General features: G+C 35.9%; 13 protein-coding genes across 20 annotated transcripts in view; 6 read left to right on the forward strand and 7 right to left on the reverse strand.

Annotated features, from left to right (window-relative positions):
- Positions 1-12,899, reverse strand: part of LOC146140516 (cytochrome P450 2F2-like) — a 14,542-nt gene extending 1,643 nt beyond the window's left edge. Inside the window, exons 1-8 of the mRNA XM_083391215.1 lie at positions 12,613-12,899; positions 11,816-11,964; positions 8,188-8,290; positions 4,482-4,594; positions 4,159-4,274; positions 3,373-3,488; positions 2,501-2,645; positions 784-941 (exon numbers count right to left, since the gene is read on the reverse strand). Coding sequence (XP_083247341.1) covers positions 784-941; positions 2,501-2,645; positions 3,373-3,488; positions 4,159-4,274; positions 4,482-4,594; positions 8,188-8,290; positions 11,816-11,964; positions 12,613-12,888 — 1,176 coding nt within the window. The 5' untranslated portion in view covers positions 12,889-12,899. The remainder of the gene's footprint in view (positions 1-783; positions 942-2,500; positions 2,646-3,372; positions 3,489-4,158; positions 4,275-4,481; positions 4,595-8,187; positions 8,291-11,815; positions 11,965-12,612) is intronic.
- Positions 12,900-20,686: 7,787 nt separating this feature from the next.
- LOC146140517 (protein tudor-like) lies at positions 20,687-54,678 on the reverse strand. The gene is made up of 13 exons (XM_083392641.1): positions 54,667-54,678; positions 53,853-54,033; positions 49,104-49,220; positions 42,882-42,997; positions 32,438-41,153; positions 32,150-32,228; positions 31,147-31,223; positions 24,580-24,657; positions 23,861-23,919; positions 23,562-23,623; positions 22,943-23,510; positions 22,090-22,150; positions 20,687-20,805 (listed from the first exon to the last, which is right to left on the reverse strand). The coding sequence occupies exons 1-13, from the start codon at positions 54,676-54,678 to the stop codon at positions 20,687-20,689; spliced, it is 10,245 nt and encodes a 3,414-aa protein (XP_083248767.1).
- A 24,342-nt stretch (positions 54,679-79,020) lies between these two features.
- On the reverse strand, positions 79,021-94,630 carry LOC146140518 (E3 ubiquitin-protein ligase FANCL-like). Of its 6 annotated transcripts, XM_083393134.1 has the most exons (8): positions 94,552-94,630; positions 94,168-94,300; positions 89,458-89,650; positions 87,440-87,773; positions 86,990-87,144; positions 82,372-82,491; positions 81,618-81,660; positions 79,021-79,948 (listed from the first exon to the last, which is right to left on the reverse strand). In XM_083393134.1, the coding sequence occupies exons 2-8, from the start codon at positions 94,290-94,292 to the stop codon at positions 79,815-79,817; spliced, it is 1,104 nt and encodes a 367-aa protein (XP_083249260.1). In that variant the 5' UTR covers positions 94,293-94,300; positions 94,552-94,630; the 3' UTR covers positions 79,021-79,814. The 6 variants fall into 6 exon arrangements, with proteins under 6 accessions (XP_083249260.1, XP_083249259.1, XP_083249261.1 ...); XM_083393133.1 differs by lacking the exon at positions 94,552-94,630 and having other exon boundaries at positions 94,168-94,330; XM_083393135.1 differs by lacking the exons at positions 81,618-81,660; positions 94,552-94,630 and having other exon boundaries at positions 94,168-94,330.
- Positions 94,631-99,874: 5,244 nt separating this feature from the next.
- On the reverse strand, positions 99,875-112,401 carry LOC146140519 (WD repeat-containing protein 20-like). Its single transcript, XM_083393123.1, has 8 exons — positions 112,170-112,401; positions 111,286-111,417; positions 107,319-107,501; positions 105,337-105,483; positions 105,004-105,198; positions 103,013-104,140; positions 101,996-102,169; positions 99,875-101,910 (listed from the first exon to the last, which is right to left on the reverse strand). The coding sequence occupies exons 1-8, from the start codon at positions 112,293-112,295 to the stop codon at positions 101,848-101,850; spliced, it is 2,148 nt and encodes a 715-aa protein (XP_083249249.1). The 5' UTR covers positions 112,296-112,401; the 3' UTR covers positions 99,875-101,847.
- Positions 112,402-114,502: 2,101 nt separating this feature from the next.
- On the forward strand, positions 114,503-128,755 carry LOC146140520 (actin-related protein 2). Its single transcript, XM_083393132.1, has 11 exons — positions 114,503-114,705; positions 116,842-116,952; positions 118,344-118,492; positions 119,115-119,181; positions 120,103-120,175; positions 120,770-120,906; positions 121,434-121,519; positions 121,607-121,670; positions 123,351-123,496; positions 123,719-123,851; positions 127,202-128,755. Exons 1-11 carry the CDS (start codon positions 114,658-114,660, stop codon positions 127,370-127,372), a joined length of 1,185 nt encoding a protein of 394 aa, XP_083249258.1. The 5' UTR covers positions 114,503-114,657; the 3' UTR covers positions 127,373-128,755.
- A 9,522-nt stretch (positions 128,756-138,277) lies between these two features.
- Positions 138,278-147,380, forward strand: LOC146140521 (paired box protein Pax-9-like). Of its 2 annotated transcripts, none has more exons than XM_083393127.1 (5): positions 138,278-138,585; positions 141,054-141,722; positions 143,990-144,255; positions 144,409-144,718; positions 146,524-147,379. In XM_083393127.1, the coding sequence occupies exons 1-5, from the start codon at positions 138,480-138,482 to the stop codon at positions 146,607-146,609; spliced, it is 1,437 nt and encodes a 478-aa protein (XP_083249253.1). In that variant the 5' UTR covers positions 138,278-138,479; the 3' UTR covers positions 146,610-147,379. The 2 variants fall into 2 exon arrangements, with proteins under 2 accessions (XP_083249253.1, XP_083249252.1); XM_083393126.1 differs by lacking the exon at positions 138,278-138,585 and adding an exon at positions 140,119-140,485 and having other exon boundaries at positions 146,524-147,380.
- Positions 147,381-148,840: 1,460 nt separating this feature from the next.
- Positions 148,841-162,196, reverse strand: LOC146140522 (mitochondrial 2-oxodicarboxylate carrier-like). Its single transcript, XM_083393139.1, has 10 exons — positions 160,921-162,196; positions 158,889-158,937; positions 158,727-158,810; positions 157,716-157,782; positions 157,588-157,647; positions 156,062-156,172; positions 154,102-154,266; positions 151,074-151,255; positions 150,793-150,845; positions 148,841-150,656 (listed from the first exon to the last, which is right to left on the reverse strand). The coding sequence occupies exons 1-10, from the start codon at positions 161,045-161,047 to the stop codon at positions 150,592-150,594; spliced, it is 963 nt and encodes a 320-aa protein (XP_083249265.1). The 5' UTR covers positions 161,048-162,196; the 3' UTR covers positions 148,841-150,591.
- An 11,934-nt stretch (positions 162,197-174,130) lies between these two features.
- On the forward strand, positions 174,131-195,157 carry LOC146140523 (uncharacterized). Its single transcript, XM_083392643.1, has 12 exons — positions 174,131-174,163; positions 176,086-176,250; positions 180,127-180,225; positions 181,479-181,658; positions 182,864-183,004; positions 183,830-184,808; positions 185,071-185,198; positions 187,352-187,520; positions 187,851-188,040; positions 190,468-190,606; positions 190,729-190,890; positions 194,065-195,157. The coding sequence occupies exons 1-12, from the start codon at positions 174,131-174,133 to the stop codon at positions 194,206-194,208; spliced, it is 2,529 nt and encodes an 842-aa protein (XP_083248769.1). The 3' UTR covers positions 194,209-195,157.
- Positions 195,158-198,043: 2,886 nt separating this feature from the next.
- LOC146140524 (type-1 angiotensin II receptor A-like) lies at positions 198,044-200,062 on the reverse strand. Its single transcript, XM_083392644.1, has 2 exons — positions 198,956-200,062; positions 198,044-198,241 (listed from the first exon to the last, which is right to left on the reverse strand). The coding sequence occupies exons 1-2, from the start codon at positions 200,060-200,062 to the stop codon at positions 198,044-198,046; spliced, it is 1,305 nt and encodes a 434-aa protein (XP_083248770.1).
- A 3,212-nt stretch (positions 200,063-203,274) lies between these two features.
- Positions 203,275-207,069, forward strand: LOC146140525 (uncharacterized). The gene is made up of 3 exons (XM_083393144.1): positions 203,275-203,730; positions 204,164-204,273; positions 204,930-207,069. The coding sequence occupies exons 1-3, from the start codon at positions 203,582-203,584 to the stop codon at positions 205,100-205,102; spliced, it is 432 nt and encodes a 143-aa protein (XP_083249270.1). The 5' UTR covers positions 203,275-203,581; the 3' UTR covers positions 205,103-207,069.
- Positions 207,070-220,065: 12,996 nt separating this feature from the next.
- LOC146140526 (basic immunoglobulin-like variable motif-containing protein) lies at positions 220,066-227,184 on the reverse strand. The gene is made up of 6 exons (XM_083393128.1): positions 226,306-227,184; positions 224,244-224,424; positions 224,016-224,169; positions 223,809-223,948; positions 222,531-222,679; positions 220,066-220,794 (listed from the first exon to the last, which is right to left on the reverse strand). The coding sequence occupies exons 1-6, from the start codon at positions 226,950-226,952 to the stop codon at positions 220,638-220,640; spliced, it is 1,428 nt and encodes a 475-aa protein (XP_083249254.1). The 5' UTR covers positions 226,953-227,184; the 3' UTR covers positions 220,066-220,637.
- A 13,810-nt stretch (positions 227,185-240,994) lies between these two features.
- LOC146140527 (nucleolar and spindle-associated protein 1-B-like) lies at positions 240,995-261,474 on the forward strand. The gene is made up of 13 exons (XM_083393129.1): positions 240,995-241,105; positions 244,790-244,912; positions 254,058-254,145; positions 255,514-255,584; positions 255,668-255,790; positions 256,279-256,354; positions 257,295-257,424; positions 257,510-257,627; positions 259,527-259,606; positions 259,690-259,811; positions 260,020-260,195; positions 260,392-260,519; positions 260,674-261,474. Exons 1-13 carry the CDS (start codon positions 241,031-241,033, stop codon positions 260,753-260,755), a joined length of 1,392 nt encoding a protein of 463 aa, XP_083249255.1. The 5' UTR covers positions 240,995-241,030; the 3' UTR covers positions 260,756-261,474.
- Positions 261,475-269,913: 8,439 nt separating this feature from the next.
- The window catches only part of LOC146140528 (isovaleryl-CoA dehydrogenase, mitochondrial-like), a 14,113-nt gene continuing 2,828 nt past the window's right edge, over positions 269,914-281,198 (forward strand). The window contains exons 1-8 of one of the 2 annotated variants that reach the window (XM_083393131.1): positions 269,914-270,148; positions 271,824-271,965; positions 273,653-273,822; positions 275,659-275,752; positions 275,825-276,052; positions 278,299-278,392; positions 279,019-279,100; positions 279,300-279,477. In XM_083393131.1, the coding sequence (XP_083249257.1) occupies positions 269,975-270,148; positions 271,824-271,965; positions 273,653-273,822; positions 275,659-275,752; positions 275,825-276,052; positions 278,299-278,392; positions 279,019-279,100; positions 279,300-279,477 (1,162 nt within the window). In that variant the 5' untranslated portion in view covers positions 269,914-269,974. Of the gene's footprint in view, positions 270,149-271,823; positions 271,966-273,652; positions 273,823-275,658; positions 275,753-275,824; positions 276,053-278,298; positions 278,393-278,485; positions 278,580-279,018; positions 279,101-279,299; positions 279,478-281,198 lie in introns of both variants that reach the window. The other variant, XM_083393130.1, reaches the window with a different exon arrangement.

Raw genomic sequence — 281,198 nt, forward strand, 5'->3', positions numbered from 1 at the left:
AAAATGGCCGTTATGTATGTGACATTTTAACCCGATATCGATACCTGACAATTCAAACAAAAAGTATCGCGATCCGACCCCAAACCACTGACGTCATTACTATACTTAATGCAAAAGTGTCCAGGTCAAACTAATCATTAAGCGAAGTGATTTCACAAAGCCAATGATTCCTGCTAATTCTGCATCAAACGGATACAAATATTAAATAAACAGTGAGCCCTTTTCAGGGCTATATCTTACTGTCTTATCCATCAATATAAAAGGTACTTGCTGATCTCTGCGTGCAACATAACTGTCACGTGCTATGTACTATAGAGGATGAGACGCACCTGTCGCTTAACCTGGCCTGTCCTGGAATGCCAGGCATGATTCTCGTAGTAAAGTCTCCCTACGAGAAGTGGGGAAGTGCTATTGATGTAAGGCCGGGTATTTCAATAAAATCCACCTCTAGAAGCAGCACCAACTGCATCGAAATTATTTCCGCTTACAATATTTGGATAAGGATCTAGTCAATCTACAAGCCTCCTGCAGCCCCATATACATTCGACAACCAAGCCGTACCTCACTATTCATCCCAAGCATTATCTTAGGCGACTTTATTAGCCACAGTACAAGCTAGGCATATAAGGAGACCAACACCGTATAGGTAAAATAAAAACATGGCGTGTAGAGTCTTTTTCAAAATTTTGGCCCGCACACAACATCGGCCAGTGTGCCTGGAGGTAAAAGGGGGCGAACAGGATGAACCCCTTTACTTCAAGGTTTCAAAATTAAGCATATTACCTGTGTATTTTTCGGTATAATGTAACCCATGAACTTGGTTTCTTCGGTTGTACACCTCGGCACGCCGAGAGGAGTCATGGTTTCAATGCGATAAATCTCCTGTATGACTGCTCTGGTGTAATTCAACTTGACGTCAAGCCGCACCTTGCCACTTCGTCCTATGACATAAAACACATGTTATTTCCAAGATCAAATATTGTGAGATTGCTTCGAAACAGTTTTGAAACGACTCGATTTTTAATAAAAACATATAAAGAGGATAATGGAGTGGTTCTTAAACTTTTTAGGCACGTGATCCTAAGAAGTTATTTTGGTTCGCGTGGACAGGGGTCGGCATAAAAAAGTAGAATTGAAAAACCTGCTCTCTCAAGTCTAATTCGTGCAAATATGGAACTGAAATCGGATTTAAATTTATTCAAGGAGAGGCCAAAGCGTTTTTTGAATTTATCTCTTTTCTTTTGAAAAAAACATCCTGTGTTGAATTATACACTGACTATGTTTTCAGTTAGACCAGGGGTTCCCAACCTGTGGTACGCGAAAGTTTTTCAGGTGGTACGCGAGTAGCTTCCGCTTTTTTTTCACAAAATACTGGATTCACAACTTTATATTTTTTTATCTGGTTTTGCTACGTAAAACAAAATTGCCAAAGCCCATTCTTATTGTTACATAACTATTCCTGGTGTTTCGAAACAATGCGATCTTTAAATTACAGGCCACGTTAATTGTCGACAAAGAGCACAGTTTGCAAAGCATACAACGCTGTGGGACAGTGGGCGCTAATTATGTCAAATGTTTTTTCTTGATAAATAAAATCTACTGTTTTATAGCTTAAGCTACAAATAGCGTTGAATAATGCTACTTTTAGGAGTTAGAGTTAGAGTTAGAGTTAGAGTTAGAGTTAGAGTTAGAGTTAGAGTTAGAGTTAGAGTTAGAGTTAGAGTTAGAGTTGTTAAAAAAAGTGCGCACATTTTTGAAGGCTGTTCAAAATGTGCGCACATTGTTAAAAAGGTGCGCACATTTTTGAAGGCTGTTTAAATAGTGAGCACATTGTTAAAAAAAGTTCGCACTTTTTTGAAGGCTATTTAAAATGTGCGCACATTGTTGAAAAAAAGTGCGCACTTTTTGGAAGGCTGTTAAAAATGTGCGCACATTGTGAAAAAAAGTGCGCACATTTTTGAAGCCCTTTTAAAATGTGCGCACAATTTTTGCACATTTTGGCGTGCACATTTTTGCGCACATTGTGCAAAAAATGTTCGCATCCCCGTCTCGCAAACTGCGGCTCGCTGGAACGTTTTTTGTGGCTCTTCTAGTCGAATCGTAAAAATCCTAAAAAATTGTAAAAGCTGCCAAGAGTACCGTTTATGAACGTTTCTCTCTTTTTGTTTTCTTTATTTAGGCCAGAATGTCGTTTATGACGTAACACTAGACATGGAATCCGAAGAGTTAGTTAACAAAAGACTGATATTGATAAATATTGTGCGTGTTATTTTGTTATTACCGTTGTTATTATTGTGTTAATTATTACCGTTTTGTTATATTACAATTCTGTTATTATTGCTGAACTTGCATTATTTACCGTTTTGTATTGAAATAATTTTGTGGCTCTCTGTTACTTGTATTTTTTGCTAATGGCTCTTCCATTTAATACATTTGCCCACCCCTGGCCTATAACATATATTGTAAATTGTATGACCAACAGCAACACCATTAACGTTACCAATGTCTTGATCAATTTCATCGTGGATTCGTTTTTGAATGTCGGGATATTTGATTAGGTAAACTAGCGTCCATCTGATAGTGCTAGATGTGGTCTCAGTACCGGCAGACAAAAGATCTTTCAGGTAAACCACCAATTGTTCTTTCTGTAACGAAACTTTTTTAGTTCTGCTTTAATGTTCGTAATAAACGGTTGAGTTATGCACTACCTTTGCTATCAACACAAAATCATTTTTCATAGAGGAATAGAAAGTAATAGCAAAACCGATGTTTAGCATGGAAATCAATGAACAAAATATGATTCAATTGGAGTGATAACACTAAGCAAATATTATTTTTAGCCACAGAATATAAAAGCCGTTCTAAAATATTTTAGCTTAGATAATCACTAAATGCAGTTAGTTATTTCAAACTGGCTGTCAATTGCATTTCAAGGGCTTTGGATGGCTTTAAGTTTGCCATTAGCAAACCAAACAGGAATAAATAACATCTTCATACATGTAGCACAAAAATTTATACAAACTTAAACGTTTAGCGATCCCCAGCAGGGTCGAGACCCCCCCCTACCCCCCCGGTTTGACAAACCCGAAACCCTGGTTTAGAGTCTTGATGAAACCATGAAACCATTAGCCCGGGCCCTAAACTAACGTCGACGCGTTGCCAAGGTTTCTGGAATGCGATAAAACGTCAATAGAAAATGCAATTTTTAGCACATTTTATACATAGAAGTTAGAAAACTTTTGTGTTTCTTTTTGTGTTAAAATATCCTAAAACGAAACTTACACTTTCAGTAAAAAACATCGTGTTGCCCTGTGTAATTAATTCAAGTAAACAAATTAAAATGAATAAAACAAGAGAGGTATAGTCACTTACTTTTTCGAAAGATGGCGTATTTTTGCGATGGTCAATAAGAAAGCTGTCAACCATGCTGTTTGGATGATTGGGATCTAACTCTTTCTCATGATAGGTAATAATGTCGTTCATTAAATCTGACAAATGATGGTTAAATGTTTTAACACTGGAATCCACAGGTATTCTAGAATAGTAGGTTTTAAATGTATTTTTATTAATTAACTTATTTATTTACTATTTTTTTGGTCGAAAAAAGTAATTATTGTACTCTTTGGTGACAGTATAACAAATAGGCTACTCGCAAAATCAATCTGCTAACAAGTATATTGTCAAACAAAATAACCTTAAAATGGTCAAAATTTTAAACAGCGTTTGTTTGAAGCCACGTTGCAGAATGTTAATAAATACATATATAACAAAGTTAACAAAGCATATCAAGAATACCAGGAGGTTACCTAAAGACGCTTTAACGATGAAGTCGATGATACCTAATCAGTACTATAGTATATTTAATTCATATTTCGAGGTTCAAATTACCCGATATAAACGGCAAACTTGTAATACAATGGATCTGATATTATACGCGCCTAAGCGTTTCTTTTTGTCTAACCCAAACCCTGCCCTTACTACATCTCTAAACTCCAATTAACCCAGTATTATTTACCTAAATCTCTATGTAGGCCTACTGCTATAAATGAAACAAAAGTTGCAAAGCGAGACATGCTGTGAGAATTGATATTTAACGTTATATAAATCGAACACATACGCTATGTTAATGTCATTAGAACTATAGACAAAACCATTTACCATTTCCAAAATCAATCCCATCGTCCATTCTCTGAAAGATTTGTCGAAAATAGGGCACAAATCGAATCCAAGGTGCGACCGTCAGAAGCATGTAAACAAATCCGTCTCGTCGAAAACTGATTTGCACAAAACATAATTCAAACAAACCATCTAGTTAACGAAAATATTTATAAGTGTTAGCTATATACTTCTAACTTCTAAGCACATTTAGCCGTTGGGCACCACCTGGAACAGCGTAATAGCCTTGACGAAAATATTTAGCTTCAAACAAAAATATAGATCATTTCAGCATTAAACACCAACTTTACAATTAAGTAATCTACCCTTGTATAACCAAAGATACGTATTGCCTCAGCCGGTCGTTGCCGTCGTCTGTACATCGACGCAGTAGTGTAATGCAGTTTATTACGTTAGACACCGTTTCCGTCAAATTGCCCTATAAAAATAAACACAGCACTAAAGAACATTCACGAAAAAAGGTTGTCGTACGTCGTACAAACGTGGGACTCTTTAACCACCATTTAAAAAAAATAAAAAAAAATTCATCGAACGATTGAGGTTTATACCGAGTTTCTTAACCCGTTTTCGTCCAGGAACACCGTTCGTTTTCCGATAACCCTGCAACCACCAGCACAAAGAAGTGAAATACATAGCCTAATCTCAGAGCTGAGAAGCCCTATTCAAGGAATCATTGACGAGTATACTGTATACAATTTTCATGTTAACCTCTGAGGTTTATATTATGTTGCCTTTCATTCGCGTTTGACGATAGTAGCGATGCAACAATCAGTTTTCATTCATACTTTATTTTGAAGTGAGTATCCCAGTCACCCTAAAGCAGGGGTTCCCAACCTGTGGTACGCGTACTACTAGTGGTGAAGGTTTTTCAGGTGGTACGCGAGAAGCTTACGTTTTTTCACAAAAACCTGGATTCACAACTTTTTATTTTGTTGATCTGTTTTTTTACAAAAAGAATTCCCTAAAGCCTATTCATTGTTACGTAACTATCCCTGTTGTTTCGTACCATTACGATCTTCAAAAGACAGGTCATATTAATTGTCGACAAGAAGCACAGTTGCTTTCCATAGCGTACAACGCTGTTGAACAGTGGGCGTTAATTATATGTTAAACGATTGCTCTTGATAGATATCATCTACTGATTTATAGCTTAATTTACAAATAGCATTGAATAATGTTAGTTGTAAGGTAAAATTAGGCAAAAATATGATTCGATCAAAATAGTTGTTCTACAACAGTGGTTCTTAACCGGGGGCGCCAAGCAAATCTTAAGGGGGCGCAAGCTCTATTCCAATATTTAACTTTTTATAATGTTTTATCAGTTCCATGTTGCTTTAGTTACTAAATCTGCGTGTATGCTGTTTTATGCGTAACATCAAAATTGCACATGTTTAGAAAAGTAACTGAAGAAACACGATCATAATTTGGCGATTTGCGAACTTTGGGGCTGTGTTTATTCAGAAAAGTATGACATGGTTGAAGAAGATCTAAGTTGTGCAGCATGCCACCCTCTCCACAAACTGTGCTTTGCCAATTTTAACAACAAAACTGAAAAATAATTTGCGCTTTGCGCAAACTACGAACAACTTTTTGCGCATCACTAATTGGGGGAAACTCCGACTTTATTGCGCCAATTTGTAATGTTATTTGCAGTATATAGCCTTTGCATTGTGTACCATCACCCCTTTTAAAACACGATTAACGCGATGTTTCAATTTTTACAACATGTTTTTTAAATTAGCTCGATGAAAACCAATATATCGAGCACGAGCAGCTTTTGTGTGTCTCGAAAATTAAGGTTTAGCCAATACAAAGCAAATAAAGCAATTTCTTTCGCGCTTCACACCACAAATTTCCTATATTATTGTTGTTTAATATCTAAGTTGGCGCGAGGCACAGAACAATTGCCAAAGAGGGGCGCGGTAGAAAAAAGGTGAAGAACCACTGTTATACAAGAAGTGGTACGCGTGGCGTTAGAAAACGTCCAAGTGGTACGGGATTGAAAAAAGGTTGGAAACCCCTGCCCTAAAGCCTAAACTGAGGTTTAAGTTTCCCCATTTCTGTATGTAAAAGTTACAATTTTATAAACATTGCGGATATTTGTTGTATGACATAACGTTGTACGTTAGCTTCGTTTACAAAAAAACTTTCGTCAACCATTGTGTTCAAAACCGAAATTCTTTCCTTACGAAATTACATTATTGAATAAAGAGAAGTGATTATGTGGTGCAATTTGTTATTGGTTTCCTTTTGTTTAATTTCCTTCGCTTTGTTTTTGCTTTACTGCACTTCGTTTTCTTGTTGTATTTCGTTTTTTGCCGTTACAAATTTACGTTTTCACTAGTAATCATTCATTGTTTTACACTTTTGTTTTAGCCCTGAATGAACATTCCTTTGGTTTAGCACGAGGGCAGTCTTGTTTTAGTTGTGTATTAATCTAAATTAATCTAAGCGCTAAAAATTGCTTTTATTTGGCCTAAATTGACAAAACCTTGGAGAAATGCAAATATATAGTGACATTGTTCAAAATCTTTGCGTTTATCAAGCTGATTTGATGAGTTGTTGTGAGGGCCATTGTGGTTCAACAGTTGTAAGCTTGTGAAACCACCTAAACCAATCACGAGAAGCGAGAAAACAATGGCCATATGGCTAAAACAATAATATGTTGCGCAAACGCCGAAAAAAGTCACATAGAAAAGAAAAAATACTTTGTGTAGGATAACTTTTATCGTTTATCTGAGTTAAAAAATTTTAATTTGAGTAGGACCGTTATACGTTTGGAGATATGTTGTATTTTTAGAAGACATAAAACGTGTCATGCCATAATAAACGGTGACTTTAAGCAAAAACAAATGACTTTAAAACAGGATAAAACAAAGTAAAAAAAAGATTAGCAAAAAACGCTTGAAACATTCTGCAGTTACACTCTTTTAGTTGGCAGAAAATATAGTTTGTTCTTACTAAGCTTACATAGGTTGTTTTTATTTTAAGGGTTTGGCCTTTAAAATTGCTATACAAAAAACGAAATATTATTGTGGAGCTGGCTTCCCCAAGTGAAAACGGGGAGTTTCTAGATGTGAAGGAGGAAATGTGCACACACTCTGAAAAACGTGAGCACATTTTTTTCAAATGCACTGGTAAGACATTTAGGAAATAAAATGTGCGCATAGTTTGCGACAGCGCGCACATTTTAAAATAGATAATTAATGTGGGTATAATTCAATGTAGGCATTGTGCGCACATAGGTGTTGGTACTAATGGTAGGACTTGGACTAAGTTTCCAGGTAATTAATCAAAATCTGGATATAACCAAGTCTTTATATCTCTAACTATAACCTGGTATTATTCACCTTGTTTTGGATTTGGATATTTTGTTATATGTTAAATCATTCGGAACAAGTAAACGTTTCGTGTAATTGGAAAATGAGTAAACGCTTACAGTTTCTGAAAGTATCAAATGTTATTTAATTTGTTCTTAATACATACAGTTGGACGTGCTAAGTGAAATATTTTTACGTGTGCCTTAAAACTTTTTGTAATTTTGAAAAATAACCTATTTGTATTACAAATAGGCATGTAGGAAAGAAGGTATCACAATTAAAGAGTTTTTTCGCTTTAAAGAAAACATCAGTCGGATTTTCTCAATTTAAAAAGTATGTCCCACAAATTTGTATATTTAGTTCGCCTTTCGGTGAAAGAAAAAATAAATGAGAAAACATTACTTCGGAATGCAATGTTATATGGAAAAGAGAAAATCATGAAAGGAAACAGACTATGTATAATTGTATATAGACTGACTGGCGCATGCACGAAAAAAAGGTCGGTAAAAAAATAAAAAAAAACAATTCAAAAGTATAGGCTACCGTCCGAACTAACAGATCATGTAATTGTAAAGCACCTTTTACAGTTGCATATATTTTATTATTAGTTTATGTTTTGCATATATTTTCGCCTATTAAATTTATACCGTGATTATTTAGTTCAGCAACAACAATGGACGTAACATAATACCTCCAACACAAATGGTTTCCCTTGTTTCGATCGGATGATATCGCATAGCAATTCTACTTCATCTAAGATTCTTTCTTCTAGATTTTTGCCTTGCAGTCCAGCTCTAAGAAACAAAAACAGCGGTTAGGATACAGCCGTTTAAATCTAAAAGTTTGTAATTAGTTGCAGCCAGTAAATTCGTATTTGGCTGACCACACTTCACAAGCATATCGGTTGCGCAATGATTCTTTGAACAGGGTGATATACATTTTTTGTCGATGTGTATAATGTAACTCAGGAAGTTTGAATAAGAAATAAGATTCTTTGTCTCTAACTTACCCCTGCACGGTTTAACTGCCACTCATACTCCCACTTAAACCTTTACAACAAGAGTGGTTTCACAAGCCAATATGTTGTTAGCATTTAATAGCTTCATAACAGAAATCGAAGGTAAGAGTAGACACTCGACCCCTTTCTAACACGTGTAATGACGTCAGCAATATGGAACTTTAACGAATATATAAAAAAAAAATTGAAAAGCTGTTTTACCAACCCTGTTTCGTCTGTAAATACCTTTAGAAGCAGGCAAAGCTTAAATTTAATAGTCGAAAACATACAAATAACTTACAAATAACTTCTTTTTTGATAAAACAAATACTATATTCGAAACGGATATAAACATTTTGTAAATTATTGTCTTTATAAACAAAGTATATCAAAATAAAAAAACGTTTAACTTATTTAATGTCGTTCAAACGTTTGTGTTTTAGTTTAATGTATAGAATAGACTTAACACAATTCCGCGCAATTTCTCAACAGAACCCATTAGTGTCCATATATAGTGCCCCATAAAAAGCCACAGACAGCGGCAGAAAAGTTCATGCTGTTTTTGTATTCTTACTTGGGATGTAGCTTGGAACATGCCTTTTACTCGCAACTGCTGGAGGTCCATAGAGTTATTTTAATAAGGCTGCACGCCCACGGGAATTTGCTGTTAAAGAACAACTCGTTACGCGTTGTTTACCTTGTTTTGAGAAAATTTTATCAAATAAATCCATCGGGATGAGAACCAAACTTTTTATTGTTTTAAAATGCAATGTGTAGGTACCTTGTTCTTATCAGCTAGCCAAAAAATTATATTTACATTTGTTTTAATTATTGCAATACTATCATTTATTTTTTCGTTCCTACTTTAATCCGACCTTTGACCATATTTTTTGTTTCTCACACAACTCCGAAAATTTGTTCCACATCCCTGATATGGCAAATTCAGTATTTTAGCGAAGAGCAAGAGAAATGTTAGGTCAAAATTTTCGAGTTCCGCAATTGTTGTTAGCCATATCTCTACTCTATAGTTTTATCCAAACTAACCCCAAATATATTAAAATATACATATACATAACAACCAGACTAAACCAAAATAAATGATACACGTTATCCTAATCATAATGTGAATTGTGCAAGTGATACTAAGTAAAAAACATAATTCGGACAATGTCCTAAGTTATCGCATCTTAAAATAATTTAAGTCCGACTCCGTCCAAGAAAAATAAAGTCCAGACCATCTCCGAAAATGGACTTGAGATCATCAGTATATAGGTATCTATGTAAGTAAGGTATAAATATATATAACATAAATGACCTAGGGCGGATACGGCAATCCACTCATAGGCGTGCCGTATAACTCAACGACAACAATTACGCGCGTAGGAAATATTCCTTTTAGGTTTTTGCTACTGTCCAAACACACAACGGGTTGTTGCCATATCAAAAACGACTTGCCAGCTCTGACGCCGACTCCGCAGGCCTAGTTTGCCTTTTCTGAATTATAGTCATATACAAACAAATACCACAGTGAGTCCTTCGAGAAGTACGCAAACTATTTTCCAAAAACTTTCGAGTGTCGTTAAAAACCCTTTGTCGAATATATTCCAAATTCAGAAATTCTTAAACTTTTTTACTTGCGGCGCACTACAAAAACACATTCGCGCCATACAACATGCTTGCCTACATGTTAATTTCTAATACGAATAGGTTGTTTTCCAAAGTTCCGAAAGTTCTGCACAACACTTAATAAAAATCTCTTGATGCAACCAGGAACCCTTTGTTCCGTGACACATATACTTAAAAAACACTTGCGTAGAGTCTAGAGCAGTGTTTCGCCCCTTTTGTTGGCTTGCGGCACGCAACAGAAAATATAATGAGTGAACAGCACATTGACTGTGCAACAAAGTTGATATTTTTTTTTCATTATTGGCACTTTTATCGTATTAAGAAGCTTACCAATACAGCAAAAATTGGAATCCTTAAAAATTTTAAATATCTTTCGGCACCCTAGACTCTAGAGCAGGGGTCGGCAACCCCTGGCACGCGTGCCACTTTTGGCACGCGAGATGATTTTCAGGGCACGCCAAATGATTTAACGCGCACGTAAATATCATTTTAATAAGAAAGTTTAACCAATCACATTATTAACATTATTGTAACACAGCGCTAGCTAAATGGTTGCACACATTTCCAGTTCGTGGCCCGATTAGTGTCTTAACTGTTGTATTTAACGTTATTTTTTGTTAGCGTTAAAATTGTTGTTTCCCGAGTCCGACTCTGGTCAAATGTGCAATTTCGTCGATTCTCGAGTCCAGGTCTGACTACAGCCTGTATTCCGCTAATTTACGTAACCAAAATAACGTGGATATTCAGCAATCTACTTAGGGATGTTATATAATTCACTCACAGAACATGGTTGGAAAATGTTCCACAGTATGCTATTCCTTTACAATTTCCAGTTGGCGGCCATATCAGTTTTTAAATTTGGTACTGCGCATGCGCATGTCGGACTCGGGACTCGGGTAGTTTAACGTGGTCTTACTCGAGTCCCGAGTCTCAAGACCGACTCTGCTTCTAAGTATCGGCTGAAAAGCGTCGAAGTATAATTCCAAGTAACCGGCACAGTATTGTGTGTTAGTTAAAGTTCGTTTTTCAGCAGGGTTATGGTATCTTTACAGAATTTATCTGATGAATTTAGGTTTAATAGCGTCTCCCAAGATACGTAAATTAGATGTCAGATCACAGCAGGGCTGCGGAGTCGTACTCGGGACTCGAGTAAGACTAGAAAAACTACCCGAGTCCGACGTGTGCTCATGCGCAGTACCAAATTTCGAAACTAATAAGGAAGCAAACTGTGAATTGTAAAGGTGGAATAGCATATGATGGCATATATTCCATGACCCTTATTGGTGGATTGCTGAATATCCATCTTATTTTATTTACGTAAATCGGTGAAATACAAGCTGTGGAGTCTGAGCCGGACTCGGGACTCGATGAAATTGCACATTTGGCCGAAGTCGACTCGGAAGTTTTAATCGGGTCCAATTTTTGCCCGGAGTCGGACTTGGGCTGCCCTGGTTGACAGTTTAAAACCAAACATATAAAAATGTTTGGCACGCGAGTTGTAGATATTTTGACATTATTCATAAACCGGCACACTGCGTACGAAAGGTTGCCGACCCTGCTCTAAAGTGCCGCGGCACCCCGGTTGAGAACCACTGGAAATATAGTTAGTAACTTACTGTTACAAAAGTGAGTTCTGAATAGTGGAATAAATATTATTTTTTTATTATTTAACAAAAACCTATACAAAGTAACCTACCCAGATAGTGCTTTCAGTCCGAATCGCCTTTGTACTTTCCACGTTTCCTGGTGGTTTTGAAACATTATTCCGCGGCCACCGGCCGTCGCAAAATCAGTGAAAAAGGTTTGGTATCTGCCGTTAAACTCCGCACTCTTCTTTACAAATGCCTGGAACATTATTTTAAAATCTATATTTAATATTGCTATGCATGTAATATATAAAGTGTCTGCTTAAAGTCATACAATTCAAAGATGCAACATAAAACTTTCTTAGTATTCTGATAAATTGGTAAACATCACTTTGAAATGTTTCCAAGTCAAGTCCCACTCAAGGAAATTTCAATACACACAAGTTAAATCACTGCCGAAGTTATTGCTTTTGCAACCCAAGTTATTTACTTTAAATTAAAATAGCCTACATATTTATACTATTCGAAATACTAAATTATTAGCTTCATCTCGCAAAAAAGCGAAAACCAATCCTACAGTATTTGTTTTGCATGTAAATCAAAACGAAAATTCATTTAAAAGTGTCTACTTTGTGTAACGAAGCAGGGCCACCAAAAAAAAAAAAAACGGTTATCCAGTTAAGCACCCAAAAAACAAAAACAGAATAGAGAAAGTAATTAGGTTACCAAACTTAAGGGAAGGGCACAAGTATAATATGTTAAAGTAAATTGTGCAAATATTCACCACTTTCCTTATACCTTAGTACACAACCACGTTGGGCGCTGTTTAATGTTAGTTTTGTTTCTTAAGGCACCTGAGGCTAAGGCCTAAAGCTTTAGTTCTGCAACCAAGCGGTTGCCTATTTACCTGTTCAATTGCTTCGTAGGTATTCAACACAACTGTGTCATCTCGACCAAGTTTTAGAAATATTACTGGCCCATACTTTTCGCCCCATTTGCTGAAAACTCTTTCTGGGTGGCTACCCAAATAAAGAAGACTTCCTAATAGTGGCAAATTGAAGGGCCCAGGTGGCAAATTTGGAGGCCTTGAAAACAGCATATGGTGTACAGTAAAGCAAATGACGAGCGCAAAAAGCACATACCAAAAATTTAATTGTGTAATAAACGAGAACATAACTGACATATTCCTTATTAACGCTAATAACATAGGAAAAAAGAATAATTATTTAAAGAGAAAAATAGCTTAAATTGAAAACGATATGTTTAATTTGCTTAAAATATAAAAACTGAAAAACAACATTAACAATTTTCGGATAAATTACTAGATATATCTGATACTGGACGTTTTATTCGGATACCGATCGCCGATATTCTGGTGTAAACATCCAGCGATCCGATACCAAATAAAAGAATATATGCTCAAATAAGCATATTTGGAATTCTTCCATGGTGAGTTTTTTAGCAGGTTTGCCCGATGGCACGCTGAAGATTGTTATATTTAATTATGGGTTAACCTTTTTTTTATAAAAAAAACTGGGTGCATTCAGTGTGTAATGAAGTCAGAACATGGTTCCCTTGAAATTCCTTTTTTTGCTAACTGACTTAGACACAGTTATTTTTTTTACTATGTTTTATCTCAGTTTGAGAAAACTTTTTCGTACCAAAGATGCCGTATATATCACGACTTGTTTTTCTGTCAACTTAAACTGGATAGATGACGAAAATTACTCCAAACTCAGGCTTTATCCACAAAATACAATTCTTGCAAAAGTTAATCCATTTTTACCCGTTTACGCGAATCTACACGTCATTTAGTCATTGTATCGTAAGTACAGCCTCGAAAAGTTTTGTAACATGACAAACGCCTTTTGCGCTACGTAACTTTTTATGTAGTTTCTGTGCGGCTTTGAGCCGATCGGTAGGGGTTGGGCGACTATTTGTTGACTTTACACGTTGGGTCAAAAATTTTTTTTTTTAAGTTGAAGTCAAAATTTTACGAAACTAATAAACAATGTAATGGTCATTTTAGTTTAAAATGTAAATAAAATGTAGTTTGAATTCCAACAACATTTCAACTGTATTATCTTCTTTCGGGCAACATAGGTTGCGCGGGCCGGTAGTAATAACTAAGGAGGTCTGGTTTATCGCGTTAGTTTCAGCTCAAACTATATGTATTTGCTTCAGAGAGCTGGGTATCCCTAACTTGGACAAATGTATTAAACAGTATTTGATGTGACTTTTTTGGTGGTAATTTGCAGTTATTTCATTTTTTATTTAGATAATATGCTAGGCGTTTTTTTATCATTTTTACTCTGCATTCCAATTGTTTACGCGACAGTTTTCTAAAATAACCAACGTTTTATGGTATTTCTTTAGCTGTTTGTCTGTTTGATATGCAAAGAATAACAACGGGGGATTTTAAGAGTTTTGCATGTACCCGAAAAAGCAACTGTTTAAGTTCCACCCAAGTCCGCAAAACACCATAACAAGTGACTGATGAGGCCAGAACACTATTGCACTACTTCATACAACAATGAGTTGTTTAAATCATATTCCTAATATGTTAAAATTTTGTCAAAAAATATTTTGAGGTCAAATTTTGTTTTTTATGTTAAAACTTCACATTGTTTGTGTCAAAAATGATCGGCCTCCTTAACCATCAAAATCTGATTCCAAAAATTGCTTAATACAGCATTACACTACAATGTGCAATTTTATGTTTCAAATGCGCCAAATCTGTTTTCACAGTAAAAGCTTTCAAAATTTATACCAACCAAACGTTTTTTCCGCGCATTGCGAGTAGACTTCTGAGTTTATAGTCTATTAGGTTTGCAGCAGGCAATCTTGGACCACGACCAGTCGACTACCCTGGTGTAAATAAAGCCGACATATTAGATACAAAGCGGCCTATAAAAATACGTTACTACATATTCCACACCAAGTCCCCTAAAAAACTGTCGAATTGTTTGAAACTGCAACATGTATTTACTACTTAGAACCCCCTGCTGTTAGTCATACAACAACAAATAAATTTGCTGTTTGTTCACAACTGCGAGACATAGCAAGTCGCTAAGTTCGAAATACAATCCCTTTGTGTGACAAGATAGCCTACTCCTACTGTATGAGGTGGCTATTGCACTTGGTTATGATAAATTAGTCACTCCTTTTAAAAAGTCGCACAATAATGCAGTACTTAATTGGCATTTAATAACTCAATACCCCATATCAATAATTTAACACTGTGTTCGCATTAACATCCAAAACTTATAAATCAATACTTATAAACTTGACAACAAACAACATAACGCAACATATAACTAAACTTTGCTTTTGCGCTAGGCAAGTTTCCAGCTGACTTACCTTAAAAAAACAGACTTTCAGCTCTAGGAAAGTTTACCGAACCAACCAACCGTGAAGACAGATTAGCTGCCTTCCCGTTACGAGAAAAAATCAGACGAGAATAACTAGGGGAAGGGTCGGTAACCTTTAGCATTCAAATGTACATTTGGCCCAATTTCATTGAAATTAAACCTACTCCAAGCCACAGGACACATAATTGATTAGGTAAAACAAACATCTAACGCTCCATATACAAATTAAACGAATTCCCTTGTAGTTACACGCAAAAGCTTTATCTCTAAACAAATCTTATAATATAGATAACAATCCGCATAGTCAAAAACGATCAGTATAGCAGTGTTTTCGAAATAAAATCTAAGCAGTCATTTTCACAAAAATAAAGTCAAGTCCCAATGAAAGTAATTATAGTTAGTCAAGTCAAGTCCCAATCCAAGTTATTTGGCATAAATTCAATATACTGTAAAACTATTAAAAGTACCGTATTAAATTCATTTTATTTCAACATCTTGCATAGCACGCTTAAGAAACGAGTTTTTGAGATAAATAACACACTTTTTGCAAAAAATGTTTAACTAAAATACGCAAGAGTATATTTGCCAAAATGACCTACGTCCAAGTCAAGTCAGATAATCCCGATCCGTCTAAAATTAAGTCAGTTCTAAGCAAAAAGGTCTACGACAATTAGACATCCAAAGGACCAACTCGTCGTTTTGCGCTCGTCAGCACAAACTACGATTAGTTGCTCATTTACGTGATTGCTTGCTTGAATTGTGTGTTGTGAGGTCATAGTGTTGCGTTGTGCTAATAATGGCATTGAAAGGATGCGATTCACGATATAAGGCAGGGGTGGCCAACACGCGGCTCGCGAGCCGCATACGGCTCTTCACCGAGATATATGCGGCTCTTACGCTCATGTTGCACTTACTTTTTTTTAATCTTTCGATTTCGTTTGGTTAAGTTATGGATTATTGCCGGTTCCGACTCAAATTGTTTGCCTTGAGGTCATTGTATTTAATACTTTTGAAACACGATAAACTCAAAAATCTGCCCAAATAACATTGATAAACCACATTATATCGAGAAATGTGTATTTTCTTATTCAATTCGTCGCGTATTTTTTTAAATGAACATTTTGTCTATTTAACGAAATAAAGACACTTTTTCGTGTTTCGTGCGATTGCTTTGTGGGAGTGAGTAAAAAATGGAGTTATAGGCTATTCTCTATTTTTCCATGTGTTACGGTGGCTCTTTGCTGTTAACCAAGTAACAAATGTGGCTCTTGGTAACTGATTGGTTGGCCAAGGGTTGCGTTGGCCAAAACGGAAGCAAACATAGCCGAGCTGATAGCAAAGAAGCAAATGCACCCGTCCCATTGATACCATTAAAAACAACTTTATTTTGTGTTTATTTGTGTATATTTTTAAGGGGACGGTGAGCAATTTAAAAAAATGGCTCTTTTTTAAAAAAAGTTTGAAAGCCACTGCTTTATACCAATGTTGTTGTTTACTATAATACCAATGTGACAGTCTGCAACAAAGTAAAAATGTGGCACGCCATCAAGTGTTTATTTTATAAATAAAGGAAACAAGGTGAAATGCACGTAATAACAGCCCAACGCAACAATGATTTTAGAATTAACTTCGTTTTTTTAAAGCTATTTGTAGCGTATTTACGACATCTTTTAACAGTGAAATAAGTTTATTCTTGTGCGAAATGTTTGCCAATTTAGATGTCGTACGGCACCGGGCGGGGGTAAAACAGCGTTAAACATCTTTCTAATCTCCGCCAGCCACGTTTATATACGTGTCGCGCGACACTCACTACGTGACTGCTGTGGCCCAAAGGCAACTCGCGCTTTACAAAAACCTGAAAATTATACTGTACTTGACATTACTTCGAAACATCCAAAAGTTGGGGGCAAAACTGTTCAGTGTTCTATGAGACATTATATACTTTTTCTCCATCAGTGCGTTAAAATAATGGTTCTTAAACTAGGGGGCGGGAAGGACTCATTAAAAAAAAACTTTATATTTAATAATGAATTAGTATCAAGTTTGAGAACACGAATATATTTTATAAAAATACTTTTTACCGTGATTGACACATACTATTGTATTCCAATCACTACTTAAAATATTTTCCTTTGTGATATGGATCTTTTCCTACGTTTCGACAAACAAAACAATATTGTCAGATTGTTCGTTTCCAAGGAATGAACCTGGATGAGAGCACTACGCCATGTCCCTCAACTATCTTTTTTGCCAGATTTTATCATATTACCGCAACCTTTGCTTTTTTTCGATTTTTAAGAAAACTTTTTAGCCTACACACGCCGTACGAACTTAACATACAAGGGCATACGCAAGAATGGCCATTTTGTTGAATATTTCAACACTATTTCGCCCGAGAACTGCAGGACTGCGGATTAGTTGTTTTATACTCCACGTTATTAGGCCACTTTTTGATACTATTTAAAAATTTCATGCCCCCCAACAAACAGAAATCCTGGACCTGTCTCTGGTCTGTACAATTGAGCTACTTTTACTCGGATTTTTATATTGTAAAACGCTCAGGGCTGCTAAACCTGGATTTATTGCAATAATAGTCGAAATTTAAAGTCGAATTTAAAGAACCCACAAGACGTCGCGCAAAGCGGGAAAAAATTGTGTCTATATTTGTTGTAAAATACAAACTTTAATTAAGATTTAGAGGGGGACGTGACGCATTGACCACAGATGGAAAATGTACATTGGTAGATATATTGGCGTTTATTAAGTTGTGGAGCGCGTTGACCCAAAAGTTAAGAATGAAATAAGTAAAAAAAATTTCGCACAAAACAACTTGTATTTTTTTTGCTTTTTAAGGTTTTAAGTTACCGATGTGTTAATTGCGGTAAAACTGCCATATTGCAAAGAGGATATAAAGCGGGAGAAACACACAACATGTTATTACCTAAATTAGGTTGACAAAATGTGCTGAATCGGTATGTTTCAAAGATAAGAAAACGGACGGCATTTCGTGCATATTTCAAAGACGGGATACTTTCCACCGAAGCGCAAAAATATAAATCTTAGGCCAAGTTTGTTAAACTTTCGTTAGAGAGACTGTCCCATTGTAGAGGACGCTATAGATCGCGCGGAGCTCGCGCAGCGCGAAAACAATTTTCGTATTCGTATTTAAAACAGGCTAAAAATCGAATTTGGCAGAGTCATGACTATAGACCCGTCCCTGAAAAAAGTGTTTACGATAAAACCAAACATGTCGAAACTCCCTTGTTTTCGCTTAGCTTATGTATTTTAAGGAAAATAAGCCGCGGGCCGGATCCGGCCATAGTTTGAATGACAGGTTCACTTCTATCGTTTTTGTCCATAAGACTTTTTATGGAGGGTTTTAAAGCATTCTGCGATTCATAACGATTAATGATGGCGTTTTAAAAAGGATATCTTAAGGGGTGATGTTTTTTTAGATTTCCTTGTACTTCTTCCGTGATGAATCAATAGTTCTGTTGCAATTTTTACGATTTAGTGGAGTGTACGAAGGTCAGTCTTCCCCATCGCACAACGGCCATTTAATCAAAAGTAGAACAACGCCCAAACCTCCAAACAAAACGACGGTGCTAGACCGAAGGGCCTAGAGCCCTAGATCGTCGCATACTCTACAGCAGTGATCGGCAAACTGTGGGCCGTAGAGCCATTTTTAGTGGGCCGCGAGTTACTTTTGAATAGTTTAGTGTTATCATGTAGTTGTGGGCCGGCTGAGAGCCGTACGTTCATTTCTGTATTTTAAGAGTTCATGTGGCTAAGAATTACATTTCCTGGCGTTGTTCAGGCCCGCTTGCCAAATGGGCCCCGAGAGTGCCTGTTTAACTATATTTTTTGCCAACAAAAATTTTTTCGCGCTTGGCGCGTATATTCTTTGTTTTGCACTACCGCTATGTTTTACATTATCGTATAGCAGCGATTTCGGCATCAAAGCGCCGTGTAATATTTCACCTTTACTTGGTGTCAACAGACTAACGCTGTGTAAACTTAGAATCTCTGCAAATTGTAATTTCTACCAAAATATATGTAGTTAAATTTAATTTTCTATTCAACTTTGCAATATGGCTATTGTATCATGAATAACATTTATCCAAATTTTAAAACAAGATTAACGTAACGGATTTCTTTCTACGTGTTTCGTCAAACGTTTTACGTAATTGCGGGTGCCGCCATTCAGCTGTGGAGGTGATATAGTGGTAAACTTTTTCGCGCGATAAACTTGCTTGAGTTGCACAATGCCACACCGGTTGGTTGGAGAACAAGTTTCCCGAATTACTTGAACTACGATGTTACTTTTGAAGTCAAATACAAGGATTTTTATGTACGTTTATGTTAAGTTTTATACTTAAATCTATTCAGCCAAAAAGCGACATTCTATAATTTCTTGCGTCGTGTGTCTCATAACTGTACAGTTCAATTTCTGTTAAATTATACTATAAATGCCGTTATTTCGAGCAATATTGGAATTTTTTAAGTGCCATATGCCTCACGTATCCTCTTAATTGAAGTTTTGCCAATGTAAATCTAATGAACCCACTTTTTTTTGCTCAATTAAACTGGATTTTAGCCTCATATTTGCCAACGAGTTCGTTCGAGAAAAACAAGTTTTTCTAACTTTGTGACGCCATACTAATGCCTTAAACTTCTGACACCGTTTTCGTAGTGGTTTTACGTTGTTGGCCTTCAATACTCCGAAAAGAGTATTTCGGGCCGCGACGAAAAATGTTTGCCGACCACTGCTGTACTGTTTCATGCGTTATTCCGACAGGGCTAGTAGGTCTCATTCAATCTATTTTATATCTAGTCCTGCGCTTCGGGCTTTTAACTCGTTAGTCTCAATAACATTATTATAGATCACTCTGCACAGTTCTTCGCCAACTGGAGTCATTCTGCATATTTTCTATGTTCTATCATTCCGTGTAAATTTGCTGGAAAATAACCAAGTAGAAAAAGCGAACGCTATTGACAAAAGGCAGTTAGACTAGTATTCAAGCCAAATCCAAAATTACATTAGATAAAATTAGAACTAGAAATTTACTAATTATATTACAATCAGTACTTCGGTCTAATTTATCAACTGGATTTATTTAGTTGTCTTAATTGTACAAAAGTCATATCAAGTGACGTTGTTTCCCATGGCTCTCATTAATTACACTTCTAAGAAAAATTAAAATTTGTTCTTTTTTATCAAAAGAGACCAGAAAACGAGTCAACAGTAGCCAAAAAGCGAATTTGGAATTAAACACCTTACGAAAAAATACAAAAAAACGTGTTATGTTATTAAGTATGACAGTAATGCATTCCGGGATCAGCTCAATGGCCAACTTAAAGGTATCACAATATAGTAAACAGCCGAAAATGCCAATGTGACAGTCTGCAACAAAGTAAAAATGTGGCACTCCATCAAGTGTTTATTTTATAAATAAAGGAAAGAAGGTGAAATGAAAAACGAAGGTAGGAAAGAGAACTACCATAGCAATACAGCAGACGCAATTTGAAATTTCGGTGAAAAGTCGGTGTGTGTGAGCATAGCAGCGTACACTATATAAGAGAAGGTGTTGGACAAATTTGTGATATGTCCTAAAATTCCCAAGCTTCATAACAATCTTTGACATCGTTGTTAATGCGAAAATCCTGTTGGTGCTCAACAGCCTCCCTGAAATCCGTGATTGTGATGTTACTTAGTCGGAGATTTAGTTCTGAGAAGAGAAACAAAATCAAATGTTTATTGACAAATTTCAGCGAATTCAATTATCTAATATTTTTGAAGTCTTATAGAATCATTACACCTTTTAAAGAAAAAACTAATAGGCGGTAAGATTCAAACAGTGGTTAAACAGCATTTACATCTCGTGACAATATAAATAAATAGATATACGTTATGTGAATAGGTGTATAGGCGATCACTCGCGGTTCCTAAATATAAAAATATGTTTTTCTCTTGTCATGGATAGCATGGTCGTAATGAGGAAGATTGTCTTTATCATTTCCATTTGGCGGCCATATCAGTTTTAAAATTTGGTACTGCGCATACGCATGTCGGACTCAGGACTCGGGTAATTTTGCAAGGTCTTACTCGAGTCCCGAGTCCGTCTTAAGCAAAAACAAACCGACTCCTCTAGTCCCGAGTGCGACTTCGCAGCCCTGCTAACTATATCGATTGTTATGGAAATCGGCAAAGCTTTGAAACTCCATAGGACATACATTAAAAAACTTTTTTAAATGGCGCTCTACATATATCAATGTCAATTCATACCACAGAAAATCGAAGCCTGTTTCCAACAATAAGCAATTAACGAATTCTAGTCATTTACCGACGTTATGCGCAAGGGGTGTGCTTTAATACGATAGTTTATCACAAGATTTTTCAACTTCTGGTGCTTGCAGGGACTCTAGTTCGTCTGTCTTGCAGCAAGGATCAGGTAAGCTACTGTGAACTACAACACAAAAAACACAGGCATTTTTCATACGTTTTTTACCTGTATAGAAATTAATCATACATGACATTCAAATACATGTAAAACAATAAAAAAATCCTACCAAATTGACCTGCCATTAATGGGTCAGTGCAGGGAATGATATCACAGACTTCACTATCAGTATCTTTGTCATAATTGTCTGAAATGTTTCATTTTGTTTACTATTATACAACCAGTATTAAGTTACAATTTTTCTTTTACAAAACTTAGAAAACCCTATAGCTCTAGCTGATACATAATCAGTATCACATGTATTGTTCACCATCATACTTTACAGGAATTCTCATAACCAAATCCATAGAGTCAGATAAATTAATTTGCTTGAACTTTAATAAAATAATCCGCTTGAATCGGAATGGTGAAAAACTCATTCACATTATATTACCGATGATGCTCATAGCAGCGAAATATATGTATCGTAAAACACCAAAACAAGCTGTTTATAGGTTTTCAAGTTTTGTACTTAGTTTGTCCTCTAGAATTGAGTTATTTGTTTTTTCTTACCAATAGTTGTGTGACAGGGTATTTGCGAGCCCATGGAGCTTTCTCCGTTGACATCATTTTTCTGTAATAGACAAACGTACCATTTATTATAAGTGATTTTTCTGTAATAAACAAAAAATGCATCTTAATTCCCAAAATATTTGTTTTTGGAAAAAATACAAATATTCCTAAAGCAGTTGTTGTGATAGCAAATCACTTATAATAATAACAAGCAAAATACAAGTGGGGAATTATCAACATAAATCAAATCAAACAAGTTTGTAGCTTTTTAATGTTAAGAGGTTGATGCTGGGCGACTTGTGTGGCCCAGTGTTATCAATTTTTACTCTGCTTTCTAAAGGTACTGTGTAAAACTAAACACCTAAGAAAGAATTTTAACTACTACAAAAGCCATATAAAGCTGTATAAACTTTTCTATATAATATCTTTGTTTGCTGAAAGTCTTAATATTAAAATAATTTAATTTCCGAAGTTTAAGGTACCTTATATTGAAAAAAATCACTGATATATAAGATGACGGATGTAAGAAGCCACTAAACACATACTATGCTTAAGACCCCTGACACCAACATTTCAAGAACAAAGGATTTTGTCCTTATTATCTTTGCCTTTTGTTATCACAGTGAAAATTTGATTTATTCTGTATTCTGCAACTCTTTCATAATGAAAAATATTAAACGGCAATATTTTTGCACCATAGTGCATTTGTCGAGTATTTGCCTATTAGTATATTCATTGTCATTTTTGGTATATTTTGCAGGTGTTCTGTGCTAGTGTGTCACAAATGAAGTATGGTTGCATTACATGGAAAGCATTGCTATCTAGAAGTAAATGTTGTTAGCCAACCACATACCTGTTGAGAATTTAGTTCAGTTTCTTGAACTTGACAATCCTTATCTAGATCAACAATACAGGTTGTTTTCTCAGCATTTTTCTCATGGCTTTCTGTGATAATTACTGAACAAGTTACATTGTCTGACAAACACATCTCAGTTGTTTCTTGTAGAGTGGAAGTGGTATATTCTCGACTTGAGCACTGTAAATCAGAAGTTATTTTTTCAATGTGATGTTGGGTAAAATCCTCTGGGTAGTCTTCCAAATCCCCTTCAAAAGTATCATGTGTCACATCTTCAATGACTATATCTTCATTTTTGAGAACTCTCTGATAAGTTTGAGTTGAAAGTTTCTCATCAAGTGAGTTAGTTTCAGTAAAAGCTAAACATTCAATTTCTTTACTTGTTGCAGTATCTGGTATTGCTACAACATCTGATTTGGCGAATTCCTGTTCACCTTCTTCATACACCTGGTTTACAATTTGCCAGGCAATCTTTTGAATGTCATCTTTTTGCATCCCAGTTTCACCAAATTCTTTTTTAGAAGTAACTTCATTTCTGTAAAGAAAATTGACACCTTTACCAGTGCTGTACAACAATAGGTTTTACTTTAGATAACCAAAAAAAAAAAACAATTACCTTTTCTTTAAGCTACAACCATCAGGCTTTAGTTGAACTGTCATTTGATTGTGACATAGAATCTAAATATATTTTAACAAGCTTTGTCACTACAGTTAGTATATTAAAAGCCAATATTGTTGGATAAAGCCAATATTGTTGTTATATCACAAAGAGTACTTAAATACAGTTCCAGAAGGCACCCATTATATTATCATTGGTATGCGATAAAGTAGGTCAGTATTACTTCAGCAATGGTAAATCACAGTATATATACATAAATTCAACGGCTTAGTTATTAAAAAAAATGATTTTCTCACCTTGGCCTCCTCAATTAAGTTGTCTACTAGTTCTTTCACCGACTGAAGGCTTTCATAATCTGGAGGAATCACAGTTACTAATTTATAATCAAATAAATATCAAACAATGTTAGACATAATTCCAAGCAGTAAATTTACATCAATAAGTAAAACTTCTGTTAAAAAAAATTATCAATACAACTGACTGTCTTCATTGTAATAAGCAAAATTAGGCGTTGTGTAAAGTACTTCAAAAAGCATTTTTTGCCATAGTTTATTTCTTTTTATATAACAATATCTCCTGTGCTATTTTATTCTACCTATGGAAACAAATTTTGCATAAAAATTTGAAGTTCACGTTCATGTAAATCAGTGGTTTAGAACTGATTCCTGGCTATAACACTAAAGTATATTTTTTGTTCTATTGTATACCCCCCAAAATTGTAAAATTATTGGGGTTTACGAAAGTTTTCCATTGCAATTTTTTTTGTTACTACAGACTAGCACTGTATGGAATCCAACTACCTCTGTAACTCAAGGTCTTCCAAATTAATCCAGTTAACACAATATTTTATCTTTGCGCATATCTTAAGCGTTTTTTCAATACGGTAATTTGATCACAAATCTATAAATTTTTGAGGGCTGGGAAATTCATAATACAGCACTTAGTTACTTTTTTAACTGTATATGAATTAATCATACATGACATTGAAATAAAAAAAAAATCCTACCAAATTGACCTGCCATTAATGGGTCAGTGCAGGACATGCAGTTGACGACATCACAGGTTTCACCATCAGTATCTTTGTCATAATAGTCTGAAAAGTATGATTTTGTTTACTATTATACAACAAGTATTGAGGTACAATGTTCTTTTGAATAAAAGACCTGCTTAAATCCTGTACAAAACTTAGAAACCTTAATTAGCTCGCTTTGGTGTTTTACTATAAATATATGTAGCCGCTACATAATCAAAATCACATGTCTTTTTCACCATTATACTTTACAGTGTATTTGTTCTACTGTCCACCCCCCAAAATAGGAAAACTATTTGGGTTTACGAAAAGCTTGCAATTTTTTATGTTACCATAGACTAGCACTGTATGGAATCCAACTACCTGTAACACAATGCCTTCCAAATTAATCTAGTACACACAATATTTTATCTTTGGCATATCTTAAACGTTTTTTCAATATGGTAATTTTATCGTAAATTTTTTGGGGTAGGGAAAACAAAAGAAATTTTGGGGTAGGGAAAACAAAATACAGCATTTAGTTACAAAACAGTAATTAAGTGCAAACAAGGAGAAGAAAGTGGAAATACAGCGACTCAAACTGCAAATTTCATTCATAGGAAAATGAACGTTTTTATTTAGAAGAATTCCAGATATTATGTAAACCACAATTGTCATCTTTTGCATACTAAACTGTGCATAAAAGTAGCTTTTACTTTTTGCATATATCTTATACACATGCAAAGCCCACATAGCCCAAATATACTTCTGTGAAATTTTTCGTTTATATATAGTTAAAGTTGGCAAAAAATATAGTTCGATAGGCTCTCAAGACCATATTTGGCAAGTTTGCCTTTTCAGGCTGAGCTAATTTAAAATTTCTCTGCCACATCAACTTAAAATAAAAAAAAAGATAAAAGTGCCATCAATGTACACGGCCATCATGCGGCCCACAACTACATGATAACACTAAACTATTTAAAAGCAACTCGCGGCCCACTAAAAAAGGCTCTCCGGCCCACAGTTTGCCAACCACTGCTCTAGATAACATATGGCAATAAGCATGAAAAACAACAAAACTAATGGGTAAATATGAAAATATAAAGTCTGCTGGAAATGCCGATAGAGTCATCCCTAGGCCTAAGTTACCTTAAATTTTTTTGTATGCTGCTGGTTTGTAGTTGTTTAGTAACAGTATTTATTGTTTTTATTTTTGGAAATACAATACAGGTTTTATTTTACTCTGAATTTGTGACTAAAGCAACAGAACAGTTATGTTTAGTGGTATCGCTAACATTTTTCACTACAAATGACAACAGCACTACTTAAAATAAAAATGTGCAAACATTAACACAAAAAGCATGATTTCTTCAAAATGAGAATTTAGGAGCAACAAAGACATTTTTTTACTGTTTGGTAGTTTTGTTAAGTTCATATGGTAAGTCTACTCTTCGATCGGAAAAAAACCCTCAGTCATACTAAATTTTATCATTACTAAGTTCGCTATAGTACATGAATTTCATCAATGAAAGGTATTCAACCAATTTCAGTAAAATCATGATTAACAACTGTTTTATAAATCTTTAGCATCTTTTATCCCCAAAGTTGTTTTATGTGACCTGAAAAAGAAGTTTAATAATAACCCCTAAAAGTCTTTAATTGATTTGTTGATCTTAGGTTTTACGGCTTGTAACTTTGATTGAACTAACCTTACTTTGTCATTATATGGGCCGCAAATTTATTTTCGGGACATATCTTGTTTTTGCCGCTATTGATTTTTGGTTTTTATGGTTTGTATGGTTTTTATGGTTTTTATGGTTTGCTTGGTATGTTTCAGACCGATTTTTGTCCAGAGCATTATAGAAAAAGTATACATCGTAGAACTTTCAAATTTTCAGACATGGCGTAAAGCGGTATGAAGGTGCGATGTCGAGGTTTATGAGGCTGCACCCCTAGGCGCCTTCAATTGGGGGACAAAAAACAAGTGTGACGTAATCGTTTTAGTTCATAACAGCTATCTACTCCTATCTAGCGGGAGAAAAACTTCAATACAGAATGCTTTCATATCATTTGATTTATTCAGCTCGCGTCGCAACGAAACGGTTGCTGGCATCCCTGCTGCGCCTTGTTGTCCCGCGCGTGCAACGCTTTTGTTAGAAGTGGCTTGCCTAGTAAAACTAGGCACATGCGACTTGCCTTTTATACAAGCTCTTACAACACAATATATTTTACCACCGCAAATTTAAATGCGAATCCTGGAAGCAGTGTACACATTTCTGTTAGCACCTGGTGTCATTGTTGCACCATTCAAACATACCAACCCCAGGCCTAAACAAATATAATTATACAAGGGCCGCAACATGAAAAAGCTTAAGTTTAACGCATTTTTAGCGACGACGTTACAAAGCTACGTCATACCAATAAATAAATATTAAGAACACTGTGTTTATTGGATTTAAATTGGCAAAACTTTTAATATAAAAGGTATAGCTTTTTAGACACATAAAAAAAGTTTGCACATTGCTCGAAACTACAGATTTAAAGTCTGTTTCCACAGTGATTGCTCAGACCAAGCCGTGGTAAACATTTACCGAGTAAAAGTTGGCAAAAGTATAGCAAACCATAGGCGTTAAACCATTTAAAGTCTTTAAGAGAATGACAATATTTTCTTTTTTTAAATGTTAGATGGCCGAAATGTAATAACATGGCCATAAGCATTATCTATGCAAATTATATTTATCAAATATATGTTTTGATCATTCCCAAATACTACGCCATTATTTGAACCTCCTTTCGCATCAAAGTCAAAGTTAAGGGGAGAAGTTTTCGGCCCATATCTGTTTTTGCTTGCAGAAACAAGTTAAGGAAAAAAATATATATTATTAAATATACAATACAAAATATAAAATATAAAAAATAAAACATAGAAAATGAAAAAAAATAAAAATAAATTTTAAATTAAAAAAAAACACCAAGCCCTGACAATATACCCCCTGACAAAATATACAACAACCGCACCCCCGTCTAGTTTATTTTGTTTCTTTTAACATGATGAAGCCTTCAAAATGATTTTTGAAGTCTGGACATGCCGTTTGGTTTATGCAATGTTTGTGGCCAACACAACCATATGTTTGGCTGCAGCAGGTTTGCTCTTAAGAAAATTGTTGCATGTGTTGTTTGCTCTTAAGAAAATTGTGTTTCTGTGACCAACTGAAACCCCAACCGGCTGAAGACAAGTATGATGCAATTTAGCAAGCTTGCTGCAGACATTTATGCTTTCAAAGTGGGAACGAGCAGCACAGCTTTTAAACATGCCTCCCTTTAAAGAAAGATGTCTGTTTTAATGGATGAGATGCTTGCTCAACTTGGAGACCACCAGTCTTGCTTTCATTTGGAACATTTGTTATTGCAGGACATGCCGAAGGATATCCGGTTTCTATTGCTCATGGGGATACAGCAGATCTTTGTCAATTGGTTCTGGAGGCAGATGTTGTATGGCTTTCTTGTGGTAGCAGGATGCAACACGTTAAACAACTGCAATAACAAGGTTAAACCGACTGGTGTGTGTTTCTACTATGTGCACTTTGGAGCAGACGCACGTCAATGCAGCCCACCGTGTTTTTTTCAAGGAAACAACAAGGCCGGTTGCCTCTGATGGCAAAGGCAGACAGTGATCCTTTTCAGTATTTTTCCCCCTTTTTTTTCTAATAGCGGCCTATGGTTACAAAATGGTTACACTCCGCCTCCCAGCTAGAGTTTCTAAATGGAGGTTTGTGTTGGCAGACGTTCCACTCCCACAGCTTGGTGCAGACTTTTTCCACGCTAACAGCTTGTCAACAATGAAAGGAAACTATCTATCTTCCAGGGTGTTTAGAAAAGTAACGTATTCAGATCGCTACTTGAATTTCAGATTGGACCACCCACAGCACAAACGCTCGGTTGTGAACACCCTGCTACACCGAGCTTCAAAACTTTGCAGTAACCATAAGGACGACCATGTTAAAAAGGCCATGAGAATAAACGGATACCCGACTCGTTGTTTAAACCGCAAAACACAACTAACCATTTAACAGCTAAACCAGAACCTAAAGGTCTGTCCATTATTCCTTACATTCCAGGTCTGGGAGAAAAACTAAAACGTATTTTAAAAAGCCACGACATTTCTACACCTTTCAAACCGACCAGAAAAATTGGAAACATTTTACCCTCACCTAAAGATCCAGTTAAACCAGAAAAATGTCAAGGGGCTGTTTATGAAATTCCCTGTGGAGGTTGTTCAGCAACATACATAGGAGAAACTAAACGTTCCTTTCATAATAGGAAACTGGAAGATATGATTGTTATATTCTAGACTGGGAACCTCACTATTACAAAAGACGGTTTATTGAATCATTCCGGTCTCCGGATTGACAAATGCCCCAACACCATGAACAAAAAGAATTCATAATATCCAGCAATCTACTCATCGTTGTAGCTATAACAAAATATATAGCTGATAAATGCTTGTTGTCTGACGGCGCAGTCCTGCACTGGATGACTCCGGCGCGCACAGCTTATCGCATACTTCAGCGACGTCTAGAATTATTAATTTTAATCTACATTTTTTTCAATTTTTTACTTCACAGTATATAAGATGGCTAACGCACTCTCGTTTTAATTATTAACCCTGATAAGCACAGCTGGTATCTGCTCCCGAAACATTGGTTTATACTTCGTTCACACCAGACGAGTGATTTCTATTTATTAATGAAAGGAAACGTCTTGTACACCCAGATGCTTTTACTACCTACACTCAAGGAGCATATCGCTGTCCACTGCCTCAACTGAAGGCTTATTAGATAGGTTTCCTAGTGAAATAGAATTTACGTAGATAATGCGGCCATGTTATTAAATTTGGGCCAGGTGACATGTTTAAAAAGCACATTAAATAATAATTCTCTTAAACTAATTTAACGCCTATGGTTTGCTATACTTTTGTCAACTTTTACTCTGTAAATGTTTACTATGGCTTGGTCTGTGCAATCACTGCTAAAACATTCCTTGAATTTGTTGTTACAAGCAATAAGCAACACTTTTTTATGTGCCTAATTCGCCACCTATTAATTCGAAATTTTAATAAAACAAATAGACGATACCATGTTATGACGTGACTGTGTAGTGTGTAACGTCATCCCTAATAACGCATTCAACCTTAGTATTTTGCTTGCTTCGCCCTTGTACAATTTTTAATTTGTGTAGGCCTGGTGTTGATATGTTTTATTGGAGTAGCATGTGAAAGAGATGCAAACAGACCAGGTTGGAAAGTTTTGGCCTGGATAAATCCCCCGCGCAGCAGCACCTTCAGCCGTGGTCACAGCCGCGCATTTTATAGAAAATGTGTTCAGCCGCGCAAATCTGACTCAAGCAAACACGCAAAACTTCAGCCGCGCAAACTTCTGTAGGGAACTAAATTATCTAAAAATGAGTAATACTACTAAAATATAAATACGGGCTTTAACAAACTTTACTATTTACGAGAAGTATATTAACGTAATAGAAACGTTAGTATGGCTCCTGTAATACTGACGTCACATTTATTCACTCATCACTCGTGTATGACCGAAAATGTGCCACCTTAAATCAGGCCTGCACAACTAAAATGGTACAAGGGCCACAACAAGCACAAAAAAAATTGGCGGACCGCATACTGAAGTTGCATAACATTTTTAAACGCTAGTCTATAAGACGTGTATAATATAATGCATCATATAAAATCCCCTGCAAAACACTAAAAACACACAGTTCGGCGTTTTGGTCAGGCATCAGAGGACAACCGTCACGTGTTTAGTGACATCAAATTAGGCAATATCGAGTAATATTGCACATCAAAAGCTACACTATCAAACTTTTTTTAATTTTGCGGGGGAATAATATGTTGTTTAGTAGGAAGCCTCTTTCTATATAAGGCAAGTCGCACACAAGCAAATATGAACAAATTCTGTAGTGACGTTTTTCAACCACTAGATTGGAGTCGATAACTACAGAGAGCTAAAACGATGACATCACAATATTTTAGTTTTTTTTGCCCCCCAATCAAAGGGCGTTAGGGGTACAGACGGATAAACCTCTTATACACACATACATATCACTCTATGCATTTCTGATAATTTTGAAACTTTTTCTATAAAGCTTCGGATAAAAAACAGTCTGAAACATACCATGCCAAACCATAACAACCAAAACAGAATAAAAGCAAAAAAAACAATTTTCAGCCCATATAATAACGGCAAAAACAAGATATGTCCAGAGAATAACTTTTCAGCCCATATAGTTTTTGGTATGGATTGAGGATTAACCAATCAACAAAAAATTTTCATTACCGAAAAAAGAAAATTAAAGCACTAACAAAACAGAATAAAACTCACCTTATTCATGCATGAAACTATAGTTAATATGACTATTTTAAAACAAATAATTCTCAGTTATATATGCATATATAACTATCCATGTTTAACTATAATACCCTTTCAAAGTCAAACTGCCCACTAATTAGTAAGTATATCAATATAGTCTATAGGAAGGAGCCATATTTACCTTCCGTGTGACTAATTTGTGTTTTATTCTCTGGTTTTTCCCCTTCTTCCCTTTCTTTTGATTTGCCGGTGTTGGTACTAAAAAAATAAAAAAGACTAAGTTTTTATTTTGCTGGAAATGAAATTCTTAAACGCAAGCTGGTCTTCAAATATGTGTGTCAAAAAGTACTCTAATTACCAATGTGCGTTGAAGTATAAAAACGGACAAAACCTTCATCTACTCATCTGAACAATGTTTTTGACTAACAATGGTATAAAAAATATATACACCTTTAAGGACTGAAATCAGGATACAGATAAGAACAAATATAAAACACCCCTCCTTAGAGAACTTATGAGTTTACCTGGAGTTTTCAGTCAATCTAATTTTCTTGTTACCTAAGCAATTTATGCTCCAGTGTTATAAAAAAATTTTCTTTATGAAATTCTATGTTATCTTATCAAAGCTGTATTACTGAATATTTATTTTCGAAAGAAACTTCTGGCATTTATATCATATTGTCATCTTTAGAAAACTTTCATTATTTTAGAAACACTTGGTATCAACAAAAACGACGTTATGCAGTGTATTAGTGCCAGTAAGACTGTACATCACTCTAAAACAGGGGTGGTATTTTTAGCCGCCGGCCGCATGAGATACATAAAATATTGTGGCGGGCCGGGTCAAATATAGGATCTAAAATACATACAATATGACGTCATACACGGTGTAAGACAAATAATCAACCAATTTGTTATTATATTAAGAGTTGTGCGAAAATGTGCAATTTAAGTCGGATTTAAAGAAGGTCACAAAACGTTGCGCGAAGCGTGAAAAAATTGCTATGTCTTTCGTTGGAGAGAGTGCCACTGAGCAGAGGACGTTATTTGTCTGTGAAGTTGCCAAAAAATCTCGTGAAACATATGAGCAACACAGAAGAAATTTGCGCGAAGCACGAAAAGCCCGTGTGCCGTATGTTGCCCAGGTCTGCTCTGCCTCTAAACCAAAAAAAAAAATTACTTACTTTCCACCTGCATTATCAACACTGGGTGACTTGTCCTCAGTGCTGTCAAAGATGGTCCATGACATTGGTCGTGGCATGTCTATAAACAAAAACAATCTATTTTATTTTTGGTGTTTATTTTCCTGTGCAAATCCGGTATCATGCCACATTCAAGTTGAAGTAATTGGTATACAATCTTTTGACATCTAATTAATTGTTAAGCGAAAACATACAGTCTTGTTTAATCACAAAAATAGGTCTGTTTTATAACAAATTTATCTGGGTATGCTAATAACAAGATAAATTTACCTGAACAATAATTTGATAAGCTTGTTGAGGCCAATTCTGAAGCAAAAACACTGTCTGAGATAACAGAAATTGAAGAGTTGCAGTTTTCAGATACAGACATCGGACCTATGAGGTATCCCGTTTCACTTCCAATATTCATCTCCTCTTCTGGTACAGATGGCAATAAAACAGATGTAGATGGTTGCATTATGTCTTTTAAAGGCCTAAGAGGCTTTCTTGTAGACTTCTCACTTTCTTTCAAAGCATCTTTATTTTGACTTTTTGTTTTTGTTTCTTTAGCAAGTTTTTTATCAAGTAAAAGCTGAGAGAGAGAGACATTATCTTTGGTCATGGAAACTGTCCACATGGGATACGTTGAAACACACTGTAAAAATTCTACCCTTACACTTGAAGTGTGTTCTTCATTGTAGATAACTCTTGTAATGCATTCTGAAGATTCCTTTGACCATTTTTCTCCTAGTGGCTGAACTCCTACTAAACAACATTGGACAGCAAGGGGAGGAAAAGAAACAAATTTTTTTGGAAAAATGTATATTTCGTCTTTGTCCATGCTCACAATTTTACCAGTATCTATATCCAGAACAGCAGCAGTTAATGTATTTTCTTTAACTGCAAGAATCCATCCACGAGAAAAGTTCTCTTTGTCGCTTTTAAATAGACAAAGCATACTTTTGTTCACTTCTGGCAGATTTTCTGGTTTGCTCACATCAAATGTGAAAGCTTTGTCAGGATATGGAAAATGTGGTTTGACAAAAAAGTAACCAGGGTCAACAAAATAAGATACAAAAGACTCATGAATGCTCCCAATTTTAACAGGTGGATTGGCTAACGGTATATTCGGCATTTGATCAACAGTAAAGCCATCTGGTAATCCCTGGATTTGTGTTGCAAGAATAGAACAGGAATGAATTTGCTCAAGCCTTGGTTTTTTACATGGGCTTGTAATAGCACCTTTTAGAGACGAACTAGGTCGTTTATGATCTTCTGGGATGCCTTTATTTCCTTGATCGTTGTCTCCATCAGGTCCAATGGGATTTCCATTTTCTGAAACCTTAAAGTTTTTATGAAGTAGAGAAAGCATGGACTGTATCTGTGATATAATTACTTTTTCAGGTTCATGCTGCTGCACTAAACAAATAAGTTCATTTAGACCGACTTTTATAAATTCAAGTTCCGAATTCAGAGTTTGCACCTTATCAACTGTATAAGTTGCATCTGATGAGCCAACCAAGCCATGTTCCACCAACTTAAGTGATTGCACTGCATTTCCATCAACGTCTGTAACCACTATGTCAGGCAAGAGTGGGGTGGAAACAGCACATGGCTCAAAACTGTTTTTCTCAGTTTCTATCTTCTGTATCATGGGTGAAGCTCTTGGAAATACAGCTGTAGATTGATCATTTATGATTGGATTTACTTGGACTGTCCATTGCATAAATGAAGCACCTAGAATATTAACATGTGAAGATGCAATAAAAGTAACAAAAACTTTACTGCCAACAATTTTGGATCCAAAGTGTTTTATTTGATCTTTAGATGCCTGGTCAGAGGATTCAAGTTTGCAACAAACTGCCTGAGGAGAATACTCCCATAGATCTTCTGGAAGCATTGCAGTTTTAACCTCATTTATCTCACTTAAAAAACACCCACTGTCCACCAAAAAGTATGACCTTCTGCCATTTGTCTCTGGAAGGATCCTAGCCCTGTACCATTTTGCATCCTTGTGCTGTACAAGACATAAACCTTCAGTGACATTAAGAACTTTGTCAGTATTTTGAACAAATGTTATGTCAAAGCATTTCTCCAACTGCACAAAGAAGGTAGGCCAATTTGAGGCTTCTAGAACAACTCCTTTTCGTATTAGACCAGCTTTTATGTCAACTGAAGGCAAGTTTTTTGATTCTGCAAGCATAATTGGATTATCACCTCTGCTTCCACCTTCTTTTTTTTCTTGTAAAGAAGTATTCAATTCAATGCCGAAGTTTTCAATAAATGGCATTTTCTTTTCCTCTATTGATTCGCTTGGCAGCAATGGAGGTATTTCTTCAAAACATTTTTTACTTTCAATGGTTTCTTGAGGCATAATTGCATTTAAAATGGCAGACACATCCTGATCATTTGCTGAAACGCTGACCTTCCACTGTCCATTTGTCTTTAATGAAATAAATTTAATTTGGACTGAACTTTTCATAACTATATCTTGAAAAGTAGAGATAGCCATGTTTATTTCCTTTTCAGTGGAATATTGAACAACGTCAGCAAGATAGCAATGAATCGCTTGAATGGGATGGCATTTGGTTTCCGCATGAACTGTAAAAATATTGTCCCAATCCACCAATGCAGTGTTTCCATAATCAATGAAGAGAACACTGGGTTTGGTCCCTAGTTTAACAATCTTTCCTCTGTAAAACATGTCATCTTGTTGGGATTGTGCAATGCAAAATGAGGCCAATTTAAAATCTGAGGAATTAACTTTCAAATTTTCAAAATTTTTTATGTCTTTTTCAATACACATTTCAATTTCTTCCAAAGTTCCCTGAGTGCTTACCAACTGCACATAAAAATTATTTGGGTCCACAACGTAACTCACATAAGCTTTATGCAAAATCTCCAGGTTAATATTACTAGTGCTTAGAAGTGGTTCTGAAGATTTTAGCTCAATTGCAGTGGTTTCAATCCTTTCTACAACATTTCCATTACCATAGGAATCCGAGTCCTTTGACGACACTGGTTTTACATATTTATCGGGGCAGCAAAATATTCTTTTATCCAATTGTCCTGCATTTACTTCTTCTTCGTTACCACCTAAACTAAAACAATCTGTATCATTCTTCAAGTCATTAGTTTCTACATTTTTGGAAACAGTTGCCACAGTAACACATCTTTCTTCATTAGTACCAGAAGCATATTTGTTGTTTAGCAGTGTTCCATCAGGAAGACGGAGCATGACATCATAAATATTGCATTGGTCACCATTCAAAGGCGAGAATGTGGCTGACAATTCGAGTGAAGCAACCTGTGCATCAAACTTGTCGATTTCACTCTTTCTCCAAGATTTTTTTTCGACAAAAGCCATATTACAATGAACTGCTTGAATAGGAAGAAGACAAAAGCTAACTTTTGAGTGTCTCACATCTTCAATCTTAACTTTGTCAGTGTTGCCATAGTCAACAAATCGAACCTCCACAATACCATTACTGAGTGTGTTTTCAACAATAGCCCTGTACCAACTTCCATCAAAACTGTATTTTGCCAGGCAAGGGTTTCCAATATGAAGTTCATCAATTGTCTCCACCTTGTCTTCCTCTGGAAACTCAATCAGAAACTTTGCGATGTTTGTAGTGAGCCTATCCAGTTCATCACATCGTTCTGCCAGTTGGCAATAAACCTCCCGTGGGGTGACAACATGACTTATGTAAACTTTGAAGCTTGGGTGATCTAGCAGGTCAGTGTAAGATGTGTAAGTAGGCAAAGTGCTTATTTTAGTTGCATCTGAAGCTGATAGATATGTAGGTAAGGTCAGTATGGCAGTGGTTTGAGTTTTTATTTTCAAATTCACTTTAAAACAACCTTGAACATTATCCCAACAGTTTGAGGTGCACAATATCACAATGTCCTCCAAAACTGAAATTTCACTAATCTTAAGAAATATTTCTTCAGAGGGCATGTCGTCAGGAATGTTAACAACTTGACACCGAATGGCACAACCAGCGGCTTTTAAAAAATTTGGAGGACAGATAAAAACATCATTAGCAGAAACACTTGATGTATTTCCATAGTCTACAAACTGAATTGACAGTGTAGTGCTACTACGGTCAGTGACAACTTTTTCAATAATTTTTGCACGGTAATATCGCCCATCCAAGTTATATTTTGCCAGACAAATCTGGCCAGAAGTAGGAACTTTCGAAAATCTAACCAAGCAATCTGAATTTGAATTTATATCAGCCATGAGAGCTTCAAGAGACTGAATGAATGTTAGCTTTTGTACAAATAAAATATTATAACTGTCAACATAACTGATGTAAACCTCTTCCAGATTTCCTGAAGTTAAACTGGCTTGAGTGAAAAGAGTAGGCACGGTTTGCAGATGTAATGCTTTACATTGTTTATAATCCCAAATTGCATTATTACTAGATACTAATTGGGTTGCAACATCTGTGTCATCATCAACCAACTTAACAGTCCACATTCCTGTATTATTATTAAATAAGAAGTGGACAAGTATCGATGGGCTGTCAACAAGCTTACCAAACAATTTTAAAGAATGCTGTTGCCAATCGACACCATTACTTGGCAAAACACCAGCCAGTTTACAAGTCACAGCCATCTTTGGCCAAGTCAGCATTTCCTCCACTAATTGTTTTACTTCAAGCTTTTTGTTAACTGTGGCTTGGTCTCCACTGTCAACAAAGAGAACCATAACAGTTTCTTCTTCAGCTTTTGAATAGTCCATTACCATTGCTCTGCACCATTTATGAGATTTTGGGTGAACAGCACACACTGTGTTGCCTGGTTTCAGGCTTGACACTGGATAATCAGAGTTTCTAACAGCCATATACAAGTCATCAACTTGCTGCTCGCATTCAAGGCGGTTAGTTTTCATGCGTTTCAACTGTACATGAAACATTGAAGGAGATGTGTGATGTGACACAACAGCTTGTTCTTTAGATCCCACATGCAAAAAGAGTGCATCAGAAAATTCAGCATTTAACCGCGTCTCCATCATCTTTGAGTCTACATCAGACAACAAATTACAAGATTCATTTTTGGGATGTTTAATTGCTGCAACTTGCTGTGTTATTTTGTCATTTATCCTTTTTCCATCCTCAAACAAATCCAAGTGCAACTTGCCATTTGTTTGGCCTGCCACTAATCCAGTGAAAAGCTTTTCCAGAATACGATCTTTCATTGAACAGAATATTTTTTCTTGCTGATCAGTATCTGCAACGATTAAAGAGGGGTCAGACAAGCAGCATGGAAGGGCCATAATTGGAACTTCTGCAAATCGACATCCAGAAAAGGGCTTGACCTCTTCCCAACTAACAACATCCATGTTGCCATAGTCTACAAAAAGAACTTGTACATTGCCATTGGACAGTTCTGAAATGAAATGAGCTCTACACCACTGCTCTTTTTGATACTTTGCAAAGCACAAACAGTCATGTGTTAACTCTCCAAGAGTCATTACTGGTGAGTGGTTTTCAGAACACTGAAATTGAAGGTCATCCATCATTTTATCAAATTGGTCAAAGTTTCTCTCCAACTGGCAGTAAAACAGTTGGCAATTTTCCACATGAGTAACATGGAAGGTATATTCTTTACCACGAACCACATCTAAATTTGAGTAAATATAAGACTTGCGCTTTAATGGAGGGTGAATTGTACCTAGAACTGGCACAGCTTCACAAAAACCTTTAGCAACAAGACTTTCCGCAATGTTGGTACAGGGTGTGCGAATGTTACAAATAAAAGAAACACCAAGAACATCACCAACACACCCATGTATTGTACAAATCAACTCTCTTTTGTGTTGTTGAACAAAATCTTGAAACATACTTAGGCCTTCTTCACACCATCCATTGCTAGGTGGTTCAATAATCCCGTGTAAGGTGCATCGTAGAGCAGCAGGAGGCTCTGCGGTCACAAACCAATTATCAATTGATTTTAATTCTGCAAATTTAAATGTTTCCAATCGACCAATGTCAACAAGACAAACAGAAATGTAATTCAGGTCCAAATATTCCAGAATGGCAGCTCTGCACCAATTTCCTGATTTTTTGTTAAAGGCAGCACAAGGTTTTCCAACATAGAGGTTATTATCAAGTGGTTTTGTGTTTTGAAGATTGGTGTAGGCATCGTGAAGGCATCGAAACAACTTAACATAAGTTTGCCGGTAATGCAAATCAAGGATCTGCAGAAAAAAATCAGTTGGTGAGTTTGAAGCTGATACAATAACCTCAATTTCAGCACCAATCATTGCCATTCCTGGACTCCGATAATACAACTTGTGAGATTTTTGCTGAAAAGAGTCCGGGGAAAAGCCTGGTTGATCAAGTATCACGGAGTCCTTAACAAAAACACCTTCATTTGGTTGCACTCCTACAGGAATAGCATGATATTTTTCAATCATATGTTGAGCAACATTTTTGTCTGCATCCTTACCTTTTACAACAAGGTCAATAAAGTATGTCAAGTTTTGCTTCATGTTGAATTTCCCCATTACAGTGCTGTTTTTCAAAAGCACCAAACTTTTTAGATCATGAACTGCTTCTCTCGACCACTTGCCCATTATAGGAAGTACATTGTCCAGTCTGCATTTTAGAGCCTGAGCCTTTGGTTCCAAAAATTGTAATGCCAAAATTTGGACCTCATCCCGGCTTACAGTAACATCATTGCCAAAATCAATAAGCTTAATGTCAATAATGTTACCATATGTACATAAAATGCGTCCACGGTAAAAATCAACAGCACAGTCGACATGTTCTATCTTTACACAGCACAAATGGTCAGTTTTCAAGTCTTCCAAGATCCAGTCTTTAGTGGGTAAGTTATGGTAAAATGAATTCATTTCTGTTAACAAAGTGTACAGCTGTGTTTCGTTACAGCATTGCTGAACCCAAAGGCAGTCAGGATCCTCAACAAAGCAAACAGTTACTTTGACAAAGTCTCCGAAAGAAACACATGATGAATACATGTTTTCCAAACTTGGATTTTGATTATCAACACAACGTACATCCAGAGAGGATGTTGTTATAGATGTATTGTCAGCCTTTGGCAACTGCAAATCAACAACGTAGCTGTTAGGCAAATCATATTGACTTGAAATTGTAGTATTAAAACAGGAATTAAAGCAAGGCCTAACTGCATTAAAATTTTTGGCAAAAAACTTAACAGCTTGAGCAGGAAGTGACAAAAAGTCCGGAAACATATAGCGAATCTTTAGATTGGAAAACACTTTAGCCTTTCCAACATCAATTAAAAAAACAATAACCGAAGAAACATCCTTGTCTGTTAGTTTAATACCACGAAACCATTTGTCTAAATCGGTGTCATAAACAACACAAACATCTTGTGGCTTTAAATCTGGAGCAAGGTCTTTAGTGCCTTCATAAGCTTCCTGAAGATTTTCCATCATTTCATTATATTCTTGGCTGTTGCAAAGAAGGCGTGCCCAGAATGTTGATTCTGAAATAATGTGAGTTACTCGGATTATTTCACTGCTGCCAAATTCAAGGGCAATTTTTTTAATTTTTGTTATACTCTCTGGTTTTAAGCAAGAGAACTCCAAACAATTTGTATCTTCTGAAAGCTTAAAGATATTTTGACCCTCATGAAAGATATTAACTAACCAGGGTTTAGGATTCTGATTGGCAACAACTCTAACTGTGACCACTTTTTTTAAAAAGCCTTCTAAAATTTTAAACTGAGCTGATTGAATCGGATTAACTGTCTCACATAAAATAGATTGGAACTCCAATTCTAAAAAACTTTGTTTCATTTTTTTTATTGAGGATAAACTGCAATTATCAAACCTTCCATAGTCAACAAAATGTGCCGTAACAAAATCTTTTTCAATATTTATTACTTTAGCTCGATACCAGGTTTGATCTTCACTACACAAAGCACAACAAGCAGAACCAATCATAAGAGAAGTGTCAAGTGGAGTGTTAGGGTTTTCACAGTATTCATGGATGTCATGCATTAGTTCTTCAAGAGCTTCAAGGTTTTCTGTTGCCATCAGATATACTTGACCATCCTCTTCTACACGACTCACTGTCATGATGTAGTTCTCATTAACAGCTAACTGTAAAGGATGTAGACATACTTTTCTTTTCGAAATTTGATTTTCTTGTGGCACATGGCGTAGAACTCCAAAACCAGCAGCTGCAATTTCCTCAGAAATATTCTTACCGTTTGCCAACACAGAAACTTCAATAATGTCATGAGGCCCAAACTTGTGATCCCTAACTGTAATATCCAGAACCAAGTCAATAGCAAGCTTACTAATTAACTTTTTCAAAGCACTATTTCTATTTTTAGTCGGAATGTTGACCTCTTGCAAGGAGCAAAGTATTGCTTGATACTCTAACTTGCAAAATTCTTGAGGCATGATAAACAAAGATGTAAGTTCTTGCTGCTCAGAATCGCCATAATCAATGTAGTGGACAGTAGAAGAATCGCCATTCGTTTCTACAATCTTTGCTCTATAAAAGCCCTGGTCTTGTGTGTAGATGGCAACAGCTAAAGTACCTGGTTGAAAATCAGATTTTGGAAGTGCAATTTGATTAGCCTTAATTGAAAAATGCCTGTGAAGGTTGTCCATCATCGTATTTAGATCTTCAGAAGAGATATATTCTTGGATAAACAATGTTCCATCATTATTTATGTTAGACAAGTAAGCTTTAAAGGAATGTCCAATTGGATACTTTGAAAAAGGGTAAGTTAAAGTCTTTTCAGCAATTGAATTAGAGAGAAGAGCGGTTTCCACAGCAGGACACTCAATTGTCACTTTACCGGGCGCCCACACTTTTAATATCTTAACGACTATGTCTGAATACTGAAAAGCATTCGAGAGGCATGTTGCTGCTGCAGGGGTCCAGAGTGCTGCATTCCCAATTGGTTGAACAGTATTGTCAACCGACATAGAAAGCGCTTGTTTAGGCAAAACAGTTAAAACTTCTGGAATAAGCTTAATATCTTCTGGTTTCATTGCCTACAAAAACATTCAAAAAAGTAATGTTTACTTATTTTGTATATCAGTACATTATTATGTTTGGTAATTTTATTGCTGAACATGCATGAAACTAAATAAAATTAATATTTGCTGTTAAATGCTTCGACTCTGGACAGGCTTACTTACTCAAAGATAGCGGAGATAACAAATTAGAAGTAATTTTGCTTCAATTCATTTTCAGTTTAGGTAATGAGCTTTTAGTCAATGGTAAAACTCTTCGCTGCTTAACATTTTAATTTCAATAAAATAGTAATGAAAATAAAAGCAATGCAAATGAACGAGTATTACACGGGACATAAATTTAAATGTAAAAAGTTGAAAAAAATATATATATATTGCTTAGCAGCAGGGCTGGGGAGCCACCGTAAAATAGCATTAGCTCCGGAGCCATTAGGCAATTAATAAATGGCTCCGGCTCCAGCTCCACAAAAATAATAACAATGGCTCCGGCTCCAGAGAAAATGCTTAGCTCCGGGCAGCGGGCTCCAACTCCGGCTCCCCAGCCCTGCTTAGCAGGGTTGTTATTGAATTACAATTTTGCACAAGGGGGTGAGTGACTGAGTGTGTCTGCACTCTGCCAATCAGCAATTACAAAATCTTTAACTCACTGGTATGTTAGGCATAGTTTTACTGTGATAACAGGAATCAAATGGTACTACAAGAATACATTAAAGGCTGAAGTTTTTTAAATAATTTATAGACAATTAAACTATGCAACAACTTAAAGCCAGATACTAAAGACAAACACTGGGACAGTGTATCATGTTAAACTTCTGACAAAACCTATAGTGGCAGTGGCCAAAACGTCAGTTACCAGGGATACATGATATCTGCCTTTTAAGTTAATGTAGATTAGTGATTCTTAACTTATTCAGTAATTGTCCAATGACTTACGCCCCATCAGATACTGGTTAAGTAACAAAAACATAATGTACATTCATTTAAATGGCAAAACACTTTTTAAATCTCTCCAGCACAAGCCTGTTATCACATAAAAATTTTGAAACAAATATTTTAATTGGGAAAGAAGAATAACTTTTATTGTTTATCTAACATGAGAAAAATAGTTTAATTATGTGTACTTTCATCAGACAAAAAAACTTGCAATAGATATTATCAGTTGGGCGATTCTTTTTTGGCCTAATAAATGAGAAATTTTGACAATTTTTGACCTAAAAATATATATATAAAATAAAGTTCAATCCTAATGCAAAACCACCTAAAAAAGTCTAAAATATGCAAATTTTGGCAAAAAATAATTCATACTAAAACATATGAAATAAATTTAAGTGAATTCAAGCAGCTTGTAGCTTATGTTTTCCTAAATAAAATGTGGAATATGTCCATCAAAAGTTAATAGCCTATCTGCACTATGCCTGGATAAACTATGAGAACTATTTTTTACATAATATTAATAAAAATAACCAAATGGTAATCTCGGACATTTTCAGATTAGGCATTAAATATTTAAAGATAGTTACCACTGGAATAAGTAATTATTAGATATAAACTAAATATCACCAAAAAAAACATGTTTCAAATTATTTATATCTACTTGCCTTCAAAACATACAAGTCTAATTTTTAAAATAAACATGTTCACACAAATGACAAACTCAGCAACCGTGCAATTTTGCACAGACTACTTTTGATGGACCTGTATATATTAATTTTTGAACATTTGCATTGAAATATAGCTTATTCGTACCTCTATATTTCCATAGTCAACAAACTCAACAACCCACTTTCCACAAACTAGTTGCTTTACTGTTTGTGCTCTATACCATTGTTGGTCATCATTGAATAGGCATACACAAGGCAATTCTAAAAAAATTAATATAGGTTATCTCTTTATAAACTTGACGTTCATTGTTTTTTGATGTTTAAGTTAAATCCTATACAATTCATTTTAAATTCAAAAAAGATAGTTCGCAATTATAAAAAAAGAATCTCACCAAAAAAAACAACATTTGACTAGGGTGGCAGAATCTTGACAACCTTCTAGTGCAGGGATGTCCAACCTTTTAGCAGAATGGGCCGCATTGCCACTTTAAAAATTTTGATGGGCCGCAAATCCCATTAAATTAAAGGGGTGACGTAGGGTTGCAAAATTCTCGGGAATTTTCAGAGCCGAAACTTTCCATGGAAATTTTGGAAATTAACAGGAATTTTTTTAGGTAATTTTCGGAAACTTTTAAAACAATCTTAGTTTGATATTGAAGCAGGAAATTAATTGCCCTAAACTGTTTAGATTAAAAGTACTATGTATTCCTAAAATACTTAAGAACGTACAAACACATGGCTTAGTTTATTAACTGCAAACATGAATCATCACCAATCTGTTTTTTACAAACAACACTGATCTGTCTGGGCCAAAATATCCCCAGCTTACGGTAGCTAAATATTTAACATTTGTTGTTTTGTGAGTTACAAAGTCGTTGTACTAGTTCAGGGGTCAGCAACCTACAGCCCGCGGACCGGGTCCGGCCCGTCAAAGTAATTCATCCGGCCCGCCGCCTATTTGACAAAATAGATAAATAAATAGAGATGAGTCCATTTCACATACTTTTTGATTATTTAACTAAGTAAGTGCGAAAACATTTTCTTCATACATCCGCTTGGTATACGTTTTGTAATATCTTTTCAAAAGATTAGTGCTTCCTTACCGGTGCGGCGCAGAAAGCTGAAAAGTGCGACACGGACAATCGGAAAACGTATTTAAAATTTTTTGACCTTTTTTAACATTTTATTATTTTCGGCAGTGTAATAAAAACTAGAAAGAAAATTAAAAGAAATACCGGTAAAACAAAAAATAAATCGCGCTCACTTGGCTTGCCAGGTATGCCCAGACTTATAACTTAGCAAATGTTGAATTAGCTTAACCAATAAAGTTATCGCGTTTGTTCAAAGTTTCACTTTTTCATTAGTTTTCAGTTTTATTGCACTTTTCATTAGTAGTATGGATGACGACGTGTGGACTCGAATTTTACCCTAAAAAAACGATTTTTTCGCGCTTTGCGTTGCCGACCCCTGTACTAGTTGCTGCCGGTTAGCATTTCCTCCTGCTCGTCTAGAAATGCTCAAGATAGGTTTTTAATATTTTTTCTGGTTGATGAAATATTTAACAAATGTTTTAAACATAATAAATGCCAATTTTGAAAATTCCCAATATTCCCATTATTATTTGTCCTTTAAAATTCCCGGAAAGTTTCCAAAATTCCTGAAAACTTTCCTCCCCTTTACAACCCTAGGGTGAAGTCATAAAACAACTTTACTTATAAACACCCGCCCTTCCAGATAGAACTTGTGCGCAAATACACAAGAATTAACCACGGGAAAGCAAAGTTCTAATTGCTTGAAACGCGAAAAATTGATTTAACATGGCGTATCATGCCATGGTACGACACCATTTATTTCCTTAGAACGGTCCGCAAAAACACACATCTTGCTTAACAATGATGCGTGCTCAAGTGTTCGATGGATGTTGAAATGCGACATTAGACTCGATTATAGTCTCAGAAAACATCTTAAATTAGGTCTACATAAAATACTGCGCATTTTGCGCATTTTAATAATAGTATAAAAATTGTTTTAAATAAAGGCTACTGAAATTGAGAATAAGTGGTGGGCCGCATGTAAACATCAGGCGGTGCCGCAATGCGGCCTGCGGGCCACAGGTTGGACATCCCTGTTCTAGTGCCAAGTATTTTTGACCAAAATCTTTGTTATTTTCGCTCTAACAAAAGTGAAACGCTATGTTCACTAAAGCATATATGGTCATATTTAGGTGCTATTAGTAAATTTAGCAATAGGCTTTAGAGTTTTATTATTTTTAAAATGAGCAGGCAAGTACCAAGGGGAATAATAATATTGAAAACCTTATTGAAATGTATAGTTTAAGTATGGCCTAGACTACACTTTGTCTAGAAAAAAGTTGTAGAACCCTGAGTCAAGCTGATAGGCTGACAAAAATTCTGGGTTTGAGGTAAAACATCTTCTGGTAAAATCCGCATCAACCTATATAGCCTAATATAGACAGAACACTTTAAAGATAATGTAACGTTGAATTTTTTTGGTTGTTTTTCTGCAAGTATAACTTGAAACGCCATAAATTTGGGATTTTGCACTTGGCCCATTCGAGTACCATTTGCTATGGCCAAGTGCTGATTGACACCTACCGGCCCCACTGACGGGTACATTACGCAAAATTTGGTTGTTGCTCAAGACCTACTAAGATTTAAATTGATTTATCCTTAACCATTTATGTTTAATATCAACAACTGATGGCAAAATATTTTGTTTTGCTTATGATATACGATTATACGTCTACGCAACTACAACAAGAAATTAACCAAACACATTGTAAAAAGTGCTACGCATTCAATATTTTAATGAATGAACGAAACGGTTTTAAAGACTAGGACTTTGTTGTTTCAACAATAATAGTAATTTGGTGGAAAAATTATGTGGAAATCACATAACAAAAGCTCACTAAATAAAAATAATTTATAGATTACTCTGTATGTAAATATGACTTATCATAACAAAAAGCCCTTTAACATGTGTCCCAACGTTACTCGGTAACTCCCATGTACGCTACAAAATCTCTCAAAATTATAGTCTGACGTTACTCAAAATTATGTACCCCACTGTTGAGGAATGACACAAGCGAGAGCAATCATTGATTAGGGTGTAATTATGACATAACAGAAGCAAAACTGATTTATGCAGTAATTTCCCACAGTAGTCAGTTGGGATGAGCACATGTTGTAACTGCCGTATGCGTTGCAGGCGTTTGGTGATAAAGTGAATGTGAAGTGAATGTTCTGTTAACTACTTAAGATTAGCTTTAACTCAGTACTGGACTTAATCTTTGTTCAGCAGATTATTTTAATTTTTTAAATTTGACATCAGAATGGCTTGGAAACGTAGAAAACTTAACGATGAGGGTAGAAAATTCCACAGTATTAAAAAGCATTATTCAAAACCTGTTTGCTTGATATGTCAGACAAGTATGGCAGTTATGAAGGAATGTAATGATAAACGTCATTACCAAACGTGTCATACCAAATACGAAGAATATGTTTCTAAGAAAAAACAACAAGAAAGCGAATCAGTTACAAAGGCAGCTTGGTTGTTAGTTCGCTGATTGCTAAACGAATGAAACCATTTACTGATGCAGAGTTCATTAAAGAATGCACATTAGCCATTGTTAACGAAGTTTGTTCTGATAAGAAACTCCTGTTTGGCAGTATTCCGTTATCTGCCAGAATAGTTACTCGTAAAGTGGAAGATATCTCTGAAAATCTTAAATCACAACTTAAAAACAAAAGTTCTAATTATGCGTGCGATACTGCGCAACTGGCCAATTTTATTCAAAGTATCACAGATGATTTTGAGGTAATTGAGGAGTTTGTCGAATTGATTACAATGAAAGGTACTACACGAGGAGAAGACATAGCTCAAGCAATATTAGAATGCACCAGTATAACGAATCTTGATCTATCAACAAGTAAAACTCATAGTTAAAAACATGAGTAAAAACATGATCAGACGTTTTGTTTAAAGAAAAATATATTTCGCCAAAGTGGCATCATCAGTTCCTGTAAGAGTACAAATAAATAAAATCAGAGCGCAGCCATCAACAAACCAATAAAAGTAAACAATAAAATATTAAAACATTATAATAGACTAAAAACGCAATGAAAAGCACTACAGCCTCGCAAGCAACACGACTGGGATAAATGAGTAGGCGACGCAAATAAGTGGAGGAAGGGGAAAAAAATACATATGAGCAGTGCGAGATGCTAGACGGTAAAATGCGGCTCGAATGGGTAGCGATAAGATAGCGGTTTATCTTATTCGCGGTAGAACCATTTTTTGGATGTTAATGGTTGCGTTGACTACCTTTAGCCACTTTGCTTCACATATGTCCAACTTATTAAAAGGTGGTTTTTCTAAAAATGTTATGCTGAAACACTCTGCAATGGTAAGCCTCTGCCTCAGCATGGACATGTGTTTGTCAGCATAGTGGCGCAAAAGTGCTGCTTTGTCGTTATTTTCTTTGTACTTGAAAGTTTTCCATACTGCTCTATGGCCTCTCCACCTTGTTGCAAATGAATTTTTTGTTTGCCCGACGTATCGTTCGCCACATTGCCGACAGGACGCCATGTAAATACCGTGGTTACAGCAGCAGATGTGGTGGGGCTGTACCCAAACTTACCAAGAGCAACCGTCAAGAAAGCTGTAGCTGCAGCCTTACAAGAGCAATCTAACTTTACCACGGCAGCGCAAAACCAACTTGTAGATTTGACGATTCTAACGCTTCAGAGCGTGGTGACGAAGCATGGAGATAATTTTTACCAGCAGAAAGATGGTATAGTTACAGGCGATAACCACTCAGTATCGCTGGCTAACATTACAATGCATTATATAATAAAACCATGGATTGAAACCTTAAAGGAAGCACAAGTCTTTAAAAGATTCATCGATGACATTGTCTGGATTGTTGCAGGCGGAGCAGCAAACAGACACATTCAAACATCTTTGGAAAAGGCACTTGCAGCACATGGACTCCGTCTCCTATTTCGTTCCTTCTGTACAACCGACGTACGTGGACAGGTCGAGTTTCTTGACGTACTCCATGTCCCATGTGCAGAATCACCCTTCGGCTTCAAACTAAAGGATTTCAAAAAAGAAACTGCAAAACATCGGCAGTTCTTACACGGAACTTCCCACCACCCCATCTCCGTTTTTAAATCAATCATAACTGGAGAGGCGACACGCCTTAGACGACTAAACGAGATGGAGGAAGACTACTCACTGAGCCTTCAAAATCTCGGCAAGAAATGTCTGCGGTCGCAGTTTCCTCCAAGGATGGTTGAACTCACGTAAAAAACTGCAGCACAGTTTGAAGCTAAAGTGCGCCAAAGGCAGACAAAGAAAAACAGAAAGGACCTTGTAGTTTGGCCCACAGCCTTTCCAAAGCTGCTTAAAACTACCTTAGACGAAAGAAGGCTGCAGCCACAAGCGATGCTTGTCTACAAAAGACCTCCGACACTTGGAAGCGTACTTACCAACTACCGCGCAATTAGTCAACCGGCAAGTACCATCCCTTCCACTGGAAAGTCAATCCCGTGCGGCCACTGCTGTTTATGCGGTCATTATAAACAGGCAGAGAGCATGGTCTCGAAGGTTTTCACAGTTCCCACTCGCAATGGGAACATAGCACTGAAACAAGCACTTTGCTGCACCGACCACAGTATTTACATGGCGTCCTGTCGGCAATGTGGCAAACGATACGTCGGGCAAACAAAAAATTCATTTGCAACAAGGTGGAGAGGCCATAGAGCAGTATGTCGTGTTGCCTGCGAGGCTGTAGTGCTTTTCATTGCGTTTTTAGTCTATTATAATGTTTTAATATTTTATTGTTTACTTTTATTGGTTTGTTGATGGCTGCGCTCTGATTTTATTTATTTGTACTCTTACAGGAACTGATGATGCCACTTTGGCGAAATATATTTTCCTTTAAACAAAACGTCTGATCCTGTTTTTACTCATGTTTTTAACTATGAGTTTTACTTGTTAATATACGCGTCAGCGGAGCAGTGATCGACTGGCTAAAACCTGCCGCCGATGGTTTTTGATTCTATAAAGATACACCCTATTGTTGATCTATCAAAATTTGTTTCTGCTACAACCGATGGTGCCCCAGCTATGGTTGGCTGTTGCAAAGGTGCAATTGCTGTTTGGAATTGCCTAGAGAAAATTACGAGGAATTTTCCTAAGTCTTTGGACCCCAAACCAATTTATGGATACACCCCCCGTCAACACTTCTGCAGAATTTAAATCTTAAGATCCGGTTTCTACTTTTACAAAACACACAAAATTATTATCTACGCTTAATTTTTACTTACACAAAATATCTCACCTGGTTCAAGCTCATTGATTTGTTTCAATCTTGGACCATGTACTTGCAATTGCTCAGTTAGAGTTGTAAACTCTTGCAAGGAAGCATAAGTTTGTCCAAATATCACCAACTTGCTACCTAAAAAAATAATAAAAATCATAAGGCAAAATAAATTACAAGAAATTTGGTTGAAGTGCTGTTGAAATCTTAAATGGTAAGTGTTTTACATATACCTGCTGCTCACTCTTCTTACAAAAATGACAATCGACATGAATTTTAGTGAACAATTTAAAAGAGGCAACATTTCTGTTGGTGTGAGTTTGTGACTTGAGTGCAAAACATAGAATTTTCTAAACTTTTTAATGAGTATTTGCTGGGATCTCTGAAAAATCTGGGTTTGGTGTGATAGCCAAATATTATAGAAGTCCTTTTTCCTAAAAATGCAATGCTATGATGATTGTGATAACTGTTATTAGGGATGTTCAAAGTAGAATATCGAATCCAGATGGGATTCGAATCCAATTCTGCCGTTTATTTCGGGTAATTGGAACCGATATAATTTAACGTTTTACCGCCGATTGTTGCGCCTAATTGTACAAACGCGTGTGGCAAGTTGGCCTGTCGCGGCGGTGACCAATTTATAGTGCTTGATTTAAAAGTAGTCTCGTGGTGCAGTGTCAGCGTTTTTTCGGGCGACACATTACCACGTCTCGCGATAACGTTCGTCTAATAATTAATTGTCAATCAAGCATTATTGGGCGAGCGACTAACGTGTAATGTCTGGTGTGGAGTTTGCAATTGCCCTAAATGCGTTAAGTTGCAAAAGTAATATTACGTTGTAAAACGTGTTGGCCGTCTACAAAATGTGCTATAGGGTTACTTAAGGTCAACTTTAGGCAAATATTCAGCAAGGTTATGCAGTTATGCACATCGTAATTGTCAAGAATTCGTTATGTCGATAGTAACTTTGTATTCTTTGCAGTACATTATTTGACTGCATAACAGATCATGTTAGTCAAAAAAGAAGCACTAAAACCCAACAATGCTTTAAAAAACAGGACCAAATTGCTTTAAGACTTCTGTGTGCAGTGTTGCTTTAAGACTTCTGTGTGCAGTGCACTATTGGCAAAAATATAAGTTTTGGCAACAACCTGGACAGTTGACATAATACAGTTTAAAGAACTGCTTCAAATGACAGTTGTTAAGAATGTTAAACATATGGGAGATTTTTTTATTATAATGTACACATGTTAGCAAATTGTTTGGGCGATTTATTGCTGTGATTGTGGGCCCTGTAGGGTAGATTAAGATGAATCCCTTCCCCAAACAAAACCAAGGTTAGATAATTTAATAAAAATATACTAGGATTCGCTATTCTGGATTCGTTATTCTAGATTCGAAACCTATTATTCTAGAATACCTTGGGATTCTACTTTGAACATCCCTAACTGTGATGTACCTATTATTGTAGTAAAATCGATAGTCCATGCAGAGATACAGGAGCTGTTTATTTGGTGACCAATTAATTTATGTGTCAATTAAAAACTCAACAGCATAGGGATTTTTTTAATTATAAATCTACAGTTTTTAATTAGATAAAACCTAATTACACCAAAAAGGCAAAAAGGTCATATTTTATGCGTTTTAAGATTATGATTCCTTTTAAGATTATAATCAGTAATGAATAGTCATGTCCAGGGTTTTTTTTAAGGTTTGGTTTGGGTGACCGCTAAGTAGTTTTAAGAGACCGCAAGTGTTTCATTTAAATACCAAAAAATAGCCATATTAGTTGCAAGTTCAAATTTTGGGAAACCGCTGGAGAAATTTGGGGGACCGAAAACACCTTAAAAAAAAACACTGGTCATGTATATTTTTTTATTTATTATAAGTGAGGCGATTACTTTTGGACCTAAAATATAAAAAATTTCGACAAAGTCCAGTCATAAGAGCAAAATAAAAACAACATCAACGTTGCAATGAAATACAGTTTATTTAGAATAAGCTCAAAATAAGATTTAATACCAGTAGTCGCAATAATGTCTAAATCGGAATAAGTTCTAAAACCTGTTGGAAAAAGACTCATAAAATGTAGTCGCAATCAGTATGGCAGAATGCTGGCGACTTGGCGACTATGTCGGCCGAAGAATGAGCCAGAAAACCGAAGAAATTGGTGCAAAAAAAATTAATTAAAAAATAAATTTGAAAAAAAGTTTTTTGTTGTTTTTTTTTAATTTTTTTCCAACATCAAATTTGTAAAATACCTTGTGGTTGTTTACACACATATTTAATCACATCTATTTTACAATTGGCAGAAATTAATTTTGTTGTGTCATTTTGAAAAAAATTACGGTAGTGTGAAGCACGTTGTTTATAGTGAGAAAAAGCCAGTGTAAGGCTTATAGACTGTTTGTTATTTAAAAAAGTACACACTTTTGATCATGCAATTGTGACATGTTGGCAGTTTTACTTTGAATTGGCAAGTACTTCTATATTGAGTTGATTTCCTGTATATTGATTTGATTTCCCCATTCCTGTTAAATGGACAGGTATAACATTCACATCGGCATATTAAGGATCTACCAGGCTATGCTTCTCCACTTAAGGCCTAAAGTATATTTTTAGTTGTTTAATTACGCAAATGCAAAAAATTTTCGCGCTTCGCGCAAACTTAAGGCTGGTTTTGCTTGGTTTATCTGTCGTTGTTTTCAACAAATCTATCCCAAAGGTAATATGCATATTATGGGGCATGTTGCACTATGACAATTTCTATTAAATTTTATTATAAATATCATTATTTCGAGCAATATAAATTGGAAATTTATCCAAATAATATTTTTTCGTGCTTTTTAATCTCGTTTTGAGCAGCACGTTTTCAAACAGGTTTGCCTGAAAACAGCTATCTATGTAACACTTTTAAAGCAGGAAAGGCAGACAGGTACGTGCATCCCCAGGCCCCAGGTTGTACCTTCACATGTCCCTTATGTATTTGGTAATGACTTAATGTCACAAAAAATTTTGCGCCTTCGGGGCCTCGTTTTGTTGTCTAATTTACTTATTAATAGCCTTGTTTATCGCCAAAACATGACAAGGGTCATACATTCCTTAGGCGAACACATCATTTAAGTTTAGGGGCGCGACCAAAAACTGAAGAATTTTCGCCAAAAATGCTTGTCACCAGAAGGCTGGCAAGATTCTGTCGCAATAATGTCTAAATCGGAATAAGTTCTAAACCTGTTGGAAAAAGACTCATAAAATGGTCAGAGTCAGACCTATACAACTCTTTTAACTTACCCCAACCCAAAGTAACTCACTAACTCCCCTAATACAAGACCGTTGGTCCCGACCATCCCAAACCCTCTTTCAACAGTTTCATTTTTGCAACATGGTACTTATTAGAAATTAGATCTTATTCAGACGATTTAGTTCTGATTCTGTTGTGGATATAACTGCATATTTGGCTTTATTATATTGGTTTAACACAGCGGTTCTTAAACTTTTTGAAACACGCCCCCTTATAGAATTTTACCCAAGCTCGCGCCCACCTTGTTTCAAAATCAAAAACATAAGCATAACAGCAATTTTATTTTTAGGTAAGTTGCATCACATTTTTTAGGTAAGTTGCATGCCAAGGATGTAACTAATTTTAACCTAGCATTGCCATATTTTGAAAGTTGAATTTCTGACAAATTTACCGCGATTACAGTGGCCAACTCCAGATCAGAAGCCTTAAAAAACTCGGAAACCACGTTGAAAAGTTATGTGCCTTTGTATATAGTTTAAGTTACCAAAATTTTCATTTTCGATGGTGCGATTAGACGCACAGCGCACACTGGCTGATCTGAGTTCAACAAAACGGGTTAGACAGATTTCGCGCTTTTCATTTACATAATTTTCGCTTATCAGAACTGATGTGCGATTTTAAATATGTGCTACCTTTGTATGAAACTGAGATATACGTGGCTGGTTTGTAAACTAAACTTTCTGCTTCCCATTCAAATTCTACCATTTCTGAAGCATGGATATTTAGATAGGCTATTCTACTTGTATATCACTCGTGGATTTCCTTTTTTTCTTAAAAGTAAATTTAAGATCTTGACAAACTCAGCTTGAATTTTTAAAAGATATCATGTTTAATAATAAATTTCAAAGCCAAAAAGGTCGAGTAGATCGACAGCATCTTGATTAAGACGTTTTGGTACAAACTTGTGTCATCTTCAGTTAGTGTGGCTGAAAAGCAAATCAAAGCATCACTTATAAAAGGTAGGACGCAATTGTTATCATCTGAGTTTTTACATTTGGAGCCTTTAGGTGTTGAATAGGTAGAGCGGTGTAGATAAGGTGTCGACGTTCAGTTCAGGGCTGCAGTCTTCAATAGATAGCGACTCGAGTAGCCGCAATCTAAACACATCTGAAGCCCCTCCGAGCACTTCGGGTTTGCAAAAATCAACCTTATGGTCCGAGTGCTGCAGAAGATGTCTGCAAACCTCTGATTTCTCGTCACTCTGTGTTCTTTGACCCTCGTTAAAAGATTTCGTCGGGTTTGACCAATGTAGGAAGCACCACATGAACACGTTAATTTATACGCGACACTAGATCGCTGCATATGTTCCTGACGATCCTTTATTCGAAACGATTTCGTCATTTTGGTTGTGTCGTGGATCGATCGAAATCCAACTTTGCCACCAGTAGCGCGAAGTGCAAACCTGTGAATTTCACGGCGTATATGGTGTGAAGCTGGGCCTATGTATGGTAGTCGCATCAATATATAACGTAATTGCTTTTCTTTGCATTGTACTGAAGGTGCTTTTTCAACTTGGTGCTTATTATTAAAGAACTGCTTGATGCATTTGTCGAGAAATTCCAAGGGATATCCGTTACGTAGTAGCATTCGCTTGATCTTGCTTATGTCCACATGGATAACCTTGTAAGAGTTGGCAATCTTGTAAGCCCTCTGCAACAGGGAAAAAAAACAAATTATGTTTATACAGTCGAGGTGTAAAGCTACACCATTTAGTGTAGAGACCTGTGTGAGTAGGTTTCCAGAATGTCGATGTTCGGGTTACTCCGGCTGTATTTTCCACTAGAACGTCTAGGAAACTGATCGTTTTGTTATGTTCCAGCTCTTTAGTGAAGGATAGACTGGGGTGAACTGAATTAATACAGTTAAAAAACATGTCCAAAGATTTAACATTGGAAAACACCAAGAACATGTCGTCTACATAACGACACAGTAGCTCAGGCCTGTGATCGGGCTTTGGCATTGAACTGGAATGTAGTGTTTTCGGAGACCCAACACAGAAGCTTCTTTTCAGCCACACTAACTGAAGATGATACAAGTTCGTACCGAAACGTCTTAATCAAGATGCTGTCGATCTACTCGACCTTTTTGGCTTTGAAATTTATTATTAAGCTACATTACAGATCCGTGCATAGTGTACCCAAGATCATGTTTGTTATAGCAATTCGGCTAATAAACAACAGCTTGTCCAGATAAAAATGTTGTGTGTAGCTAAAATTACATTTTAAACAACTCTAAACAAGTGAGTTTACACAGTAGGTTTAGCGGCAGGCAAATGATGTTTACCTGCAACTCCATATTTACTAAAATATATATTATATAATATTGTTGTTTAGGCTTGTTTGTTTTGCCAACATTTAACTTGCAGTACAAACATAAAAAACATGCTAGGTAAAAGTTTCTAACTGAGCCTGATAAAATAGAACGCAATACGCAAAAATTCTTTTCAAAAGCGAAAACAAAATGATTAGAAAGTCCTAAACTTGGTTGTATGTGACGTAACAATGAAGAGTATTTTTAAACAATGAGCAGTATTAGCACTTCTCGAGTTACCCTCTGTGAATATTTGAGCTATTTATTAAACAATACGAAAATTAAACCAGTTTTGGTATTAACAAATATCGCTTGTAATCGCATGCGTGCGTGCGGCACACACCATGTTTTCCTTGAATAGCCGTTCATAGCGGGTACCTTTTCGTGGAATCATCTCTTCACAAAACGAAACTAGCCTTAAAATCAACAGGAATATTCTACATAATATAAAAAAATATGTGTGATAACTCTATGTTGTCCATTCAAATATCACATCACCTTAAATTAAAGTTTAGTCATAATTCATACAGAGTTTGTCAATTTTTCGCGCCACCCTTGTGAACCTCACATGCCCCCCAGTTTAAGAACCACTGGTTTAACATGTTTGCTGCGATTCCAAATTTTCGTTGTTTTCTTGTGTTGCGATTAGGGATGTTCAAAGTAGAATACCAAGGTATTCTAGAATAATAGGTTTCGAATCTAGAATAACGAATCCAGAATATCGAATCCTAGTATAATTTTATTAAATTATTTAACCTCAATTTTGTTTGGGGAAGGGATTTTTTGCTAACATGTGTACATTATAATAAAAAAAATCTCCCATGTGTTAAACATTCTTAACAACTGTCATTTGAAGCAATTCTGTAAACTGTAATATGTCCACTGCCCAAGTTGTTGCCAAAACCTATATTTTTGCCAATAGTAAGTACAATGCAGCACCGAACACAGAGCTCTTTAGCAATTCGGCCCTGTTTTTAAAGCATTGTTGGGTTTTTGTGCTTCTTTTTTTGACTAAAATGATCTATTATGCAGTCAAATAATGTACTGCAAAGAATAAGTTACTATTGACATAACGAATACTTGACAATTACGCTGTGCATTACTGTATAACCTTTCTGAATATTGGCCTAAAGTTGACCTTAAGTAACCCTATAGCGCATTTGGTCGACGTCCAGCACCTCTTACAACGTAATGTTACGTTTGCAACTTAACGCATTTAGGGAAATTGGGAACTCCCCACCTGAAATTACACGTTAGTCGCTCGCCCAATGATGCTTGATTGACACCTAATTATTAGACGAACGAGACGCGGTAATTGGTCGCCCAAAAAAACGCTGACACTGCACTACCAGGTTACATTTAAAGCAATCCCTCTAAATTGGTCGCCGCAGCGACAGGCCAACTTACCACACGCGTTTGTACAATTAGGCGCGACAATCCGCGTTAAAACATTAAATTATATCGGTTCCAATTACCCGAAATAAACGGCAGAATTGGATTCGAATCTCATCTGGATTCGAATCCAAGGATTCGATATTCTACTTTGAACATCCCTAGTTGCGATTACCTTTAACTTTCTGTAATGCTAGCTGACGCCAGAGCTTTCCCGCCAAATTTTGGTGCCTTTTTTTCTTCGCTTTAAGGAGTTCTTTCAGAAAGTTTAATCGTTTGGACACCGGTGGGTCAAATTGCATTAAACACAAACTATATTGTAGCCAGTGCGATTTGACCCACCGGTAATTCTAAGCAACTTATAGAGTAAAGCTTAACTATTTGCTTGTGTGATAGATCGTAGGTAATATATTATTAGTAATTTCTGTTTTAATTGTTGCAAAATGAATCGTGCATCATTTTATTGGGTTGCAGTTGTCGAATATTTTGTCAGGGGGTATTTTTCGGGGCCTTATTTTCATGGGTGGTTCAATAGTTGGGTTATTATATAAAGGGTTATTTACTAGGTTACTTTTTTTGATATTATATATTACACTTTGGTTTATTCGTTTTACGGTTTTCAATATTTTTAAAATTTAGTTTTTTCAAACCCCCTCCAAAAATATGCACACCCAACCCTTGGGCCCAAACCACAAAAATATAATAAGTACAACCAACAGTTTTCTAATAAATTAACTTTTTGTATTAATTTGCCATAAAACCACCCAATTGTTGGGTTGTTCACCCCTAAAATACAAACAAGGGATTCGTAATTTTATTTTTATAGTTTACTAGCGATTTGGTTTACATCAATAGCATATTGACGAACATTACAAAAGGTAGATATATTGCTAGACATTACTGTCGCTAGGTAGAAGTAGAGAGCCTCAAATAACTTAACAGCACACTATTTTATAGCGAAAAAATAGGACCCGCTCATAATTTTGAACCAATTAACATAATAAACATAAATTTTAAAGAAAAAACCCAAATATGTTAAGTTTTAAAGTTTAACTGTATGAGTACCAGATAATAAATCGTCAAAACTATTTGAGGAGCAGTTAACAACGCATCGCCGCGAACGTGAAAAAACACAGTAATTTTTTTTGTACGACCCACCGGTGGGTCGTATCAAAGTGAACTTGTTAATACCATGGTATTAAAGAAAAAACTGCTTTAGATATTGTTGCTTATAAGTTTTATTGTAATTTCGGCCCATTAAATAAAAATTTTATACTAAAAATTAGGGTTGGGCATTTGACCAGTCAAATAAAATCCAGTAAATTTTGACCGGTCAAATATTGGTCAAATACTATACACACTATCAAAATGCATTTCAAGTTAAAACAAACCTTGATTTTAACTTTAATTAAATATATGAACGTTTGGCTCAAGTACAATGTTTTGTAAAACAAAAACAATTATTTTTTGACTGACATTAATAGGAATTTTTACAAACCATGCCTATCTTGCAAGCAATACTATGGCAGTATTTTAGTAATTTTTACCAATACTACAAGCTACAACCACCAAGTTAAGCCAACAAGTTTATTAACAAAATTTAACAACAAGTAAATGGATCAGTAAAAAATATTCTTACTCCTCGTCACAACTTTTGTCACTCTCTGAATTTTCTAAATCATTACCAGGGTCCACTAAAGACAGGGATTTGGTTCTTCTAAATTTTTAAGTAGCCTAAATTGTGGTATACCCCAACTAGTGTTTCCTTTTATGACAAACGCGATGCATCATATACATGCATTTATTTTAAACAAAATAAATCTACTTTGCTATTACAAACACTTTGTTATTACCAAAGAACATGCGTTTGCATCAGGTAAACCCTACAATTCTATATTTGATTTATTTAAAAGAGTTACAATCAAGGTTATTAAAAACTCATAATCACAAAACAACTCTTAAAAAATTGCAAAACATTTGAATCCAATATGAGTATTTGACCGGTTAAATAAAGTGTGGTCAATTGACCGTATTTGATGGTCAATTGACAGGCTTGCCAACCTTACTAAAAATAATTAAATTAAAAATTTTTTTTTTTAAATTTTGACCTAAATACAATGATTTAAATAATGCATTGTTGCATGAAGTATCCCAATAGTGTCTTGACATCATTAGTCACTTGTTTTTACTGTTCCAATGACAAGTTTAAATCAAATAAGCTTTTTATGTTAAGAAGAATTAGATAATTTGGACTCAATTTATTAGCTTGTGGCGCTCTAGAAACGCTACAAGCCCTTATAACACAAAAACTTCATTACTAGGGTGAATAATATTTGACCTAACAAATAAGAAATTTTGGCAAAGTCCAGCCATAAGAGCGAATATAAAACAACATCTACATAAAAAATTAAAATTTTAACAAATTTGGCCTAAAAATAATTAATTTTGACAAAATTTTAACCTGTTAAAAATACATTGACATAATTATTATAGTTGTTTGAAGTATTGCATTAGTGTCTTGGCATTATCAAAAACACGTTTTTTATATTATACTGTCTACCATTATACTGTCAAAACAACGTGTTTTATTAACCCAATGTGTTTTTTTCACCACATAATTTTATTATATTTATAAATATTTAAATTTATAAAATGAACTAAATATGCCTAGCAAACATGTAACTATACCAAAGCTGTATATTGGGGATTGTTTGTAGACCATGAGCTAAAAAAACACTAAGGTAGAAACAGGCATGTACTTCAGGTAAAATTATAATAACCAAACTCGATAATCTTATTCAGAAAATTCAAAACTATGCACCAAAAGGAATGAAATACTAGGAGACATTAGTGACAGAAGTAGGTGAAACTTAAAAAAATATATTCTTTCACAAATTGGGACATTTATTCCGATACCACAATATTTTGAACAAAATGTATCATGATCCGATTTAATACCACATGAAGGTATTACTATTGTCAAAAAGCAAATTAGATTAAATTAAAACATCTAAGATTACTCTTTTCAGGTTTATTGATCAAAACTCGCTCTAACATTAAGAAATTAGTTACCTTAGAGATTTAACCTTCTATAAGTTTACCTTAGTAAAAAAATTATTTTTAGAAAATTTGTCAAGTGTCCCAGAACCTAAACAAGTGCAGATCACAGTAAACTTGGACATGTATTTTAGGTGTCCAATAACATAGGGAAAAGTTTTTTAAGATTATGTGGATGAAATAAAGGCAATTTAAGATGTTTCTTTATAATAAAAAAGGGAAAGCAGACAATTTCAGGTTGTCATGGGTCTCGCCAAACAAATTCTAAAATTAATATTGTTGAAGTAATTTAATTTTTTTAGGGCAGGGGCGTAGCGTGGAGGGGTATCTAGGAGTCTTGACACCCCCCTTTGAAATCTTAGTAAACAATTATCACAAAACTAAAACCGCGATTGTTGCAATGTTACATCGGAAACATGTCGCTAAAACGTCTAAGTTAGGCGCAGCTAATTTCCTCTCTGTTCGCTGTCTGCTCTAATATTCAATATTGATTAACAACAAATTTTTTTTAACTGAAGCAAATTCTTAAAAGGTGGTATAATGATGAAGGCATATTCTAAGCCCGGTCTTATTTCCCCTCAACCGCAGCTTGTATTTTAACTGACTTGGCACACTGCTCGGCGCAGATGTTGCGCTAATCGTTGGCATAATAACACCTGGGAAAATCGATCTTTGTTTAGTATGGCAGGCGGAAAAAGGTGTGTGTAATTTAACGCTAGTCCCGTAGATGGAACTTGGGAAACTGTGCTGCTGACAGTTTATGATTCTTCCAAAATTAATCACACATATTTTACGGTCTTGGTTTAATTTTTCTCCTGACTGGAGTGTCGACGACGCACGTGTTCGCATATGAGGTCATTACAATCACTATTTTATGACGTCATTGTTCATTAATGACAGATGGAAAATAGGGGAATTAAGTTGAAAATTCGGGACACCTCCCTTTAAAAGCGGCCTTTCTGGGCATGGGTGCCCAACTCAAACTTGCTGACATGCCAATTTTTATGCTATAAGTTTCCCGTGCCAAAGTTTAGTAGCTGATTCTTTCCAATAATAAAAGCGTTTTTTTACAAATAATAAAACGTGTAGTAGCAGTGCAAATTACCACGAATTAATCTCAAAGTGTCTTTTAGGAGGCTTGCATGCTATTTTTTATTGGGTCGCGTGCTACGTGCCGCTTGTTAGACACCCCTGTTCTAAGGACTAGAAATACCACTAATGACCAGAGCTAACTATGGAATGGCACAGTTTTAACTAAATAGGGAGAAATTAGTTGCTGAAAAGTTTTAAACCTGCTGCAAATTCGGGATACCATAATGTAATCACAAAATGTTGTTGTGTTTTTAAACTCCTCTTTACAATCAAGGTATTTATGAAATTGTGTTTTGTGGTGCTTTAAAAGAGTATCTTTGATCTACTTACTTTACATTAAGTCAAACCTGCTCCTATAAATTATTGTAAATGGTCCTAATGTACACTTGTTTTTTTCCCCTTTATCAGGGTTAACATTTTTTTTTTATTTAATATTAAAATTAAAATATTTCATGTAATTTAAAGGTCAGCTCAATTAAAATCAATTAGAATAAAAAATCAGCTCAAAAGACCCAACAGCTCCATTAGAATGAAAAGTTACTTTCTGTTGCTAAAAACAAAAGTTAGGCAGACAATTTAGCTAAAATTGTTTTTTTTACCGCACTTGACTACAAAGTGTTAGGCGAAATGTGGCATTTTTTATGGCGCAAAGCAACCTGCAGCGAAAAGTTATTGAAGCACAGAAAAACCAGAATACGAGAAAAATAAAGTGTGAGGATTTTTAGAAAAATGGAAAACAGGCAGGTCATGGCTACTAAATTCACGAAATGGTAAGCAGTGCAAGTGGTGCATAGAGCAATTTGGGAAAATAAAACATCGATATTGTTTCAAGCGTAAACTGCTTTATGGGTAAAAAAAAAAAAAAAAAACCGTGCTAAGACAGAAATTTGCAGATGACATGCCAAAAAATTTGGAAAAACCCTGCTACTTTTTAACAAATTTTTTATCCACTTCTTTGAATGTTTTTGAAAAAAAACTCTTCCAACTGTTTCAAAGTTATTTCCTGAATGATTTACCCTGCTTACGCGAGTATATTACATTTTATCATTTAGTATGAAAAAAAATGTTTCTTTAGACAGCATTTCTGGGTGTGTAATGTGTTAATTAGCTATAAAACAGAAGGTTGACTGTCAAATGACTTTAATTTTAATGAAAGCAGTTTAAAACTATAGATATATATAACACTGTATGGCTGTCCTGTTCAACCAAGCCTGGTAAAGTAGGCATTTTACTTAAATGATTTGGCCAAATGGGATATGCCACTATAGAGCACCTAAATCAATATTTTGTTTGCTTGTTATTACTTGCTTTTTTATATGTGGAAATATAACATTTTCTCACCTTGAATAGCAACTTCTGTAACAAAAACACTACAGGAGCTATTTTCTTGGGGTGTAATGCAATCCTCAAACATGATTTTGTATCACCTTAAGATTTTGCATACTACAGATAAAACATATGTACTGAAAATATAAAAACAATTTAAGGGTTATGAAAAGTACAGCATAGTAGTTTTCAGAAAAGTTGATTTCTGTATAGCCAATAATGCTATTTGTGTAATTTATTTCAAAAAACCAAAAGTATTTATTTAATATTGAAATCCACCATCAAAATAAGACCTTAATCCATTTAATATTCCTGGCAGTATAATTATTATTGCAATATTAAACACAAATGAAAAATTAGTATCAAAATATATTCATATTTGTGGTAATTGTAAATGCAAAGTGAGCAAATTTCAACAGCAACATCCAGCATATATTAGCTTTTTCTTGGTATATGCAATATTAGCAGACCTAGGCTGTAAACCCCAAAAAATGCCAGACGTAAAATGATCAACATGGGTTCTGATATAAACTTTTAAAACATATTATTAGGGATGTTTAAGTATATTATCAAATCCTTGAGATTTAAATCCAATTGGAGAAAATGCGCGTGTTGCATTGAACTCACTATTTTGGTAAAAAAATAATTCATGGCAACAACCTAGACATGTATTGCAGTTTACACAACTGCTTCAAACGACAGTTGTTAAAAGTTAAACATTTGATAATATGTGTTTTGCGAATAATTGCTGTTGCTGTAGGCCCTGTATAGGGTATATTAAGATTAATCCCTCCCCTAAACAAAAGAGGTTAAATAATTTAATATAATAATAGTAGGATTCAATATTCTGGATTCAGTATTCTAACTTCAAAACCCAAAGTTCTACTGTACAATCCCCTAGGATTCTACTTTAAACATTCCTACATATCATATTGTATATAGGAAGTATATGAGCTTTTTCCACAGTAATTAGCAATTTTAGAATTTGAGACCTACTATCAGAATGTTGTTTTTTGCTTCTTGTTGCTAATAATCTAGCAATGGCTATAAAGTCGGCTTGTATTTGTCTTGCTACTTATGTTGTCAGCTGCACACGTACACAACTGGATTCATTACAAAAGATTTATTTTTGAGATTTTTCGATACATTTAATGAAAAAGTACATATTAAGGGTGGTGTGGAATTGGCTGTTGAAGACAAACATTTTTTCTGGCCGTTCTAGTGCTAAAGAACTTAAATTGGATCACTCAAAATGTTTTTAAAAAAACTAAACATGTAAAAAAATACAAAACAGCACATGCCATGTTTAACACGATACCAAATAGTTTTTTTCAACGACACTTTCCAATACTGTAACTTTAGCTGTACATTAAATAAATTTAAAAATATTTAAAGACTTTTGTATACCATAGAGCAGTGGTTCTCAAACTGTGGTACGCAAACCACCGGTGGTACGCGAGAGTCTTTCAGGTGGGACGCGACTAACTTCAGCATACGTATCAATTTCGAAAACGTTCAACTTTTTTTTTACACTTTTAGATTGGGTAATTTGCCGTGCTGAATTTTAGTTACCTTTAACCTGAGGTTTCGCACGTTTATGACGTAACACTTATCTTGTTCAAGATAATAAAACGCTAATTGTTAGCTGGTTTAATATATATGTAGTTATTAGGGATGTTCAAAGTAGAATATCGAATCCTTGGATTCAAATCCAGATGGGATTCAAATCCAATTCTGCAGTGTCAGCGTTTTTTCGGGCGACCAATTACCGCGTCACGCGATAACGTTCGTCTAATAATTAAGTGTCAATCAAGCATTATTGGGCGAGCGACTAACGTGTAATGTCTGGTGTGGAGTTCGCAATTGCCCTAAATGCGTTAAGTTGCAAAAGTAATATTAGGTTGTAAAACAACACTAAAACACTTAAGGTCAACTTTAGGCCAATATTCAGCAAGGTTATGCAGTTATGTACAGCGAAATTGTCAAGAATTCGTTATGTCAATAGTAACTTTGTATTCTTTGCAGTACATTATTTGACTGCATAACAGATCATGTTAGTCAAAAAAGAAGCACTAAAACCCAACAATGCTTTAAAAAACAGGACCGAATTGCTTAAGACTTCTGTAAATATGCTGTTGTTACCAGGCATAGTATATTTAAAACAGGTTCCTCTGGCAATATATATTATTAAGACTTCTGTGTTCAGTGTTTCATTGTACTCACTATTGGCAAAAATATAAGTTTTGGCAACAACCTGGACAGTTGACATAATACAGTTTAAAGAACTGCTTCAAATGACAGTTGTTAAGAATGTTAAACATATGGGAGATTTTTTTATTATAATGTACACATGTTAGCAAATTGTTTGGGCGATTTATTGCTGTGATTGTAGGCCCTGTGGGGTAGATTAAGATTAATCCCTTCCCCAAACAAAACCAAGGTTAGATAATTTAATAAAAATATACTAGGATTCGCTATTCTGGATTCGTTTTCTGGATTCAGAACAGTAAGCAATTCAAAGACAATAAATGAGTTGCAAATGACTTTAAGGCAACCCTACATAAGGATTAGTAAGTACTCTTTTTTGTTTTAAAATTACTTTAAAAATATAAAATGAGCATAATACCAGAATATATCATGTTGATTCTAGTAATTTTATAATATTTTGAAGACATTTATAATAAGCATCACTATGACAAATCCAGCAATGCAAGTCAGCGTTTTATGGTATTTTGTGCTAACATTATATCCATAGGCCTAGGGTGTTTGCAATCGTAGGCACTGCACTTTTAAAATCCCAGGGCATTTTTTGAACCAGTATTTAAACAAGGGGGGTTCCTGAAATTTCAACTTCGGGAATTCCCTTATTTTCCTTCTGACGGAAAATTAATAATGACGTCATAAAATAGTGACGTGAATGGCGTCGTAAATATATAACCATACACAGCCAATTTGTGTCCAGGAAAAGTGAACCTTTAAGACGCAAAGCGAACTCGTGCTTTGAAACAGCTTAGTGTGCAATCGTTAACTTCAGGCGAAAAACTAAACAAAGACCGTGAAGTATGTGTAATTGATTTTGATAGAATTATGTTTCTACTATCAGCAGCGCAGTTTGCCAAGTTTCATGTACGGGACCACGCTAAATTACAAGCACGTCTTTCGCCACCTGCAATACGAAGATCGTTTTTCCGGGTGGAATTATGCCATAATTTGCGCAACATCTGCGCCGAGCTTTGTGTCAAGTTAGCTAAAATACAAGCTGCGGTTTGGAGAAAATAAGTTGTGTCAATTGCACACTAAAAACGTGGTCATTGGACATGAAAATAATTTTGCAGTAACTATCATTACATAAAAAAGGCGACTTTAAACAGTAACAGTTAGACCACCTTTTCAAGAGAATCAGCATTAGTTACAAAAATGCAGTTGTTACACCAACATTTAATACTAGCGCATACAGCAAACAGCGGGAAACAGTACCCTAAACAAACCAAACGCGATAATATTCCTTGTGAAAAGGGGGGGGACCCGAAGCCCGGCCCTCAATACACCACCGGTCATTACCAACAAAACGTAGCAGGTCTCGCTAACCAATTTTGCGATTCCGCATATTAGGTTTAAAACAACCGTTATGTCTCCTGTAATTTTGTCAGAAATAATTGCACTCAAAGCTAATGCGTGCTTTGTCCTGTATTTAAATGATGAAGGAAGGTTAGTGCCAATCTACTTTGAGCAGTGTTCTTAACTTATTCCGCCATGGCATACGTTCAGAACGAACAAATTTTTTGGGGCTATGACGGTATAAAAAATTGAAGAGACTTGTGCGAGAGGAGTCAGCGTTATTGAAAGAGTATTTTATATGTGTTTGGCGTATAAAAGCTTATGTTCGGAATATTACGTTTATTTATCGATTTGAGTGACCAAACGTCTCAGCATATTTAACATTATAGGAGTTGTGACACTAGACCAGCGTTTCTCAAAAGCACCGTTGCGCCGTGGATGGTGGCCAGGTGCGCCGCGAGAAAATGGGGAAAAAATGTTACAAAAATTCTGTATTATTTGTAGAATTTGGGAATAATTTTAGAATAAACTCTAGTCGCTATTTTCTGTGAATAAACATTGAGAAATATGACTGGATTCGTAGCCCTTATTGAAGTCTCAATGGTTGATGTTGGCTCTTCGCTAACAAAGAAAGTGGAACTATTGCAACATATCTAGCGGGGCTTCCGCAATAAGACCGCAATTAAAACAACAGCAACTTCGGCATAAAAAACAGTTCGGATTAAGACCAAAATAAGACTAATACCTAATACTCGTAATTGCGTTTAAATCAAAATACCACCTAAATTCGTCCTAATAAGGCCTAAATGGCAAGAATAAGGCCTTTGCAACCTTTTACTTAACCCCAAACTTCACCAATAACTTCAACACAAACTCCCCTAATAATTTTAACCATAACCCAAATTCTAATTCTACCCATTAGTGCGCACTTTTTTTCACAATGTGCGCACATTTCAAAACACCTTCAAAATGTGCGCACATTTTTAAGTTAGAACTCTAACTATAACTTGAAAATGTGCGCACATTGTGAAAAAAGTGCGCACATTTTTGAAGGCAGTTTAAAATGTGCGCACATTGTTAGAAAAAAGTGCGCACATTTTTGAAGGCAGTTTAAAATGTGCGCACATATTTGCGCACATATTTGCAAAATAACGCCACGTCCCCTGTTGCCAAACAGAGGCAAACAATCCTGTGCCAAAACACTATGGCACCCAAACGTCGACATCAAAACGGCCGATGCCAAAGAATATGTCCTTTAATCGAGTTTATTCCGATTTAAATGTTGTTGCTTTTGGGGCTTATTCTGTGTTTCCATCGAACTTTAACATACCGTGAGTTTTCATAATTTACAATATGAAAAGTTGGATGAGATATATGACACCCCTGAGGGGATTGTTAAAAATCCACCTTAATTTAGTTATGTAAATGGAAAAAATAAAGGCTGTAGGGTTGCAGACGGACTCGGAATTTGACGAAATCACACATTTGGTCGGAGTCGAACTCCGAAGTTGGAGTTGAGTTGTTTTTAACCGACTCCGCAAGCTGCTTTATAGATAATAGAATTGGGAGCCTGATGTAATAAAAATTGCCAGCAAAAATCAGAGTATCCAAACAAAGTTAGCAGTCGACTCGCTCGTCAGGTGCGCTGCCGTGTTTTGAAAGGTTTACAAGTGCGCCTTGGGGTGAAAAAGGTTGAGAAACACTGCACTAGACGAAGCACTGTGTTATACGGCGTTCAAAAGTTATGAAATAGATTAACACTTGTCTATTTTAGCCTCAGTAATTGGCTTGACGCATATTTATCACAGAAGATTTTTCACTTCACACAAATTTCTTATCAGCTTAAGCTTGACCTACGTTAGCGCGACCTGGTATTTCATATTTTCCGCGCCGCTATGGCTTATTAATAGGTGCAAACGAACACTTTTAGAGATGGTAATTCTCCCCATGTAATTCAGGAAAGTCGCGCATACTGTTAGTGAACCACGATTGCGCTAGCTGTAATATGTAGTGTTCACAGAAGTGGAGTTTCACACTAATTGTACACAAAACTTGGGCGAATTCCAGGGCGTATTGACGCCCTGCAAGAAATTCATAGCGTCAAAAAATGCTCTGCACACCCATGTTCGGCGCCTATGTTTGCAATATTACTTCACAGATTACCAGCAAAGCTCCCTGAATTAGCATTGTCGGACATATTCAAGGCTTCCCTAAATTTGACAGTAGTAGCGTGGGCTAGTTAAAATGCGCTTTACAAGACCTACACTCAGTTTTAAGGATCAGGAAGATGGCAAATCCAGAAAAAACAATTTGTGTTACAAAACAGTTTGATCTCTTTAAGACCAAGCAGTAACAAACAAAACGGTATACTACGTTGTTTGGTGTGTTAATGAAAATGCTTCGCCGTCTGCAGCAAAAACATTATTAAAAGGTATGTCTATACTAGTTTGTAGGTGCATTCATTTTGTTACATTGTCTACTTTAAACTTGTATTTAACCGAAATTAAGGCAACAGACATCAAATGCATACACATTTGAAATAAAGCAGAATTGCTTGCAAAGCAATGATTGTATTTAAATGGTACCAGCGATGGTGATTAGTAACATGTCTAAGACTATTTGAAAATATTTGAATTTAGAAATTCTTCTGAGGTTTCCTACGTTTTTTGCAAGGTTTTAGCTTTAATGGCCAGATTCCGAATAACAAAAAAGGAAAACAGGTTAACACCAGTCTATTTCAGATTCAGTTGGTGATGGCTTTACACATATTCAACCATATTAGATTTTCATTGAAACACAAAGTTCTTATCAGACTAAACTTGACCTATGTGAGCTTGTATTTTGTGATTTTAGCAATTTGGTTTATTTAAGACAGGGGTTCCCAACCTTTTTTGCGGGAACACACAATAAGACCTAAAAAGCAACAATACATAAAGCCCAAAAAACTATAAAACCATAGTATTAAGACAAACGACATAATAAAGCCAATTACGCAGTAATATCCAGTACAGCATACGATCAAAATCGTCTGACTAAGACCTAAATCTGTCAGAATAAGGCCTAAATTCATCAGAATTAGTTCTAAATTCATCGGAATAAGGCCTAAATTCAACGGAATAAGGCCTAAATTCAACGGAATAAGGCCTAAATTTAACAGAATAAGGCCTAAATTCTTTGGAATAAGTTCTAAATTCATCGGAATAAGGCCTAAATTCAACGGAATAAGGCCTAAATTCATCGGAATAAGTTCTAATTTAATCGGAATAAGACCTAAGTTCATTGGAATAAGGCCGAAATTCATCGAAAGAAGGCCTAAATGGCCAGAATAACGCCCAAACCTGTAAGTAGAGGGTATGGGACGATCGGGGGCCATCGGTCTGGCATCAACCGTTTTGGTGACTACAATTGGACGCCCTAGTCTGACCGGCGCCGCTGTTTCGGCACCGGATTTTTTGTCCTGTTTGGGGTTATTGGTGGGTAATGGGTGGGGTTAGAAAATGGGTTAGTGTTGAAACTTTTAGGGGAGTTAGTGATGTACTTAGGGGTGGGGTTTGGGGTTAGTTAAAGTGTTGTTTAGGCCTGATTTTGACCTTTTAGGTCTTATTCCGACGGATTTAGGACTTATTACGATTTAGACGGTACTAATACCATAGGTATGTAATTGGCCTAATACCATAGGTATTAGTGCTATTTTGGTCTTATTCCGAATTGTGTTTTATTCTGACGTTGGTGTTGTTCTTATCTTGGTCTTATGGCTGGAGTCCCTTTTTCACACCATGGCCCCCTTCGAAAATTTTGAGAAATCAATGGCTAGGGATGTTCAAAGTAGAATCCCAAGGTATTCTAGAATAATAGGTTTCAAATCTAGAATAACGAATCCAGAATAGCGAATCCTAGTATATTTTTATTAAATTATTTAACCTCGATTTTGCTTGGGAAGGATTAATCTTAATCTACCCTACAGGGACAATCACAGCAATAAATCGCCCAAACAATTTTCTAACATGTGTACGTTATAATAAAAACAATCACCCTTCTGTTTCACATTCTTAACAACTGCCATTTGAAGCAGTTGTGTAAACCGTAATATGTCAACTGTCCAGGTTGTTGCCAAAACTTATATTTTTGCCAATAGTGAGTACAATGCAACACTGAACACAGAAGTTTTAAGCAATTCGGTCCTGTTTTTTTAAGCATTGTTGGGTCTTAAAGCTTATTTTTTTACTAACGTGATCTGTTATGCAGTCAAATAATGTACTGCAAAGAATACAAAGTTACTATTGACTTAACGAATTCTCGACAGTTACACTGCGCATAACTGCATAACCTTGCTGAATATTGGCTTAAAGTTGACCTCAAGTAACCCTATAGTGCATTTTGTGGACAGCCAGAACGTTTTACAACGTAATGTTACTTTTGCAACTTAACGCCTTTAGGGAAATTGCGAACTCCACACCAGACATTACACGTTGATCGCTCGCCCAATAACGCTTGATTGAAACTTAATTATTAGACGAACGTTATCGCGAGGCGCGGTAATTGGTCGCCCGAAAAAACGCTGACACTGCACTACCAGGTTACATTTAAAGCAAGCACTGTAAATTGGTCGCCGCAGCGAGAGGCCAACTTACCACACGCGTTTGTGCAATTAGGCGCAACAATCCGCGGTAAAACATTAAATTATATCGGTTCCAATTACCCGAAATAAACAACAGAATTGGATTCGAATCCAAGGATTCGATATTCTACTTTAAACATCCCTATCAATGGCCCCCCATTTTTTTCAACCTTTTGAAAAAATTAAGGAACAAAATTTTAATTAAAATATTAGTTTATACCAGGGGTCGGCAAACTATGGCCCGCGGGCCAGATCGGGCCCACCAATGTAGTTCATCCGGCCTGCCACTTCTTTGACAAACTAGACACTAGTACATTTCAAATTCTTTTTGACTATTTTAACTGCGTAAGTGCTAAAAAATTAGCGCAAATGATTTTTCTACATCCGGTTTGTTTACGTTTTGGGGCTGTCTTTTGAACTGGATCAGCATTTTTTTACCGTTGCGCCGTGGAAAACTGCGAAGTTCGTCGCGGACAAACGAAAAACATATTAAAAAATATTGGGAAGATATTTTTTAGCATTTTTTTTCTTTTATATTTTTGGCAATGTAATAATAACTTGCAAGAAATTTAAAAGAAATGCAGGTATACCAAAAAAAATGCGCTCGCTTCGCTCACCAGGTGTGCCATTTCACCATAAGGGTAATAAAAACTGCACTAGATTAACTATTAAGATTGTGGCGTTTCCTTAAAGTAGTTTTTTTACATTTTATTAGTAGTGTGGATGACGACGTGTGAACTTGAATTTTAAACCAAACAAACGTTTTTTTTCGCACTTCACGCCAACACTTTACTTCCTCCTTAAATGCAATTAAACACGGTTTTAAGTGCAAAAAAAGATCCGAGGCCCGCCTGATTAAAAGTTGTTCTAACATTTTAATAAAACAATTTTTAGTTAGTATTTTGTGCGGCCCGCAGAGATTTATTGAGTTTGGTTTTGGCCCGCGACTAGAAAAAAGCCGACCCCTGGTTTAGACAGTAACCGGTTAATTAGAATGATTAAATTATATAAATACAACACGCAATAAACATTATAGTACATTAATTAGTTATTACATATTCAGTTAATGTGATGGTTGAGCTTGTTTGTTTTTTTGCTCTGACAATGTCTTAATTGTTAGTAGAGTGGTGGAAAGAGCCAGCCGCATGTCATATTGAATATGACACTGCGCTGCGTTGTCTTCAAAAGTACTATTGTTAAAACCAACATTCACAACTAGGCTATATATTGATGGGAAAGGCAACGAGCATGGCATAACAATTTCATTAAGCTTAGGGTGCGAATTGCTAAGTTTTGCCCAAAATGTGGTCAAACTATCTTAAAGCTCAATCGGGTTGCCGTCTCTTCTTACGGCTTCAATTTCTTTTGTTATAGTGGAGTAGACTTAGAAATAATAAACTAAAAGAACATATTATTTTTGAAATTTTTTCATGGCTCCCTTGAAAAAGGCTCGTGGCCCCCTAGGGGGCCATGGCCCGCAAGTTGGGAGCCCCTGATTTAGGAGAGGGTACTTATTTCCCACACGGTTAGTGAACACGAATGGTGCTATTGCGCTATCTCTCTTATTATATTCACAGAAGTGGATTTGCATATTAATGGCACATGTAACTTAGTCAACTGCCAGAGTGTTTTGACTCCTTCAAGTTTTGATGCCGTTATGACTTATGAGGTTATTGTTTAACTTGAACGTTGTTAATTTTCAAAAGTTAAACCCAGTGGTAGATGCCTTTGTAAAGGTTTATACTTGTGATGTACCCAGCGATAAGAATTTACTTTTTGTATGTATTTCAATTGTTATTGTAAGAGTATAAGCAATTGCTGCATTTTTTTAGTAACAATAAGTTCAAATGTAAATGTCTTATGACAATATTTGTAAACAGTGTTTTTTAAGATGTTTTGAGGGACCGAAACGATCCAGTAAACACTACGGTATTTTAAGATATCGCCTACTTTTGTAACTACTGCTGTGAAGGGTAATACTAATTTACAGAATGATAAATGGTTGGAATGGTTGGAATGGTCGGAATGCTTACTAATTTAAGTGCTACCCCGTTAAAACAATTATTAAACCAATGCACAATATTTGAATTAGGGTGGGGGTTAGCGTTTGGGTGAAGGTGGGTCAAGTGTTATTATATTTAATAATAATACTGTGAGCGTTCTGACCATTCAACATTGCGTAAATTAGTGCTACCCGCTGTTAATTAGCAATTAGTCTACAAAAGTATGATGTTGCAATCTCTCAAAGTTCATACCGGTCAACTAAGCCAAAGCTTAAAAAAATAACGGTCTGTGAATATTTTATATTGCAATTATGTTTTAGATATGAATGGAAACCATTGTGCAATGACCCACTATAAGGCGTCGCTCAAATTACGTTGTGTTATTTTTTCACTAAAAATTGTAAAAAAATATTTCGGCCAAAGGAATTGTTTACATTGCTTTCAGCATAAACTGCTTTATGGGTCATCAATTTGTTCATCCATTCATGGAAATAAACGAGCAGACTAAAAACTATAATGGGCGCTGGTCTAGAATCCTACCACAGTTCTAAAATCAACGCACAAAATTTGAGTTAGCATGCGGGTTAGCGTTTGGGTGTGGGTGGGTCAAGTATTATTATATTCCAAATTTAATAATAATACTTGACCTACCTTAACCCAAACGCTAACCTGTACCCTAACCCAAATGGTGTTTCGTTGTGGTAGGATTCTAGACCAGCGCCCTATAATGTATGTTTATGTATAGAAACAACAAGACAGGTTAACGATAGCTGAGTTTTGTACAACAGCAAAATGAAAAGTTTGTCTAACGCATGGGATGATGAATAAACATGAGTACATTTATCCTTTTTATGTCGGTGCAGTTTTGAAACGTCGAAAAAATCTCGCGAGTGCACTTGACTTACTTTTCACAATGGATTTCGAAGATTACTTAAATAGGGTGGTGTCAAAAAACAACTTATCATTTAACTATTACCAATTTTTTAGCAATTCGATAGGATAATGATTTCTAGTAACAATTCTAACACTTTACAAAACTAGTAAAATTCAGACTGATTTTCACAGAAGACAAAAAGGATAAACCTCGTTGTTCGAATCACCATAAATCCAATGAGACTAAGTTGTTATTTGTCGGAAACATTTTTTTAAATATAAAATAAAAACTCAGTCCAAATGTTGCGTAGTTTATACTCAGTTGGGGTTAATGTACGTTGTCGTGTAAGTGTTTTGATTTATAATAAAAAAACGTTAAGAAAAATGCTGCAATAAACGCAATAGTTTGCAAACTTAGGCATTAGTTATACGTGGTTAAGCAAACTGCAAAACGCTATTAAACATAAAAGTATAAATATGCCATATAAAATTTTACTTTTACTAAGAATTATACTTGACTTGATTTTTACGGTCGCGCAGGTTATTGCCCCATAAATGTTTCGAAACGTTTTACCCATATAAGCCCAAGAGGTTTTGCGATAAGTCGCGCGCGCGCCCTTTGGATTTAACATGCAACCAAAGTACAATGCTGTGTGACGTTTTTTTTTAATAGTACGACTAAATATTCGTCTATCTATACTATAGCACATAAACTTGGCTAAGCATGTCATTCATCATCTAAGTAACGAAAACCCGTGACAATTCCAGTGCTAAACTGCGACAATATTGCTGGGAACGTTTTTTGTACCATATCCGTGTAGGTTTCCTAATGTTTGTTCAAAGTAGGCTATGTTTAGTATACGACGCTAGTGGTAGCAGTATTTCTACGACTTGTATGATATTCAAGCAAACACGTAATCCCGGTATTAAATGGCGTACAAAGTAAGGAAAATTCTCAACGTGTTTAAAAGTGAAAAATGCCAAACCTCAGCACTAAACGCCAATTAAGGTGCGTCCAACATCAGACAAACCCGTAACCCGTTTGAAAAATATATTGCTTACTATTTTGCTAACTCTGCCTAAATTTTGCGCGGTTAAACATACTGCAAATAAGTTTTAAACTTAAGTTTTACTTAGAACGTTGCACACGTTCGATATCAATAAATTTTATACCAGTGGTTGTTAACCGAGGGGGCGCCAAGCAATTCTAAGGGGGGCGCGAGCTCGACAATATTTTAACTTTTTGCAGTGATTTTAATGGTTTCTTTTGGGTTAGGCATAATTCCTACATACAAACTGTGTTTTTGCCAACTTTCATTAAAACTGCAAACATTTTTATTTCCTTTTCAGAACACACCGTCTTATTTAATTAACTTATTGATAAACGATAAAGGTTATCGCCCTTAGGGACTAGTTTTCATCCATATTTTATATATGATAACAGGCTAGCAACAGGAGGAGTCGAATTTTTTTTGCGCGAAACTATATTGTTTTTGCAATATTGCCGTCGTATTGTGTGTCGTTACATCTTTTAAAACACGATAACGCAATGTTCAATATTTGCGCTTCACATTTTTTGCGGCCTACATCTCACAATCTTAAAATGTGGAGTCAATGCCCTCGCAACACGTTTGTCAAAATCAGCTCGATAAAATAATGTGTCGAGCACGCGCAATTTGTTGTGTGCCCAATCCGAAACGCCTCCTGAGTTGCAGTTCAGCCAATTCAACCAAATAAAACTCAATTTTTTTCGCGGGAACTACTGTTTTATACCATGTGAATTGTGATGTGGTTTTTACGTAATTCCGGTATGGTACCATACTGCTTCCAACATAAGTAAAATCTAGTTTGAAACTGAAAATTGGTTACTATTAAAACCGCAGGAAGACTAAATACCCAACGGCTAACCAGCGAGTCAAACATCTTTTGCACTGCCAGCGACCCACCGGTTGAACATATTGCCATATCAAAGGCAGTGGTTCCAAGCCTTTGGGGCTTACGACACTCTTTATAAAATATAAATAGTTCGCCAAGCGTTTACCTGTCATATAAAATAAACTAACTTAAAACTGTAAACAACTGTGTAGGCCTACAATTGAATTGAAATTGATTTCAAAGGATTGACGATATCTCTTGGGAATTCGAGCGTTAGAAACGGCATCCAGGTTGTCAACCACTAACCCAGCGCTTCTCAACCGGTGCGCCATGGACGACTGCCAGCAGGTGCGCTGCGAGCAAAAGGAAGAAATAATACAATATATAAAACATGTATTTTTACTTTCCTAACAAGCTTAGCTCATTGATTCCGCAGTACTTTCAAGAAGTAAGCATAATAAGACCTACAAAGCACCATACTAAGACCACCGACATAATAACGCTAAATTCGCAGTAATGGCCACGACAGAATAAAATCCGATAAAGTCTAGATAAGACCTAAACATGTCGAATTAAGCCTAAAATTAATTGGAATAAGGCTTTAATGGACAAAATTACGCCAAAGACTGTAGGGAAAGTTGGGATAATTGGGGAACACCTGTTTGGCATTGGCCGTTTGCTGTCGACATTTGGGCGCCGCTGTTTTGGCCCCGGATTTTTTGCCCCCATTTGGGGTTATTGTCGGGTAGTTGGTGGTGTTAGCAATTGGGTTAGGGTTGAAAATATTCGGGGAGTTAGTGATAGTTGTGGATGGTGTTCGGGGTTAGATAAAAGGTTGTGTAGGCCTTATTTTGGCCATTTAGGTCAGATTCCGATTTCGTCATTATTACGATTATTAGGTATTAGTCCTATTTACGCCTTATTTCTATAACTGCCTTTTATTTCAAAGTTGATGTTGTTCTTATTTTGGTCTCAAGGCTGGAGTCTCTTAAAGATATGCAACTAAGCCTATACAATAAAAAAATTGCAAGCAATTAAAGAGAAACACAGGTAGGCTATACACCTCTAAAATTTCGCGCTCGCTTCGCTCGCAAAACGTTTCAAAATGTCTCTAGGTGCGCCCCCAAGTCAAAAAGGTTAAGAAACACTGCACTAACCTAAGGTTAAGCTTGTTTATTGTTTCGCTCCAGCCGGACTAGTGATGAATTCAATGATTCGCAATCACGTGGGTTAAGATACCCATTTAAGCAGTAATACTATTTTTATAAAATAACAAACTATGAAAAAGGTTTAGAACAAAAAATAGCGGAGCATATATCAATAAATTTCTGTTTCATTTACATTCCTTCTCAATTCCTCCCCAAGCCTTTATTTCTGTAAATTATGTATAGTGACACAAATGAACTAAATTCTTCAATAAATCTAGCTTTTTAATTTGGTCTGTGGCCCATCTAAAAAGTTTCCATGGCCCACTAGTGAGCCATGGCCCATTGGTTTAGAACCGCTGTATTAGGCCATATGTCCTATTTTCACTAGGCCATTCCGCCATCTTCTTGAATGTATTTAGACTAATATTCCAGTTGCATATTTGCACACAACATTGAACGGTAACACCAGGTTTCGTAAGGTTACTTGTTTTACACATTCTGTTACGACGTAATAACTTTGTAAAAAAGGTGATGCCCGCAACGCCTGTGTATAACATACATATAGGCGTTGCCAGATGGTAGGTGAGCCTTCGAGACTAAGATACACTGACAGATCGGTGCAGATCCAATACCAAAGTAATATGGAATTTCAGACAAGATTTGCTACTTTGAAAAGTAAAATTATCAGCAAATCGTGGGTTCACAACTGAAGATAACTAAACTCATTAGCCTAACCTAAAAAGGGCATAGTAGTAGAAGATTAAGCTCGAAAAAAGTCCGTTCAACTTTAAACGGTTCAATTTCATTAATTTGCTTATTAGTGCATATTATAGACGTTATTTGGAATAACATCGCCATACTGTATCGGGTATCGGAATCAAAATAGAGTAGGCCTACCGCGAAACCCAAACAGGGGCCAATTTTTCCCAAACCTCAACCGAATCTGAACCAATTTTTGTAAGATTTAAAGAAGCATAGCGTCACTGAACCGAACATTCCGATAAAACCTGAACTTAAAGGAGCCCGCACCTGTCGAAAAGCTGTGAACTCCCGCTTGAAGTAGCCTTACAACTAAGTTATAACTAACTGTTTTTACAATTAGGGAATAAAGCCTGTATAAAACTATAGCAATATTTATCCTTAAGGTAAAATTGCGTTATAGCTATAAAAAGCTTAATTAAATATAAGTTTCAAAGGATATACGAGAGAGATAAACAGCATAGACTACCTCCAGCAACTGATAAAAAGTGAATATAGGCATATAGGCAACACCGCAATTAAATAAAAAATTAAACCAAGCGAAGCATTTTGATTGTTTAGAAATTTTATTGGGCTAATTATCTAATTTTCTCTTTTTTGTTTTATGGAATTTAAATATAAACTATTATGAGTCACCAAACTTTAATTATTATTCAGATGCATTTAGAGCAGGGGCGGGCAACATATGGCCCGCGGGCCTGGTCCGGCCCGTGACGGGATTTTGAGCAGCCCGCAGACAATTTCCGGTCTTACATGATCATTCTGCCACGATACCCCAGTACTTGCCTAATATGTCAAATAATAGTGATTGTTAGTTAGTTCTTTATTGTGCTTTTAGATTTTTTGTTTTGGGTTAAAATTATATTTAAAATTTACAAGAAATATGTTCCCATGGATTTGCCTAGAAACGTAAGTTTGACAATCAGTGCCTCGAATTTAACCAGGATTGGACGCCAAATAGGCTACATTTTATTACTGAAGTCGGCAAGAATCAGAATTTTCTTCCGAATAACAAAATCTGCCTGAATCCGCATGGTGAAAATAATTGACATTTCTGCAACCTTTTGAGGCGTTGCAATGGCCGCGTTTCTTGTTTTACAGTTTTATTGTTTTACTTGACACTTATTATAATACAGTTGAAAGACACGAAGTGTAGCGCTTGGCATCCGACTGGCCGTAAAGTAGAGATCCGAAACAAACTGATATTCGGTTTACTAAGTTCTGTAATTAGTTCATTATTTAAGTCGGGAAGAAAACAGTATGTTTGATGTGCAATAAAAGTCTTGCCGTGTTTAAAGAGCACAACATTAGCCGCCATTATGCGAGAAAACATGCAAGCTTTGGCAGAACTTAATCCGGCCCGCCAAGTACTTCATTTTTTATATCTAGCCCGCCGACCGGAGAAGTTGCCCGCCCCTGATTTAGAGAATTGCAGTATATGGTTTATCGTAACCTCCTCTATTAAACTTAAATGGGACTCATGGACACGTTTGTAAACAAAATTGGTAAAACTGGAGCTCAGTCGGACCTTTAAAATTGCTTTGAACCGAATCTACCTAACCACGAATCCCAATAATTGCAACCCTAATTTTCTAATCCCCACCCATAACACAAAACGGTTCTAAAAAACACTACCAAAACCATTTAAACTAGGCGCCCAAACGTCGACAACTAAACGGCCGGTGCCAGGCCCGTGGCCTCCAATCGTCCCATACCCTCTTCATACAGTATCAGGCGTTAATTAGGCCGCATTTCGATAAATTTAGGGCTTACGACAGGTTGTCTTATTCAGGCGATGAAGTTCTTATTTTGACGTGGATTTTACTGGGTATTTGGCATTAGTAGTCAGTTTAACACTGTTTAATGAAACATGCACACACATAGGTGAAAGCTGCTTATTGACCAACGATTACGGCTTACGTCTCAGACTATCATTAGTATGTAGCGTCTTAAGTAATAATTAGTGGATAATTTGGAATTTATCGTATTGCATATTTTTACCTCGTTTGTTTTCACATAAAACCTGTCTTTTATCGCTATGACGTAATGGAAATTTACCGTTATTTTGCCGCTCGTAAGAACTTGCTAACCAAAACATTCCCAGCAAAACGCGCCGTTATGTGATGACACACATTTCCGCTGCCCTAAAAAAGGTTTTTCGTGCTATGACACGTAACCTGTTTCCGTCATGCGAAGTGTAAATATATTTATGTGTTGGCGTTTCGATATACCCAGTTGGTCGCCAGTTAAATACAGAAAGGTTGTGTTGCTTGCCGGCTTCTGGCTGGCTTGGTAAACACCAGCCAACAAACACTGTGTGGATTTGTAATCAGACTCAGACCAATACCCATTGTAGAAGTTGGTGATTGATTGAGGTAAAAGAACATTTAATTGAGACTCATCAATCAAAAACCACTTTCTACAAGTACACCGAAAACGATTGCAGACTCACCGAATCTGTCGATCAATGATGCAAGCGGGGCAGGCTAGAAAAAAGCAACTAGCCTGTAGTGATGTTCGAACTCACGACCGCCGGTTAAGTTTTAATACTATGGTTAAAAGCAGACGATTCTAGTCTCACACTAATGTTTATAAATCAAACCACTACCAAATTAAAAATCGGGTTATGACATTTTATTAGTCTTGTGGCGATAACTGATTTTTTATATAGGCTTCATCAAAAGGTGTTTTTGAATTATATTTAGAAAATATAAATTTACTAAAACACATAACCAAATGTTTGCAGGCGTTACACTGCAACTAAATTCGCAGCTAAAAGAACTGTTGAAAAGTAGATGTCATTTAAAAAAAACTGTTGGTTTAAATTTTTTTTGTGAAGTTATTCCATTCCACTAAACGTAAGCCGTGATCCGTCGCCTCTTACCAGATACACTCAGTCACACACAAACTAACGGTTTACCGTATTAATGTGTTTGTAAGACAAACTATATATGCTCAAGCGAAAAAGCACATTGAAAAACAAAACAAAAAACTTTATATCCCAAAATAAACAAAATAAATCAAGCAAGAACAACATTTGGCCCTGCGTTTTTAGAGCTATCAAACACATAAGGATAAAGTGTAGAAACGTAAATGACAAACGACTAAAGTGCGTGTGCCAAAATACCATTATTCAATAAATCCTTTTCAAATAAAAAAAATCCAAATTGAGAGATAAACGTCTTACAACATTCAAAACATACAATTTCCCGTGTAGTACATTCATTAATCAATAAAAAGAAAAGACGTGTGTTGGACTTGAAACATTCGGTGTTTCGAATCAACTTTACGTGCGAATCGTCGAAAAGTTTGAAAGAAAACATGAGAAAGAACCACACCCTAACTGGATTGCACAAACCTCTCAAACAAACGCCTTTCGCCAATCAGGACTGCTGGGCTAAAGAGTGTAATATTGGAATTTTAATAGGACCAGTGCAGTAAGGGCATTCCCCAAACAGTATATTGAAGCTCTGTTTTACGCCAGGAATACTTTGTACCCACTGAAGCAAGCATTCGTGGTGGAAAGATTGATTGCATCGTCGCTCGTTGCAGATCTAGAAGATTGATTACTTATGTAGTTATTATAAGGTCTTATTTTTACGCTATTTGTATAAAGAGGAAACAATAGGCTCCAATCTGAAAAATAAAAAAATGAAATGAAACACACGTAAAGATCTGTGCAAATGAAAAACAGTGGCTATTCTTATCATTATAAAGCTGTAAAATATTGAAAACAAATCGCTAGGCTTGGTAACCTTTTTATATCAGTTTACATGCCAGCAATGGCCGATCAGGTTATTTTGTTTCAAGGAGGGTCATAGAACTTTTTTAATATGACGCTATTAGGTAACAGGTGTGCAGTCAAAGAAAATAGACAAACGTTTTTAATTGAACTATGAATATTTTTAAGGTAAGTGAGGATCTTTAATTAATAACAACTTTTGAAAATGGTCTGCAGGTGCGTATGAATCAAAGTTTACTTCGCAAATGGTTTGTTGGTAACTGGTTGTTCAGTTTAAAATCGATTCCAAACCATTAAAGGAGACTACAAAAAATACTAGGGCGAGACGCGAATAAAGAAAGTTTTTATGTTAAGAAGCTCATTGTTTGTTATAACGACATTTATACAATTTCCAGATGTGAAAACAATATCGGCACTCATCGAGCTTGATGTTTTACAGTAAAGACATTGATTTTCAGGAATACCTTTGTTATGATATTAATTTACTGAAACTCATGGAAATGTAAGCAAAAAAAATCTTCAAATACTGTTTGTCAGTTTAAAAACAAAACCATATAAATCAAGAAAGCAACACTAATTGGCAATAGTATATCATATATTGATAAAAAATAAAGGGTCGAAATTTTTTAATGGTGATACAACGCCCATGCTTTTCAAAGCCTGATAGAAGACTAACACTTTATTGTGGAACGATCCATGCTGAGTGTATTTAGTATTTCATTTTTATTTGCAGGACTAGAGCAATATTTATTCACCTACTTTCTGTTTGACAGTACACCTACAGACCGGGCGAGCAAATCGAGCACGATAAAAAAACAAGGGCGAAATGTTTAAGGATATACCGACAGGACAGGGGCAGATTTGAAGAACCCAGCATTGTCCGTGTCTTTTATCGGTTTTATCCGAACTAAAAACGACTACTGGGGTTGTCCTGGTGATGAAGCCTAATTCCCTTTGCAATAAGCGCGATTTGATAAATCTATCTGAATTTTGTGTGGTTTAACAAAATTTTAACAATCATCCGTGTAAATTTGCTACCTCGTGTTATAATCAGTGATTTACAAAAGTCCTTGACTGTGTGTTGCTTATCTTGTCTGGAAGGGGTTAACCCATGGGTCACCAAACTTTTTTTAAAAGCGTTGGATATGAACTCTGCGAGCCGGATCTGACCAAGGGGCCATAGTACCACCAAGTTTTTGCCATTTCTGTTTAAAGCCCCAAAGAGATAAATTTTTGTTTTAAAAATATATTTTTTTAAATTTTATGACTTATATATTTTGTTATTACCCTTAATAATAGCACTGATGAAAACATATAAAATATCAATTTTAGTTTATCACTCCAATTTTTAGTTTACTTTAAAAACTTTTGGGTGTTTTGTTTATGGTTTTAGATTTTAGATTTAAGTTAGTCGGATTATGACATTATAGTGACGTCATTGCTTTTGCGAATTTTCAAATATAATAATCAATATGTATCACCTGTTAGATGTGTAAAACTTTTTGTATCCAGTGATTCAAACAACTTGAAAAAAAAATTAATTGATAAATGGTTGTCTCAGAAAAAGGTTGAAGTTTTGAGCCAAAATGAGGTTGGAGTCAAAATCAAGTCAAGTCCAGGCAAAAATCAAAATACGACACCAAAATGAACATCCGCCAAAAATTTCATGTCTACCTATCGTATGCATGCAAGAAAGTTTTTTAGCCACATAGCTTCCCACTACAAATGCCAATCACACAAGACGGAATAGATTTAAAAACAAAGATGCAAATATATTCTGTTGAACAGATTAAATTATAATCAATTTATTAGCTTTGATTTTAGAGGGTGCTGTATTACAGGTATAGCCACTAGCCAACTTATGTTTGATTTGTGATCGACTGAAATTTTTTAGAGACTCTTAATTGACTGGTTTGGTAAAAAAGTCACAAAAAACACTATTAAACATTCTGAGCGATAATTGCATTCCAAGCCAGAGAGGGAGGTGAATTTGTTATGTCAAAGAACACTTCTTGTCAGAACAAACAATTAGTCGTTTTAATGTTCTGCTTGTGTGCGACAGGTACTGTTATGACGCACACCTGCTATATTACAACTCATGCTTAAAAGCTGTGTAACACCCCTAAGCTAGCCAAAACCTACTAAAGATGAAGTATTTTTGGAAAAATCTTTGCAAGTTATAGTTAAGGTTTGCTAATCAAAGACCATTGCCTTCCTAAGTTCTCTAGTACCCACTTGATCAGGAACGTCAGGTCCAAGTCTATATGTGTAACAGATCCCACATTGTAGCAAACCAGCTAGTGAGTCTTCTTTGGGCTTCTGGGGAAATTTAGTCTCAAGCAAGTTTTGCAGATTCTACACAACAATTTTGTAAAGACTGTGTTATTCAAATTCCCCTAAAAACTTTTGCTTAATTCCTACCACTCTGTGGTTTTAAAAATATGTTAACATTCATACAAAATGTGCAAATTAGCCTTCATAATTAGGTTTAGAAATATTTGTAGGCACACCCTTACTGAATTTGTAAATAATTATACCATCTATTGGACATGGAAAAGTTTGTATAGAGCCAGTTTTTACACGTCACAAAACGGGTTGCGCAGGTCTGTTAGCCTACAGGCAAAACACAGCCTTATCTAAAAAATCACCATGTGGTAAGTGTCCTGTATAAATACCTGGCGCTGCCTAGACAAAACACCCTAGAAAACTGACTCTACCTCTAAATACACTATGGGACTTAACTTAGATTTTATATGCAGTGTGTATTGTAATTTTGCAAATCGAGTGCCAGTTGGACTTGGTTCATGTCGTTAATATACAATTTCATTTTACAGTGTAATCTTATATTTGAAGAATAAAATGAATTTTAGCTGAGCAGATCAATAACGTCACAACTTATGTTAATCTAAATAAATATTAATAACATTAAAAGTAATAATATTAAATCTTTATAGTAACCAATGCTTAACTTTTGCTTAATGTTTAGTTGCTTAATGTTTAGAACTAATCAAAAGGAGTCAAAAATTTAATTGAACACAGCATTTTTGCGCTGAACTATTTAGAGATATGTTTTGGCCGCATTTATTTCAGATTGGCCGATTTAATTAGTATGGTGGGCCTTCTGTGTGACCTATTAGGCAATTGTTTTGGCACCAGAAACCAGCATTTCAGACCTGCAAACTGCCCACTCGGTTTCCCTAGGTCAGGGATGTCCAACCTGTGGTCCATGCCTGCTATTTACGTGCGGCCCACCACCAATTCTCACTTTCAGTAGCCTTTCGGCTATCAATCAAAAACGTGAAGATCGCGCAGTATTTGATGTAGGTCTAATCTAATGTTTTTTCTGGGACTATAATCGAGTCTAATGCCGCATTTCAACATCCATCAAACACTTTGTGCACCCATCATTGCTAAGCAATATGTGTGTTTTTCTGGACCGTGTTAAGGAAATATTTCAGCCCAAACATGTGAAAACTCAAATTTTCGAAAAAACAAATAAGGTCGAGATTACTTGCATATTTGTGCATAAGTTCACCCTCGAAGAGCGGTTGTTTATAAGTTAGGTTGTTTTATGACGTCACGTTATGACGTAACTTATGATGTCACCCCTTTAATTTGAGAGGTTTTACGGCCCATCGAAATTTTTAAAGTGGCAATGCTAAAAGGGTTGGACATCCCTGCCCTAGGGGATAATATCAGTCGAATTTCGATCAGGCGAATTTTGAGCACTGTTGGCAACCTTGGGGTTAGAAACAACTTGTAACCTCAAGGAGTATTGGTTTGCATGTGTGTTTGCGCTTCACTGCCTGTCATACTGTCCATTAAACAACTTGCTGGAAAACAGTAATCAAACCTTATCCTTAGCAGCTACTTTGGGAATGTCACAGGAACTAGTCTGCAACAGGGAGAACTCAAGCAAAATTCATGCTTAATTGTTACTTTCAATCTTTGAATGGCATATCTACTCAGTTTTGGTTGTTTTAACTGAAATGTTTATGCTTTAGGCGAGTCACTCAGAAAGTTGTACTACCGTAAAAGTGTTAAAAATTATTGTGAAGTTCATCAGCAGCAAATACATTTGCAGAGGTTTATGCTTCCATAACATTTGTTACATATCGATCAAAACCAAACCTTACATTAGGCTTGTGAATTTCGACATTAAGATAGTAAAATTAAATGACAGTTTTTTCTCTGTTTATTTAATTAGCTTGTGGTTAACCATATGTTTATTATTACTTTAATTAGAAAGTCATTGATTACATGGCTGTATAATCTATGCCGGTTATGAATAACCAGGAAGCATTGTACATAATATAAACGAGTAATGGCAAAAACACTTTTTTGTCCTATACTTTCATGCAGCTGTACTCAAAATAAAACAATTATGTCTTGCTATTTTGCTCGCAGGCCCACAATATTAGCAGCTTTAGGACCAGTCTTGGCCACTATTGACAGCCACCAACATCACATGTTGGACTTATATGTTTTATTTCGTGCCCAAATATATACACTAATAATTTTTAACAGTCAAACTAAACAATATTTTATTTTGAGTTTGGTTTTCCGCCTAATAATTTAACATGTGCAACTTTATTATGTATATAAATCTCTTTGGCATGATTTGCGAGTTTATACTTACGGTGACCTTATTGCATTGATTAAAATATGCAAATTAAAATATGGCTTCATAATGCAGTTCAAAGTAACCGTGTCATTGTTGAAAGTAGGGTTGGGCATTTGACCAGTCAAATAAAATCCGGTCAATTATTGGTCAAATATTAAACACACTATCATAATGCAATTGAAGTTAAAAAATAAACCTTGATTTTAACTTTAAATAAATATACGGACGTTTCAGCTCAAGTGCAATGGTTTGTAAAACAGAATAAAGTATTTTTTGATTATCAATATGATTTTTAGCAAAACCATGCACACCTTGCAAGCAATACTATAGCAGTATTGTAGTGCTTGTTACCAATACTACAACCACCAAGTTAAGCCAACAAGTTTATTACAGAGATTTAACAAGTAAATACATCAGTAAAAAAATATTTTTACACCTCATCATAACTTTTGTCACTCTGAATTTTCAAAATCAGCATGGTCCAACATCTATTCATCGCGGGGCAAATACTATTTTTTTTATCTTGCGGGCCAATGTTTTTAATAGCGATTTTTTTATGAAATTTACACCTTTGTTCAGCTACGGTCAGTAAAACAATTGAAGTTAACGAAATACGATAAATGTTTCATTACATGTGATATTATACACTTTTGCTTAGTGGTGCTTAGGGATGTTCAAAGTAGAATATTGAATCCAATTCTGCTGTTTATTTCGGGTAATTGGAACCGATATAATTTGATGTTTTACCGCCGATTGTTGCGCCTAATTGTACAAACGCGTGTGGTAAGTTGGCCTGTCGCTGCGGCTACCAAATTATAGTGCTTGCTTTAAATGTAACCTGGTAGTGCAGTGTCAGCATTTTTTTCGCGCGACCAATTACCGCGTCTCGCGATAACGTTCGTCTAATAATTAAGTGTCAATCAAGCATTATTGGGCAAGCGACTAAGTGTAATGTCTGGTGTGGAGTTCGCAATTGTTAAGTTGCAAAAGTAATATTACGTTGTAAAACGTGCTGGCCGTCTACAAAATGCGCTATAGGGTTACTTAAGGTCAACTTTAGGCCAATATTCAGCGAGGTTATGCAGTTATGCACGGTGTAATTGTCAAGAATTCGTTATGTCAATAGTAACTTTGTATTCTTTGCAGTACATTATTTGACTGCATAACAGATCATGTTAGTCAATAAAGAAGCACTAAAACCCAACAATGCTTTAAAATACAGGACCGAATTGCTTAAGACTTCTGTGTGCAGTGTTTCATTGTACTCATAAGTTTTGGCAACAACCTGGACAGTTGACATAATACAGTTTACAGAACTGCTTCAAACGACAGTTGTTAAGAATGTTAAACATATGGGAGAATCTTTTATTATAATATACACATGTCAGCAAACTGTTTGGGCGCTTTATTGCTGTGATTGTGGGCCCTGTGGGGTAGATTAGGATTAATCCCTTCCCCAAACAAAACCAAGGTTAGATAATTTAATAAAAATATACTATGATTCGCTTTTCTGGATTCGTTATTCTAGATTCGAAACCTATTATTCTAGAATACCTTGGGATTCTACTTTGAACATTCCTAGTGGTGCTACAAATCACAAATGATCATTTGCAAAGTTTTTTTGTCAATTACAATAACAAAAATTGAAGTAATATTGCTAGATGGAAGCAAGGCTGACCATCAGTTCGCTGGCCAAAAAAGCGTAACTCGCAGGCCAAGGGCCTGCAGTTGGACCACACTGTTCTAAATCATCACCAGGGTCCATGGGAGATAAGGCATTTGGTTCTTCTAAATTTCTAAGTAGCCTCAGATTGTGGTATACCCCAACTAGTATTTTCTTTTATGACAAACGCGATTCATTGTATAGGTGCATTTATTCTAAATAAATAAATCTACTTTGCTATTACAAACACTTTGTTATTACCACAGAACATGTGTATTTGAATTGTTTAAAAAAGTTACAACCAAGATTATTACAAACTCAAATTTACAACATTCGAATCTAATATGAGTATTTGGATAAACTGCGGTCAATTTACCATATTTGACCGATCAATTGACAGGCTTGCCAACCCTAGTTGAAAGTAACAGTGAAAGCAGATGGTCTTGTGGATATAAAACTTATTTTTTAAATAGGGTGGTACCAGCATTGATATATGATATCAAGAGGTCTAGTTAAAAAAAATAATGATCTCTTTTTAGCCATTTGGGAGTAGTCTAACAACCAACCTGGACAATTGAAAGTGTTTCATTCCAATTTGCAAAGTTAGCGTGAAACTTTTCTCTAAAAGGTAAAACAGCCCAATCTGCTCCAAGAAAATGACACCCCGGAGGAATTTCAGGGTGAAAAGGATCAATTTTGATTTGTAATGAAGAGTTGTTACCTACAAATTAAATTAAAGAGTAACAAGGAATTTATTTTTACTTAAAAGTTGTAATCAAAATGACACAGATAGCACTCGAATTAGTGCTTCCGATAACACATTTTTTGCACAAATGTGCAAATTTTGGGAGACAAGGCAAAAAAAAAGATAATGTTATTTGTTAATGTCTGAGGTGCCAATGGTCTCTGCGAGCCAAAACATCAATAATATTTTATATAATACTGTGAGTATGAATTAAAACAATCTTACTTACAAAAATAGGCATCATCTTTTTATTAAAACCTTAATTCTATACCTAATGCTATCCGGAGTGAAGTTGCAGCATAACTTAGATTTTCTGGTTCCAAAATCCACGAAGAAAATTTAAGCTCATCTAACTCGGACCAAAAGCGTTCATATTGCACCAATATTTCTTTAAATTGTTCCAAAATAGACTGCAAGGTGCTACCTTTTGCCCAAAGAGGAATAAACGCAAAAGGTAAAGTTGTTAGAACTCTTGGGGCAATTTCAGGGTAATTCTGTCCAAACATAAAACTGATGAAATGCGTTCTCTCAGATGAATCTTGAACTTTTATTTTGACTTTAGAAAAATCACTGCTTACATCATATATTTTATTCCATCCAAGTTTCTAAAAGGAAAACATTTTTAGCACCACCATATTGTAACAGATAAAGGTTTAGTTTTATATAGTAACCATCAGGGATGTCTGATACCTAAAAAATTGTTGCGATGCCCGGTACGAAATGACATCAATAATATGGTCCATAAAGCAAAGCAGATGAAATTGAAATGTTCAGTGGTAGCTTTTTTCTAGGCTATTAAACAAATCCCTTTTTATTATTGGGGACTTATAATAAAATGTTGACCTTAAGAACCCAAGCTTATGTAGCTTGTTTTACAATAGAATGTTACCCTTGTAAGTCAATACCTTTAAGGATATTTTGGAATTCTGCACCAGGCATTACCCTGGTACACACACACCAAATGCTATTTTTTATTTGACTCCTAATGGTTAGGTAAATGTTTTTGGCAAGTCATTGGTCACCCTAAAAAAACGCTGACGTAGCAATTATGACCGCATTTAAAGCAAACACAGTAATTGTCTTACTACTGCGACGGCCCTTCATCCAAACTTGCCACTCGCAGATGTATTTAGGTAAAACTTTCCGACCTAAACAACAGTAAAACTAGCTGTGTAGACTGTAGACCAGACCTATGCAACATATGGCCCACAAAGCAATTTTATCTGGCCGCGGCTTGTTTTCCATATAAGCTAAGTGAAAACAATGGCGAATTTCTACAGTTTTGGTTGTATCTTAAACACCCTTCGCAGGGCGGATCTAGATATAACCACGCCAAACACCATTTTTAGCCTGTTTAAAGACAAAAAATTGTTATTGTGCTTACGCGAATCTCTCTTTTATCTTTTTCGTATGTTTTACGTGTTTTTTGACTTCTTTACAGATGAAAAGCGTCTATTAATGTGCCCACAAAAATTTAACAAACTTAGCCTAATATTTATTTTTTTCGCGATTCGGTCAAATTATTTCGTCTTTAAAATACGAACAAAATAACGGCCGTTTCTAAACTTTGAAATATACCGATTCATATTTTGTCAACCTAATTTAGTTAATGCCATGTTGTGTGTTTGACTCGATTTATACCGTCTTTGCAATATGACCATTGCACCGCAAGTAACACATTGGCAACTTAAAGCCTCAAAATGCAAACATAAAAACAGTGGTAGCTTTTTTGTGCGAAATTTTAAGGTATTTAAACCTTACCTTTTCACGCATTTTAACCTTAACTTACGCGTCCACATCTTGATAAACTCAATATATTAAGGAATATACTGTTTTTATTTGTGCTCAATGCGTCACCATCCCCTTCTAAATCTAAACTAGGTTGGCATTTTAAAACAAATATAGTCGCAACTGTTTCGTCGACGTCTTGTCGCCTTTTCTTTAAATTTTGACTTGAATTACACATTTTGGCAAAACTTCAAACGCAATAACAATTTTCTTAGCTTGTTTGTTTGATAGCATCATAGTATGACGCCATATTGTTTGTATTTGATATTCTATTTGACCTGGCCCGCCACAACATTATGTTTCTCATGCGGCCCGCGGTTAAAAATAATTGCCCAGCCCTGCTGTAGACCATTTGCATTGGCTCTATTAATTTTCTGTATTTAAAAAAATACCTTACAAGCTGGTTTCAGGAATGTGCTAAAAAACAACATTAAAGGAATTAGCAACTTAAAAGTATATACCAAAATAAATAAACATTCCACATTAAAATGCAAACAAAACCTGTAAATGTTCTATTATTGTTCCATAGCAATGTCTACTAGTTTCTTCCGAAATTTCAGGGTTATAAGAATGGTCCAACATTATTTGCAGATCTGTGACAAATTGTGCTAAACTCTTGGCATGTTTCAGTCGACGATGAAGAACATCAATGTGATCTTTTAAATAGTGTCTCAGTTTCCAATCACATTTTATACTGTTAAATAAAAAACTTTATGGTTAAAAAAATAGTTCATATTTATGGTTAAAAAATAGTTTACATTTAGTGTACTACACATTGTATAGACTAGAGATAAACCGATATATCGGTTTGCTGATAATATCAGCAGATATTTGGCTTCTATATATGTTTTGGTAAATGTAGACCGATACTTTTGCCAATATTTTAGTACAAAAATATGGTATAGTTTTTGCTGTAGAACAAATACCTTACCCATTTTTGATAAAAAAAAAATTGGTTTTAGCATCATGTCAAGGCAATATACAAAATAATAGTTTATTCATTAATATAGGTATATAAAACTAAAACGTTATTGGGATTTTATTTTCAATTAATTCAAGTTTTGACCATTTCTCAGGTATATAAATAAATCGGTATTGGTAACGGGTATCAGTTTACAAAATTGTAAAAAAATCAGGTATCGGTATCGGTTAAAAAAAGTGATATCGGTCTATCTCCAGCATAGTCACTTACTTTTGCAATGACAACATAATACGCTATCATTTTTACTGTACTGAAATCTTAAAAAATTATTGAAGCGTTATAAAAAAAAGCATTTAATAACGGCATAGAAAGAACATATGTCACGTCCAAACAGTTATTAAAAAGGATGGATAGAAACCAGTGGCAAAGTTATGCAATATGTCGCAGACTATATATTGACTTTTTGGCTAACGTCAAAATTTAGGCAACCTGCGAAAAATTTGGGGGTAACACTGATGTTAGCAAAAAACAATATCTAACATCAGTGTTGCAACATTTCACAAAAAAATTGTTTGGCTATAATCTGATATTTTAGAAGTACTTTATAAAACACAATCAGAAAACAAGTTTTTAATATATAATAGCAAAAATTATATTTCCACTTAGTTGAGTTCTCTTTTAAGTATTTATGGTTTTAGACGCAGTCCTAAAAAAACTCCTGTCAGGTCTAAATATTTTTACTTAACATCAATTATACCGCTGGCTTTGTCATAAGATGTTTAATCTATAAATTTATATATTCCAATTGTGTTTCAATTTTTTATAAATATTTCATGTGAAAAAATTCAACAAATTAGTTTATCCTACTATCCTCAGAATGTTGCAGACAAAGCAGAATTAGGGAGAGTCAATTAAAAGTGATTAACTTCAAGAATAAATGATAAACTGTTAAAAGTTGTAAAATGTGAAAAAATGTGAGCAACTTAGCAATTTACATAAAACATTGACAAAATAAACCAATTATTTTCGGTAACATAAGAGTAGCACAGAAACAAACAAATATTTATGCATCCTATGTGTGGCATCTTCCCTTCATCGAAAAAGCATAGCGAACATTGCAAAATGAAAAAAGTAAAATGCTGTGCATATAAAATTTTGATTTAATAATTACAACTAATATTAAAAAAATAAGGACAACTGGTTATTTGTATAATAATGAAAGTAGCCTCAGTGGTCATATTTTATTGCAATTTGATGGAATATAAAGTCTAAAATACCAATGATTTAATTAGAAACAATCATATAACAACATATCATTTGTAATAATATCACTGGCCATATTATGAACAAATTATTCAAGATGTGCAGCGGTGCCCACGAATAAGATACACCAAACCTCAAGCATGCCACATGACTCTGTGTTAGAGCATTGTAAATAATAACTTGCTAAACTTTTATTCAATTTTCTACAAGGTTGACTTGACGTATGTACACATAAGTTACTGATTGAAATGACTTCACTTGAGTAATTTAGGTAAAATTACTTGATTTGACCTAAGTCTATTGGACAAAAGACTTGACTTGGACTTCAGTCTTCTTCTCAAGTCTTCCTTGGAAGTCAAATGACTTAAATTGAAGTTAAATGTTTTAATTATAAAGGTCTAGATCAGAGGCATGCAACATACTACCCCCGGGCCACAGCACGGCCCGCGGTACCTATTTACCATTATTTTTGTAAAGAATTTTCCCTGTTACGTCGTAAGAAGTTTAATTTGTAACGGAATCATTGGCATTTTTCAATTAGTATTGCTTCACACTGATCAAACCTTTGTTATTGCGTCATAGTGTGCATTGTAGTAAAACTGACTTGTTCTGCTGGTAATGATTCAGTAACGTGATCTTATTTTATGGCTGCAGTGTGCTGATTATACTAATATTAATCTTACGAAAAAGCTTAGCAAAGTAAAAATGTTTACAAGTACTGGTAAGAAAAAAAAGGTTGATTATGAAAGACGAAAGTTCAACAACGAGTGGTGTATAAATTACTTCGTAGTTCAACACAATCAAGATGTAGTTTGCCTGATTTGTTTTTGTCAAAACGTTATATCAGTAATGAAGGAGTACAATATCAAACGACACTATTGTAGGAAGCACTAATTATGATAGCGTTGTCGGCCAATTGCAGGTTGACAAAATGCAGCAATTGAAAAAGTCTTTGAGCAAACAGCAAAAGGTATTTCATGGTTATAAGAAAGAAGTTGAACTTGTTACAAAACTGAGCTTTCAGCTATCTGAAGCAATTGCCAAAAAAGGAAAGCCATACAGTGATGGTGAATTAATTAAGAATTGTTTGGAGATATTTATCGAAAATGTGTCACCGGAGAAGAAATATTTAGTGGAGCAAACAAGTTTGTCTCGTTTTACCGTGGCTCGCCGAATAGATATGCTTTCGGAAAATATTGAAGATTCTCTAAAGGAGGGGATAAGCAAATGCTCTGCTTTTAGTATCGCTTTAGACAAGAGTACAGACTTGAGCGATACTGCTCAGCTAGTTGTTTTTATATGAGGAGTGACAGATAATTTTGAAGTAATCGAGGAATATTTAGATATGGCTAGTATGAAATCAACAACAACTGGTCAAGATATTTGCGAAGAGGTAATAAAATTGATGAAAAAATATGAAATAGATTCTTCTAAGTTGGTTGATATCACCACGGATGGAGCGCCATCAATGGTGGAAAAAAACAATGGATTTGTCAAAAGATTTTTGGATGCTATTAAAACTGAGGACGTTTATGTGAGCCATTGCATCATTCATCAGGAAAATTTCTGCTCAAAAGTACTGGATTTTGGCGAAGTCATGAAAAAGTTTGTTTCGTGTGTTAATTACATTCAAGCGTGCAGATTAAATCATCGGCAGTTTAGGTCATTTCTTCAAGCTCTTGACTCTGATTACCCGGATGTAAACTATTTTTGTGCAGTAAGATGGCTAAGCAGAGCTACCACTTTGAAGAGATTTTGGAATTTCAAGGAGGATATTGAAACTTTTATGAAAAGTAAAGATCAAGCTGTTTCCTTTCTCAAAGATGATACATGGCTGATCGATTTTGCTTTTTTAACTGACATCACACATCACCTTTCAGAATTGAATATAAAGCTGCAAGGAAAACATCAGTTAGCAAACAAGATGGTCGAACATATTTCCTCATTTACAGCAAAACTAAAGCTTTTTCGATCTCAGTTGAGCAGAGCATTCTTAACTCACTTTCCTTGTCTGGAAAGTAGAAAGTTACAAATTTAAAACATTTACTGTGAAAAATATGTTGAAATGGTTGAAAAGTTAATTTCGGCATTTAAAACTCGTTTTGAAGATTTTCAAAAACACAATGCAGACTTTCAACTTTTTGCTCATCCATTTGACCTGGTTGTGGAAAGTATTCCATCTAAATTTCAATTAGAGATAATAGAATTGCAAGCAAACGTCGATCTCAAACGAACTTACCATGAAAATTATTTGCTTACTTTTACAGAAGCTACGTGTATGGAAATTACACAAATATAGAAAATCACGCAAGAAAAATAATATCTCTTTTCGGAAGCACATACTACTGTGAGCAGTTCTGTTCAAAAATGAAGCTGTTCAAGACAAAATGTAGGAATCAGCTCACAGATGAGCCATTGTTAAGTCAACTTCGAGTTGCCACTTCTTCTGTCAAAGCTGATCTCTGGCGAGAAAAGATACCAGACATCCCATTAATCACTTAACGAGTAACTTGATTGTCACAGTTTTCCAATAAAAAAATGTTTAAAAAAATAATTGTGTTGTTCGATTGTCTGGCCTGCAGCACCATCATAAATGTACTTTGTGGCCCGTAGCAATAAACAGTTGCACGCCCCTGGTCTAGATTGTTACATGTTGTTTTATTGATATTTTTTATTTGAGTTATTGCTCATAATTTGGACAAGTTTGCCAATTAATTTTATTGCTTTATTGTTTTATTTTTATATTATTGACTTGACTTGCAACTGATGACTTGGGACTGGGACTTGACTTGTTTTGTTTTTTTAAATACTTGACTTGGACTTAAGTTATTTCACTAAATACCTTATTTGGGACTTTATAGTCATTTCAAAATGACTTGTTTAGAACACTAATTGCTAATAAACCAAAACATTGATAAAATCAATATCAATATTACTGCTAGAAAACCAAAAATTAGGACTACACTAAAACAACAGTGCATTGAATACTAAAATGATTGAATACTAAAAATGAATTAAATAGTCACCTTGCATTTTCAAGTGAACTAGCACTTTTATCCATGTCTATTTGAAGACGAAAACATTTTCCATTTGAGTGAAGGAATCCATCATATGAAGAGATACTCTTGTTGGTTGGTACGAGGTGTTCCATAGTAGACACTAAACAAAAATATTGTACAAGCTGCCCGATGTATCAAGAAAATCCAAAAGAGGGAGCCCCCAAATTTAAACTTGGGGAATTCCCCTATTTTGCCGCTAACGATAACAAATAAGATGTCATAAAATAGTGGGATATCGGTTTTTAAAAATTGTTTGGTCTCATGTCATAAAATAGGAATTATCATGACGTCATAATCAGGAAAAAAGTGATCAGACACAGCTAATTAACGAAACCACACAATAAGACTTACAAAGCAAACTGTAGAGGTCCCACCGTCTGTGTTTGTTATTACTGTGTTTGTTGTGCGTGTGCTAAATGCCTGTTTAAGTCGTTCTGGTATATTTCCTTTCCCTGCATCCTGCTCATTAACTGGCCAGTTTTAATCCTCAACGCATTCGCTTTTACTGCAACGTTAGTCGCGTCCTTTCTACTGCAAGACAGTCAACAATGCACGCCTTACTGGCAACACGTGTTTTTACTGCGCTGTAAGCTCTTTGATTGAAAGCGAAATATGCTGAATTATGTGAATGTACAATAAATCTATGAGCGACCTGACAGTATGCTCTTTAAATTACAATGGCAGTTTGTTTTAATTTCAATTTAGTGGAGTCAGATAGCACGGTGGTCATGTCTCACCTGTTGAAATATACATTGGAGACCCCGACTGAGATATGAACATGCAAATAAATCCTTCTAAATGAAATTTTATGCATACTGTCAGGTTGCATAGAAAGAATGAATTAATTTGGTTTGCTAGCGCAGTTTCTCGTTTGTAAGTATTTTTAAGTTACGCCGATCCGTTATGATTTGTTGAAACGTTTGTTGACAAGTTTATGCCAGCGTTATTGCTTGTTAATTTGATGTTTGATTTGATGTAATGCAGAGAAAAATCGTTTGACGCTTTAAACCAGTGTTTCCCAACCTTTTTTACACTAGTGCCCCCTTGGGCTCAGTATTATTTCATATCGCCCCCCTCATCTTGCTTTACAGTAAAGTATTATATTAATCGTTGTCTAACATCATATTGTCTTCACTTTCGTTTCGATAAGCTGTCAGTGATATTTTAGGTTGCCTCACATACATTCACTATTGGAATTTATACATACATTATTTCACCAGGTTATGTCATTACCAGGAAAAATTCATATCTTTCTGCACCAAGACTTTAAATCCTTTTCTAGTCGCGGGCCGCAACCAAACTCATAAATGTCTCTGTGAGCCGCGCAAAATGTTAACTAAGAAAAATGTTAGAACAACTGTGAATCAGGCGGGCCTCGGATTTTTTTATAAATACTAATAATAAAAGTGTATTAGTGTTTGTTAATGTTTTGAAGTCCGGGCGAACCTGGCGAGCGAAGCGAGCAAAATTTTTTGGGGGTATAACGGCATTTCTTTTAAATTTTCTGCTAGTTTTTATTACATTGGCGAAAAAAATAAAAAAATGTTAAAATAGTCAAAAAGTATTTAAAATGGACTGGTGTCTAGTTGTCAAAGAGGCGGTGGGTAGAGGGCCGTAGATTGGCGACCCCTGCTTTAAATATACAAACATTTTGCCGCGTATAAAACGGTGAAACGCAACAACAACCAACAACTTTGCATAAGAAAGACAATTATTACGTAGAATGGTCGGGAAACTACTACAAGTTCGCAGTACGGAAATTGCCATTTAAGGTTAAAAGTTACCTACGTCCTACAGTGCTGTTTGTTACTATTTTTATGTAAACTTTTTACAAAATTTTGATATAAGTACTTTCATGTAACGCCCCCTTATGTGCGTTCAGCGCCCCCCCAAATAATGAAAAGACTCAAAACGCCCCCTTGGAACTCGCCAACGCCCACAGGGGGGGCGGTACCGCCCACGTTGGGAACCTCTGCTTTAAACTGTTAGTTACGCAAGACTGTTATAGTTATTGTTGCGAAATTATCGCCTTATTTGGTAAAGTTTTAAAGGTGAAAGTATTACGATCGAGGTTGAACACAACTCGTGATAACTAGGCCTAATCTCAAAACCAATAAACGGATAGATTCTATCTCAACCAGCACTTACAGAGTCGTTACTTCTAATCTAAAGTGTCAAGGCCACTGCGGCTATAGTCTGTGGTCACGTGTTATGGTGATTGATGTTTTATATCTCACCCAAAATAACTTGATCACTTTGTGTGAAATCCATGCGTCACTTAACAGTTATGTTTCACTATAGAAGGAAAACAGAGCAGAAGGCCAAACCTTGTTGCCAATTCCGAACATAACGCGAGATTTATCTCATTTGTGACTGCAAGCGAGCATGCTCTGGGTATTATAAACCCATGATTTTTAAGGCCTTTGATGCCTCATTTACCTTTCAGACGGTGTGAGATAACCGTCATGTAGTCCACATGAAGTTACTAGCATGCAGAGAGTAACTTTCTAGAATAACCTTTTTGCGCCAAGGTTATTATGTCTGCTATTTAGGGAACCTATTTAATGTGGACTAGGCGATGTAATTTGTTTTCGCGTTTCTGAGATTAGCACCTTACCCCCATTTAATTGGTATTTAGAGCAAAAGACTCTAAGCAACTAACTTCAGTTTTGCGATTTGAAATTCGAACTGCGTTTTAAGACGATAATTTTCTGCATTATAATTTATAGGCTATTCAAAAGTGTTTTGCATTGTTGTTTATTGTGCCTTTTAAGTACCATTTCAGACGTTACATCGTGTCGCACAATCAGCTATCCCTGGAGTTGTTCGTTGGCCGCCAAGAAAGGAATTCGCGACCCCTCTTCGCTCTATTGAAAACCACGAAAACCCAACACGTGCTGTTTCCATATTGCACGAATGTCCGACGTTCTGCGGTTGCTGGTCGACTCGTGATCGGATCCTGGGAAGATTTTAAAGAAGAAGCGCGGCCAAACGAACTGCTCGGAACTTTTTTCGTGTTCCAAGGGGAGGGAAATGGTGTAGAGGTCCCACCGTCTGTGTTTGTTATTACTGTGTTTGTTGTGCGTGTGCTAAATGCCTGTTTAAGTCGTTCTGGTATATTTCCTTTCCCTGCATCCTGCTCGTTAACTGGCCAGTTTTAATCCTCAACGCATTCGCTTTTACTGCAACGTTAGTCGTGTCCTTTGTACTGCAAGACAGTCAACAATGCACGCCTTACTGGCAAAACGTGTTTTTACTGCGTTGTAAGCGCTTTTATTGAAAGCGAAATATGCTGAATTATGTGAATGTACAATAAATCTATGAGCGACCTGACAGTATGCTCTTTAAATTACAATGGCAGTTTGTTTTAGTTTCGAGTTAGTGGAGTCAGGTAGCACGGTGGTCATGTCTCACCTGTTGAAATATACACAACAATACTGAGGTGCGAACCATCATGGAATAATATTTTTTACGAAAATTCCAACAGCAATCTTGGAGGTACTTACGATACGTTCAATAATTTACCTTTGTAATGTACGCAATCAGAACTCCACGAGTGAACAGTTTATGACACTGCTCGTTGACACATAAATTGTCATCACTTTAATACCGGTACCGGGAGCCTACTTTATACCAGATGACTGGAATTAAATTTTGTGCCAACACGCTTAACCACCATACAAAAATATAGAATATTCTGGACAATAGTAAACCGAAAGCCATTGCAGACTCGCCGATTCTGTTGATCTAAGATGCAAGCAGAACAGGCTAGAAAAACAACTAGCCTGCAGTGAGGTTCGAACACACGACCTCCGGTCAAGCCGGGACCGTCGCTCTACCAACTGAGAAACAACCATACGCCGATGCTTGCTCAATCCGTTAGTAGGCTATAAGCAATTCAATCGAAGGGGATCCACAGTATTCTGGACAATTGACGAAACCCTTCCAGCGACATGCTAACAGTTGATAAATACACACAGGCAGGCGTGACGACGCCACCAACCAGGCTGCTTCAACTCAATGACCGGGGATTGATCCGATCATATGGAGCGCAAGCCGCTACTTGACGTTTAGACGCCCTAGTATGACCGGCGCCACTAATGGCGCCGCTGTTTTGCCACCGGATTGTTTGTCCATCTTTTGGGGTTTAAAAAATCGGTTAGGGTAAAAAATATTAGGAGAGTTAGTGCTGTACTTAGGAATGGGAATTGGGTTTAAGTAAAGGGTGGTACATATAGGCCTGATTCTGACCATTTAGGTTTTGTTCCGACGAGTTTGGGAGTTATTCCAAATTAGACGTGATTACAACTATTAGGTAGCCTAATAATCCTATTTCGTATAATTCCAAACTATGCTTTATTCTGACGTTGATGTTGTTCTTATTTCGGTCTTATGGCTGGAGTAGCGAAGGTCTAGATACAAAAGTAGACAATTTGGTTAGGTCCAATCAATACAGTTAAATATTTTAAAATAGTGCGAATGCTACATGTTTTGCAGGGACGTGCAGCCAGGCGAGGCAGGGGAAGCACTGCCTCCCCTGCCAACATCTGGCAAAGCAAAATATATTTTAAAGACATGTTTATCGCACAATATTACCACAAGGCAGAGGTGCAGGTTCGATTCGCTATGAGTGACCATTCTTAATCAATATCTCCGAAGTTCATGACGAAGTATGAAGTGTGTCTTGTTTGGCAACGTCAACAAGAAATAATGTATTTTAACTCTACAAGGACCTTGTAAACACATGTGGATAAGTAAAGTCTTATTTTATTTTATCAAAAAGTTACAGGAAGAAATAAAAATATCATACTATTATACAAATTAGCTAATGCGCAATCAACCCACTGTAGGACATGTTGTAAGCTGGACGTAACAATTATATTTACATTTTAAGGAAGAAAATAAAACGCACATCGGGTATTACTGTTCATCAATCTAGCAAAAGATAGTTCAAACTTTTCAACAAGCTAAATTCCGCTTAATGAAAATTTGGGCGGACTAAAAAGACGGAACATTTTGGTTGACTAAACGAAACGCCGTGACAAAGCCATTGGGATTGTTCCGGCTGAAACGATATGTATGGTAAGCCTACACATACCAAAAAATCACCGCAAAATTGCCTTCTACTGTTCTTCTGGAATAAACCTTTATTTTTTATTGTATTTTAGAACTAGCAAAGCCGCCCGACTCTTCCCTGTTTCTGTTGAATTTTCGCCACACGAAAACATCCCGACTGATTGAGAAATCTCGACAAATATATAGGCTATGAGATAAAGTAGCAGAATTGCATATTTGAGTTTAGTACTTGAAGCAAAACATTAGTAGCAAAAGTAGATAACATGGGCATTCAATAAAAAGATTACTTACGTTATAGATTATGGGCCTAATCAAAAGTTTTTTGGGGGGTTTTGCCATAGCCTACCTCCAAAACATGAATTGGGGTTACGAAAACAAAATGCACGTCCGTAGTAAACTGTCCACAAATGGAGACAGGCTACTGACAACTATTGTGTCACTTATTGGCCCAGAACCATGCTATAAACTGAAACCAAAACCTTTTAACAATTTGACGTTACAGTTAAATTACTCAATAATGGGGCTTGAAACTTAAAAAAAAAATAAGGTTAAATTAGTTTTTGATACAGAATATCGAAAAGGAAGGTATGGATTACCGTTAGAATCGTTTATTCACAAAGTGCACGCACTTAATACGTTCGCAGAATAAAGAAGCGGTCACTTATTTAGTTGAAAACCACGGCAAAGAAAAATATAACGATACTATTCTTTTACCATACAAAAGCGACTTTTAGAAGAACACTGCGCGATTTTGAAGGCGAAATTACAAAAACGAAAATGAACGATTAAACCTTACTAATTGGCCGCAAAACAACAGCATATGCTCAACGACCGCGATTTGTTTCAGGGAAAACAAAAATATTATGATATTTGGATTGCTGTATTTAAGAGTACAATGACTATATAACATGAAACATCAGTGTGTGGATCTGAAATAAATTACGCTATCAAATCGATCAATATAATTAATTTGCTTTTTTTAGCGGGTAACATACTATTAATAATAATGATTAAATATGAAAATACAAATAACTTGAAATGCACAGACGACAAGCAAACCAAAAAAAACAGACCACACAAGCTTTAATTTCCACCTATTGAAATAAACTACAATTGTAAATCATAAAATATGTATGAACTTAATGGCTTCGCATATAAATAAACGGTAGTGTTTAGAAAACATATTACGCTTATCTGCATCCAGTAAACACTTGTCTGTTTACTAGAATAAACATAGGCTCAATACTATAACCTAAATAAACCTAAGTACCCGACCCTGGTGAAATTTGCCTGTGTAGGTGTTGCTGATTGCGCCAAAACCAGGAAGCCGCCTTTACGGCGTTTAACTGTGGCATTGTTGCGCAATTGCGCATATTGCGCAACTGACATGGTACAACAAAAATGACACAAAAAGTTAAACAGGTTCTTCCGTTAGCTTGACTTGAAAGAAAGGACGCCACACACAAAAAAATACATCACTTCACAGTAGACGACAAGAAATGATTTTCGTAACGGCAAATTCGTTTTTGGTATTTACGTAAAACGCATTTTACAACAAAGCTTGCAAATATATAATTACAAATTAAAACAACTGTAAGTTTAAACAGAGTCAACGAATTAAGACTTCGCAGTTCTTGAAATTGCACTAGAATCGCGATTCGCAGCGTCAAGGCACCATCGGTTAACGCAACAAAAAACACAGTACCGTATTTGTCGAGTTGATTTTGTGGTTTAGACGCTAAAGTCAGGTGTGAAAAACACTGTAAAAATGCACGGTGCAAAAACTTTTTTTAACGTATTGAAAGAAACCGCATCGTTTTGTATTCGTAAAGATGGCGTATTCTGTAGCATTAAATTCGTTATGAAATATATATCAAAGTATTTACTGAGATCGAAATTATAATGTTCTAAACTTAAAGTTCGTGGTCAGCATTGTCTTTGCAAGGAGTGTGTTGTAATGTTACTTATCGACACAATGAAAAAGTCACGGAACAGCGTTACGTTTTGGAAACATAAAATATAAAGATAAACTTGGAGAAAGGAATTCATACACAGCGCAAAACTATAAACAGGTTTTACATTAGTGCAGGCACTTTTTAGTCAAATAGGGTGAAGTTATGCTATGGATACAGAATACCATAAACTAGTTTTGAAAGGTGTTGCAATTAGCTGGACATATATGAAGACCGAATCGCGCACATACAGATGGAATCTGACTAAATTCTTGAAGTTAAACTGTAAATACATCAATAGACATGTTGACTTTGGAACATTTTAAAAATGTAATATCACTGCTAGAAAACAATACATAGATCGCCCCATACCACCGTTGCAGGAAGTCAGTTTCTAAAGTCAGTTTTCCTACTTTGCTCAAAAACGAATAAAAACTAATTTTTCATGGCATGATTTTGAATAAACGTCTAATATTGAGGCATGGTAATGTATAATTAATCGATCTTCAAGTCAAATAAAGCTATTGGTGTGTAGCAAATGTTCTGGTTTTTCTTGTTAACTTAAAATCAAAGTGAAAATTGTGGCACCAAGCAAAGTGAAGAAGAAAAAAATAGTGTATCATACAACTGTTCCAGCCAGTTTCTTGGTTGAAATATCTGCAGGTGTAGGCGATTTGTTTTGCTGAATAAAAAATAATTCACAATATGCATCACCTTGAAACTTTTTGTATTGTAAATTTATTTTATAAAAACATTTTGACACTTACCGCCGGCCTTTTCCAAACTTGAAGATAGCCGTCCTGGCAGGTTGTTATAATACAATCTTGCAAAAATTTAATTCCCGTCATACGACTTTGAGAAATCTTTTTGCAAACCAATGGCTCCAGTAGGGGCGTTTCTTTAATTTTTGGACAAAGGTGTGTTCCAAAGTTATCTACCGGCTGCATTACAAAATAACAGTGTGTTAAAACATAAAGCACTTTTAGATGTTTTTTCTAGACCAGTGCTCTTCAACATTTTTTGTTATGGCCACCCTTAAGGATATTGTGACAAACTCATGCACCCTATTTACTTTTCTAAACTTGTTCCATAGCATTGGGGACAGATGTGAATTTTTTTTGTGATGATTAGGATGAAATAAAGGCAACTTAACAATTTTCTTCATAACAAAGAGAAAAAGCAAATAATTCAAGGTTGTCCTGGGACTGGCCCACAAATCTAAAAACTCATGTTGTTGAGGTAATTTACTTCTTCTGGGGCCTAGAAATACCACTGATGACCAGTGCTAAATGTGGAAAGGCACAGTTTTAATTTACCAGGGAGAAATTAGTTGCGTAAAAGATTTTAAACAGGCGCAAATTCGGGCTACCTTAATGTAATCATAAAAAAATGTTTGTTTTTTTACTAAAATTCTCTTTACAATAAAGGTATTAAAATATTTTTAAAATTAAAAATCTTTCATGTGACTGGAAAGGAAGACCCATCAGCCTTATTAGAATGAAGAATTGCACTTCTGTTGCCACAAACATAACTTAGACAGACAAGTTAGCTAAAATTGTTTTTTTTTTACCCTGCTTGACTATTAAGCTTAAACAAATAATTTCTCAAGATCAACAGAAATGTTTATTGTGTGGTATAAAAACAAGCATCGTCAGTTGGTTTTTACATGGCCAAATACACATTTCTGCCACTTTTAAGAAATTATTTTATGCTTTATAACTTTTTTGCTAAATAGTGCCAATTTTATGACCACATTGGAAACAAACTAAAACAAAATTACTTACAGTGATTGGTTGACACTTTTTGTTTGACAATGTATATTTTGAACTTGGATTAGAGGTGGTTGCACGGAAACTAAACGGAAGGCTTGTGTTTCTTTTGTGCTCTTTTGCTTGTTTTCGCTTTCGTTCATGTGCACCCAAGGTTGCAAACTTCTCAGTGACTCCATTTATCACAGGTTGGTGTTTAGTGGAAACTGATTTTCGCTCTTTGGTGGTGCTGATTGTTGAATTTGCTGAGCTTGATGTGTTACTGGAATGACCAGTAGTGACTAGTTGCATTGGATCAATAATTCCTCCTGAAGTGCTGTTATTATAATGATATTGGCTAGAACTGCCATTACTGCTGTAGTCAGAATAGGTGGATGCGCCATTCACCATCATCTCAGAGTCTGTTGTAGCAGAGCTGTTGTAAGCTGGGGTACAATCAACTCCACTGCTGCTGCTTTGTCTTTTCTTCTGCATTCCCACTTTAGGGTTAATAGGGGGAGGGTTGCGAGAACAAAATAAAATATTTTCGTCTAGTTCCCACAGACACATGTGAGTGTCCTGCCCCACTGAGCCAAATCTATAACAAATAGGGGGAGCACAGGGATCAAGTCCTATGCTTAGTCGGGAAAATTTTGAAACATTGCTGTAAGTTCGTAATCTACGCATTGTACTATGTGGTAATAAACCTGCTTCACCATTACAATTTGTTCTTGTTTCATCGTTAGACTGCACAGCACCTAAATTATCTACATGGTCAGTGCCCTGGCTAGCCATGTCACAACTGGTGTTGTAAGAACAAGGAATGTTGTTTGAAGAGTCCTGGCTTAAACAAGTCAGATTACCCTTTGGATACATCTCTGCCACACTCGCCATATTGTAAAAAGTTTTCAACTCGTTGTCACTGGGGATGAAACAGCAGTAAGGGTCAAATGCAACATCACTGACCCAAGACTTATGCCCATAACCTCTGGCAATGACACATTTTTCACAAAAAGAGTAAACAGAAACAAGATCATCTTCACCACCTATGGCGATATATCGTCCATCTGGGCTCCATGCACAAGATAGCAGGCCACCGAAGTAACTTTTTGTGTAACCATGCATTTTAAATGTTGACATATTAAGAATGCGCAAGTAGCCATTCTACATCAAAACAAAATGGAAAAGTTTATAGATAAAGTTGTTGATAAATAAATCCCATATTACAAAACAAACTTCAATGTGCTTATGTCCTATATCAGGGGTCAGCAACCTTTTTCTAGTCGCGGGCCAAAACCAAACTCAGAAAGGTCTCTGCCGGCCGCACAAAATGTTAACTAAGAATTGTGTTTGAAATGTTAAAACAACTGTGAATCAGGCGAGCCATCGACATTTTTTTGCACTTAAAAACGTGTTTAATTACATTTACAGAGGCAGTAAAGTGTTGACGCAAAGCGCGAAAAAAGGATTTGTTTGGTTTAAAATTTGAGTTTACACGTTTCATCCATAATAATAATGAAAAGTGTAATAAAACTACTTTGAGGGAACACGATAACATTTAAAGTTAATCTATCTCAGTATTTGTTAACCGTTTTAAGTCAATGCGCACCTGGCAAGCAAAGCGAGCGTAGTTTTTTTGGGTATACCGGTATTTCTTTTCTTGCAAGTTTTATTACATTCCCGAAAATAAAAAATAAAAAATGTTGAAAAAATATATGTCCAATATTTTTGAATAGGTTTTCCGTTTTTCCGTGACGCACTTGGCAGCCTTCCACGGCGCAACGGTAATTAATCTCTGATCAAGTTAAAAAAGCAGCATTAAAACGTAAACAAACCAGACGTAGAATGATCATTAAAAAACTTTTTTCGCAATTACGTATTTAGAATAGTCAAAAAGTATGTGAAATGGACTCGTGTGTATTTTTTCAAAGAGGCGGCGGGCCGGATGAATTACATCGGCGGGCCGGATCCGGCCCGCGGGCCATAGGTTGCCAACCCTTGTCCTATATGCATTTTTCTTTAAGTACCTGCAGTGCTATCGCAATAAAGAGTCCGCATGGAGAAAATTCAAAACACCGCACACCTGACCCATCAGAGGACATTATCCATTTGTATAGTGGATTTTTAGAAATCACATTTGCACTATTGCCATTGGTACTGGTTGTTGCAGTTGCCTTCAGTTTGAGTGACAAAATGGAGTACCCTTCGCCAGACCAGTGTGGCTGCAAACAATTTAAATTTAATTCATTAGTGAAAAAAGTACACCTTTAAAAACAGAACAGCTTAAATTTACAGAACACATAGTCCAGAACAAATTATCAACGATCTACAGTACTTGTGGTTGTTAGCTGTTGGGTTACCTGTGAATGATACGTTGGTGCAGCATTGGTAGATGGCTGTGACACATCATATGTGTACATGCAGCCACTTGAATGTGAAGAAAGCAAAACATTCTCACTGTTAGGATACCACTTGACACAGGTCACCAAAGCCTTTTCAACAGATCTCTGGAGACATATTTGCATGAATTAATATGTACATATTTAATGTAAAGCGGGGTTTCTTAATGTTTTTTGTGTTCTTTCAACATTTGAAATAAAACATACTTGCCAAGGTTAAATGGATATTTGCAAGTTTTAATATTTGTTTCAAGTTTAATATATCAAAAAGCAAATTTGCTTAGTGACATTTTCCCAGCAATGTAAAGTAAGTGTGTTGCAATAACTGAGTTATTTTGTTTGTTACATTTTATGATTTTTGAAAATACTGGTCACTATTAGGGATGTTAGGTACAATAGCTGATCCTTCGATGTGAATCCAAAGTTGATTTGAATCCAATTATGCTGTTTATATCTAGTAATTGGAACTAATATAATTTTTTTGTTTTATTGTGGAAAGTTTGCTTTGCCTTTGTTGCAAAAGTAACATTCCATCATAAAACTAGCAAAGTACACTACGGTTACTCAAGGTCAGTTTAGGCCAATATTCAGCGAGATTACGCAACAGGCAATAGCAATTTAGCATTTTTTGCAGCAAATAATTTAACAGATCACATTTGTAGTAAGGTAAAACTAAAACCCAATAATGTATTAGAAAACATACTGAATTTATGAAAAGTTTATTGTGTTGCATTGCATACACCAGGGCGGCAAAGTTGGGAGTTAAACTCAAGACTCTGAACTTGACGGAGTCAGTTTGTTTTGCTGGAGTTGGACTTAAGACTTTAGTAAGACTATGTAAAATGACGTGAGACCGGAGTCCAAGGTGTGCATTACCAATTTCTAAACTGATAAGCCCACAAACTGTAAATTGTAAACATGTAATAGCAAATGGTGCTAAATATCCACCTTATTTTAGTTACGTAAATGGATGAAACACATGCTGTAGAGTTGGACTCAAGACTCGGAAGTAGAACTGTGGTTTCAAATTTTTTCTTTTTTACAAGTACAATAAACTTACATTTAAAGGTAAAAATCGCAGTGCTAAATCACAAATCATGGCTGAAATGTCAATATCGATTTAATATGCGGTAAGAAACAATACCACCCTAATATTAAATGACACTTATGATCGGATCCAATATCCGATCTTAACTTAGATACGATATTATCAGACATCCCTACTGATGTGTAAATTCTGGTGCATACATTTTGCAATTTCCTTGCATTCATGAGAAAACTAACCTTGCATCATACAATCCACTGGTCTAGGACAAAATTTTTGCTGAAATAATTTCGTATTGTTTGCAATATATTATTTAACAGAATAATTAATTACATTTGTAATAAAGTAAAAAAATGAGTATTTTTATATTTAAGAAACATTACAAAAACTAGTTTTCTAGCTCTGACCTATGAATATTATGAATTGACCTTCAATGTAATTATTTCAAATATAGTGATTTCAAGTAGGGCTTGTTTTGGTGAGCTACATACAAGCAGGGTGCAGCAAACAATTTAGTAACTATCATTATTTGCTGTATTTTGAATGCCAAATATATCCCGGAGCTTCTAAGATCAGTATAATGATCCCAATTTTTTACTTTAACAAAGTTTTCGATTGAGCACTTTGCGCATTTTTTCCAGCTTAAGCAAGAAATTTTGGGCACATGTTCAGATGGTAAAAAATTAGGCACAGCGTGGCTACAAAACACAAAATTTATATAAAGAACACAAATATTCATATCATTCATATCATAAATGGCTATGCATGGCAGAACTTGTGTACACGTAATACTTATTTCAAAACCTATTTTTCAGTCTCACTATTAATTAGGGCATATGTAGAATTTTATTTTCTCTTAAAAAAATATATATATATAATATATGGAGACATAGTTTACATCTTCATTCATAATTTGAAGACTCAGCTTGGCTTTGACGTCTATAATTTGAACTTGGCCGGCAGTAAAGCCAACAGCAACTTTAACACTTTCCCCAGTTGCAGAAAAGCAATTAATATCATGGCATGTTGGAGCAACACCTTTATATAACCTTTTATCTAGGACATCAAGATGCTGATTAGGCTGAAAAACAAAAGCAATATATATTTGTACACAAGATCATCGCTAATAAATTTGCTAACTGCTAGTGCAGTATTATCGTTGAAAACTTGTTTATTGCCTACTTGTTTAGCCAGTTTTCAATTAAGCTAAACACACTTAGCAATGTTGGTCAAACATGACATCCCAGTAATACCGGAGATTGTGAGTTTGAACCCGACTTCAGGAACCAGAGGTTGTGAGTTCGAACCTCACTTCAGGCTAGTTGTTTTTCTAGCCTCGTCTTGCATGAACTATAATCCTAATCAACCAGCCTAAATTTTCGGTAAGCCTTTCCGAAAGCATCTTGTCTAATCACCAACAAAACGCAATAAATCTTGGAAAATGAATTTTGTGAATCTGCACATTTTCATTAAAACAATGTGTCTCGTCTCCTGTATAGTCTTATTTCGTCATTAAAATTGGTTCCTATGTGAAGTGTATGCCATCCTGGTCCAATATAATGACAAAGATAAAGTGGTAATCTACTCTGCTCCTAATAAAGAAATGACCTATGCTCCGTCTGTCGTTAAACAATTAAACTTCCACTAATACAAGTATTTATTTATAATACCGGATTTTAAGTAAATCTTGCTGACAAAGTAGTGCTTCTTAACGATTTTCCTTCTTGGCATAACTATAAGCGAGAGTGCACTTTTTAGTGTAGCAATATTAAAAGGGCCTAAATATATTTTCAGGACATATCATTTTTTGAGGAAATAATTTTTTGGTTGGGTAAGTTTTAGACCGATTTTACATTGTAGAACCATTAACTTTTTAAAAATTACGTAAAGATGTCGATACAGTTTTTAAGGGTTTAGAAGTCTACCCCTGTAGGGGCCCTTAACTAGGGTACAAAATCCTAAAATAACAATACAGTCAACAAACAGCTCTCGACCACTATCGACAGGCATTGTTATGTGTTGCGAATATTACCTGTATTGTTCCTAAAAGCAACAAGGAACTGACACCATAGTAAGCCTTTTCACAGTGGCGCGAATATGCGGGTTTACCCGCATACTTAGCCCGCATAGTTTGACGCACAAATTGCGTCGATACGATTGACTGAGTTTTTGCAGGTTTATTCCTGGCAAGTTTAACCCGCTGGTAAGAGGTAGGTTAATGTGCATGCCATGCGGGCTAGCGCAAACTGTTTCGAAAATATGATTTTGAAATCAATGTATTTAGGCAAATTGTGTTTTTAACAATTGAACTAGAATACTCTATATTGTGAGAAGTTAACTGTAATATAAAAAATCGATCCGAATTGATATTTAGTTTTGGTCAATTAGGAATACTCCTGGCCCAGCAAGTCAGAAAGACAAGGTACAGATGTTGTCAGCATGTTCTTTATACGCAGAATATCTTTTAAAATGAGTGAAACTAAAAGAGTGTACTGGCCAAATTAAGAAATATTAATAGCACAACCCTAAGAAACCAAATAATTTTCACAAATCTGCAAAATGAGTTGGAGAACTGTTCTTATAGTTCTTTGACGAGATATCTTTCTCATTGATAACATTAGTTTTCTGTCACTTGTTGTTTTTTAAAATACATTATTAAAAGGTCACTCAAATCAGGTAGCTGTACAGCATAATAAAGTGAAGCCAGTTCACATTTGAAAATAACTGTAACAATACTAACATATAAACAACTGTTATAATTGAGTAATAATATTGTGGAAACATCTGCAACACAGTTAAACAGCGCACATCTGAACCTGCTTGTATGCGGGTCAAGTCCATGTGAATCGAAGCCCTTAGCGCGGATAGAAGAGAAAACGCCTTTTTCTTTTTTCATGCGCGCTAACCCGCATGACCTAACCCGATCATGAAAAAGGCTTACTGTCTTTGCCGGATAGTGACTGTTAGAACGAAAAACGTCAGTAGAGCGACCTCACAATAGCAATTCAATTAAAACAGGCTGTCGATAAAGTGACTGTATAAATGGTGACAGCAATAAAACAGCGACTGTAATGATAGCGACTTTACTGGCTGGTCAGAAGTGGATTGCTCAATTTTGAGTTAGCATGAGAGTTAAGTTGTTTTCATTTAATAAAGTGCGCAAAATTTTGAAGCCATTTTAAAATGTGCACACATTGTTTAAAAAAAGTGTGCACATTTTTAAAGGCATTTTAAAACGTCCGCACATTTCTGCGTGCACATTTTTGCTAAAAATCAACAATAGAAAAAGTGTGGTGATGTCACTGTTTTAAATGAATCACTATCATGAGGTCGATCTACTGACAGCCGCCTTTCTAAAAGCCTTTATTCGGAACCCAAGCCATTGTGCCTACTGAACATAATCAACTAATTGTTGGTTAACAGAACACCCTATTAAGGCCTTATTGCTTCTCAGCATTGCACAATGGTGGCGACTTGTTGACTATGTTGGCCAAAAAAACAGCCACAAAACGAAAAAAATTGGTGCACAAAAGTTTTTTAAAAATATATAAATATGTATATAATTATATATATTTATTTTTATTAAATACCTTTCACAAAAAAAAAACAGATGGTCAGGGGCATATTCAGAAATACCAAAAAGGGGGGTTCAAAAATTTCAACTTAGGGAATTCACCGTTTTTCCGTCTGACGTTAATGACGTCATAAAATAGTGATTGTAATTTGTAATGACGTAATAAATAAATAAATAAAAAAATAATCAGAAGCCGTTCATTTAACGTCCAGCAAAATCGAAACTTTTCACGCAAAGCAAGCAGGTCCGTTGGTGACAATCCTGCTAGGCGCCAGCTGCAAAACCGCTAAATATGCAGTCGTTAACTTTAGGTGAGAAACTAAACCAAGACCGTGAAATATGTGTGATTGATTTTGATAGCCATGTACGGCAGTACGCTAAATAGCAAGCAGGTCTCTCGCCACCTGCAATACTAAACAAAGAACGTTTTCCCGGGTGTTGTATTACATTAGCGCAACATATGCGCCGGGCTGCGTGCGAAGTCAGCTAAAATACAAGTACGTATTGCAGACTTACACCAACATCGGATATTAGCGCAGACAGTGAGGAACATCATCTGCGCTTAACTCAACATGTTTAGCGAGAATAAACAAAAACTGTTTGATTTATTGTTTTTAATTGTCAAACACACTTGCTGATCAGCCAACCTGAACAAATAACCATAGAGAAAAAAATCCTGAGTTTACGGTCGACTAGACAAGAAACAAAAAACGGCGTTGTGCGTTTCATTTTGGTTTCACATTAGCTTAAGACACATGACCTAATTACATCAAAAATATTGCTGCTTAGGACGGTGAGTAAAACCCTGACAAAAATGAACAAAAAACGATAATATCACTAACAAAAAGGGAGGGGGGGGGGGGGTTCCGGACACAAATATTTCCAAACTAATCTGCTCAGCAAAATATTGTTTCTAACTTTAAGAGACTGCCTCTCATGGAAATATTGAATTGTAGGACTTTTTACTTTTTATAACCTGTGCTACTGGCGGCGTATATTGCACTATCTTAATATAGTTTTCTCACTAATGAAATTTGCTTACTAATTGTGCATGTAACTAATTCTAGGGTATTCAACAATAAAAAACAACAACAGGGCCTCAAAGTTGCTCTGCACAGTGCACACTCACACTCACGTTCAACACCCATGTATTCATATAATGTTCCAGTCTTAAAATGCACATTGGTCCAAAAGTTAACACTTAAACAAGAAGCCTAAATTTCAAATTAATTTGCAAATACGGACAGCTCAAATATTCTAAATGCAGGTTTGCACCAAACTTTGTTCATACCTGCATAAGAGACTTGTGAGCAAAATAGAAAAGGTCGCGCCCTACAGTAAAGCACACTCTATCTTCTCCATCTTCTGCGCCATTTATTTTGGAGATAGAAGTTTTCACAGTGGTTGAGGTAGAAGCTGGACCCTAAGATCAATTGGTAAATATATATATGGAAAAATGGTATATAGGTTTCCGATCTAACAATTCCAGTATACTTTTAATTAATTAATGACTTAAAAAATATATTTTTGAAAGGGGGTGGCATTAATCATTATATATATACTTTCGTTTAAGAAATTAATTGCAAACCAATTTGCTAATAACAAAACATTGTTAACATTCTAAAAAACTGCTAGTTGAAGCAGTTTAGGTTGTTGAATTTTTTACCCATAAACTCTTTATAAATGCAGTTTGTTGGTAACATATGGTTAAAACGAGTAGTAAATTTTGACATTTTTGTAAAATATAGCTTTACACAGTGCTTTCTAATAGTATAAACTAGACGAAATACCGGCGTTGCCTAGGTTAAATATAAGTTTTAATAGTTAATCTAACTGGTTAAAAATTATTACACCTACAATAACCACAATAATCTACGAAGTCTACGTGTATTTTGTCTAGTTAAACAAAATGAAACAATCAATCATACTGTGGGCTCTTTATCACTATTGCACATTACGTTGTAACATGTTGAACTGCTAGCCTTATGTTATAGCCCATGATTATGGAAGATAATTGTGGTAATCAGCATATACCCAAAAAGTAATGTTACAGATAGCATAAGATCTTCAAAGCATAAATAATGCAAACATACTTTTTTAATGGGAACACCCATGCTTAATTTAGTTTTCAGGACTACATAGATAATACTTACATACATTGAGCAACAAACATACCTGTGCTACGTATGGCACTCGACGTGAATAGAAATGTTCTGAGATAGGCATTTGCTTATATACTCCTTCCCGGATGTTAAACCGCACTTTCACATCATTTTCTTTACCCGAACCCTCCAAAGCCATTATACCAGGAATGTTGTACAGCACATGCAGAACACATTACTGACCCATATCGCCAGGTTAGAGAAAGTTTTTCAGGACATTTAAAAAGCTGCAAAAGTTGGTAACAACACAATATCTGTATAAAACAAAACAAATTTCAATATTTATAAACATTTAAAAAACATATAATATAATAGAGGCAATACTAATATGGCTCAATTTATTATATCTTTTATAAATATATTTACTTAACTTAAATTAACAGTCTTATAACTTTAAACAAATTTTGGCGCTGGTCTAGAATCCTACCACATTATTAAAACAACGCACAATATTTGAGTTAGGGTGTCGGTTAGTGTTTGGGTGAGGGTGGGTCAAGTATTAATATATTCATTATTTAATAATAATACTTGACCCACCCTAACCCAAACGCTAACCCCGCACCCTAACCCAAATAATTTGCATTGTGGTAGGATTCTAGACCAGCGCCCAAATTTTATACTGCAGTTCTTTCTTTTTTGAACCTGCTAAACAACAAATATGCTTTTTGCATTTTTTACAACATAAACAGTAAAACATAAAATATTAGCACTTTAATTAAAACAAATCATGCTTTGGGGTTTAAACTTGTAGAAAGCAAAACTACAATGATGTCCAAATACATTTAGATTATTTACAAGGACCCAAAATAAAGCTAAATTTGGAAACAGACAATTGCCAGCATGATAATCAATTGGAGAGGTTAAAAATGCTTTTATAACGTATGCATTATCTAAACAATATTATTTTCAAGGGTCATCAGAGTAAAATGAGCACAACAAAAAGTAGACAAACTCAAATGGCATATATATAAGATTTGAATTAACCTAAACAAGGTTACAAAACAAGTCTACGACGTCTGACTAAAAGTGTAACACAACACACATTATTTGGGGTAGGGTGTGGGTAAGCATATTAAATGTTTTTTAATTAAAATTATTATAAAAATTAATATTCCCAAACATTAACTATCACCTTAACCCCAATATTTTTTAATATTTGTTTTAAAGCTGTGGTAGCCTGGTATAGGCTTCCAGGCCAGCGCCCATTTTATTATTGACATGCATATTCACTTATTCTTAGGATTTTTCACCTCCGTAACGCAAGGCCATTTGACCCTCTGCATTTCATGGCACTTCAGACCGAGATCTCGGGTGTGCAGCACAAAATTCTGAGGTGTGCAATCAAGGTTTTATGCACACCTGAAGTTTGGTAATCTAGCACAATTCAACCTTTTAAAATTTTAGGTGTGCACACAGCTTGCTTTTAAAAAATATGGGGTGTGCACTTGCCACAGAATGCAGACTGAATTTGACCTAAGTTTTAACCAGCAAATTGAAACTCCACGATAGGTTTTACTTTACACGGTAATGTTATGTTATTTTAGGTTGATATCGCCCTAATTAACAATCACATAATGACGACTTCTTAACATGGCGAACAAAGTATTTAAAAGTTTAATTTTCTAACGCGTTTTTGCAGGGCTTTGGACATATTGGTGAAACATTTCGCATGGCTTATCAATATGTTGTTTTTAAACTATGTATTTGTAAAATGGCTTATCAATACGTTGTTTTCACACTTAAGGTCTTTGTAAGCTAAAATCGTAAATATTTTTTTACAAATCCGTTTTATTTAAGAATAACAGCAGTAATATTTTGTCCCTTTTTTAAATTATATTTTATAAATATGTCATTAAAATAATTATAAGAACTTTATACTCTTGTCAAAATAAAAAAAATATTTTTTTTTAATAAAGACGATTATTATAATTCTAATATTATTTAAACTATGTTTACAATATGTTAATTTTTTTTAAAAATTTACTTGTTTTAAATTAATTTTAAATAAAATGCAAAAAATGTTTCTTCTTTTACGTCACCTAGCGAGAAAGGAACCGGATAGCGCGAGGTTAAAGTTCAAATAACTACAACATTTTATATTTCCTGTACAGTAGAAAATCCATTTTAATTTGATTACTAAAATCAGCAAAACCTTATGAATGACTAAACTGTAAATCTATTTTGTGTTCAAAAAAAAGTTTTTGGTTTTAATGCATTTTAAATACAAATCGCTTGTAAAGTTTTACCTTCTATGGTACCCTGCTGGACCGGATGGTGAACTGCAACACTTCTTGCGTTAGGCCTGGGTTGGGTTAGGATACTTATTTTGCAACATAGTTAATTATACAAGTTTTAATGCAGTATATTTAAATATTTTTCATTTTATTATGTCAAATTTTTCTGAATAATAATTATATTAATTAGCGTTTTACGGTTAAACTGGTGTACTGAATACAGTACTATTCTCCAATACTCTGTTAAGGACAATATTATCGGGATACATGGATAGTCAAGGAAGAAAAGTAGTTGTATGTGATAATGGAACTGGGGTTAGTACAATATATATTTTGTGTTTGTGTGTGTTGTGAAATAGACTAAAGAAGCATTATAAGCTGCATAAACATCTCCCTTTCTTTAGTGATTATTTACTTCTTAAGAAATATTTAATATGTTAAAAAACTGTCAACTTCAGCAACTTTAGCTGCTAAAATATTTTGCAACTAATACTCCTAAAGATTTCAATCTTGGGTATCTCTCATTGTTTTAAATATTGCAATTTTTTCATTTATAATGCAGGTTGATCTGAGCTTCTGTCATAGTGTAACAAATATTGACGCTCTTTCACTTATGTACGTGAAAAGTTATGCAAAAAACAAAACAAAATAATACCGCATACCACAACGCATATTGTTTGGGTTAAGGTGAGGGTGGGTCAAGTAATATTATGTTTATTAATAATAATAACTTGACCCACCCTCAACAAAACGCTAACCCGCACCCTAACCCAAACAATATACGTTGTGGTATGCGGCATTTGAAAAAAAAAATTTTTATTAATTTTCACGTACATAAGTGAAAGAGCGCCCAAATATTTACACTCTGTCAGGGCCTGATGGTTAATACTAATTTACGGAATGATAAATGGTCGGAATGGTTGAAACACTCACTAATTTAAGTGTTACCCCGTTAAAACAATTATTAAACCAACGCACAGGGTTAGGGTGGGGGTTAGCGTTTGTGGGAAGGTGGGTTAAGTGTTATTATATTTAATAATAATACTGTGAGCATTCCGACCATTCGGACCATTCATCATTCCGTTTTAGGTTAAGTTTTAACAGGCACAATTTCTGAAATGTAGTAGGGTGTCATGTTATGGGCCATAGTAGATTTTCACAAATTGCTTGAAAGTAACCTCTGGTATGCCCCTGGCACCGAATGCAGCTTGTGGGCATTGTTTTGGTGACCCCTGCTATAAATAGGGATGTTCAAAGTAGAATATCGAATCCAATTCTGCCGTTTATATGGGGTTATTGGAATCGATATAATGTTTTTTTTTGCGCCAATTGTTGCGCCTAATTGTACAAACGCGTGTGGTAAGTTGGACCAATTTATGCTTGCTTTAAGTGTAATCAGGTAGTGCAGTGTCAGCGTTTTTTCGGGCGACCAATTACTTCGCGATAACGTTCGTCTAATAATTAAGTGTCAATCAAGCATTATTGGGCGAGTGACGAACGTGTAATGTCAGGTGTGGAGTTTGCAATTTCCCTAAATGCGTTAAGTTACAAAAGTAATATTACGTTGTAAAACGTGCTGGCCATCTACAAAACGCGCTATAGGGTTACTTAAGGTCAACTTTAGGCGAATATTCAGCGAGGTTATGCAGTTATGCACAGCGTAATTGTCAAGAATTCGTTATGCCAATAGTCACTTTGTATTCTTTGCAGTATATTATTTGACTGCATAACAGATCATGTTAGTCAAAAAAGAGGCACTAAAACCCAACAATGCCTTAAAAAACAGGACAGAATTGCTTAAGACTTCTGTGTGCAGTGTTTCATTGTACTCACTATTGGCAAAAATATAAGTTTTGGCAACAACCTGGACAGTTGACATAATACAGTTTACAGAACTGCTTCAAATGACAGTTGTTAAGAATGTTAAACATATGGGAGATTTTTTTATTATAATGTACACATGTTAGCAAATTGTTTGGGCGATTTATTGCTGTGATTGTGGGCCCTGTGGGGTAGAGTAAGATTAATCCCTTCCCCAAACAAAGCCAAGGTCAGATAATTTAATAAAAATATACTAGGATTCGCTATTCTGGATTCGTAATTCTAGATTCGAAACCTATTATTCTAGAATACTGTGGGATTCTACTTTGAACATCCCTAATTACAGTTGTTAAGAATGTTAAACATATGGGAGATTTTTTTTTTATTATAATGTACACATGTCAGCAAATTGTTTGGGCAATTTATTGCTGTGATTGTGGGCCATGTAGGGTAGATTAAGATTAATCCCTTCCCCAAACAACATCTGGGTTAAATAATTTAATAAAAATATACTAGGATTCGCTATTCTGGATTCAATATTTTAGATTCAAAACCTATTATTCTAGAATACCTTGGGATTCTACTTTGAACATCCCTAGCTATAAATAATAATTTAATTGTATTTTTTAGTTCGTAAAATGCGGATGGGCTGGATCAAATTTTCCAGCTCACATATTTCCTGCCCTAGTTGGTAGACCAATTCTAAGATCAACTACAAAGGCAGGAGACATTGAAATAAAGGTAAAATAATCGTAGATTTATAGCAATTTTATGGCATTGTTATTTTTGCTTGAACTACAATTTTTTATTGTGTAAGAAAGGTGTTGCAACGGGTCAAGTTTTTTTTTTAATTATGAAATGTATAACACAGGCAATGTTAGTTTTAAATTTTCTAATGTTTTGCTATTTATGAAAAAAGTAGGGTTGGGCATTTGACCAGTCAAATAAAATCCAGTCAATTGACCGGTCAAATACTCGTCAAATAGGTCAAATACTATACACACTATCATAATGCAATTGAAGTTAAAAATAAACCCTGATTTTAGCTTTAAATAAATATATGAACGTTTTGGCTCAAGTACACTGGTTTGTAAAACAAAAACAATTATTTTTGACTATCAATAAAAATTTTTGCAAAACCATGCCCATCTTGAACTTTTTTGTGACAACTTTTGTGACTATGTGAATTTTCTAAATTATCACCAGGGTCCACTGGAGACGAGGGATTTGGTTCTTCTAAATTTCTAAGTAGCCTAAGATTTTGGTATACCCCAACTAGTGTTTCCTTTTATGACAAACGCGATTCATCATATTAAACAAAATAAATATACTTTGCTATTACAAACCAGGGCTGCGGAGTCGGTTAAAAATAACCTGAGTCCGAATCCGACTCCGGCCAAAAATATAAACCCGAGTCCGACTCCAGTCAAATGTGCGATTTTGTTGAGTCCCGAGCTTCTCTACAGCTTGTATTTCACCAATTTACGTAACTAAAATAACGTGGATATTCAGCAATTCACTTATAGGGGTGTCGTGTAATTCATTCACTCACAATACATGGCTGGAAAATATTCCACCTTTACAATTTCCATTTGGCAGCCATATCAGTTTTAAAATTTGTTACTGCACATGTGCATGTCGGACTCTGGTAGTTTTACAAGGTCTTACTCGAGTCCCAAATCCGACTCCAGCAAAAACAAACCGACTCCTCGAGTCCAGAGTCCGACTACGACTCCGCAGCCCTGTTACAAACACTTAGTTATTACCATAGAACATTTGTTTGCATCAGGTAAACCCTACCATTTTTGAATTCTTTAAAAAAGTTACAATCAAGTTTAAATCAAAAAACAACTTTTAAAAAATTTACAACATTTGAATTCAATATGAGTATTTGACCGGTTAAATAAAGTGCTGTCAATTGACCGTATTTGACAGGCTTGCCAACCATAGAAAAAAGAAAACATTATTTTGTACAGAAAAATTCTCTTGTGTTTTTCCTACATTTAAACGATTAGTGTGGACATTTTAAGTTGCCGTAACAAGTGCTGTACTACAAAATAAGCTGTTTAGTGAATATTGATGTGACTAATATTAAATTGACTTGCAATAAATATTGTTAAATGTTTTCATAGGATTTAATGATAGGTGATGATGCAAGCAAACTACGATCACAGCTAGAAGTTAATTATCCGATTGAAAATGGAATTGTTCGCAACTGGGAAGATATGGAACATCTTTGGGACTACACATTTGGGCCAGAAAAGCTGGACATTGATCCAAGGTAAATTAGTGAAACTGTGAAATTCAAGACTGTCTTTTCAGGTTGGGTATTGAGTAAAAATTAGCACTCAAGTGACTGCTAAAAATGCCTCCAAATTCTGTCCTTTCCAATAAGTTAACCTGCCTTTCAGTTTCAGGGCATATACAATTTGGCTTATTTGTTTATGCTGCTATGGACAAATTGAATCACCTATATTCTGGTGACAAGCATTTTGGTCCCAAATTCTTCGGGTTTTTCGGTTTCATTTCTAAACTTAAATGCTGTGTTAGCCCATATAAAGCTTGCCATTTTTAGACAATAAACAAGTGAATTCACAAGAAAATTAGAGACCTAAGAGTTACACCAAAGGCGCAAATTTTCATGTATAACTGTTTCAATTAAAAATAGTTAAAGCATAATAGCATGCTGATCGTGTAACTGACAATAATTAAATTTTAAACCGATAATTTTTAGTTAGTAATTGCTGGTACAGTCTATATACTTAACTAGTTTTGTCTGCATTTATTTTGCCACCATAAATTTCAGTTTCATTTTATTAAACAATGAAATTCTTAACTTGAATCATAAAAATAATGATGTGTTATTTTTAGACTTTATGTAAAAAAATTGCTGTTATATTAAGGCAATCAAGAGTTCTTTTGACCGAACCTCCAATGAATCCTACTAAAAATCGCGAGAAAATCATAGAGGTTTGTTTTTTAACTGTTGTCATAGCTTACATTTAAAAATATAAACTTTAAATACACAAATATATTTTATTAGTATTGTTAAAAACCATGATAAAATAACATCTTAATAATATAGATCTGTTCCAAACATGCACACAGGTCAACACAGTTTTTGGAACAACAAATTAAAGCCATTTTGGGATATTTCCGAGCCCCAGAGCCTAAAAAGAACTTCATTTTTTCCTATATGTTTTTGAGATATTTAAAAATGAAAATGGTTAATATAGTCATCCAAAGGCGTTCAGACTACCATTTGATGAAGGTTAAAATTGATGCAATTTTCAAATCCAGTTAATTTGCCATTAAGATAAGGTGGAGGTTTAATCAGGGTGGTTGTCACACACTGTGATATTCAATCCCTGGGAGGAGAGAGGATCAGCAGGTGGCCCAATACAGAATCAGAAAGGGCAATCCAGGGTGGAACTTATCACTCGTGTCTTGCCATAAACAGAATAGTAATTTGAGACACTATGGCAGGAAGTTTTAAAACTCAGGCAATAGAGTGAAAGAGATAGAGTGAACAGTTAGCTATGGAAGAGAAGAATCTATCAGCAAAATGATTAATTAGGTTATCACAAAAATAAAGTTGTTACTTGTAAAACTGCACTTTTATTCTAAGCTTTTGCTAACACCAGCCTCACTCAGCAAAAATTGCCATTCTATTTTTTATTTTTTTACCAAATTTAGTTTTCAGTGACAACGACTGGTAAAGATAATATGTCTGCTACATCTACATAGTTTAAGTAAGGCAGCTTATCACAGGGCCTAAAAATATCCTAAAAGACTCGATCTTGTAATGTAAAAAAAATTGTCTGCCAGTGTTATTAAAATGTGTTTCATTTGTAGCTGTTGGGTTATAGATTTCAAATTTCCTTCTTTCAGAAAATGTTTGAGAAGTACCAATTCGACGGTTGCTACATTGCTGTTCAGGCCGTTTTGACTCTTTATGCCCAAGGTATTTATATGTTGAATTGAGTTTCAAACATTTTTGAGAAACAAAATTGATTCTGATTCAACCTTCTTGATTGGTTGTAGAAAGTTTGTATTATAAGGGACTTCGGATTTCTCTTTTTTAATTGGGATTATGTAGACTTGATACATGTATTACCACAAATAATTATTTGTTCCACCTATGTGAATGGTGATTCTTTTCACCTGACACCAGGGGCGTAGCCACCTGCAATACTAAACGAAGATCGTTTTCCCGGGTGTTATTTAATTAGCTGGGCTGTGTCCTGTGTGCCAAGTCAGCTAAAATCCAAGCACGTCTTTCAGACTTTAACCAACTTTGGATATTAGCGCAGGCAGCAGCTGCGCCTAACTCAACGTTTTTAGCGAGAAAAAACGAAAACTGCTTGATTTATTGTTTTTAATTGTCAAACACACATGCTGATCAGCCAACCCGAACGAATAACGATACAGAGAAAAATCCCCCGGACACCCAAACTATTGGTGATTTTGCAACACCATGCATGTATTGTATAGCTTGTTTTACAATCATGTAATTAATTGGTAAGCATATAGACCAATACCATTTCTTTTTCCTCAGGTCTACTGACAGGAATAGTTGTTGATATTGGTGATGGTGTTTCCCATATTTGCCCTGTATATGAGGGATTTTCCCTTCCTCATCTTACTCGACGATTAGATGTTGCCGGACGGGATATTACCAGATATTTGATAAAGGTACAAGAAATGACAATTTTTTATTTTGTTTGTCATTAATGACTAATATGCATTACTAGAACTTGCAAAGATGTGCCTCATATTAATTAGGCTTGGACTTTTTTATGTTTAGTTTATGGGCTGCCAAAAAAGAAAGGTTTGAGAAACACTGCTTTAAAGCAAATGGAATAATTCTATTTGATTTTGTTTAGTGCTTTGTATTTCACTAAATTTATTGGTTTAAAAAAATTGCTTTGAATGCAATACCCTTGCATCAACAGAATGCATTGGGTATGATAATGTGGTTTTAGGCCCAGCTCAGGTCAGCACATTTTCTGCTATTATTTCTGAAAATAAGTTACCAGTGATGCACCATTCCACAAACGTTGCTGTTGGTAAAGAATCTTTATTCAGGGTTTAAGTATTCGATTTGACCCCTAGTGTCCAGGAGCGTTTTAAACTAGTACTTAAGTACTCCTGCTTAGTTAATCTGTTTACAATAGTTTTTATTTACGTTTCTCAGTATTTACTAGGCCAACTGTTTTTAGCTTTTATTGCTGCGTGGTTATGTCTTTAACCAATCTGCTGATTTTGAAACCGTTCGTATGTTGAAAGAAAAACACTGCTACGTTGCGTAAGTTTGTGAATCATTTAATTATTAAACAAATCCATTACTTGCAAAATCAATAATTTTTTTTTTTATAAACTATTCAACTTTTAGATATGATACTGAACAGGAGCAGAAATTGGCACTTGAAACTACATATCTTGTTGAATCTTACCAGGTAAGCAAACATAATGCAGCAGACAGCGGTGCTAACTTGTTCTCTACCAGGCCCCACTGACCCTGTGTATCTAAGTGGACTGACAAGCCTAGTATTGACGAGGTTAGGGATGTTCGATAATATTGGATTGGTAGGGATATCCAATGCCAAGGGGTAATACTAAAAATTTGTAAAATCTAAAGTAATTTTTTTTAAATATATGACTCTTTAACTAGCAACAACAAATATGCTTTATGACTTTAGTTTTTGAGCATTAAATTATGCCAATTTTTGTAGACACCAGCTCACCAGTTTTTACATGTCTGTAAACAACAATATATAGAAAAACGATCAAAACGATTTCATTTAAAAATTTTGAAGAAAAGCTATTAGGATCTGAATTTAAAAAGAACACTTAGCTTTAAAGATCTCACTGACTAATTATATGAAGTGGCATGCTAGACATTTTTATAATATTCAGAGACAATGACTTCAATGGATTTTACAGACTCTTTTTTTGGGGCAAGTTTTTTTAATCCAAAAAATCGAAATTATTACTTTATTGTTTGAGATATTTGACAATATATTACTTTATTTTATTAGCATTAAATGTATTTATCTCCATGAATAACAACCCGGTTACAAGTTTCTACACGTATTTTGAACAATAAAATTGTCAAACAATAACCAAAATACTTTTTTCCCTCAAAATCAATACAAAAATTTAAATGTCATCTAATTGATAACAATTCAAGAATAATTTAATGTAGTATATAAGGCATATTCGTAGTATATAATGTTTGCATCTGCAAAACTGCTGTTTGGACGAAACCTTTTGTTTTAAATAGGAAAAACATTTTCTCCACAGATGTTGAAATAGGCTGGCGTTTTTCCTATTTTGCACACTTTTGTTATTGACTAATAATAAAAAAAAAAAAAAAATAATAATAATCTCTTAAGATCTTAACAGACAATAGAAATGATCTTGACTAACTGTATGGCTGACCTACTACGTGTTTATAAAATTCAGAGGCACATTGTGTGTTGAAAAATAATTGTTAAGATTATGTCACACTATAAATTCGACATTAGTCTACAGAAAATAATGAGAATGTTGCTTCCAATACTTCGTAACATTCAGGTTATTATGCACAAATCAGGTTATTTTGCACAAATTATCATTAATCAATATCTAAAGGATCTGCTTGACCTACATCTACAAAGTTACAACGGATTTAATCTTTGCTTTTTAAGTATTGATATAAAATATAAAGTATCGGACATCCCTAGTAGAGGTCTTGAGTTCGAACCTCACTACAGACCACATTTTTCTAGTCTAGTCTTGTCTGTCTTGCTTGCACCACAATGCTGATTAGGCCAACTGATTTCAGTTATAGCCTTTTTGAAAGTACTCGGTATACTACTATGAATATGCCTTTATCATTGGTCAATAAATACTACTTCAGCATGGCTAGATTGCAGTATGTACTCATGCGGATTCTATGGTTTAGTTGTATACAAAAATTATTTTTTATCTCTATATTATACATGTACTTGAATAAATAACCAGTACTTAATTGGAGTGTTTCAAGTTAAGTTTAGGTTTGTTTAAAAGTTAGGCTGATAGTTAACTTTAAATATGCTTATATAAACTAATTTATTCTTTACTTTGAGTTTATCTTCCTAATTTGTTATCTTAAGTTACCAGATGGCCGTACTGTTAAAGTTGCTGGTGAAAGATTTGAGGCACCAGAAGCACTATTTCAACCCCATCTTATTAATATTGAAACATGTGGAATAGCGGAATTACTTTTTAACACAATTCAAGCTGCTGATATTGATATTAGGTGAAATATACTTTATTTAGTATAGTTCTGCATTATGTGGGGGATTGTGTTGGTTTTTGTAAGGGATTTAGTCACTAATTTCACTTCAAATATTAGCTATAGTTATTAAAGTAAATTGATACACAATGCTACTACATTTATCGGAGAAGACATCAACATGTAACAACAAGTTACTTGTTATTCAACCTTCACAATCTCAGTGGTACATTTATTCAATTTCAGGAGTGAATTTTACAAACATATCGTTTTGTCTGGTGGCAGCACAATGTTTCCTGGTCTCCCCTCACGAATGGAGCGGGAAATTAAGCAGCTTTACTTACAACATGTACTCAAGGGAGATCACACCAAGTTCTCGGTAACATTGGATATCATTACTTGAATGTTAATTAGTAATTATTGCTGGAATGATTTTATCTAATGACTGACATTGTAAATATTTGTAAAGTATTTGGGGGTGTGATTTGTATTTTGGTGATTTTATTTTTTTAAATCAGTGCTAAAAAAACAAATAATTATCCCATTGTTAGCCCTCTTGTATCTTTCCAACATGTTGCATGGGTTTGTAAATTGACTGGTTTGCATCAACAGTGGTAATTTTTCTATAATTATAATTTATTGGCAGACTATTAGTATAGTTTTAATCCACATGCATCCCAAATTCCCAGTCATTATTATTGTGCTGTAAAAACCTATTAACCTTGCCTTTTTATTTATTTTCTTCTCAGGATATCATTTCTACCCATATGTTTACTAATCAAAACTTCAGCTTGCAGGCAATTTGCATGTTGATAACAAATTTTAACCAAATCTTTTGTTTCTTGTTTTCTGTTCGTCTGAACCAATGTTACTCCATTTGTCATTTTGGAAAATCTGTGTAGAACATGGTAAGCCCTCTGCAAAATAATAGATATAATTTGATTTGATTTGGCATGGGCTGTTGCTTGTTTTTATTTAGTTTTTACTTTAATTTTGAACAAAAAATGCATGTGCTTTGTTTTGCAGTAACAGTGTTAATTCTGATTTGAGTATAACTAGCATACATAAGTTATACCAGGATGTAACCCTCATTATAATCATTGTTATCTATGGTCAGCTGGACAATTTTTCTTTTTTTATAATTGCCAAAATGTTTCCGTTTCGCATATCGTAAACTGTGCAAGGAATATAAATCAAAAAAATTTAAAAATTAACAGCCAAAGCTGATAACAAGTATTAGTATTGCTTTTTACAAACTAGTATTAATTAATGTGGTTAGATTATTTGTGTCCTCATCTTGCTGTTTTATAGTTCTTAGTCCAAGCAGAATTAAACTTTTTCAGAATAAATATTTATCCGTTTAGTTACAGCACTAAGTGCTACAACTATGAGGAGTTCATATTATATTATACAACTTATCGCTAATCATTTACAAATCTATTTTGATTTACAACCTTATAAAATCATCACATTTGTATGCAACGTTGAAATTTGGGTCCAAATATTGTTTACTGAAGTGTCCTTGGCGTTAAGTTTGTACTACAGTCAAAGTCTTCTATTTAATCATACAAACTGAAGCAAAGTGTCAGCTGGTTTAAAAATAACCTTATTTTCAGGTGATTTGATACAACAACTTTTCTTATTTGGTTTATATAAAATGTCTCTGATAACCAGGTTAAAAGAGAGATCTGAAATATTATTATGGCAGTCAAAATTTTGTCAAAAAAATATATTTTTAGATCAAAATTTGTCGAAATTTGAAATTTGTAGGTCAAAATTTCTTTTTTTAGGTCAAAAAATAATCGCCCTACCTATCAGTTAAGAACCGACGCTTTGCTTTTTTACACTTTCACACATTATTCAACAATCTGAGGGCATACTAAATTTTTGCGTACAGTCTTTTAGTTTACTCCTGGGCAGCCAATTGCCGTCACACCAAAGCGTTTTCTTGCCGAATATATTTTATGTTGCCTCATTGATAGCATTTGCCAACTATCTTCACAGCTCTCCGAAAATCTATACTGTGTTTAGGCTTTTTAATTTTTTTGTTTCGCTGAAAATCTAGTTTTATTTTCAAGTCCTCCAAATAAGGCTAAAAATAACGCAGGCGAAATTCTTTTGCTCTCGCTTAACGTTTTAAGATGCCACTGAATGTTATAGTGTCTGAGTAATGCCATTTTATTTGAAATGTTAACACATACTGTATAACACTTTTGGGAAATGCAAGTACTATGTTTAAGTAATTCTAGTCGTTTGACATAAAATTTTCGGCTATAAAAAACTGTAAGTTTCTTAAGACAATAGGCGAATTGATAAAGACTTGCACTTAAATTGCATAACTTTTCGGCGAGCTGGAAATATTACGTTCAGAAAACAAATCGTTGTTGCGTGCCACCGCCACTAAAAACAGTCTTCCTAAAATTGTTTAATCTTGTTTAAAGCACGGCTCATACAACGAAGTTTACAGTAAATTCATGACCGCCTTTTGTTCAAAATTAGTCGATTGGACCATTACGGAACATTCCTAAAATGCGTACTAGTTATTGAACACTTAAAGTTAAATATATCTTAATTTGCATATAAAATGACCTATTTTACATGCTTAGTGGGAAATTGTGAGTCGGCATATGTGCATTAACATTAAATATCGCTATTCGTTGTTGTATTTTAACAGTACAAATGTAATATATCAACTTATACTACGTTAATATATTATGTGGTTTTTAAGATTAACTGCGCAACTCAAGCATGCTGCCTGGCAACTTGCAATGCAAGCGTTGTACAAATATATCAGTAGTGTGTGTCAACAACTTTCCTAACGTTCACCGGATTCAACTTTACTTTATTTGGATAAAAAATAACCTCTGTAAAAATACATTCGATATGACATGTTTTATGTATCTGTAGATATTAATTGTTGTACTTAACGAGAGGAAAAGATCCAGGATTTTTATGGGGAAATCATTACAATTTTTAGGTCATAACTTGACGTCATAAATCAAGTATCCTAAAAAAAACTTAGTGTTCTCGGTCAACCCGTGCCTAAAAAATTCGCTTTTGTTAAATTTAAATTGTAGTAACCTATTGATCCTAAATCGAGCTTATTTTTTGACAAACAAAGCCATTTACCCAACTATAACAGCTGTATAGTTCCACAAAAACCATCGTATAAATTTGCTCCAACCCCAAAAAATCGTTTAATGCGTTTAATCTTGTTAAGCTTTGAAGATGTAGAGGTGTTAATTACGAGAAAATAGCCATATTATATTGATATGAAGCAAAACAATTGCATTAGCTATTTTAATTTAGCAAAATTGGTAGTTTGGATGGAGTCCGCGCTGCTAGCCTATGGACGCATACAAACTGTCTAATAAAAACATTTTTAGAAACAAGTTTTAGTGTTCATATTTTGGCAAAAATTTTCGCAAAAGTTGTGATTTCTGTTAAGACCCTTAAACTCTCTATGTTATCTAGATATTCAAAACAAAAAGGCCCTAACATATGCGCTCCTAAAGATAGTTTATTGAAGTAAGAAAAATGTTTGCAATTATGCATGAAAAAAAAATTGTTTTAGGTGACACAACTCCCCCCTGGATCCGGCCCTGGTAGGTTGACATGGCTTCAAAAACTAACAGAATTCGGTTTAATTTAGTTTAAGCTGTATTCACATCACGTTGTTCTGAATATTTCACTTTGTTTGGCCCTGTAACTGTATTGTTATAAAATCAGAAATTCAAGATCCGTATTGAAGATCCACCACGTAGAAAGCACATGGTCTTCCTTGGAGGAGCTGTTCTTGCAGACATCATGAAGGACAAGGACACATTCTGGATGACACGCAGTGAATACGAAGAGTGTGGTATCCGCGTTTTGGAAAAACTAGGTGTTAAGGTTGCGTAACACCCGCACTTCCCAAACTTGGCCCGTACAACAGCTGCACTGCGGCCACTATCGAAGTGAGGCATTTTATGCCCATCCGGTGTTCACAGACACCTTTCGATCTTAAAAATGGATAATTCTACTCCTGTGTATTTTCTTAGAAAATCTTCTTGTAAACAACGATTTTGATAGACACATTTTTCTCACTGGCAGCCGCACTTTTTTCTGTTGCCGCTAGGTGTGGCGCTCGAGCTTACTGCTTTGAATTCTATTATTTCTTAACAACATGCAGTGCCCGGCTCTACTGAACATGCTGCTTCTGTTGCTTTATATGTTAACGCGATCAGCTTTAGTCCAAATTTCAAGGCAAATATAATCGTTCTTTGAGTCTTCATATTTTGTTTGCTTTTATTCTGCACGACCCGACGTTCCTGTCGGCGTTGTTTTGCTGTGCTTGTACATAATTTCCTATAAATATTGGCAATCAAAAAAAAGATTTATCCTTTTTATTCAATTACATGCGTGTAATTAACTGGCAGAGTCAAGACAACCCCATTTATCTCTTTCACGTTTGTCCTTTCCATTCACTCATTCCTGAGTGTTCGATACACTGTACCATTTTGTCGTTGCGACGAAGCTTGTTAACCTGCAGAACAATTGTTTTGGTTACCATACGACTCTTGAAGATATAATTGACAGTTTGTTACCGCCAGCTTTATCTGTACCAAAATGTTTAGGGACTTATTTAGATATTGTTATGTTTTTCATTGATATTTAATCCTTGTATGATATGGTCCATATATTTGTGAGAATCATCTATTAAGTCGCGATCTAATATTTCATTTATAGATCCTAATTGCACGTATTTAACTGATTGGTCGCCCATTGTTTTTGTCGCTGTGTTGAGTACCATATTTGTAAGTTTGCGTTTTTGAAGGTTACGAAGACCTATAGATGCAAGCCGTAGAAACGCTTGTGCTGTGGTGCGGATTTTACGCTTTTATGGGGTTGTTATCCTCGTTTTCCCGTAACGCGAGTTTGAAGGCTAATTATTTAAAAAATCAAGTTTACCGAAGAACTTTAGAAACACAAAAACGAAACTATCATTAGATTATTAATTACACTTCTAATTGATATCTATAATGTTGACATTAGTATAAGTCAACATTGTAATATTGTTTGTCACGCTACTCAATTCAGTGCATGTAAACTTTCTCTATTGATCGGCATCTATGTTTACCATTATGCAAGGTTAGAATGAATCCAAACATGTCTGTTTGTTATCTTTTTTCCGTATATCTCTTTTTGACGTGGCCTGCTTCTCTTTATTGTGATTTCGCCTTGTCGAGCATCGAGTTTAACCAAAACCAATAATAACAATAATAACCAGACATTCCTTACTGACTCTTGCTTCTGTAGTCTACATTCTACAAAAAAATAACTTTGCATTTCACTTTAGAGCATTGGTCCGCAACTCTTTTTTAGTAGGGGCACACCAAAACTGCTAAAACTATTCGGCGACACACCAACGAAATATATTTCAACGACAATATATACATGTGTAGTTGTGTACATATCCACGGTAGTCCAGGGTCAAATGCACGTTTTACCATTAAATTCGCCAAAGGCGCAACGCAACGTTTTGACGCATTATAAATTCCTTTATCTTCTAATTCAGTGGTTTCAACTTGGGTACCGCAAAAAACGCTCAGTTACCAATGTTCTTGATCGATGCTAAAAAGAAACTGTAAAACGCGCTCCTATCAACGTATATATTCATCGGTAGAACTACGAACTCGCAAGCTAATGTCGAAAAATAATCAACAAGAAAGAATAGTTTTGACATTGTTTACTGACGCACCATTTCTTCATTGTTCTGTCAAAGTTGCTGAAATTTCTGTATTTAGTAGGTTTTTGTTATTAACCTGCGTGTCAAAGCATAAACGGTACCTAAAGGCAATAATGTATTATAAAGGCAATAATGTATTATACCATAGGAATAAGGCGAATGACATTGTAAAACCAGATGCAGAAGAATATCTACGACGGAATCAAACCTAAACCAGTCAGAATAAGTCCAAAATCAGTCCAATTAAAATAAAAACAATTGCCCAAATCCGTGGTCGGCAACCGCCGGTCCGCGAGAAGTTCGTTACGGGTCCGTAGTTAAAACTTTAAATTAAACACAAACCGTTCGTAAAAAGCCACAAAAAGTCAATTACAATTAAGTGTAGCCTATTTTTTTAATTATTCAAATCTCTAGAACTTTCATTTAGATGTAGCCTACTCCATGGTTGATGGTATGATAAAAATCACAATTAGTATCAAGCACTCGTGAGAATCAAAACACACCAGTGTGCTGTGGCCGTATGAGTTAGGCCCATATAGCACGTTCACAACAACCAACAATTTTTTTTTATGGTAAAATATAACTTCTCGTATGTACAATGCATCTAAAAAAACTGTCATATATAATGTTTGGTTGATGTTTAAGCTATCTCACCCTAAAGTGCAATATAATCAAATCATGCAAACAGTGTTTATTAACAAATGTCCCATAATGAAATAATTTATTATTTAGATGTTCAGGCAGAAAAGTTTTCTAAACAACGTAGGGGAAATGTTAGAGCACGAGAGCAGTGACTCAGGAGCTTTTTCCCCTTTCAATTTAAAATAGATAAATTTTGGCTGTTGTATCGAGATGCTACGCAATCTTTGTCTACGAGGTTTCGAACACGACGGAAATCGTATTTTGTATTAAACACTAAAGCAAAGTGCTTATGGAATGTGATTTGATAGGAAAAATTCTCATTGCATTTTAGTTAAGTGATATTAAATAGTAGGCTACACCTGCAAATCTAGTCCAAGTTTCAACTCAGGCCATGCCAAGTGCAAATGTCCGCCATGGGTACCATTGGTTGGATCAGCAGTATTGTTCGCCTACCGAGTAAACAAATCACAGAGATAAGCAAATTTTTTAACATCTTTTCCACGGAATCTCTAAACTTTACAGTTGGTGGTAGCCTTGAAACGTATTAACAGGCACCACCATGCAATAATTAACTCGATAGCGATGACGTCAAAATTGCTTCTAAGGGACACATTACGGACACAGTAATTTCCAAATATACGTTTGTTGCTAGAAATATAAATTAAACTGTCCATTCAAGTCCATGTAAAAGTAATAGAAATAAATTAGCAAATAATGCAGATGAAAATTGCAATTGTATTGGACGGTGCTTGAGTTGTTCTTCAACAAGATGTTGTAAACCAATGGTCCCTAACCCTTGAACCAATGATATCCCTGGGTGGGGACCATTCCCTTGAGTAGCGGTTTTTGCATGCATAATAAACACCTTTTATACATTTTGAGTTAAATGTTGTGGTATGTTGAAGGGTAGAGTAAAGTTTATGTTAAGACTTCTTAATCCCATTTTACAAGGCAAATAAAACCTGCAGTAGCAAAAACGTTTAAGTTTTCCAACTGGTTCCACATCTTTCCGATGCATTTTTATAAAAGGTTACCGACCCTTGGCCAAAATGACATCTAAAATCGAAGGGTTGGAGCAGGAGTCATCACATTGTTTTTAGAGGGACGGATGATAACTGTAATAACTAATGATCGCGGGCTGGATTCAAAGTTTTGTTTCGAAATGATTTGACTTAATTAAAGAACAAAATTAAGAAGAATTTTTCCAATATTAACTCTATGATTTGGCTGTAGTTTGAACTATATCAAAAGTTAGCTTGGACTTGCACGCGATAAACTTTACAAAAAATGACAAATTTCTGTTCCACCCCTAACCAGACTTAATCGATTGCATTCCTTAATGAAAATGAACTTTACTGCTAATAATATATTCTTAAATGATAAACTAAATAGGCTGCTGTGGTAATGTATATAAATTATTACTTTCAAAATAAACTTTCTGTTAGGTTCATTTTAGCTTACCGTAGCCTACTTGTTTTTATAATGAAACGTGAATCATCCATAATTAGTAGTAAGGGATGCTTTTTTAAGAAAAGGTTGAGAACTACTGATCTAATTTTCTTGAAATATCTCAGGCCGCACAAGTCAAATATCTCAGGCCGCAAAATTGTACTTCCTGAAAATAGCAGAATAAAAATAAAACCCTGATTTTTTTTTTTTTTTATTGTTCTATTTTATTTTCAGGAGCCAAAATTAATTTATCCCATTCGAAACAAGGGGACAAAAAGGAAAACATATTGAGAATGATATTTCATAGGTTTCGAGTATAGGCCTAGTTCCCTTTTCGCTTTTGTATATAGATTGAAAACCATTGTTGTAGTTTAAACGCGATTGCGAAATATTTTTGCGCTTTGCGCGAACTGTCATTCGGATATCACAATTGGTTAGCGCCGGGCGACTTTTTTGCGCGACTTTTTTAATGTTATGTGCAGTATGGCCATTGCATAGTGTTTCATCACAGCTTTTGAAATACGATTAATGTAATATTTAATTTTTGCGCTTCTGGTAACATTATTACGTGGTTGCTAAAATATACAGTCTTACAACTGTGGAGTCAATATCTTTACAGCATGTTTGTCAAAATCAGCTCGATGAAAACCAATATATCGAGCACGAGTAATTTTTTGTGTGTCCAACGCATCAGGACTCCTATATTTTCATGTTTTCTAACTGTTATGTAATGGAAAAATACAGAATTGCTTTTAGTATAGCAATTATTTCATATCTAAGTGGGCGCAATTACCAAAGAAGTCGCGGTAGACTAAAAATCATTATTATGGCATAAGGAAAATTGCTAAAATTGAAACGATATGCTTTCCGAGGTGTTAAGCAAAAAATGATTTAGGAAAACTTACTCAGCTTTATTGTTAATATACCGTTTTATCAAAACAATAATATTTTAAAGTGTACAATGCTTAGTTAGGTCGTAACACGCATGGCTATAATGCTTATGGTAATTTGGTATTGCACGCGTAGCGATGCTACCAATTGTCATCGGGTATTCGCTGAGTACCGGCAGTAGCAGACAACTTCAGATAAAACATTGTTCGTGGCTTTCCAGAAAGTAAAAATATAAAAACGAACGTAACAATAAAATTGTTTGTAAATAAACCGATCGAATTTTAAACTAACGCCTGTGACGAACTCCCCCAAAGCAACCGTTTAGTGCAACAGAGCACAGACTATTAGGAAGGTAACCAGGGATTACCCAACGACCACAACAGGCTTGTTCTAAACATTTTGTCTACCGTTGTCTGACATGAAAGTGGGTGGAATTTCCAGCGCCGAACTTTAGTAATTACACGCAGTCACAATGGAGCAGGTGGAGTCGTCTATTCACTGGAACAACGGTCGTGTTTGTGTCGCACCGCCCCTGATACAGCCCCTCCTTGTCGAGTGAAACTTTACACGTTATGGTTCGAAAGCGTCACAACGCTGAAACAATACCCGCTTGCGCTGTAGTCCTTTATCTGCTGCTCAACCTCGGAAATCAGGTTCCTGATAGTCGCGTTTCAACCGCACCAGGCCATCGGTAAATGTGTGAGCTTATCTGCTATGCGTTGATGCCCTTCAAAGACTTTTATACCACAAGGGATGACAAGACAACGGTTGAATCGCACCGTATAGGATTGACTTTAAAGAGCATTTGTGCTTATTCACAGTTAATCGGCGTAGATGTCACCACCGATTCACGTCCAACGACCGCAGATTTACACAACTGTCACAACAACTAGATACACCTATTGGAATACAACGTTAGCCATAAAGTATAAAAGTATGCCCCTGCTTCAAATCGAGTCGTTCATGGTTTGTACATAAAAAAGTGTTTTTAACGTATTACATATTGTGACAAACATGCTTAATAGAACCGAACGATAGTTGAGAAGACGAATATATACGCATTTATTTAATGAAAGGAAACCCTTTTGTAGTTTAAGTAGCTCCAAACTCTTTGGACCAGTTGACATTCAGGCTTATATAGCCTTTTGGCAAAACTGAGCAGTGAGAAGTCGAAGTTATTTAGGCGCGGCACGACGAATCCATTTCCATCGAAATTTGACACCTATGAATCAGCAATACCACTCACCCCAGATCGTCGACTCTTCGACAGAATGAAGTCCTTGCACTTGTGTGTTTCCGCAGTCATCGCACTTCAAAAGTCGAATCGCCTTCAGTAAACAGCATGCATGGAAGCTATTGATTTTTATGATAAATGCCTGTAGGACGCATATATGTATAGCCAAATTATTTCATTTTTAGTTTCTTTGTTTTACCATTCGGTAAAAATATGCTGCTACCTTAGGAAGGTTATTTTGTTGTTTTAGTTTAAAGGGTATGTTAGCTGATGTTGTATAACAGACCACTGCATTACTAAACAACGATAACCGCCAAATACCATTTGTGTTTAATCCGCACAAAAAATTAGGCCTCACATACTTTAACACATGTAAATTACCGAACACAAATGTTCAGTCCCATCATAAAAATTTTTTCAGTCCCATCATCAAAACCTATTGAAACTAGTTTGGGTTTTGAAGCAGCGTCGCCGCTTTTAATTAGTCACTCACAGAACATTTTAAACAGCAGAAAACGCGAACAATGATTTGAGCGGCAGACTGCAAAATAAACACTGGCGAGCGACGAGCACCTTCCCCCTTATTCAATAGCAGATTACCCAACCATTCGATAAATATTGAAGCTACCTAATCTCTTTCGCCCACTTGGGCTGAGTAATCCGTCCATAGTCTGGTGACGAGAGAGTGATTTCGATCTCGGAGCGGCAGCCCATAGTGCAGCAAACGCATCATGTTTTATCTGCATATCTGCTGCTGTGCGATTGGTCGCTCGAGTGAGACGTATTGATTGGTCGCTCTCAAAGTGAGTTTGTTTGTCGTGCGGGCGTCGACAAGCCCAAGCGTTTTCCAATGGCAGACCCTATATCCAGACCCACGCTGACGGCGCGTATTATTCCACAAAAACGTGAGGAATTTGAGCAATTTTTCCCCGGGTTTAGGATTAGTCATGTCCTGGTATTTAGTAATCACCAACATGCTAAAATTTGAATGTTCTATATTTACGACCGGTGTCTACACAGATTAGAGAGCGTACTTCACAAGTGTATTTTAGTCTATTTTGGTAGTTTATATTTTGAATAAAAACATTTTGTATAATACCAATTTCCCTCATCTTAATGAATTGTATACCAACCGTCTCATTTCTCAAATACAGATAAGTCACCGTACGTGCAAATTTCTGAGTTACTTCACAATGTCCGTGATCGTCGAAAGACGACCGAATCCTTTCCGGCATATGTGAATCAAGCTTTCCTCTCTCATTAACAAAAATTCGCTGGTGTGCAACCTTGATGCAAGGATGCGAGGAAGCTTATTCGCGTTCTGTGAGTCGATGTTGTTTGCGCTCGAGAGTAGAGCGCGATGACAGCAGGATGATCCCAGCCACTCGCCGGCCGAATATGTAACGTGTGAAACGCCAACAGCGGGTCTCACGAATTTCGGCCCGTCGTTGACGCCCCACGATCGTGGGTGCTTGGATTAATGTGAAAGGCCGACTTGGTTTGTCCGCGCCGAACAAATGTAACTCGACACTGTGCAATCCAAGTGTTTACCCACCTCATCACGCACACCCCGGTTATGGCTCCGTCGTGTGTGGGAGGAAACCCGCACATCAACTACTGAGCCGGCGTCGTGCATCTTCTTATTGTTTTGCGACGTTAACCATCGAAAAGAAAGATGGACGAAACAGAATCACCAAGAGATGACAAAGAGATGGACGAAACAGAATTAACATTTTACTAAATTGGACTTTTAATTATTTCATACTACGATTTATTTCGTAGTGGCAATATGTTTTTGATATTGATGTATCTCTATTCAGTATAAAAATAATGTTATACCCCTATAAAACAAAAATTAGCCTCAAAATGCAATTAGCAATCCAACTTGACCATTACGTAAAACCTATAGCGTTAATATAACTTTTATTATATCTATTTTGTTTGCTAATTAATCGACACGAATCAACGATAATATTCTGCCGTTTCGCCTGCAGTTCTTTAATTTGTTCACAAGTATTTTTTTGGCGTGTTTGTAGTGAGCGTTGTGTCGTTTTCCTGTATAGATACTTCGCCTAATATAACTTTTCCGCAGTCCTATCCCTTGGAAATATTGCTCGAAATGTAAAATTGATATTTTATGTCGAGTTAATTCCGCTTGAGCAAAATATGATATTGCGCAATGCAAACCTAAAGAGATCACGTAGAAAAAAGTTTTAATCAAACCTATTGTCCCAACCCAAGAAATAGTTACTAAACTGAAGTCTATTTTATTTTAACGACAATTCACTCCGAAGTTGAACTCTATACACAATATAGAAAAACATCTTAGTAACATTTATAGTATTTATTCGTTCACATAAAGTTATGAAGAAGCGTACTAGTATAGCAAAAATCAAATTCTTAAAGATTGCTAAAAATAGCTCGGCACTCTTCAACATTACAAATGGTACCCCCAAGGTGCCTCGGCCTCCCATTTAAAAGTCACTGCTTTAAAGTGTTTTTAACCAGTGCAAATCTGTCGGTTAACGCAGTGCTTCCCAACCTTTTTAGTTCGCGACCCACTTTTAATGCAAGTTTTTTTGTGCGACCCACAATGAGATATGACCAGACAAATAAAGTTACATAAAACCGTCATATTTACTACTGGCGTACATACTAAAATATTTATTGCGACACAACACGTCTAATTGTTACGTATTTGTGACATTGTTGCATAAATGTTACGTAATAGTAATGCAATAATTTCCCGATCTAATAGAAAATCGTCACATTTAGAAACGCTTCGCGACCTATTGGTGGAAGCACTGGTTGGGGAAGCACTGGTTTAAAGCATTATATTCGAAGCGTTGTTTTGCGATACCAGAACAAACAAATTGATTTAGTCAGGTCAGGGCAGGAAGGAAAGTAGAATAGTTTTCTTATCGGAACTCGTAAAAATTTTACATCACAAGTTACACTGTAAGAGGACCCTGGAACAAGTAAACTTGTGAAATCTGAGGTTATCGTTCGATGTAATGCACAAATATTCAACTGAACTAATAGTTCAAATAGCCTACATTTAAGAATATTGCGATGGCCTGGTGAAAGAGGAATGGCCTGGTAAAAACTACCATTTTTCTGGACATTTTTACCGGTACGGCGGAACACCGTTTTGGACCGTTCTGGCTAATTTTCTCACTGGATCAGGCAAAAAGAAACATCAACTTGAATTGTCATTTTAAATTATAAATTAGGTCTTGCACGGCGTTAAGAAAAAATATTGCCAGTACATCGTACCGGTAAAAAATATCCTAAATCTATTTTTGCATAAGAGTGCATGACATCGCACGGTAAGATTAATTGTTTTACGGTTACATCCTTTATGACGTTCATTTATTACGCAACTTTGTGACGTCATCCCTAAGAATTTCCATGTGTTTCAGTAAAAAAATTATCGTTAAAGTAAGAAAATTACTTTCACCCCTGCTTGGCATAAATGTCTATTTGTAATACAAAAGGTCGAATTACACAAAAGTGCAGCGGCACATATCTCTTTTCAAAATTTACATAAAGGTTTGCGGCATGTTAGTCGAGGTACACTAATGTGCCACGGCAAACAGTTTTAGAATCACTGCTCTTTTGTACAAATTTGTAGGTATAAACGTATATACAAGGTTAAAATATAATTGTCATTCCAAAAACTAGATATTCAAATAAAACTTAAGTCAGTTACTTAATGCGTTTATTGTCCCTCAAAAACATACAGCAGTATGAAATATAACGTTTTTAAAATGTTGTTCGATCTGGAAACAAGTAGGACAGCAGGTGCAAACAACAATAGCCCATTGTTACCCTAGGCAAGACACGTGACTCGAACGGACCAAAATAACCCAATAGCAATAAGTTCATTACTACGCGAATGGCGGTCTACATGGAATAATTTACACTACAGTTTACGTCTTTTCCAAGTAATTAAATAATTAAGCCAGATGGTGTACATTTTCGTTTTTGTAATATACCGTAATACATGAAAGCAACAGAATTGTAAGTTGCTATTGTTCGTTAGCCATCCATTTTTTTTCGAAACCGATAAACTCATGCCTTAAAGTTTTTTAGGATCCCCGAGTAATTATATCCAAAAAGACAAAGCATTGTTTTAATATATTTGTCTGAAATAAAGGTGTACTTTGTTTCCAAATAAAATAAAATTAAAATGCTATCTTGTGGAATACAATTAGTTTTTATTTTATTGTGAACAATTTTTATTTAATACCAAAAAACGATGTTTAGCATTGACAGCCGTATATGCTATATGTATTTGCCGTTAAAATGAAACGCCCAAGTTACGTCAAGGCACACCAAACTATTATCACAGGAGACCTTAGGTTTTCAAATCAGCTCCTGCCTATGTGAGGCCCCATGTTGTTAAACTATAGGGTCAGGTGGCATACCTCGATTTAAGGGGGGAAAAAGGCGTAACGCAACGAGGTTTCTTCCTGATATAGTTGTCCCCCTTTCGGGATTCGGTCGTTTTTACGTTTCTCAAACGTTGGGTAAAGTTGCCACTTTTACAGTTAAGTTCGTGTAGATTATTGTCTTTTGTTATGTCATTTATATCAATTTTTATTGGAGTGAAGAAGTTGTCAGAACTTGCTTCTGTTGTTTTACGATTGATACACTTCAATAACGGTAATAAAAAACTAAAAAGTTAAAATTGAAGTTATGAAAACAAAATTAAGGCGCTGTTCAAATATTAGTTTTGACTTTATTAATAAAAAATAGCATATCATTTAGGAAAACACTAATTTTAAATTTTGTTTCTTTGCGCCATTTAGCGAAGAAAGTAACATGCCGAATCAACAGTTAATTTGTATTTATTGTTCAACAATTGTACATTTTGTTTTCAGGAGCAAAACCGTATTGACGTAGGCCACTTTTGAGATCATTCACCGTCGCCGACGTGTAACAGGGTTTGCCTTCGAATAGGCGTTGCCCGGTTGATTCAATATAGCAACGGTCAAAGCCCCGTCGTGCGAGATATAAAGCCTATTACAATATAAATATCAAGTGCGAAAAAAGTTCTAATGATCAACATGCAGACCGTCCCAACTCAATGTCAGCCTGTAACTTTCAGTTCGCCTCTACAGTCTACCGGGATGGTGTCGATGATGCCAGCTGCTACTACAAATAGTGAGTATAACGTTTATTTATTTGATGTAATGAGGTAGTTTAATTGTTACCTAAAAGCTTATGACTTTTAATTTACTAGAAATAACTGCTATTTTACTGCCATGCTTTCCACGATTTTTTAATGAAGGTTATGTACTCCCATTTTAGGTTGAAAACAAAATATTTGAATTCTTTTTTAACTACCTACCTAACATGAATTAATTCGTTTTAAAAAAAATTTCAAAGGAAGAACATAGAAAAATAAATAAACCGTGTAAACTTTGAATTAAAATAATGAAGAAGTATGTTATCATTTTATCATGATGTACTTCTATTTTAAAAGTACAAAATGTAATCTCCTAGCTTAACAATTGTTGTTGCCTGACGTATAGTTTTAAAAATTCCGAGAACAAAATCTAAAGCTGGTGGCGCGAGCACGGCCTTTATCAACGGGGTCTTAAATAAACTGTTGTCCCAAGACCATGGAGCGACAATTGTCGTTTGAAATATAACGAAATGTCCACCTTTTCATCCTTGTACATTAACGCACTCGAACGCTTAATGTTGTGATAGAAATGAATTAACAAAGCGAGAGAGTTTTTTTTGTTGTTCTTAAAGAATAAAATATTAACTGATAATTTAAAAACAAAAATGCGGCTTTTACAAAGAAAATTATTTTGAAAAATCGTGGACCATTAGATTTTCAGATTTTTACAAAATTTAATATGTTCTTATGCTTTTGGATATACGGCTAAAACTATACAAATTTTGTGAGATAAAATTTGAAAACCTAAAAACGGAGTTTCATAGCTTCAGCAAGCAAACCGTTAAGTATAACCGATGAGTCTGTTGTCGAATTAAATTGACAGGACTTTATGTCCTACTGTCGTGTTTTCTTTTTGTGCGTTTCTTGAGGCGACAGGAAAAGATTTGTGTTGACCAAGAGAAAAGAGAGTGATTGTAAAATAAGCGGTACAGGCGCTGCACATCGACAGGTGGATTTTGGTCCGATTAAAGGCGAAATGCGATTGACAAATCACGCGCGGTATGATTGGGAGGTCGGCGTATTTATTATTATTTTAAGATTCCCGAATCCAGCTCGGGAATCGACATTGCGCCGACAAACGCTCCGTGTTTGGAAAGGCGTTTTGTGGGGAGTCCGAGCCGTCGCATTGTGACAAATCGCGGCGTTTGAGCGAACGGTGTCAAATGGAACTGCACAATGGCCAGGTATCAATGGAGAGACTTGTGGCGCGCGATTGACGCAAACAAAACTCTGCCCTGTCCCAAATCGCAGCCCCAGTCTTGTTCAAGAAGAGCCAGGTAGCCATCAGGGTGAGGAGTTAACGCGACAAAAGCATATAGCTGGACAAGCCGAGCATTTCTTTAACCTGTTGATACCCAGCGCGGAAAAACGTGTTTTAACAATACTGTTGGAAACTAGTCATTCCGCAAAAAACGGTTTATTTAGGCACTGTTCTTGCGAAACACAATTAGAAAAGCGTAGGCCTACCTCATTAGAAGGGTTAGTCGTGAAAACTCACTACATAAATTTTAGGAAAAAATTGCAAGGTTATTTAGAAAAGAAATTCCTAATTTTAATAATAGACGTAATTTTATTACTAACAACCTACAAGATAATATTTTGCTATAGAGAGGTAGATAACATTTCGTTTTTCAGTCAAAGCAAGAAATTTTATTGAGTTGAATTTATAAATAAGTAAGTTTGGTTGATTTTAAAATAACTTGTCTGACTCCTTTTGAAGGCTTTAAAACGCTCTAATTCGAAAGCTATAGTTGTGCAAACTCGTAATGCTGTCATGCCTTCACCCAAGTCTGGGCTTAGAAGCCTCGTCTACTCTAAAACATCACGACCACCTATCAATCAGCGAGTTTCACGCAAAGCACAAAGAACTTCTCGGTGAATGCTTTGGCTTACTAGCCCAAATATTTCCGTTACAAGAAATCTTGAAATTCAAAAATGTGTCAACGATTTTCCTTAAACAGGCGGTGTTCCAAATCCTTTGTTTTCATGTTATTATTAGTTTTAGGATTGCTTTTAAGTTAGCTCTTTATTCGAAATTAATTATTAAAAGCATGTAGGCTATAATAAACAACTTTACTAAACTTATACTCGATGATTAAAAAATCATTGCATTGAAAAAAGGTTCTTGTACAAACGTAAATTGTATCCACCGATGTCCTCCATTTTGTATTTTTTAAATGATTTTTTGATACTTATATATATTGCTTAATTTTACTTATTTTCATATTTTCGTCCTCATTTATTTGTGTGAAAACGTTTTTTAATTACGGAAATATAACATTTTTGTGGGCCAAAATTTATTTTTACTCAAATATATAAAGATCCTATATTTTGTTCAATGCAATGTCGGTCTATTCAGAATGAACAATAAACACTTTTAATAAAATGTATTGGTTCTACGATTGCTATTGATATGCGTCTAACAGACTTTCATTTTACGCAGATCAAACCTTCGGAGAAGTAAACCAGCTCGGCGGGGTGTTCGTCAACGGTCGCCCGCTGCCAAATGCCATTCGGCTTCGCATCATAGAGCTCGCACAGCTCGGCATACGGCCGTGTGATATCAGTCGACAGTTGCGCGTCTCGCATGGCTGTGTGAGCAAAATCCTGGCGCGATACAACGAGACAGGCTCGATACTGCCAGGCGCAATTGGCGGCAGCAAGCCCAGGGTGACCACTCCAGGGGTGGTGAATGCCATAAAAGACTACAAGGTACGTGATCCCGGCATCTTCGCCTGGGAAATTCGCGACCGACTTCTCAGTGACGCGGTATGCGATAAATACAACGTCCCGTCTGTCAGTTCCATCAGTCGCATATTGCGTAACAAAATCGGCAACGTTCTGCATCCCAACAACCCCCTTAACCCAAACTTCGTGTCCGCCACGGTTGCGCCGATGGAGCATGGTACAACCACCAGCCAGCCAAGTGGCATGAGGCCTGGCGTGTACAACGCCCCAATCTACAATCATTATATGGTACCGCCGGTGCCAAAGACCTCCATCCAAACTAACCCACACGCTTTGAGGAACCCGATGGGTCATCCAACTTTCTACTCGCACTCTGTTACAGAAATTCTCGGGTTTTCACGGTTCGAAAACCCACACAGTCAAGGTAAGTTAGCAAATGGATACGTGGTAAAAAAATTGTTTTTATATCTTTGGAAAACATTTTTGTAGGGCCTATGTGTGAGTAACATAAGACATATTATTTATTTAATGATTAAAAACAATCTTTAACGAAACATTGGGTATAAAGACGATTTATATTTTAGATTTATATTTTTCTCAACATGAAATAAGACAATTTTTATCTTTATGTAAATAATTTAAATCAAGAAATATAGGTTCCATCTTAAATCGTACGCATTTTACATGTTTCCTTAAAGCAATATTGGTATTGAATTCAGCTGTAAAAAAATTATTTTATTTCATTTGATAGGTTATAAACTGTGAAACCTGTTGTAACGAACCTATTTCAATTACATGAATTTGGTCAATTTTAAACGACTAAACGCTTGTCAAAACAGTGCAGTTTGCTTAATTAACCAAGCAACAAGCACAATTTAACCTGCTGTACGATATCGTATTTTGCGGTGAATATTTGTTCCGCGAGCCTGCATAGAGTGCAGCTAAATTTCGCGTACAAACTATATACCGGGTTTCGTTTTGGCACTACGAAAGCAAGCCTATATCGAGACTGGTAATGGCGGAGGCGGGTTTAGGTAATAAAGTAAAAACAGCTTCCCCGAAGAGCCGCATGGCCGGAGTCACGCTTAAATAAGAATGGCGTGAGTTTCCCAGAACGGGCCCTTCCTCCTCCGTGCGATGTGGCGCTTTCATCACATACTTATGCCCCTGTGCCCCCAGAGCCCCAGCACCCTAGCACCGGTCGAACAGAGACGTGCGTGCGTTCATAATAAGTTGCTTTCCGGCACGAAATATTTCACTCTTCAGGCCCTTGTCGCTGGGTCGGCGCTAAAAATACAAAGAAACTCTAAATTGGACCCTCAACCGAGCGGTGGTGTGTATAGTTTTACCTTTGTCGAGCGACGGGATCGCTCCAGCCTTAATCAGCTTAAGAATGAACAAAATATTGTTTTGTTTTATGAACATACAGCGGAATAAACTAACATCTTTACTTTAAATATCCACTGTTGTTATGCAATACAGAACCTAATAGATTATTTTAATGAATAAACTGTTGTTAAACATATAAATGTATATAATGTAACAAACAATAGGTAGGAAATCTAAAAAACTATATACAAAGCGTTGTTTTAAAATTTACCTATGCGAATCTTTAAATGTTGCTTATCCTTATTTGAATTATTATGCTGTGATAAATGACGATGTAGCCAGCCCAGGGCCCAAGAAATTTGATAGCACCTTGCAGCTGACGACATATCTCGTTTCAGTGCCCCCGCGTTTAACTAAAGAAAATAACGAAATGCACTTAGATTTTCACAGTGCGTAACATTGGAGTGAATAAGAATCTTAGATGCACCAGAGACCTTCAATAGATTTCCACAAATGCAGTGGGTGAATGTTTAATCAGAGGTCAAACTACTATCCCCACACTGTCCCCCAAACGAGCATGACTAATTCCCGGCCGATAATGTCAAGTGAAGGCAAATGTATTGTCGCCTCGACTCGTCGCAGTTAGATTCGCTTAATTGAAAGCGAAAAGGCGTGAATTGCAGTGACCTCACGAACACCCGAACAGAACACGACTGGCGAAACTGAGTCGTCTCGCCATTTTGTTTGTGCGCGCGTGCGTGTTGAAATGGGTCGCGTAGCGCCACGTAACATATAAGTCATGCATACATGCATGTGGAAGCCTTTGGCGCACCGAGTGCAGACGAGCAACTTTAGGCTGCTAACCGGGCGCGTCAAACTCTGTCACATGGCACTGTCCCTAGCAATAGTAAAGCGAGTAGGCGGAACCGGGCTCCACGCCCGAACGAAAAAAACAATCTGTTTAGATTGGGGCGCGAGTTACGCACGTGTAATAGATGCGTGCAAGACCCCTTAACGCGCCGGTGAAAGTGATTCTGTGAGGGGCAGCAGTCGCGTTATGCCTGTGAATGAGTCTACAACTTAAACCGGGGCGAAAGTTAAGTTGACCGAGGCGGTTCGACAACGTGAGAACTTTTCCTTCGGCTTGGTGTAAAATCATTTATCAGACGAAGCAGTTCTTGGGTATGCTTATCAGAAAACAAAAATTCCGTTATGCAAGTTAAATAAACTAAGACAATTTTTTTAAGTGGGAATAAGTGTCATATTTGAAAAATTCAATTGGAATTTGACTTTTTGGGATCGCCGTTTGTAACGTGCATGAACAATGTGCAGTAAAAACAATTATGAATTCTTCTTTTTTAGTGCTTGGCCACGCAGGCCAGATGGGAGACAACCTGCTGCAAACAACAAGCAGCAGTAGCAGTGGCAACAGCACCGGAAATTATCAGCACCATCAACTTGTTCCAGTCACAATGCCGGCGATGATCCCAAAAATCGAGGAGTGGAACAACGTCACCAGCTACGGCGTTCCTCCTCCCACCCAAGTCACCTCGGTCGCTATCAACGAGATAGAAAAGAACGCATCGGAATCGCGTGACGTCACTGCTCTACATCCAACCAGTGAAGAGGTAATATGATTGCAAAAAGTGTAATTGATTATGCTTTGAAAATTCTTTGCAATAAAACCGATCTACATGTATTTGATTTCAATCATTTTTAAATTGCCGGAATTGAATTAAAAGCAGTACCTCTAGAAATTACAAGAAACTTTATTTTTTCAGAACCGGCCTGCGCATCAGCCCTCCACTGCGTACACAGCGCCGAGAAACCCTCCGTTTGTTGCCAGTAGCAGTCACATGATACAGCACCCTACCTACCCTTCGCCGGCTTATATGCCCTCCTATGGTCATCCAGCAGCTTGGCAGCAACAACATATGGGCTTGCCTACTGCGGGTTCCATGAACGGTATCGACCCGCTGATGATGCCACCGCCGTCCATTCATGCCTCGCAGCACCAGCAACCGCACCACCACGTTATTCAAAATGGCGTGCAGCACAATTCGTTTCCCAAACCGCACTCAACACAAGCCGGTACGAATGCTAAATTTACTATAGAGGTCAATTTTGTTTTCCGCCATTTCCAGTAACTGTAAAGCGTACATCTGTATTAGGTCAGTAATAATTTCCAGTTACCTCGTTTGTTATACGATAATCGATTCACAAGAATGTTATGATGCGTCAATATTATGTCAGAACTATGTCTGACATAAATTACTTCTTAAAAATTGTTTGACCACCATAAAAATGCACTAAATGCGACATATCTATCTGGAAGTCAGCACCGCGCGCGCTAAAACACAAACCTACGCGAGCCTTAATATATATTAGAGCAAGAAGGCTTGAAATAAAACAGCGCGGAATTACGGGGAACTTGGACAGCAACTTTTTGAACTATGGCCTATAATGTCAATTAGATAAGGTCAAATTCTAACAAACGAAAAGCATTCTGTTCGCTCATACTCAACCTTCCATCGTTTGACTATCAATGGCAAAGGCACTATTTACAAAGAACTTCCTTGCGTGACAAAACTGCGTTGTTTGGTCTAAACCGCTCGAAGGAGTGATACTCAATTTGGTGCGCCCGAAAATTCGAGTTTAGATTTGCTCAAATGCAGTTGCAAACAAATATCGACGATCTGAGGCGTGGGGTGTAGACAGGTCGGATGTTTGAAGCTGCTATAGGCAACTTTACTACAGTAAGGGTCAAAAATTCAATTAGGCAACACCGAAAAGTAGAACAAATATTTTATAACTTTGCGACTTAACCACATTGACAAAACTGTTAGTATAACTTTTCTACAAATAATTTAAAATTTTCATAAAATCATCCTATTATTGTTAAAAAAGCTAAAGTGTAACAAAAATAAATTTTAAATAACTTAAAATTTTTAAACTGTTAAACAAAACAAAAAATTACTTGCTTTAGTCGTGTTGAACTGTAACTCGTTAGTTCCACCAATAATCGTGACCTTAATCATTTTAAACTTTTCCAACGAGAGTTGGCTTTATAGTTTCATGTAATGAGGTAAAATAAACTACCGGTATAGGGAATTTTAGGAATTCTTCCTGATGTCTTATCAATTTATCATCTTATGGCACGTAAACAAACAATATATAGTGACCAGTATAAGTTTGAACAAATTCTGTTCGGACTCCAATTGTACTGAAATAAGAACAACATCAACGTTGGAATAAAACACAGTTCGAAATAAGACCAAAATAGGACTAATACCTCTAGTAGTCGTAACACGGCTAAACAAGAACAAGTCCGTCAAAATAAGACCAAAATGGTTAGAATCTAGCGTATCTATCTTGTACTAAACCCCAACCCCACCCCTCTAACTAGATTAATCTGCTTTAGATTATGTTGCTTTGCAGTTATTATGGTGTGTTTGTTTCTGGTCGTATTGGCCGGACTTTTTATAGCAACATTACTAAACTTCCACATTTTATTGTTATATACCGGTATAAGGGCAAATGTTCACACCAATAACGAGACCTAAACAACTATTTCCTAATTAGATTAAAAGTTTCCAAACTTGCGCACAATAAAAAATTAAATTGGAATTACCTTTAATCAATCCACAATCGTTTTTTGTAAATTCACAGTTTTGAGTAGGCTTACTGAGTAACTGAAAAACGCAGTTGGAACAAGGTAGCATACTATATAATTTTGCCAAAAAAAATTCTATTTTAATGTAAATTTTAGGAATGAGACATAAGTGGAGTCAATTAGTTTTCAGTATTATACTGACTTCTCATCGTTTTTATTATTATTATTTACTTGAAGAAATATTTGAAAATTTCTAAGAGAAACACTACTTTCTGATTCGCAGATGCGAAAATTGCACCGGACCAGCAAAACGAATCTGGTTTAAACACAAGGGTATCTCATTCTAACATGGAGCCCCCATCTTCGTAACAAATGTATGGGAGTGGATGATTCTACACTTCTAAGATATATTTCAACAGGCTTTGCCGCGGATAGGGCTGCTTCAAGTCAAGCGTGGACAGAGACAAAACAAAGCAACAGTGCGAGAGACCACTGCTGTTGGAGCTGCTGTTTGAATTTAATTAGTTAAAAAACACTTTTTTATATAATCATGCTTGTAATTTGTATTTGTAAAAATGAATATATCAGAAATAAAAAAAACTTACAAATTATAAATCCTATTTCTCACAGATCGCTCAATTTATTTTCTGACGACAATATGCACTTTGAAATTGTGATTTAAAAATGTGAGTTTTGCTGCCTCAATCGTATCGTATAGTAAATGTATTATTATAGCCTAAGGATAGCCATCACAAACTATATCGACTGCCTATTTGTAGTACGGTCTTGTTTCTTGCAAAATGCCGAATTAATTTCGAATTTTACAAAACATACTTCTTCGTCTAAATAAGATGTGTCTATGCAGCTTATTGTTTCTTTTTTTCGTATATTCGAATGTTTTTATTGTTATACCCAATATGTATTCATGTACTAACAAAGGCTTGTATAAACGCGTATAGGTTTGTAACTAACGCATTGTTTATCCCAGTTCGCGTTGTATTTGTTTAAAGCTTTTTCAATGCAACACAAGTACACCGAACATTTTATACGAAATAAAAAATAGCCCATATCAGAATGACTTGAACAATTTCGACGATAGTGGAAAATGTGATCACTGATCAGACACGTCAATAGTCTGCTTCTTTTTGGCGTAACAGTTAAACAATTAAAAGAACCGCTATAAAATATCTCCGTAGTCTATATTTAGATCAATTCAGTTTTCGACTTAGAATTTCATCCAGAAGTAAATCAATGCTGCCTTTTGCGCAGTACAAGTTAATTCACGAGTTTAGGTTAACTTATTTTTCCGTTGTTGTGCCGTATAAGTGCCAGTTTTCTTCATAGGGGTAAAATAGCCTACTGGTAATGATGCGAATAGACGCTAAGTGGCTTAATCAGTAATTTTAATTTTGGTTGGGAACCTAGTTTGTTGAATAGCACAAATATCATTTCCAACTTTCTTTTTCTTAAAATGTATTTTCTGACCGTGGTACACTTGTCTCGCTATATAGTCTACCACAGGGTGGTCTAAGATTGACAGGATCGCGGGCCACAATATTTCTTGCATATTCTTCGCGGGCCACATAAAGTGCTACATGCGTGTCAGGGGCGGGTCAACGATTTTCGTTTGGTCGGGGCTTGAAATGTTTAAAGATGACGCCACAAAGCATCATCAATAAGTAACGTCGAAAGACATATAAGCGACAAAGCCCCATAAACTTCCTGCTCTCGTCTAACTTGTGCGCAAATAGTGATAATAATGAGACTGCCAAAATGGTGCGCGCGAAGTGCGAAAAAATGCGTATTTAACAAAACTTTTAATTTAAAAGACTGCATTAATAAGCGTAGAACGTTTGTTACTTAAATCAATTTTGCTGAAATTGCATAACGCAAAAAGGTCACAGTGAAAACCTGTAAAACAATAATTTCCAGAAGCGCGATATATTTTATCGTTCACTTACTTTAAAGTTGCAAAACTTGTCATCTATATGTTTTGTTTATATTCAAAAGTCGGAAACCAAAACGCAACTATAATTTACAAGTTCGCAATGCCATTTAAAAAATACCTATGTTTGGACAACCCTGGCCTACCAGTTACAGAAAGTTTGGCGAAATCAAAATGAACCATTTAACACTTCGCTGGTTAAATGGGTTTCACAATGTTGTTTGACACATGTAATTGTAAAACATACTATAAAACGTGGAATAGCGCGCTAAGCACGAAAAAAATTCAATTACATATAGTTAAAGTTGGCAAAAAATATATTTCGATAGGCTCTCGGGAACATTTGACACGTGGGCCATTCCAAGCTGAGCCAATTTAAAAATTCTATGTCACACCAACTCTTAAATTAAAGTGCAATGAATGTACGGCTATCACGCGGTCCACAACTACATAATTACACTAAACTATTCAAAAGTAACTCGCGGCCCACTCAAAATGGCTCTGAGGCCCACAGTTTGCCGACCACTGATATACATGTTATCTTGTATGAATTCCAGCAAAAGAGTTATTAATTGATAGTAAGTCTCGAAATCTATTTCAAAATTATTATAAAGAAACGGAATGTGAAAACGTGAGTACAACGCTGGGTATAGAAAATCAAAGATATGCGATTTTTGACAAGTTTGTAGAGGACATGATTGGATGCTTGCAGAGGTAGCCCGTGTAGATGGTCACCACTGCTCTACTTTGTCGATCATTTAGATTCTCATTTACTAAAGAATTTTCGCTAAAAATTCCCAGAAGTTTTGTTTTCTTCATTCAACACACTTTTTTAATGAAAATTACTGTAGAAGTTTTAATTAGAAATGAAATCAAACAGCAATACACAACTGGAAATTTGTTGCCACTATAGAATGCTTTGCATATGTAATTTCTAGAAAAAAATGGTCGAAACACTTATCATTTTATGGCAACAATAACGAAAGAATAATAAATTAATTGTAACGTAAATAAATATGAAACAAATTGCATCAGTCTAGCAAACGGATGGCGTAAAACACATATTGCGCGTTAGCTTGTCTTCTGATACGAAAAATCAAAACCCGTAATATTAAACTTTATCGTAAAGAATTATTGCAGCAATAAACAACGTCACTTAGATATACGATAAGCAACAGGCCAGAAAGTGAAAATTAGGCCAGAAGTTCAAATAGCAAAAAAAAGATAGTTTTAGAAATAAGAGAGATTTTTTGCTTAATATGAAGTGAATTAGTACGCTCTACGCAAAATTAGTACAAAGCAGTATCCTTGCTTCGAAATAGGTAAGGTGTCCAAATGAATTTTGCTGCTACCGAACGCTATAATGCGTTTCCTTAAACATTCTTAGTTTATAATTATAAAAATAAACTAATTCGTGATTTAAAAAAGCTTAACTGACAAAGCATTTCATAAAAATACAATTTATACTTTGGGAAAAGTTGTTTTACTTTCTGGGAACTATGTTACCAACGATAACATTGTTATTCAATTCAAGTCAGCACCAAATATCCACGATAGTGCGAAGCAATAAAATATATTACGTGTTTCCTGTACAATTTTTGGAAAGTTTGCAAGAGTTAAAAAAAATATATATATATATTTAAAAACAAGAAAATGAAATCAATCTCTTGCTAGAAAAATGACACCAAAATAAATTTATGATATATACAATACATAGATATAATATTATACATATATATTGTATCCAATCACGACTAAAACGACGTCTTATAAATTACAGCCAGATATTCCTTTACGTTTGAGGTAACTGGTTTAACAAATCTATAAATACCCCGTAAACAATAAAAGCATCATACGTACAATCGTTATATTAGCTATCTTAAAAAAACCCATAATATTTAGTCGTAAATCACATCACAAGAAAAACATAAAGAATTTGTTTTTGTAGAAAATTAGTTTTTATAAAAGATAAAATCACTACATAAAAATTAGCAAAGATTATATTTTCAATATAATTAAGCAATCGATTAACCGTCCAGTAAAACGTAAAATCTAAAAAAAGTAACAAAAACAGAAATTTAATAAATAGCAAATTCAATAAATTCGATTTATGATTAGGAACTAATAAACAAGTTATAATTACGATAAAACTAGTTAAGGTTTTTTTAAACTTATTTAAATGATTTGGTTTTATTATACAAAAAGCACAAGCAATGGTTTACAAACCATGGCATAAAATATAAAAGATCAAAGTGCGCCAGAAGCGGTGTATTCACATGGCGCATTGCTGTTTAGATATAAAATGTATTGTACACTCTTCATTTAAAACATTTAAGTTAAAATACACTGTTTTAAACAGTTATTTTCCTAGTATGTAGGACAAATGGGGGACTTATACCAAACCACTCAGGGAAATTTTTTTGCCAAAAATTCCGAAATGGTTTCGTATACCATCATCATGATTGCACCACCTGAAACAATAATGTGAACGTTACATATCATAAAAGTTATAAACTAAAGTTAGAATACAAGTTTTACGATCTTGCATTTACAATACAGTATATACATTTGATTAATTTCAAAGTTAAAAAATATATTAGAACTTACTTGGTCCCAGACGCATGAGTTTAGGAGTTAATCCCTTGTAGAGAGCTTTTATCCTGCAAGAAAAAACACAGCAAATTAATGTAAAAAGTGATCAATTGAATACTGAAGTACCCTAATAACTACAGTAAGACTTTAAGCATTACGCACAAATAACTATAAAAAATTATTCGTTGCGTCAAAGAAAACAAATAAAATTTATTTAAAATTTTTAGTTTTGTGATGTTTTGATGAAAATAAAATAAAGCCTAAACATTTTTAAAATTGTAATTTATCCAACATACCCCTCTTCTTTGTATATGGTGTACATTGCTCTATGTGCTCCGTAGTACTTTATTTTCCCGGATACAGGCTGGGGTCCTTGAATTCTGCTCTTGGCAACGTCGTACGGGATGTTTATTATGGAGGCGAGAGTCCCGGCAATCAATCCCAGAGTCAACCGATAACTTACTTTCGCCACATTAGACTGTATTCAAAAAGTTTAACGTAAAATATATATTTGAAACACTATATACGAATCTGGTCATAAGTTTAATGGTGAAAATAACGGTCCAAATAGACGTAAAAAGCGACATGCCTTATTGGATGATGGCATGAGCATTTGCCGAAACGTTTGAACAATAAAGCATGTCGCTTTTTACGTCTATTTGGGCCGTTATTTTCACCATTAAATATATATTTTATTTACTAGGAAAAATGTTTTTGAAAAGAACATTCCCAATTAATTTGCGTAAACAAATGAAGGAACCTTTTTCGTTAATGCATGGTAGTGGAAATATTATTTGATTTAGTAAAATACGCTATATTTTACATAAAATAATTTAAATCTAAAACTACTTCTATAAAAGAAAAAATTAGCAATATCATATTAATTTACTGAAGGAAGAGAAGATGTAATGAAATAGGCGCAGATGCGCAAAAGTTTTTTTTTAATTATTTGCATGCATCCAGGACATAGGCTTTTGATTAAATAATAAACGCACGGCTGGTGAAGTACAGTGTGAGTGCGACGCGTTTTCTTTAGAACGATAACGAATAAGAATTGTGCTCCCATGAGCATTCAATTTTGTTTTCCTCGTGATGTATATGCATTTTTTGGGATGATCCGTTGGTCGAATTAAATAATATTTTGATTTTCCTAAATTTGACCAACATTTGAAACTTGAAAACAAAAAGTTAAGCTACAGTATTCGTGTGGGGGGTGGAACAATGGCTAGGTTCTGGACACAATTGCTAACAACAGCGCTGCATTCAGGTGCAGTGGCCGATGAATTCCACCGCCACAAATCAAGGAGGGGACAATTTGACTTTTCTCGCAACGCTTAATCAAGAGTGCGCACACATACTATGGGGCTAGGTATTCATAATGGGGCCTTTCACGGGTGGCGGGGCGGAAAAACAATAACTGACGGAGAAATACATGCGCTATTGTCAGCGCTGCAAGTTGCCGGTACCAAACTGAGTGCGCTAAACCTAAGTAGACGGCTTAGCAGAGGAGGGAGGAGGTCCCGAGAAAGCAGAGGAGATCCCGAGAAAGGATGAGAATAGGAAACGAGATGCAAAACAAGAAGAAGAAAGCGTTTCAATTGTCACCGTCGCGTGACACGGCTAGAGTCGCCCAAGCCGCCGTAAATATAAACATTCTAATTACGCGCGTACCGGGGATCGGGATGTGGGGTTGATATTAATCATCAACTGGGTTCGTGTGCCGTAAGCCTAAGCGCACTGGAATTTAGTTGAGGGTCGATGCGGTCAGTAACGGAAGTGACGTAACACTATCACCGAAAGCGAGGGGTTTTGGAAGAAGGTTATCTCTGACAAGTTTTGTAAAACAACGTTTATAAACGGTTCAGGGTAGTATTGTTACAAGTGATGCACGCAACAAACAACACAAAGATAAGTGTCAAAATATAAAGATGGGGCCTGCTGCAAAACTTTTAAAATCCTAAAGGCTCAAATAATACTCATTTTTTATTACGGTTGATTGTGAGTACTCCGTGTTGCATATTTGTCGTGCGGACGAACGTTTTAGAAAAACATGATATGCATGAAAATATACACTTCTTAAGAAAAGTAACAGCAAAGAAAAAAATTAGATAGTATAAAGGAGGCCCAAATCGCTGATAGAACTACCTTTAACGAATTTTAATGTCTAAATAAAACAGAAGTCATATATTTATCAGGCATTTTTAGAACCTATAGTCACTAACCGTTTTAAAGTTTTTTTTAACATGTCGTTTTTTTATCGTACGTATAATGCAAAGGCATTTTAATAACGTTCATGACATAAATACAATAACAAGCCATTCAAACCAAATCTAGATTGTACCCAGGTGGCCTTCAGAAGGCATGACGACCCGTGTCGTCAACAATGGTCACGTCGCAAATACAGCGGCAGCTAAAACCCACACCACGACGTGAAGTTGGCTTTGAAATCGGATACCTGCGACCGTTGCGACGCAAATTAGCGGGATTGGCTGCAGGTGCGCTTATCTTGGATTCTATGTTGTCATAAGAATGGCTGAAATGGTTGCCCGGGAACCAATTAAATTATTTCCCGTACACTGTTGGGCGTTGGGTTTATTTAAAAAGTCATACAACGTAAAGCGGCTATAAGTTTCGAGCCAAATAGGTCACAGTACTCTGTTGTGTGTAGGAATGTTTCAAGTAGAATAGCAAGGTATTTTATCATATATATTTTTTAATAATGTAATAAATAGAAAAATATAATGAATCGCAAACATGTATATTGTCGTAAAACGTAAAATGCCATATGGTTCAAAATTAAAAAATCAAAAGGAAATTTTAGCGGTTTAAAATAACTGATATAAAAAAAAGTGCAGGATGATATAAAAAAAAGATTCCTAGTTATTCTTAAGATCCGATTTTATCCTTTGTACATCACTAACTGCGTGGTAATGATTGATGTGAAAATTGTTGTGATAAAACAGGTTCTAATTTTCTACAAAGGGTAAACGATCGATTAAAGTGAGAGATATTGCAATACAGAGAAAAAATACATTAATGTTGAATTGCGATGTTAAACGAAACAAATATGTCGCTTACACATGCAACGTTTCTAACACCGAATTTTTTACACTGGCAGCGATTTAGCGAGTTAACACTAAGCTTTTTATATTGGATATTTCAGAACGTAACCAGCAAAATGTCTAACGGGTCATTTTTAACAAAACTGAACAAGAAGTTCACTATTACTTTTCTTAAAAAAGCATAGGAAGCTTAACGCAGTTCAGAAATGTACTTACATATAGTTACCGCAATGAGGTATAAAAAAACACAATGTTCTTATACCTCTGTTTCGGGGATGTATTTTTTTCCGGAGTGGAAGACGCCAAAGTAAACCATGTTCCACACTCCATGCCGTCCCAGGGTGGCAGTGAGACCTCTATTAATCCCCATCATTCCATACCCATCCGATTTGATGATCTGTCGTGCTTTTGCGAATGTTGATTGTTGCTGCACAGCAGGATAAGCATAAATTTTCTAGTTGTAAATTAGGATTAAAAGATGGTCGACGGCCGTGGCAGTAATACAATGTAATAAGGAAAATAAAATTTGCATAAAACATAAGCTTTACATTATTGCCCCAGTGCGTCAACCATGATAAACGCCATTGTACGCTAATCCCTTTCTAACGTCCAGGCAATATGTGGAATATAGACAGGCAAAAATAATTCGAAAACTGCAAGACACAACTTGCTGTTGATCAATTGGCAACGCAAAAACACTGTCGTGTAGGGAGGAACAAGGCCCGGCTCCATTAGGAGAAGGAGTGCCCGCAGAACCGCTTCCAACTCCTGAACAAACATAGCTTGATTTGACAGAACGATAAGCTCTCCACGGGCCTTAATTTTCATCGCAGACCCGAATTGCAATTTAGAACATACACGGGGCACATAGAAAAAACAGTGTCGTTCGGCGCGTTCTCCCCCCACCGCGCCCCAGTCATTGGCAATGGAGCGTGGGGCCGACCATCCACGATGAGCGCATTTTCGGCTCCGGTGTCATTAGACGCGCTCGGATCTCTATTGACTTTTAGCCGCGATGCTAGGCCAGGTAAGTAGGAGCCTGACTCACCCAGCATTGCGTGACAAGGCGGCACCCGCGAAATAACGAATTTGTTTTGTTTGATCGTCTGTCCTTCATACCGCTGCGGGATTATTCGAAGTACCCCCAAAATAACCAGGTCTAACTCCCATTTCTCATTTTGATGACACAGTCACAACGGGAGGATTTATTCCTACTTTACCTTTGCTACAGCCTTGATTTTGTACCGAAATTTTAGGGTCCATTCATCGAGATCGTATCAAATTGCCCCAGGCCACCCATGAAGAAAAGCACTTTTTGTACAAAATAAAAAAAAAACGCGAGTTTAAGTAGGTGAACTAGCCCTAAACTTTCTTCGAACCGACACACGATCTTCTTAAAACTTCTTTATCATTATGGTAAGCTATCTTACGATCAGAAATGCAAACAAAAGCTATCAAACTTCTATAAATTGAAATATTTCCATTGTTAATACCCATTCATTCAAACATGAATCGTAAGTATGAAAGCCTAATAAACCAAACTTCAACGTCGGAGAAAAGAGTGTCAGATTGACACCTCTCAATTGTTTAAGTCAAAACATTTACGATTCCACAGTTTGTTAACTGATTTTGAAGGCATGTAAAACGAAACAATAAAATCAAGTTAAAACAAATCAAAAAAAGAAAACTCGACAAAATTATCAATCAATCCCACGTACAAGATCTACCAAGACGATGCCGTCGCTTTGACTTGCAAGCGGATTAACCCCGGCAACTGACCCACGCTACCGGGATCCAACAGTTGTTCCTACCACATAGCTCGGGGGGATATCAGCTAAAAAACTATACCCTCCAGTGTGTTCGAAAGTTTGTCAGTGTTATGCGGTACAACAACGGAAACGACAGAAACAACAACGGGCAATGATTTTCGACGTTTGTCATCAGCCCAATGCAGAAGTGTCTTTTTTTGGTTCGCCTTTTTCTGATAAATAGCCCCCAAACTAACATTGGTCTCTGGCGGACGAGCACAAGCAAGACCTTCATGTTTTTTGTTTAGTCAGACGTTAAAACGAGAAACAGGTGTGATATTACAGTCTTGTGAAAGAAAATAATCTTGGTAAAATGCTGATAATACTGCAAAAATACTAGATTTTTAACCATATGGGTTAGGGTGTTGTGAAATGTCAATCGACCGACAAGGCCTGCATTTTACCAAAACTTACATCTTTAAGTTTAACGTTCATTTCAGACTGCAGTAGTACTTTAATCCTTTCGAAAGGGTTAGTAACCATTCCTTCAGTAAGTCCTGAGCCAAGGCCAGCCATCGCATAAATCTGTAACGAAATAAAAGATGAAACAATAAAGGAAAATTCAATATTGCCATGAAAATGTTTTTATGTTTTTGGCGGTTTTAAACATTTTAACCTTTATATTTAAACATGGTAATTTCGCAGGTATTACTGGGGTTGATAGTTGTCAGTTTTTAAGTGACTTATATGGCAAAAGTAAACTAAAAAAGCACTCGCTAAAACTGCATATAGTAGAATTGTCGAATGGGGCGTCGAATCGTGAAATGAAGAGGCAACGTCTAAATACCGTACATCACACGTCCACAAACATATTATGTAAAACAAAACGAGCTAAGGTTTCTCGAAGCTGTGTTGGCACAGCACACAAGCCGATTCCCGACAATTGCTAACACGCGTCGCAAAATTCAATAAAATCTTTTTTTATTTGTTAACCATTGTGTCGTGTTGTGCAGGAGTGCGTGGCAAGCAATGAACAATGTCGAACTACGTCAACAGTGGCAAAACCGGTTTGTATGCGATGTTAAATAGCGACCGCAAAACAGCTTTCACGTTTAAGCCTCGAGCGTACGATTAAAACATATGGAGTTTATACTTTATAGGTGGTTAAAAGTTACCAAACTACTTCACGTTGTACGACTAACCAACTTACTGGGTTGGAAACAATTGTCAACGTTGGCTTCATGAAAACCACCCCTCTCCCCAAAAACAGTATAGCTTTTAACATATTTTTGGTCTGTTGTGATCTTGATAACCTTAAGGTAGCAAAAATATAGGTAGCAGAAATATAGGGTCAAATGAGGACCGGTGCGCCCTGAAAGCTAAGTAAACTCCACCCTGGGGAGCAAACACATTCATGGTGGAGATTACGCATTCCAAAACGCCTTTCGCGAAAAAGGACAAAAGCGGCCGAGACAGCGGCTACATATTTTGCAGTCGTACAAAATACGCTGACGACATCTCGGACAATACGGGGGCGGGAGTCGAGGCGATAGATCAGTGCTTGAGCGTTTATGCAAACATTAAGCTTCGTCATTGATTATATTGGTTCGCTAGTTTGTTGATGGGTCTCGCGAGTTATTTTAAGCGTAGGCCAGGTTTGGCCGGTTGTCGTTTGTGTAAACTACGAAACAACCACAAATTCTAGACTCTAGAGCTTTTCGCTCCATTAAGGGACTAACATTCGTAATATTTTTGCATGTTTTGGTACGATTAAGGAAAGCGAAAGTTTTTATTTTTTTTTATCTCTGCGGGCGTCTCCAGAATGCTGTATCGAAGTTGTTCGGGTTTCAAACACACTTTTGGGATAAAAATAAATATATCTTTAAAACTCAATATCAACATTTTAAAGTTGAACTCATCAATGTAGTGAAAAAATACCAGTGCAGTGAAAACTACTGCCAAGAAGTTGTTAGTGCGTTTATCACACATGGTATACTCACCAGGGGCGTTTTGGGGCCTCCACCACTCAATATGTCTTGGTATCTTTCGAAGCAGAAGAACTGTAACGAGCGAAAGCGTTGTTGGATAATGCTTGGAAACAAACTCAGATATAAAACGGCAAACTTACTTTAACTGCTCTCTTCGGTGTTTCAGCCAATATAGGAGGAAGTATACCTTTGTAAAACGATAAAAATCTGAAACCAAGGTAGCATATGTTATAAGTCGCAAATAGAGTGTAAGTTATTTGCAAAGGTACTTCTTTAGGCGAAAATCTTAACTCGTGTGCGTCCAACTAAGAGTAAGAATATGAAAAGTTTTTCAGATTTTTTGTTGTATTTCTGCATTTTTGTTTTTCGCATTTCTGTAAAAGTCATATAGTAAAATATATAATTTTTCTAAATTAGTTAGTGAAGACGGTTAACCAAAAACAAACTCCGCTTTTACTAAACTGCACCGTCTGCAACAGGTGTACATATCAGGTCATTAAACAAGTACATGAAATTGAGTTTAACCATATAGTAATGAAGGTAGACCTCAAGTCATATAATTTTACTCTATTATTGTTGCATTTTTTGTTATTCAAAATATATAAATTATAACAAGAATAAGTTAATTAAACTATTATAAGCCATCTTGGTAGATGTTGATTTCCGACTTATTATACAGTTTGGCATTAATTGCAGTCAATTGCTTAAATGCAATTATGCAAGCACTAATATATAAAGAAAATTTTTTTTCTTAAACAAGTACAACCGACCTAAGTCGTCGGCAATTTGGTTTTCTGTTTTGTGTGGCTCTTCGCGGTTATCCCAAAACGTTTAAGTAGGTTGGGCTCTAGCTGACTACCTTGATATATACGCTTGACACGACCGAACAGTACATCTTATACATATACTTATTACAGGTGTGTTGTTAACAAAAAAAAACTTTAGCTTTGAGCGTGTTCTACAGAATATAATTTGCGGTACGATGAAATATTATTTATATCTCCTTTTGTGCATTTATAGCCCTCAAATAACTCGCGATGCGAGTGGAATGATACAGCATGAACGCATGTGTAACACTTCGTTTCAAAATTTTCGACATAAGTTCGCAAATAATTTAATTATTTGGTGAGCAACATTAAATAAAAACTCACCCTTCTGCTCTGTACATGGTCGTAAAGCAATGAGCCACCGATCTATACTGGATCGAACCCGGGCTACTTCCTTGAATTTGAAACCTAAGAAGATTGCACATTAAAAATAAATATAATTAGCAAATTACAAATTATATATTACTATAATGAATACAAGTTTACCTCGTCTTGACAACATCGAGTGGATGCATCAAGCAAATTTCAACAAGGCCTAAACAGTTGAAAAAGCTTGATTAGGATTTTTAGTGGTTGAACAATGATATTTGCATTATACTTGCGATTTAGTCAAGCTTTTTTTTGAAAAACATTTACTTTATAATCAGACGTAAGTTTTATAGCGCTTCAAATGCGTCTCATATAATAAAACGAAATTGTGTTTTCCATTAAATTCCGGTAATGCAAAGAAACGTATTGACGGGTCACTTGTTTGATCTTAACCGTAACGATTTATTTTCCCTAGAGAGTAAAATAAAAGACGGCGCTTATGAGCTGCGGCTCGATCAGGATCCATTGCAAACCAATCGAAGAAAAAGCGTACGTCGTAACGTGATTACTTAAAACATATTTTTGTTGCCTTTCTATCAGCGCATTATCGCTTTTACTGCATATGAAAAACAGTGGCAAATTGTTTTTGAACAAGTTTTTTTTAACATATACATTGGGTGTGAATTTAGTGTTCCCGCTGGGGATTTTTTTAGCACAAATGCGCAACATTTCAGGCACTTGGCAAAAAATTGTGCAAGCAAAAAAATATTTGAAGCGCCAAACGTCTTCTGTAGCACAAACGATCACTATTGTAAAAGGACATTTCATTATAATACCTTCAGTACCCAATTTTAACTTTACTAAAATTTCCATTTTTTTTTACATTGGAGCTACACGTATGAACAAAACAGTACCCAAATTACTTTTTTAGGCTACGTGAGAAATGTGTGTTGTTCCAGTTGCGTTTATTGTGACATTCTAGTGATTTACCTACGAAAAAATCTTGTAGGGGTGCCGCAATTTATTTATTATTTCTGAGGGGTGACGCAAGCCATAAAAGGTTGAGAACCAATGCTATAGTCCTCAACAAGGAGATTTTTCCAGATATCCTCATTCTAGTTATTAAAAATACAACGACGTATCCTAATTTGAACTATATTTTTTGTGTCTTGCATCTTTTATAAATTGCAAGTTATGTAAATTCCCATAAATTTTATCATACCGTCATTTATGAGATCTACAACAATATGCAGTAAAGCTGGCTCTGATACTAGTTTCTTTTGAGTTATAAATAAAATAATGCATTAAAACAAGAGGCCTTGGGGTGTTGTGCTTGGAGAATTGGATTTTGAAAAAAATTATAAACACATTTAATCAAGCAGAATATATTAGGTGGCCCTTAAAAAACTCTTATACCGATTTAACACAGTCTTATAAAAAGTAAATGGTAATATGTTTATTGAGGACAAACAACCATATTATATTAAACACACAAAATTCACATAAGATAATAAAAAGAATGGATAAGGATTTATACATTACAAAATTAGCAAAAGTATAAATTACTCTCTACTGACATATAGTGTCAAGTCATAATAAAAAGTTGGCTTAGGTATTTAAAAAAAAAGTTGTTTGTTATACAATCATTTAGTGGAAAATAAATAACAGTGTAGCCATAAATACATTTAAAAAATTCAATAAATAAACTATCTGGATTTTGAGGTTGTTATTTTAAATATGGTAGTATACATGGCATTAGATGTGGCATGTCTTAAAATTTCATTATCAATAAAGACTGTTTCTGGAAGTGATAGTTTAGATATAACCACATATTCCTACAATAGAGAGGGGGCTGGTTTAGTGCAATGGTTCTAAACCTTTATTAGTCGGTAAGCCCTAACATGGCCTCGGCTTGTGGCTTACCTGATCATTTTTAGAAGAAAAAAACGCCACAGAATGTTACAAGGGAGGTACTGAAAGTCATATAAAAAACACATATTTCAGAATAACACATTTGTATGTATACAAATAATTAAAATATTATATGCTTGTACCCTCTTCCCAAAGGCTACTCTGCTGTACTTTAGTGGGCTAAGATCCACTGTTAAACAAAAATGGTTTAGTGTAGCTTAGAAAAGTTACATAAGACAAACCAACAACTATAAAAAATACACCTAATAAAACACATTTTAGAGTCAAATCAGTTTACCTGCACTACCGCCAGCCACAAGTTGCTGGAACATTCTTTTGTATGAAGTGGGACTTTTGACAATAGGCGATGGGCTGGAAAGAACCTCCACTGATTTAGGCAGGACGCCATCAGACTTATTTGCCATGCTGAAATAAACTAAGATAGAGGCCTACTCTGTAAATATACTATCAGGTTACAATAGGTAAGTTTCAATTGAGAAAACCAAGATAAAATATACATTTTGACATTCTTTGCAATCTTGCAGAGTTGTCAACTAAACATAAGACAATCATTTTTGACCACAGAAAATGCTTTCTTTAAAGTGATCTCAGGCCAAAGGACTTGGCAGCTATTCCTTAAGATTTGTCCACCACTGCCATCTGTTTTTTAAATACATGCTACTACATTGTATCAGTGTTGTAAACAAGTCATTTTGAAATGACTTAAGTCCCAGTCAAGTCATTCGTAAAATAACTTAAGTACAAGGCAAGTCTTTTTGAATAAATAACAAGTCAAGTCCCAGTCCAAGTCATCGGTTGCCCAAGTCAAGTCCAAGTCAAGTCATAATTAGAGCAAGTCAACTTCAAGTCCAGCCCTTGCCAAAAAAATAAAACTTTAAATTATGAAAACCGGAAAACTCCTCCTTATTATGAGCAACTCAAGTCAAAAATAACATAAAAGCAGAATATAACAAGCAAATTCTTTTATGTGCAAAGATTGGGCTAAATAACGCAATTTTATAATTAATTTCTTAATTAAAACAATTTATTTTAACCCATCACTTGTCCAAAATGACTCAAGTCAAGTCAAGTCATTTGCCCAAAAGACTTAAGTCAAGTCAAGTATTTTTGCCCAAAAAACTTAAGTCAAGTCATTTAAAAACAGTGACTTAAGTCATTACAACACTGCATTGTATACACTAAAAACTTAAATTCTCACTTAAAATGACAATTCAATTACCATCTGCTATATTAATGTAAATTATTTAATAAACACTACAGAAAAGAGAAGAAGATTTGTATACTATTCAAGTGTTTTTCACAATATTGCTGTATTAGAACAAAAGTTGCGGGGTCGAGAATCCTACCTTTTTTACATTTACAAAATTAGTAGCCTAAATTAAAATTACAAGGAACACATTTATATGGGAAAATAAATATAATAATAATACTTGACTTACCCAAACTCTAACTCTCACCCCAACCCAAATCATGTTAGCAATATAAAGCCCAGAAGAAAATGTGGTAGAATTGTCCGCGCAAGTTTCTGCTAAAGAGTGCCAGAAGCAAAATATAACGGCATTCAGGCAGACACGTCAGCGTGTCGTAAACCCTCGAGATACGCATAGCAGGCATTTTGTGAAACTACTCAATTCACCTCGAGCGATTGAGGCAGCCGGCAGCTTGTATTGAACAAATCCACACTAGACAGATAACAACATGGTAGGTGGAGAACGAAATCTAACCGTTACGTACTCGCAAGACAAGAATTAAAATGAATAAATGTACGTTAGAATTAGATTACAGCACATGAGTACCATTTTCCAAATGGCAATGCTAAGTTGCTAACGTAAACTACTTGACCTATCAACAATTCAAGTTTATTTCTAAACTTCACGGCAACGTGCATGTATTGTACGATATACATTGAAAACTAGATAAAAAGATAGGAGAATAAAAAAGGAGATCAGCGTTGAACTAGAGTGGTCGACTTTTACGGGCTTACTTACATCTTAAATCGAAAAGGTGTACTGTGCTATGTGCCCAGCTAGTGCTAACTAGCAAATGTTAGGCACAAGTTATAACTTATCCGAATCGAAACCGTAAATTAAACGGATTCGGGAAATAAAGCTAGCTGGGAGCTGAACAGAAGGTAAACAGAAAAGTCAACAAGTTCAAAAACGCGCAAACATAATACATATGAAACTAAAATCACGTCTAAATACTAGTAAAGTAGCTTGAGCTAAAGCTAATGTGATCTTAAAATACACGAAGTTTAAAACTGTCGCAAAAACATCAAGTTTCGCAAAAAAAGTCATTTGACTTGAGCTTTGGCCATTCATTGAAACACGACTGGTTCACTAGACTTGGGGTCCGCAAATACTATTAGGCGCGACCCAAAATTACAAGTAACTTATCCCATAGAACACAAAACATTTACATTATATCTTCAAATCGTCTCGAACTCGTGTAGATCTTATTAAAATTTACAGGTCTAAAATCGTTTAGTAAACTTATTTCAATAAACGCATTTAGGCAGCGACACAAACCTCCTTAAAACAACTTTTAATCGTCTCTAAAACTCGTTCTCGTCTTGATCTTGTTTACTTTGAATTGTAATTAAATAAATAAAAAAATGTAAACTTTAAATCGTAAATAACATAGAATTACAATATTTAAGGGCAGCTAGTCGTGCATAAACCTGAAACAATCATTTTTATAAGCAAATATTGTAGTGTTCTGTAGTGTTGCTGCTTTTTAAAACTAACCAATAGAAAATTACGCTTTGTCAACTCTCCCCGGTTTTTGTTTAAACATTTGTGCTATTATGATTTTTGCAAGACGTTTCGTACTCGTCGGGCCTGCGCATTAAAATAGAATTTTAACATGACAAGTATCCTAATAAAATATATTGATTTAACACCCATGAATACAATTAAGCTACCTATAATCTTAGTGAAATATGACTGATTTACGCCCTTTTATAAAACTAACTTTATGTAATGATATTTTATTTTACAATAGGCGGATTTTTATTACTGTAATCTTAATATTACTCTGAGGTCGGTGTGTTATACGTGTGACCCGGTGTCGTTTTACAAAGGTAATTAAACATATCCTAAAACCTAGACCAGGGGTCGGCAACCTTTTTCTAGTCGCGGGCCAAAAGCAAACTCAGAAAGGTATCTGCGGGCCGCACAAAATGTTAGCTAAGAATTGTGTTATTAAAATGTTAAAACAGCTGTGAATCAATTGGGCCTCGGATTATTTTTTGCCATTCAGACGTATTTAACTACGTTTAAACAGGCAGTAAAGCGCAAAGCGCAAAAAAAGCGTTTGTTTGGTTTAAAATTCGAGTTTACACGTCATAATCCATACTATTAATGAAAAATATAATAAGACTTTTTGGAAAACGCGATATCATATAAAGTTAATCTATCTAAGTGTGGTTAAGTTATTCAAGTCAGCTATTGAAGTGAGGACGCTTTTGGCGAGCGGAGCGAGCGCGATTTTTTTTGGGTTATATCGGCATTTCTTTTAAATTTCGTGAAAGTTTCTAATACATTGCCGAAAATGAAAAATAAAAAAATGTTAAAAATACATGTGCAATATTTTTGAATACGTTTTTAACTTTTCCGAGACGCACTTGGTAGCCTTGCACGGTGCAACAATAAACAAGCGCTGATTTGGTTGAAATGACAGCATAAAAACGTAAACAAAACGGACGTATAAAAATCATTCGCGCGAAGCGCGAAAATTTTTCGTACTTACGTAGTTAAAATAGTCAAAAAGTATGTGAAATGGACTCTAATTTGTCTAATTTGTCAAAGAGGCGGCGGGCCGGATGAATTACATCGGCGGGCCGTATGTTGCCGACCCCTGACCTAGACAATATCATACAAGCTTGTACGGTACACTTGGTTAAAAGTCAGGCATTTCAAAGAACATTTGAGTTTCGGGGTTGTCAGCGAAAATTTTAAAAGCACCTAAATCAGGGTGCTCTAAACCCAGGCTCGACATAATTTTTCGTGGCCCGCGAATCACTGTTGAATTATTGTAATGCGAACCGTTGTAAGTGATCAACGAACAGTAAGCCTATTACAATTGTTTGGTTATGATTACAGTTTCCTGTTATACCATTAAATAAACCAGTTTCCTATCGCTCACCAAATTCGGATCCGGGGATGGCAAGAAAGGCTAATTTTGATATATGTTAGACCGGTTTAAGAGAAGCCGCAGTGCTACCTATATGCAACTTCCTAAAATGGCTGTTTTGCGAAGTTATAAGTTATATTTGCGTTTTGTTTTCCGTCTTTTTAATATAAACATGACATAAAAAGTAATAGGCTACCCTATATAAATCACTAATCAATAAAAAAAAGTAAATGAACTATAAAATATATCGCGCTGCGTAAAGTATTGTTTTAAAGGTTTTCACTGTAACTTTAGGCTAACGCTCTGGCCCAGTGGTTCTTAAACTTTTTGAGACACGCCCCTTTTTACAATTTTAACAAAACACGCGCTCCATCGTGATTCAAAATAAGACAACATTAAGCAGAACAGCAACTTATTTCCGGGTAAGTTGCATTGATGCGAAGGATGTAACTGTTTTTCGGAAACCAAATATTTAATTCGAGTATTAGTAGCAGGGAAATATCACTTGGCCCTAATGTTTAGTCATAATTCATACAGAGTTTGTCAATTTCTCGCGCCCCCCTTGTGAACCTCACCCGCCCCCCAAGGGGAGCGCGCCCCCCAGTTTAAGAACCACTGCTCTGGCCCTTTTCAAGGTGCAATTTCAGCCAAATTTAGCTGGGTAAAACCTTTTTGCGCGAACGATAACGTCTTAAATTTAGCGATTGCGTAGTATGCAACATCGATTGCGTAGTATGCAACAAGCTCTTAAAATTTTAGTAAGATACGTACGGTTTCCGCGAAGATTCCGAACTTGAAAAAGCAGTCTTTTATATTAAAAGTTTTGTCAATTAGGCAAATTTTTCGCGCTTCGCGCGCATATTTTTGCCCGGTCTCATAACACTCGATTTCATTTGCACACAAGTCCGACTATCCTATGGCAGCAAGTTTCGGGAGCTTATAAGTCTTTCATGCCCCGATCAAACGAAAATGGTTGATCCGCTTCTGGCCTACTTTATGTGGCCCGCAAAGACTTATATTGCTGGCCCGTGAAGCTGCCAACATTGGACAGTACTCAGTACTAACTATTCACATCATTTATTAAACGTCACTGGCTTCAAATAGAACTGTTTACAATTAGTGTCCAATGTCCATTCACGATACTATTTCACGCGTAATTAGAATAGGAAAAAAACATGGTTTGTTATTTGGGCTGTGACATCGTTGGTGTATCGCATCTGAGAGATTGCTGATGCGCTTCGAAAACGGTTCCTAAGAACAAAATTAATTAAGCTACTGGTATTACGTACACTATAACATATAATAAGGTTGAAAGTTGAATAATTTTCTTATCAAAATACTAAATATTTTTCCGAGATGACATCACAAAGTGACGTCACAAGAATATGTTTAAAACAGAGATGTCCAACATTTTAGCAGAATGGGCCGCATTGCCACTTTCAAAATTTCGATAGGCCGCAAAACCTCTTAAATTAAAGGGGTGACGTCATAATTTACGTCATATCGTGACGTCATAAAACAACTTAACTTATATAAACACCCGCTCCTCTAGAGTAAACTCGTGCGCAAATATGCAAGTAATCTCGACCTTATTTTTTATTTTTATTATGGCGAAGCGCGAAATATTGAGTTTACATGTTTGGGCTGGTATATTTCCTTAAAACGGTGCGCAAAAACACACATTCAGAAAAAAAACCATCTTGCTTAGCAATGATGGGTGCACAAAGTGTTCGATGGATGTTGAAATACAACATTAGACTCGATTATAGTCTCAGAAAAAAATACAAGATTAGGCCTATATCAAACACTACCCGTTCTATACGTTTTGATGATAGTCGGAACAATTGTTTTTAATAAAGGCTACTGAAAGTGAGAATAAGTGGTGGGCCGCACGTAAATATCAGGCGGGCCGCAGGTTGGACATCCCTGGTTTAAAGTTACCTCAGGTTATCGTTGATGTAGTTTACAAATATGAAAGTGAGATCGTTGTTCACATATATTAAAGAAGATGGGGGCTGACTTGGTGAAAAGGGGACATAAAACGTATTTTATAGATCACAATACAATTTTTACCCGAAACGTATTTTAGAGATCAGTGATCACAATACAATTACAATACAAAGACTCACACAGCTACACTACAGATTTCAAAATAAGGTGATGGCATTTGGTCTGTAAAAAATCGAGTCGGTGACTAAGTAGTTGCAAAGCACCGTGACTGCTGTGTCAAAAGTAATTTTCCCTATTTGGCCAACGAACATTGCCAAAGCATGCAGGGCACTAAACGAACCTATTGCGGTATAAAATGAGGGGGAGGGAAAGGCTATACGTTAAGCAGAACTTTAAACAATCACATTATATCTAACGTAGGAATGCCATATTTTAAAAAGTCCCTGACAAATTTACCGCGGTTGCATTGGCCAAGCCCAGATCAGGGACCTAAAAAAACCTCAAAAATGACGTCAAAAAGTTATGTTAAAACGTGACGTATTTTTATATTAAAAGGAGAAAAAACAAAGGCTTGCTGCGTGAAAAATGCCTTTATATATAGTTTAAGATGCCCAACTTTTTATTTTCTGTACAAAAATGAAAAAAACATGCAAGGTAAAAGTTTCTAACTGAGCTTACTAAAATAGGACGCGAAACGCAAGAACTCTTTTAAAAAGCGTAAACAAAATGATTAAACAGCCATAAACTTGGTAGTGTGTGACGTAAGAATGAACCGTATTCGCAAACAATGAACACCATTTGCAAACAATGAACAATATTTGCAAATAAAGAACTGTATTTGCACTCGCAAGTTACTCTCTGTGAAATAAACCATAAGAACAAAATCAACGTCGGAATAAAACACAGTTCGGACCTAATAGTCGTAACAACGTATAAAACGGAATAAGTCCTAAACCCATCGCAATAAGGCCAAAATGGCCAGAATCAAACCATTACAACCTTTTGCCAAACCTCGCCCCTAAGTGCATTGCTAACTCCCCTAATAATTTTAACTCTAAGCCATTTGCTAGGCCCACACATTTCCCAGCAATAACCCCAAACAGGGCAAAAAATCCGGTGCCAAAACAGCGTCGCCTTAACGGCGCCGTTCAAACTATAGGGCGTCCAAACGTCGACATCAAATCGGCCGATGCCTGACCGGTGGCCCTTGATTGCCCCATACCATCTCGCGATCGTCTCATACCACCCCTTAAGTTTCAGGCGTTATTTAGGCCTTATTCCGATGAATTTAGGACTTATTCCGACAGGTTTAGGTCTTATTAAGACGATTTCGATCTTACTCCGTAGTTGACATTACTACGCATTTGTTTTTATTATGTCGTTGGTCTTAATACCATGGTTTTATAGATTTTCTGCTTTAGGTATTGTTGCTTTTTACGTATTATTGTGTGTTCTCGTTAAAACCATCGATATTAAATGTAGGACAGCATCCAAGAAAGCATCAACATAGCGCCATTAGGATAAGAATGATTATTATAGCGAGGATCGCGCCCATGATAAATGTTTACAGCCTTCTTTGGGGCTACTGTCTCCATGTTAGGAACCCCTGTACTTAACAAACTGATAAACTCTTGTATAGTAAGAAAAATAAACCAACAAAAACTTTAGCTACTTCTGAGAAGGATATTTTAAATCCGACTTAATTTTTGTAATGTGTATAAAGTCTTTCGGTCATAACCTTCGTAAGCCGAACAAAATCTCAGCATGAAAGCGGATTTGCAAGGTCTTACAAACCCGATTTGTTTATAACGAGCGCCAAGATATAAGGTATGATTCTGTTGTGACGCGCCCAAAAGAACACGGGCTTGTGTTCGTCGAACACATCTTTACACCGGCTACTTTGCTCAATGGTCGGAAGGCAATACGCGGTATATTGTTTTTCGTTACAGTAAGTCGTAAATCGGCCTTTATCTGTTTTGCCTATTCGCGCAAGTTACCCTTTGGAATTAAACTTTGCCGTGCAACATGTCACCTGTTTATTATATTGTAATTGTAATACGTATATGTCGTACTCTACATACAGTATTTGAACAAACAGAATTGCTGGTAAATCGAGCAGGCTATGAGTGGTTTATGAGTATGGGTTAGGTGCGTTTAGGTAACCATATCGATTTTAATCAACGCAAGGACAAAATAGTTTGTTAGAAAATTGTTGTAAATGTTTAAATTTTTACCAGGACAGAATATACTTGTACAGGTTTTGCCAAAGAGGTGTGTTCACAAAAGAGGAGGATGTTACATATTTTCGATATAGATAAATAATAGCAGTAACATATACGAAAAGAGGGCATCACAGGAAATATTTTACTAGTCCTAAGTCATAAACGAAAAAAATACCTTTTGCGCAGTTTTGACAATGTTTTTAAAATAGCGTTTTTTAAAGGATGAAAACGTTTATTTGTACATTCAGTTAGGAAAACCGAGCTTCATTTTAGATTATCTTTTTTTTTCTCATTAAAACTATCCTTACAAGCCCTCATCTATTTTTACAACCTTCATATATAGTGGCCTCAATGAAAATATGAACCCGGACTAAAGTAGCACATTTTGAAGGCATCTAAGCTATTATTGGCAATCAAATGGAATGGTTTTACCTTGAAAGATATTTTTCATCTGGATTATGATTTATTAACGTAAACGCAAACTACGTCTTAATTAAAGGTATTGTTTTGCATGATCTTATCTTTTATTTTTACTTAATTGTAAACCTTAGCAAACGCACTATCGCAAAGGATGGTCGATATTTTGCTTATCATATCAATATCGAAATTATCTAGTTTTCCTATAAGAAATTTGGAGCATGTATCGCCCATTAATTATGCTAACCTTTTGTGGGAGAACAAATATTTATTTTTCTCAAACGTATAAATGTATGCTTTTGTAGTATTTGCAGCAAAAAAAATTAAATGAAATAACTCTAATTGCATATAATAAAGTATTTATTTTAAAAGCAAGTTGATGTAGCGGTACCTACCTAAAATGCTTAGCCTATAGTATTTTCCGTCTCGATCGGTTAAAATAATTAATTTTATCATCATGAGATAAAATTTAAGAACGTTGTTGTTGTAACATTGTTACAATAAAACATACATATTCGCATACTTTTGATTTTAATAAAACTTAAGCAAATAAAATGTTTATAATGTAAGGCAAAAGCAGTTTAATTTTGGTATTTTTTGGTGATAAATAACATTACAATTTATTACAGTGAATTAATCTCTTGATGTAAGGCTTATCAAACTTGAATAATAATAATAAATCATCCGACGCGATTGTGGCTTTAATAGGAATAGTTACTCGCCCGCCTTTGCAACCATGCGTGACCGAAAATCATTTCTCCTTTCTGCCAAATTTAATGCGACAGGGTGCATAAAAAAACTTTTTATGTAATCTTTCCGTTAATCGTACTAGAGTTATTTGAAAAGCATGTTTAGGTTTTTTTACTCAGTTTATGCAAATAACAAAATCCGTTGCTATGCTCAAGTGCATGTTTCTTTTACGTTGTCATCGTGCAAGGTTTGGCTTAACTGTTAATTGTAGCGACGCATAACAGTTTATTTTTCTCATAGAAAAACACTCTATATGAAACTGCATTTCAGAAGCTTGGTAATAAGACTGCTTCGGATAGGTTTCCCGCTTGTATCCTCGTTTTTGGCAACCCATTTACTTTGTACACATATTCGGGTGGGTGGCTTTTTGACACAGTCAAATGCTAAATGAGAAACGTAAAAACTGCTAAAACTGAATTAAGTTAGTTATCTTTTTAATTTGCTTTGCACTGAAAAAAAGCCATAGACTCGTTTTGTTTTATTAACACCATTACGTGTGCTAGATATAATTTTTTTGCTTTAAACCACTGGAATAACGTATTATAAGTAGGGCGACTCTTTTTGCGTAAAAATAGGAAATTTAATGCATAAAATTGAAATGTTGACAATATTTTGACCGATTAGGAATAGATTGATGCAAACAACGCATTTACTGGATCAGTTGTATAAATTGTTGTACTTAGAATTGTTGTATTCAGTACTGCACTGAAGTCATTAGTCACTTGATTTTAATGTTTTACGGATCACCGGTTGAGCCCAAATCAGTTGTTTTTTGGGTTTGTGCAAAACTATTGAAAATTGTTAGTATTTTAGTCATATCAAAAAGACAGAAACTTAACATGAAAAACAGATGTTGGTTATTTCAGAGAATTGTTGAGGAAACAGTTTAGTTGAAATACAACGTAAATACCTAAGTAAATACCCTAGGATATTATCGAAATAGAAAATGGGATAATTACAAATCAACGCCGAAAAAAGGCACAACAAATATCGTTTGATACAGTTGTCCGAATCGGAGATAGCCTACCTAACTATATGTAGCAAAAATGCGGTCCGAGCTGAACCTATAACGTGATAAATTTTGTGCATTTTGTAATCGGTTTTGACTTGAAATAACTGTGACTAATTTAAACGAATCATTACATTATATTCTAATGTGTAAATTTTAGTAAATTTTTCAAAAAAAGGCAAAAAAATCGTTACAGCAATATCTATAATGACATAAGCTAGTAGGTTTTCGAAAACCGAAAAAGGTTTGGAACCACTGAGTAAGGCTATATCAGAGGTAAATTACAATAAACGAGTTTGACAAAGTCAATCACCTTCAAGTACTCCGCATATGTCCTGCTTTTGAATAGACCGGCAATAAATTATCACACAATCTCTATAAATGTTTGAATTTGACTGAGAGCATCGACAAACCGTCATACGTCAACACATAACGCTTCGTGACCATCGTCTGATAAAGTAGTTAAGTGTTTGATGTGTATACATTAATATTATCGCCTTAAATGCGCCTTTCGTCCACCGTACGCGCGACATATTAACCATGAAGCAAAGGCTGTAATCCGGAACTAATGAAAAGTATACACATGTGCAAAACACCTACATTCGATGGATGTCGAATAGTACAATTTTGTTTTTGCTTTTTATGGTTGTGAATATCTTTTCTACTATGCTCAAAAAAGTAAATTTACCACACAATGTTTTTGGTTTTAGCGTGGCCATTTCAAGCTGTTTTTTAAAATGAATTATTAATCGAGCCGACCAACATAGCGAAATCGCTTCAGTGCGTTCAGACCAAATCACAAAAGCGTCGCTGATCAACGGATATTTTGTTCCTCATACCTTATTCTAACTCTAGAGGTGCAGCTTTCATTTAATGAATTGCCACAAATTGAAGGCTTTGTGTATTGAGCGGTATGGGACGTGCGGGTCAGTAAATGCCTATTTTTGTCGACGTTTATCGAATTACAGCCGTTATAGAGGTTCCAGTGTTGTCAACAAGAAGCAGCAGGCTTCTCCGCAACAAAGACGTCAAAATGACCGCCTTGAGCTCCGGTCGCCAAGACAACGCAAATAACAGTCGCCCCGCTGGGTTTTATTTGATTTTCAAATGATCCAACTGGGACATCGGCGCATCGGAACAAAGCGAGGGAAGGACAGTGGGCTGACACCCTTCTTTAGCAATTATTGCTGCAATTAGTGCAGAAGAAGCTGCTGTACGCTAGTTATAATTTTTGTCAAAGTAAACTTAAGTATTTTGAAAAGTATAGTTTGACAAAAAGTTTGCTAGCCTTCAGCATAAATGTGAAATTAATATGAAGTGTATAATTTATTTTATTATGTACGTTGTATAACAGAAAGTTACGTGCTTTGCTGTATTTAGGAATGAACTAAAATAGTTTTTGTTTAGTTAGAAAGTCATCCTTCAATCCGTTATGCACGTTCTGTGTTGTTGTGGTGAATTACGAGCACGTCTTCACACAAGTCCCGCTGGCCGCGCTGCGACAATTTCATCGAATTACATGTTTGCTTAGGTCTTAAGGGAAAATCAATAGCACTCAAAGCCGTAGAGTGAGCATCGGGCCTTTTATATACGAGGCTGGCGAAAACTTATGGTGAAGCCGGATCTTGTCATTCTAAAATGAAACAACAACAGTTACTGCCGGTTGGATTTTTATTCGATAGGTCTTGGTGAGTTTTGTCTTCGCCAATGGTTCACGGTGGACAGGCATAAAATGTTTATGCGTAATGTGCGTAACATCCGTCTCTCTATAATGATCGAGTGCGAGTTTCAACGTCAAATGCGCCATTGTCACTGTCGCTTTAATGACAACTTTCCACTGACTTGCTTATTACGTAAAGGAAATAATCCTATTTCGCGACTTTCTCCAATCATGATTAAATCGTCTTGACACGAAATATGGATTAGCTACCCAGGTGAAAGAATTTAGATGTAATTTTTACTGAAGTCTTTTAATTTAACTAACATTTATATTCTCTTGATTGTAGGCTATAGGAAAGTTTCGAGGGTTAAATGTCTGATAGTTTTACTTAATAAATGTATAGCGTGAAAAGTGTCGTTTGTTATAAAAGCAAATTAAAACCATACGCTAAGAGATATTATCAAGTTTTTTACTGGACAGTCGCAAAATATTTACTGCGATAAAATGCTTTGTCCCAACAGATTTCGGGCGCTTTGTGTTGTAAAATAGAATAATCGCCACAGACAGACCGTCTCTGCTTTATACGAGAGTTGGGAGAACAATGCATTCTGAACTTGGAAATCTGCCTGACGCTACGTGACGTATTGCCCATGTAAAGAAAGGCGTTCACATTGTAATAGGAAATAAACCTTATGTTTTGAAGCCTATGTCTTTTGAAGCCTTACTTGAATAATGAGGGTTTTAGCTAAATAAATGCGGCCATTCTAAGAGCTTCAGTTTGGTAGTTCAGTTTGCTGAATTTTGCAGTTTATTGTTTTTTTTTATATAATTTTGTTAAATGTACATCTTTTTTCAACAAGGGGCATGCTGTGTGTTTAATTTGTTTTTAATTATTGCAATAGCTTTGATTATTATCTTATTAAGCATGCAGTCCGATTTATCTTATTAGGCATACAGTCCTTATAAATAATGCAATTATGGGTCAAGCATGTGATAAAGCTTGCAACCAATTCAAAGAATACCAGTAAACCAGACAACATATCGCACTAGCTTCGCTCGCCTGGTGCGAAGCTTTAAATTCGATAGCTTTAACGTAGACCAAAAAGTATACCGTTTTCTTATTCCATAGTGAGTAGCATGGGAGAGCATTAGAGGTACATTTGTAATCTGTTAACAACCAATGGACAGACGAGGGCGGATAATGTACGGAGAATAGTTGGGAGGTGTATAGCACTTGCAAGGTGTTCTTATCAAGTATTCCTGCTCAACATGTGCTGTCTCTGAAACAACAGTTCGTCGTGGAAATTCTTCTGTGTCTCATTACAAGCATTCCATTGCTGTTGTCATGGTTGCATCGGCGCGAGATCGCAAATCTGCGGTAAGAAATTTAGTCAAATACAGAGGGGAATTATAAAAAAATCTTATTCAAATTGGAATTCTATTTGAATAAGTTTTTAAGCAGAACTGATAATGCATTTCGCTTAACTATAGTTTTCTGCTCTTTTTGAATAAAGTTATTTTAGATTTGTTTTATAACCTTTGTGGTTCTGTTTGGATAATGAATTTTATAAATGTTACGTATAGTTATAGTTAAAACACAGGGGTGGCCATAGAGACGCAGAGTCTACTTCCATTTTTTTACTGCATGAAGACATATCCCATTAATGGGTACAAATAAATATCACTTCGTTTCCTCCGCACTTTTGCGAAGTGAACCTTAAAGTATATTGGTATGCAAGGCTTTTCAATGTTTTTAATCCACGACCCTTTTTTATTGAGATGAGCAAAACATTTTCAGTGACTTAATCGTTCTGCACGCATGTTAAAGTAATGTACAACTCAGTTTGATATTGTGCTTTTTTTATCTTTATATTTGCTCATGAAATGAGCAATTTATATAAATATAACACTTTCTGGGAAAATTATTAGGTCTACTCGCAAGCCCTTTATTGTTCGCGTGGCCGAAAGCAGGGGCGCAAACCTCTAGTTGGCGAACCTGTGTTGTATTGGATTTTTTAAGTTCGACTGGGCATGGTACATTTGGGCATAGTTCCTTTTTTAAGTTGCTTGTGTCATGACGTCGCTTTTTGTGTGATAAATATTAAAAAAATAATTTGTGATACCTCCCTGTGAATAGCCACCCTAAAATGAAATACTGAATATTTAGAATAGATACCCTAGTAGTATATTCGATTATTTATATTTATGTTTTAAACTTATAATAACGGCCTTTACTGATTAGTGATTACAAAAGCTCCCTCTCGTTTGACTGAGTTACCTTTTTTTATTTTTTTTATAAAAACTTTATGACGTCATGTCTAGGCCTACGTGAGTTAATACAACTGAGATATTGTATACTGAGTCGCTATGCTTTACTGAGTATAACACGTTTATACGAATAACTTAGATTTTTTAACTTGATAGCTTTTTTGCCTACAATATAGGGTTCTACACTTAGGTTTAACTCAGCGGTTCCCAAACTTTTCCAAATTTTTTTCCTGGTGGACTCGTTGCAATTATTTTGATATTTGTTTTACCTGTTATCAGCGAATCGTTCGCGTTAGTTAGAAAGTTGTTACTTTTGAAAGAATCGTGACTGCACTAACAAGAAACCTGGTGGACTCGTTGCAATTATTTTGATATGCCCTATAAAAATTCAAGCGTTAGTTTACCCATGTTTCTTGTTAGTGCAGTCACGATTCTTTCAAAAGTAACAACTTTCTAACTAACGCGAACGATTCGCTGATAACAGGTAATACACAGCATACAATAGAAGCTTTATGATGTCACAAGAGACATTATAATACACGCTATATGATCGAATAATAAAGCATAACTAAAGACAATAATGATGACAGATAATGTTTAATTTAAAACATAGACTCTGAAACTGCTGTACGGACCCCATTTGGTCCGCGGACCCCAGTTTGGAAACCGCTGGTTTAACTGATAAAAAACCTACTAAGTACGAAGAACAGGTTTGTCCGATAAGGTAGGATCGGAACCAAAATTCGATGCCCGGTAATATTATCGGTATTTGTCCGATACCGTACCAGGGTTATATCGGTTCTTCTGCTTGTTTGGTATAGTAATGACCATTTGGTATCCGGCCAGATCGCGATACTTTTTGGAAAATAGATATGGAGTATGGCTATCGGAATAAAAATGTTCGACTATTGAAAATTATTGTTATTGGTACTGTTATTTGTTAAACTTGTTGCGCCAAAAGCAAGTTGATGTGGAAGAAACACCTGATACCGCCGTTTAACGTAGGATCTTATTGTCCAGGCTGAACAACAGTCACGTCTACAGCAAAAGGAACAAGCACCAAACGTCACACATACCCGGGATGGCCGTCGTCTTATCTTTGGCCTATCGCAAGCCATTCGCGAGAAGGCCTTTCAATCGACCTCGCCGTCTTCAGAGGCAAAGTTAAATGGCCAGGTTGTCCACTCGTACCGGCCGGTAACTTTAGACCCACGTTACAAAATGGAACAGTCTCAACAGCAAGTAGGATTTAGGGCTTTATTTTATAAATAGCTAAGGAAACCAAACTCTAAAGCTAGGTGGAGAATCCGTACTGTAAAAACAGATTCAATCGTGTTGCTTATGGCTTACAGTGCAAACGAACTGGTAAAATGCATACGTAATAGAAATATACACCACAAATCTCAACCAATTTGCTAATAGTTGTGTGAATTAAACAACATTTAATCCATTTGTGTTTTGATTTAAAGGCTTTTTAAAATTGCTTGCATCAATTGGCAGATTCGGTGAGTCTGCGATGGCTTTCGGTGTACTTTATAAAATATTATGATAGCCCATATCTCTTATAATAAATATGAAAGTTTTTCCGCCGGTCGCCGGCATGACATTATCACTGTAAACTTTAGGGTAATAGGAAATTTAGGAAACAGTATTACATAAATGCTTTGGTAAATAGTCTTCTATTATAGCCAGATTGCTTTCTTTCGAAATATATATTCACCTATCGAATGTTGTATGTAGCCTACCTATAGGTCCTAGGTGTCTAAACATAGAATGCTCTTATGACGTCACATTGACTAACGCAAATAAAGGTATATGGGGAACACACAATAAGACCTAAAAAGCAATAAAACCTAAAGCAGAATAATCTATGAAACCACAGTATTAAGACCAACGACATAATAAAGCCAAATATCCCGTAATATCTGAAACAAAATAAAAACTTAATCGTCTAAATATGACATAAACCTCGGAATAAATTCTAAATTTATCGGAATATGGCCTAATATGCCAAAAAACGTCTCAAACTATAAGGAAAGGGGTATTGGACGATGGGGGCCATGGGTCTGGCATAAGCCGTTCTGCGTTCTGGTGTCGACGTTTGGGCGCCCCAGTTTAAATAGCCGCTGTTTTGGCAGCCGCTGTTTTGGCACCAGATTTTTTGGCTGTTTGGGGTTATTGGTTGGTAATGGGTGGGGTTCGAAAATGGGTTGGGGATGAAATTATTAGGGGAGTTAGTGTTGTTCTAGGGATGGGGTTTGGGGCTAGCTAAAATGTTGTATAGGCCATTTTGGTGTTATTCCGACGGGCTTAGGTCTTAATCCGATTTTTTTTGTATTACAACTATTAGGTATTAGTGCTATTTTGATTTTATACTGAAGTGTGTTTTATTCCGACGTTGGTGTTGTTCTTATTTTGGTCTTATGGCTGGAGTCCGATATATGCAAGATCAAGATATTTTGTGCAAAAAACAGACAAGTCTAGTACTCTAGTTCATTTGCTGTTGTAGACGTCCCTGATAAACGCCTATATAAAGTTTATTTGGTAATTAGTTGCTTTTAGTTGGCTGAAAGTGTGTATATGCGACAACGTTTTTGAGAATAAATGTGATGTTGTAACATTGATAAATAAAGGTTGCAAAGGAATCTTTCAAGCTGCCATTAACGGGTGTTCCCCATTGCAAGTTGAGCCAGGAGATAAGGTTCATAAAACGCGTAAAAAAGACAATTGAAGACCAACGAAAACGGTAGCAGAACGTGCAAAATTTGTTGAGGAAAAGCCAAGTAGCAGCAGGTCATTGCGATCTGCAAACTTCACTTTTGAGTTTTCAAAGGGTTGTTTTTTTGTTACACAACTATATCAAATGAAAGCAAACGAAAACGTAGTGACATTTTTGAGGTTACAACATTAGAATTAAAAGAGACATTATTAGGAATATGTGACAACAGAAAATACGACTGGGCTAATGCCGCGAGAGGATGAATTTGTAACGGTCCACGATTTACTTGCCGTATAGATTAAGTGATGAAAATAAACTAATGTATGTTAGTCACGACAAAAACAAAGTAGTTAAAAAGAGACATCGTGTTAATAAACTTTAATTTTAAATAAATAAAAAGAGACGTTTTTCTCGGACAGTCCTTCACGCCCCCCTTTCAAACACTTCGCGCCCCCCTAGGGAGGCGCGCCCGCAGTTTAAGAACCCCTGCTATAATATGTTATCGGTCTGTCTCACTGAGATTGGTAATAGTCCACTTTCAAGTTCAAAATGTCAATTATAAGCCTAAATAATATGTGAACTCCAAAATCTTTTTTAACATTTCTATACAAGGATTTTTAGAAAAAGTTAAATCAGCGTTATTTTCAAAAAAATGCGACCGCTATACCGTGCATAAAAAAACACCTCATAAGTATAGCGTTTTTGAAATGTATTACCTTTTCGTTTTTCTGCTTTTCGTTTTGCTGCCTTTATTGCAAAACAAACAAATTATAATTTATAAAAATAATTTGCAATGTATTAGGTGGTGAGCAAAAATTCAGCGCTGGCTTTGCTGTATCAAAGTTATCCTCCCTTCGCTCGTATCCCTTGGTTCTCAACATAATGGCATTTAATTGTTTTTATTGTTTGGTGACAATGGTATGGTGTTTTTCAGATCGCGCTCGCCTTGTTATCTACTATGCTTTAATTGGTGCTTTCACCTAACAATTGAAATTAATCGTTTACTCATTCAAAAACATTCCATTCTGCTATTCATTTGTGCCGTAACCCAAACTCGACCAAACCATGTAGTCATACTCATACAATCAGATTATACGTTTCGTTTCGTTAGTACCCAGTTCCCGTCGACAGTTTCGTCGGACATGTACCTTAGTGATTCGTTTACCAGGAGAAGTTATATATTTCCTATTTGTTTGAAAAAGAGCATATCTGTTTAAAGGGTTGTCTATTTTTTGATAAATACGTTGAACAGATTACTATACTAATACGATTCTTACTGCCAGGGTGCAGTTCAAAGTTGTTGCTTAAGGTTAGTCAAAAAAATATCCTTAAAAAAACGGCAAAATAAAATCATGACTAAATTAAACAGTTCGTCATTCTTTTCTTAGCCGTTGTGTGATCAATTTCTTTAAATCAGTCAAGTAAAGGGTATCGCACAGTATCAAATCGAAAGTGTATTTTTAATGGGTTACGCCGGGCAAAGTGATAGATAAGACCAATCTACAACCAACTACCGTGTGAACTTCACATTTCACCTTCCCAGTAAAGTAAGCAGCCTTTGCTCGTTTTTCGTCTAAAGTTGAGCCTATTTTGTGCGCTTTTACTTAGAGATTGACTAACGCTTAATTTTCGTGACTGGAAATCACCGGGCAGCCGGTTTCTTTTAGTGTTGATCACTTTTTACAGGATGTACAGGATGACCTTAATTAGAAAAAATCGCGAGTAAACGCCATCTTTTCTGTAGGTTAAGCATAAAAATACACGTTCGATAATTCTCCGAAATAAGATTATCTTTTTTCGAAATTATCTAACATAGTGCATGATTCCAAACTGTGCGAGAGATTGTGTTCCGTGAAACTTTTGGTAATTTTTTGAAATAAGTTATTTGTTTTAATAGGCATGCATTTAAGCATTTAAGACTGATATACGCACAATTCTGTACAAAATTTATCATATTAAAACATTTACATTTAGTTTGTCGTGTTCTAAGCGCGATTGTAAACTCACTCTATTGTTAATGTTTTTTCTGTTACAAATGTGCCGCAAAATATTTATGATTTGGGCCGCTTAAAGTCTAAGAATTACTACTCTAAAATGTTGAACAACACTAAAATACCTTACATTTTATACCTGCATCGGCAAACACACATTACGACAGTATCGTAGTAACTTAAAAAAAGGATTTTGTTTGAAAAGCACAGAATAGGATGCATATTTATATCTAATAGGATATTTACTGATATACACTTGTAACACAGGTCTGTTGTGGTAAAACCGTTTTGTATGGCAGAACCTTTCTGTTGTTTGCAGGCTTAAAATTAAAAAAACTTATAAAAATTGGATTATCGTTTTAGAAGAAAGGGTCGTCTGGAAACAATCTTACAATCGAAGAAAGACTTCGAAACTTGCTAAACAGCGACACCGAGGGACCAGATGAGAAAAACATAATGCAGGTATTTCAAGTTGGGTCGGTATTAACTTTTGTTGAACTTTTGTTTTAAGATAGGTACTGTTATTTTAACTCTAGATTACCTTTCATGTAAAACAAGGATATATATCATATTTGTTGAATCGTTTTTTGCCACCTCTTACTAAAGTTTTGATAAACAAAATAAGAAAAGAACGATATTTTAGATTAGTACAAAAAAAAAAGAAAAGTACGATATTTTAGAGTTGTTTTTTACTTTGTTTAAATATCAATGGTTTCAGCATGTTATGAATATATAGGGCCATTTCGAAGTTTAATAAAAATAAAAGTGTTTGGCGTATAGTGTCAGAACTTTTCGTGAGAACAGAAATTAATCAACTAGGGCTGTGGTTCTAAACCTTTCATAAGTGGTCCCACTACCAAGCGTTTTTTTACAACTTGTGTCACCCTGCAAAAATACGATACGAAACGTCACGCAACATGAATATGAAATTATAATGAAACGAAAAGTAGGAATTTAACTGACTAGAAAGTAAATATTTACAGGCTACACGCTAAGTTTAGCCAAACCCTTAATAGGTTCTTTTCCCCTTCTATTAGCTCTCAACACTTTGTGTCCCCTATTCATATTTTAGAGCTTACGTCACGGAACGTCACAAGGATGGTCTCTTCGGTCATAATAAAAACCCCAAAAGTGCAACTGGCTAATAAAATAACATATGCTCTTAGGCCACGTAGTTTCTGGTAGTTGAAAAAAAAAATATTTTCAAATTCGATTTCCAAAGCATCCATAAAACCCAGGCAACCCACCTTCGTCAATGTCGCTGCACACCAGTTGCGGAGCACTGCTCAGTGCTCGAGCCAAACTGCGGCTCGCGAGCTGCATGCTACTCCTACGTTTTTTTTTAATGACGAGTATTAATTGTCGTGTGGTTATTTCGTTACCTATTTTAACTACGCAAAAAATTTTCGCGCGAAAAACTCGTTTCACTTTAAAATATTACCCGTTTTGCGAAATCTTTTTAGCATAAACGCCATGTCGTTGATGCGCTCTTGACCCTACCATTCAATTTGTTTATGCTTGATTTCCGTTGGATATTTACACGCGAGACCTATTTTATGGCGTAGGGTTGTTATCATGTCAACGCCTTCCGAAAATATAATGATCTGCTTAAATGTACTCTAACTGGTTGGCTACCTCTCATCTAAACTATATTATGAGCTAAACAAAATAAACAACTGGCTTTCTTTTGAACTTTGTTTTCTCCCTTTTTGCAGTGCCCTCGTCGTTGTCTTAATAAAACCCCTAGCCCTTACAACCAAGATTACGCAAGGCCACCTCGCCAACCATCCACCGGACCTGTCGCAACGAGTAGTACTGGACAGCAGCCGCTTCTTAATGGTGACCGGCTAGTACAAAAGAATGCCAGGGGAGAATACGTGCTTGTTAATCGCACCGTAAGTCTGTACTTGTTGTTAAAAGGCAAAATACTATCGATTAGTACACATGCTGCCTTCGGAAAGGCATACCGAAATCAGTGGGGTTAATGGGACTTCTCGTACAAGCAAGGCCAGGCTAGAAAAACCTAACCTGCGGTAATGTTTAAACTCACGAAATCCGGTCCAACCCGGACCGTACGCATGATCAGTGGAATATGGTTGAAGGGGATAAACAGCCTGTATTGGGAGCATTCAACACAATGTGTATCATCCGCGATAAAACCTTCCTGAAGTCGTACTGACCAACGATAACGGCACACGTTATATAGTAGGCCTATACATTAATGCCGTCAGAAAGGCTTACCTAAATTAGTCGGCCTCATTAGGATTTTCGTGCAAGCAAAACCAGGCTAGAAAAAACAATCAGCCTGCTTCGAACTCACAAACTCCGGTCAAAGCGGGACCGTTACTCTGCCTACTCAGTGGGAGCTAGTTGACGGGGGTCAGCAGCCCGTATAAGCAGGCTATAGTTGTTCTTCTTGCATTGCCATGCTCGCACGAAAATCCTGATTAGGCCGACCGATTTCGGTGATCTATTTTGAAGGTATCATGGTTTGCTATATAATGTCTGCCGTCATCGTATAGGCATTGCGGCCCGCCTGATGTTGACGTGAGGCCCACCACTTAAAACACAATGGTTTCGACTATAATCAAAACGTGTAGAACGCGCAGTATTTAATGTAGGCCTAATCTTGTGTACTCATCACTGTTAAGCAAGATGTGTGTTTTTGCGGACCGTTTTAAGGAAGTTTATTAGCTCAAAGGTGTCGTACCATGGCATGATACGGCATGTAAACTCAAGTTTACATACTGCCGATGGCCAAGATTCACTTGCATACTTGTAGACGAGTTCACTCTCCAAGAGCGGGTGTTTATAAGTTAAATTGTTTTATGACGTCACGATATGACGTAACTTATGACGTCGCACCATTAATTGTATAGGTTTAGCGGCCCATCGAAATGTTTAAAGTGGCAATGCGGCCCTTTCAGCTAAAAGGTTGGTCATCCCTGATATAGGCCAATGTGGATCCTAGGGTTGGTCACGGATTGTACACATTGTGTATATGAATGTTTTTACTTAATATCCATTAGTACATAAATTACTTTATTTTAAACGTTAAATTTGTTTTTCAGCAAAAGTAACACCAGCTTTGTATTTTCAGCAAAGTAACACCAGCTTTAAAGTCACACGAAACCATTCTTCGCCGCTTCAGCAAATAAATAGATGTGCGAATGCTGTCCCTCCCAATTTCAAACAAGATGAAAACTGGAACAAAATCCAGGAACCTCCTAAGTATCAAGACGTGGGTGTTGACTTTTTATGTTTTTGAACGTTTTTAGCGTTTACGGCTCTTTTGTTATCTTACAATTTGGTGCAGGACACAGTAAAAAAATATTTTTATTTTATTTTAAATTAAAAACGTTTCCAGCACATAGACCAACACTGGTCAGTGGTCATGGGTATTGAAATACAGAATTAGGATGTTATACTCTCAGCTCCCTACAACAAAGAATTAAATAAACGTTTACAGAGTAAGGTTTTTTAAATGTCACGTCCAACAACCCAGAATGCAGATTTTCTAAATAGCGGTAACCAAGTACTATGCATCCAATACAATAAACCGGTGAACAATAAGGTTGGCTCTAGGTCTAGTTGAAACCGAATATATGCCGTGTTTAAGAAACTCATTTTTTGTAATATTTCTCAGAAAAGTGTTTTTCGTGGAAATTGTATAACAAAAATTCTCAGCATTTATTGGTTAGGGTCCCTTAAAAATGGATAAAAGGCAATACTATACACCTGCATTTCTGCAAATTTCCACAAAGTCGGTCAATATACTAACTTATCGTGTAGCAAGTTTGCTTTTGTTTAACGTCCCATTTTTATCTATTTCCATACTCTATTTAGTTACCAAAGTAGAGTATAATTTGCTCGCTACATGCAGTAACAAGAGATAACCCTTTATACGTAATTGAGAACTGAAAAACTTTCGACCAAACTATGCCGACAATTTTAGCGAGTGTAATATTGTTCTGGCGAGTGGTGATTGGTAGACACTCGCCCCACAAGCGAGTGTAAATATTAATTCAATATTAACATTATAAAAACTTTAATATTTTGATCATAGGTTGCCCAACGAGTTCGAACTGCAACAGCATCGGCCGAAACTACAAGGAATAGTCATTGTTACTCGTCACTGGATACTCCCCACGGGCAACGGCTGCAACATTCACCTGGTAGAGAGAATGTCCGAGAAACCACTGGCAGAATGACCCCAGCGGTGGCACCTAGCCGGAGATCACTGTGTTTTCAGCACGAAAATTCCGAACCCCGAATGGCGCTAAATGTCGATGGAAAATCACAAGGACTTAATATTCGGCTGGTCGCCCCTGCTTACCAGCCAACTTGTGTAAAAACTGTGAACAACCACCAACCACGTGCGTCTAATTCTCAGCGCAACGATTATGTAACCCGAAAGACCATCAACATGGCTTGGCATTCGCCAGATAAAGACGCCAATGACGCCAGTCGAGTACAAGTTAATCATTCGCCGACGCACAAACCTCCCATGGCAAAACCAAATGTTACATCGGGTAGTGATAATAATCATGTCGCTAACCAGGCGGCTCATTATCCGCAGCAAAACTTTAGCTTTCGACGTGCGGTTCACCACACCGTTAGCAGCGATTCACTCCAAAGTTCCAAACTCACAAAGGGAGACATCAGGAGGTCACCGTCAACGAAACCGTCGCAGGGTGACGATAAAGAAATTCGGAAAAGTGACGACCGTGACAGTGGAACAGTTTTAGAACCAGAAGCCTCCGTTTTCGACTTTGATTCTTCAATTCTTAGCGAAGAGGCAAACATCACAAACTCTTCCCCCTCACCAAACAAGAGTTTCCCGAGAAAGGAAGTTTGGTCACGTTCGAGTACTCCTATACTTCCTCCTCTTTCCTTTCCAGAAGATGATGAGAACCATGGCGAGATACAAGGAGAAAAGGTGGAAGAAACGGTCTTGCTTGTAGGTAAAGACTGCGAGTCGAACATGCAAGCCTCCATGCACTCATTACACGGGTATCTTAGAAGGTCGAAGTCCGAAGCTAAAGGTAAGATAATGCAATTTTGTGAGATAATCCATGTTGCTGCGCTTACACTAACTCAACTAAACGGTTGTTATTAAAATTTTGTTGTAATTTGTGTTGGTTTGGCAATAAATTTTGCACAACCCTGTATGTAAAAGTTTCAGTAGCCTAATATGTCACTGCACATTTAAAAACATAATCCGTAAGAACAGAATGTAGAATACAATGCTTTAACTGTTGCTGGACTTGTTTCCTATTGGACCTAAAGTTTTGTTGTCTTGTTTAGAAAAACAGAATCAACCGGCGAACCTAAATCCTAATTCAAACAGCGGTGTCGCCGCGGAGCTATCTCCAACCGAAAGCGCGCTGAGTGAAGTAAAAGCTAAAAGCGTCACGCAAAAGCTTCATACTAAGGTGAGGGCAGTTAAATAATGGTTGTTCACATGGTACAGTAATTTAAGAATCGCAGGATTAAACTTTTTACGTAGCCTTTATCAAATAATAAATGGTATATTGTTGTACATAGCCACATAAATGTTTTCATAGAAAATCGCCTTTCTATTCTTTCCCAGAGTTCGCGGAGGAAAATCGTTTACACTTTGTGTATCCATACTAACTTCATCATTCGTTACGTTTCTATTGAAAAAAAAACGAACCTGGTGAAAAAATATGGCGAACAAATATTTTTTCTTTCCTATGTTGTGGTGGTACCACGACAAACTTGATGTAAACTTAAAATCAACTAAACTTTTTATGTAATTGCCGACCTTTCTTGGTCGTTTACGTTGTAAAACTGATATCACAATTAATTTTAGTTGTTCGCAAACCGCCATTTGAAGGCCAAGGGCAAATAATATTATAAAATTGAATATATTTTCGTAACGTTGTGCTTCTGTTTTCCACTTTGAATTTTGTTTTGTGAAAATCCGACCTGGCGTAACTTCGTAGTCCACTACTCTGAAGTAAATTTTAAAACTAAATATTTAAACGAAACCGGCACCTGTACGTACAGTCGGTAGGTTGTTGTGGTGTCATGTGCACGATGTCGCCCTTGGTCCAGCGAAATGTACGTTTGTGATTTTGTTTCCCCAACGCCTTCGAAAGCAAACTCGAATCACTCTAATGTGTATGTCGAAAACACCTGCCACAGGATTGTATGACGTTGTTCCTTGCCGCTGTTGACGACAGGACGTTTAAGCACCTAAAGCAACAGAGGAAATTCGTAATTAAATTTTTATCCTGGCCAATGATTCAGTTCGATTTAAACCACACGATTTTACAAGCGTTGATTTCAGGACAATTTTTTCATTGCTCGCCTATTTATGCCTTTCAGGATGTATCTGGGTTTGTGTAATCTACTTGAGATAACGTCTAATGGAGTATAAGCTTAACTGTGGCCTAATTAGTGCTTGTCGTTGACGGCTAACACGATTAGGAACATTAATAATTAAATTCGACTTTTACCCATAAACCAAGAGCCATGTATGGAGTGACACTGCGTGAATTTTTCATGGAGCTGTCGGCCATTAAAAAGCCTATTGTGCTCTAAAGGCGACTACAGTTATTCGTTTTGTCATATTATTCTTGATCTAGTTCAGAACCGCTAGGTGGCAGGATAACGAAAACAATGCAATCGACCCCAACTCGTTTTGTTCCATAAATAACTATAGGAATAAAATATCTAGACAGCAACAAATACTCTTGCTTTATGTAGTTGAACTAAATCTCGAGCATATATATAATTGTATTTGCTTTTAAAGCCAAATATAGAGGTAGATAACATATTGAACGTTTCGAATATTCCTCCTAATATTACCTTTTTCCATATGGGCTTTGTTATTCCTACTACGTTCAAATCAATGGTCTTACGTGGTAAATCTAGTTTTAATACATAACCTAAACAACTGCAACACTTAGGTGATATTTAAATTGCTATGCGTGAAACCCAGTGTTGTAATGACTCAGTGAATGACTTAACTTAAATGTACTTAAGTCACTGTTTTAAAAGACTTGACTTGACGTGTCCAAAGTATTTTGGACAATGACTTGGGTTAAAATTAAGTTTATTAAGCATTTTTCGTTATAAAATTGAGATATTTATAGTTTTGTACCTAAAACAATTTGCTAGCTACATGTTGCGTTTTGTGTTTTTTTGTTAGTTAAGTTACTGCTCATAAACGGATAAGTTTACCTATTATAGTAGTTTACCGTTTAATTTTGATGACAAGGACAAGATTTAAAATTGACTTGCTCTAATTATGACTTAACTGGGATGGACTTGACTTGTTTTTATTTAAAATGACTTGGATTTAAGTTCTTCCAAAAATGACTTGAGTTTGACTTAAGTCTATTTACAAATGACTTGACTGTTACTTTAACATTGTAAAATGACTTTTTAACAACACGGCGTGGAAGTTATAGCATGGTGTTTAAAACATTCGAACTTGTTGTCCGTCGGTCGTACCTGCCATGAATACTAACAATTTATTAATGTTTAAAATAATTAAAATCCAGCATGGGCAACGTCTCGCGTTTCTATATTCAAATGCCAATACATCAATGTCCAGGTTATTTCAAGCAAGATTCAACGGGGAGCATCGTCCTTTCGAAGGGGCTCTTACCCGAAGAACCAAAGTGGGGACGAGCGTTTTCGGGTCAAAAAACATCGTCAACGGCGCCGTTATGACGATAGCGAAGCCACGGACTGGTCGCAACAAGATGGATTTATGGAAAACGGTCATCAACAAGGATTGTATTATGTTGGGTGAGCAACTTTTACGACATTAACGTTTTATTTTTAACTGAAAAAACTGTTCTTCAGACAATGTTAACTGGATATTCCAGTGTTAAAAAGATTTGATGTATATGTACCAAGTTTAACTGAGTTGCAATGCTGATCAAATATTTCGAAAAAAACTCAAATTTAAAATAAAACAGCTTCGCTTTTTAGTCCTGCGTGTTTCCGCTCCTCGGTTCGATTATTACTTGCAATCGATCAGCAACGTTAGAAATAGTTCTGTGCTGCTATTCCCTCTTTGAATTTCCAAAATTAAACCTGAAACAAAGCCTTGCGTTTGGCGTCTGGCCGCCACAGAAACCCAGGGACTGCCATTGATCCATCGGAACTGGGTGAAACGTCTAGCGTGAGATCTGTGACCACTACAAGCGTGTGCAGCGGCGCGCTACGCAAGTCTGGAAGAAGACGACGCTCTTTCTTGGCGGGAGGAGGCGGGGAAAGATATGCGCGGGAGATCAGGTGAGAACATATAAAACAGATGAAAATACAAAAAACAAATAAAAACATTTTGTGCAGTATGTTTCGGGTATGCCAAAGTTAAATTCGGGCATGTATGTTCGTTTTGAATAAATTCTTAGACGTTCAAACACAAGTAAAACTCTCTTGTTCATAGGCTAGTTCTTTTAAACGCGGTCTGGCACAATTTTCGAAGTATTTATTTCGTGAAAGTTTTTATGGCTGTGCTAGCAAGCTTTGGGCAGTTTTGTGCATTTAAACGGCGTCAGTGCCTAATGGCGATAAAATAAAAAAAATGAAATATTCATGACGCCCATGGATCCAAATCGATATGGTTGGTCATACTGAATTCGATATACATCTGGCAATGAACGTTTAAATCGCTTTCACCACATTTTGACGTGTCACGGTTGGCACAGACAACTTATTGTTTTCAAACAAAATGTAACGAAAAATTGGGTAGATTTATAGAGTTTGATATTCTTAAACGCAGCGACAGGTACGTAAACATGTTTCGTACACCTTTTTGCTTCTAAAACGAAGATGTTGTATAACACTTTTTCATTTTGCTTTACTGCTTAAAAGTTAGGCATTTATTTCCTAGGCTTATACACTGAATAGACTGTTACATACAACTTTGTTTTTGTACTTCAAACAACAACAAAAAAGTTAAGAATAAATTGTCTCAAAATGTTATGACTTTTGTGACAATCTAGGATCAGTCATTATTTAGTAAAGTACTTGAGATAATCTTATAAAATTGACGATGTCACCGTGATTCTGTCAACGCACTTTCGTTGAGTCAATTATACATCAACGGACAATAATTTTCAGATCCACGTTTCTCTGTTTAAAAACATGAATTATGCATTCCCGAAGCAAACTTTGTGTGACACGGAATGTCTATAAAATTTATTGGGCATAAGATTAATTTTTCTTTGTTGCTTCATTTTTTACAGCCCGACTACAAATGTCTATCTATATATGCTATTCTTAGAAGAACCCTGGGTGACACTTTTATGAATGAACTTGATCAACCTAACATTCCGTTTATCACAGTGATACATCCACTATATAGAACTTTCCAAAAATGTACAATAAAAGCCAAAACATTACATAAATTAAACGAATTGCCTTCCGAAGTGTACACATCAGCCTATTGCGTGTGGCCGCAAAACATGTTGCAAAAAATATAGTGCGCTATAATCGTGGACCAATCTGGTCTAAACAAGCTATCATTGTAGTCAATAGTCGAGTCGAATCATTGAAATTTTCTTACGTGAGAATTATTAATTTATTGATACCCACTTTAATACGTTAAAATATATTTGCTAAGGTTTATTTTTGTTTTTAATATGAGAACTACGAATAAATATTGCTGTTTCGGTAGCAGCTGTGGCCAATTGACAAGCTTTTTAGTTGAAAAGCATTTGCCCTGCCATCCCCTGTCTGTTGCTGTCGGGAAACTAATTGCAGTCGATTAGTCTGTCACGTTCGATATAGTGTAATGGAATTGTATTACCGTTTCACGGCATCCCGCTTGTTGTCAATCCATGTTTCGATAAATTGCTTTTAAATATTGAGAAAAAGTTTCACAAGACAATTGCCAATATTGTCTGATAAATTCTGAGTTTTACTTGGCGTTTTTCAGAACTATTTTATTTTAGTTTTTACCTTGAACGTACCACAATCATGTATGGTAGTGCTGGTTGTGTTTGCTAACATTCACGTTTATCGACATATAGCGCTTTAATATATAAGTTAACATTTATAGTACTAACTTAAAGCTTAAAACAACCGCGCCAAAGTTTTCACGTTTACCTTTTTAATATTTGAGTAAATGGTGGCACAGAATAAAATGCTATCAGGACCACATTGTCTTCAAGTTTCGTGTGGCATGCTAAATTACATTTATCAGTAACTATAGGTTGCCTTTTAATTTTATCAAAATTTCATGCTTTGACACTTATGAAATTCACGTGAGTCCTTTCTTTCGTTTCCCTTTTTGTTTTATTCTTTTTTCACGAGTCCTTTCTTTCGTTTCCCTTTTTGTTTTATTCTTAATCGATCGACCCACAATTACGTTGATCGATTTTACATGATAAGCCCTACCTGTTTACAAAAACCCGATCAATACAAACTGACTTGCAGCGGAATGCGCTAAAATCATTGTATGTGTGTGCGTCGTGCTTATCTTATTGCTATTCTTGTTGTGACTATGTTTGTTAGTTGTTCGCTGTATATTGTTTATCATCATTTTTAAAAAAAGATGTGTTCACATTTGTGCTTCAACTTCGATTTTTGAAATTCCCTACAAGGTTTGAAAACCACCTTAGATTTTATTTTTAGCTGCGCTTTTGCTCATATGCATAATTTATAATTTTTCACAATAAAACAAGGTAATATCCAATTAACTTCGTTGTTTCGCAGATCGGTAAATAAACGATTTACAAGGCTGGAAGCTCATGTGGTGACACTAGCACGCAGCCTCGCTCAACTCTCGTCTGAATTACGTCATCAAAGCGCCACGTCACGGGAAATGGACCAAATCCGTCAACAGGTTCAGGAAGTAAGTAGTTTTCTACAAAAAAAAAACAACCGTTACCACTTTTTATATACAGAAATGTGTCACATAAAGTCAGTTCTCTTAAATTATTTGGCCAACGTATAAAAAATGTTCTGGTATTCCAGATTAGATCACATCAGATAACAGCCAATGAGCAACGCAAGAACCCACCGCAGATTATCCTTAAAAGTGAAGGTGGGAAGCAGCCAAAACTGTCGAAGCTGGCTAAGTTCTTTTGCGAGCAACCTCCACTGCTTCATCTATTTTTAAAGCAACTGGGCTACGAGGTACGTTCAAATTTTTTAGGGCATCGATTTTTCGTGCACCTTCTGACAGCTTATGTTGTTGCCGGCTCAGCCTGTCGCTCCCCCACCTGCCCGTTCGACCTTCCCGAGTCCGGCCGCACGTAAACCAGGTTTGTTTTTCACGGTTCAAATGCTTGAATTGCTTTCTTGGTTCAATCACCGCTGGCTTTATTCTTATATGTGGGATGTTAAAGCTGGGTTTAGCTTGTAAAATCCCTTAACCATTCCGTCAAACAACAATTATTTGAAAGATGCTATATATTACAGACATCTAAAAAATTAAAAACAACCTGATTTGCACTTCCCAAACTTCCCAATATCAATATTTTACTCGTTAAACAACGTTGTATTATTTGTGTTTTTTTATAAAAAAACGTCGTTTTTAACATTACCGTTGAACGAGTCCATTTATCGATTCACCCCATTAGACGCTTGGCTGCGTATAATTATCGTTTTTCATTAAGTGAAAATCGCGGAGGTTGAACGCGATGAAAACAATATTGGTAACGATATGAAACCAGAACCCTTAAGCTCTGAGAGGTGCGATAACTTTTTGTAGGAGACCTAAATTCAACTGTAGTATCATTCTTCATAAATTACGCTTTTACCTATTTTTTTGACTAACAATATGAACGTTGGAAAACGATCTAATCCTAAGTAGTAATACTTTGCTTTAAATGTGCCAGCAAAATTTGTGAATTTCCAGGCTTGGCAAACGAGCACACCAGCTTAATTTAGACTGATTGACTGCTCTAATAAAGGATGTGGTTTGCCTAATTGCACTCCTTTGATAAATAATGCAAGTTCTTCTAATGCAGTGGTTTGCAGCTATGGAGAGTTTTGTTAAACAGATTTTGAAACACATACAAAGCGCTCGACATCCCAGTTTACAAATAACTCAATACAAATTTGAGTTAAAGTATATGCAATGCATGTTTCTATCGGCGAGGTTTAAACGTGATACAGGACAGACTTGACCTGGATTGTACAAGTTAAATATCACACAATTGTCTAAAACCTTATTGATAACAAATTATGAAACAACATTTTTAAGATTATATTTGCCGTTGGCCCAACAACGTAAAAAAATAAACAGACTTCGTGGGTCAACTAGTATTGTGCAGTATATCTGCTTTTGCTCAATCATGGAGCGTGCCACAGACCACACGATTACAGAAATCTATGACAAATCGAGTCTTTTAAAAAAGTGACGCATTTAGCTGGAATCTGATTTGCTTTCGTCTTATTAAATCAAAAGCTGTTGTTTAATTGATAAACGTTTTGAAAAACTTCATATTTGGTGGTGATTTTTAAAATCGAGAATTGTACATTAGACTGTATCTCTAATTCCATGGCTTTTCATGAATTGCATGCATGTTTGTCCAGTGCGGTGCGTTTTTTCTTCTGTTTTGTTTGTTCAGTAATTTAAATCATAATTTTGTAACTGAAACATTCGGTATCACCTTTAGGTGAAATATTCTTTTGCTTATTTAACAAACTCTTCTTCATTAATCACGCTCTTGAAAGGAATCCTTCAGAAAAAAGGCCCCCTTCTTTTAGCTATAAATGTTTATTTTAAACCACTATTCACTTTGGTCAGTGTATTAAAATGACTTTATTCACTTGAGTCATTTGGACAAAAAGCTTAGGTTGAAAAGCTTTAATTAACAAAAAAATAGGTAAATTGGATAATTAAAGTCAAATGTTATATCTAAAAATGTTAAAGTGCTGTGGGTTCAATTTACAAATATTGGTCGAAATTGAAAGTGTTCACCAATTTTACAAGTTTATTTTTATGCAAATGACCCGACTTTGACTTCACTTGATATGGTAATGACTGGGACTTGACTTGGGTAACCAATGACCAATAGGTACATGACCTGCTAACAAAATACTAGACTTGAACTTTTATTAGTTTTCAAATAAATTGACTGGGACTTTTTTTTTTAAACCACTTGTTTCAAACACAGAAACAAGCTAGTCCATATTTGGGCTCAAAGCTCCCTCCATAAATTTGTAATTGGCTTATTGCATTTTATAAACTTATTTATACAAGGCTGTTGGTCAATTTATTTAATATAATATATATTTCACCACCTTGTTACTCGGTTAAAGTTACATTTAATATGTTTTCCATGCAAATTGATAACCAGGGATGAAAGCAGAATGGTAACCTATTCATGCCGAAACGCTTTAAATTTGTTCTTATCGAAATGCATGGCAATTTTTAGAGGTGCATGACAAAGTTACGTTTTAACGGGACGTAATAAAACAAGTAACCGTTAGAATACCTGAGGCTATCGTATTCGAGGAGTTGGCGACAGAGCATTTGCGTGACGCAACTATTCGATTATTTGGTTCGAAACATTCTGCGATATAATTTATATGTTTTGCAACAATGTGATTAGGCAAAACATGTAGTTTTGGGACAATAACTATTTTACGGGAATGCCTTCTCAGCAATAATTATTTTACCGGGACGCCGTTCCGGACAATTTCGGCTTACTTTCACCACTTGTTATAACACAAAAACCCTGCCATAGCCTAACTTGTTGGTTATTGGATATTGAACAATATAGTAAAAATGGTGTATCTCGACTAAAGCAAGAACCCACGTAATTTGCAAAACGATTACGTATGTGGTCGTATCAGGCATTATCGTGCCACATATAAAACAATAACTCACATACATTTAATAAAAGTGTGTACTTGTCAGTTTGACAGTCCCAAAGTAGGCGTTTGGCTGCCGATCAGTTTACACGAGGAGGCCGAAATGACTGTGGTACGGTGTCTTCTGGAAGCCGAGAAAGGTAGCCTACTTCTCTTTCTCATCATCTCGAAAAGCGTTGAGATGCGTTGGGAACTTCAGGAAATCCCCAATCTGAACCGTACAATACGGTCAGTTAGGTTTTCACTTGCAATGCGAAGTGATTTATTATATGCCTAATTTTGATAGGTCAAATATAACATTTATTTTTACATGGCGTAGGCCTAACGTAAAAAGAACACACACCAAACATACACATAAATGCGCGCCAAGGGATGCGCATACACGCCTTTGAAAAAACAATATAACTAATAATGTTCACATTTTCTGGCAACTTATCTGGCGTGTATGATGTTGGCAACTTTTTATTCGGTTTCTTTCTTCTACAGAAATACATTAAAAACTTCGAGGCGGAACGAATCGGAATGATGGAGCTCCCTTATATGGATGAAAGGCGACTGTGTGATATCGGAATACCTCTTGGGCCAAGATTGAGGATACTCAAGGAAGCGCAAAAGTCATCTTACGTTTAAGGCATTGGACAAGATAACTGTCGAGACTGTGTCAAGTAGCTACATAGCAGACCCACTGTCTTGCTCACTGCACTGCGATAATTCATGAATACCTAGATACATGTAATGATCGTTTCCCTTAAGTTCTTCGTCTACCAATACAGCATTAAACTCAAAGTTCCCAAACAATATGGACTGAGAAATTTTGCTTCAGTAGGCCTTACTTTGTATAAAAAAGGAAAATAGTTTTGTTTACTTGTATCAGTTCTTCATGGGTGTTACATATTTGTAGTGCTGATTTATTTCACATTAACGAATCAAACGAACTGCGGTTTGCCGTATATGGAATTCCAATTAGTTGTGGTCGCAGCAAGCCTATTGATTTATAAAATAATTCCGCATTCAATCCTTCAATAATCCTATTTGCAGATGAACTTAATGGGAAATCGTTGTGCAGGGCACAAATTGGCAGGCATGGATAATGACAATATGCTTGTTTTTAAAGAAGTTTTGCTTTCTGAATGTACGTTTATGTTACTACGAGCAATTTGCTGAAGTTTAATGTCTGATAGCATACCTTTATATCGCTTGGCATTGCCTTGGTATTGATGAAAGGCATAGACATGACAGCAAGCTGTTGTACTTTACAAAAAAAACACTTTCAATTTTCCTTAACAAGCACATTTTCATCTGGTTATGTTTTTATGTTGATGTTATTTTGTCTAATAAACTTTTTGTTTCTCATGGTTTTACCTTTCATATAAATTTTGTTTGTTATAGTTAATCAATTATACCACGGAGATTTTTCAGTATACCTTACCTTAGTAAAATCGGCATTTTGGCAAATTACTTCGTTTCATTTTGACACTTCACATGCACGTTTGGTCGTTTGCTAATTTAATCCATTCTTGTTTTCGTTACCATGTCGCTATTTTAAGTTAATTGCGTAACTAAGTGTAACATACAAGGTTTTGTTTATCGTTCCACTATTCTGCGTTCTGCTACTATATTCGGAATAAAGCTTGAACGCCAATGTCTTAGAATTTATTTCAAAAAGAACTGAGGAACGACTGAGCAAACTTTTTGGTTTACGAATAAGTTTAAACTCTTAGAAAAATTCAACCAGGACTCTGTTAACTCAGTCGTAAAACTGTCACCGAATCAAACTGTGATAACTGTGATAATTTCTTAAAAGACAAGCGAGAAAGTTCAAGCTTATTAAGTGCAACGTCTCTAAACTAAACCCAGCATGCTGCTCAATAATTGATCGCAGTTTATTAGAATGGTATTATATAAGGTACAAACTATTAAATATTCCCACCGTAAAAAACATTATTGTATGTTTCATCACAAATGAGCTTTAACATTGTTTTGTGACGTAACTGCCAGCAGATTATCTACTGCCGCGCACGCGCTAATGGGACGAAATTGTATTTTGCTTGTATTGCAGATAGACCAAAGGTATGGGATTTTACCCTAAAACACGTGTTTTGTTTTTTTAAGGTAAATTTTTTTAGAGTTACACCGTACATCCAGATAAATCTTAAGGGTAAAAGTTTGAGAACCCCTGATTTAAACATACCGACGCCTCAAAGTATCACACTTTTCTGCAATTGACGCCTGGAAGTATGCTTATTAATGCTAAATCTATGGATGGTGTTTTGCTATAATGATGCCTCAGAAATATTACGATCAACGGCAAGTGACGCCTATATTAGCCTTGCACGACAGCTGTGGTATACAGCGCTTTTAGGAACGGTCGACAATAATCCATATTCGACTAGCAATGAACCTGCTTGAACCCGTAGATATGCGGCGTGCGTCTCGTTAAGTGCTTCTTGTTGTTGTTTCGCATTAACAAAAGCTATGTAACTACAACTACATACCAATGCTTAACAGCAATAAAAAATACAATAAAAGCTCGCAGAAATGATTGCACTATCGTCTTAGAAAGCCCAAAACATAAAAAAGTTGTGCCGATTAAAATTGTGGTAATTAGAAAGCGCATGTGACAAATTTTATGAAGAGTCTTTTATTCGGGAACTGCATCAACAACCAACTGTGAATTTATGTAAAATCGCACTTGCCAACACCTGCTAAATACAGAAAATTGTGGCTAGGAAGTTAGGGAAACCACAGGCAACTTCATTGATAGTGGCATATGTCACGCTAATTTAATATCGATAAGGTTGTTCTTTCATCAAATGTAAGATTCGGTTCATATTTTAATGTTGTTTAAAAGAAAGTCGCTTCGGTTAAATTTTACCAGTGAAAACATGCTTTTTTCAAAAAAAGTAACTATTGTTGTTTAAAATGTGTTTTGTAAAACTGCGATGAAAAGTTAGTTCACCTTGGACCCTAAAAAAATGGGCGACAGTCGCATACATTAGTATTATTTTGCATAAATAAATAATGCAGTACTGTAACTGATGTACGAAAGTGCGGAGACTATACAGCCTCCGCGTCATTTAAAGGGATATATCGACTTGGACGGTCGCTGTATTGACCTGACACGATCGATAGTCAAAATCATTCTGGTGAATTTCATTCGGAAACATGTCGACACAAATTATGCGTTATGTGCTGTTTTCCTTTCGCCAGTGGAACTTCAGTGCATTATGGAAATAACTGGTTTGCTAAAAATGATTATTATAAGCTTTCACACAAAACATAAAATAAAATATTAGATTAAAGCGCAATCTGCTTATATTGCATGATAGCTTATGGTGTTAACACTTTCAAAAGGGCAATGAGATCCACCGTCTAAACACAAACCTAATTTCGAGTAAACGCTCAGCAAAGCAAACGTATAGATTCAGCAGAGCAGATATCACCCTTTTAAAAAGTGCAGATACAGAGCGCATATATTGGCAGTTAAGGTGTTATGGGATTTTTTTAACACCTAGGTTTAAGAATATGTTAACAGCGAAATCACAGGGCGGGTATAATCGTAAGGGGCCGTTGTTGCATCAAGGTCTAATAAAATTGTTATAAAATACAGCGTAAAATGGTCAAACTGACGATTATAAGGGATAGACGAGAGTCATAAATCAGTGACTATAGAACTTGGACGTACAATAGCTGTCGTCAATTACGTGGTAAGGCCAACCGAATAAGGTCAATTCTACTTGGCCATATGGCGTCATAGAACGTTCAGACAATAAAGATTGCTTATCGCAAGAGTCATTTTGTACTGTAAACCTAAGGCTAAGACACATTGCAAACAAAATATACACCATAATGATGAAATGAATTTACTTTATTCAAATAAAACCTCAAGGAAACATATATGTAAATTGCAAAAGATAATTATGCAGCTGGAAAAATCGTGTAACATTCACGTTTAAACAATTGCTAAACACAAATAAATTAGTATTTACAATGTTAAAAAATATTGAGTTTGGCGATTTGATAACATGTATTGGGATCCAGTGTTTGAAATATAAATTGCCAAGATTTATTGTTCTTTGCAACGCGTTGGTTTTGTTGGATTTAAAACAAGCAATTTCGCAAAATTTGTGATGTGTTTTGCTACACGATATAGCTAACTATAACATGTTGCAATATATTATAATATATTGTGTGCTAATCGGTAACAGGTCGATAAGCCATAGTATTCACAGTATACAATTCGTTCGAGGGAACTATTGGAAAGGGCAAACGCAAGAGAAGCAGTCAAAGTTTCGTATATTACTAAAATTACCAAACATTTAACTTTCAAAATTAGCCAAATTTCGAAGATTTAACAGCACAACAGCAAAAAATACATGAAAAAGCTGCCAAGTGAATTTTCTGCAGCGTAAACCTGAGATTGTTCGGTATTCATACAGTCACGTCCACCCTTAGGTAAGAATTTTTATGCCTCAGCTTCGCGAATTTTAACCTCTTCAAAGTGGCGCGCATCTGGTGTAGAGATGACGGCTGTTGACTCCACATCGACCATGCACTCGTTAGCCTTGCCTAATCCTTGCATTACAGCCGGACAAGAGTAATAAGAAAAACTCTGGCCTTCGCACGTCGCCCCGTCCTGTGGACGTGGATTACTTGATTCGCCCTGACAATAAAGCGCAAACCATATAGTTATACTGCAGTGATAAACAAATTTTTTTCTTAAAGGGCCGTATCACTGTAGAGATGGAAAATCGCGGGCCAGATATTAAATTTTGTAAAACGAGACCTAGTGTATTTTTTCGCAATATGTTTTTAAATGAACGGCAATAAGGATTCTGAGGATACCTGCGCAAACTAGTTTTAAATGTTTGCAAAAGAGGTGCCTGTTTTTCGCAGTCAACTGTTTAGCATGCAAAATATATCACCATGTTTAGGTGTCTTTTGATGGGTGACTGACTGACTGTGTAAGAATAGGCGATTGTGGTAACGATGGCATCAACAAGCTTAAGCCACTGTCTATTTCGATGAATTACAAAGTAGCAAGAAAATTTTGCGCAAAATGTCAACAACCAGAAATACGGGGAGATTTTAACAACAATTAAAAAATATAATTACAGCTGAAATTTACGCATATAAGTGCAGTCCTCGGATATTTGTTTATCAACGACTTTACCAACATAGGTCTATATATTATAAAAAATAGCGAATTAAATAAGAATTATTTTTCATGACCGTTACTTAACCAGAATTCATTACAATTTAAGAATCAAAAATATTGCTAAATATAAAAACGGTGGAAAAAAGAGCAATCGGTGCGTGAGGTTGCCATTTGAAAACATAACTTTTACGTAGTCTTATTAAAATATTTTCAATGTACCTCGTGAGCTTGAACAAGCACTTGTATATTTTGTTTTTCTTTCGGTTTGGGCCGCTTAACGTGTGGACTCAGAGTGGCCTCTTCTTTTGCCTTGTGGCAACCATTTCCATTTTGCTTATCCTCGATAGCCGGATGACCGACAGTCATTTTGTAAGGCCGCGTATCATCCGTTCCACACATGTCTTTAATGTTTTCTTGAAAGTTGGTCGTTGTGAATGCGTAAACAATGGGATTTATACAGCTGTTTGCGTATGCCAATGCGATGAAAAAAGGCTTGATTTTGTTAAACAAACTTTCGTTAAAAGGTAGATCGGTCCACCAACCAACTGTTGCAGAAAATAGGTTCATAACGTGAAATGGAAGCCAGCATACAAAAAACGCGGTGATGATTAGCGCTGCTAGGTTAGCCACTCTGTCCTTTCTCACTCGCTTGCTTATCACCTTGTGCTTCACTGTCATCACTATCTTCATATAACAAATACATATTACAATCATCGGTATCACAAAGCCGACTGTGCTGTGAATGAACTCTAAACTACCCATGATGACCTCCTTGTTGCTGTAGTTAGATGGCATGTACAGAGCACATGTAACGACGACGTTTGGAGCCAAGGTCGAATCGATCTCACCAGATTCGCTCTCCGTCGTGGTGTTGAGCGGAAACACAGCAAGCTGTTGGAATATGAGGCGGGGTATCGTCAAAATGAGAGCGGCACACCAAACACTCACGCAAACCCAGCGCGCCACAACAGAAGTTCTGAAAATGTTAACCGACGTTGCGTGTACCACGGCCATCCAACGATCGACACTCATGGCAGTAAGAAAAAATACGCTTCCATACATGTTCACTGAAGTCACAACCGACGTAAGCTTGCACATGCCAACGCCAAAAGACCAATTGTATTCGGAGAGGTAGTAATGGCCCCAAAAAGGCACGAAGCAAATAAACAGCGCGTCGGCGAGAGCCAAATTGAAGAGGTAGGTCGTGGTGATCGACCAGGTGCTTCGCTGCCGCAGCAGCACAAATAAAACGACTGCGTTGCCAATTATTCCGATGACAAACACAATGAAGAGTATTACCGCAATGGCGGTCAATACCGCCGCCATTGTTTCTTTTACAAGCTAGTTCCGCCTTTACAAAAGTAGTCTGTGTTTTATCCGTTTATGTTTTGATGATCACACAATTATTATACAATCTTACATTTCTACTTCAGCATTGTTTAGGGCTAATGATGTGCGACCACATAGGCTTTAACACAAAATATTGAAATCGAAATACCATAACCGAACAAGCAAAAGCCACATTTAGATATTTTTTACTTTATAAAGATCACGGTCGCTTGCAGCATATCTTAAATATATATAAGACAATTATACTGTTACGAGGGTTACGTAAATGTAAAACTTAAAAGAATATCTATCTTAAAATTTGATTTGTTTGTTTCTATTCTTACGTACAAATATAATATGCATTATATTTTTGTTTTTTCGTTGAATTCAGTTACTGAACGAACATACAGCTGCGTCATAATGTCGTCAATAGCTTGTTAATTCAGTTTAGCAAATGTATAATAAAGTTGTGTCGAATAGATATAGCTTTTCTAACCAGACTTAGTTTGCGCTATTTAATTATTTGCAGCTAATCGGGAACATAAGAAATGCGAAAACTAGAACTTATGAAACACCGCCGGCAACAGGTTTGTCCAATAGTTGTAATGTGCTATTGCAAACTCCCGAACTATTTTAAAGGCGGACGACCACCCATCCAAGGGTTGTTGCAGTAAAACCAAATGATGTTAGTTTGCGTTTCCGTCCGTGTATTTCTTTCTGCTCGCTGCGTCATTTCGCTTGTCGTGAGTGGCGCGTCTATGACATAATCGAACGACGTAGCTAATCGCCGCTGTGCTTTTAACGATGCACGGCGAAATGACGTATTGCACAGCAGAACACTAGAACTGCAATTAGGGTCAACTTCGCTAGTGTACACAAGGAAAGAAACAAACGACGGCGGCGTATAAGTGACTGTTTAAAAATTATTCATTCCAGTACAACTTTTGGTTCTCAACGGCAGGCGTTTTCGCTTTTAAATTAAATTCCATTAAAATAATAATTGTTGTAATACAATAATGTTCTTTTAGCTAATTCATTGCCTTTCCGAACGGTTGTCACATCAAGCAACCTAAAAAGTCATATTTCTTTAACTTAAAATGCAAATAACATTTTCAGAGCTTGGGCGTAATTAACGTTAAGACATTTACAGAATATATTATAAGTTATAACCAAGTATTTGGTACAACAAGCTAACACTTTGTAAATCGTGCAACTGCAATCACACTGCATAATTCATTATACTGGAGAAAACAATCATAACCAAAACTTTGTTAATAATATTTTCAAAAACATCACAGGTTGACTTTCACAGCGCAACTATTGTAACACATACCTCGTGTGCACTTGGTTTACAGATATTCTAAAACTGTTTCTACAACGTTCAAGAACGGTCAATTGCTTTTTTTCAGTAGTTAAGTCAGTAACTGTACGGAGTCGGCTCAATGGCTCCCACTAACAGCTAAATTATTTAATCAGTATAATGACCAGCAAACATTGTATATTTTATTCGCTAGATTTAGTTTGTTTCAGACATTTAGGCCAAACATTTAAAAAATAAACCATAAAAACAAGATGGATAGAGGAAATGGGTGCGCAACACAGCACAGAAAGACGTGTAAAATGTTATGACATACAAAGTTTATAACATACGTCGCGGTAAACTTAAAACGGAAAAATAAGTTTATTGCCCGAAAAAGGTTTGACGCCGTACTAAATATAGTCTTAATGGTTTCACCATAGCCATAGGCACAGGGCTAATTTCAGTTTAAAAGAAACCTTTTGCGTTCAAGCGATGCAAAAAATAAAAATAACCGGTTCCAAATACCTAATAAACATACTTAACTCAAAGTGTAAAATCTCAAAGTGTAAAATAATGGAGCTTGCGCATAGTAAGAAGAAAAGCGTACCTAAAAGTTTGCAATACGGTAGTTCTATAGAATAGACCAAAGGCTAGAGCAGTGGTTTTCAACCAGGGTTCCGCGGAACTTAAGGGTTCCGCTAGTACAGACCAGGGGTTCCGCAATTTCTAAATTGTTTAGCTAATTGAGGTGTGTTTATTACACTGGGGTTCCTCGAGCCAGTGGAATTATTGCACTGGGGTTCCTCGAGCCAGTGAAATGTTTCCATAGGGTTCCACTACAGCAAAAAGGTTGAAAAGCACTGGGCTAGAGTAATACCAACTTTTAGTGCCCAGAAATGCTACGCGGAAAGGGGGTTTTAGTACTAAACTGGATAATTTCGCATAACCTAAATTGCATTTTGTGAGTGTAGACAGATTAAGTTTAGCGCTAGGCTCTGCTGAACACATAGAAGAGTTCAATCCGTCTTTACGTTAAAACGTTCTTTTAATGGCAAAAAAACATATTTAAAAATGCACTTAGGCTACGTCTTACATATAGCCTAGTTCAGTGGTTCTCAACCTTTTTTCTCTCGTGGCCCATTTTCGTTGCACAAAAGTTCTATGGCCCAATCATTTTGATGAAAGAACAAACTATAAAAGATGTTTATAACAAAAAATAGCGGAGCATATGTCAAAACGGATTAATTATTCAACCGTGTATTAGTGAGGTACTTGCTTCTGAACAATAAATTTACGTTTCATTTACATTCCTCCTTCCTCCCCAAGCCAATATTCCTGTAAAATGAAGTATAGTGACCGAGATTAAACTAAATTCTTCAATAAATCTAGCTTTTTTAAATTGGTATGTGGCCCACCTAAAATGTTCTTATGGCCCACCAGTGAGCCATGGCCCACTGGTTGAGAACCGCTGGCCTAGTTAATGTTCGCAAAAAAAATAAATAAATAAAATAACGGACCTCATTTTTATCCACCCCTGCATGCCATCTATCCTATATTTCAGCAAAGTTCACTGTCATTTGACTAATATTCACACGCCGAATTAAAAAAATATATACATACCAGTATCGGGAAAAAAATATATAAGATAGATGGCACTTAGGGTTCGGTTAAAGTTATGTCCGCCATTTTTTATTCTATCGGGAAAAAACAGAAATAACATTTTCATAGCACTCCTGATTTGTGTCATTTGAGATTTCTATCATTTTTCGTACAGTCATATTTCTGTTCATTGAAGCGTGGCTAAAGAAGTAAACATCATGTAGTTTTATAAAATAATACTATTCTATTTCCATAGTGTGTGTTATGCGGTTTATCTATGTGATATGTCTTCTTGTAAGGTTGAAACAGGCGGAATAATGATAAGTAAATGAAGTACTATATTGAAAATCCAAAAGCTTGAGAGTTGTATGTGTTCGATCAACTTAAAATAGCTGAGTGTATTTCACGGCAATTTTTCACATTGCATGGTTATGACCATATGGCATGATAAATTCTTTACATAACTATGGTTATGACCATGGTTATGTAAATAATTTATCATGCCATATTTTTTAATCTGAATGATAACTACTGGTTATAATTCATATCTAATATCAACAATAGAATGATCTCAGCAACATCCAAGCAATAGGATCCCCAAATTAATATTTGTTATAATGCCTTTGACTGCCTTAAATGTTCCAGAACCTGAGAGAAAAGTTGTACCAGAAGAAAATGAAGTGTCAAACAGTCCTCCTCCAATCCAAAATGCTCCTTTGAGTAGTGATGAAGTAGATAGTGACACAGAAGAGTTTGACCATAATGGGTAACAAGCACCACACTTTTTAACATTTTTGAAGTTTTTAATATATTACATTTCTGTAAAAAATTTATAAAGACACAATTTTTTTTTAATTTGAATTTTTTTTTTAATAAACCTAAAATTGTGTGTTTTATTAGGCACTCTAAAAAGGATTATCAAAAATATTTAAAAAGGGATGGATGACTGTAAAGGCTAACGATTAAAATGCTTAGACTTAAGATACCTTTTCAACCCACAACAAAAAAAATTCGTACAGAACTGTGTTGTAATGAACAGGTCCGCATGGGTGTAATAAAATAGTGTGAACACTGTTAACCAGGATAAAGTTTTCAAAAATCTAAAGTCAGGCTAGTTTTTCTTACTTTGTTGTTTTCTTAACAAGTGTATTTATTCTTAAGTACAATATATGGTACAATTTTTATTGTATTCTTTTTAGTTATCAACTACTGCCATTAGCAGAAGATCTTGATATTAGTTCTGAGGATGAAGAAGTGACAAACCAAGACTTCCATGAAGAAACACCACGAGAAATAGTTGTTAATGCAGGTATATTATATAAATTGGGCTGGTGTTCAGTACATTTTTACTTAAAATGTGTTTTGAAATAACAAAAAAAAATAGAGACCATTTCTCACGCCATTTTAAAACGTCGTAAAGTGCTGTGCGCGTTGGTCAAGAAAAGTTAACATGTTCTAATATCCACCAGCCATGCACTTTCTATATGTATGCGCAACTCTGTGCGCTTTACAAAACCCTGCAAATTGTACTGTGCCATACATAGCATTATTTCGAAACAACTACTATGCTGTACTGCAAGTTTATTCACTAATTCGCTTGGTTGGCCATAAAATATACAAATTTAATAATAATACAGTTTAATAATATATAATAAGATTAGACAGGACTTAAGCTGAGCAGAACAAATCAGAACTCATGTTTATCTATAATAAACTCTTAATAACGTTAAAAAGTAATAATATAAAAAATGTTATTGTAACTTACAATGACACTAGGCGATGATTTAAACCTAAAATAAAAAGGTGACTCAAATAGAATCTCAAACATGAAATAACTAGGCTCCAATCGTAATATCAAATAACTGGCTTGAGGGTGTACCAAGGTGTGCAATTAAACTTGGTGCTGTAGTGTATGACAAGTTCTGAGCACTATCAGTACTCTTATTTAAAACTAATTTTGTTTAGATCTTGTTCGCAAATCGATGAAAAGCATATCTCTGAATGAATCAAATATTCCAACTTGGGCCAAAACAATGTCAGATGAGGACTGGAACCAATATGTGAAAAGAGCAATTTCAACACATTCTGATAATGCAATTGGCCAAACAAGCAAAGAATATGAATCATCAAACAAATAACTGACAAATGATGCCTTCTTTAAAATCCATATAGTTATTCACAGTTGAGGCTTTAGATTTTTAGAATGACATCAAGATAAAATGAAGCATTGTTTTAATTATACACAGTTCAAAAACAAACATTCATTTTAACAGACAGGGTTGCAACAAAATATTTAAATCTTCAAGTCTTTGAATTGATTTATGTGTGAAAAGTTTTTTTGAAAACCCATGTTTGTCAAAAAGTCTTTAAATTTTATTTATGAATGCCTTACACCAGTGCTTCTCAACCTTTTTTCGAGGCGACCCAAATATTAAGCAACTATGACAACTAAGCTTTGGCGACCCAATATTTTTCTTGTAAGCGAACAAAACATAGGCATTAGCATAAAGAATTTCGAATTTTAATAATAAGACACTATTTTTATTTCTTCCTTAATTTTCTTAATTGAGAAATTTTGAAATCTCAATTAGTATAAACATGTGAGCTACTGCGGTCGGCGACCCAACCAAATCAAACAGCGACCCAATTTTGGGTCGCGACCCATAGGTTGAGAAGCACTGGCTTATACCATACGTCTAGAGTTCCCAAACTGGGGTCCGCGGACCAAATGGGGTACGTACAGCAGTTTCAGAGGGCCCGCAAGGAGAATTAGTCTTTTAAGTTTTTAAACATTATCTGTCATCTTTATTGTCTTTAGTTATGTTTTATTATTCGATCATAGCGTGTTTTATGATGTCTATTGTGACATCATAAAGCATCTATTATGCTGTACTACCTGCTATCAGCGAATCGTTCGCATTAGTAGAACAGGGTGGTCCCAACCCAGTTGCAATTTTAGCCAAATTGATCTGGTTAATTAAACCTTTTTTGCGCGAAATGATAACGTCTTTGTAATTTAGCGAATGTGTAGTATGCAACATTTCGCTTGCGCGAACATTCTACGCTTATATAATACAGTCTTCTAATTAAAATTTTTGTCAAATACGCAAGTTTTTCGCGCTTCGCGCACACCATTTTTCCCAGTCTCCTAACATTCGATTTTATTTTCGCACAAGTTCGACGACAGAAGCAAGTTTCTGGAGCTTATATGTCTTTCGATGTTACTTTGTGACGTTATCTTTAAACATTTCATGCCCCGACCAAACGAAAAGCATTGATCCGCTCCTGGTACGCATGTAGCCTACTTGATGTGGCCCGCAAAGAATATGCAAGAAATATTGTGGCCCGCGATGCTGTCAACCTTGGACCACCCTGGTTTAGAACATGGTCCATTGTGTTTTTTGCCGTTATTGTTTGTCTCTCGTGTATATTTATTTTTGCACCTATAGTTGCAATGATATTGCCCTGAAGAAGATCGCCTGAATAGATGGTCAAAACGTTTGTACTAATACTTTTTTTGCGGGAAGAACAATTTTACAATTGATTATTCAAGAGCTGTGGAGTCGGTTAAAAATAACGCGAGTCCGACTCCGGCTAAAAAAATAAACCAGAGTCCGACTGCGGTCAAATGTACGATTGTGTCGAGTCCCGAGTCCGGCGCTAAGTTTACAGCTTGTATTCCGCCAATTTTCGTAACTAAAAGAACGTGGACATTCAGCAATCCACTTATAGGGGTGTCATATAATTCATTCAATCACAATACATGTTTGGAAAATATTCCACCATATGCTATTCCATCTTTGCGATTTCCAGTTGGCGGCCATATCAGTTTAAAAATTTGGTACTGCGCATGTGCATGTCGGACTTTGGACTCGGGTAGTTTTACGTGGTCTTACTCGAGTCTAGAGTCCAACTTGAGCAAAAACAAATCGACTCCTGGAGTCCCTAGTCCGACTCCGCAGCACTGATTTGTACTTGTGTGGATCATGCCATTTATACTGTTTTTTTATTCAAAACATATTTCAAGCATGTCACTTTTAGGTTTTGAAAAGCTAGTAATTGTTTTTAAAAAGTCTTTGATTATTTTAAATAAAATTATGTACCAACCCAGAAGGCTAGAGCAGTGGTTCTCAAAGTGAGCTACTTGGCTCCCTTAGGGAGGAATTTTTAAATTTGGGGAGGAAATTTGTTCCAGGGAGGAAAAATGGATAAAAATAGAAGTTATTTAATCGTTAAATCTAACAAAAAGCTTATTTAACTGTAATGATTGGTGTTGTAAAAGTCTATTAGGCCTATAATCTAAGATTCTAAGTCCATTTAATACGTTTTTAACATATAGCCCCTAGTCATATGTTGGCAAAAAATGTAAAATTGAACAGGGTTGTTTATTTTGTTCTCGTTTAAAGGACAGGACATGCTATGCACCAAAAATGAATTAGGTAAGTTTGCACAACTTTGATTACGGAGTTCCGTTGAAAGAAACGGCCTTTTGGATTTCAAGAGAATCTCTCAAATGGGATAACAGTCTCGAAACACAAATAGGATTCGCGCAAAGCGCCGAAAATTTGCTACTATATGTGTAGGTAATAAAAAAGAAATATAATAAGTTAGGAAATCGGCTGTGACTGTGTGCAGTATTATTCAAACCATGCTGAGAAATGATGGCTTAGGTTTTTCTGCAAGCAAATTGTTTCATAAAAAGAGCCATATATGGCTCGCCAGCCATAGGTTCCCGACCTTTGCATTAGAGAAATATACACCAATGCAGGCATTTTAGCTACATAGGTATTATATCAATACCTACGTTATACGTTCAAACAAACTTAACTTTCAGACGTATATCGCATCTAAATTACATCGAAGTAACAAATAAAAAAGGTAGAATACCGTACCGGTACCTTGTGATTTTTCTGGGGAGGAATTCATAGTATTTGGGCTTGCAAGGGAGGAATTCGAAAAAAACTTTGAGAACCACTGGGCTAGAGCAAACCAACCAACATAAAAACATGACTAACTTTTTCATTAAATGACAATTGTTCCAAATGTTGAACCCAATGTCACTCAGTATCTTTTTGTTAAACATTTACTATACTTGGTTTTTTTAATCTAGCTCAGTGGTTCTCAACCTTTTTTCTTTCTTGGCCCATTTTCGTTGCACAAAAATCCTGTGGCCCAATAAATTTTTATGAAAGAACAAACTATAAAAAAGGTTTAGAACAAAAAATAGCGGAGCATATAGCACAAATTATTTATTTAACCGTGTGAGGTACTTGCTTCAACAATAAAATTACGTTAATTTACTTTCCTTCTTAATTCCTCCCCAAGCCATTAATTATTCCTGTTAAATCAGGTATAGTGAAACAAATGAAACTAAATTCTTTAAAAAATCTAGTTTTGTTAAATTGGTCTGTGGCCCACCTAAAATGTTTCCATGGCTCACTGGTTGAGAACCGCTGATCTAGATGCTAAACTATAGCAACTTAAAGTAAACAACAGGGATCGACCAAACGGGATGTAAAAAGTTAAACGTATTTAACTTTGACGCTACTCGGCATTGCCCATGTTAAATATGGTAGCCTATTTGCAATTCTGCCTAATACTTATAGTCGCCTTAAACTCGGTATGATAAAAAATATTGCTTGGACTACTGTCCATGTCCCCGCGATGTAAAGCAATTAGGGCTGAAATAAGCGCGATAATTTGTAAAATCCACCAGAATTTAGCATGGTTCAACAACATATACGAGGATCCATCAATAGCTGTGGTCTGTACACCGAAAGTCATTGCAAACTCGCCGAATCTGCAAGCAGGGCAGGCTAGAAAAACAACTAGCCTGCAGTGAGGTTCGACCTCACGACCTTCGGTCAAGACAGGATCGCCTCTCTACCAACTAAGCTACATGGGCTCAACCATACGCCCTTAATTTTAACACCAACCCATTTTCTAACCCCACCCATTACCCACCAATAAACCCAAAGAGGACCAATAATCCGGTGTCAAAACAGCGGCGCCCTCACGGCGACGGTCACATTAGGACTAGGGCGTCCAAACGTAGTCACCAAAAAGGCCGATGCCAGACCGATGGCCCCCGATCGTCCCATATCCTCTACCCACAGGTTCAGGCGTTATTTTGGACATTTAGGCTTTATTCCGACGAATTCAGGATTTATTCCGATAATTTAGGCCTTGTTCCGATGAATTTAGGCCTTATTCAAATGAAAGCCGTAAATCGTAATCGTTGGTCAAAAAGCAACTTCAGAAGGGCTAGATCTCAGTTGCTAACACACATATGTGTGCATGTTTCATTGAATAAATAATTTGGTACTGCGGATCAATTGAATTGCTTGTCTCTGAGCCTGCATAGCTCAGTTGGTAGAGCGACGGTCCCGGCTTGACCGGAGGTCGTGAGTTCCAACCTCACTGCAGGCTAGTTGTTTTTCTAGCCTGCACTGCTTGCATCATAGATCAACAGATTCGGTGAGTCTGCAATGGCTTTTAACAGATTCGGTGAGTCTGCAATGGCTTTCGGTGTACTAATTATACGTAAGCCGTAGGCCTAATCGTTGGTCAAAAAGCAACTTCAGAAGGGCTAGATCTCAGTTGCTAACACAAAATTTAGGCCTTATTTAGACGATTTTTATATTTAGGCCTTATTTAGACGATTTTCATATTTAGGCCTTATTTAGACGATTTTCATCTTATGCTGTACTGCAGTGGTCGGCAATCGCCGGTCCGCCGACCGGTACCGCTTCGCGAGGATTTCATTACCGGTCCGTAGCGGGGTATCCAGATGATATTTTGATCAAAACCCGATTTTTTTATTGTAAAATCAACTCCTCGTATGTACAATATATTGAAAACGGGACATATATAATGCTTTTTTGATGTTCAAGTGTGCTCACCTCAAAGTGCAATAGAATCAAATCATGCAAACAATATTTATAAACAATGTTGTTGTTCAGACCAGAAATTTTCGAAAAAACGCATGCATTTTAATTAGGACATTGGAAAAAGTTGTTATAAATTTCCTTTACTGAACATTTGGTGTTTTTAAGGCCGGTCCGCGACAAAATTTCAGCTTTAAACCGGTCCGCAGTGTAAAAAAGGTTGCCGACCCCTGCTGTACTGGATATTACTGCGTATTTGGCTGTATTATGTCGTTGGTCTTATGGTTTTATAGATGTTTCTGCTTTAGGTATTGTTGCTTTTTAGGTTATTGTGTGTTCCCGGTACTGCATTAGGTATTAGTCCTATTTGGCCTTATTTCGAATTGTGTTTTATTCTGACGTTGGTGTTGTTCCTATCTCGGTCTTATGGCTGGAGTTCTAAACAACGTCCCATAATAAAATGATTTATTGATTTGATCTATAAGCAGGAAAGGTTTCGCAAAAACGTATGCATTTTAATTAGTTTTAGCCTCTATAACAGGGGCTTATTTTCCTTAAAATACATAGGCTAAGCCAAGCGAAAACAATGACCAGTTTCTACATCTTTGGTTGTATCGTAAACACTTCTTTCAGGAACGGATCTAATCATGATCCTGCGAAATTCGATTTTTAGCCTGTTTGAAATACTAAAACGAAAATTGTTTTTGCGCTTCGCGCGAATCTCATCTGTCTTTCTCGTATGTTCCATGTGATTTTTTGGCAGCTTTACAGACAATAGCGTCCTATGCACTGTGGCACTCTCTTCAACGAAAGTTTAACAAACTTAGCCTTATATTTATATATATTTTTGCGCTTCGGTCGAAAGTATTCCGTCTTTAAAATATGAATAAAATACCGACTGTTTGTAAACACTGAAGTATACCGATTCACATTTTGTCAACCTAATTTAGTTGATGTTATGTGTTTCTCCTGATTTATATGGTCTTTGCAATATGGCCGTTGTACCGCAAGTAACACATGGGTAACTTAAATCCTCAAAAAACAGAGTTTTTTGTGCGAAATTTATTTTGGGTCTACGCGCCCCACAACTTGAGTAACGCCAATATATCAAGCAATGTACATTTTTTATCTGTGCTCAGGGCGTCAAGCCTCCTCTAAAGCCAAATTAAATTTTGCATTTTAAAACAAATGTATAGTCGCAATTTTTACGCGCTTCGCACGACATCTTGTGGCCTTCTTTAAATTTGACTTAAATTGCACATTCTGGAACAACTCTAAACGTAAAAACAAGTTCGTTAGTTTATTTTTTTATACCGTCAGATTATGACGTTATATTGCGTGTAAACAAAAAAAAAAAAAAAAATGTACATTTTTTTTACTTAATAGGCAGCTTATTTTCGCGGTTCCCTAGGTAGTATGGCCTATTTTCACCAAAATAAGACATATTTTTAAGCTTTGTAGTGATGTACGAGCTCATGGCGCCATATAATAAATATTTCAAAAACATTGTAAAATTCGTTTCGCGCACTCGCGCAAAGCGGCGTTTTTCAGATTTGCAGAGACGGCTTAAGTGACCGTACGCTGACCTTTTTTTTTAATGTAACAAAAACAATAAATTAAAAAAAAATACCGGTGTACCAAAAAATCGCGCTCGCTTCGCTCGCCAGGTGTGCCCCAAATGGTTAACAAACACTAAAATAGATTAACTATAAAAGTTATCGCGTATTCTCAAAGTAATTTTATTACACTTTTTAATAGTAGTAGGGGGATGACGACGTATGGACTCGAATTTTAAACCAAGTAAACGCTTTTTTTAGCGAATTTGCGCCAAGACTTTACTGCCCCACGTTTTTAAAGTGCAAAAAAATCGGAGGCCCACCTGATTCACAATTGTTATAAAGTTGTAACAATACAAATTCTCATTTAACATATGTTGTGCGGCCCGCAGAGACCTATCTGAGTTTGATTTTGGCTCGCGACTACTACACAAATGTTGCCGACCCTTGTGTAAGGATTTGAATAACCTATATTAGGATTAACTCTGCATAGAGTTTTGCTCATTTCAGCAACCTTATTTGGCAAAAACCAACTACAGTAACTTAAAAATTGAGAGAAATGTCATGATAGAACCACAGCTGACCGCAGCAGACAACACTATGGTTTTATTGCGACGTGGCCTCGGCGCTTTCGGTGGCATGTGCGGTTGCTCTCGACTTTTCGGGAAAAAGCAAGATGTGTAGACATTAGACATGGTAGCGTCTTTCAGCGATATTCTTCATACCGGGTCACACTAGCAAACCGGCCAACTGTAGAGGCTAACCTTATCACTTTTTGTGCTTTGAAAAGGTCTGATTTTCGCGTTATTTTCCAGGAGTTCGTTTATTCGGCCAGCCGATGTTATTTTTAACTGAATTATGACGCCACGCAATGGAATACTTTTGTGACGTCATATCTGAAAAAAATTCATGGCCCTCCCCAAACTAAAATCCTAGATCCGCGCCTGCACCCCTGCTCTATAAATATAACAGAAAAAAAGCCTAAAGGCCTAATGATTTTTCTGACATCAAACCACCTTGAAAAAAAGCCAGATTTTGGAAATTTGTTGCAAAAAAGGCAATCTGGCATCCTTGTACGTGTCGTATGTCTAAAGCGTTTCGCGCACTATTGAAATCAGGCAACTTAATTGCGTCATCAAGGTGTTGCGATTTTCTACCGTCGAACACTTACTTTTAAACAGTCGTAGCCTCCTAATAATCGCCGTTTTTAGCGTCTATGATACACGAAACGTAAATTTTTTAGGCTTCGCCCGTACCCGCTATTTTTTTCTCTTTGGTTATTAGTTCGGGTTGGCTGATTAGCAAGTGTGTAATCAACAATTGACATCGCTCTTGCCAGGGTTGCCAGTTAGGATTTTTTAAAGCCAAATTTGAAAATTTAGGCTTTTTTGAACCTCTTTGGATTTTATTTTTCAAACGAAAAAATCCAAATGAAATTTGGCTTTTTTAGGATTTTTTGTTTTATTTAAAAATGTAATGGGTGTTATGTTAAGAAGATATCAAACTAACACAAAAAGAGAAACATTTCAAAAAAATTTTACAAAAAGCGACAAAAAATTGCCATAAAAAGAAAAATTTAATGTACAACCATAACCATTTATTGCAATTTTTTATTAATTCAAGGAAAAACAGACTTGTTATAGTTTGTAGTAGATTTGGCTTTTTTATTTGTGCCATCTGGCAACCCTGGCTCTTGCTAAAAACGTCGAGTTTGGCGCAGCTAATCTGTTCGCTGTCTGCCCTAATTCCCGATATTGGTGTAACAACGGCATTTTTTTTAATTGAAGCAGTTTCATAAAAGGTGGTCTAACTATGACTGTCTTGCGCGTTTTAAAGTCGCCATTTTTTAGAAAGTTTAGATTTTTGTGATGTTGGCACACCGACCCTGAATTAGAGAATGTGCTATGGTCCCCCTATATCTCTCGGAAACGACCCCTGTTGTATTTCTTTAGACCCCAACATAGAGCAAATGTTTATGTCAAAAAAATGCTGCTGTCATACCTACTATTTATTAAGTAACAAATTTAGAGGACCACTTCTGAGACTTTGGTTGGCTACATAGCAGATATAGGTGTACTTTTTGATAGTGTTAAACAGTCGGTGTTAACCACGAAACAACAACAAACTAAACAAAAAACAATTTGACAACTTTTAAAACAGAGTGCAAATAGTTTGATACAGTGCTCCTTTCTTCCGCACAATACCCTAAAATGCAGTATTTGTAAAAGATTCGACTGTAATTTTCAAAAAGTTTGCCAAATTCAGTAGTTTCTCAAATATTCTGTTACGTCACAAGCGACTTGAAACAATGGCTTTTTGCCAGGGCAATGTTTTTTTTTACATATTCGTTCAATGTATTTTGTCGGGAACGACAGAAATTTATGGCAGAAGCAACAGCTATGTTTTTTATTCAAATCGACTCGAAACTGTTTGCGCCCTTTAATGGGTTGTTCGGCATTACGTTCGAACCAGAGCAGCCTGTGAATGCTTTCCAGAAATGTTTCTACTTAATGGTCCCGGACTCATTGGAAAAACAGAAGACCAATCAGGCTATTAACATCGCTATGTTGTTGGTCAGTGTGATGGTGGTTATCGCGCTCTTCGAGGGTGGATGTTTTCTTGTACAAAGGTAAAAATATTTCAAGTTAGCAAACGTGTATCTTTGCATGTCTGTGTTTAGATAGCCGTATAATTTAACATAATCGACACTTAAGTTTGAATAGCGATATTTTAGTTGCAACGTTGTTTAGGTTTGTATCCTTTCTACGAGGAATTGTGCATTCCAGGAACGCTGCATTTAAAAAAGGCTTGAAGGTAATGCATAAGTTACACCAGTTTCTCAATTGTTTGTTCGGAATAGCTATTTTTATTAGGTTAAGTTTCCATAAAAAAGTAAAAACAAAATGGTGCAGTTGTAGTTCGCGGCTTAACTTTTTAATACGATGTTTGCTAGCTAGCCTACTAAAAATAAACGTTATCTACTAGGACAGGGTGGTCCAAACCCAGGCCCGCGGGCCACATGTGACCCGCGACATCATTGTTCATGGCCCGCCAAGCACTGTTGAATTATTGTAATGCGTATAGTTGAGGGTTTAATCAAAGAAATATAAGTGACCAACGATCAGCAAGCATACTGCAATTGTTTGGTTATGATTACATTTTTTCCGGTTACACTATTATATAAACCAGATTACTATCGCTTATCAAGTTCGAATCCAGGGGGTGACAAAGAACGCCTAATTTTTATGATGTATTAGACCGGTTTGAAAGTCGCACTACGTCTTAAGTTATATTTGCTTTTTGTTTTCCGTCTTTAAATGAGCATAACATAAAAATACAGCCCAATATAAATTACTATTTCTGCCACTTCAAAGTAAATGAACGATAAAATATATGCCGCGCTTCTGGAAAGTATTGTTTTACAGCAGTGGTTCTCAACCGGGGTGCCCTGGTACTCTATAGGGCGCCATTTTAGACGCTCAAGGGTGCCAAAACATATGTCAAATTCTTCAGGATTTAAATTTTTGCTAACAATTTTTTGTGTAGGATAAAAATTCCAAAAATGGGTTTTGTAAACCTTGTTGTAAAGGTGCTGTTGCAATCTCGTATTGTAACGTTACAATTACCCACTCAGCAAAAATACGAGCAAGGGTGTCGCGAACTATTTAAAATTTCCGTAGTGGGCCGCAAGCCAAAAAAGGTTTTACAGGTTTTCACTATGACTAAAGACTGACGCTCTCCGTGATGCAATTTTAGCCAAATTAATCTAGTTAAAAAAATTCTACGCTTATAAATGCAGTAAGCTTCTTCTAAATTGAAATTTTGTCAAATACGCAATTTTTTTCGCGCTTTGCGCGCACCTTTTTGCCAGTCTCGTTGTCACTCGATTCCATTTGCGCACAAGTTCAACGATAGTAGCAAGTTTGTGGACCTTATATTATATGTCCATCGACGTTACTTTTTGACGATGCTTTGCGGCGTCATCGTTAAACTTTTCATACCCCGACCAAACGAAAATGTAGCTTGCTTTATGTGGCCCGCCAAGAGTATGCAACAAATATTGTGGCCCGCGATGCTGTCAACCTTGGACCGCCCTGTAGTAGAATATGCGACTCATTTAACCTGTCGGCCACATTTCATATCATAATTCATAAGGTATGACAAACACAATACGGCACAAACTAAGCAAATCCTAATGTCGGCTTGTAAAAAGTGCTGAAAATAACCCTAATGTCGGTCGTGCTTTGTCGGTCTCGAATACCTCTTCATATTTTAATAGTCTTACTTTTAATGACAGAATTTACGTCAATTAAACTTGCTTTATTCGGAAATCGCTATATTTATGAACGAGGCAAACATTTATTTTAATTTTAAAGAACTTTAATTAACCCTTTGCTATGGCTAACATTTCAATTTAGGAATGTTATTTTTAGGTTAACGGTTAGTTCTTAAGTTTGTTAATTTATGTCTGCAATATTTTTTCTACCAAGATTTCAAGCAACCCAAATAACGATAAGATACTGACGCAGTGAAGTCCATTACCAAACCGGCTGTGAAACTTCCATACGAACCGCCGTTCCTGTTACCTGCTGACATGCTTGTGTTTCGTCAGACAGGATTCCCGACAAATGACCACGCGTGAATTTGATCATCACCTCCGACATGTTTGAAATTTTCTTGGTTCGCTTGGAAAGGAATGTCTCGACCAAGACCAATGCTCTTCTGACTAAACGAAGGCAGTGTAGGGTACAGAATCGTTTAGCCCAGTCACCAGTAGGTTCATCGGTTGTCCCTATCTAAATCACCGCAGCAGGTCTTCGTTCACTGCACGATTCAACCTGTCAAATCGTCCGTAAAACATCCATTTACCCAAACCTTCTCAACCCCGACGATTAACTCTGTAAGGACACACGTCTGTATCCAGAAGCAAACCCGAAATCCTTCCTATCTCTATTCAGACTAAATCTTTAAAATCCCTATCCGTCGCCAGCCAAACTTTGCAGTTTTTGGCAACAACAATTCCAACACAGACCATCAGAAAATGTTTTATGCCCGCCCACATCCAAACCGTAAATCCGATCCTAAGTCAATTCCAACCCAAACTTCCCAATCCTTTGTTAAAGATTCCTTTCCCCTAAACACGAATACTGGCTTTAGAAATGGTCCAAAAGGAAGCACCCTTATGTGAAAATTCCGAAATTCACTAATGACGATATTTTTAAAGCAATTAACAAATTTCCAAATGAAGAAAGCGTTAGAACAACTCCCACCGAAGAAGATTGGGAGAGGTACTACCAAGAGGAGTTGGCGGAAAAGGCGAACGAGGACGCACAGCGACTGACAAAGACGGCAGATTGCAAAAGACAGGACATAAATTCCTTCCGTTCAAATCCCGGAGACACAACAAACAAAGATACCCTTCTTGAAGTTGATGACATTATGAAAGCTATTAGTCAACTACCAAAGAAAAAAAGCGTTCGCCAGTCTCCCACTGAACAAGACTGGGAGCGGTACTACCAAGATGAGTTGGCGGAGCAGGCGAAAGAGGACGCACAACGGCTGGCGAAGAAGGCAGCTTCTAAAAAATTAACTGTAGACAGATCTTCCTTTCCGTAAAAACTTAGGGAAACAACCAAGACAAAAAAACTTGCTTCTGCTGGATGTCACTCCAAACTGCGGACACCAAACACAATCAAAACAGCGATGAAATTGAGTACCTCTAAGTTGCCAGCTGCACCTAGCTCTCATAAAGCATTCGATGGTTCTCCTTTTTAAACTTTGGCCACCAAAAAGACTTAAGGCACCATACAAGATTGATTCTTCCACGAAACTTCGTGCGCCGATCAACCATAGGGCTCAAATTGTGGTAAAGAACCAATCGAAACTACGAACGGTGTCCAAGCGTTGTGGATCCAATCATCAGATTACACCGAAAGAATTGAGTGATGGGCTTAATATGGTGCCTAAGATTAGGTCGTCTCACGTTTCAGAGTCTCCAAGTTTCCATGTACCAAAAATGGATAGGAAAAAAGAGGAAGATTGGATGACAAGCATGCAGAGAGCCTTGACAAGGGAGAAGTTGGTCAGGATCCAAGATGACCCTGAGCATCGCTGCACCTCATCCTCGGTCGTCGGCAAGATGAGGAAGCCGACAAGGATGCGGAAGAGAATCTTGGAAAAGGTTGATTTTCTAAATGAAATAAAGGAACTGGCGGAACCTTTCGACCTCGTCCCGTGCAATAAAGGTAAAACATTTTCATACATTAGTGCTGATTAAATATTTGTATTAAACAATTTTTTGATTTACAGCCATACGAGGTTTTTCGATCTGGAACCACAACTACTGGATTTCGTTGACGAGTTTACCGACGACCTGCCACTGATTACAAACGAAGATATCCTCCAGTTATGCGATCGAACACCGCACCTATGCAGGATGAGTGACGCAGAGGAACATGAGGTGGAAGCTTGGCTGCAACCTTGCAAGATCCCCGACCAATTGCAAGTCAATCCACTTGTGTTTTGAGTGATTTTGAGATATTCATCTATAAATCATTTTCATCTATCAACCATTCGGCCGGCGCCGAAAAGAGTTCATTGTTTTGTATTTCATGACCTTTTTCAATAAATGTAATATATATTTTAAGTCGGTAGGCTGTCGTTCTGTTCATTGATAAAGAATTAACGTAGGGGACGAAAAAAATTTCAACAGAATATTTTTGGTTGTTACACCACGGGAAAAGTGACAGGAACTCCACCAAAAAGTTCCCGAAAAAATAGCGTGTTTTATACATCGTCCACATTTGGTAAAGGCTAAAAATTTAAAATGATTGAAACCTTAAAAATTGGTCTCGCATGATTGGTGCTTTATTGCCTTTTTTACTAACTAAAAGAACGTAAAGAAAGTGAAATGTAAAGTAAGCGGTGAATGTGCATCCTTTTCTTCCCATTGGCCAAAAAGTAGGCCGGAAATGCATGAAATATCAGTATATGTCTGCCGATCTCCCATAAGGATGCGGTGCCGCCACTTGGAGGTAGGGCCAGAGTTGAACTGCGCATCGGAAGAAGGTTAACTATTTAACCTTTTTGGCTATGGTGCAGTGTTTATATCAGTGTAAATGTAAGTAATACTTTTAGTATTTTACTGCCCCATAAATCCCAGTGTTACCCAGGGAAAACTGGCAGGATAAGTGAGGAATAGCGCAGCACAAACACTAGGTTATAAAGTACAGCAGTAAAATAAACGGCGTTCTTTACGCTTCGATTTACGTGGATGCACATCAGTTGGGTTGTCACAGTCGTATATTAAAGAATATACTGAATATAACAAAAAAATCTAACATACCAAGACAACAAAGCTAGTTTATGACGGTATTACAGCGGTATTACAGCGTTAAACAGGTAGTATAGGTCTATTCTATAGTTTTGTACGTTAAATATATCCTTATTTTGATAAAATGGTGTAATTTAATGGTAAGTGTAATTGAAATGAGCTGCGGGTTGGGTTAAATTCAATTGCTTGGCGTGCCGGATGCCGCCGGCCGGTTTCATTAAGTTCAATAATGCCTAAATGGGAGCCATTCTTTGCGGCAAAATAGGCTTAAAGTTTGCATAAAAAACGTTGTAAAAATTTCCTTTACTGAACTTTTTTTTAAGTTAGACTGGTGGATGCTTTTGCTCCTTTTACAGAGTCCTGAATAACTTTAGTTTGTTTTATTTCTTGAACACAGTGACCAATTCCGGATTAAATTTCAAATTCCTGAACGAGTGTATCCACGTAGTGCACCGCCTTCCCCGTATATAATGACATAAATTCTTGGCGGCACATGTGAATCGAGTGCTTTCGAGAGCGATTTGGCAGCGGGAAAACGTATTTGGTCTAAACATTACGCCACCAATTAAATACCGCTTCCACACAGTCCGTATGCCTATCTTTATTCCAAATGGGTCGTATCCTCCAGTCTTTTTTGTAGGTTTATTGAACTAATTTCAAACAGAGTCAGCGAAAAGGGATAAGCATTTAAGTTGTTTACACCGGGAACCACCAGACCGTGACCTAGTGCCACTACTGGTCCGTAAGTTCGACCCGCAACCGCTCTTACGAAATGGGCAGGAGACCATTTTCCATATTTTTAGCTATTGTAATCACGTAAATGCGAAAACATTTTCGCGCTTAGCGCAAATCTTGTTCCTGCATTTTAAAGAAATCTTTTCAAATAATAAGCGTTATGCCAACCCCAAAATATATGTAAGGTGTGACGTCATGCTGAGTAAACCGCTTCTTTGACAGGTTCGGTTAAGGTTCTTTCAAAATATTTTGTTCGGTTCTGGTAGGAGCCGTGTGCGATGAGTAGGCTATTTAGCAAAGCAATTTCATTCAAGATTTGTGAAACTGTTTAAAACTTTTAGCAAGTAAAGTTAAACTTGTTTTTAATCCTTTTGTAGCATGGGTTAAATTAAAACACCCGATTATTACTGCCCCATCCCCATGTGAAAATTTTGACTTGAATCTTGTTTATTTTTTGAGATATGAGAAATCTTGTTTATTTTTTAGATATACTTATGTTTTTTTTAGCCCAATTTAAGATTTTCAACGTTTATAAATTTTTGAACAAATATTAATCACATAACGCTGAATAACTAGCGGTCAAGTCATGGCTCATTTTGAAGAGTAGACTCGTAGGTATCACCCTATGCGAGTCACTTCAAGCACATTTAAATGTTAAGGCCGAATATGACTGAATATTAATATTGATTTTTTTTAAGTCTGATTGCTGGCTAAGTTAGGTTGCTTTAAGTAATGTGTTAAAAATTCTGATCGATATCTTGTTAACTTCCGGAGATATTACATGATGAAATTTCAAGCAACATTTCTCTTTGGTTTGAAACAACGATCATGTTCGTCAACGATTGGGCTTGATCAAATATGGCAACCCTATCTAACAACGAGATTCTTAAGTTTAGGTAGATTGATGTATGGTATCTCAAACAAACTAATATATTTTTTTACCAAACTACTGTTAACATGGTAAAAGTAAGCACCATACATATTAAACAGTGTAAATAAACAGTGCATTAAAATCAAACTACTAAAAGTCTACCAAACACTAAAAATACAACTAAAATAATATAAACAAAGTAAACACAAAGCACAGTGCAAAGATTGAACATCACAATGATAATAATTCATACCTGTTTGTAATAAACTAACTTAAAAATGTCCCTACTCTTTATCGGTTTGTCTGATTTGATTTTGTAAACGCAATAAGGCAATGTAGATTACCACCCCTCTTCTTCGTCTTTCTCTGCTGTATCCCTTTGTGAGGTTGTCGAATGTCAAAAAATGCTGGTCCTTCCATTTGTAAATCCTGCAAAATCTCAGACCACCTGTGAATCATCATTGTAATTATATAAAAATTATATGTAAGGTAAATCCATTCTTAATATGTTGTGAAAATGGTACATAGAACATTTGAGGTTTACATGACAAATAAAATAGCCAAGTATCTAGGCCCTTTTAAACCTCATATTGGGTAAAATATTGCTAAATTGACTGAATAACAGTGCAAACACTGCAGAGTGTTTTGTTGTGTATGCAGCACACATAACACACTACAATATTTTTTGGGATTTACGAAAGTACGGTACAAATATCAGCAACTTCTGGTGTGCTATTATCCACAACTATCTTGGGGGGCATGTGAATAACATATTGTAGATCACTGACTGCTGCATGTCAGGTGAATCGTTATAAAAAGATATCAGCATGTTTATTTTACACCAAAAAAAATTGACCCCCATAACTGATCTGTAGCAATCTAATCATACATAGATTTAAAAAAGGGGGATTAAAAATGAACAGTTTAAGGGAGTGATTTTGCCAACAAAAAGTAAGCCATATTGACAAAAGAGTGTATCTTTGCATGTTGCGCTGCAGGTAAGTTTTCATTCCCAAAATAACTGATCTTTATAAACCACTAATATTTTAAGTGAGATATTATTGATTGAAAGTTAAGATATTTAACGCAAAATTTCTCCTGAGAAACAAAATTAAACAAGTCAAATATTCAGCGAAACAACCATTTGAAATGTTCATCAAAAATTTAATACATTAGGCATTGACTTTTGTTGATTTATTGTTGTTTTTCTGCAAGAGTGTATCAGAAGCAATTAAATTGAGTAATTGGCCCAGTATTTAAAGAACAGAATAGAAAGCAATAAAAAGGAAAAATAGATCTTCAGAAGGTCTGAAAACAACAACCAACTTTTGCTTAAGGGCGGCAGGTAGGGATGTTCAAAGTAAAATCCCAAGGTATTCTAGAATAATAGGTTTCGAATCTAGAATAACGAATCCAGAATAGCGAATCCTAGTATATTTTTATTAAATTATTTAGCCTCGATTTTGTTTGGGGAATGGATTAATCTTTTTCTACCCTACAGGGCCCACAATCACAGCAACAAATCGACCAAACAATTTGCTAACATGTGTACATTATAACAAAAAATCTTTTACATTCTTAACAACTGTCATTTAAAGCAGTTGTATAAACTGTAATACATGTCCACTGTTCAGGTTGTTGCCAAAACTTATATTTTTGCCAATAGTGAGTACAATGCAACACTGCACACAGAACTCTTTAGCAATTCGGTACAGTTTTTAAAGGAAATTGCGAACTCCGCTCCTGACATTACACGTTAGTCGCTCGCCCAATAACGCTTGATTGACACTTAATTATTAGACGAACGTTATCGCCAGAAGCGAAGTAATTGGTCGCCCGAAAAAACGCTGACACTGCACTACCAGGTTACATTAAAGCAAGCACTATAAATTGGTCGCCGCAGCGACATGCCAACTTACCGCACGCGTTTGTACAATTAGGCGCAAACAATCGGCAGTAAAACATTAAATTATATCGGTTCCAATTACCCGAAATAAACGGCAGAATTGGATTCGAATCCCATCTGGATACGAATCCAAGGATTCAATATTCTACTTTGAGCATCCCTAGCGGCAGGTGCAAATAAGGACTCACCCGGAGTGAATTACACTCGCATTGGTAACTGGACGAATGCAAAATCCCAACCCTGATGCTTTCATTTTTGCCTTTACATACTCTACAAACCTTTTACAGTGAATTGGTGGATGTTTTTTGCTTGGCTCTCCAATAAATATCCAAGTCTCATATGATTTAGTAGTGGGAAGAACATCTGTGCTGTCAACTGAGAGAGGTTGTCCATTATCACATTTTCTTGTGTAAGCATCAGTAGGATTCTAAATGTATTTTTTGTGAGAAGTAGACATCACTGCTTTGCTATTTTAAAACAAAATAGATTAAACCAAAACACTGCAGGGTTGTTTCTAAGCAAAAATTTACACACGCCAGCCGGGCGAGCGGCTATGCCCGGACGAAATACCACTTGCCAAATTTGTTGGCACGCCGTCTGCAAATTTCTGTCCTAGCGCGGTCATTTCTTGGGTGATCGTTAACCTGTCAGAGGGTTTCTATACGTAAATATTAGTTTTTATAAAAGCCTGGTCGTTTATTTCTATGCATGAATGAACAACTGAATGAACCATAAAGCAGTTTACGCCTAAAACAATGTCTTTTGCCAAAATTTTTCAAGTCGAAATCAAATAAAATTGCACATAAATCGCTTACAAAGCTTTTTGAAATTGGCCGTTCGGGTATTTTGAAATTTATCTTTCATTTTATCAAAAAAAAATTAGTTTTGATATAAGTTCAAAGTCATTTTAACCGTATTATATCTTTATTAGAGCAATATACAGTAGAAAAAACACGTGATTAACGACGCCTAGGTTATTTAAATCAATGTATTTCTAACAGGTCAAAATTTTGTCAAAATAAATTATTTTCAGGTCAAAATTTCCTATATTTTGTGTCAAAAAATATTCGCCCTACTCAAAACTATTTGCCACTGCAGCAATGACGTCTTTGATTGTTTGCCGGTAAACGATTTTTTAAAACAAGACAAAGAGTCTTTATTACGATCCTACAACGGGACAAAGAATCTTTATTATGAGCTTTGAATGTGACTTTGATTAACCTTATTTTTTCTGTAGTGTTCAATGCATTTGCGCCTTAGTGTTTAAGGAAATAACTGGCGCTAAGTAATATTTCGTTAGTAGTGGTGCTTAACACAAGTTGTCCTACAACAACTAATTAAATATTTTCGCCAAATCCACTCGCCAGTCGGGCGAGTGGGTGTCAATCAGCACTCGCCCTGAGCGATTTGTACTCGCATTGGCGGGCGGGCGGGCGAGTGCTTAATCCCAACCCTGCACTGTTTTGTTAGGTCCAAAAAAGTTTGGTAGGTAATGTGTATATTATAAAAACAAAAACCCTAACAACCCATTTGAATTTAAAATTGTTTCAACCAACCTGAGGGGTTAACTCAAATCCAATGGGACAAAAATAGTGATTTAAACAATGGTAAATAAATGCAGTGTTTTCACTTGCAAGTCCTTTTTTTAGGTGGTCCAGGGCCGAAAAATCTGTCATCAATTTTGTCTGCATGCGTCCTACATTACAATAAAATGATGTATTAATGAACCGAAACACATCAATCACTTTATTATTAGCAATTACCTTTAGGTTTGTACATGTAAAATGCCTTTCCTTGTACACCATGATAAGCACTAAGTTTGCGAAACCAGCGCATAAGTGTGGCATTGCCAGTAAATGGGCCAAACCTGATGTCTTCAAATGGCTGTTCAAAACCAAGCAAGTGTAATGCTTTCTCCTAAAACAGCATGATGTAAATGGTATGGAATTTGCTCACACAAAAGTAAAAAAAACATGCATATCAGTCAATACCTGTGTAATAGGTGGAAGTTTTCCTGTTCCTAAAGAACTGAAAAGGTAATTCCAAACAGATACAACTGAAGAGATTCCACATGACTTCTTATATTGTGGTCGTGATATGCAATACCACCGTCTTAAATCCAAAACCTTGCATGTAGCAACATCAATACAATCAATGCTTGGTCTGTTTAACCTTAATAAAGAAACACAAATTGTTATATATGGTATATTTATGGATTTTAAACTTTGTTTTGCTGTTTGCATTTTAATGAACCACAATTTGTGGTGAAACTCCAAATTTACCACAAACTTTATATTATTATATAAACACAAATCAAACTGTTTTAACAATACCTTTATACTTTCAATAGTTACAGATAAGGTCCATGTTACTTCCGGAAGTATTTTTAGAAATAAACACAATAAGTTTAAACCAAAACACCAAGTTAAAAAACCTTGTTCGTTACAGGAAGAATATGTAATGACATAAATGTTTCTGAGACTTTCAAAGTTTAAGGGGGCTAAAACAAATTGTTATTGTGAAAATTTGCTAATGTGCCTATATGACAAATGCCTGTATACAATCACTCTTACCATTAGACAATGCCTAATTTGAGATTCAGCATAATAAATATGTAATTGTAGATATTATATAAAACCAGGGGCGTATCAAAAGGGGGGGGGGGGTGCCGAATTTTCAACTTAGGAAATTACCTGTTTTTCGGTCTGACGTTAATGACATCGGAAATGTCAAAAAATAGCGATTGTAATGACTTATAAATAATAAAAAAAATCATCAGAAACAGCCAATCAACGTCCAGCATAAGTGAACCTTAAGATCAGTGGTCTCCAACCTGTGGGTCGCGACCCCAAGTGGTAAAATTTTTCTGGGGTCGCCATAACTCACCGTATTTCTGCTGTTTTAGGAAGATTTATGTAGTTTGTCTTCTTTACAATGACGCCATACTAATAAACGTGACTGAGTACATAGAAAAGATAAGCTTATAAAATAGGTGTTTTAAGCTTTTAACAGCTGCTATAGGTTACAAAGATATCAGCGAATAAATATATACTTTTACACTTCGATGCAATTAATTTATCCGACTTTGTCCAATTTTGTGAGTTAACTACTCTTTTCGTTTTCAACCAAATGGCTGAAATTCAGCGCAATGATAATCGCTTGAAGAGCATTACACGAAAGTAGAGAAATACATAATATGCAAAGTGGAGCTGCGTTTTCCAAAACTGGTGGAAACTATATACAGGCACACATCACACCAAATGCAACTTAGTGTTTAAACAAATTGAATTTTTTTGTTCGTTCGTGAGATAAATTCAAATTTATAATTTAAATAAAACTCTAAAATAAATCATTATGGGTGCACCTATGTAGCCACAGTTCTCTGGAAACGTATATAGTTTACGCATATTCTCTCCTGTTACTTAGTTTCAGCCTTATTATATAGGAAAACAAAAAATGGGGTCACAATGTTAATTCTGATTTCAATATATTTAAATTGGGGTTGCTTATTAAAGAGGTTAAAGACCACTGCTTTAGATGCAAAGTAAACATGTGCGCCGTCAACACTCCTGCCAGGCGCCAGATGCGAAACCGCTTAGTGTGAAATCGTTAACTTTAGGAGAAAAACGAAAACAAAACCGTGAAATATATGTGATGGTTGCCGACCCTTGTCTTACACCAACATCTGATATTAACGCGGACAGCAAACAGCGAGTAACATCAGCACCGCCTAACTTGACGTTTTCTATTGTCGAACATACACTTGCTAATTAGCAAACCCGACGAATAACAAAAGGCTAAAGAAAAAAAAAATCCTGTGTTTACGGTCAAGAAAACAAGTAACGAAAAACGGCGTTTTGCGTTTGATTTTAGTTTCGCATTAGCTTAAGACACGAGACCCAATTACATTAAAAACATTGCCGCTTGAGATGGTGAGGAAACCCTGAAAAAAACGAATAAAAAACAATAATATCACTAACGAAAAGGGGGGGTCCGGGCACCCAACCCCCCTGAATACGCCACTGTATAAAACAGTTCAGATTAAAGCCTTACACTTGTTGTTTTTGTGGACTATTGGATGGTAGTGCTTTACTCTTCTTCAGGAAGTTTTCAGGAGGATTCTTAGTTGCATCATCATAATTAATTTCCCATGCAACTGATTCTCTCCTAATTTCTGTTTGATTTTCAAACTTTATAAACTCATTCACTGACATTAATTTGTTATTTGGTAAATCCCCACCTGCATGTAAATCTAAAGAGTTGTACTTTGCAGTTTTTTGTGTTGTATTTTCTTGTAAATGTGGCTCAAATGCTTCAAGATTTTGATTCTGGTTTGAAAATTCTTCTAAAGAAATTTCACTAAGATCTTCAGACTGGGTGTATTCATCTAATTCGGATGACTGAAATTCTTCAATTGTGATTTTTTCACTCAGCTGTTTCTCAGATAAATGGTTTTCGCCAATCGTCAAACAATGTATAGCATCACTGGATTCTGGAACATTATCTGCACTATATGTTTTGTCATCAATTCTTGCCACTTTCTGTATAGCAGTTTTAAAAGCAGGAAGTTCTGAAAACAGACTGCCATTCTCTGTGCAACTTTCATAATCCTCCTCGTCACTTTGATCAGTAGTGCAGGAGTTGTTTGTCAAGTAAGGGACACCAGGTCTACTCCTGGCTTTCCACACATAATTACCCATAAACTTGTTTTATTTAGTTGTTACAACAGAGACTTTATTGTATGCATCTGCAATTTGTATTTCATTTGAATGGTTAAAAAAAAAGTTGGCAATCATGCAAATAGAGTAAGCCTATAAATAAAGTAAACATGACTTGACAAGAACATATTGTATTTCACACAGCTAAAAATACCTTATGTAAAATAATTAATATTTTACAAATTGATTTACATTTTTCAGTTTAGCTAGTCATTGGGAAAAAGGCAAAAAAAGAGGATAAACATGCTTGGACATTAGCAGTCTTCGACAAGAGGGACATCTGTGGGTGGTACTAATAACTTTTGTGATACAAGCCATGCAAAAAACATGACCACATATAGTGGAGCTAAGTTTGTTGCCTGTCTTCAGAACCCCAGCCAAGGTTTCCAAGCAAACTGGACAAGTAAGAGCCATAACAGCAGCTGAAGAATTGTCAAATTGATTTGAAGAAATTTTTTGAAAAGAGCAAACTTTGCTAAGTCCTCGGTTTACTTCACAGAATAAATTTAAACAATGGCAGGTTTTAGAAATATCACTAGTGAGGTCAACAACATCATTTGGTGGGCTGGTTAGGTCTACAACTTCAATCTGATTGGATCTGCTCCATGTTGATACCCTTGGCAAAGGCTCTGCTGGGGATATTAATATAATACTTCCCTCCAATGGAGCATCTGATACATTTACTTGTTCAGATAACTGTGAACTGTTCATGCTTATGATTTGCAGGTAGTTTTTAATTTAATCTTTATGCTATTTTCAAAAAAACTATACAAAACATAGGACTAAAATCTTAATGTTGGTTGGAAGTAGGAAGGGAAAAACAAGAGGCTATTTTAAGGCTCGCCTGTGTACCCAATTCAATATTCATACTACTGTACACAGATCTTTAAAATTGTAATATGATTTATTGCTAAAGCCATGTACAGTACGAAAAACAGTTCGATACAGGCCGACTGCATTCTAGTGCCTTCCCGCCAGACATCTTTTTAGCATGAAATGCTTGCGTAAAATTGCGAAACATCGCCAGCTAAGTGAATTTACTAAAACAATGATCGTTTTTGGTGTATAGATTGTCCGATTTTGGCATAGGATTTCAGCCTAAAAAAATTGTACAGCGTGAATCTTTGGCAGTAAGGGATACAGGGTTAATGGTGAAGCGGTAAAAATAACTTAACACAAACAACGCATAAACTGATTTGATAGTTTATACCTAGCGTTTATGGATTTTCGGAAATACCAATTCCTGTTGGGTATAACTAACAACCAACAGGTTACTACATTGCACTCCAGTGCCTTCCCGCCAAAGATCTTTGGTGTAAAACACTTGCCAAAAACCCAGACTGCATTTCATGGCACTTTAAGCCGATATTTCGGGTGTGCAGTTATGTTTTTTTGCACACATACGGTTGGAAATTCTACCAACATAATTGGCATGAAACATGGGCAGTCTGTTAAATTTTCAATGTAAAATAGCAGTTTGTGCGCTGGTCTAGAATCCTACCATAGCATTGCAGCAATTAAAGCAACGCAAGAAGTGATTCCTAAACTGTGTGCCTCGAGAGATGGTCAAGTGTGCTATTACTGATAAATAATAAGACATATATACATTTAGTTTGTCGTGTGTTAAGACCGATTGCAAAGTTGATATATTATTGTTTTCTATTTCATATTAGTGTGCCACAAGCTAAAAAACTTTGAGAACAACTGGGAGTATTATTATTTAATAATAGTGCTTAACCTATACCCAAACCCGCACCCTAAACTGAATAATGTTCATTGTGGCAACTGACAGGATTCTAGACCAGCGCCGCCGTTTTTGGTGTTCATCTCATCCTAATTTGTGTGCGAACCTTTGGCAGCCGTAATTTTATAAGAAATAGTTTAACCCAGAGATTTCAACCCGCGGCCCGCATTGCAGCCCGCCTAATACTTACATGCGGCCCACTACTTATTCTCACTTTCAGTAGCCTTTATTCAAAAAAATTGTTTTTCGACTATCAACAAAACGTGTAGAATGCGCAGTTTTTGATAAAGGCCTAATCTCATATTATTTTTTTTTTTGAGACTCTAATTGAGTCTAATGCCACATTTTAACAGCCATCAAACGCTTGTGCAGCTATCATTGTTAAGCAAGGTGTGTGTTTATCCAGATTTGTGTTTTTGCGGACCGTTTTCAGGAAATATATCAGCCCAATGGTGTCGTACCATGGCATAATGCGGCATGTAAATTCAATTTGTCGCGCTTTCTGATATTCACTTGCATATTTGCGCCCAAGTTCACTTTTGAAGAGCGGATGTTTATAAGTGAAGTTATTTTATGACGTCACGAAATGACGTAGCTTATGGCGTCACCCCTTTAATTTAATGGGTTTTGCGGCCCATCAAAATTTCTAAAGTGGCACATTGCGGCCTATTCAGTTAAAAGGTTGGACATCCCTGTAACAAGCAAACGTTGAGTCAAAAGTGGCTATGGTATGACGTAATGCTAGCTACTGAGACGTGTCGTAACGGAGGGCAAGGCCTATTGCAGTGGTTCTCTTTTAGCTTACTGACCGGTAAAATTTAAGAACAAATTTTGCGAACCGATGGACCTCCAAATATGAAAATCAACCCAAAATGTAATTACGACAAAAGCAACTTAAAGGCAAAACTGATAACTTCAATTTAATAATCAATTTGCTGGTTCTTTTCAAGTTTTTACATTCAACTGGTCTTAAAGTTTAAGACTTAAACGTTGTAGCCGACGTTTAAACAGTTGGGCACAACACTTCAGCGTTGTGACGTACGACAAAGACACAGGTAGAACATTAACTCTATGCAACGTCACATACTGCACCCGATCCGTTAGAAATTAGTGCATTTCTAAGCAAAAAGGTCTACGACAATTAGCGCATCCAATGGCAAAAAGTCTAGACTTTTAGACCTTGAGGTCCTGGCAATGCACTAATTTGGACCTTTAGGTAAACTCCCGGCGTAGATAAATTGAAAATATTCGTTGAACATTCACAAAAGATTACAAAAAGTGTGAGATAGCACTAATAACACTTGACCCACCCTAACCCAAACGCTAACCCGAACCCTAACCCAAATAATGTGCGTTAATGTAATAATTATTTGAATGCTGGTGAAAAAGCCCAAACTCGGGTGGGCATAAGATAGTTTCTCGTCTATGGTACCATAGGATTGTTACGTCACAAATTGAGGTATTGGAGCCTAAAGCGTTTATGTAATTATTAATTCAATGCACATTATTTGGGTTAGGGTGCTGGTTAGCGTTTGGTTTTAGGTAGGTCAAGTATTATTAAACTTAATCTTTTGAAGCACATTGTTAAGTCAAATTAGTGCATTGTCCGAGACCTTAAAGTCTAAAAGTCGGACGTTTCACATATGTCTCCGGGCGCCAAGGTACAGGGGCGCCAAAATAAGAGCTTAAATTTTCACAACAAAGCAAAAAACGATCATAAGCAAGATCGCTTCAGCGGCTGTGGCAGATGTCATCTGATACGCCACCCTTACTGATGCTGTTGCCAGCCATTCACAGCAGCCAAGATACTGATTCTGCGTGCAGTTGGTTTCGTCTAACTCAGTGTTTTTTAACCTTTATTAAACCGCGCCCCCTTGGTAATTGTCTGCTCTTTGCGCCCCCCTACAACAACAACAACCAATTGGGTATGTTTGAATTACATATTAGTTAGACAACATAAAAAATAGTAAAGTGTATCGTTGGTCGCGCGATTCAGTTTCAGCCAAATAAACTGACACTGACAATTAGCTAAAAACAGGTTCGTGTCTCCGTGCACGTTTTTAGCCTGTTATCATACATAAAATAGTTGGAAAGGGGCATAACATTTATCGTTTATCTATAAGTTAGCCAAACTATAATTTGCATAGGACCGTTATATCTTTAATGCACGTTATATCTTCACAAAACATGCAAAGGTACTCACAGAGACTTTGTGCTAAAAACAATTGTTAATAAAACAAGAAAAAAAAAAGTAAATAAAAGAGACCTTTTTTAAGTTTTAATCGTAAAGTTGGGCAAAAACAGAGTTTATACAGGCGTAGTAGTGGCGCCCAACTCAATTGCACAACTTACAACTATACCTTTGTTCCGACTAAACATAGTCGTAATTGGTCGTAAAATGTAGCAATCATAGTCCAGCAACTGAAAAACTATTAAAAATTATTTAGTAGCGAAGCTCGCAAATCGCAAATCCACGAACAATGTCTTCAGTCATCTACACGTGTAATTTTATTGTACAGTATATCATAAAAAACAGAATGAACACCAAACTAAACCATTAAAATCATTACATAAAGTTAAACATTGAGTTAGAGCTCGCGCCCCCCTTAAAAATTGCTTGGCACCCTTATAGGCACAAACACTTTCAATTCTTCACCATAGAAAAACACAAAGTATTATATCTTTTTGTTTGTTACTTCGATGCACTTCGCTGACAAAAAACAAACCTAGATGGAAAATAGTCGACAAGATTAATAAAAATACGTAAAACTGCAATAGACACATCTGCGCCAAAAGCCAAGACTCGTTTCTTGATGGTTTGAGCCGAGCTGCTGTAAAACAGACCCAAACAAAATGCTTGATCTGGTGTATTTATCTCAACAGAAGAAACAGGCGACGTAAGAGAATGCCTGGAGAAAAAGCAAAAGATGTAGGACTTTTATCAGAAGAAGAAATTGTGCGCGTTTTAAAGAATCTATTTGATCAGCTTCAACATGAGATGTTAAAATGTTTTTCACGACTAAAAGACCTAAACAATAAATTTGGATTTATGCTTGACGTTAAGACTCTTCTATCTGACACAGACGAGGATGCAGTATGCGTCGAAATTGTGCAGATTTTGCGAATTTCTACGACACGGACATCAATAGCAACGAACTTTTCTTTGAAATTGGTGATTGCCGAATGCTTATTACTAATCGAACTGAAATTCTACCAGAAACTCCTTTTGGAGTCCTTTAGAGTTTATTGTGTTTTATGGGGATGACGGATTTCCCAATCTGCGAATTTCACAACAAATTCTGTTAACAATAGCAGTTTCAAATTGCAAGTTGTGCGTTCAGCAAATTAAAACTTATTTCGTCGTATCTGCGTGCATTAATGGGACAGGATTTTCTCAGTGATCTTGCTTTTTTTAGCGTTGAAAGAGAAATATTGGAAACAACAGATTTCGGTGACGTGATTGACCAGTTTGCGACAGTGAAATCAAGAACAATAAATCTATCTATTGTAGACTATGTAAATCATTTCATGTTTGACAGTGACTGAGTGAGTCATATGCTGTAGTTTGTATAACGCTTTTTCTTTAAATACCTACATTGTTCTAGTAAAATTTGAATTGTTTTCCGTATGAAGTAGGGTATATTATGTTAATTTAATAGAAAATATGATGAAACATAGAGGAGGGGCGCCAAAGTTATAGTTTGTCCCCGGGCGCAAAATACCCTCGCTACGCCTCTGCGTGTGACTCATACTTTACAATTTATGTTAAATTATACTATAAATTCCGTTATAACGAGCAATATTTGAATTCTATTATGTGCCATACACGTCACGTGTCTTTTTAATTGAAGTTTGGTCAATTCCAAACCAAATAACCCAATTTTTTTCGCGATACGGGTAATTAAACTGGGTTTTAGCCTTCCGTTCGATAACAACAGGTGTTTCTAAGATCAATTGTTTTATAACGTGACATCATTTTAATGCTTCATCCTGAATCCGCCACAGTTTTCGTAGTGGTTTTACCTAGTGGGCCTTCAATAGCTCTGAAAAGAGTATTTTAGGCCGCGACCAAAAAGGTTGCCGACCACTGATTTAGAGCATATGGAGCAGTGCCTATATATTTGATATTCCTCCTACGTAAACGTGAAATGTTCGATAATCGCAAATTAAAAGTTGGCTCAATCAAACCCAAAAAATGCATTTTTTGTTCTGTCATTTCATTCACATTAAAGGAAGTTAATGTGCTTGTTTTAGAAATTCATAAGCTAATGCTGCATTATTTTCATAAGAATTTATTCGATTACGCATGCCAGGGTATACTATAGGCCTACAAGTTTCTGTATCATTTGATTACCGCAATTGGTTTGAGTTACAAAAGTAATTTGTGCGAATCGCGTGGAAAACTGAAACGACGCACTAGAAGTCGCAAAGCACAGTTCAAGAAGCCTGGACTAATTTAGCAGAAATTATTCAGCTCGAAACACTTGAGGAGCCTGCTGCGCACCTATAACCAGGGTTAGCAATTGCTCAGATCATTTGGTTAAAACTGGCAAGTTTTTACCACCGTTATTTAATGCAAGATTTGTTTACTTTCTTGCGTCAGAGCGCATCTGTATACCTTTTAAAACGTGGTGCATGGCAGCATATAGGGCTACCATATTTTCAGCACCCAAAAATAGGACATTTTTGAACGGCAAGTATAAAACGAAAGTAGAATTGTAGAAAATGTTACGTTTGAGTTCAACGATGTTTAACATGCCTTTGGTAGTTGCAGGCAAAAGTTACAAAAACTAAGCAAAGCAAAAGTTACAAAAACAGACACAAAACCAACAAATCAAATTTATTTTTCAGATTCAACCCATGAATACTTTGCGGTTCCCTTAACTTTTGCCAACAATTAAGGAATGATCATTTTTACGAGATCGTGAAATTGTCTACACCAAATATCATTGAAATTATATACAAGCGCCAAGACAGTAATTTTTAGGAAATAAATACAACGTCTAGCCTAAAAGTCTTGTTATAAGTAGGCCTATATTGAGCAACTATAACTCGAAATTTAAAAAAGGACATTTCGGCATTTTTGAGCGTCCTCGGAGGACCATTCACTTTTCCTGAGAAAAGAGGACAAATCCTTCTCAAAGAGGACGTTTGGAATAGGCCTATGACAGCGTAAAATGCTTGCAGTTGACCCTACCTGGTAATCAAGTTTAGTTAACTTGGCGGAGTTTGGTTTTTAATAAAATTATTCATTGAATGATTTGTTGTAATGCTTATAGCAATTTTTTTAACAAATATTTTGTCTGTACTGACACACGTAAGCCTAAACCTAAAATGTCAGTCCTCTCGTCAAGCCGAAAGTTTACTTGATTGCTAAAGCAAACCAGGGCTGCGGTGTCGGAGTCGGACTCGGGACTCGAGGAGTCGGTTTGTTTTGCTGAAGTCGGACTCGGGACTCGAGTAAGACCACGTAAAACTATCCGATTCCCGAGTCCGACATGCGCATGCGCAGTACCAAATTTTAAAACTGATATCGCCGCCAACTGGAAATTGTAAAGGTAGAATAGCATATGGTGGAATATTTTCTACCATGTATTGTGAGTGAATGAATTATACGACGATGTAGAGAAACGACGCATGTCTGTTTGTGCTTGTAATTATAGCATGTTCGCCTGTTAAAGTGTTAAATATTTCACCTCAATACCCTTTTCCTTTCCTGGCTGTTCTGGCAAATCCAGCCGGCATTTCGGCTTAGCTAATCCCCAACGCAGTCGTCCTTGTGCTATATAGTGTCACGCGGCTGTTTACTTGAAAACTACAGTCAACAGATGCATGCCTTACTTGCGAGACATGTTTTTACTGCGCTGTAAGCTATTTTATTGAAAGCAAACTATGTCGAATTATTTGAATGTACAATAAATTTATAGGCGACCTGACAGTATGCTCTTTGAAATGCAATGACATTTTGTTTAGTGGAGTTAAGATAGTACGGTGGTCATGTTTCCCCTGTTGAAATATACATTGGTGACCCCGACGTGATATGAACACGCAAATAAACCCTTCTGAATTAAATTTTATGCATACTGTCAGGTTGCATAGAAAGTATAAATTAATTTGGTTTGCTAGCGCAGTTTCTCGTTTGTAAGTATTTTTAAACTACGCCGATCAGTTATGACTTGTTGAGAAAAAGAAAAAAAATCGTTTGACGCTTTAAATTGTTAGTTACGCAGGACTGTTATAGTTATTGTTGCGAAATTATGGCCTTTTTGGTAAAGTTTTAAAGGTGAAAGTATTACGATCGAGGTTGAACACTTCTCGTGATATCTAATCTCAAAAAATAAACGGATAGATGCTATGTCAACCAGCACTTACAGAAGTCGTTACTTCAAAATTGTCAAAGGCACTGTGGCTATTCTCTCTGGTCACGTGTTATGGTGATTGACGTTTTACCTCTCACCCAAAATAACCTGACCACTTGCCTGAAATTCCTGCGTCACCCAACTGTTGTGTTTCATTAGAAGGAAAACAGAGCAGAAGGCCAAACCTTGCTGCCAATTCCCAATATAACGCGAGATTTATCTCAAAATGTGACTGCAAGCGAGCATGTTCTGGGTATTATTAACCCATGATTTTTAAGGCCTTTGATGCCTCATTTACCTTTCAGACGGTGCGAGATAACCGTCATGTAGCCCACATGAAGTTACTAGCATGCAGAGAGTAATTTTCTAGAACAACCTTTTGCGCCAAGGTTATTATGTCTGCTTTAGGGAACCCAACTAATGTGGACTCGGCGATGTAATTTGTTTTCGCGTTTCTGAGATTAGCACCTTAGTTACCCCTTTTAATTGGTATTCTAGACTAGAGCAAAAGACTCTAAGCAACTAACTACAGTTTTGTGATTTGAAATTCGAACTGCGTTTCAAGACGATAATTATCTGCATTATAGGCTATTCGAAAGTGTTTTGCATTGTTTGTTTATTGTGCCTTGCAAGTACTATTTCAGACGTTACATCGTGTCCCACAATCAGCTACCTCTAGAGTTGTTCGTTGGCCGCCAAGACAAGGAATTCGCGAACCCTCTTTGTTCTATTGAATACCACGATTCCCAACACGTGCTGTTTCCAAATTGCACAAATGTCCGACGTTCTGCGGTTGCCGGTCGACTCGCGATCAGATCCTGGAAAGATTTTAAAGAAGAAGCGCGGCCAAACGAACTACTCGGAACCTTTTTCGTGTTCCTGGGGGAAGGGGGATGATGTACAGAAACGACGCATGTCTGTTTGTGCTTGTAATTATAGCATGTTCGCCTGTTAAAGTGTTAAATATTTCACCTCAATACCCTTTTCCTTTCCTGGCCGTTCTGGCAAATCTAGCCGACATTCGACTCATCTAATCTCCATCGCAGTCGCTCTTGTGCTATATAGTGTCAAGCGGCTGCTTACTTGAAAACTACAGTCAACAGATGCATGCCTTACTTGCGAGACGTGTTTTTACTGCGCTAAGCTATTTTATTGAAAGCGAACTATGTCGAATTATTTGAATGTACAATAAATTTATTTGAAATGCAATGACAGTTTGTTTAGTGGAGTTAAGAAAGTACGGTGGTCGTGTTTCCCTGTTGAAATATACAACACCCCTATAAGTGGATTTCTGAATATCCACGTTATTTTAGTTACGTAAATTGGCGGAATACAGGCTGTAAATTAAGGGCCGGACTCGGGACTCGACGAAATCGCACATTTGACCGGAGTCGGACTCGGGTTATTTTTAACCGACTCCGCAGCCCTGAAGCAAACTACCACACATCTATAGGCTGCAATGTGAGCCTACTTTTTAGAAAAAAAACAATCAAAATCCATTGTTATTATGTAATTTAATGCATTAGTTGTTATAATCTAGGTCTAAGAACTTGGTAAATATAAATAAATGAAGTCTGTTGAAGTGGGTTAATTGTGAGTCTCATTAATGTCTTTGCCGGATGAATTAACCTACTTCTCCAAGGTAGGGATATATTGTAGAAAATGTCCATTATATTGTTATCTGATTCAAAAAGAATATCCACTCGATTTTCGTTGGCTTAAAGTGAGCCAACAAGCATGTCGTAAGCATTGAAGCGATCTCTTTGTTTCAAACAATATCCACTCAGGTTTGCTGCTGGCCGCGTATTAAGCCGAAACTAATTATTGAATGTAAAGCGCTTGCATATAAAGGAATTTAGAAGAGATCTGCATAAGGAAAGCAATTCGAAAATCATTGCATATAACGTAATCTAATAGCTATTTGTTATATAGTATTGCGTAGACATTCAAGTGATAAAGTGCGTAGCTTACAAGGCGTTTTTCTCGACTTTCTCTTGCACTCGGAACTTACAAAATTTACCTTATATGGTTATAACCAAATCCCTGAATTCAGATAAACAATACAACGGATGCTGGCCGGCACATATCTGATACTAAAAATATTGATGTGTTTACTGACTGGCGCTTTAAACCATATGGTTAACACTAAACGGATATGCGTAAGAACTCGAAGACCTTTTTTTTGCTAGGCGGAAGTTTGTGTTAGAAAGGTTACTACCGGTATCCAAAGTTTTGCTAGGTTGTCTGCAACGGACTTTTTTTTAGAAATTTTCCATTGTGACATTTTAACAGCGATAAAAAACGAATTCTTTGTGAAAATAACAATGTCACGTACGCTACATGTCTCTCACTCCCCAGGAAATGTATAAAAATTGATAAAGAACAAGTTTAGAAACAAAAATAAGACAACCTAAGCACACAACTCTGAAATAAACACGTTTTTTAGAAATAAGCACGGTAGCCTATGGTAACCCTGCCTATAATAAAGACGGCGCGCGAGCTATATGCGCAAATTATAGAACTCCATAGCAAGCTTGCCGAAGTCTCGTACATATTAAATGTGCGCCTTACCGAGAGATTAACATTAACATAGGAATCGTACGAGTGCCAATTAAATTCTCAAGTGAAATCATAGTAGAAAACCTAACCTCGAATTATAGAAAACAAAATCATATATCCCTAACTATTAAGGTGGATTGATTCGAATCTTATGCAGCCTACCATGGAAAGCAGTTTATCTTTACTGTGGTGAAGCTGGACATAAACAAGTAAAATGCCCAAAACGACTGAACGATTATTCAGATCTCCTAAAAAACGTTATAAAGACGTTTCTTTGCTTTGCGCGAATCGTTACCATCATTACTATATTTTTTAAAGTAACTTCTGTAGAAGTTGTACCGGGTAATCGTTATTTGTTATTTTGCTTCTCGATATTTGTCATTACATTTAGTGACATAATAGCTTGGTGCCTTTGTACTCAAAAGTATCTCAAGATGTTTCAAATATTTGTTAGTAAAGTCAAAATTTATAAACATATCTCTTAAAGTAATAATAAAAAACATATAAACTTTACTAAGTGTGAAAATAGATCTTAATTTTAACCAATCAGATGCGAGTCAAAGTAAAAAGCGAAAAGGCGGAATATTTGTTTTGTTTTCTCCTATGTTATAATATTGTTTTTTCTATTGGTAATGGTTGTCATTAAAGAAAATCGAAAGTAACTTCAAATGCCGCCAATAAGGATTGTTAAATAATGTCTATTCTAGTAGAACGGTTAAGATCGGGAATAGTGTGCTGCAAAGTGTTACCCAAAAAGGCACCAGTCTGCATTCCGTAGCAAATTCGCACCCGATATTATTTGCAGTATCTTTAGGCGCTCTTTCACTATTGTACGTAAAAATTAATAAAAAAAAAAATTCTTAAAATGCCGCATACCACAACACATATTGTTTGGGTTAGGGTGCGGGTTAGCGTTTGGTTGAGGGTAGGGGGTAACACTAATTTACAGAATGATGAATGGTCGGAATAGTCGGAACGCTCACTAATTTACGGAATGGTCGGAATTGTCGGAATGGAATGAATAGGGCCGAAACTAATTTGATGAATGGTCGGAACGGAATGAACTGTCGGAATAGAATGTATGACGCTGTAGTAGCAGAATGAACTGTCGGAATGAAATGAACGAAGGTGTAGGAACAGAATGAACTGTCGGAATAGAATGAACTGACGGTATGGAATGAACGAAGCTGTAGGAACAGAATGAACTGTCGGAATAGAATGAACTGTCGGAATGAGATGAACGAAGCTTTCCGACAGTTGATTCTGTTCCTGCAGCTTCGTTCATTTCATTCCGAAAGTTCAACCCTAACCCCAACCCCAACCCCAACCCTAACCCTAACAGCTTCGTTCATCTCATTCCGACAGTTCATTCTGTTCCTACAGCTTCGTTCATTTCATTCCAACAGTTCATTCTGTTCCTACAGCTTCGTTCTTTTCATTCCGACAGTTCATTCTGCTACTACAGCGTCATACATTCTATTCCGACAGTTCATTCTATTCCGACAGTTCATTCCGTTCCGACCATTCATCAAATTAGTTTCGGCCCTATTCATTCCATTCCGACAATTCCGACCATTCCGTAAATTAGTGAGCGTTCCGACCATTCCGACCATTCATCATTCCGTAAATTAGTATTACCCAGGGTGGGACAAGTTGTTGTTAATAATAAACATAATATTACTTGACTCACCCAAACGCTAACCCGCAACCTAACCCAAACAATTTGGGTTGTGGTATGCGGTATTATGATTATTTTTTTTTTGCATAACTTTTCACGTACAATAGTGAAAGAGCGCCTATCTTTATAACAGCCGCGCTTTTTAGGCTGTATAAATATGAGATGAAAGCAACATCCAAAGTTTTAGCGCTGGTCTAGAATTCCAACCTTAAATTTTGTTTATTTCCACCTGAGTTTATAATTTCCCAGCGGCAGCGCAGTATTAAAAAAATTATTAAATTAATGCACATTATTTTGGTTAGGGTGTGAGTTTGAGTTCCAGGTTGGTCAAGTATTCTTATTATATTTATTATTCCAGTTTGCAATTTCAATTTTGACTAGTAGTTTTATTACCGTATCTAAAGTGGCAGCAGGAGTCGCAGATTGGAAACTTTTTAGCAGGGGAGACGATTTTGCAGCTTGAAGTTGCGTGGCTGTAATAACATTTCCATCCAAATTTGCATGGCTGTATTACCGTTATTTGTAAAATTTGCACGGGTAAAAATGGAGAACTATATAGTGTAAACCGTAAGCGTGACAAAAGTTTTTCATGATTTTTCGCGACTGACCGCATTTAAAGTTGATTTACATGAAATGCGCAGCTATAACTGCGGCTGAGCGGGAATCTGCGCAGGGAATAAATCCCACGGATGCCTTACTTTCCAACCTGGCAGGAGTCTAGACCAGCTCCGAAGTTTGCAATGTGGTTCGTCTGTAAATAAGTTAATGATAAACTTTTGGTGGTTGTTATGCATTTCATCCAAGTTGAAAAGTTAGGCTTGGAGAATAATTCCCCGCACAGTTGCTCAGCCACAGTCGTACCTACGCTACGCATTTCTTGTAAAATAGACGTGAAATGCACTCATTCGCAAAGTTTTCACCAATGCCAATTTAAAAAATAATTTTATTTCATCCGCGCATTTTTAAGTTGCATAAACATATCCCCTGCGCAATTTCCAAAGAGTCATTTGGCCTTTTATTAGATAAGACTTGCATGGCAGTAAATAAATTACTACCAAAACCCAGCAGTAAATAAATACTACCTTTTTAAGTGCTAATGAAGTTTTATGCATTTGTTTAATTTTTTTTTTTTTACAGGACCAAAATGCCCAGCCTCTCTGAACACTATTGTGCACTCTAGAAAACTGGTTGAATCCATTCGCTGCGATTTTTTTTTAATTTTTAAACCAAACCCTTTTAATAGTTTTAAAGTAAGCTTATTGGAAACAGTGCATAGTTATAGTTAAACCAATACAAAATGGCAATAAAACGCTCACAATTAGTTTAGCGCTCAGCATTAATATACTTACCACTTGGCTAAATTAATATTGTAGTTGCCATATTAGGCCTTTGAATTTCTGTGGTTGCTCTGAAGCTTGCATGTTTAAACAACTAAGGCTACAAACAATGTGGTAATAAGCAAAGACATTGTTTGTCTCGATGTCAATGCTTTATAACAATTAATGCTGCCTAGAAATCTTTCCTGTGCAATTTCTATGGTTTGAAATTTGTCAAAATGTGATTGGACGATATCCTTGGATTCAACTTGAATTTTGCAGTGATGTATTTTACAACATGCATTACTAAATTGTGTTTTTACATAAAATATGTGTGTTTTTTTCAAATGTCATTGTATAACAGGGTGTTAACTAATAACTCTAGATACAGTTTTTTAAGAAATATGGATTTTAGTAAGTTGAAAAGAGGGGAACTTCAAAAGCTTGCTAAGAAAAATGGAATAAAAGCAAACCAAAAGGTATTTTTATACTGGTATATATAGTGTTACACTCACTTGGCAACCTAATTTTGATTTTATATTTAAAAACATATGCAGCACTAAAAATCAATAGGTAGTTTATAATTTCCATCTATCAGTTTACCAACAAAATGTTTGAAAATTGTCATAAAAAGAAGGTAATGTAAATGAATTCTGACTGACATACTTAAGCAGTGTTTCTCAACCAGTGGCCTATCTAGGGCTGTTTTAGGGGGTTCAGACCCCCCTCCACCTCCATTTTTTGGTACATGCTATTATCGTTTTTTTTTTGTTCATTTTTGTCAGGGTTCAACTCACTGTCCAAAGCGGCAATGTTACAACAAACATGCAGGGGTGTGCAACCTTTTATAGTGTCGCGCATCAGGCCAAATATGTGTAATTGTTTATATTTGGATTAGACCACGGACCACTACGTGTTAGTGACTACCACAAAAAGAAAAGAGTTTATTAATTTAGTTTATTGCGAATTAACGGAAAGTTTTTAAAATCACTGTATTAAGAGCTTTGATGCTAGCTTGCTTTTCCCAACCTCTAGGTTCACTTAAATTAAAGTGCTGGCAACCCGTAGTCCATTTTCCAGGTGTATATAAGTCAGTCCTGAACGATAAAGGGATTATGGACCCCAGTTTAAAAAAAAATTGTTCACACACTTATGTTGAACCGAACAATGCCATTTTTAAGGCGAACCATTTTGTCAGCTGTGGAAACTTATCTTGATATAGATTTTTGCAGTAAAAATTGCCAAAACCCATTTCCAAGTACTTTTGCCTTTATCTCGCTTGGAGTTGTTCAGTTGCATTTGAATATCTGTTGGTGCCTTGTCATCTTCCGTTTGAAATGCGCGGAAAATATTTCAAAGAAATGTTCATTGAATTCTAAAGTCTTTGAAGCGATTCAAAAACTCACCCACTAGATTTTGAAGTTGGTCTAAAAATTTGGTCTTCTTCTCAGAAAGCATTCCAGTTTATTCTAGAAATTGAAAGTGGATCTTCTTTTTGTCAGTGAGTTTTCCAAAGTCTTAACTTGTTCTGAAACGCTTTTATGTGCCCATACATGTCATTTGCATACTGGCATTTTGCTGCAGCTTCGTATTAAGGTCAATCAGGTGTGTAGTTATATCAACCAAGAAAGCAAGTTTACACAACCAACTTTTTTTTTAAATGTACTACTTCTCTCAGATCTTACAGTCGATTGAGCATGCAGCCCTTGCTTGTCAGAGTTACGATCATCTAAAACTGTTTGAATTTTAGATGATAATTTACTTGTGCTTGAATGAAGTTACTACTTTAGTGACGGGACCAAGAACATGTTTAAATTTCAACATGTCCATTGTGACAGACTTTCCTGGTGAATGATTCAGTGGAAAGTTATACAATTTCTTACATAAATCAGACTTCAAGATGCCTTTGAATCCAATACCATGTCCGGAAATGTCACAAGTGCCATCCGTTGCAACTTCACTTGATAGACTGCAGTGATTCTTCTGTTTCATTCAGCTTCCTCTTCACACGTTTCAGAAATATAGCCAATTGTGTCGTATCCTTCTGATCCATACTTTGATCAATTGTAGAGTTCCATGAAACAAGAATGACAAATGTCATCTGAAAAGTTCGACAGTATGCCCTGCCACTGTCCATCGCTACAGACATATTTTACTGGAACTCTGGCACCATGTGTGGGCTAATTTATTGTGCGACATCGGTCAGGCATTTCTTTACGAAATTACCATTGGAATATGCTTACATTTTTCGGCTATTTTTGTGTAATCAAAAAACTACAATTTCTTGCTACCTTTTCATTGCCAAAATGCATGCTTTGAAACAAAAAGGTGGCCATTCAATTGTTTCTGCAGTTGTTTCACTTTCTGTTTTCTATATTCTCCAAAAAAAAAAGAGACCCAGAATGGATTGTCTTGTAGTGGCATTTAACATTGTACTTTTTTGTAGCACTAACAATTTTATAGCAAATAAGACACATGGGTTTATCATCCGAATTTTCAAACAAGGTCAAACATCCTTGGAAAATTCTTCTCTTCCTCTACCTTTCTCTTTTTTGCTGTGAAATTTGCATAAGTTGCCATCACTGCTTGAATTTTACTAGAGTTTAAGAAGTGTAAAATGTGAAAAAGGCGCACAATATACATAACAACCGACTCTAAAGTTTCAACGATGCACGGTTGCACTCCCCTGTTAAAATGAAATGTGGTCATCCGACTTATGCAAAATCAAACACAAAACGCTGTTTTTGGCGTTTTGTTGATTTACTTGAATTGGCCGTAGAAGCAGGATAAGACACATGGGTTTATCATCCGAATTTTCAAACAAGGTCAAACATCCTTGGAAAATTCTTCTCTTCCTCTACCTTTCTCTTTTTTGCTGTGAAATTTGCATAAGTTGCCATCGCTGCTTGAATTTTACTAGAGTTTAAGAAGTGTAAAATGTGAAAAAGGCGCACAATATACATAACAACCGACTCTAAAGTTTCAACGATGCACGGTTGCACTCCCCTGTTAAAATATAATGTGGTCATCCGACTTATGCAAAATCAAACACAAAACGCTGTTTTTGGCGTTTTGTCAATTTACTTGAATTGGCCGTAGAAGCAGGATAAGACACATGGGTTTATCATCCGAATTTTCAAACAAGGTCAAACATCCTTGGAAAATTCTTCTCTTCCTCTACCTTTCTCTTTTTTGCTGTGAAATTTGCATAAGTTGCCATCGCTGCTTGAATTTTACTAGAGTTTAAGAAGTGTAAAATGTGAAAAAGGCGCACAATATACATAACAACCGACTCTAAAGTTTCAACGATGCACGGTTGCACTCCCCTGTTAAAATGAAATGTGGTCATCCGACTTATGCAAAATCAAACACAAAACGCTGTTTTTGGCGTTTTGTCGATTTACTTGAATTGGCCGTAGAAGCAGGATATTTTTTCTCATTCTCTATTCGTTCACATCAGGGAATAGAATATTTTATTGGACAGTATGCATTAGATAACACTATTTTAAGCTCATTTTCTCACTAAAATGTGAAGTTAGACACAGAGTTAATATTCCTGGCTGTTTGATATCCTGTTTTGGTGTGATAACGGCATCGAACTGAAACAGATTCTCTCTGAAAGTGGTCTAACTTTGACTGTCATGCAGGTTTTAAAGTTTTCATTTAAGTATTAAAGTTACTGCAAAAATGTTCTCTAGAGGCATATTCTAGTACCATGTGATTTGAATGCAACTGTCACATTTTTTTTCAACAGCAGCTTGAATTTTAGCAAACATGGCAAACAGATGCATTGCAGAATTTGCAATAATCACGGCATATTAACACCCACGAAAATGATATGGCGAAACATGTGCTTTTAATTCAGCATTCCCATGCATAGAACTTAAGAAACTGCCTTTGTGTGTACTGAGATTTGTAAATATACTCAACGACCGAGCAATATAAAGTTTATAAAACTGAGTGCAGTTACATGTCTAGAGTTCAAGAAGTTTAAACAGGTATTTTAGCGGCCTGCTCCTTGGAGTTTGATACCTACAAGGAACGTGTAACAGATTTAGGCAGCTGCCGGCTCTCGCCTTATGAGCCAGCGCCTACTTACCCATAACTACAGCTCTTAATCGCTAAATTTTATCACTTTGTAACATAGGTTTTATGTTTTGCAGAATGAGAAGCTTGTAAAAGCACTTCTTTCTTTGGAAAATGTAGCTGCAGAGCAAACATTTTTGGCTACCTTTATGAGTGATGATGATTCATCAGGAAGTGGAATCCTTTCATCTGACCAGGAAGTTAGTTGTTGCAAAGATCCTTGCTTTGTTTTCATTAATTGTTTATATACTACAGGGTTGGGCTTAAGCACTCGCCCACTCGCCAATGCGAGTGCAAATCGCTCCGGGCGAGTACTGATTGACACCCACTCGCCCGACTGGCGTATACAGTTTTGTTAAATTTGTGCAGTATTATGATTTCCAACTATTTAACTATTGGTTATATCCACTATCCAGTGGTGGGATTCAAATTTTTTTCAGCCGCTTCTATCACAAAAGTCATATATTTCAGCCGGTTGTGTTAGAAAAAGCAAAGTCATATTTTCCGGAAATTAAAGCGTCCCCAGGTTCCAGCGAATGTTGCGAACTGCGAACCTGCTGAATTCCATCACTGCTAACAGCCACACTAAAGAGAGGCAGGTCGTCTCATGACTTGTAGTTATGACGCAACAATTAAAATTTCAGACAAACAATCACAAATAGAAAATTACTACAATTATAAAAATTAACAAAATGTATGACTGTTACGTGCGACCTTGACCGTTGCACATTTAAAAAAAACATGTAAGTTGCTTGAATCTCAAAAAACAATATGGAATAAGATGCAAAAATCCATTGACAGTAACCAGTAGTGCTAACCGGTTCGCTGATGTCATAAAATTTCACGAAACAGTTCTATAGAAGCGGTGCGAACTGGCTGAATCCGCTTGATAGGACTAGTCATTCAAAACAATACAAAGCAGTAAAATATTATACTCAGTTGCTAGTTAATCTAGACAGGTTAAAAAGTGGTTCTTACTTAAGGTCTGCGGACCACTTGGGTCTGTGAGGATGTTTAAAGGTGTTCACTCAGCATCTTTAAAATTTATACCCATAAAATAGTTCTTTTAACTGCTGTAAATTAACTGATTGTTTTTTTACATGTTACTTTTTGAATTGTCATTGTATTAAAAATTTATGTGGTCTAAAATTATTTCAGAAAAAAAAGGTCGGAGAACCACTGTTTTATCCAGGGGATTGTGGTCCAGACTCCCACTTGTGTTGTATTGCTAAAATAATTTTTGGTTCTTTTTTGTCAGGTATAACTCACTTTCCCCTCTCTTGTTTGCACCTCAGTTGATGCAGATGCAGAAATTTTTCTTGTATTTCAAATCGGTAATATTCCCAAACACAATATTTTAGTTGTTTGATAAATACATGGAAACCGTTGATGCCTATACTAAAAACTATGAAAGCATCAGTAATGTTTTTTACTTTTTTTTGTGGTACTTAAATTATATTCTTCACACCCCTACTGGCATTCACACACATTTTTGAGGGCTGTGATTTAATTTTATCACACATATACACTAATTGTGTAAAGCAAAGTTTTGTAAGAACAGTAAAAAAGAAATATTTTTTTTCAACATTCAATGTAATTGCTTTCATCTTGTAGTTTGCCATTTTTTTATAAATACTAAACAAGGAAAATGTGTTAATCATAAATTTTTTACAATATACAGGGTTGTTCCTAAGCAAAAATTTGCATTCGCCAGTTGGGCGAGTGGCTATCAATCAGCACTCGCCCGGACGAAATAACACTCACCAAAAATGTTGGCACACAGTCTGCAAATTTCCATCCTAGCACGGTCATTTCTTGGGTTATCTGTCTTGTGGTTTTTATACGTAAACATTAATTTTTATAAAAGTCTTGTCGTTTATTTCCATGTGTGGATGAACAAATTAATGACCCATAAAGCAGTTTACGCTTAAAACAATGTTTTTAGCGAAAGATTTTTTACAATCTATAGTGAAAAAAATAACACTGACAATTTAGTAGCCACGGCTGTTTTCCATTTTTCTAAAAATGCTTGCACTCTCTTTTTTACGTATTCTGGTTTTTCTGTGCTTAAAGGACGTTTTACCGCAGGTTGTTTCAGCCACAAACAAACCGTCACATTTCACCTGGAACGATAGTTACTTGTTGAACAGATATAAAATGACAAAATAATTGTAAATTTACAACTAAACCATTCTTTCACAAAGTTAACAACCATATGCACCAGAGTTTCTGTGCTGCGCGACGTGGGTTGTTTGAATTTCCAATAAGCGTCCGCAATGGTGCGATTCGCTTATCTTAACATAATTGGGATATTAAATATTTACAGACAGTTATTTTTTAAGCTTTGGCTTGGTTGACCGCTGTGAACTTTAAGAGATCGCAACAACATACTTACGTAGACTAATTGCTAATTCTCAGCTGTAGTTAAACAAGTAGGTGATATTTTAAAATATCGTAGTGTTCACTGGACTGTTTCGGCTCCTCAAAATATAAAAAAAATCACTGCTTACAAATAATATTACAAGACATTTGCATTCAAACCTATTGTTACCAAAAACTGCAGCAATTGCTCTTATTTTCCTAATACAAACAATTAAATAAATACAAAAAAGTAGAATTCATATCCTGGGTACATCGCAATTCCAATGAACTTTTCTAAAGGCGTCAACAACTGGGTTAAACATAATATAAAAATGAACAATGTTTAAGTTAAAGTTTTTAGTTTAACTGTTAAACGATAAACCTTATAACTATTTGCCACTGCAGCAATGACCTCTTTGATTGGTTGCCGGCAAACAACTTTTTTAAAACGGGACAAAGAGTCTTTATTACGATCTTCAAACCGTACTTTGATTTACCTTATTATTTGTGTATTGTTTAATGTTTTTGCGCCTTAGTTTTTAAGGAAATAACTGGCGCTAAGTTGTATTTCGCTCAGTAGTGGTGCTTAACACAAGTTGTCCTACAGTTAATGGAATTGTCAATCGCCAGGAGTAGGGATGTTCAAAGTAGAATATCGAATCCTTGGATTCGAATCCAGATGGGATTCGAATCCAATTCTGCCGATTATTTCGGGTAATTGGAACCAATATAATTTAATGTTTTACCGCCGATTGTTGCGCCTAATTGTACAAATGCGTGTGGTAAGATGGCCTGTCGCTGCGGCGAAACATTTATAGTGCTTGCTTTAAATGTAACCTGGTAGTGTAGTGTCAGCGTTTTTTCGGGCGACCAATTACCGCGTCTCGCGATAACTTTCGTCTAATAATTAGGTGTCAATCAAGTATTATTGGGCGAGCGACTAACGTGTAATGTCTGGTGTGGAGTTCGCAATTGCCCTAAATGCGTTAAGTTGCAAAAGTAATATTACGTTGTAAAACGTGCTGGCCGTCCACAAAATGCGCTGTAGGGTTATTTAAGGTCAACTTTAGGTCAATATTCACAGAGGTTATGCAGTTATGAACAGCGTAATTGTCAAGTATTCGTTATGTGAATAGTAACTTTACATTCTTTGCAGTACATTATTTGACTGCATAACAGATCATGTTAGTTAAAAAAGAATCACTAAAACCCAACAATGCTTTAAAAACAGGACCGAATTGCTTAAGACTTCTGTGTGCAGTGTTTCATTTTCTCACTATTGGCAAAAATATAAGTTTTGGCAACAACCAGGACAGTTGACATAATACAGTTTAAAAAACTGCTTCAAATGACAGTTGTTAAGAATGTTAAACATATGGGAGATATTTTTCTTATAATGTACACATGTTAGCAAATTGTTTGGGCGATTTATTGCTGTTATTGTGGGCCCTGTGGGGTAGATTACGATTAATCCATTCCCCAAACAAAATCGAGGTTAAATTTAATAAAAATATACTAGGATTCGCTATTCTGGATTCGTTATTCTAGATTCGAAACCTATTATTCTAGAATACCTTGGGATTCTACTTTGAACATCCCTAGCCAGGAGCAATTTGTACTCGCATTGGCGAGCGGGCGAGTGCTTAAGCCCAACCTATATTATAGTTATGTCTGAAAATAGTTTGTGATTAGTTACTATTTTGTCACTAAAGGGTATTATAACTATATATATGTTATGATTAAATCACCCAAAAATGTAGAAAGAAAGATTCAATATTCTCGATTTGGAACTTATTCTACTTTAAACAAACCTATATGTGAGCGTTTTTGCAAATTATTGCTGTTAACTAAAAGTTATTATAGTTACAGTTACAACCTGCTGAATTATAGTTACCCATCCCAAACCCCTGCTGGGATTCTACTTAAACATATACCTAAACATGGCCACACTCCCATCTCCCCAAAAAACATTAAGAAAACATTTTTATCTGAAGATTTTATAAAGTTAACTAAGTTATGTACAAACCTAATCATTGTAATAATGGATATTAACACAATGTTTGCACTATTGTATGCTAAAACACAGTTTGACTAATATATACCATGCTATGATTCAACAATATATAAATGTTGGCATAAGCTTTAATATTTTAAAAAGTTTTTTGGAATTCCAAAACTTATTTATACCCCTCTGCAGAACACATGATTATAACGCAACAAGTGGTGCCATTTTACCCGTATTAAATTTAAGGTACACCACTAGATAGGCATGTCGGAATATCAGAAAAGAACCGATACCCTATGCCAAGTGGTGGTATCTAAGGTGGTATACAAGTCGCTTCAAAACCAATTTAATATATATATTTCAGTCATGATTTTTAATCCAATGAAGCAATTTTCACTTTATAGGGTAAATTCATCAAAAAATATGCGTTAACAACTGGTGGTAATTAAATATTATAAATATATTGATTTCAACTACATATTGTTGTTGAAAACTTGAAGTACTACATAAGTGTATTGGGTGTCGTCAACCACACGTTTTTGATGTTTTAACACTACCGGTCTAACACAATTATTCAGCTATTTTTTTTGGGGGGTTTGCAAAACTCATGGAATTCTTTCAGTGCTTTTCAACCCGTGGGATGGTACGCACTTGTGCGGATGAAAAAAATTGTAATGCGGATGACAAACATCGTGCGGATAAATGTGCGGGTGTAAATGGTGTATATTATTATTTTTTATTATGTGTAATTTTAATACAGTAGGCCTAATCTAATAAGCTGGTGTGCCCACTATGTTACAGGTAAAGTAGTCTCTCAGTGGTTGATTGCACCTTCAGGTATCTTTTTTATTTCGGTTAAGGCTCATGGGTCTAATACACAAACCCTTTCATTTTGTTTCACAAATACTGTAGGAAAAAGTAAAGGTTGCAAATTCATACTGTGCTTATTTCGTGCGGATGAACATTTTCCGAAATAAAAAAGTGCAAACGGTTTCTTTAAAGGTTGAAAAGCACTGGCTTAGTTGATATTTTTTTCATTTCAAAAAGACAAACAACAATAAAAATACCCAAGTAACACAAGACGCTAGTTATTTAAAAAAAGTGTTGTATAAAAAGTTGAAATGTGAGATTAAATGAACTGCAGAAAATAACAAAGACTAAGTATATTATTGTAACAGGAAATGGGATAAATTTAAGATAAAATGTGATAAATTTAAATCACTAGCAAAAAAAAGACAGCAAATACTGTTGAATATATTTGTCGAACCATAGATAAACAACCAGTGTTCCCGCTAATTTTTTACCATGTGCGCAGGCGCCCAAAATTTTGCGCACAAGCCGAAAATAAGTGCGCAAAGTGCTCAAAATTTTCAACAAAAAAGTGCCCAAATTGGATACGCGGGAGACGTTTTTTTTTTTGGTCTTCACTACAGTCTGTTAATATTGCCAATTTACCAAACTTGCAAGTCCTTAATAATAATTAGCTCGGAACTTCCATTTATTTAGTTCTTAAATATAATCTGTAATTATTTTTTGCTTGCTTTGTCGTACGGATGCTTTCGTTGCAATGGAGAGGTGCAATTTGCACAGGAGAGCACGAGAGGCGTCGCAATAATCTTAATTAATTTCTCCCAGACATAAAAATGAGTCTTTTTATTTGGAGAATTGATTTCGCTTGGTAGTTTGTGTGGCGGACTTAGTCAAGCGTAGCGCTGTGTAATCGCCTAATGGTCGAGGTAATTATTGCGCGTAGTACAGCGGTTTTGGCAGTAAGCATTTTTAACTTTTCAACGGGTTGCGCATTTTTTTAAAGTGATAACTTTAATTAAAAACAAATTGGGCCTTCACATCTTTCCTGTTCATATTGACATAAATTTAACCTACTCCTTTATTTGACACAACACGCAACTTTGCTTTTTCGGGGTATATTGTTATTTGCATTGTACACTGTTTTACTAAAAAATGAGCCTAAAAGTTTTATCTTCGGAAAGTCCTAACCTTTTACGCATTAAAAAACAGTTTGAAAAGTTCTTTTTTGCAAATAAAAGCATATCACAGCATTCACAGGTAATTGTAATAATTTTTTTTAAAAAAGTTTAAACCTATTATGACGTGAGGTTTTTTATATAAAAAAAGTACTTTCCTATAACACAAAACATACAGTGCAAAACACAGATACCTGGAGCTAAAACTATCTCCAAATTAGGAATAAAATAAAGTTGTAAAACAAAAGATTCGCGCGTATCGCAAAAAATTCCAGTTAAAATAATTTGGAGCTCAAGCAAAACTAATTTAGGCACTTTTTGGTAGTATGTAGCTCAAATAAAACTAATTGGGGCACTTTTTGCTCGTATGTAGCTCAAATAAAACTAATTGGAGCACTTTTTGTTCAGTATGTAGCTTAAAAAATACTGATTTGGGCACTTTTTTGGTCGTACGTAGCTAAAATAAAACTGATTTGGGCACTTTTTTGTCCGTACGTAGCTTGGATAAAACTAATTTGGGCACTTTTTTGTCCGTACGGAGCTCAAATAAAATAAATTTGGGCACTTTGTTGTCCGTGCGTAGCTCGGATAAAACTAATCTGGGCACTTTTTGGTCGTACGTAGCTAAAACAAAACTAATTTAGGTACTTTTTGGTCATACGTAGCTCGAACAAAACTAATTTAGGGCCCTTTTTTGGTTGTATGTAGCTCAAATAAAACTAATTGGGGCACTTTTTGTTCCGTATGTAGCTGAAATAAAACTAATTGGAGCACTTTTTGTTCCTTACGTCGCTTAAAAAATACTAATTTGGGCACCTTTTTGGTCGTACGTAGCTGAAATAAAACTAATTTGGGCACTTTTGGTCGTACATAGCTCAAACAAAACTAATTTAGGCACTTTTTTGTTCCGTAGGTAGCTCGGATAAACCTAATTTGGGCACTTTTTGTCCGTACGTAGCTCAAATAAAATAAATTTGGGCACTTTGTTGTCCGTGCGTAGCTTGGATAAAACTGATTCGGGCACTTTTTTGGTCGTACGTAGCTAAAACAAAACTAATTTAGGCGCTTTTTGGTCGTACGTAGCTAAAACAAAACTAATTTAGGCCCTTTTATGGTCGTATGTAGCTCAAATAAAACTAATTGGGGCACTTTTTGTTCCGTATATAGCTGAAATAAACCTAATTGGAGCACTTTTTGTTCCGTACGTAGCTAAACTAAAACTAATTTAGGCACTTTTTTGTTCCATACGTAGCTTGGATAAACCTAATTTGGGCACTTTTTTGTTCGTACGTAGCTTGAATAAAACTAATTTGTGCACTTTTTTAGTCGTACGTAGCTCAAATAAAATAAATTTGGGCACTTTTTTGTCCGTACTTAGCTGAAATAAAATAAATTTGGGCACTTTTTTGTCCGTACGTAGCTCGGATAAAACTAATTTGGGCACTTTTCTGTTCGTACGTAGCTTAAAAATGATTTGGCCCTTTTTGTTCCATATGTAGCTCAAATAAAACTGATTTGGGCACTTTTTCGACACTTTCGTGAAGCAAAAATGGGGTACATAAGGTATTACATGTAATAATCTTTGCAAAATAGATAATGTGGACTTCAGGAGACGACTAGAGGTTGAATTGAAGTAAAAAACAACTTTTAATATTTTTTTTTTGCTTGCGCACTTCCGTGAAAAAAAGTGCAGGAGTGCCCAAAATTTTGCGCAAATGCGCTTAGCGGGGACACTGTACACAACCATATAAAGCAAAAAACAAAGTTTGAGCTCAACCTAATTGCAATAAACTAGACCTGGGTGGTTAATTCTGCTGGCTCGCATGTACCGTAATATTGCTCTAATGAAGTTATAATACAGTTAAAATATCGTTGAATAAAATTTAAAACTAAATTTTTATCATAAAATTTTATCGTAAGTACATTTAAAAAAAACTGACTATACCTTTTTTAATTTTGCAAACGATTAACGTGCGTTTTAATCGATTTTGACTTAAAATAATTTTAACTTAACATGTAAACTGTGACAAAATCGAAAAATAATTGCCCTACTTCTAACCTTTTTGAAATAATACTTATAGTAGAAATTAAATTTTTGTTGTGCCATTCCTAGGAAAGTTACGAAGAGCGAAGCAAGTTGTTTCATTCGCCATTCATGTTAAATAGACAGGTATATGAGTTTGACATCCGCATGCGCGTAACAAGGATGTACTAGGCTGTGCTGTTCCCTCAACGGCTTAAACTATATTTTTGGCTATTTTAATTATGTTAACACAAACATTTTTGCGTTTCGTGCAAATTTTGGCCTTGTTTTGCTATGATTCTGTCTCTATTTTGAACAAATCTATTCAGCCCATAGTCACTAATCATACTATGGCATGTTGCACTTGACTGTGTGACTCTAACCTTGGTAAACAATTTGTAATTAATTTGATTATAAATATCATTATTTCAAGCAATAGATGTTCAACGTTTCTCCCAATTTAAGCAAAGAATTTTTTTCTATTTTTTTAATCTGATTTTGCTCTGCATGTTTGCACATGAGTTCGCCCAAAAACAGCTTATTTATGTAACAGTGTTAGAGTAAAAAAAGTGGATATGTGCACCCCCAGGCCCCGGTTTGTACTTTATAGCATGTCCCTTAAATATATATTTGTTTAAGTCACAAAAAATTTTGGTTTAACCTTTTGTTAAATAATTTACTTGTTAACAGCATTGTTTATCACCTAAACATGGCAAAGTTCATACATTCAGGCAAACACATAACGGCCGCAATTTTAGGGGCGCGACCAATAAATCGAAGAATTTAGCACTGGACAATAATGGTAACTGTCATCTCGTTCTTTATCAAAAAACTTTGTTCTTTATAAAAAAAGGTAACACTGATTTTACCGTCATCTTATTCTTTATGAAAAAAAGTTTGGTGACCTCTGGTGTAATGTGACAAATTAGGCACAGAACTTTATTATTTATGTTCAAAAATACTCTTTGTAGGATTCTAATGTAAATGCTGCTTTTGGAAAAAAGGAAATCAAATGTACAAATGAAAACATTACAAAACGAAGCTCGTCTAGGAATAAAGGTAAGTCATGTCACATGACTCATGTGACTAGTGAAATTGAATATTGAATTTTTAGATTCGAACCCAAGTTGGATTTGTATCCCATTTTGCTGTTTTTTGGGGTAATTGGATCCACTATAATTTTTTTGTTTGTATTGCGGATGGTTGTAATGCCAGGTGCAGAGTTTGCAATTTCCTTGAATGCATTGCAAACATAACATTCACTCCATGCTGGTATTGAACAAAATGCCCCTAGGGATGTTGAAAGTAGAATCCCAGGGGATTCTAGAACTTTAGGTTTAGAATCTAGAATAACGAATCCAGAATATTGAATCCTAGGATATTTTTATTAAAGTAATAAACCTCGATTTTGTTTGGAGGATTATTCTTAATATACCCTACAGGCCCACAGTCACAGCAATAAATTGCAAAACAGTTTGCTTACATCAACATGCGTATATTGTGATTAACAAAATAATTTCCTAAATGTTTAACATTCTTAACAATTGTCATTTAAAGCAGTTGTGCAAAATGCAATATATGTCCAGATTGTTGCCAAAACTTAATATTTTGCCAATATAGTGAGTACAATGCAACACTGCCCAATGAAGTTATTTTAGCCCTTCGGCAATTCGGTCATATTTTACAAAACATTGTTTTGTGTTGGTTCTACTTTTTTTGACTAACTTGATCTGTATGCAGTCAAATAATGTAGTGAATAGAACACAATGTTACTATTGTCCTAACCAAGACTTTGACGATTATGGTGTGCTTAACCACACTAAACATTAGCCTAAAGTTGACCTTAAGTAACCCTGTAGGGCATTTAGTCCAACGCCAGCACGTTACTTTTGCAACTTAATATAGTTAATTTGCACTACACTTGTTTGGCCATACCGGTACGTAGCTTGAATAAAACTCATTTGGGCACTTTTAAAACTTTGGTACCAGTAAAGTAAAAATGAAGTACAAAGTATTATATTTAATTATTATTCTAAAATAGTGTTAATGTAGGCTGTAGGAGATGACTGGAGTTTGAATTTTGGTAAAAAACAAACAATACAAACTTACTACTGCTAGCAATGTGTTGCTATTACTAAACCATTATAACTACGCTGTGAAATAAACTCGCTGAATATTGGCCTAAAGTTGACCTAGTAAATTCATAGCGTAGTTTGACTAAGGACAACATAAATTACAATAAAGTGTTACTTTTAAAACTCAGGCATTGAAAATTGTGAAGTCTCTGCACCTGACATTACCCGTTATTCTTCGCCAAAAAACATTTCACTGACACTTAATAATAACTAGGCAAAAGTATTTGGCAAGTATTTTGTTGTACAAAAAATTGATGACCATATGTTATGATTGTATTTTATGTTTATGCAGCTATTAATAATTCAACGAAAACGCATTCCACCACTGTTTCGACACCACAAGACAAGAAAATCAATTCTCAGGTAGTTTTAGTTTCTTTATAACGCTTAATATTTAACTTTATTTGTTTGATATGAGGCAATTTTGTATTATGATTACCTTTTAGGTGCAGAAAACCTTCAGCATTCCTAAAAAAAGGTCAAATGCAAGAATTGAAAACAAGGAAAATTCTGCTGAAAAGTCCACCAACAAGCGGAAATGCAATGAACCAATCTTCGATACAAACAAGGTTGAAAAGATTTACTTAGCAGGATTGATATTAAATTCAAATTTGCACTAGCCTGACAAAAGAAATGCTGGTTAACTGTGTGCTAATTTATTTCTTGCCAAATTGTTTTTCATATGATCGGGTAAACTTTTTAACATGTGCAAAGAGCTTGTTAAATTTGTTTTTTTTTTTGTTGCAAAAGCATGTGTCATTCGTGATCAGTCAATAATTCACCTTGAGTTTTTAAGTTGTAAGATAAATTGACACAGATCAACAAATTTAGTCCAGTTGGTCTGATAACAAGAACCAATTTTTGCTAAAGTGTACCTGCCAGTTGGGTGAGCAGGTATTAATTAGCACTCGCTTGGAAAATTGCAAGCGGATAAGTGCAAAGTCTTGACCCTGCTTAGTCATTTACAGACAAGATAGAACAAAAATATTTATATTACTTTACTTGAAAACTCTTGTTGTTTTCATTCACATTGACACTCTACCTTATGGGCTTATAGGAAAAACAGTCAAGAAAGTCCAGAGATGATTGGTCAAAAAATGTGGAAAATGTGCTATCAGCTGTTGAACAAAAAAGTAAGATGGTATATGTTTTTAATAGGACCATTGACTTTTACATGGCACTTCTAGGTCACTATTTCTTAAAATACCTGACTTGTCATTTGGACAAGTAACTGAAGTCGTACTTGACTTGCAATGGAAATGTCTAGAGATGTTGAAAGTAGAATAGTATGTTGTGATGAGGAATAACAAAAAAAAAAAAAACTGAATATTAAATCCAAGTATGTTCTATTTAGCTTTTTAACTACTTTTTTATAGGTACATGGGGGTGTAATTAATTTCATTTCTGGAAAATGGCAACAGCAAAAGTTAATTCTGAGACCAATATAGCGATGAAGCAAAATACACTATTTAAATTTTTTTATGATTTATTAGTGGTTTTTAAGTATTAGTTGTTCTGGTTGTATGCAACGTGTGGGGCGCTCAAATAATCCGCTGCAAATATTAATGCAACGGTATTATTGCAACTGGAAGTAATATGTTACTATTGTTTGCCAATGGCACTGTATGTAACCTCGCTGGATAGAAAAATTTCAAGTAATCTATAGCACTGTCCACTACAAGTGCTCTTTATAATTGGATGTTACTTTTGCATTATGCTAAATCAAGAAAATTGCAAGGTCTGCCCTGACTTTCAAATAGATACCACTGAATAACTTTTGATAGAAATTTATCAATAATCTAGGTGTATAAGCGCTTGATACAATTTAAAGCAAACCATTTTATGATACAATTTAAAGCAATTTTATTGATTCTTATTGCCAATAGAATGGATTCACATTTATTCTTTAGCTTTTTTTAATGTTTTATTAAGTGCTTTGATCAACCAGTTTGTTTGGTTTGCATTACTAATAGTTTATGTTTTATACAGGTAAATTAGTTATTTCTGTTTATCAAAACAAAACTGTTTGTTTTACCAAACTGCACAAATTAGTTATTAACGTTTATTTTATAGTGGGGAGGCCTTCACAACTTCGTGCCAAAAATTTAAGTAGTTCTACAACGCTTGCAGCTGATGAAACAGCTTTCGGCAAATCTATTCCAAAGTCACCTGGAAAACAATTGTTTAAAGGGACTCATTCTAAGTATGTTTATACAATAAATATTGTTATTTCTTTGAAAACGTGTTTTGTATTAGACAAATTTTAAGTATTTTTTTCCATTTTTAAGGGGATTTGACAAGTTAGAGTCTATTGATGACTATCAGAAGAGAAAAGAGGAAAGGGCTGAGATGCTGCTTGGTTCAGGAAGAAGTCGACAAGTTCTCAGTAGACTTTCAAAACCAAAAGTATACACATGTATAAGCATATTACAAAATATCTTAAAAAAACATATTTATGTTAAAAACAAATGTCTCTTTTCCTGTTATATTTAAATTTCACATCCAATTCTGTAGGTTTAATTAGAACAACCGGCATGCAAATTTTAAACATAGGGTTGTGTAGATACACTGAATGGCAGCTAAAATACAATAAAGCTTTGTTTTATTTAACATAAAGGTTCTTTTTATAAATTTATTGATGAAATACGGGTAATACTATCCTATCTTAGGCCCCGAACGTGGGTGTGCAGAGCGTTTTTAGATGCCCTGGATTTCTGGCAAGGCGGTAAAACGCCCTGGAATTTGACCAAGCCCCACTTGTAAATAATGTGCAATTTTTACTTTGAAAAAATTATGATAAAGATACGCCATACCAGTTGCACAGTTTAGGTTCACCAAAATAATCTGCGAAACTTACAGCGTGGGACAGTTTTCGTTCGCACATATATAAAGTGCTTTAATTTGCAAAATTACATGACCGACCAATGTAACATATCCAGCCTGCGATCTTTTCACAAACTGGCCACGGCCATTACCCGTATATGTTTTTAAGTATTTTAAAAACGTAAATGCATTTTTGCTCGCGCGACCTTTATTTTATGCATCAGGGCACCCTCAAACTACAACCATCAAAGTGTCGACAACTTCCAATATCTTAATGAACTGGCTTTTTCTTATTTATTAGACCCAGTTTCAATTGTCAGTTACAAGACAGAGTGTAGAAAATAGTTGCCAAACTCCATTTTACACACTGCTTCGTGTGACGTATTAATTCCTAAATTTTAAAACATGCTGTGACGCTCGGTTGCTTAAAACCAAAGCATAAGCTTTAGATCGCAACCAACATAAACCGAATTTGTCTTTCAGTACGTTAAAGATAACACAATGATGAAGGCTGTGTAAAAAAACCTGCAGTCAATTAAAAATTATGAAGGGTAGACCACAAAAATTTTGCGCTCGGTTTGCTCGCCAGATTTTTAGGCATGTACGACTTTGCCGGCAAGTATAACTTAAACGCTTTACCATTCAGTATTGCGAATAAATAATCGCGGACATATTATATTGTTCACTCACAGAGATTAGCGCTTAGATCATTTCTTTGTTGTGAAATTTTTAGTTCACCACTATAATCGTTTTAGAGCGGGTCTATAGAACACAGAAGCGCTAAATCGGTTTCCTAAGTACTGTTACGTTTTGGTGGTGATTACTGGCAAGTAAGCATTTTGTATTGATTTCAAGTTCGGCGCCTATGTATCCTATATTTCATTTTAGTCCGAATTAAACTCCGTTACCTTTACACTTTTTAGTTAAAGACGGCAAAACCTAGGTAGGCCAGAAAACAAGGTAAAAATATTAGGTTTTTGTTGTTTCATGGAGAGAAAGATGCCAGGAACTATGAAAAAAGGAAATATGCCAGGAATTCCTAAAAAACTCCTAGTGTTTAAAATGTCATAATAATGTCATCCATATTTTTTATGGGCTAAAAGATACTCAAGATTAATGTTATATTACAAAATAACAAGGGATTTAAAAAATCAATTGGACATAATCGAAGTTATGACATAATTAAAGCGCTAGAAACAATTTTTTTTTTGCATTTTTTTTGCAAGTTCATTGGAGTGGCAACATAAATTAGCTAAAATTGAGCACCAGACTTTTTAACTTGATACAAACACATGAAGTCAAATAAAGTAAATAAAATCATTAATTGCCTCTGCATGTTAAAAAGTTAATTTTTTACAGAAACATTGCAGTATAGTATTATCAGTTTGTATACACTAGTTAGGAAAAGGCATTCATTAGTAAAACGTTCTCAATATTTCAATGTTTAAACCAGTGCATTTGTTTTATAAAACCTGTGTTTAGACACCCATCACCAAGGCTTCAGTAAGACCAAGCATTCCTACACCTGGATTTAAAAAAACAAGGCCAGTACTTCTCTCAAGGTAGAAAATGCCATTCCGCTATGTACAGTCACATGTTCAAATTAACTTGCTGTTTCATATGTTGAGGTTGTTTTTATTATTAGGAAATCATCCATAAAACAACCTTCTATCTTTAAACCATCAGTATTGTCTACATCAAAAATTGACACCAATTTTGGAGTAAGGTCTTCCAAACTACTCACCCCAAAGAAAGTTACAGTTTCCTGTAAGTAATTGAGTGAGGATGTCACATTTTCAAAAGCATTAAATAAACTAGCCACGAGATATTTACTTTTTGCAAAAAAAGCATAATATTTACTTTTTGCTCCAAACGTTTGTTTACAGTAAAGTCTATAGAAACACAACATAACTTAGCTCAGCTAATTTTCTTGCACAACTGCTAATCTTTTAGTTTGGGATTTGTTATTTTTCAGTTGCCAAATCGCCCAGCAAAACCCTGAAGACTACTGGTACCCCATCAGTTCAGTGTAAGACTCCGACTGGATTAAGAAAACGCCCATCACGAGCATCGTTGACCCCATTCAAACCATCCTCAGCCCTAAACACAAACACACCTGTGTCTGCAAAGAAAAAAACTTTTAATCTTGAGGTATAGTTACTTTTGTATAGCTAATGGCTATGACCTTGCACACTGTAAAAAATAACGTTTAGGCAACACTATGTTTTTAAGAAACCTGTATTAAAATATATGTCCAACTTATTAATACAAATAAACGTATTGATTCTTACATGTCAGATGTTTTAATTGTTCAGCTAAATCAATCTGTTTGTGTTGCTATTTTTAGGAGAGTCTTAAAAAGCCACTCACGTGGGTTCCACACAAAGGTCCACTTAAAACCTACGAAGACAATGTAAAGCCATTGCTACAACGAAGAATGAAAAATGCTAAAAACCAACCCAAGGTTGGGGCCAGGTAATCATTTTAGCTCCTGTTGGCCTATTAACAAAACTGCTTTCAAAGCATGCAAATTGGCGATCATATGCCCTGAATATGACTTTACTTGCATACGTGCTTTACTGTAAACCTCGATTCATACAGTAAACTTTTATACTACTTATTATAACAGGGAAAAACGCAGGAAAGACAGACAAGTTGCGAGAAAAAACACAAAGACTGATCAGATGATGCGCAGACGTGGCATCAAATAATCTTCTTTGGGATTTCATAGTCGACGAAATTTGTCCTTGTGTACTCGCAAGGTGTTTGTACTGTTTTTATGCGTATTCATACTTGCATGCCGTTTTATTTCCAATACTGGGATAAGATATGCGTATCCTGTGGTTTATACCGGATAGCTAACTTTAATACGTTTTGAAAATTATTGCAGGTTATATTGATTTGCATGTTAAATATATTGTTTAATTAGCTGATTCGTTAAGCTAGTTTATTGTAAAAAACTGCCCCTGATGAACCCCCTAGAGCAGTGGTTCTCAACCTTTCTAGCATACGGTCGGGTAAAATTTCAAAACAAATTTTGCGGACCGGTTGACCTTTAAAAATTAAAATCATCCCAAAATTTAATAACGTAACAGTATGCAACTAAAACACTTCTTAGCTTTCACATACAACTGGTCTTAAAGTTTAAAAGACTAGACCATTAACTCTATGTTACGTCACAATGCTACAAATTACGGAGTTGAGAAATTCGAAATTTGATGGACATCTTGAATTTTGCAATTGAGATATAAAATTGTAATATATTTGGCGGACCGGCGAAAGTTGACGCGGACCGGCGGTTGAAAACCACTGCTCTAGAGGTCTAGCCAAACGTATAAAAGTGTGTTTTCGTGCTTTCGACACGTTAACTTTTTTGTAAAAATGCTTCGCTTGACAATATTGTTCTATTTCATGTAAATACATTTTTAAATTTCAGGTAGCCTATATTTTTTAGTTTTTAGCCATTAGCTGTAGAGTTTATTTGATTTAAAAACTAGAGATAATGAACATACCTTTTTTTTTACTTCTCAAATTTTTTCACGTAAACCAATGTGCTTGATATACGTTACGTTGTTGGTTATCGGACGAGATGATCAAATTTAATAGCGGGTTTAACTTTTATTTTTATGCAAAAAACTGATTACTGGTACTGTTCTTGTTATTATTTGCCAACGACTAGGCTTGGGCTTTGTTTTTGCGAATGACTGGACTGGGACTTGAATCACTTAAAATAACCTGTTTACAACACTGCAGTGTAAAGCAGCGTTTTTTTTTATCTCGTTAGGTTATTAGTTATTAAACCTATTTACGGCCTAGTAGTAAATGGATTAGGGAAGTGCGGAACCATGGAACACCTCAATATTGCGCCACCTGTTGGCGCAACAGAAAAACAATTTGGTTGTGGAAATGAGATTTTGTAAACTTCATCTAAAAAGTTCTTATGTGCTTTGGGAAATGGTTGATTTATTACAATTTTTCACTTTTCTAGGTGAAAAATGCACTTGTTAGCTTGATATTCCTAAGGTGTTTTGATAGTCTTTAGGTATTTGTAAAGCAGTAATTTTTTTTTGGGAAAGAGGAGATATCTAGATACATGTTGAAAGTTAGTTTGATTCATTTGGTTAATCGTACTGGCTAGCCACGAGTGATTTTCTTAGAAATGATTATCAGAGGACCTTAGGAGCAGTCTGTTCCATTGGTCCCTCGATCACTTGTAATTATATTCTTAGTTTTTAAGGCTAGTATGTCAACTTTTAAGACCAAAGCATCTGATATAGAATTGTTTACTAAGGACCTGGGCTGCGGAGTCGGACTCGGGACTCGACGCTGTCGATTTGTTTTGCTGGAGTCGGAATCGGGACTCAAGTAAAACCACGTAAAACTACCTCGAGTCCGACGTGCGCAGTACCAAATTTTGAAACTGATATGGCGCCAACTGTAAATTGTAAAGGCGGAATAGCATATATGGTGGAAATTTTCCAACCATGTATTGTGAGTTGATGAATTGTATGACACCCCTATGAGTGGATTGCTGAGTATTAGGGTGGTTCAGATTTGGAAAATTTTTGAAAAGATTACCTAATCGAAATTTTTCCCATGGTTTGGACATTAAAAATAGGATTGACAAAAAAAATTTTAAATTTGGGTCATGATTTCGCCCTCCTCAAAGCCCCCAAAGTTTAGCAGTTAAATCATCAAAATATGGGAATTCCCCTATTGCGAAAATTTGCTAAATTGGCTCTATTGTAACCAAACAATGACAAATAGTATTTTAAAATGTTATTTGTGCTATATTAATAACGAATGTACATATACAACACAATAAAGCTTTGCAAATTAGCTAAATAAAGCATTTTTTTTTGCAATGATTGATTGCAATGAAGTCTGAAAACTATCACCGGTGGACAATTCACAAATGTTTTGCACGGTTCGTTTTTGTGCACTCCAAAGAGTAATTGTTCTCGGGAAAAAACACACGATATTCGTAGTTTAGTACTTAACCACGCACTCACGTTTTCCCAGTATAGACACGTAACAGGACACAAATAAAACAAGTGGTACAGGGTTTCCGTGGCCTTTTTGCAAAAAGTACATTGGTTAGATTCGGTTTTACCAAACGAATAAAGGGAGTCATTTGTAACAATTGCGCCCAAGTTAAACTTTATCTGAAAGCTTCTCAGTTTGTTTTCGATTGTTGAATTGTATAGGTTGCGGTAAATTTTCTCCCATGGCAGACATGCCCTCCCGCAATTTAAGGTCCAGTGCCATTTTAATTGAGCTTTTGGAGGAAAGAGAATTGTTGTTTGTATTTTTTCGTAAACCGATTTGGTGGAGTTATACTGCTGAATAAATAATTTTAATGTTGGGGTTCTATACGAATGGGACGTTGTTGCGCTACCCGAATCCCATTCTTCTGGGAGACTCGATATTAATTTTATGAATTGGACAAAATCTGTGTTGTTAGGTGTAAAGTTAAATTTATTTACTAATGTGTCATATTGTAGATACTCGCAGTTTCTATTCAATAAATCCTGGTGAAAAATTATATTGGAATCTATAAGTGATGACATAAAAAAACATTTGAGCGGAATTTTACTTTTTTGTTTAGCCAAAGCGGACGGCTGTTTGACTTTGGATCTATAATTTCCAAGAGTTGTTTGCACGCCGTTATTGCGCAACGTAACGTTCGCATAGGAAGTATGCGCCTTGTGATTGCATTGTTTGTTCCTATGCTCCCATTAAGCTGAGATCCGTTTCGTATGTAAGGCTAACAAGTAATTATCTATATTGATCATTTCTGCCCCCCCATTTGCAATACTCGCACTCAAAGTCTCTCTTTTCACCCTCTCCCATTTGGACCCCCATAAGAATGTAAAGAGGATTCGTTTAACTTTTGAGATAAATCATTTGGGTATATTAACCGGGACAACACTCATTTTAAAGGTTAAGGCCATAGAAGTCCACTTTGTTCCATGGGTTTGTGACAGTTTTCACGATTTGTTCCGATAAAAAAGGCGTTTGATTTGGACATGTTGACCTTGCAGCCTGACATTTCGCCGAAGTCGTCGATAATCCGAAAGACTTCTGTAAAATCCTGATCACTACCCGATAGAAATATTGTAGTGTCGTCAGCAAATAGGGACACTTTAAATTCTTTGCCATTTATTGTGATGCCGTTTTGGCGGCCCTGTTTTAACGCAGCGGCAAGGCATTCAATGCACAGGACAAATAAAGTTGGAGAGAGAGGGTCTCCCTGGCGTACGCCACGTTCAACGTTAAACGATTTTGATAAAAAGTTGTTGTTAACAATTACGCACGAAGGATTTTGGTAAAAACATTCGATCAATTTAATCATCTTGTCCCCGAACCCGAAAGCAGCCAAGGCTGTATATATGAAGTCCCAGTTTACCGTGTCAAAGGCCTTGAACATGTCTAAAGACAGTATCGCGCCAGGTATATCGTAATAGTCGGCGCAGTTAATGATATCGAACAAAAGACAAATATTAGTGCCTATGTATCGTTTTGGAATAAAACCATTTTGCGCAGGCGAGATAATGTCGTTCAGTACCCCTCGGATCGTGGTGTTAACTACTTTTGAAGCAATTTTGTAGTCTACATTCAAAAGCGTTATCGGTCTAAAATTCCCCGGTTGAAGATGATCTTTATAAGCTTTTGGAAGTAGAGTTACCACTGCTTCGGACTGAGAAGCTGATAGCCTACCTCTATTTACTGTATGTCGCCAAGCTGCCATATAGACGCATTTGATATTGTCCCAAAAGGTGATATAAAACTCTGCTGGAAAACCGTCTAGCCCAGGGGATTTATTTTTACCCATATTGCAGAGAGCAGTGAAGAATTCCGCTTCTGTTGTTTCCGCTTCTAATAGTTTTGATTGTTCTGCCTTAATTTTTGGGAGATTTAGTGTTTTTAATTTTGAGGCGATTAAGGTTTTGTTCAATAGATCTCCGTTTTGTTTGTAGAGTTGCTTGTAAAAGTCAACTAGACCGTCCAAAATGTTGTTTTGGTCAGTTATTATTTTATCATCTACAAAAAGTCTGTTAATACCCTTTTTTTCGCAATGCCTTTTTTCCAAATTTAAAAAGTATTTTGTATTTTTCTCGCCCTCCTCTGCCCAGCGAGCCCTACTTCGTTATGGCGCTTTTAGTTTGGCGCAGCATTAGTTGGTCGAGTTTCGATTCAAGTTTGGACAATTTTTCGTGCAAGGGGCCTAATTCTGTTTCAGATTTCTTTAAAATAGCGTCTTGCGTCTCGCCAATTAGTTTTTCCGAATCGATTTGCTTAATATTTAGCCTTCGTTTTAGTTCGGCCGCATATCTAATAGTTTCTCCCCGAACAACTGCTTTCAAGGCGTCCCATCTTACATGTGGGTCGGTTTCGCCTATATGGTTTTCTGCTTTATAATAAGTGATTACCTTTCTTATTTTATCCTTGTAACGCTGGTCATTTAATAGTGATGTATTAAATTTCCAGTAGCCTCTACCGCGTGGTGCTGGGTTAATGTCAGCCCCTAGAGTTGCCATATTATGGTCGGACATAATACCGGGGACTATGTCTACATTTTTAACGTTTTCGACGAGAGATCCGTCAATTTATCACCGGTGTTCTACGACTTGCAGGAGGCTAGCGTGCTGCTCTACATCATCTAGCGTGCTGCTCTGCATCAGATGTTTGCTGAGTAATCAGTGTTGACCATTCTCTCAGTAACATCATTAACAACTTGGTACTTTCAAAGTTTTCCGCAACTTGGCAGTCTTTATCTTGCGTCCAGTTACAAACTGGATGCCTCAGCAAGTTGCAATCAACGCCCAGAAAAGAAACAAGAAACCAGGACTCCTAGCCGACTAAATTTTTATTTCTGGCGCGTCCTCTTTCTTTTGAACGCATCACTGGCAACCCCAGGCAAAATTTACTTGGCTTGGGTGTATCCAAAGTTTTTCTTGCCAATGCCGCTTTCCTATCTTCGTCCATAGTAAGGTGTTAACTGAACATATAAAACAATACAGTTTCTTCATTTATGTACCAATTATCAACTTCAGCAGCTTTGTTGTAGGCAACTTATTAAATGCTCTTTCATGGTTTGCCAAAACGTTGATCATTTATTAGAGCATCGGAACCAATACCTGTTTTTACCAAAGCTGAAACATAAAACAAGGCAATATACTGGTTGATGCGCTGGAGATGGTTTACAAAATCTCGTAGCTTATCTGCTCCATCCAAATATTTTGGCAGTATAGGAGCTGGCCCACTTATCGAGCACTGCGTGTAGCACCAGGTTTGCCAAACAATGTTCATGTGAACGTAACATAATAGGCTACGAACAAGATTTTGTAAACCAGCTGCAGCGCATCAACCAGTTTATTTGCCTTGTTTTATGTTTCAGCTTTGGTAAAAACAGGTATTGGTTCCGATGCTTTAATAATTACCTGATAATTTGCAAACCATGAAAGAGTGTTCAAAATATGACAACCAGGTGGCATAGGTTGCCTATAACAAGCTGCTGAAGTTCATCATTGGTACATAAATGAAGAAACTGTATTGTTTTCTATGTTAAGTTAACACCCTTATATGAACGAAGATAGGAAAACGGCATTGGCAAGAAAAACTTTGGATACACCCAAGCCAAGTAAATTTCGCCTGGGGTTACCAGTGATGCGTTCAAAAGAAACAGGACGAACCAGAATTCAAAAATTTAGTTAGCTAGAAGTCTTGGTTTCTTGTTTCTTTTCTGGGCGTTGATTACAACTTGCTGAGGCATCCAGTTTGTAACTGGACGCAAGATAAAGACTGCCATGTTGCGGAAAACTTTGAAAATACCAAGTTGTTAATGATGTTACTGAGAGAATGGTCAAGTTAAACACTGATTACTCAGTAAACATCACTGATGATGCAGAGCAGCACGCTAGCCTCACGCAAGTCGTAGAACACCGGTGATAGTTTTCAGACTTTAAAGAATCAATCATTGCAAAAAAATGTTTTTATTTAGCCAATTTGCAATGCTTTATTGTGTTGTATATGCATATTCGTCATTAATATAGTACAAATAACATTTTACAATACTATTTGTCATTGTTTGGTTACAATAGAGCCAATTTAGCAAGTTTTTGCAATAGGGGAATTCCCATATTTTTATGATATAACTGCTAAACTTTGGGGGCTTTGAGGAGGGTGAAATCATGACCCAAATTTAATTTTTTTTTGTCAATCCTATTTTTAAGGTCCAAACCATGGGAAAAACTTCGATTAGCTAAACTTTTTTAAATTTTCAAAATCTGAACAACCCTACTGAGTATCCACCGTATTTAGTTACGTAAATTGGCGGAATACAGGCTTTAGAGTCAGAGTCGGACTCGGGACTCGACGAAATCGCACATTTGGCTATTATGAACTTTGAAGATATGTTCTCCTGAAGAAGAAAAAGAATTTATATAATAAACCTGGGTTTCAAATTCTGCCAGAAATAAAAAAATATCATTTCTGCATTTTGTGCTTGTTTCCATGTGCTTTTTATTTTATTCTTGTAAATACATTTCCTTATGCCACTTTTTACAACATTAACTGAGTAGTTATGCACTTCAGGAATATGCGCAGTGTTTTTAGATGCAGTCATGCTCTGTTCCATAGGTCCCATAGGGTGTTCCATAGGTCCTGTGGGGTGGGACCGATGGAACAAAAAAGAGTATTTTTTATATTTGAAAAAAACTTAGAAGGATATGTCAGATTTCAATTATTTTTTACTTGTAGGTGCCTATAGCTGTAATCTTTCCAAAGAAAATACCCGCGAGTGTTTTTGAGTTGTAATTCGAAAGATATCACCGAAAAAACAAATCCGTTCCATGGGTCCCGCACCTCCCCTATAACATTGTTAACAATCTGTTTGTATGTTTTTGCTTTGCTTCATATTTTTATACTGAAATTACTCTGACGTAGGCTAATTGGTATTTGTTCGGACGCCCGAACTGTTTTCCTAAAATATCAGGATCGATATCATCCTGGAAAATTAAACTATCAGACATCCGTTTCCGGGTTGGACTCGATAAATCCCGACTAGTTGTCCCGATTTTAATCTATAGCAGCCACTTCGTTAATTGTTATTTATCACAGAGATTTTTTTGTTTTATCGCTGTATCACCGTTTTAATATTTCGTCATATTTTTCTGTAAAAAGCATCAAATGCCGATCTAGCAAGATTTTGCAAAGACACCATTTTTCACTGAGTCAGGCCTCGCCGGCTCATACGAACATCCGTTTAAAGTTAACGCATGTTTTGAAATTCGCAATATTGTCAACAATTCGGTATTTTTAGAATCGAATATGCGTTTGGCCAGTTACGTGGCTTGTCGATCGAAGGACTTTTGTTTTAGCCATATTGGGACAAAAATGTTATTTCCGCGTATAAGAGAGTCGAGAGAAAAAGCTTAGCTGAAACCGCCCAATTATCACGTGACGCCTACGTATTATAATGTAACAAATAACCATATTATTGCATATTACGTCTTGCCTTCCTTTATACAGATCTCTTCTAACGCCTTTATAAGCTTGCGTTATAAGACTCTTTATTATTAGTATTGTGAATTATTATTATGAAGATCAGTATCGAATAAAGTCTTCTGTTACTCAAGGAACCAATTGGAGTGCTCGTATGTTAGAAGCAGTCGAAATGAACAATTTAATTTGAATGCAGTATCTATCTTGTAGTCGTAGATTGATACATCGAGGTACAAAAGGCAATTAAATGAGTACTCATTATCAACTACATCTATAAATCTCTAAAGCCATAAACCAGGAAAAGGACAGAATAACTCATATAGAATAAGGCTATGATGTAGATCAGTTATCACCACTTGCTGTTAAAACGATAAAACAACCGCGATGGTGTTGTAGCGGCTTGAAATTTTGATGGGTCAAACCCCGGGTATTCTGTTCGAACAATCTGGTCGGTTGTAACGTCACGCCTGCCTGTGTGTATTTTTCAAACTGTCAGCATAACCTGCTACTGGAACTCAGCTGGAAGCGCTTGGTCAATTGTTTAGAATTTCCTGTTTTTTGTTTCGTTTTTAACCGCGTTGTTACGAATATTGTTTACCGCCATCTGAATTGTGTTATTTAAGTGATGGCATTTTCATGCTAAAATTAGAAGTCACGCACTGTTTGTTGGTGGAGTCAGTTGGGCTTTTCGAAGTTTTTAAGTACCGGTACCGATTTGCCGTTTGTTCATTCGTAATAAATATTCTCTAATTGTGGCTCACACCCACAGTGTCGATGTTGAGTTCGGCTTAAAGTTGTCAAATCAAGTATGAATCCAGCAAATATAGCCGATATCTGGCATAGCGTGACCCCAATTCCCCCGACTGATTGGAATTTACCTTATGCACAGGTGTGCTGAAACGTCTGACCCTGACCTAAGCGAGGACGAGAAATGTAGCCTATATTGTGCATTAGCAACGGCACTATGCGTCGTTTTATATTAGCAACTGATTCATTAAGCCTTAGCAGTTTGAGCGAGCGACGTGGTTCCGCAAAACCTCGCCGTGTTCCAGGGCGCAGGCGTCTATAAAATGCCGTGAACGAAATTTCCTTTAGGTAATGCAATAAATTATGAAGTATCGGTCGTGCCTGAAACCAGTATGATTTTGAAGAACATTCGGGTTAAAATGTCGATTTAAAGAATGTTGATCTGTGATGGAGTTTACTCTATTTTTCGGTCGCTTACGAGGTTATTATTCCTTCGGGAACGTGACCATGGGCAATAATTTATGTGCCTTTAGTGGACAAACATTCACAAAAAATAATATTTCAACAAATATTACTATGTCTATGCAATGACGTCACTTCTGTGGTTAAGAATGAGAGCTCAGCGACGTATGCTGCTGAATTCCCATTGAGCTTATATTTTTTTGAATTGCATAGCCATGGCATGCTCCAAATCTCTATTTTATGCATGTGGCCGTAGCTTGTTTTCTGCAAAACGCTCCACTTGGTCTAACGCTAATATAAAACAATGTTTCAACGTGTTAAGCAAGAGCTATACCACCACTGTTCCAATCGATGATGAAATGCTCGGATTTACTGAAGAACAAAAACAGGTTTTATGACAGTTTTTCTACATTTTAACTTCAAATATATGGGAGACCCCGTCATACCACTGAAGTCTAAACGTGTCAATAGGCATGTCCGATACGTTACATTTTATCCACCCGATGTTTCGGCAAAAAAGTACTGCTATCCATAGTGCTACTGCTGGGGGATTCAAATTTTTTGTCAGCCTGTTCTGTCACAAAAAGTCATGTTTTCCGGAAAATAATAAATAAAAGTAGTTGCAATAACAGGATGGCAACCCCAGGTTCCAGGGAATGTTGTGAACTGCGAACCGGCTGACCTGAATCCCATCACTGCTTAAAGCCAAACTAAAAAACAGCAGTCGGCGCTGGTCTAGAATCCTACCACAACGTTGAAATGATTATTAAGCAATGCATAATATGTGGGTTAGGGTGTCGGTTAGTGTTTGGGTGTGGGTAGGTCAAGTAATATTGTTTAACACTATTACTGGACTCACCCAAACCCAAACGCTAACCGGCACCCTAACCCAAATGATGTTCGTTGTGGTAGGATTCTAGACGAGCGCCCAGCAGTCTTCTCATGACTTGTACTTATGACGCAACAATTAAATTATTAGCTAAAAACTCACAAAAGGAAAATTACTACAATTATAAAACTTGGCACAATGTATGACTGTTATGTGCGACCTTGACCATTGCTTTTTGAAACAAACAACACGGCTACTTGGATCTCAAAAATCAATGTATGGAATAAGATGCAAAAATCCATTAACAATAACCAGTAATTCTAACCGGTGCTAACCGGCTTAATCCCACCACTGCTGCTATCCGATACCAACCAAAACATGTCATTAACTATATGCACAGCTCAACTAGCACACCCTAATATGAATGTTAGCAGGGTCAAGTATTGATATTATGATTATCCTGCATATTTATTGTTTTTTTGTAATTTCAATTTTGACTACTCCTTTTGTTACTGTTTAAAAAGTGGGTAGGATTCTAGACCAGTGCCCACAAGAAGTCAAGTTACCACTAGTTGTTAACCCCCTATTTTGAATAAATTTACATTTCAACTAAGTTATTTAGGAATTCTACAACCACTCAACCTTTTTAGAAACTTGTGTGTACAATATGTTAAATCTGGTATGCACACAAATTTAAAAAATCTTTACAGGAATGCCACAAAGTCTTTGAAGTGTAATATATTATGGTGTATGTTATTTCCAAAAGTCTTTGAGTAGTCTTCAAATTAATTTATGTCCCTTCAAGTTATATGTTAAGTATGTGTGGTTAAAAACAATTTTTTACCACTTTTTATTGTGTTAACCTTTTTTTTTTATATATATATTTGAAAGCCACTCTGCAGGCAGGTGCACATCTAATCCACCTTAGGTGTGCAAAAAACATAATTCCCAAATACACACCTCAACTTTTGGTTCTCAAACCCAAGATGTTGGTGTGAAGTGCCATGAATTGCAGACTTTTTTTCATAAAACTCTGTAGCAACCCTGCTTCGGTGTGCTCCTACAGCATTGTATACTTTTTTTCTAGATGTACACTGTACAGTGTATTATATATTTTTTCCGGTCATGTAAATATTGTGCACAATGATTGCATTGTTTGAAGTGTTTAATGTATTTTCTATTGTCAAGTTTTAAAATTTATGTTAATATGTTAACTGTTGTAAGTTTATTTACAGCTCAGAGAAACTATTTCAAAATTCCTAAAAGAAGAATTGACTCCATATGCTAATGAAATTGATAAAACCAATGACTTTCCACAAATGCGTGGTTTTTGGAAGAAACTTGGTGAAATGGGACTTCTTGGAATAACAGCACCGGGTATCTATTACACCAGTGTTCTTAACTTTTTTTACATCATGTTCTTTGTAATTGTCCTGAAAACGGCGATTATTAGGAGCTTACGGCTGTTTAAAATTGTCTGTTTGACATTGTCTGTTTGACACTACTGCATTCAAGTCGCATGGTTTAATTGTGTGTGAAACGCTATGAAATCGCGGTGTAAGAACAGCCTCTGTGATGTATCAATTACAAACTGTTTCACTTCGTTGGATGTTCAAAGAACTTAAGGTTTTGACTCTAGAACAACGGTGTCCAACCTCGGCCGTCGATGAATAATTGTGCGGCCGTTAACACGTATTTTAATAAGCATGTGTTGGCGGCCGTGCCGTGCTGGCATGCGTTAATGGTAAATGCAAAATGCAGATTAGAATTTTTTACGACCTTGTGGAGTGTAGTTAAATCAATGAGCTAAGCTCTTTTGCTACATTCTCAGTGAACAGATTTCTTATGTGCGCTAAAAAACCTTGATTTCATTGATTGATTGATGCACAAAGAAATCAGTGTATGACAGGGGTCAGCAACCTACGGCCCGCGAACCGGATCGGCTTGCCAATGAAATTTATCCGGCCCGCGGCCTCTTTGGACAAACTATAGACACGAGTCCATTACAAATACTTTTTGACTATTTTAACTAGGTACCGTAAGTGCGTAAAATTTTTCGCGCTTCGCGCGCATGATATTTCTACGCCCCATTGGTTTTTCTTTACCATTGAACAGTGGCAGGATCACAGCTTCTTTACCATTGAACAGTGGAAGGCTGAGAAGTGGGTTGCGGACAAGCGGAAACCGTATTAAAAATATTGGGCATATATTTTTAATTTGTTTTTTATTTTTGGCAATGTAATAAAAACTTGCACGAAATTTAAAACAAATGCCAGCATAGCAAAAAAATGCTGAATTTGGAACTTTGAAACAGGTCTAAAATTAGACGGTTTTTTTATGTTATAAACATATAGGTCAGCCAGACATTCGTCTACCATTGCTAGTCATCAGATTGGCTAAGAGCATTAGAGCAAGGGTGGATCTAGAGGGGCACCTGGTCATGCCCCCTTAAAATAATATTTTTGACAAATTTCAACACACTTTTTCGCAAAGCGCGAACTTCTTCTATCTGTCGTTATTGTATTTTAGTTCCTTTGAAGTAAATCAGTTAATATAAAAAGTGCTATTTATGTCATGGCATATTGCGTCGCATTCCTAATGAAATCCAATTTTTTCATAAATGCTTGTGTTTATAGCAATATGCGATTATTATATGTGCCTAAGCCCAATTCGACTAAATTAAAAGTTTGGCCAAATCTAAACCAAATAAAAGCATTTTTTTTCGCGCTTCGCTCGATTAATCTGCATTTAGGTTCCATATTTTACCACCTGTTCGTTAGACAACAAAACGTCTTTTTAAGATTAATTATGTTATGACGTCACGATTTGACAACTTTTTGAGTCATCACTAACAAAATTTAACTTGCGGCCGTGAGGAAAATAAGACTGTCAATGCGGCCGTCAACAGCTAAAAGGGTGGACACCCCTGCTCTAGGATAACAAATCCAGAATATTGAATCCTAGTATATTTTTTTCAATTATTTAACCTTGCCCAGACCCTGTGCTAGATATTGCATGATGAGTTTAATTTTGTATTTACCAATAGTATGTATGATTTCTACAGTAAGTGATGGAGGCACTGGTCTGGGAATATTTGAGCATTGTATTGTTATGGAGGAAATGTCAAGGTCAAGTGGTGCCATTGCCTTGAGTTATGGAGCACACTCTAACCTCTGTGTAAATCAGATTGTTAGACATGGGAATGATGAGCAGAAAGCAAAGTATTTACCAAAGGTAGGAAACTTAAAGTATTTTACACAGACTTTGTAAGAATATTTTCATCCATTCGGTGTCTTTCATAGCTGTGAACACTGGTGTGTCAAACTCAAGTCTTTCTTATTTTGGCTGCATGAGATAATTTGAGCATGTTAACGGCCGCACCAAGTCTGTAAAAAATGCTAGATTTGCTCCTTTTGGAAAAAATTAATTCCCTTGTGTAAAAACTTGCTAAATTGGCTATAGTGTAAAGAAACGATGGCAAACAGTGTTGTAAAATGTTATGTGTAATATATTAACAACAAATAAGCCTATACAACACATAAAAGCATTGCAAATTAGCCCCAAAAACATTTTTCGAAGGTTTATTGTTTTAATTTAAAAACAACCGCCATGTGTTGTTCTACGACTTGCAGGAGGCTAGCGCGCTGCTGTTAATCTGTTTTTCTTTTCCAACATTCATTCTTTTTATAAGGGATTTTCAGGCCTTTTGATTAAAAGGCTTTAAATAAAATGTTTATCATACAAGTTGATTTTTGCCATCACTAAAATCGTATATGAGCCATTACCAATTCAGATATGATGATGAACAATAAAGTATGTGGCATTATTTTGTTTATACCTTCTAGAACAGGGATGTTCAAATGATTTCTGTCATGATCCACCACAGCCAAACCTGACATCATGATGATCCACTAAATATGAATAGTAAACATACTGGACACGCTTTAATTTTTTGTTGTGCTTTATTTATGTAAACGCGACAAGTTTAGTAGTTAATCTTGTTTAGTGTTTGTTAACCTTTGTAAGTCAGGGGGCATGTGGCGAGCCAAGCGAGCGCGATTTTTTTAGGTATACCGGCATTTCTTTTAAATTTCTTGCAAGTTTTTATTCCATTACCGAAAATACAAAATGTTAAAATATAGTTTTCCATTAACTGTAACGAAGCGCTGATCTAGTTCAAAAGACCGCATCAAAACGTAAACAAGCCGGACGCAGAAAGATGATTCGCGCGAAGCGGGAACATTTTTCGCACTAAGTTAAAATAGTCAAAAAGTATTTGAAATGGACTCGTATCTAGTTTGTCAAAGAGGCGGCGGGCCGAATGAATTACATTGGCGGGGTTGCCGACCCCTGTTTTAACCTTTAGGTCTTACAATAGCATCGAATTGAGGCTTTCTGTCGCTGACTGATATCCTCAAACGCTCACAAAGATTAGCATTTGGGAGTCTCATTCTATGCTTGATTTTGTACAAAATTCTTTAACACTGACAATTGGTATTCACATGAAAACACTGTAGAAAGTTTATTTTTTAAGCCTATTAGAAGATCCGCACAAAACGCTGAAAAGATCCGGATCCGGATCGCGATCCGCCATTTGAACATGACCGTTCTAGAAGATATCCAACAAGCCCTTTAATGTGTTAATATTTTACTATGATTTTCAATAAAATGAAATTGCTTTTATATTGCATGATCTCAACAATAATATATTGGTGGTGCTATTCTTCCAAGGTAACTGTTAGGGGCTAGTTTTATTTTCTAAAATTTTATTAGACTATATTGCATTGTATAATATGCATAAAAAAATGCTTACACCAATGTTAGTTATTTAACCCGTGAAAAAAACCTTGATGTGCCCCATGTACCATTTTGAGTTATTCAGGCTTGTATTACAGGTTTAAGTTGTAATAGCTTATCGTAAATAAATTACTTAATAACAACAATCCATTTTGAAAATATATGGGGTACAAAGGTTTTCTCACAAACCAAGGCTGTTGTAAAATAAATTACTTTAATTTTAAGCAAGTTTTGATTTTTAACCAAGTTTTATGAGATGTTTTGTTTGCTTAGCTTATTGCTGGTGACCATGTTGGAGCACTGGCAATGAGTGAACCTGGGTCAGGTTCTGATGTGGTTTCAATGAAACTTAAAGCTAAAAAGAAAGGTTTGATAAATTTATTTTGAGTGTATATACGTCTTTTTATTGCTTTTAGATATATTGTTATTTCTGTTGCAGGTGATTATTACATCCTTAATGGTAACAAGTTTTGGATTACAAATGGGCCTGATGCTGACACCCTTATTGTATATGCCAAAACGGACCTAAGTTCAAATGCTCATGGCATTACTGCTTTTATAATTGAAAAAAACATGGAGGGATTTTCCACTGGTCCTAAGCTGGATAAGTTGGGGATGAGGGGTTCAAGCACTGGTGAATTGATTTTTCAGGATTGCAAAGTGCCAGGTATTACAAATTTGTATAGAGTTTATATTATGTTTGTTTGATTTAGAAATTTATGTAACTGTTTATAATGATATTACATATAATATCACATAGAACATTTCCATTTACAGTTACTCTCACTTTGCTACGCATTTAAAACTTAATATATTATTATATATATTTTTATTCTTATTGTTTTGAAATTTAACTGTCATTTCTGTATTGAGCACTAAGTAGTTTTTTTCAAAATCACTGTTTGTAAACTACAAAATTATGGATTGCACAATGTTTCAAATACCACCCACGATTAATTCCAATTTCAGTTAATTAGTCACATTTTCAGTCAATTCATTTTGCCTCTTTTAAAACATGTTAATACTACAAAGTAGTATTTATATTTTTTGTCTATTAGTGGTAAACTGTCATAAAGGAACATTAATAGTATATAGGTTAAAGTGGGATTCACATGATATAAATTCATGGCATGGCGTCTCATACCAAGTATTTTTTGCTGATGTAGCTTTTGATTTTTGTTTCAATTCTTTTGCTACTACACCCTATTGTTGCCTCTGAAATAAATTCTCAGTAAAAGTTGGCAGCTAGGAATAAATAATTCAATAAAGTTGGCCACAACCTAAAACTGTTGTTTAATTGGCCACAACATTTAAGCATTTTAAATATAGGCTTTACATAAAAAAAAACCTTTTTAGTGTCTATATATCTAGTGTACATATTTATATATACTATGACATATACCCATTGCCCAATTTAAATAGAGTATATTTTTACCACCTTAACTCCAACCTGGCTTGCCAAGGTTAAATATAGTTCATACTAGTAAAGGAATACTTCAATTTTACTGGTAAAATAACATATCTTTTTTACTTATGCCTAAAATTTGCACTATGGTGCTTCATGTTTGGTGAAAATAAATTTCATAGCTCAGGATTTTTTTTGTGCATTTTGAAGTGATTGGTAAAAATATAGCCTACATTGTGACTGCTCTGGTCTTCCCTTGCCTATTTGCTACTAATTTCATCTGAAATGGTTAACTAACTGCTTTTCCACAATAAAAGTAAGCCAATATAAAGGTACTGTTGTGTGTAAGCAGAATTTAATCAACTGGTGTGGTATAAAATATCGCAATTTAAATTCTTTGTGTTCGTACATTCTTGTGTAAGTTTGCTGAAGCCGCATGTTATAGCTGATAATTTAAAAAAGATTGTAGCAGAAACATCCAACCAAATTGCACTGTTGTGTGTTTTTTTTTTAAATAGAATGGCTAAATACCCAGCTATAGAACACAACTTTGGGCTAAGCATGTCACACATATTTTATGGAAGGAGAACCTGTGACATATGTTGATCAGAAATCACTAACAGACATAAATACTTCCCGTGTAATATCCAAGCACATACATAATCCCAGTTACAAATTGTGAAAAGTAAGAAAAATCCGAAAAAATGCTTACTGGCTTAACTGCTGCAATAATAGCAATATTTTGTGAACTGTGCCTAAATTTTGCGTTGTCGAACATAGTGTAAGAAAGCATTAAAACAGCGTTTTCCAAACGCCGCAGCTGAAGTGCACACAAAACTTGTTGCTTTTGTACTTAAATATGTACTAGCTGGGACAGCAACAAACCTTTTGACGGTTTGGCTGACATTTTCGGATCCCCTGATAAAATCAGTTAAACTTCAGCCATAGAGATAGCGTGTTTCCAAGATGACCATAAACATTTTTAAAGATCCTGTTATAAAGTTACATTATAACATGTTAATAAGCAAGAACTCTTAAGAGAGCTGATGTTGTCTATTAAAATCCTGAGACCGACGTAAGCCCAATATATAAACAAAAGTTATAAAACAAAGATTCACAAATTGTTTGATATATTGTCATTTATTAAAACAATTAATTTTGCTAAACCACAACAGTTTTTAGGGCCATGAAGTCGCACAAACAGCCCAGGCCAATATGGCCAAAAATGGCATTTTTGAGAGACTCAGCCAGCCAAAGGTAGCAAATTAAAATACATACAGTAGGTTTAACCATGAGTGAATTCTAAACAAAATAAGTTGTCTGTACAAGATTTTATAATATTTTGAACTTAACTTAAATAAATATTTGCAATCTTTTAGAGCATGGGGCAGATTTCTTTTATATTCAACTTGGCAAGTTAGTTTTAACATATCTGCCAATTTATACGCTTAAGAGAATACATGTAATGTCCTGGTTAGTCACGCTCATAAGATTTGCTTAATTCTTAGCTTGCAATACCCTGGGACAACAGAATAAAGGAGTATATGTCCTGATGACTGGTCTCGACTTAGAAAGGCTAGGTGCTGCTGCTGGACCTGTTGGGTAGGCGAAATCAACACCAAATTTGCTCCATTTCATATTTCTGGCCTTTTAGCTTATTTGTTTGCACTTTTAATTCCTAATTTATCCAATCAGCTACAAATACACTTGGATCACTGAATAAAGGTGTTTATGTGTTGATGAGTGGATTAGATCTTGAGCGACTTGTTCTTTCGGCTGGCCCTCTGGGGTAAATATGCATAGCTCATCTTTTATTAGAAATTTGCCTAGACTTTTGAAATATTTTATAACATGTCATCATGATTTGCATTCAGTGCTAGCGTATTTGTATTAAATATGCTTTAAAAGCTACGAACAAAATGGAACAAATTTGTATGTCAGTATGTAACCTGTTTGTGTTTAGTGTGGGTTAACAGCAAAGTGTAATTTAAATATTATGTTTATATTTTTTGTTGTATTATTTTTAAGTGAAATTGTGTACAATAATTCAACTTCTTTTACTGAATGTGAAAATGTTTAATAATTTAGTTGTTGATTGCCATAATGCCTCATAATATTTGTAAAAATATTTTTGGCAAACAATTGTCTAGGAAGGCTTCATACAGTTTTTATGTTTTCTTTTGTGGTGCATCATGTCCGTAACAAAACCTAATCGCTGTTGTTGACAGATTAATGCAAGCAGCATGTGATGCTGCTTTTCCATATGTCCATGAGAGAGAACAATTCGGTCAAAAAATTGGCGAATTTCAGGTAAACCACTTTGAAATGCTGTCATTTATGAACTATGTTTTATGCTTTCTCTTATAGTTTGCCTATGAAGGGAAATCATTCATAAAAGTGACTTATATAGTTAACTAAATACAGTATTTTGTATGTTTAAGTCATTGTTTTACTTGCTTAACCTTTGTAGTTCTTTTTGGTGCTTATTTATTTCAACTTTGTTTGAAAGCTCATCCAAGGCAAGATGGCCGACATGTACACAACGCTAAGCGCGTGTAGGTCCTACATGTATACAGTGGCCCGAGCATGCGACAAGGGTCACTTTAACAACAAGGATTGCGCTGGAGTGATTTTGTATACCGCTGAGGCAGCTACTAAGGTGGCGATGGATGGAATACAACTGCTTGGTAATGAGTCGTTTTATTTGTTGTACCAAGTTATACAGACCAAGAGCTAGCCAACCTACAAAATCTCGCCCTATCTCATCCTACAATTTCAAAGGCAAAATAAACATATTTATTCAGCACCTAGAAAAAAAATATTTTACAAGCACACTAATACAGGTCTATATTTTAGGAATATAAAAAAAAAATAAAAAATTAAAAAAAATATTAATATTGAATATTAATATTCGCCGAAAATATAAAAACGTTTGCCAACCGTTTAACCAACAAATTGGGGTAGACCTTTAACACACCTTTCCAACGATACTACACATGATGCCACTGATATGGGGGATAAGGGTTTAAATCGACGATAACCGATATTTATATTCATAAATAACCATGCGATATAATCGCCATTTTTGCTCCCAGTAGCATCCCCTCAAAATGAAGAGAAATTTTCACTTGCCAACCGTTTAACCACCAAATTGGGGTAGACCTTGATCACACCTTTTCAACGATGCTACACACGATGCCACTGATATGGGGGATAAGGGTTTAAATCGACGATAACCGATATTTATATTCATAAATAACCATGCGATATAATCGCCATTTTTGCTCCCAGTAGCATTCCTTTAAAATGAAGTGAAATTTTCACTTGCCAACCGTTTAACCAACAAATTGGGGTAGACCTTGATCACACCTTTCCAACGACGCTACACACGATGCCACTGATATGGGGGATAAGGGTTTAAATCGACGATAACCGATATTCGTATTTATAACCGATCGCGATAATCGTAAAACGCCTGTAGCTCACACAGTTCGCATTGGAACTGGGCGAAATTTCAGCACGGCGTTTAAGTCTAGCGTACCTGACCAATGAAAAAAGAAAATTCGAAAAATTTTAAAGTTTAGAAAATTTCATTTTTATAATTGAATATGAGCAATATCGCGATTTTTGCTCCCAGTAGCATCCCCTTAAAATGAAGTGAAATTTTCACTTGCCAACCGTTTAACCAACAAATTGGGGTAGACCTTGATCACACCTTTCCATCGATGCTACACACGATGCCACTGATATGGGGGATAAGGGTTTAAATCGACGATAACCGATATTCGTATTCATAACCGATCGCGATAATCGTAAAACGCCTGTAGCTCACACAGTTCGCATTGGAACTGGGCGAAATTTCAGCACGGCGTTAAAGTCTAGCGTACCTGACCAATGAAAAAAGAAAATTCGAAAAATTTTAAAGTTTAGAAAATTTCATTTTTACAATTGAATATGAGCAATATCACGATTTTTGCTCCCAGTAGCATCCCCTTAAAATGAAGTGAAATTTTCACTTGCCAACCGTTTAACCGACAATTTGGGGTAGACCTTGATCACACCTTTCCAACGATGCTACACACGATGCCACTGATATGGGGGATAAGGGTTTAAATCGACGATAACCGAGATTTATATTCATAATTAACCATGCGATATAATCGCGATTTTTGCTCCCAGTAGCATCCCCTTAAAATGAAGTGAAATTTTCACTTGCCAACCGTTTAACCAACAAATTGGGGTAGACCTTGATCACACCTTTCCAACGACGCTACACACGATGCCACTGATATGGGGGATAAGGGTTTAAATCGACGATAACCGATATTTATATTCATAATTAACCATGCGATACAATCGCCATTTTTGCTCCCAGTAGCATTCCCTTAAAATGAAGTGAAATTTTCAC

This window comes from Ascidiella aspersa, chromosome 6 (assembly GCF_963924565.1).
Source record: "Ascidiella aspersa chromosome 6, kaAscAspe10.2, whole genome shotgun sequence".
NCBI classification, from domain to species: domain Eukaryota; kingdom Metazoa; phylum Chordata; class Ascidiacea; order Phlebobranchia; family Ascidiidae; genus Ascidiella; species Ascidiella aspersa.

What these genes read in the sequence shown, in the direction of transcription:
- LOC146140523 (XM_083392643.1), top strand. Translation starts at nt 174,131, where the DNA reads ATGGTTGCATCGGCGCGAGATCGCAAATCTGCG. An exon ending in CGCGAGATCGCAAATCTGCG is followed by an intron (nt 174,164 to 176,085) that starts GTAAGAAATTTA and finishes GCTGAACAACAG; the next exon opens with TCACGTCTACAGCAAAAGGA. An exon ending in GTCGAAGTCCGAAGCTAAAG is followed by an intron (nt 184,809 to 185,070) that starts GTAAGATAATGC and finishes TGTCTTGTTTAG; the next exon opens with AAAAACAGAATCAACCGGCG.
- LOC146140526 (XM_083393128.1), bottom strand. Translation starts at nt 226,952, where the DNA reads ATGGGTAATTATGTGTGGAAAGCCAGGAGTAGACCTGGTGTCCCTTAC. An exon ending in TTACATGTACAAACCTAAAG is followed by an intron (nt 223,949 to 224,015) that starts GTAATTGCTAAT and finishes ATTGTAATGTAG; the next exon opens with GACGCATGCAGACAAAATTG. An exon ending in GATTTGAGTTAACCCCTCAG is followed by an intron (nt 222,680 to 223,808) that starts GTTGGTTGAAAC and finishes AAATACATTTAG; the next exon opens with AATCCTACTGATGCTTACAC.
- LOC146140525 (XM_083393144.1), top strand. Translation starts at nt 203,582, where the DNA reads ATGCCTTTGACTGCCTTAAATGTTCCAGAACCTGAGAGAAAAGTTGTA. An exon ending in GAAGAGTTTGACCATAATGG is followed by an intron (nt 203,731 to 204,163) that starts GTAACAAGCACC and finishes TATTCTTTTTAG; the next exon opens with TTATCAACTACTGCCATTAG. An exon ending in AGAAATAGTTGTTAATGCAG is followed by an intron (nt 204,274 to 204,929) that starts GTATATTATATA and finishes AATTTTGTTTAG; the next exon opens with ATCTTGTTCGCAAATCGATG.
- LOC146140517 (XM_083392641.1), bottom strand. An exon ending in ATGCAAAGAAAAGCAATTAC is followed by an intron (nt 49,221 to 53,852) that starts GTTATATATTGA and finishes TTATTTTTTTAG; the next exon opens with GTAGCAAGTTGGTGATATTT. An exon ending in ACCCTGTCACACAACTATTG is followed by an intron (nt 20,806 to 22,089) that starts GTAAGAAAAAAC and finishes TTCTCTTCTCAG; the next exon opens with AACTAAATCTCCGACTAAGT.
- LOC146140519 (XM_083393123.1), bottom strand. Translation starts at nt 112,295, where the DNA reads ATGGCTTTGGAGGGTTCGGGTAAAGAAAATGATGTGAAAGTGCGGTTT. An exon ending in CACCAACGTATCATTCACAG is followed by an intron (nt 105,199 to 105,336) that starts GTAACCCAACAG and finishes AATTGTTTGCAG; the next exon opens with CCACACTGGTCTGGCGAAGG. An exon ending in AAAAGTGTCAACCAATCACT is followed by an intron (nt 102,170 to 103,012) that starts GTAAGTAATTTT and finishes TTTGTAATGCAG; the next exon opens with CCGGTAGATAACTTTGGAAC.
- LOC146140518 (XM_083393134.1), bottom strand. Translation starts at nt 94,292, where the DNA reads ATGGAACACCTCGTACCAACCAACAAGAGTATCTCTTCATATGATGGA. An exon ending in AGTTCACTTGAAAATGCAAG is followed by an intron (nt 89,651 to 94,167) that starts GTGACTATTTAA and finishes TTTATTTAACAG; the next exon opens with TATAAAATGTGATTGGAAAC. An exon ending in AAACACTTTCAATTGTCCAG is followed by an intron (nt 82,492 to 86,989) that starts GTTGGTTGTTAG and finishes ATTGTTGTGTAG; the next exon opens with AATCTGCAAAACTTGCTTGA.
- LOC146140524 (XM_083392644.1), bottom strand. Translation starts at nt 200,062, where the DNA reads ATGGCGGCGGTATTGACCGCCATTGCGGTAATACTCTTCATTGTGTTT. An exon ending in TGCTTGTTCAAGCTCACGAG is followed by an intron (nt 198,242 to 198,955) that starts GTACATTGAAAA and finishes CTTTATTGTCAG; the next exon opens with GGCGAATCAAGTAATCCACG.
- LOC146140522 (XM_083393139.1), bottom strand. Translation starts at nt 161,047, where the DNA reads ATGGCAAATAAGTCTGATGGCGTCCTGCCTAAATCAGTGGAGGTTCTT. An exon ending in TGTGGCTGGCGGTAGTGCAG is followed by an intron (nt 158,938 to 160,920) that starts GTAAACTGATTT and finishes TCAACTGTTTAG; the next exon opens with GCCTTGTTGAAATTTGCTTG. An exon ending in CACCGAAGAGAGCAGTTAAA is followed by an intron (nt 157,648 to 157,715) that starts GTAAGTTTGCCG and finishes CGCTCGTTACAG; the next exon opens with TTCTTCTGCTTCGAAAGATA.
- LOC146140527 (XM_083393129.1), top strand. Translation starts at nt 241,031, where the DNA reads ATGGATTTTAGTAAGTTGAAAAGAGGGGAACTTCAAAAGCTTGCTAAG. An exon ending in GAATAAAAGCAAACCAAAAG is followed by an intron (nt 241,106 to 244,789) that starts GTATTTTTATAC and finishes TATGTTTTGCAG; the next exon opens with AATGAGAAGCTTGTAAAAGC. An exon ending in TTTAAAGGGACTCATTCTAA is followed by an intron (nt 257,425 to 257,509) that starts GTATGTTTATAC and finishes TCCATTTTTAAG; the next exon opens with GGGATTTGACAAGTTAGAGT.
- LOC146140520 (XM_083393132.1), top strand. Translation starts at nt 114,658, where the DNA reads ATGGATAGTCAAGGAAGAAAAGTAGTTGTATGTGATAATGGAACTGGG. An exon ending in AAGCTGGACATTGATCCAAG is followed by an intron (nt 118,493 to 119,114) that starts GTAAATTAGTGA and finishes TGTTATATTAAG; the next exon opens with GCAATCAAGAGTTCTTTTGA. An exon ending in ATCGCGAGAAAATCATAGAG is followed by an intron (nt 119,182 to 120,102) that starts GTTTGTTTTTTA and finishes TCCTTCTTTCAG; the next exon opens with AAAATGTTTGAGAAGTACCA.
- LOC146140521 (XM_083393126.1), top strand. Translation starts at nt 140,377, where the DNA reads ATGCTGTCATGCCTTCACCCAAGTCTGGGCTTAGAAGCCTCGTCTACT. An exon ending in AAAGCACAAAGAACTTCTCG is followed by an intron (nt 140,486 to 141,053) that starts GTGAATGCTTTG and finishes CATTTTACGCAG; the next exon opens with ATCAAACCTTCGGAGAAGTA. An exon ending in ACCGCACTCAACACAAGCCG is followed by an intron (nt 144,719 to 146,523) that starts GTACGAATGCTA and finishes TCTGATTCGCAG; the next exon opens with ATGCGAAAATTGCACCGGAC.